The sequence below is a fragment of the Gadus chalcogrammus genome, chromosome 16 (assembly GCF_026213295.1).
Source record: "Gadus chalcogrammus isolate NIFS_2021 chromosome 16, NIFS_Gcha_1.0, whole genome shotgun sequence".
Classification (NCBI taxonomy): domain Eukaryota; kingdom Metazoa; phylum Chordata; class Actinopteri; order Gadiformes; family Gadidae; genus Gadus; species Gadus chalcogrammus.
Genome location: NC_079427.1, coordinates 18,863,614 through 19,088,613, shown reverse-complemented (window position 1 = coordinate 19,088,613; position 225,000 = coordinate 18,863,614). Strand labels below are relative to the sequence as shown.

Genomic DNA, 225,000 nt, shown 5'->3' with positions numbered 1-225,000 from the left:
GAGGCAGGGATGCTGAGGGAGGAATCCAAGTCTCAGCAGTGGGTGTGTGCCTGTGTGTGTATGTGTGTTTTTGTGCTTGTGTGTGTGTGTGTGTGTGTGTGTGTGTGTGTGTGTGTGTGTGTGTGTGTGTGTGTGTGTGTGTGTGTGTGTGTGTGTGTGTGTGTGTGTGTGTGTGTGTGTGTGTGTGTGCGCGTGTGTAGGGTGCATGTGTGGGAGGGAGGATGTGTGGGGGGGGGGGGGGGGGGGTTCAGTAATCTCCACGGCAACACAGGGGATAGGGCATAACAACAGTGGGAGCAGGCTGTTGGTCCAGAGGCAGGGGCGGCTCTGAGAGGGATCCTAATGTTCATACTCGAATATCCGCCCCCAGCCGTTGAACATTAGCAGATAGGCTGCTGGGAAGGCAGAGCGAGGGTCCCGGAGTGGCGGCCCGTCTCGGTCAGACAAGACTCCTCGCAACACTCAGTGATGGAGGATTGACAGAGCTCTTTATGTTAAAAGCCCTTCTATAAACAACACACACCCAGGCCGACACACACACACATACACACACACACACACCCACACCCACACACACACACACACACACACACACACACACACACACACACACACACACACACACACACACACACGAGAACACACAAACACAGACGCAAGGAAGCACGTAAATAGACTAACTAACACATTCACAAACACTCTAGAACGCACACGGACACAGTCAGGGACACACACACAGAAAGAAACGCAAGCATACACCCCCTCACACATACACACACACACACACACACACACACACACACACACACACACACACACACACACACACACACACACACACACACACACACACACACACACACACACACCTAAACAAAGTCAGACACACAGCAAAGCACATACATTTAGGAACATATGGAACACACACATTCCTGTAGGCATGCATCTTGTCAGGGACACACATAGGGAAAGAAACACAAGCATACACACCCGCCCACACACACATACGAACACCCACACACACACACACAGACACACACAAACCCACACAGCAAATAAGATCCAAACAGATGGAGCATGCATACAGACTAACATCGGTGCTTGGTACTCGATTAGTCAAGCATCGCGAGTGGAAGTCAAAAGCTCTGGGGGAATTTATAGCGAGATCAACACTTAATCTAGTGTCACACTCGACTCAATCTCTATTTCATTTGAACACAATGCGCACACACACACACACACACAAACACACAGACTCACAAATACTGCATGATCAAAGACGCACACACCAACACACTTAACATGATGCTGCGTAACACCTGGTCTTCCTCCGGTGTCAACAAGGCAATTCGGCATCATCGATCAGCAGCTAACGGCTGCTATGAGCCGGAGTGGCTGCTAAGTCACTTATATGGCGGTGATAATAGCAGGTTAACCGCAGCTCCTATAGCCTCCCGTCAGAGGCAAAGGCAAAAGGGCGCATCCCGCAGCTGTTCCAATGCGTCCAGGTGCCAGGGTGTAGTGAGGCAGTGGGGGACGTGGGACCCAACCTGCGAGCGACTCAGCCCCAACGTCCCGTCACCTCTTCTTCTACTCTCGTCTCTATTGGTCCATCCGTCAAGACATCGCATCAAGCCGTCCGTCCATTCATCCACCGAGCACACCGGCCTGCTCTCCATCCATCTCGCCCCCTCCCCGCCCCCGACACCGCCAGCCCCCGACGTCGTCTATGTATTATTTATCTGCTCGACAGTCCTGACCCCAGTCCGTCCATCCCTGCACCTCCTCCCTTCTCCATCCTTCATGATTGACAGTTTAGCGCCTCCAGCTGTATGATTCATGCAGTCAAACCTCGTCTATAAATAGGACCTCATAGGTTGGCAGCAACATGAGAGAACTTAAAATATAGATACCATTAATGCATATATTTTTGAATATACATGTATATAAATATACATTTATAAATATGTCCCGTTGGGACATTGCCAGCCATGTCCTGCTTTGGATGTTGGCAGACAGACAAGCCCTAAAGCTTCAAACGCACACAGTCACACACGCAAACACACAGTCACACATGCACACACGCACGCAACAGCGCTGCATAGCAGGGGGGATAGCTGCCATCCATGAGCCACCCTACGGCAACTTATTTAGTGGACGTGCGGGCGCGTCCCGCTACAGAGGGCAGGCAGGCCGGGGGCGGGGAGGGGGGCAGCCAGCCAGCCAGCCAGCCAGCCAGCCAGCCAGGGGAAATGTTATCCCGCTAGACACTGGGGGGAAGCGGTTTCACGTGCCCATCTTCTGTTCAAGACCTGGGTTGCCATTGCCTTCGGGCGGCCGGTTGAGTATTTTCACGCCAGTTTGGCTGTGTGTTGGCACGTAGATGAGAATAAGTCTTTTTTTTTCTTCTCTGTATGGATTGAGTCGCACAGCTGTGCTCATAGAACTTTGGGACAAAACGGTGCTGCGAATCATGAGACAGAGGGAAAATTATGCTGTCACCCCATATGGCAGTTCATTTAAACCGCTGCCACTGTAATTGAGAGTCCTAACTATGGAGATATGGCTGCTCTAATTCAGGCTATTTGTCAATGTCTTTGTAATTGCCTGATCAATTTGTAAAAAAAAAAAAAATATTATGGGTGGAGGAGTTGTATTCTTCTAGACTTAAGTTTGATGGGGGAGTTCTTCCCATTTTGAAATATGCTGTATTCTCAATGTGTGCTTATGAGAAGGAAAACATATTCATTCAGTCATTCACTCAGTCTCTCACTCACAAACACACACACACACACACACACACACACACACACACACACACACACACACACACACACACACACACACACACACACACACACAGTCACTCTCTTCACACTCGTATCAATAATGCAGGGGGAGTGTGGCCGCCTGAGTTTGAGAGCTGACAGCAGCATCCCCGACTCAAGCTAGTCTAATCACCAGTGGAGAGGCCCCGGTGACACACCTGCCAGGACGTGCACACTGCACACACATCCGCACAACTCCGCGCACGCGTGTCGCTCTGCGCGCAGCAAAAGCCCTGAGATAATTGCTGCGGCTTAGGCGCAGACAGCCTTGTAGCTTCCCCTGTACCCTGTTCCTCTCGCACCTTAAGACAAACATTGTGGCTGGTAATTACCCCGAGGGCGGAGAGTCAAGTGTTCCGTGTGCCGGCCTGTCACTCCGTCTCCCCTGGTCCCGCGCTCCGACGGGCCGCAGCGCCACGCAATGCGGTGAAACCAGCCGTCTGACGCCGTAGTGAGATGTGTGCAAATGATCTTTGTAGTCGTGTGTGTGTGTGTGTGTGTGTGTGTGTGTGTGTGACTGTGTGTGTGACTGTGTGTGTGCGTGTGTGTGTGCGTGCGTGTGTGACTGTGTGTGTGACTGTGTGTGTGACTGTGTGTGTGACTGTGTGTGTGTGTGTGTGTGTGTGTGTGTGTGTGTGTGTGTGTGTGTGTGTGTGTGTGTGTGCGTGGAGGAGAGACGAAATGCAGCAGTTAAATACGTTGTTGTTATCAGCCCCATTCCTGTCAAGACATGCCTTCATTTCTTTACTAAGTACAAAAACATAAAGGATATCTAACTAAATGGAAAGGAGTCTCTGTATGTGGGACTTTTGATTTTCTCTGAAAGAAACCCTCATCTGATCGTCGGCACACTTGGGCGTGTGTGTGTGTTGCCGAGGACCCGAGGAAGCGTAGTAACGGAGCCAGGCAATCAGCCCGCTCCGAAAGGCACATTTTGACCTGCCGCTGCAGTAATGATAATAAAAGAAGGTCAGGTAATATCCAATAACCTCTCACACTGTTCAATGTCATGGCCACCTGACACCTTTGGACCAACACCTTGAGAGAGAGAGACAGTGAAGCAGAGAGTGAGAGCGAAATAGATAGCATATTAAGCAAAGTTCTTCTTTGAAAGTCACTCCGAGAGCCAGCCGCATTCTTCGGTCAGTGATTACGACGTTTGCCAGGGTCCCGCATCCATAAATCGCCCCCACTTTAAGAGGCGGCGTGCTGCTGCCCTTGCACCGATCTTCAGTGCTAGAGCTTATGCTGCCAGGCCAAAGTCAAGCTAAACCTTGACACCCATGGTGACATCAAACGACACCCAAAGCCCCCATCGATCCCGGATCAGGAGTGGAATCCCTCGGGTGTGATGTAATCACGTTGTACTTGTCCCAGAGTCACTGCAGCAGAACTGTGTGCCCTGAAATTGTTATTGTGTTGCATGACAGTATTTAACATGACTTTTTGTCGATGACAAATAGCAACATTCATTTATTGAATATACACACAATATATTATAATCCTTCCCAAGCTTTAATGAAAGATAAACCGAGGCTGATGCGATGACAACAGAAAGGCGTGGAAAGAAACGTGCATCGTTTATACCTTTGTTTCTACCTGCCCTTTGTTGTCCAGTGTCTCCTCAGGAAACACAACTGTGGCCTCATTGATGGAAGAGAGGCTTATCAATAGAAAGAGGGTCGTCCAGGCGGCATAACGTCTCTCTGGTTTGGTGAGGAAATCAATGCGCTTCCTCAGAGATCCCTGGGCTCAGCGATACCACGCGACCCTGGGCTAAGATTGCTTTCAGTGATTGCTGTTCGAATATGCCGCTGTGGAATCGTTGGCATCAGGTTTTCCTTTCAGCTGTCTGCTTATGTTCCGCGATAACCTTCAATCAAGACAATGATTGCACTGAATTGGTCCTTATTCTTGCCTGTTATATTACGGGCATATCCTTCTTTCGATACTTTATCCAGACAACAGTTCTTTCAATTTGATTTATTTACCTCTGATTTTGCTTGATATGGATTAACGATAAAGAGACGTATACGTTCAAAAATAACCCTTAACCCTGAAACCGTGAAAGACTCCTTCTGCTGTGTTAGAATATATCGGCAGCTACCATAACTGGACAGATGCCAGCAGAGTTCACAGATGAAGGTGGGGAGTCAATCCTGTTTTATAAGTCAAGCTTTAGACTCGTATTTTTTTTTTGATATGTACATTTTCTGACCTGGCCTTAAACCTTAATAATGGCAACAGGAATAGATAAAAAGACAGATCTACAGGTCAAATGGAACGCAGTGTTCTCGTTCGTGTTCTTGAAAGCTAGTGTTTCATTACAGTATTGATGGATTCAGAGAATCCATTCAGCTTAAGTGGATGTCAGAATAGAGAAAATGCCGCTTATATGTGATGGCTAATGTCAAAAATGTGCCCAGTACATTGAATATACTTCTATCTTCATCCAATTAGGCCGTTAAACGGCACAATAAAAGTTATTTCAGAAGAGAATGTTCTGTGATTCCAGCTTCCGCAGACACGAATTGACTCAGAACATTGACCCAAAACGCCGATCATAGCACTGATCTTCTGACCTGTAGTGAAGACGGAGCAGCGACACGTAAAACCCATGCAGTATCCTGGCCTGTCTTCGGTTCCTTTATGGAGATGACCCAGGTGGACTTGGTGAGAACGGGGACACTAATTTGTGGCTGGGGCTCAAACTCCAGTGACAAAAAACCTGGAAAGTAAAGCTTGCCACTGAGGCTCCCTCCGGCGGCAGTGTCGGTGGAACGTTACTGTCCGCCGTGCTCCTGGTAAAAATAGATTTTTTTTTTGACGTGCCGAATGCCCTCTCCCTCCCTGACACTGTTTCCACTTAGGTTGACACTTAAAGGAGGGAACCGTCATTGTGATTAACGACTAGTGTACTCAAACGGCGCGCACGCACACACTCGCACACAGACAGACAGTTGGATATACACACATGAGCACACACGCATACATACACACACACACACACGCACGCACACACGCACGCACGCACACACAGACACACACACACAAACACACACACACAAACAGACACAGTTATACGTTCACATGCGCAAGCAGAGAGATATACACAGACACATACTCACAAACAGACATACAGACACACACAAGCACACACCTGTGTACACAGGAGTAGTCTCCCGTTGATAGGCATTCTGCGTTAAATGCCCTCACTCAAGTACGACATCACAGATCTTGAAGTTCACCTTCAAGTGAATCCAGACCTCATTCTTTCTATTAGTATTCCGCCTTGTCCAGTGTGTTATCACCACTCACACCTGCTCAGCCAAACATGTGTCGCCTCTCTATAAACATATGCAGATGTCTGTTCATCTCGCACCACATGCACTTATCCGCGAGTACACGGGCTGCTTTACAACCATTCGTTTCTACCACCCCTTTTATCGTACCTTTTCTTCTAGAATACATTGCCTCGTACTTTTAGGCGGAGGCACTTGAAGCACTTCCACGAGATTCTCTCTCTCCTCACACTTAAGCCAATCACACGACTCTTCCACCTTCATGAAAATAGCTGCCAGCCTTAGATGTAGGCCTCTGGCAAACACATGGTATAGCGTAGCTCCCGCTTATCATCGCAGCTGTATTGTAGCTACCACTTGAATACATATAAAAACATGTGTACCGGTTATTAGTTTGTCAAAGGCAGCAAGAACCAAACAGTAAAAAAACAAGAATGGGGTGATCATCAAGAACCCAAAATAGCTTTATCTTCCAAGGGTTCCAGATGCAGACTTCCTGATTTTTAGACTTTATTAATAATAGAATCCTACGTTTACCTTGAGTTAATGGAGGATGACTTTGGTCGATGATTCCAGCTCTTTCTACTCAGGAGGCGATTGAACTCTAAAGCAGAACGGAGAAGAGGTGTGTGAGAGCCATAGCATTGATTAACAGCGCAAGAAAATAAATCTAGTTTAGGGTACCAGTAAACTTCAGCACAGGCTCTGAAGACACCTGGTGGACTGACCAAGAACTGTCCTTTGAAGTGGAGGAAAAGATTTGTGTGCGTTTAACTGCTATTGTGACAGATGGGTAAACTCCGAAAAAAGTGTGTTTGTATGTACACATGCATACACACTTTTGTGGGGAACAAAATCATCATCATGTAGAATCAGCCAAATGATTGTGTTTTCTTTATTGACATGGGAATTTCTCCACATTTGCATTTCAGTGCTTGAATTTCCAACCTAATCTGACTTTGGATTACAGAAGTAATCAAGTACTTAAAAATAACAAGCTTGAGCCCTGAAAAAAAATTGTTCATTGCCACCTTGAACCCACACAGGATATCCGCATGAAACCCTGAGGGATCTGTGGGTGTATGTATTGGCATTTACATTAGCATTTTTGCATTTCGTCCGTATCTTGTTTTTGCTAGTCTTCTGTGTAGAGGTCAAGAAATGTAAGAGCACATAGAAGCTGCCGAAAGCCAAGGGTCGACACCACTGTGTTTGTGTGTGTGTGTGTGTGTGTGTGTGTGTGTGTGTGTGTGTGTGTGTGTGTGTGTGTGTGTGTGTGTGAATGTTTGTTAGTCCTTCTGTGCACTGTGCACATATGGCTTTGTTGGTGTCCACAAACGTGTGTGGGAGTGCACGTATGTGTGTGCGTGGGGGTGTTTCACGGACATATGTGCGTATTTGTGGGGGTTTTGTTGGCGTGTGAGTGCATGGGTGTCTTGCTATGCTATCTAAAGCCTACAAACCAGAGTTCCACTTTGTTCTCAGACCATCCATCGCGAGCTAGGTCAAGGAGACAAGACCGGGCACCAGTGGACTCCCCCCCCCCCCCCCCCCCCCCCCCACTCCTTCCTCCCCCACAAAGCGTTAATGCTTAAGGACTTTTTCTCTCTGACTGAACAGAGTTCTTATGGAAAGCGACAGGAGCATGTGGCCAGCCCAAAGTGATTTCCCGTTTTGCCATCACTTTAAGGTGATATGCTATATGTCGCCCAGTCAATTCCCCGGTACCTGTGACAGATAGAAATTGGCCGAGCTGAGGCGGCGCAAAATGGGTTTTCCACTTGATGTGAGCGAGGGCGCCTAGACGCTGGCGGTGGAATCCGAATCAGAGGCAACCCAGCGGGCCGCTTCCCCGGACGTGTTTATCTGGGAGCTGCGCGGCGCGGGGCCGTGTAGGAGATACCATTGAGGAAGGGTCTGGGGGTAATATTGTGGAACCACAAAGTCTAGTGGCATCTTTCTGTGACAAATAACATCTTCATCCCAAAACAATAAAAACAAATGGTGGTTTCTCTCACCGGTGTTCAACTGGTGCTATGGTATGCTGATGGAAATTGCTGAATAAATATCGCTCCACGCTATGGCCCCCAACGTTTCCTTAAAGTGTCATTAAAGTGTGTTATCAAAATCTAAAGGTATCAGCAACAAATGGTGATTGGTGAAGTGCTGATTCAGCTCAAGGCCATATGCTTGCGGGGGAAGTTAAGTGACTATACATTCTTGACTAATCCCTTGAACAGCGGCGGACATTAATCTCCCCCAGTGTTTCTTTAAGCGACTGCAAAACCAAGTTGTCAAATCTTCTTAAGGCAGCGCAGCAGATCTGTACCTCTATATCCTCAGTAGTCTTAGCAATATAGGCAACACAGAAATGTGGACTTCCTATTTCCTGCTGAAAAGGCAAATGTACCGTGCCATTTTTTCCCTTCCAATTCTCCAAACCGTCTGCTAATCCTTGTTTGTGCCAGAGGCTAATTTGCTCATTCACACGGAACTGCATTTTGTAATGAGTCAAATTATTTTTTTTGTTTGTTATTATCTCCTAACCCGTAACCAGTGGAGAATTTCATTTCGGCATCATTATTAGTTTATGCATTATTTGTCTAGGATTGCGTTCAGTAAAAAACGGATTGCAAATTTGGCCAACAAGCAGGGAGATTTCTGCCCCGGGAAAGGATTAATACAAAGAGATTGTATTTTACTTCAGACATTTCCGTCTCTGCATTCTTTATCCCGGCCTGTGCCGATTGCCACCGCGTTATCGGCTGAAAACAGGGAAAACTCTTCCCTGGTTCCCCTCTCCTTTGCTCGTCTGCGTGACCCCATCATCAACCCTGGCACAACCCCTAGCACCAACCCCATCCCCTTCACTGTACCTCCAGATCCACCGGCACAGACGTAGAAGCAATTAAAAGAGGAAGCCTGATGGCCTGGGTGCCCATGCAGCCGCTGAGAAGGGGGGTTTCCAGGCTGTTGTGATAATAAAGCCTTGACAGATCATTACCCTGGCTCTCGTACCCCTAGCCCGCTTTTCTATCCGTATGCAGATGAGGCATTTTGACACACGCACACACACACACACACACACACACACACACACACACACACCACACACACACACACACACACACACACACACACACACACACACACACACACACACACACACACACACACACACACCAAAAGGGCTCAACGTCACTTAAAAAAGACCATATATGTAAAACCCCCGGTGTTTGGGTGAGATCCAAGACTTCGTTATCTGCTGTCCTTGCTGTTTTTGCCGCCTTGCATTTTCTTTCTATTACGGTTTCTCTTCTGCTTACCTTTATTTTGAGTGTTCCTTTTTTTCCTGTGAATATTAAACAAGTATTTGCTTATTTGCAGTTGGCTGTTGGACAAGGCCATGCTCCTTTACTGAAGTCAAACTCTTGTTCGAGGAAGTTGTTTTGCTCCTCCATTCCATTGCATTGCAGTAGCTGTAGGGGCCTAATGATATTTTCCTTATAAACTGGTATTTCATTATTGGTAAAAGATGTTAACACACTAACATTGAGGCAAACACAAATGGTGTGGTGTTTAATTGCACTTTAATTACCACAAGCTTTCCTCGCTGCGACAAGAAGACCGTTAAATATGTGTATTTTTCTCCACTAAATAGAAACAGAGAATGCCAATATACTTCCTTGTGACTTCATTAATCTGTTCTGTCTTTTTAAACCGCCAATGGAATTGGCCTTAAGCATAAAAGCGCCCGGTAATTAATTATTTGTATGTATTTGCTCGCCAAGCATAAATAACGTAGCTTTACAATAGTACTTTGTGCTTTTTTATGAGGCTTTATAGCGTTAGGAATTGCTGTTCACTGGGGCCATGCCCCGTAGCATAAACAACCCCTAAACCCTTGAATCCATCCATGGATTATACCATGATGAGTTGTGCTGTTGGAAAGGTCCAGGAGTCAGAGACATAATCACTTTAGTGACGCAGGGGATGTCGGTCAGGTGTACCGGACTGTATTCATGAAGTTATCAAAGCCGCCAGTCAACCCCCATCGCTTAACCTGACTGACAGCCAAATGCCAAGTCAACAGTATGAACCTCATTGACCGGATCATTCAGAGATCTCCGCATCACTACTGAATAGAATCTCACCTCTCCCCCGCATTCTCCGGGCAGACACTATGGCTGCACATATGGTCGCTTTCAGCAGCACTATTGGAAGGTCAACAATGTTTTAAACGTATGAAGGGAATACTGTTGTGTTCACAGTCCTTTACACTCTTTGGGCAGGATATTACGGAGACCCACGCTGATGTTTTCCAATGGTCCCCTTTAAGCCCGTAGTTATCAGTAAGTCGAAGGCGAGGACACTTAACGGTAATTATAGCATTGCATATGTGCCGAAAATAACATGTTCCATTGTTGCCTTGATTACACCATCGACCACAGAGAGAAATAAATTATTGACTAAAACTAACAGACATTATGGAGCAAGTTGGTGGTATACAAGTGTCTGCATTTATGCTGCCATTTCTTTGTGATACATTATTCATTTAATTAAATCATATGTTAAATTGATCATTTAACAATGTTTACTTTCTTTTATTAATGAATATATATGTCTGTTTCATGTCAAATTACCGTTATATGATCGTTATTATACGTCACAACAAAAAATGATGTCATAATTTACAAACTAAATTGGTGAGTTCCGCCGTTTGCATGGGGTTGCATCCGTTAGCTGTAGAGCCTCTTTGATTATTTGGGCAGCGTTGCCAATTAATATGCTGAAACCAGTGTCAAAAGACAGCATTGAGGTGCAATTATATTGACTGCTATGGTTTATCCAATGCAAACATTGTAGGCGTAATATAATAAGAGAAATTTCGAGCACACTGATGGCTAGCCTAATGTTTGGAAATTGAAGTCTTACTGGCACAAGAAATGGACATCTGCTGAAGAGCATGGGGACTATTTTATAATTGGCATATTCTCCTGAGTCAGGATTAACAAAAAACCCACTGTCAATCTTTCTTCTTCAACTTATTTATCGGCCCGCGAATTAGCTATTCCCATCTGCACAACAAGTCACCGAAGATAAGCCTGACCTTCTCATTGGACATGACACCTGTCAATCTTGGGTATCATTTGAGGAGTCCTGCGGCACTGCTGTTTAACCTTTAAAGCCAGCCCATAAGAATAAGCTGCCGTGCATGGTTTTTGCACAGGCCTCTTTAAGAATGGCTTTCCTCCGCAGCCAGCAACCCAGTAAACAATTCCCTCCCTTACAAGGAAAGAGCCCACAAGGGAGATATGCTTGTTAGTAAGGTGGGAGGTTCATAAGAGTCAATTCTTACAGAAAAAAATGTGTCAAAGAACCCACAACCCCAAGCGCCTTATTTGCACTCCCTGCTACGTCAAGTTCAAGGTGTTAAAAGGCTGTCTACAATTGCTATACCCCTGGTCTCTGCACCTTTGTGAAGCCTTAAAGCTCAACGTCTTGCGATGTATTGATGATGCTGCTGCAGCAGGTCAGAGAGGTCGGTGATGGATCAACTAACAGGTGAACGTGTGGAATGCCCTCAATGAGGCCCGTAAACCCCTGGGGATATCGATAAAGAGTGGGCCGTTCATTAGAGAAATTGCAGGGCACTCATTGAAAACCTCTAATTAGCATTGAGTACAACAGGGCAGCCCGCTTTATGGCCAGGGAGGAAATTGAGTCAATAAGTAAAAACTGCCTTCAGAAGTTACTAGTATAAGGGTCTTGCAGTAATTGCACATTTTCTTGTCTCTTTCGTTCGTTCATTGGCAGGCACACGCAGACGCACACTTGACCGTTTGACATTGCCTCGTGTGTCCCCCTCATTCTTCTGCTCATGGCCATAGATATTGGAGTGTAATAGGGGTGAGGGAAAGGAGCACAGAAGGGAGGGGGCAATGAATGGAAAGAAAAAGGATGAAGGGGCGACGGTGAGAGAGAGAAAGAGAGAGGGAGAGGGAGGCCAGAAAGGTGTTAAGACGATAAAGACGGATATGGGTGAAAAGGCCAACGACGGAGAGAGAGACCAGGCAAGGTGATTCAGCAAGAGGAAGAGCATGGTGGAGGAAGACAAAGGGGGAGGCTTGACAGAGAGAGAGGTAGCCCAGACTCTCTCCTGAGATTTAATGGCAGCACTCTGGCCTTGCCACAGATCCCTCTGCCTGCGTTGGAACAAGATGCTATCCATCACCGACTCATTACAGCAAAGCACCCTTTCTTCACACAGCAACGTGGTGCAGAAGTAGGGCTTTCTGAACGGCGTATGCACGGTGCACTTTGGGTGCTGCTTTGAATACATTATTTCTGTGGAAATTTGTGGGTGCTGGATTTTGGACTGTGCCCTCAGTAGGAAAACGTGTCCACGGCTCAGGTTTATATCGGGGGATCAAAGCAGAAAACACAGATTTTGCGAATGGATTTCAGTAAGAGTAGCTAATGAGTTGAGGATTGCAGACCTTCTTGAACCTTTTGGAGCACAGGGAAGAGAGGCTACACATCATTTTGGAATAGTTTCGCAGGTTTGGAAAATATTAGACACATAGAATCTAACAGCTCTGGCACTCGCAAACCCTTAGCGATGAATCTGTGTGATGCCAACCAAATTTCCATCAAGCAGGAACTAAATATTCCTATGAGTTTGCAACAAATTTTTTGACGAAAATATATAGTTTCCCCCTCCTCAACACTGTCTGCTGGCCAAGTTTCAAAACAATCATCCCTGCCCTGATTAATATCTCGCTTGAGGCAGCGATGCAAGCCCGCCAGTGGGGAGCGGGAGGGAATGGCTTCATGCACTGAGCAGGCAGAAGGGTTCCAAGTGGTACTCAGTACTCACAGTCTATTCTGATAGATGTGACATTGCCGGGGAGACCGTTTGGGCTGCTAATGCAGCAACACGAACACAGGCTCAATGCGCGCACTCCGGTGCAGGGTTGTATGTTGCTTGTGTTTCGGGTCACGCATCAATACTTACATCAGCGAGGAACCGTACGTGTCTGTATCTGTACGCTTTTTTCCATAAATTTGTGCAATGTGTTGGTTGCCCACACAGGCAGAAAAACAGACAGCCTGACGCGGGCCGAGAGACAGAGGGAAAAGTCATATTTGTAGTGCCTCGGATGCACGCCTTGGTTACCAATTCAATCATCAGGTAAACGCGGCGCTGTGGTTTATCGCCGAATGTTTCGCCCTCCTTTTTTGAAATCCTTGAAATTGAATAGAAATGGAAAACAGCTAAATCAAAGCAGCCGACTCTTCTGTAACCTTTTGCCATCTTATTCTATCTTCTGGTGAAAAGATTTTTTTTGCCCTTGAGTTGTCCCACATGTGGGATTGTCTGGGATCTTCCACGAATAGATCCCAGCCCAAAAAGACTGAGATGAAAGAAGAAATATATAAATATGTTCTGATTGCATCCGCTATTAGCTGATGAAAATTCACTGTGTTTAAATATGCTATTGATGCACGAGACCCTCTATCAACCTCATCATTTCTCTTATTAAATGCTTCGTTAAACCTGAATACAGTTTTTCATAAACAAGCTTCAACCGATCCACACCGACCTTCCGGCACCACACAATTAGTGTGACCCCCCTGGCCTTTGCTGTCAGCAGTTAAATAAAGGATTAATGAAGATTAACAAGTTGATTGAGGTTCATAACACAATGACGCGCAGGTGTAAATAAATAAATAAAGTTGTAACATGAAAACAAGTCGACCCTTATTAGTTAATATCTTAATTTCGTTGTGTGTCGGTATGTGTTTGTTATGGATGAGCAGGTTTTTACCAGCCATCATCCACACTTGAGTGAACGTGTGTCCTGTCGTTGATAGATTTAGGCATTCCCTAAATGGGAGTGTGAAGTCATGATGTGAGACAGAGTTGAAAATAGAAGCCGGAGGAGAGGAGGAAGTAGGAAGTAAAATTGGGTTTTGTTGACAGGGGAGCGGTATCAGAGAGGCGAAAAGAAAAAGGAGGTTGGTATTGACGGATAGGTCAGAGTTAAAGGAGGCGCGCGTGTGCGTGTCTGTGTGTGGGCGGATGTATACACACGCACGTGTGTGTGTGTGTGTGTGTGTGTGTGTGTGTGTGTGTGTGTGTGTGTGTGTGTGTGTGTGTGTGTGTGTGTGTGTGTGTGTGTGTGTGTGTGTGTGTGTGTGTGTGTGTGTGTGTGTGCGTTGGTCTGGGTGAGGGCGATTGTGTGGCTGTTCTGTCAAGCTTGGCACATTTCTCCCCTCGTTAAAGTCTCCCTCTCAGGCTGCGGTGGGGGTTTGTGGCCCTCCCCCCACGGCTAGCCCCGGAGCACGGATCCATCCGGCCCGGCCCTCCTGTCAACCCCGGCCCGGCTCAGCAGCCCTGGCCCGGGCATCTGTCAGCCCGTTCAGGCCCCTGTCAGCGGCACACTATTGGCTGGTCGGCCACTGGCACGCCGCAGCGGCGGAGGGGGGAAAGGATGGTGTATTTCAACGGGGCATCCATCAACACGGCTCCTGGTAAAATAGTGTGGAAGTGCACCAGCGGCATCCATCATAAACAGTCTTAGAGCCACTCTGGCCCTGCTTCTCTGTGGCACTGATCAACAGCAACCGGCTCTGCTCTAGAATCCAAAATAAAGAAGTTCAGGCGACAGATGTCCCCCGCTTGCAGGCCTCGGGTGTTTACAGAAATGCAGAGAAGCTGTTCGTTTATGAGTCGAGAAAGTTTGCGGTGGATTGACACGCCTTTGAAAGGCGCTAGTGGGTGATACGTGGCTCATTTGAATGTAAAATGAAGGGGCCTTGAGTTGCAAATATGTTAATTGAATAGTGGTCGTATTGGTTTTAACAACATCTTCAAAATGAACCACCAAGACATGGCGAGTTGATATAAGGCTGATTAAATCACGGCTCTGTTTTAATGTCTTACGAGGCGGCCAAGAATGCCATATCTCAGCTCCCTCTACCAACGCAATCTCTACCGGCCCCCCCGGTGGCAGGTCATTTGTTGTTGTTATTTGTTAATCTTTATTTGTTAAGCCAAGCGCAACCCCCCCCCCCCCCAGACTCAGAATCAATGCTGCCCCGACAACGCCCTGACAGCTTGTTCCGCCCTCCAGAACCAGAGCCAGGCTTGCAGACACGATACAAGATGCTCTGACAGATCACAGGAAGCTCGTGCCAAGGCTCTCAGCAGAGAACCGGAAGCACCTTTTACCTTTCACCCAGCATGCTCGGCTCTTTGCACTGGTTTGGGGGGCACCAGAGAGAAAGGACAAGAGGCAAAGACCCGATGGAAGTGTGAGAATATGTTCCCTTGTTCAGCTCCATGAATAGTGTCCCTGAGTTGTCGGCCACAGCTTCCTCCTCTGCTCCTCGTGGGGTCGACAGAGAGGTGACAGAACCAAAAGGATAGGGGATGCAGAATCAGACGGAGACGTCTATGTGGGCCAACAGGAGAGAAGGGAACGACAGAGAGGCTGAGAGGCAGGGGTGAAAAGGAAATGCTCAAGGGTCACCCTACAATCTTTATTTAGCTGCATGCGATGCACTGTTGGAGTGTTTTCTTGAGCTCTATTTAAAAGTTATTTATTTATTTACCCATATGGGGCAGCATATGGCAGAGTGACAGACGTTTGGAATGCACATAGCTTGGCTTGTGTGGAGAGATTACGCAATACCTTCGAGGTGAGGCTCTGTGCATGAGTGCCAGTCACACTAATGTTTGCACTTACCTGCACTGAGTGGTTAATTGAGTATGCCTGTCGATACGCCGCGAAAAACACCTCAAAGTGGTGTTGAATGTGGATTTTAAATTGGCAAAACATGTTTCGCTTAGTGGTTGTTTTCATTGCTGCTTACAAAATGAAGACTGCAAAATGTCAGATTGACACCCACACACAACCATATGATTATGTATCCTGCTGTTTTATTCTACATAGAGTGTCTTTTTTTCTACATAGTGCTATGGTGGATTTGCACTGGTTTGTTTAGCTGAAATGTGTTGTTGCTTTCACGTAGGCTTTTATTCATTGAGAGTGTCCATAATATACTCAGCAATGGAATCCCCATGATCAATGGACTGCGCTTATAGTGCTTTTCCTACCTCTGTCAACCAAGCAAGCTTACATGGCCGAGGCCGGCCATGGGGTTAAGTGCTCTCAGGTTGAACTCCACACTTAGCAAGGACGAATGATAGATTAAACCAGCGACACCCTCCCCCCATCCCTCCCCTTATCCCTCCAGCATCTTACCGCCAGACAAACTGCTCCACCTTCTCCACCTCTAACGTGATGTTGAGCGCTGAATCCAAGGCCTACTGCTCCAGTGAGCACCCAATTATCACACGGGGAAAGTTGGCACCGCTCGCACTAAGTGCTTCATTGGGTATGCAGGTGCATCCCGTAGCTTTAGCGCAAACACCTTAACGGCTTGATGAATGTGGATCGATGTTTACATTGCAAAAAAATATATATATACGAGGCTGTCCTGAAACGTCTTGTCTGGCGGTTAGACGCCCACACAACCAGTCAACCGTGCATTCCTGTGTCCTGCTGGGATGATAAACAAGGCATCTAAAGCCTGTTGCCCTTCGCACCGGTGCACACCAGTGGAGTATTAGCGTGTGCCCCACGCTTCCCCTCTGTGTTAACCAAGCACCCTGGCATCACCAGACACCTGGCCCAGCCCCCCTACCCTCCTCTCCCCTCCCCTCCGCTCCGCTGCACTCCCGGAAAAGAACTCTGCCCCAGGTGTTCCGCCATCCCTCTGCACAGCCGATCCCGGTCCCGATCCCAGGGGCTCAGGGGAGCCAAGGATTTGCATCGGAGACGCATCCGCCGCCAGCTTGCATTACGGCCCATATTCGTTCTCATTGATCCTGACGTCGTCTCCGTTTACGTTTATTCACATTACGCGGCAGACTTGCGCCTCCCCTCCACCCGCCTCCCCCTCTCTCTCTCTCTCGCTCCTTCTCTCTATCGTTCCCTCCCTCTCTCTGTTCTCTCCTTTTCTCTTCTCTCTCACTCTCCCTCTCTCGCCTTTTCTCTGAGCTCTATCTCTCTCTCTTGCTCTCCTTTTCTCTCTCTTTCTCTCTCTCTCGCTCTCTCTCTCGCTCTCTCTCTCTCGCTCTCTCTCTCTCTCTTTCTCTCTCGCTCGCTCTCTTTCTCTATCGCTTTCTCTCTCTCTCTCGCCCTCTGGTGTGTAATGACAGCAGGCAGTGAGGAGTAAACAGGAGGATGCGGCTGTCCCATCTCATCTGGAGGAATAGGCTCACTGGTAAAGGAGATGTCCTCATCAGACAGAACGTGTAGAGCAGGGGAGAGGAGGAAGAGGGGGCCAGAGGCATTCTTCATTCCTTTAAAGAATGGGAGATAAATCAATGTTTTGGATGCAAAATAACCTGATCTTAAAAAAATATGTAATGGGAGGCAATATGGATGTTTAGATGTGAATTCAGTCAATTATTTAGGTCACGCTACTTTTTCAAACCGTAAACGTCTTGTACACAGCATTGCTTCTACTGCCTGTATGTAGGTACTTGTTGCTAATTACCCATCATGCTCCATGGTTCTCTTTAGTGAGACTGCGTACAACAGAATGAAGAGGGTTTCACTCATCGTTCTGCTCATTCACCTCAACCCCTCATGACACTACGCTTTCCCATCACATTCTGTTATACCTCTCACCATATTTTGCCCTGCTGCTACCCCCACAGGTGTTACGTGGATGACAGGGTGTCCAAGGTGGCCTGGCTCAACCGATCCAACATCATCTTCGCAAGCCAGGACAAGTGGTCCTTGGACCCCAGAGTCGACCTGGTCACGAAAGGACAACTGGAATACAGCCTACGCATACAGAAGGTAACACAAATAGCCAAGTGCTATCATGCGCTCTATTGCAATAATTTGTTACATGATGTGATCCACTGCTCCGATACTTAATGTGTACGGTTCCTTTTGTTGCAAATACCGGCTTACACTTTTTTTTTTATGAAGGGCTATTCATTCTCAAGGGTTTTCGTGAGTGGTGTGAAGTCATTTCATTCCCAGGAGAAAGGAAAGACAACGGATTACAAAGTATGACAGTGAAATATTCTCAGTGAAAATAGTGAACCTTGAGATGGAATGACTTTCATGACAGTCAGCCAATCGTACGTGACAGTCTGGTACGCGTGGAGTCTGTCCTCTGGTACAAGGTGTTCCACTGCTGAGCCGGCCTCTCTCTTCTTCCAGGTGGACGTCTACGATGAAGGCTCCTACACCTGCTCTATACAGACCAAGCAGCAGCCCAAGACTTCGCAGGTCTACCTCATCGTCCAGGGTACGTAGGCCCCGCCCACCTACACAACTCCGCGGGCTAAGGAACTGTTTGTTATAAACATCCTTCATGTAGGACATCTGATGTGGTCGCTTGATTTTGTGATCTAGTAAGAACTGAAAGAGAGCATTGATGCTGTTCATTATATTTCTAGTTTTCGTTTTCGTTTTGTTGTACTGTATGCACAGTATCTGCAACCAGTGTTTCCCCTACCATTGTTCAGGCCTGGCGGGCCGCCAGGCCAACGAGCGCCCCCGCCAGGCCAACAACAGGCCAAAAAAAAAAAATGAAAAAAAAAATATATGAAAATATGAAAAAAAAAATAATGCGGTGTCGCGCGTGCGCAGATTATGCTGCCCCATCATAACGGACAATCTGACAGCATTAAGTTATATCATCATTAGCATGGCACTGTCACACTAAATTTGTACCGGCTGACAAATTTGTACCGGGCGCGTCATCAATACGTAATCCATTCCAAACCTGCCCGGCAACAGATGATCAGATGATTAGAACCTTTCGAATGACGTGAAAGGTTCATGAACATTTGCGAACCTTCTATCTAGCGATCCGTTATCTGTATTGTGCTATTTCGTCCTTGACCTGCTTTAAACACTCAGTTTACTTGCTAAATTTGATTAAACAATGAAATACAATACAAATATAAAGTAAAAACAAGTGTTATCTAGCGATCCGTTTTCTGTATTATGTTATTTCGTCTTTGGCAACATGAGCGCAAATGTTTTTTGAAACCTGCTTTAAACACTCAGTTTACTAGATAAATTTGATTAAAAAATGAAATACAATACAAATATAAAGTAAAAACAAGTGTTATCTAGCGATCCGTTAACTGTACTATGTTATTTCGTCTTCGGCAACATGAGCGCGAATGTTTTTTGAAACCTGCCCGGCAAAGGACGACGCGATCATCTGTTGCAGGCAGGTTTGGAATGGATTACATATGGATGACGCGCCCGGTACAAATTTGGCAGCCGGTACAAATTTAGTGTGACAGCACCACCAAAAATTGTATTGTAAATAAAATTAGTTTATTGTTAATAACGTGTTTATTGAATCATTATCAACTTGTGATGGCTAAGCAAGTGTTTTACATGGAAATAACCAACAAATACTCTAGCATCCCGTGAAAAATGTATAAAAAAATCACACTATCAGCTCTTACCACCGGGCCTAAAAAAAATTCTAGGGGAAACACTGTGCAACTATCGGCCTTTTCGCTCATGGCTGCAGATAGATAGATAGACTGTGGACACCCAGAACCTTTCAGCTGGGAGTTGAACACCCTAGCCACTATTTTCAGTCATGGACCTCAAAATATACTTTTTTCTGGGAGGATGGCAAGAGCACATCATAGTGTCTCAAGGCGTGGCTTTCCATGTGTCTCTCCTATGAAATTGACAGCCAATGTTCCGTGTTAGCGTTCTGCAAGTGAATTGGCGGAATATTCCCTGTGAAAAGAAAAGCCATTTGTCAGGAGTGGCTGACCAAAGCAATATTTTTTCCCTGCTCGATTTTAAATTAATCATAAGCACACTCTTTTAAAAAATATACAAACCTACACCTTCACTTTTCAATTTCAGTGATGTGTAAGAAGTCATTCCCGGGGAAGAGGGATGACGGAATCACTTTAAGTGAGGGGAGGGCAGGGGAACGAGGGACGTGGTGCTATTGTTGAATCTCACTGGGATATTTGGCTTTACAATACAATATATTGTGTTTCATTACGAACTGAGGATAGCAGGCTTATGCGGATCATGTTGTAAAGCAAATCAGGTTTTTTTTGTAAAACCTATTTCGTTACAGCGACAAGAAAATTACAATAGCAAATGCTTTAATAAGATACACTTTACGAAATACCACTCAAAAATGGCTATCAAATGTGTATCCTTGAAAAAGAAAACCGAAATCCTTAAAGCTCAAACAAATAGAGAAAGACATAATTTAGCAGCTCTTGTACTGTCACCAGAAGCCGCAGCTGCAGTGATTTATCACGTCCTCGCTGTTACTCACACCAACCAGCCCGTTTTGAATTGCTCTCAACTTCCCTCATGAATGCGTTGTCTTTGAGGCATACGAACAAATTGAGCCTTGAAAGAGACTATGAGCCGGGCATCAAAGTCCCAAAAATTGGGAATTTATTACCCATAGAAACGGCAAGTCACTGTAACCTTGTTTTCGGAGCCCTCGCTAGTTGACAGAAACTGCTCTTAACCTGTCAAAAACAGGCTGCCTGACGGAAGGCTGCGTCTGAAGCTCAGCAATGGAAAGTGTGTATGTGTGTATGTAAGTGCTTGTGTGTGTGTGTGTGTGTGTGTGTGTGTGTGTGTGTGTGTGTGTGTGTGTGTGTGTGTGTGTGTGTGTGTGTGTGTGTGTGTGTGTGTGTGTGTGTGTGTGTGTGTGTGCATTCCCTTCTATCTTCTTTCTTTCATACTTATACTCTATCCGCGATGGCGGGAATCCCATATTGCAATCCGATGCAATCCCTGGCAGCGGATGGTCCGAGCCGACGGGAGGGGCTGGTGTTGTGGTTGCAGGAGTGCAGTGCGGTCCCGCTACCCGGGCCGTAACCCACACCACTTGTCATGTAGAACCCTTCTCAGGATAAACACTGTGGTTGTCTTGAAGAGCGGAGGCCTCTGGTATCTTTCCATCAAGGATCACCCCCGCAGGATGATCTCCTCTTCATTTAACCATAAACTATAGATATCTCCTCCATTAATAGCGTTTTAAAAGGTCAATATGCGAATTGATGCTCTCATTCCGGGTTCCACAGGGGCAAATTACCTCTCCTTCCCAGAATCCATTGTGTCCGATTATATGCCACTTGATCATCGGAATGTCCTGCTACACTTCCACCGTTTCATCGCAGGGCCTCGTTAATCATGGCTAATGTGACAGTTATAGCCAAACATTGATTCTCCTTCTTGCTTTCTTTCTTTGTTTCTCCCCCTCTTTTGTTCGTTACCTGATATTTTGCCCTCTGCTGCAGCTCTCTGAGCCCCATTCAGTTTCTGCTGCCATTGTTGTTCTCTCCCTGCTGTTGCTACTTCCACGTTTTTGTGCGTAATCTTCCTCTTGAGGTCGGGTGATTGTGCTGCTGGGCTTAAGGCAGCCAGGGCGCCCGGAAGAGAGGCTTTAGTCATATTTATTTCACTCTAAGCAATTTGCATATCACATTGTTTTTTGTTGGCGAAGATACTAGTGGCAGTGGAGCGGATAGCGTTAGAATGACCCTGAAAACATTCTGCTAATAGATTCGGCTCAGAATGGATTAACAGATGGGTATCTATTAATCAGTTCATTATATCGGTATATCAATCTTTTTTGGTTAATGCAGCACTTATGCCGCGAGGTCCATTGCCCCTTCATTGCAAAGCGCCGGTTGCTGGGCGGTAAACGATATCACCCACAGAAAAATAATAATAATACCTCCACAGTAGCATAAAGACTACCCCACCCCAACCTTAAAAGCACACACAAACACACACACACACACAGACACACACACACAAACACCATGAATACCTTCTTACACACACGCATTTAGGTATACGCACTCACACTCTCGCATGCCCCCATACAGACACGCACACAAATACACACGTACACATACAAGAAAACCCAATCAAGTCGGGGGGATAATAACTCACCCAGCCTTCATCTTTTAATGGGTATGAGAACGTTGCAAGCATCAAACATGGCCGCCGGTTACAGACATGATAGCAGGTTCACATAACCAAAGCTGACAATTTACTGCTAGCAGGGACAGCGACGTAATTGGAAAACAAATGATCAGACAAAGTAAATTTGCAGTGGATGATAAAGTGTTAGACTTGCGGGGCTCCAGTGAGCAGCACCAGGCATCGGGGTCACTGCACATGGCAAAAATTCTAATAATGACTAATTTTCCAGAACATTCCTCTTCGATAATTTTTTATATGAGCTATTGACATTTTTACGATGGGCAAGTTGCTTCCACTGGTCAACTGACCGGCTGATGTCACTTACGGTTTGAATATGAACTATTGACCGGTAAATACAGTGCTCCTTGGTGTGCCGGAGTGTGTGTTAATGTCCGTGAGCGCGTGCATGCGTTGTTACGTGCCTGTGTGTGTGTGTGTGTGTGTGTGTGTCTGTGTGTGTGTGTGTGTGTGTGTGTGTGTGTGTGTGTGTGTGTGTGTGTGTGTGTGTGTGTGTGTGTGTGTGTGTGTGTGTGTGTGTGTGTGTGTGTGTGTGTGTGTTTTTGTGTGATTGGTGGAGCAGCACATTTTGTACATCAATGCTTTATCACATGGTGCAGTCACTAATTACCCCACATGATTGTTTTCAGATAAATAAATACTGGCTACCGCAGTTGGAAATGTATCAAATATAGTATAATCTAAAACATGGAATTAGCATATGAATGGTAATAAATAAACATATTTGTATTTGACTTTTGCTATCTTTCCTTGAATAACTTATTGATTAGGCTTAGGCTTACAGTTTTTTATTCGTCGCAAGAATAAAAAGTTTAAATATTTTCAACTTGTGAGAATAACTTTTTAAAACGATTGCGTTCCAGTTTCATCATTCATTGAATCGGATCGGATCATCACAACCGAAGCTCCCAACATACTAAATGGAAACTAACAGAGCAGTTATGCAATATATCTTCAAAATCAATGGTAAAACCAAATCATCTCTTTTATTACAGGTAAATCATTTAATAACTAACCACTGCAAGCTCTTCTATGCAACAAAGCACTGAAAACCATTTAGCTCATAGCCAATAGTTTCCAATTGATTTTCTTTGCTAATCATTGATCTAATGGCTAAAGCTTCAATGAGCAGGAAGGTCATCCCATGTACACAGGCATCATCACACAAATAAATTGACTTATTTGACCTTAATTTGACCTATGCATTGCGTTTCTTGCTGATCACATGCAAGGGCTGTAGAAATGACACGCGTGCCTGCGACTCTCATTCTCTGCACCCACACCTTATGCTCCCCTGCACAATAATGATTCATTTTTTATGTATAGTTCATTCATATTTACTCCTTCGTAAGCAGTGCTTGATCACCTATTCTAAATAAGAATTGATCTGTTATCTCAGTGTTTGCCTATAAGTCAGCCTTTTGTTTGACCTTTATGTAAGTTTTGTTCTTCGATAAGTCAATACATTCCATTTTGTGCATAAAGACATACGATTGCAAGAATTTGCCCAACCTAATATTCAAGACATCGTATATCTTTTTGGTCTTCTTCTACCATCGAGGGTGGTTAGAAAATATATATTTTTACCCCTTTATTGACTCCATCCAATGTGCAAAGCCCTTTCACCAAAAATTGCTTCGCAAGCAAACACGCTCGAACGAATCTATCCAGCAAAGAGCAACAACACTTTCAGAAGAGATTCAGAAGAACATTTTTTCTTAATTGTTTAACAAAACAACCACATTGAATATTATTTTTAAGTGGACTTTGCTTTTGCAAAGTGCAAAAGTGCTGCGAGCTTGAGAACGTGTTGTTTGGGACCAATATTTGCTGCCAGCCGTTGCTTTCCTTCGAGTGGAGAGCATAGAGGAAGGACACGACGTGTGGGTCGGCCTGCGCTGCGCTCTCAGGCAAACACAATTACGGCCTCCTGAGAGGGCAGAATGTCATGGAAAGTCATTATGAACTCTCACTGTAGGGAGGAAGCTCGCAGAGAGACCCGTTCATTCTCCCAGCCGTGCACAGCTCTTTCGAATAGATTTCTTGTTGTTTTTTTTCCTGTTTTATCCAAGCTCCAGCAAGTACTGCGAGTCCCCCCGCCCCATCCCGCCACTTTTATGTGCCATGTTGTGGGTCTAAACTGAACCTTGAGGTTTAGTCAGGCTGCTATAGCAAATGAACACTTCAAACCAGTGGGCATTTTTAACCTATCTTGAGCTGAAGGCGAGAGCAACACAATACCTCCTTTTCTCTTCCTTCCTGTCATTCAGTGCATTCGCTGCATTGTTTAAGAGAGAGATAGTCCGGTGCTACTTAGACATGCTAGTCTATCAGGCGGGAGCAGGTTTGTGTGTATGTGTGTGTGTGTGTGTGTGTGTGTGTGTGTGTGTGTGTGTGTGTGTGTGTGTGTGTGTGTGTGTGTGTGTGTGTGTGTGTGTGTGTGTGTGTGTGTGTGTGTGTGTGCAAATTATTGTGTGTGTGTGTGTGTGTGTGTTTGTGCGTGCGTGCGTTTGAGAATTTGCCCTTATTTTGTCATATCCGCTACTCGCCTGTGTTTGAGTGTGTATGTGTGCTTTGTTAATTGTGTGTGTCTGTGCTGCCATTGTGTGTGGGTGTTTGTGTGTGTGTGTGTGTATGTGTGTGTCTATGCTAACAGTTGTGTGTGTGTGTGTGTGTGTGTGTGTGTGTGTGTGTGTGTGTGTGTGTGTGTGTGTGTGTGTGTGTGTGTGTGTGTGTGTGTGTGTGTGTGTGTGTGTGTGTGTGTCTGCCGGCCACTGTGCGTTGGTGCGTGTGTTTGTGTGTGGGTGGGTGGTCATCGGCGGTGAAGTGGGTTTGTATAACAGTGTTTGCGGATGAAAGTGTGAGTCCAGCGTCCATGTGTGTGTGTATGTGTGTGCATAGCAGGGTGTGCCTTGCCTGGCCGGTGCTGGCGCTGGAGAATAGCCGCTACTTTACAGTCTGAGCAAAGAGAAGGGCTGACCTTTCAACAATCATCCAGGGACAATCGGAACCTTTCAGCGAGGCTTCTGAAGCCATCCATCTGCTCCCACCTCCCTCGCGCCTCACCTCACCCCCAACACCTACGTTCACTTATTTTCTGCTGCTGCACTTTTGTTAGAGAAACCACATGCACACACACTTACACAAGATAGGTCTACAAACATGGAAAAGCAGCAGCAGCGAAATATTCATTTGGACACAATGATGTGTTATGATGAGACATGCGGATGCGCTCGCTGACAGCTATAGGGCCGAGACAGACAGCCCAGAACAGCGTATGATTAGCGTTGTCTGGAGTTAGATCCCCGCTCGGGCCAGACGGCTTGGAGCTCTGTCATCATTGAAAAGTCTGGGAGGTTGAGAACACAATGTTGACTGTAATTGTTATGTTGTTGTAACTTTAAATTGGAATAAGTTGACGTCTGTAAATAGCATGTCTAATGATCCTGCCATTCAGTATGATAGCAGTGGGAGGGCGTGTGATTCTGGTATCACTCAAACCTGTAATAAGGTACGGAAGTCACACACTCTCCGACATGCTCGGTCACAGGGGACCAATTCGCTTGAAAAGCGCTCTCACACACTCAGACCCCCACCACCCACCCACCAACACAAACACACACACACACACACACACACACACACACACACACACACACAAACACACAAAACACACACACACACACGCACAAACACACACACACACACACACACACACACACACACACACACACACACACACACACACACACACACACACACACACACACACACACACACACACATACACACAGACTGTACATGCACTCCACTGGAATCCCTGGAATTCAACCATTATTATTGTATCCTTGAGCTGGCGATCTAACCTCACCAGTCCCAGATATTCCTAACAAGCATCCCATGTAGGGACCAACCTCGACACCCACACACTGAGAGCCCCTCTGAAACGCCAGTCACAGACCCTAATGAACGGCTAACAAGCAGCCCTGCAGAGGTCAGTGCAGGTCGAGCCTCCGACGCCAAGTCAGGTCCGCTGTCAGCTCGCCACACTTGTGCAGGGAGAGCCGGCGGTAGTGGGTGCAGAGTCTCACTGAGCCAGCCATCCCTACCAGAAGCCTTGGCTGCTGTGTTCATTAACCACGTTAAAAACCGCCACATGGTCCAAAGGAGGTCTATGCTGTGTTCCAATATCCATACTATCCATAATTACTAGCCTTAGTTTGAGTACGTAGGGCATTCCAATTCAGATCGGGTGAAAATAAGTGTACTGAAAGGACCCGGATGACGTACTCAAAATGGTCAAATCGCGAAGTGTGGATCGATGTACACTTTTCGTACTCAACGGCAGCCATCTTAGCTACGTAGCGGAAGAGGGTGGAGTCAGGCTGAGCCGAAGTCGGCGCATTTTCCACAGATCCTTAGATACTTAGATAATGCGTTAGCGTTGGTGAGAGAAACGTGGTTTCAAAAATAAATAAATATTTGAGATACCTTCAGACTGCATAAACAAATGGATGTTATGTGAGAATAAACCTTTTTCACCCTGGTTGCACCACATTTCTGTGAGCGACAATGTCGACAGCCAATGCCGACAGCCGACAGCCAATGAGAATAAGGGTCTTGTGTTCTTTCAAGACATGGCATGGCTCAACTCGCTGGTTGTATAGGACGCTCCGGACGAGTCGAGTGGTGATGGGGTACCAAGGAAACAGAAAAGGCTGAGACTAGTGGAAATATGGCATAGAGCTCCACACAGGCGGAGATGATACAGACCATGAGTTGGCCTCCACACCTGCAATGTTCAGACAGAGTGAATTATGGCTCCCACACACGATATTCTCCCCCTAGTAAGAGAGGAATTTCTTTAAAGGACCTGCTAAACGAACTGGAGAACACCGGGCATAACTCCGTTTTTACCTATGCCCGACATCCCTGTGGAAATGAACAAAAGCGGCAATGCTTTTATCCTGTTCCCAGTTAGCTGGTGCCTCGCGATCGCTAAAGGCTGATTCTCAGTAGGTGAGACATCCTTTGAAAACAAATCCATGAAAACAATTCACAGAGTTATGCTTTGGTCAGCACAACTCATTTAATTATTTTTCCTATTGTATTTCTCCTTGAAAAAAATATTTGTATGAGTAGCCATGCAGAGAAGGTAAACAAAACAATATATATTGGTTTCTCACACTCCAATCTGCCTCAATATCGCTCAACACTGATTCACCGACGGAGAGTATGATTGGCGATTGGATTGCGTATTTTTCAAAACACTGTCCGTTTAAAATGATTGTGGACAATTATTTAAGTCAACACAAAAGGCGCGCTTCCCTTCGCTGATCACAAGACATATCGAGTGAGCAAGAGAGCGCGGTTTGTATGTTTATCTCCACGATATTAACAAAATACATTTTAAACTCAGCGGCTATATCCTTTAACAAAAGCCGATCCTATGCACAGTCCACCAATACAAACACACCCCTCACCACAACACCACAACACCACAACACCACAACACCCACCAGTCGTGCCATCGGCTGCTGTGTTTTCTTCTTCTCTTTCCCCCTGCCGGGCCGCTATCCAGGGTGGGAGAAGAAGTTGAATAGAACAGAGAAAGAGAAAAAACCGCACACCCACCCACCACATCTCTCCCCTGTTTGCCTTTGAAGCCGCATAATGAAGCTGATGCCTTGAGGTTTTAATGGAAGCCACAATTTCCCATTCCCTTCTTCCGCCTGGTCCTGCTGTACTGACGCTGCTCCGCCCGCTGCCCCACGCCGGAGCAGCGGGCGGAGCAGCGGTCGGAGCAGCGGTCTCCTTTAATCTTCCTGATGCCGGCCGGGGAAGGGCGTTCTCATGCATTTAAATGGGCCAATCGCGCCGACACGTGTGACAGAGCGGGTATCGACGGGGACACCGCAGGTGAGGCCGGGGCTGCGATATTTCACCAGCTAACCAGGACAGCATGCTAAAGCATGGCTCCCTCTCTGTCCTTCTGCCTCATAGCTCTGCGCAGGCCATCCGTCAGGCGGAGCGGGTCAATACCGGCGCCAGGGAGAGTCTTTTCTCACCCCCTCCCGCCCGACACACAGACACACGCACACACACACCCCCCCACACACACACACACACACACACACACACACACACACACACACAAACGCACACACACAAACAGACAAAGTACCCCGCTCTGCCTATTATCTGTGTAGAAAGACACCTGTCAGTGTTGTCTTGCTAATTAATTCCTCTTCCTCTGCGGGTGATTTGTATCTGTCAGGTAGAGGGCAGCCCGTCGGAACAATTTTCGGAGCCGTTATGAATGGTTCTGACGGGACGATTGAGAGGCAAGGTTAAACAGGACCTCAATCGCCTCACGTATTGGGGGAGACTAAAGGATGCTGGGGGATGTGTGGGTGTTTGTTTATGTGTGCGTTGGGGGGGAGGGGTGGGGTTGTTATGCATATGCTGGCTGGATCTGTGTGGGTGGGCGAATTGGTGTCCATTCAGAGCATGTGTGTGTGTGTGTGTGTGTGTGTGTGTGTGTGTGTGTGTGTGTGTGTGTGTGTGTGTGTGTGTGTGTGTGTGTGTGTGTGTGTGTCTGTGTGTGAGTGTGAGTGTGAGTGTGAGGGTGGGTGGGTGGGTGGGTGGGTGTGTCCACTGCTGCTGCCGGTGTGTGTGTGTGTGTGTGTGTGTGTGTGTGTGTGTGTGTGTGTGTGTGTGTGTGTGTGTGTGTGTGTGTGTGTGTGTGTGTCTGTGTGTGAGTGTGAGTGTGAGTGTGAGGGTGGGTGGGTGGGTGGGTGGGTGTGTCCACTGCTGCTGCCGGTGTGTGTGTGTGTGTGTGTGTGTGTGTGTGTGTGTGTGTGTGTGTGTGTGTGTGTGTGTGTGTGTGTGTGTGTGTGTGTGTGTGTGTGTGCCCACTGCTGTTGCCGTCGCGTAGGTCAATCCCCCTCCTTGTATCCTGATCCATCACTTATCTCTGTGGGCGGAATCGTAGCAGGATTTTAAGGCAATCAGAGCTTGGAGTGCGAGAGCCTCACAAACCGCCGGCATTAATACCTACATAGCAACCGGAGAATCAAAGCTATTATCCCTAACGACCGGCCCCTATGATATTCTTATAATGATGGTTTATAGGTTGAAAGAGATCGCTGTGTGACCCCTTGAGGGAATACTCCCTCATAATGCTAGCCTTTCCCAGTCCGGAAGAGCTACAATGCACATTAGGTCAGCTAGCAAATAATAATGATCATAATGGTAATGATAATAGTCAACACCAAGGTAGTAGACAGTGCACCCTTTGTACATTACCGTTACAACCACCACCATTTCTGCTTCGTTGCAGTATAGTATTTAGTCATTTAGTGTTATTATATAAGGTTCCAGAAACTATACAAAAATTGCATGGTGAATACAGATAACTTCTCAACGGGATTGAGTTTCAACATGTTACGTATTTTAAGCACATAAGCTGCCCCCACATAGCCAATGGAAGCAGGACGAACACACAAGCTGCATTACCCTCACATAGCCAATAGGAAGCAGGATCGAACACATAAGCTGCAATAACTACTCCAGCCACAGATGGCAGCACCTTTGGACAGGTAAGGAGGGCGGAGCCAAAACGTCACACAGGCCACGCCTACTTCACATAGGCCACGCCTACTTGATACTAACCAGAGCAGGGTTCAGATTGAGGTCACAGAATCCTACGCAGCCCCGCAGAGAGCCTCGGGCCTAAGCCCCGGGGCTTGAAGTAGCTCTATGATATTTCTCTCCACTCGTGATAGATACAATTCCCTCCCTTTTGCTTCATAGTTACCAAACCGAAATACTTTAACAAATAAAGTGAGTTAAATGCAGTGACGGACTGGACGGTCTGGCATTCGGGCAGATGCCAGAGGGGCCGCGGCCTCTCGTGGGCCGTTTGGGCCGGCCAATCACAGGGCGGCATGCTTGTCGGGTTCGCGCGGCTGCTTCGTCGCAACGCGGCCCCACATTATCTCTTGGCCCACTAGCAAACGTCTATAGTGTTAATAGCTTCAAATTAGCCATTTGTCTCTAATTCCCTATTGATGTTATATTACAGGAAACAAATTAGTATTTATACCTGATATGAGTGTCTATATACGACAGTCATGGTTGCCCCTAATATTTACATCGGTCTACATTATTTTGTAGCCTTATTCAATCAGATGTTTAAAAAGTGCATGGTTTGAAATTGAAATACAACAAATCTGCCTGTATTTTTAATTTTATTATTGGTTTACAAAAGTTGTATGAAGCAATGACTTCTGGGAATTTCAAAACCGAATCAGACCGCGTCGGCGCATAGGGGGTTGTTGGAATTTGAAAGTTGGAAGATACCAGTCTGCTGAGGTTACTATAAGTATGAACTATGAATCGAGGAATTAAGCGACAGAAGGGAGGAGCGGAGAAAAAGAGAGAGAAATCCAGGAAATTGCTGTTGGCTGAAAAATGCGCGAAACTGACCGATTTGTTTTTTAAGATGCCAAGTGCAGCTTCAGCTAGTAGCACTAGCGCTAGCACTAATGTTCAAGACACTGAACAAACAGACCAGGGTCAGGGAGTAAGACAGGAGGACAGTGAGAAACAGTGAGGACAGTCAGTCTTTATGCATGTTAAAGTTAGAGAGTTCATCACCAATGGGGCTACAAAAGTGTGTGTTATTTCCGTGCATGTGAAGTTATATCTGTGTGTTGCGGGCACGCACGTGCGTGCGCGTCCCCGTGTGGGCCGCTGGTGGGTGAAAATGCCAGGGCCGTTTTTGAATCCCAGTCCGTCACTGGTTAAAAGCGACCCGGATTGGACTACTTTCTTCAAAAACGCGACAAACACAAAACAGGGATCAGTTTATGGCTGCATTCTAATTGTTTTCATTGCGATGCCAATTTAACAACAAAACATAATATTGAATGATCGCTCAGTGCTACTGCACCACACACACACACACACACACCCCCCCCACACACACACACACACACACACACACACACACACACACACACACACACACACACACACACACACACACACACACACACACTCACACAACCACACACACACGCACACACACACACACACAAACACACAGCTGACAGGGGCTGCATAGATACTGTCTCACTTCATGAAGAGAGCTCATTATAATCTAGGTAAACAACTCCCGGCAATATATTGACCCATGTCTCACTTCTATGTATTGTTCGTATCATTAACACAATTATGTTTTATATCTGTCTTGCGGTTGGGTCTCCCGTTAGATAGTTTCTTCTCGGTCCTAAACAGACCTACTCTATTTCTCTCTGCCCTTTACTGCATCGTCACCTTTAAATGCAAGAAGCTACTGAGGCCAGAGAGCTTGAAGAGAATGAGTACTAATTCTCCGACATGACCATCTGATGCATTGTATATGTTAATGATCTTTGGTACTCTAAAGTGCAAATGATCTTTGTCAGGGTTTTTATTTTTAAGTCCCTTTCTTGCAACTTCATCCTAACATCTGCTGGCTAATTTACAAAGATTGCTCTTTTGTGGGGGGTTTTCTGCACATTTGCTGTGTTTTCCAGTCTGTATTTTACTATAAGCAGCTTTTTCTTCCTGAGTGTGCTGGCCCTGCAGATGTATGCAATGTTGTTTAGTTACTGCCATATGGTCTCCTTGGCTGAGACAGGCTTTACCCATCAAGTTATCATTTTGTCACGCCAGCACTCAACTTTGCATGTAGCAATGCACGTTGTTTCTTTAAGCATTTACAACAGCTCTAAATGATAGACTGCTGATGACTTAGAAAAGGAGGGAAAGGTGATGAAATAATCAAGTCATCTAATCATTTAATCAGTAAAATAACGAGGTAATCAGTAAGATAATCTGTTCCAAATGATGTGACCTGAGTCTCTTGGATTTTAACGGCATCAGTATTCATCCTTTCAGTTCATTTGTTAATCTTCAGACAGAAGTCACACAATAGTTTATAGATTAAGTTACAACATCTGTGATCACGTCCTTCCACCTCTCTCACATGCAATACTTCTCATGCGCGTTGCCATCCAAAAATGACTTCACCGAGTGTAATTCTGTATCGTGCAAAGGTATTCTTTTAGGGGTGATTCACTCCACAGGGCCAGTTATTAACCAGAATTGCACATAATCAGTTTCGCACATTTGGCTTCCAAAAAGCTACGATCAAATGAGCAGGGGGATATGCACAAGCCCTATCCTTCGGTTGCACAGCTTGTGTGGATTAACAGAAAATATTTTGGGTTTAACCAAGGGGGGATGCTTGAGAATGAATGCTGGTGCAGTGTCTGCACTGGTCACTTTGGTAAATAACATACGGGCTCGTTATCTCTGTTGTGAGCCGGGAAACACTCTCTACATCAGCCACTTCCTCATTAAACTGAGGCTCAAGGCAATGCACTGAGGCAGCCACACAGTGATGTAGAGAGAGAGAGGGATAGAGAGAGATAGAGAGAGAGAGATAGAGAGAGAGAGAGAGAGAGAGAGAGAGAGAGAGAGAGAGAGAGAGAGAGAGAGAGAGAGAGAGAGAGAGAGAGAGAGAGAGAGAGAGATGTGAGTTGAGAGGACTGGCAGATAGAGAGGAACTTGGAGAAACACAAGGGGGAGAATGCTAATAACAGTCAGAATGATTTGCAGGCATTGATCGAGCACCAGGGGTCGTGGGGAGGGTGCACTAGTTGGCGCACACACACACATTTACATAGCCGTTTGAGGCAGGGAGACATAGAAGTTGTTATCAAAGAGAGAAGAGGCTTCACAGAGTTGGGCGGAGAATATAGAAAGAGAGGGGGGAGACAGAGAGCGGGGGAGGGAGGGGGGAGAGTGAGAGGGCAAGAGGGAGGGAGGAGGAGGGAGAGAGAGAGAGAGAGAGAGAGAGAGAGAGAGAGAGAGAGAGAGAGAGAGAGAGAGAGAGAGAGAGAGAGAGAGAGTGAGAGAGAGAGAGAGACCTATCCTTCAATCACTGGCTAGCACTTGTGTTAGCGTTAGCGCTAGCAGCAGCAGCTGTGGGCCCGGTCGGAAGGAAGAGCACAGTGGGGTGTTTTCCTGCTGAGTATATCGGCCGCTCCTCTTCTCCTGCCAGCTGTTCCATGGCTCTTGGCACAGCCAGTAGACAACGAGCTACACTAGAAGTCTCCAGATCTGGGGCCCATGCACGGATAACACCAACACGAACACCATCCCCCCACATCATCCCCCCACACCACCCCCCTTCTGTAGCAGCAGCTCTGCCTCACCTCCCTCACTTTTTAGATTTATGGTTTAAAACAGGGGTGCCCAACCAGTCGATCGCGGTCTACCAGTAGACCGCCGACAGATCCCAAGTCGACCGCGAGGGGTGAAGAAAAAAATAAATATTTTTAATTTTTTTACCAGGGGGCACCCCTGGTTTAAAATAATAAAGGGAAAATTCAGAGACAGGTCTGAGGTTCTCTCTCTCTCTCTCTCTCTCTCTCTCTCTCTCTCTCTCTCTCTCTCTCTCTCTCTCTCTCTCTCTCTCTCTCTCTCTCTCTCTCTCTCTCTCTCTCTCTCTCTCACTCTCTCTCTCTCTCACTCTCTCTCTCTCGCTGTTAAGTGAGAAGAGAGCTCTCTCTGAGGTCATCATGGACATGGGGCCCATAACACCTTCCTCTGATGACCCGGGAGAGGCCGGCCAGCTGGCGGACCGTGTTGCAGCCTCGTTGGCTGGTGACCGGCAGGTGTTCCCCATTACCAATCAATGAGCAACTGCTTCTTCCTAATACTAGCGTCCAAATCTCTACCTGGCTTTGAGACTGCGAAAAGGAGAGAAAGAACCAGCCTGATATCGATCGCTGCCTACCCCATTTCCCTCCTTACCTTTGTGGCTTAGCCAACAGCAATGCGTCAGGGTCTGGGCGGGCTCAACCTCGGGAGAAACATGTTCAAATTGTTGTGTGAACCTACAATTTTAACACATTTTGAGATTGATTGAAACACGTAAACAATTGGTACACCTTCAACAAAGACTGCAGGCTACCCGGGTCTTATGAGCTAAGCGATCACACAAACGAGCACACACACACACACACACACACACACAGACACACACACACACACACACACACACACACACACACACACACACACACACACACACACACACACACACACACACACACACACACACAGACCCCCAACCACGCATGCACACACACACAAACACACACACACTTTTGTTATTGTGGAGCAAGATTCAGCTTTTGTTATAACATTCTGCAAACCCCAGTTCATAAATGCTTTGTGTACGCACTACAACACAAGCGGGCTAAGTGAGCTTATGTTTCAGTCCAAATTGACTCGACCCTGAGTCAACTTGACACAAATAAGTGTGGGTAAAGTGCATCACAACAGTGAATTACAGGGAAGGAATAACGAAAAAAGACCAAGCCACAAAGTCAACCATAAGGTTACATCAGCACTTTTGCTGCGGTAAAAAATAATAAAAAAACTACAAAACTACAATGTTGTCAGTTAATCTAAAGAGAGAATTAATTAATTAATGAATAAACCAAACTTTGTGCGAGTGTGTGTATTGGCCCCGTGCCTGGGCTTGTGCTAGGCGTGTGTGTGTGTGTGTGTGTGTGTGTGTGTGTGTGTGTGTGTGTGTGTGTGTGTGTGTGTGTGTGTGTGTGTGTGTGTGTGTGTGTGTGTGTGTGTGTGTGTGTGTGTGTGTGTGTGCTTGTCCTCGTGAGTCACACCAGGGTATCGATCTCGGTGCCCTTTGGTCATTAGTGTTGGAACGGGGACAGTCCATCAGCCGCTCTCTAGATTAAAATAAAGGACCCTTCGACCACAGCCCAGGTTAAAAGTTAATGGCTGCTCACCAAAAAGTCCAGGGGTCTCTACACTGGGGAGGGGGGTCTTAATCATTAAAGCTCTGTCTTACGCACACGCAGATGGCTTTCCGGGCCCATTCACAAACACACGCACACACGCACACACACACACACACACACACACACACACACACACACACACACACACACACACACACACACACACACACTAGTACACAAGCACATACACATGTACACACACACACGCACAAAAACACAGCACACACATGCATACACTCAAGTAAACATGCACACATACGCACACACACGCAAACACAAAAAGACACATACACACACACAAACTGAAACGCAAACGTATAAAACACAGTTACCCACATTCACCCCATTATAGAGTGCACTTTGCGAATGCTAGCAAATGGAGGCCAATCAGGAAGTATTGATTTTTTCGACCACTAATTGCAGGCTTTCTTCCCAGAGAGTTGGTTTCGGGGCCTTGAAGGATCAAAGGCATAATGTGGATTGGCTATCCTAATGCCATGATAAGTCATGTTGTAATTTGTTTGGCCCTTTGAATGCCTGATTGACATGGGGGACAGGTTTCATTTTCAGTTGGACATATTCACATGTAATATAAAGTGGCAGTGGGTTTTGTCTGCCTCATGTTTTGCAAAGTTTATTCAGTTCATGGAGATGCATTCATAGACTTCCTGTGGTATGGAGGCAGAACATTAATAATAGATGAAAGATTTGGATGTTTTTAGAGAAAATAACACTTAGACATGCACCCTGCACATCTGGCAGACCACCAGCTGCTAGTGTCACGTCAGTTTATACATAGCTGGAGGCCTTTTTAATTACATTTCATTCCTAACTGAAGTTAAATTGGAAAAGCTTTGTTTTGAGTGCTACACATGTATACAATATCATGGACGTCCTTTGGTTTCACTTTTGCTTACTCCAAATACATATTCTGGCGTACATCATATCTATTAATGAACCTTAGGAATAACAATCAAGACAACTCTGCTTGAGTGCTTTGGGCCTCCTGGATGGAAAGTAATCACAATAATTAATGCAAAGCAGCATAACTTAATAAATTTAGCAGATATTGATAGTGGAGGACATATTGCTCTGTGCACCAGAGTGTATGTGTGTTTTAAATAATGCAAGGCACAATTCAGAGACAGGTTTGAGGTTGTATAATAATTATAATGCGGTTGTTGTTATTCAACTGTTCTTGACCGGGGAATATTTAGTCCAAAGGGCTTAAGTTAACATGTGTGTGTGTTTGTGTGTGTGTGTGTGTGTGTGTGTGTGTGTGTGTGTGTGTGTGTGTGTGTGTGTGTGTGTGTGTGTGTGCGTGTGTGTGTGCGTGTGCGTGTATGTGTGTGTGTGTGTGTGTGTGTGTACTTTCCCTTACCCCGGCCAGGAGCAAGTGAAATAATGACGAATGCAACCGAGCAACAGGAAATCAAGTCGGGCGCAAGTCCTCGATGGAATCCACGGCCCAGAGCCTAGCGTCTCAGCCGCTTATCGTTACCTTGGAGTGGGCTTGTCTAGCCATCTTTGTTTGGGTTTCTCCTCTGTGTGTGTCTGTGCTTCTCATTATCTACCTCAGTATGGTATCATAAGCCTGTAAATCATCCAGCGGAGTGAATACAAAATCGGTTCTGCCTTTTGCTCGCTGGCAAGCCTCCTTAGCGCCTCCAAGACTGTGAGAGCAAAGCTATTGCTCCTGTGGAGGCAGAGCGCTCACCTCCGCTACGGCCCCGATAAGAATTATAGCTCCTGTGGAATATCTAAACAGACCCATTCCTCACAGAGGCCAAGGTCTGCAGTTTATTTGGATGGCAAATCGGAGTCCTCCACCCCGCTTTACCTTCTTCGATGCCAAAGGACAACAATGCGTCGAAATGTTACCTCCTGTGACCCCACGTGGCTGCCACCGCAGAGCTCGTTAGCCCCCACCCACCTCTCCCGCTATTTAATGCCCCTCCTCAGCACTTCCTCTCTCTCTGTCTCACTCTCTTTCTCTCTCTCTCGCTCTCTCTCTCTCTCTCTCTCTCTCTCTCTCTCTCTCTCTCTCTCTGTCTCACTCTCTTTCTCTCTGTCTCACTCTCTCTCTCTCTCTCTCTCTCTCTCTTTCTCGCTCTCTATCTCTCTCTCTCTCTCTCTCTCTCTCCTCCCTCTCTCTCTCTTTCTCGCTCTCTATCTCTCTCTCTCGCTCTCCTCCTCTCGCTCTCACCCTTTCCCCCCACCCTCTCTCTCTCCTCCCCTCTCTCTCTCCTCCCCTCTCTCTCTCCCCCCCCTATCCTCCCCCCCCCCCCCCCCTCTCTCTCTCCATCTCTTCCCCTCCCTCTCCCCGACTCTCTCTCTGTCAATAACGTCACACCGATCATACGTGCGTGCATACGAGTCGTCGTCCTCCGGCTGAGAAAGCAAGCCTCAGGTCTGGGGATTCATGGGCTGGCAGGGAGGAGGCAAAGCGAGACCTTAATTAGACACATCTGTGGGAGCTCTGCGGGAGTATGAAAGGGGGAACCTCGAAGGCCACCAGCCATGTGTATCCAGGTGCGTGCAGCAAGAGAAATACCCCCCCCCGCTCCCTTCCCCTTCTTATTTGAGGTTTCTCCTCTTGCACCTCTTGAGTCCCCTGCAGGGCGGCGGTGTCTGCCCTGCTGCTCGTGAAAGAAGCGGCAGCTTCTTTCTAAGAGAGCCCCGCCGCAGCAACCCGCCGCAGAAACTGGGGAAGGGGGAGGCTGGGAAGAAAAGTGCGAGGTCTAGCTCTCTCTCTCTCTCTCTCTCTCTCTCGCTCTCGCTCTCTTCCTTCCTTCCTTCTCTTTCTCCTCCTGTTGCCCCAGCTGCTAGGACTGAATGAAGGTGAGGGGGGGGGGGGGGGGGCCTGCTGGCGTCTTCAGCCCAGCCCGCCTCACTCCTTCCTGGGGAGAGCTAACAGCAGCGTCAGGCTGCCTGCCTCCCTCTCCGGCTACCTTTCAAATCTGCACCGCCACACTGATTCTTGTGTACAAGATTAGTTTGTATGCTGAATGAGTATATGTGTCTGTGTGGGTCTGTCTGTGTGTGTATTTGTTTGTGTGTGTGTGTATGTGTGCAATGTGACTCCCAAAAATTGGCGATGTACTGTCACATTTTGCATTCTGCCGTGCCATCACCATGAATAATTGAAGGGATCAGGAAAATATATCAGCAATCAGTCATGCATTATAGTGACAGAATACTGTCTTCAGCTACATAACGTGTGTGTGTGTGTGTGTGTGTGTGTGTGTGTGTGTGTGTGTGTGTGTGTGTGTGTGTGTGTGTGTGTGTGTGTGTGTGTGTGTGTGTGTGTGTGTGTCTGTGTGTCTGTGTGTGTGTGTGTGTGTCTGTGTGTGTGTCTGTGTGTGTGTCTGTGTGTGTGTGTGTGTGTGTCTGGGTTTATTTAGGGTGCTGCAGTAAATGGGTGGGTGATTTAAGTGTTTACAAGAGTTCCCATACAGTCTTTACAGCTACATGGCTTAGCGTTAATCTATATTGATATGTTTTATCATCTGCGCCACATTTTTGGGGAAGATGTAGCGTGGTGATTGAATAAAGCTCGGTCTACCCCCCTTCCCTGCTACTCTTACGCTTTGAGGCACTTTACTTTTTACATCGTCCAGACACACTGGAAGAGCCCGAAACAGCCTTGTCAGCCGTTTGTTGAGTGTCGAACAAGATATGTGTGTCCCCTCAAGATTGCCTGGCTGTCTCCTCTTGTAATGCATTGTCTGTTTAGGTTCGAGGTATATGCGCGTAGAGGCACACGCACATCTGCCCCCCCCCCGTCATGGTCAGCGCTGTGTGTTTACTTGTGGGCGAGGTACAGACGCCCGCTCGTTTCAGACTTCGAGAGTGTACGATCCAACCCGGGATTTCGGTCGGGCCGGCCTGGTGGCACGCACACACTCTGTGTCGTGTCCTTTGAGGAGAAGGGGGCTGACCTTAAGTGAGGCTAATTGGCTGCAGTGCGTCTGAGCACTAAAAGCTAAAAGCTGCAGCGCTCGGGAGTGCTTTCTGCTGATTATCTTCTATTAGTTTCAAATTAGCCGGGCATAATCGGCTGCCACTGTTACGCACATCAGTCCTGGAAATGTCACGTCGACGGCCATCAGGGGAGACATTAGGAATGGTGCCAGGGGCGGACTTAGAGGAGAGAGTTGCAGTTTTGAAGAAGACAAAATAAAGACGTTCAAATGTTGCTTGTCAATTCGAGTTTTGAACTTTTAGTTAAGCAAAGTGTAGGAATTTAACTATTTGAGCTACGACTACAGCAAGTTTATTCTACTGGTACAGTGCTAAATGAACGTGTTGTTTAGAAACTAGTTGAGCACGTACTGCAGATAAGACGTGTTGCCTGGTTACACTTTATCTGTTTAGTCCACCATTGAGTATCAGTTCTAGTGTCCACCTTGTCTTGGTTTAGTGTGAGTTCACACTCACTTGACATGTCAACATTGAGTAAGGTCACACTTACTAAGGTTATTAAGAACATATTCATATATATTCAATATAGAGTTATTGGACTATTAACTGAATTTTCTTATTTCATCTACAACATGTGACGTTTATACTAAACTGTGGACCATGCAGGTTATGGGTGACGCTTGCTCTTAGTGCTGTGCCACGTTTTTTCATGATATATCCTATTTTTGTCATGCACGACTCGCCGTATTCCACGCACAACTATTTGTGGAAATGATATGGGGTTTATGTGTAAACTGCATGTTTATTACCGAACTCCACACTAGATGTGCTGTATCTGTTGGTCACCTAGCAACCCCACGTAACTTCCTGTTTGAGTGTCCTCTCGCCCTGTCAGGGGGAGCGCGGTAGAGGAGGTGTCTCTGATCTGAGAGGAGAGTGTGAGTGGCACGGCCGGCACTGATTGGCTGTTGTTCCCGTGCCTGAGTACACCCGTGCCTGAGTCCCTGCTGGGACCACGCACACATATACACACTAAAACACACGCACACACATACACATGCAAATGCGTGCACACACACACACACACACACACGAACAGACACACACGCGCACACACACATTCACACACTGCTTCCCTAATTACTTTCGCTCACACTGTGTCTCGCGCTCTTATCACCCCTACCCCCCCTCCCCCATCTCTTATTTTTCTTCCCTCGTCAGTTCTCTACCCCTTTCAAGTTTGAAATGAGGGTTGAAGGAAAGGTTGCGGCGTGATTGAGGATTTATTGGAGATAATTATGTTGACAATCCAGGCATAACGACCAAAAAAGTGGGATAGTGAATCGGATAGGAGCCGGGGCTGCTGGAGCGGGCTGACAGACCCAGGGAGGTGGAATGTTTCCCACACAGCTCGAGAGCATCACGTAATTGAGTGTAATTCCACACGGAGCATATTCATCCAACTTTGCAGAGTCCTGAGGAAAATGAAATTAAATGAGCATAAATTAGGAAATTAATTATCTCTAGCGTGTGTGTGTGTGCTTTTTGTATGGATACATATATATTTGTGTGCTCTGCATGCATCTTCGTGCATTATTTTCTTTATGCATGCTGTGTCCTTATTTTGTGTGTGTGTGTGTGTGTGTGTATATATATGTATATACATACTGTATATATGTATATGTGCTCTGCATGCATCTTTTTTTGCATGCTTTATTTTCTTTATGCTTGTTGTGTTCTAATTGTGTTTGTGTGTGCATGTGTGTTTGTGTGTGCCTGTGCGTATGTGTGTGTCTGTGTGCCTGCCAGTGCCTATAGTTGTAAGGTGTGGACATATATGTGAGCGATATGATACAGGGTGTATGTCTTTGGTATTTGTCTGTTTTGCAGTTAGAGAGGTAGACCGCTTTTCAAAAGGCTGCCCTTTCCAACACTGTTCATTGAACGTCGACCTATGGCTAACAAGACAATTCCCTCCATTCTTCATTTCTCGTCCTAGACAGCTGGAAACCGGGGACTATGAACTCCTGCCTGTGTGGGCTGAAATGACTTTCACACTTCCTTCCTCTGCGCTGGTGCTCCCTGCTTTCTCCTCGTGCTTCTCCTACTCGCCTACCCACCCCTTAGTCTGGCGCCATCCCTTTGTCACCACTCCTCACCTCTCCTTCCCCCCGCTCCAATCCTCATCTACTCTCCTTCCCCATCTCCTCCTTTTTCCACTTTTCCTCTCTCACCTGTGACACCCGTCCTTCCCTCCCCCCTCTCTCATCTCGGCTTCCCCCTCTGCTCTCTTCATCTATCGTCACCTCCTGTTTCGTTTAGAGCCTCTGCTCTTCATCTCTCTCTCCCTTCTCTCTCTTCCCCTTGAGTCATCTCTCCCACCTCCTCTCTCCTCTCTCCTCTCCCCTCTCCCCTCTCCCCTCTCCTCTTCTCTCCCTGCTCTCCACTCCCCTCTCCCTCTCTGCTCTCCTCTCCTATCCCCTCTCTCCCGCCTCTCCTTTACTTTCCTTTCCTCTCCCATCCCCTCCTCTCCTCTCCTCTCATCTCCCCCCCTCGTCCCTTCTCCTCTCCTCTCCTCTCCTCTCCTCTCCTCTCTCCTCCTCTCCTCTCCCCTCTCCTCCCGCTTCTCCCTTCTCTCCTCTCCCCTCCCCTCTCCTCCCTCTCCCCTACCCTCTCCTCCTCTCCTCCAATCTCCCCTCTACCATCTCCTCTCCTCTCCGCTCTCCTTCCTCTCCCCTCTCCTCTCCTCTCCTTTTCTCCTTTCTCATCTCTCCTCTGCCAGTTGTGCTTATAGAAATGACCAGGTCATCAGTCTTGGGAGCAGCACGTTTCTGTCAAACTTTATTACATTTTATCAGTGTATCCTTTGGAGCAATACTTCCATCATCTATTCTATGGAGAGCCCCTCCAACCCGACACTTCCCTCTACAACGTAACCTTTGTGTTTGGTTGGGGATCTGCTTTTATTTTTACGAAACAAAAATCCAATTGCCTTCGTTGTCACCTTGATCTTGTTGCCATGCACACACACACATCCTCCCCACACGTTCACACATCCACAGGCATGAACACAAACACACAGACACACACACACACACACATACACACACATACACACACGCACACACATACACACACACACACACACACACACGCGCACACACGCACACACACACACACACACACTCACATAGCCATCAACCCCTCTTCTAACCATATCTTGGTAAAACATCTTCATTTTGGCTCTGCCATTTGTTGCCCGAGAATAACTCTGTATATTTTCATTTAAAATGGTGTTGGGCCACATCGTGGCTCAGTTGTCAGTTGGTATTAGAGAGATGGTTCACCTTAAACACTGAAAGTAGACCGTTACCCTGTTTGTTTGTATGTGTTTGTACGTGTGTGGGCGTGCCTGTGTGTGCGTGCGTGTGTGTGTGTGTGTGTTAGACATTAGTGGGCCTGCCAGCGCTGCTATAGCAGACACATCTTTATAATAACTTTGCTGGCAAAAGCAATCTGAGCACGACAGTGAAATATCGTTTCTCTGAAAACCATGTCTGGTACAGGGGACGAATGAGGCAGCTGTTTCAATTCAATGTACCCAGGCTTATCACGTTTAAATATGTTTCCTCTATCCGGTGGTGCATCAAACATCTGAAACCCCCCCCCCCCCCTACTCACACACACTCCTCACTCAACCTGGTTCTCAGGCCTTGTTTCAACTGATTTTTGGGGTCTGGTTTCACCTGTTACTTCGGGCCTGGTTTTACATGGTTCTGGGCCCTGGTTTCACCTGGTTCTTGGGGCCTGGTTTCACCTGGTTCTGGGCCCTGGTTTGACCTGGTTCTGGTTTCACCTGGTTCTGGGCCCTGGTTTGACCTGGTTCTGGTTTCACCTGGCTCTGGGGCCTGGTTTGACCTGGTTCTGGTTTCATCTGGCTCTGGGCCTGGTTTCACCTGGTTCTTGGGGCCTGGTTTCACCTGGTTCTGGGCCCTGGTTTGACCTGGTTCTGGTTTCACCTGGCTCTGGGGCCTGGTTCTCTGGGCCTGGTTTCACCTGGTTACCGGGGCCTGGTTACACCTAGTTCTGGTTTTACCTGGTTCTAGGCCCTGGTTTCAACTGGTTCTGCTTTCACCTGGTTCTTCTCAAACAGTGCCCAGACAGTCGGTGCAGGCGGGCCTGCGGTCAAGGGGGGCATGTTTGTCTGTGCCACAAAAGCCTGAAGGCTTCAACTACCCATTTAACAAGTTAATCCCCATAGAAAGTTTAGGTGATTGGTGATTTTCCACAAGTGATTTTGCACGAGAATAAAAAACAAAAAAACTTGACAATTCTCTGGAAAGAGTCTTGAAATATCTTTACACCCTTTTCTATTTTATTACGTTTTTATTAGGCTTTCAGCCTTTTAAAATGCTTTTCCCTTTTTTATATTGAGTGGGAGTCGTAGACATCAGCTCCCATAATTCATTGTTAGAAAGTCAAGGGTTTTGGTTGACGGTGCGGTGTGTGGTGTGGCATACCCTGGTACAGCTTTGTAGTCTGTACAAACAAGGCAGTAAACAAGATTTGTTTATTGAAGGTGATCACAGATCCTTATAATGATAACCCATGTTGTGTCTGCTCCTGCTTTGACTGTGCCTGCTTTTCTTTGATCAGACACTGTATCTTTGTATCTTTCAAAAGGTGGAATACCAATGAGGTCCATCATTATTATGAATTGTTACAATCATCATTATCTTTATTAATAGTAATAATGTTAATCATTATTATTGTAATTATTGAGTAAATGTGAAAAATGATAGATTGGAGAACAGCCGCCAGCACTATTACACCCATCTTAAGTAAAGACTATAATTATCTTTCTGTTAATCTATTACTCGGTTCAGGCATCTGTCCCTAGTCTTTAGCCACCATGGGATTAAAACCAGTTACAATTGCTATCATACGAATATGATTGCTATTCATGTTGCAGTGCTGAGATAGTGCCTGAGTCATAGATTGGTAGTCATTCCCATGGTTATTATTTGGCAGTATTTTAACATTAACTGCCTCAGTCCCTCTTTTGAGAGCTTTTATACATATTCAGTAAGAAGGGAAAAAAAATTGCAACAGACCTATAAAGCAGTCTTAACTTTTATGACATAAAAGTATAAATCCTCAAAGAGGATACAGACTGTGAAGAAGCTACTAGTGGGAACATAAAAGCCCTTCATTTTTATTAAATGGTTGTTTAATAAAAAGGAGTTATTAAAGAGTTATTTAATTTGCAGAAAGGTGCGGTTCGAACTTTGCTTTTCTGTTTGGCAAATACAAAAAGTTTGATTACAGACTTTTGTTTTTGCAGTTGGAAATATGATTATAATGTTACAGCCACTGACACATTCTTCAGCTAGCATGTCTGTTTGTCACCTGAAGCGCATATTACCTAGAGATACTTGGAGTGAATCAGTGGTGTCGTGGCAATATTTTCCGTGGGTTGACTGTATATGACGTCATCAAAAAGGCGAAACTGTAGCTAATCTCAATTGTAAAAATCAACATGTTTAATAATAATGTTTCTTTCTCATTACCCCACACATTAAATCAATGGGCCGACCTACAGGTCTACAAACACTCATCTCACCCAAAACATTTATGGAGCAAATCCAATATAACAAAAGCTCCTTACATCGCCATGCTACCACCACTTAACAGATAGGCTAGGCCTGCACTTACGACAAACTGAGCAGATGGCGCAGACATAGACAGCAAAACAGTCAATATAGTGTTTCTGTGTCCACAATGTATGAAGTGTAATATTAAAAAGGACAACCCCGTCCTCCCTAGCTAAATTAATCTAATGGGGCCCAGAATAAGCTGCTGGGCATGCCCGGGTTTCAGTCAGCAAAAATCATATACTACAGACCGACCCGAGACCGAAGTCGTTTGCATCTGGCTTGAAAATGACCACATTTCTCATAATTTGCTTGATAAATATCCGCTCACATTGGCTGTCGATGAAAAATGCACACGCTAACTCAAATGGATTGTGGTGGTCCAAGTCTGTCTATGTGGGGAGCTTTTCTGCATTGAGCACACAAAGACACAGTGTTGTGTTTGTTGAAATGTGTGGCACCGGGGGGGAGAGTATTTGAATGCGGGAGCAAGTGTCATGTTGGGTGGATTCAACCTCCGCCAGCATTGTGTGGTGTCTCCCACAGTGTGTGTGATCCGAGTGAAATATGAAAGTAGTTAACATTTGTTATACCATTTCCCCGCTCCATATTTCACAGTGTCCAATGAATCATATTTTGCATTGTGATGGATTATTATTTACACTTCTGCCCACTTGCATCTTCATGGGAGAACTTTCACCGTTTTACCACCTCACCCCTCCCTCCTCCCCCATCGCACCACCCACGGTCTGGGAGGAAAACTTTGTGATGTATGCCCTTTCTTCTCCTCCAGGATTGATTGCATCTCAGCTGCTGACTCGCTTTAAAACGGTGTGCTGCGTACCTCGTGATCTTAATTCAACAGAGGTCTTTTTTATTTATTTTGCCAGGGTAGAGGCTTTCCCTCTCTGCCTCTTTATCTCCCTTCTCTCTATCTCCCTCTCCCTCTCTCTCTCTCTATCTCCCTCTCCCTCTCTCTCTCTCTCTCTCTCTCTCTCTCTCTCTCTCTCTCTCTCTCTCTCTCTCTCTCTCTCTCTCTCTCTCTCTCTCTCTATCCCTCTCTCTTGCTCTCTCTCTGTCTTTTTCTCTCTCTTCGCTCCTTCTCAGACTCACTCCTTCTCTCACTACTTCTCTCTCCTTCTCTTTCTCTCGTTTTCTCTCCCCTCTCTCTCTCTCTCTCTCTCTCTCTCTCTCTCTCTCTCTCTCTCTCTCTCTACTCCCCTCTCCTCTCTCTCTCTCTCTCTCTCTCTCTCTCTCTCTCTCTCTCTCTCTCTCTCTCTCTCTCTCTCTCTCTCTCTCTCGCTCTCTCTCCTCCCTCTCCCTCTCCCTCTCCCTTGATCTCTCTCTGTATATTTCTAAGATGTACTAACACAAACACACACAGCATCTCCCCCGGTGTGTTTGTTGGTTTGTGGTTGCTGGCCGTTTGGTTGTGTGTGTGGGAGTCCACTCTTCTCATCTCCTTTCCTTAAATATTTGTTTTGCACACGACAAACCAACCACATACACATACACACACATACACACAAACACACACACACATAAATGCATGGTCACAACTAATACATTAAATGCTTTTTTATGGGTTTCCCCATGAAATGGGCAAAGCTCTCATGAGTCTGGATTCTGGGAAGTGGAAATAAAAGTCATTTAATCCCAGACTTAAAAGTTCTGGTCCGTCGTTATTCCCAAAATGCTTCCCACAAAACTCGTTCTTTATGATAAATGATCAGTAAAGGCACGGATTAGCCTTTTTTTCGAACATTACTCATTTTGTTGAGCGGGCAGAGTGCATGGCCTCCAGTACTGCTGCTTGCAGCCTTTTCTAGAAACACACCCAAACAACCTCACACTACACACCGACGTCCTTGGGCCCTCAGCAATACACACAACAAGCGGGGAGTCCGTCGGGCGAACGATTGTTTGGATCCATACATATACAAACATGTATATGTATTTATAATAGTAAATATATTTAGATATATTTCCAACAAAGTTATCAGCATAGGGCCAGCATGTGGCTCAGGAGGTTTAGCCAGTTGTCTGATAACCGGAAGGTTGATAGTTTGATCCCCGGCTCCTCCGAGCTGATTGTGAATGGATGAATGTTAGACAATACTGTAAAGCACTTTGAGTGACCACTGGTTAGAAAAACGATATATAAATGCAGTCCATTTACAATTTAACGTCCATATTTCTGGGTTGACCCACTATTAATTAACTGCTATCCATTCAGGTTATGTTCTGACCTTCTCTCTGATCAGCCTCACCCATTCCGGTGCGACCACCGTGTGTTGAAATCAAGGTAACATCGGACAACGCGACCCTGCCACGGCCACACAACCTCATCCGCCTTCTTTCCTTTCTTCTTGTCCATCTCCAGTTCCAGCCAACATCTACAAGGTGTCGGAAGACATCACGGTGAACGAGGGCAGCAACGTGACGCTCAGCTGCCTGGCGTCCGGGAGGCCTGACCCCGCCATCACCTGGCGACTGCTCAACCCCTCAGGTGAGGCTGCAGGCTGGGCTGCTCGCCGGTCGGCGCCCCTCTGATGTGGGGCCTTTCCAAAGGAGCTCCAAACAGAGGCGCTTTCACAGCGATATTATCCTTAAAACCAAAAGCTTTCAGGTTTTGTTGATTCGATCGAGGACAGGTTTGTGGTATCAACAGCCAATAAGAGGTGATGCATACGATTGCATGTGTGTTTAACCTACAGGGAGAGTCATCTAACGCAAAACCCATCTACAAGGGCCGTTTGGCTTATCTTTTCTATTCGCGGGAGATTAGATTCGATTTTTATCCTCCTCTGGAGAGGGAATGTATTACCACGGGTGGACCACACAGCACATGAATTAAACAGGGAACACAGAGAACGCCTTGTACAGACACGCGTAAAACAACATGCAAACGAGACGTCGAGGTAGCGATCGAGTGGTGGGCGGTGACAGCAGAGAGAGTTACAGAGCTCCCCACAGCAACCCACGTAGTGTATGTAACTGCGGTAAAGCCCCTCAACATTAGGTGCGTATAACTCAGAGGAAAGGGGAGCAAAAGTGAAATATGTTGGTTGGATTTAATCTTGGATGTCAGCGGGGGGATTGAACATGTGCCGGACGGCTGATAAGCGTCGAGTGTGATGGATGGAGACGCTCCGACAGACAGCGCTCCGGCCCTGATAACATCCGGGCTCTGATTGAAAGTCGTTCTTCTTCAGTGTCTCTATCAATTAATGTGACCCCCCCCCTTATCAGATCTCCAAAACTGTTTTTTCAACTAAATCCGCCTGCCACGCATGGCAGCCCAATAAACCTGATATGTAGGTGCTTCTGCCTTTTCGTTTCCGTTTACCCTTTGCTTGTGGATTCTAAAGGGAGTCAGTTTGAACAGCCCAATCCTGTCCACCGCTTTGAATCCGTCCCTGTTGCTTTTATTTTCTTTATTTTTTCTTGTTCGCCTCACAGGGCAAGTCGCAGCGATCTGCGTCCTTTCTTTGTAAGAACAAGAATCAACAACAAACACAAGCAATGGGGCTATTTAGTCAAATCACACAAATAATTCAAGGTATTGAGTTTACATGTGCCCGGGGGACACGTGTAAGCTGAATACCTTGAATTTGTTTTCTGATTTGACTAAATAGCCCCATAGCTCCTTCTATTCTCAATCTTTCTCTTACCATATTTGAATGTGGGCCGACCAACCTCTATAAAAGCTTTGTGCTTTACTGGGTCTGGGCTGCATAAGCAGGGAGCATACAGCACAGCATCCCACCACTGGCCTGGCTGGCACATTATGTGTGTGTGTGTGTGTGTGGGGGGGGGGATTGAGCATGTGTGTGTTTGCACAAATGCAGGCATGTGAGTGGGTGTGTGTGTGCCTGTGGGGAGGCGGTCACCAGGCAGTTTGTGAGTCTTCTGGACCGTTGTTATTTCTTTCCTCCCGCTTGTTTCTCAGGTGTCCTATCCCCAGAATGCATTGTCGAAGCCCGGCGTTTGAGGCGGCGGCATGCGGGACTGCTGAGAGAGATAATGATGTCTGGCAGCCCGCAGACTTACCCCCCTCACACACACGCACACACACAAACACACACACACACACGCTCCTCGCTTTAGCAACCTGACATTCTTTCTTTTTTGCGCTAGCTAGCTGGTAGCTGGTTAACAGCAGCTAGCCTCCACTTTTCTTCCCAAGGACGCTCGCAGACATGGCAAAGGTCAACCTGCTACATGCATGCGCACACCAGCTCACTCATGCACACGCACACACCCACAACGCACGCACGCAGGCATGCACAGAAACACACATTTGAGTTGTTAATACACAACTCGTCTGACACTGAATCACAGTTATTCGGAGCTAAACTCAAATGAGGTTTGAAATGCCAACAGTGGGCCACCCATCGCAACCAGAGAGGTAGGCACAGGAATAACTTGTAGTAGTAGTACAACTAGTCGCAATGTCACTTTTATTGTGAGGGACTTTATTCTACAAGGAGTTGCCTTTTTAACAAAAAATAAGAGAAAAGATTGAGATAGATTTACTGTGCTACGTAAAGAATATCTGCAAAACAATGAGAAACAACCCTTTGTCTTTTTTGGGTTGCTTGTGAAAAGAATATGTTAGCATAAATTAGTGTATCTGTATTTATAGATGTGCGATAGATATGTAGTGTCCTTGTTGGTGTTTGTGTGTGTGTTCTTGTTTACATACAGTATGCATACAGTAAATACACACATACACACAAACATACACATAAATACACACACAAACATACACAGTAGATACGCTTTGCTATTGCTTCAGAGAATAGCATTGTGCATAACAATAGTGTTAAAGTGAACAGAAGCATATTCAGAGAAGGACTTGCATAATGGATGGGGAGATGCTATCCAGCAGTTTCTGTAAAGACTCCACTTCATCATTTCATGTTTTTCATGTTTCATTACTGAGATGTGTCATTTGTATTTTCGTCCTGAACGAAAGACAGAGAAGCGTATTTCCTCTGAAGGCGAGCATTCATCTTCACGTAGCTTTCTCCTGCCTTTCCATCACATAACTTGACTTCAATTTAGAAAAAACTCCAAATAGGAAAGGACCATTAAAAGGTAGTCAAGCCTGAGAAGCAACAAGCCACAGCAACAGGGTTGAACAGATCATCCTTTGTGTTAACGTTGTCCACTTAGTACAGTTTCTATGTTTTAATGAGAAAGAAAAGAAAAACTTCCCAGTTCACGAACCCAAAAATATTATACGGTTGTTTGTTTGTGTGTGTGTGTGTGTGTGTGTGTGTGTGTGTGTGTGTGTGTGTGTGTGTGTGTGTGTGTGTGTGTGTGTGTGTGTGTGTGTGTGTGTGTGTGTGTGTGTGTGTGTGTGACAAACCTTTTTATAAAATGAAATGTTTTATATTCAATTAAAATAAATATCAGCCAGTCCTAGAAATTTGCAATAAAAACAAGACAAACGGTCCGCCGATGCTTATTGGTTTATTTATCGCAGTTGTAAACAATCTTTGAGCATTTTTATAATAGGAAACGCTAATGCTAATGTAGCTTCACAGTCTTAAACGATATCACAATAATCCCCGCCCCTCTACATGTTATCTTCAAATAATTATAGTTATAAAAATCAATTCAACATTTCAAAGACGCTTTACTATAGAAATCTTAATACATAAGAACAATGATATACATATATTTTATATATTCATATTGGTATTTTGGTTATATAACAAATAAATATGCCTACACAAATATATATATATTTATGTATTTTTAAACATGCAGTGCCTACAGGGGGGAGAAGGGAGGGCCTAAGCCAGATTGACAGCACAGCAGAGGAGGCGGTTTTTGAGTCCAGTTTTGATGGTAAGCTGTGGAGCTTACTCAGGTAGTTGGAAGGGAGTGTAAACTTGAAGGGATCTGTGATCATGGATTAGTTACAATGTTACAGCGGTGCTACCATGATGAGACCTGCCCGTCTCCCCTCAAAGGCAACCTGCGGTTTGTCACCTATGTCACGACGTTCCATCCATTACATCGTCTCAACAGACTCATAGTGTGGCATTATATGGGTGCCTGGGTTTTTATCGTCTGGCGTTACTAAATGTCATAGTCAATCTCTCCCAGGGGATGTGTATATATACATATATATATATATATATATATATGTGGATGATGGTAGCAAGCAATAAATAATTTCATGTAAATGAGGCCAATAAAGCCATAAAAGGCCAAGCTATAACGAACCGAGCTGACAAACACAAGCACTAAAAAGCGACTAGCTGCTCTGATGTACCAGCCCCCGAAAGGCGACAGAATGCATGCCGTTAACAATCTGTCGACTCCGGAAAGTGTTGCGTTGTAAAATTTCCTCTGCGGCACCTCTTTTCCTCAGAGGTCAAAGCGAAAATAAATAATGAATTACTTATTGTTTGAAAAATCAATAACACCGAAAGTGTTCAACAACAACGCCAAAACAAAAACCCCTTAATGACTTGAGTGACAGATGAGGCGTCGGAAACAGTTGGAGAGTGTTGAGACTCTGTCTAAATTGCCGTACCTTTGTTTATGGCGGCGTTGTTAATGGCAGCCTTCCTGAAGGTGTCCACAATGATTATGGCTTTTTTCTCCCCCTGTGGGGTCCAGAGATGAGATGCTGTGCTTCCTCCGCTCTCCTCACTAGCATTATTATTCTATTTCCCGTTGTTATTGCCACCGCTGATGCCCACCGGGAGTGAAATTAGATTTTAATTGCTCTGTTTGGGTCTGCCCAATAACCGGGGGCATATAGAGGATGGTAATTTGATAGGTGCGTGCAGAAGAAAGAGAAGAAACAAACCCAAGCAAGTTATTCAGTCTGAAAATGAAATGATACACCACGATGTCCGTGGCGAAAGGGAAGGCATCCTATATTTATATTCTTGTAGTTCGAATTCTTGTAGTTCAATATCCACCATGGTGGATATTGACCTGACGAGAGGTTCGCTCAAACTTCAGATCAATAGGAGAGGGGGAGAGAGAGAGAGAGAGAGAGAGAGAGAGAGAGAGAGAAGAGAGAGAGAGAGAGAGAGAGAGAGAGAGTGAGAGAGAGAGAGAGAGGAAGAGAGAGAGAGAGGGAGAGAGAGAGAGGGGGAGAGAGAGGGGAGAGAGAGAGAGAGAGAGAGAGAGAGATAGGAGAGAGAGGAGAAGAGAGGAGAAGAAGAGAGAGAGACAGGAGAGAGAAAGAGAGAGAGAGAGAGAGGAGAGAGAGAGAGATAGAGAGAGAGAGGGGAGAGAGAGGGGGAGAGAGAGAGAGAGAGAGAGAGAGAGAGAGAGAGAGAGAGAGAGAGAGAGAGAGAGAAGAAAGTGGAGATCAAGAGAATGGGAGAGACAGCAGAGAGAGAGAAAAGAGAGGCATCGTTTTTGTAAGGATATGCAGTCAGCAGGATGTGCAGATAGGTTAATGTGTGTGGGGTCAGGTGCAGTAGGCCTGTCAGATGCATTTCTGTCTGCGCAGTTAGCACAAACCTGTGACCCGCAGGTTACTCTCCTGCCTTTGAGGTCAGAGCAGGCAGGCGAGGGGTGGACCGCTGCCTCCCTCTACAGGTGTGTCAGGACCGGATGATAGATTTGGAAACGAGGGTCAAGCCGATTACTCTTCTTTGGATGCCTCCGGAAACACCGAAATAGAAATTAGACGAAGTATGAAAATTGCATGATACCCCCCCCCCCCTCCCCCTCCCCCCTCCCCCTCCCCCTTAGACACAGCCTCTCCCTCCCAGCCCATCTCCCTCGAGGCATCAGCCAGACCAACGCGGAAGAGTAACAGCAGCAGCAGACAGAAGTCATCCTCGCCTCAGGGACGAAAGGGAAAGGAGGACAAATGGTGCTTTATTATGCAAATGGCTCGGTTTCATTAGATGTGCAATCACTCTTATCCTTAGCTGTTGTAGCGCCGGTCGTTAATTAATGTTCAATTATCCGTTCTGGGGTGCGTGGGACTCCCCCGGGGTAATGGGACTTGTCAGGTTCGAGCCGACGGGCCGCGGCCGAACTCTCGTGGGCACCGCCGCTCCTCCTGACCATGACCACAAACATCTGGGCCCTCTGGAGAGGCTGCTGCTGCCGCTGCTGCAGCTAAAGTAGGCCGGCCCAACCCCCCAACCCCCCTGCAGGTGCTATGTCCCTGGCCTCCACTGGGCACAGGCTCGGCAGCGGTCGCTCGGAGGGCTAGAATGTGGATGATCTGCAGCTGTTAACATGCTTTCTCTTTCGTGTTCCCCTTGGAAGGGTAAAACAAGACGGAGATTTTTCCCCTTCAATGGCGGCTTTAATAATTGATTTAACACACTGTTGTTTTGGAATCGTAGAACCATGGAATGGCCGACGGCCTGTTCGTTGACGTGAAGCGCTTTAAACCTTCACTGCGGACTATAAATCTGGGGGCAGCCGCTTTAATGGCACCGGGGGACAACAGTGCACCAGGGACATTGGTCCAAACCCTGTTATTTGGTCAGCCGCCCACCAACCGAGGCCTTGTGATTTAATCTGAGTGGGAAGCCATAACATAGAGAGGCCAGGGTTGGAGGGATGGGATAAGCGCGTGAGGGAGGGTAAGATGGTTGTGTGGGGGGGGGGGGGGGGGGGGTTTGGGGTAGGGGGGGAGGGCGGAGCTGTTAGAGGGACGAAGATGAACACTATGTTCTCCTACACCACCCTTGCAGTGATATCGCTGCTCAATCACGTCTCGGCCCAGACAGGTTCTCTCCCTCTCGCTCCTTGTCCCTGTCCCCGTCCCTCTCCTTCGTCTCCGCCCTTGTCCATCGACCCAGTGTGCATCCGGGTCCCTTTCCGCCCTCGCTCTCGCTCGCCCCCCTATCACTCCCTGCAGCACAGTGTGACAGCAGCCACTTTACTGTCCTGCGCCTCATCTCTCACTGTCTTGGGGAGATGGAGCTCAGTGTCAAACACCCACACCCACACACACCAATTCACACACAAACCCGCACACACACACACACACACACACACACACACACACACACACACACACACACACACACACACAGACAAACCCACGCACTGAGACACGGGTCTGTGTGTCCATAGAGATGCCATAGTGAATGGAGTGGTCGTTGAGACGCATGTGCACGCCGATCACGCCCACTGGCCTCTGTTGGGTGACACAGAAAGAGAGAGTGACTGACAGGGTTGCTGATTCTCCGAGTTACGTGTGACAGCTCCTTGTAAGCTCCACATTCTTGCTTTGCGTGTGTTTGCACATATGTGTGTCTGAGTTTGTATGTGTGTGTCTGTGTGTGTGTGTGTGTGTGTGTGTGTGTGCTTGCATGTGTGTGCTTGTGCACCTGTGTCCGTGCGTCAGCGCCTGGGTGCACGCTGGCAGGTGTTGGCTTCTTGCGTGCAAGTTTATGTGTAATAACTTCATCATCGGCCCATTGGGGGATTGCAGGACAGCTGTTCCTCCGCCTCTTGACTGGCCCCGGATCTGTTTCCTGTCACCATTGAATTGTTTGTTTGCGTGCGGAGCCATCAGCAGCTGGCCCCGGATCCGTGCGTTCACAGCCACTACACAGAGCACCCTGTGCACAGCTTGGCACCGTGTTCGCCTGACGTCATTACATCCACTCACTGCTGGGCTGGCAAACGCAGAGGCAACCTTTTTGTTTGAAGTTGCCAGTCTCCAGAGCCTCAGCATTTCTTTTACAGCCAATAGGCACTTTCTTTTTTATTTTAAGTACACAACGTTACTGCATTACCCACCCTGCACCTGTGGCTGGAGCGCGTCAGGGCTCAAAAGCTGTGGACAAAGGGACCTCTGTCCACAAATGAAGGACACTCCTCATAATCCCGTATTACACTTGCATTCAAGATGCCATTCTAATGAGGTATTCATAAAGATGTTTTAACAAGAGAGAGGTTATTTTCTTAAAACTGTTCAATGCAAACTATTTTACTACCTGGCTACATATGAAATTTTCCTCACCCTTGTGATATTAGTCTTACGATCTTAAAATGTTTTTAAAATATGGCAGAGCACATTAAGTGTCTGCTTGAAAACGTGAACGCAAGAGATCTCTGGTCAGTTGTGCTCATTTGACTTATATATGATACTATGCCCGTTTATCAAACGGTTTGTTTGCTTGATTTCAGAAGAAGGTACTTCAAATGATAGTTAGGAACATGTGAAAGCAGCACAGCACACGATCCAATAAGATGCGTACAGAACATCAAATGACATGCTCAGAGGATATTTCTTCCATAACACCTTGAAGCCACAGAGAATATTCGGATGGGGCAAAATGAAGGAGGGATGTTATTTGATCCTTCCGGATTCAAGAAAGCAAAATCATCCATCTTCCTGTCTTGTTTATATAAGACCTCACACTGTTTACATCATCACAGATTTAGAGTTTTCATCTCACCCCCCGATGTCAAGTGGCAGCTTGGTGAGAGCTAAAGGCAAAACTTGCCATCCCATTGGCTACAGCCCTGCTCACCAGCGGGGAGATGGGGTTGATCTGAGTGCTACAGAGAACCCCCCTGAACGAGGAATGAGTGTTACTTCAAACACAGAAATGTACATAGCATAATTTGAGCAAGGATAGCCGGCTCAACAGGCCACCTACAGCATGCCTTTGAGACAGAAACCTCCTTCACGTTCTCAAATCATTGGCAGACTTCCATGTCTCTTTGCGATGGGAGCACATGGGTACACTGTGAGTCTGTTCCACAACCTGGACAAATACCAGATTGAATCCACTGTGGTAAAGGATTTAGCCTCAGCCCAGTGGCCAATATTATTTGTGGTCAGGGTTGGCATTTTATTGCTTTTGCTACAGTTCGATTGATGGGATTGTTTCCTTTCTGAATCCTGAAACGGTTTGTCTGAAGCGCCTCAAGGTTATCATCATCAATACAACTATTGTTGTATTAAGAGATGTTCATTGTGGTCACCTTTTTGCCTGGTTTTGTAACACTCTAATACACTGTCTCCCTATGCTGTTCCTTGTAAATATGCAATCATGCGACCTCTGTAAACAGTGTATACATTTTTGTTCAACAAAGCGGCCCTTTAAGCACTGTAAATATTTTTGACATCATCACAACTTTAATATGAGTTGCACACACACGCACACACACACATACACTCACATTCACACAGTCCATTGCCCGCTCAACCTTCTTCTATTTTTTCAACATAAAGCCCTTTTCCCCTGTGTTAAAAAAATAAGCCTATTGAATCCATATTGACTGGAATGAGCAATCTTGCTATGACAGAAGGCCTGATACCCGCAATGTAAACTAGCTAAACGACGCATCCGCCAACCATGGAAACAAGTACAAGGAGAGGCAAGAGGATTGACAGGGCTTGCAAAACAGCCAGCTGTGCCACTTGGTTGTGCGTATCTTTGCTTCGGCTCAAGAAGCGGCAAATAAACAGCCATTTTGTTTTAGCTCCCAGCACCTGTTTTTTTTCTGCACGGCTAGCGACAGCAGTGGCGGCTAATGGTTTGTGTCTGGCTGTGAAAGTTCTTCCTTTGTGATCAAGCCACTGGGGCATTACTGAACAAAATAGGAGTTATTCATCAATATCACACTGCCGCTTTAGCCACTTTCTCATTCAAAATCCCAAAATGTTCTTGCTGCTATTATTAGAGGGTTAAATAGTTTCTTCTTGTTTATAAAGTCTAATGTTTCCCTGTATCAGATTGGCAGGTCAATCGTAGATCAATATTTTGAAGGGTGGGTTTGTATTCTAATCATCTTGGCTCGTCATTTTATACTCAGAGCACAAATTTGTGAGTCACCAGAATATAGAGTTCTGGGCACATCATCTGTTAAAGAGAGTGGTGTGTGGTGGATGAAGTCTGGCAAACTGCGGTCAACATGAGCCATAAGTATGACAATGACTCACATAGTGAGTGATCTCATGCCATTTATGTATGATGAAACTCATTTTCTCCACTGGAAAAGTAACTTTGACCAGAGGTGTTGCTTACATTTGTTGATATTGTACTGACCCTTTGTTCAAGTCTCACCTTTTCTAAAGAGAAACTTAGACCCGTTATTCTCATGGGCCTTTGAATCTCAATGCCCTTACTGACTGTTGAAACCCACATAAAACCACATAAAAATCCTGCCTGTACTCCTAGCCACACATTTGTGCCCACAGCAAAAGCTAGACGAATGGAAAGGATGCGCGCCTACACACACAAGCACACACGCACGCAAACATATCATACAGTCAGACTTGGCAACAAAAATCGAAAAAGACCAAACAAAATAATTGTTGCAGGATCATTCATGCTACGCAACTCTGAATTTTCCCCAAATCAACGGTTTAACATAAATTAGCATTTTCCAAAACATGCAATGTTACGCAGTGTGGTAAAGTGACGCCGATGAAAGATGCATGAGGATATTCAAATGAGAATCACCCAGTTGCCAAAGGAAGTTGGCTGGCTGTCTGACTGCCTGCTTGCCTTTCTTTATTTATTTATTTTGGTGGGGGAGCTAAGTCGGTGCTTATATTTACCTCCTCCCATTGCGGCCCTTCCGTCTTGCTGAGTGGTATGCTTGACACAGAAAACTTGTTGACACAAAATTACCCGTACAATGCAAATCTCCACAGAGCAGGCGTGTGAGCAGAATGGGCTGCCTTCCGCCCCCTCGCACCGTTAAATCCCTCACTCAAAACCGCCTGGTACGTCTCCAAAAGGCAACCGAGGATTCAAAAGTAGACCGTCGGTGTGTTTGAGAAATATAGCAATTAAAATCCATTGTCTTGTGCAGGGTGGGCCTGCATCGGGCGGCTCCTGAAAGAAATAAAAAATGGAAAAGAAACCTAGGGAGGCAGACAGCCAGAATCATGCGAGGCAACTGGCAAAAGTTTGAGTTCGGAAGAGTTTTTCAAAGAAATGTTTAGCTCATGATGTGTCTACTTCAGGTGGTGAAAGAATACAAGAAATATATGGAAATGTACATCTTGGACACATTAAACATCTCGAGAGCCACAAAGCCAACTCAAACTTCCTCCTCCTCTTCATCAAAGTCTGGTAGAGGATGAAAATAGACCTCCCCCACCCCCTTATCTAACTGCGCTACTCATTGACGAGTCGACCAATCCCGCAACACTGCCACCGGGGTCAGCATGACCCGATGTGCCCGGTCTGAGGTTGAGACCAACACCCTGGTGCTCCTTTAGTGAATTGGAGATCCCCGAGGGGATCATACTTAAACTCCACATGAAACCAGTGGAGCAGCAGCAGTCACAACATTATAGCAATTACAACAACAACAACAACAACAACAACAACAACAACAACAACAACAACAACCACAGCAGCAGCAGTAGCATCCGGCCAGGGTTCTCAGATGACACGAGTGTCCCGGGTCTAATGGTGACTGATGACATGGATGTGATGTGCCTACTAGTAGGCGGGGGTGCACGGCTATGTGCAGCGAGGCGATGAGCATGTGCGCAGACCAGAGGAGGAAGTGTGTGACAGTTTGAATGCCATGGTGACCGCTCGTCCCCCTAGCCTCCTCCCTAGCCAAAAACCAGCTCCCAGAATGGTATATTGTCATTTTTATTTTTTATTAACTGAGGAGCATATATAATTATTGAAATATTTGAAAATAATTAAATGTTTTGAAAAACGGCTGCTATTGTACACTGAGGAAACTGAGAAGTAATCATTCTTGCACTTTATCATCGCACAATTATGTGTGGATTAACTGCTTTTATAACAGGGCTTTGATGAATCCTCGATTCTTATTGGTCTACCACGTCATAGCAGCGTTCTATTATGTCTGAATAACAGGCTGCTGCTATGGAAAACTGACCATTGATATGGTCACTACTTACAATCTAACAAGTAAGCAATTAAGTATTTTTAAAATCAATACAATCTTTTTTTTTGTTCTACTTTGCATCATAATATATATTTCTTGAGTAACTCGCCGTGTGATAAACCCCTTCAGGGTTTATTTTGTGACAATGTCTGGCACACTTGACATTATCCCTTACTTATTGAATTTTAAATACAATGAGAACCGGCCAGCCTGATCCCTAAATGACCGCTAGGTTCAGCAGTTGATGGCTTCTGCTTGTTAGGTGAGCAACTTCAAGACATATCTATTTTTAAATATTATGGATCATGCAATCCTTAAGAATGGCACTTTGTTATATTGCTTAGCTTCCTTAAGCCTAATTCCAGCATTGTGGCCGGTTCTCCAATAAGTGTGATTAATTTATTTACAACTCCATTTTATTCTATCTTGTTGCCTGCTGCTGCTCCATGCTAATTACATTAGTCTAGCAGGTAATAAAACCGACGTTTTGCTCAATATTGTAATTGTGTTCTTAAGGGTAGCTTGAGGCCACTGACTCGTATCTGGACCTTCCCCCACAAAAAGCAAAAAGGAAAGTTTAAATACAGAATACAAAGAAGAATGGTTTGTTTGTTAGTGTGTGTGTGTGTGTGTGTGTGTGTGTGTGTGTGTGTGTGTGTGTGTGTGTGTGTGTGTGTGCGTGCGTGCGTGCGTGCGTGCGTGCGTGCGTGCGTGCGTGCGTGCGTGCGTGCGTGCGTGCGTGTGTTTGTGTGCATGCCTGTGTTTGATGGTTTATGTGTGTGTGTGTGTTCTTCTGTGTGTGTGTGTGTGTGTGTGTGTGTGTGTGTGTGTGTGTGTGTGTGTGTGTGTGTGTGTGTGTGTGTGTGTGCGCGTGCCTGTGTGTGCATGTGTTTGTGCGCATTCCTGTGCTTTTGTGTCCAACAATACAAAAATCTAATTCTGAGTAAGTCAGAAGTGCATATGATGACGCCCACCGACACACAGACAAACAAAAGAATTCCCACATCATCGGCGCCTGTTTCAATTGGTTATTTTCAGGTACTCTCTTTCTCATTTTCATGTACCTCTTTCTCATTGCTTCAATTTTTACTCCGTTTTGTACACAGTTTCTCCTCCTTCTTAATTTTCTCTCCACTGCAATGGTAGGATGATAGAATGCAATAACTTGTAATTGCAGTGTGTGTGTGTGTGTGTGTGTGTGTGTGTGTGTGTGTGTGTGTGTGTGTGTGTGTGTGTGTGTGTGTGTGTGTGTGTGTGTGTGTGTGTGTGTGTGTGTGTGTGTGTGTGTGTGTGTGTGTGGGTTCTCTAATATATGAAGACGCCCTCTTGTCGCTTTCACACATGTTATAAAGATTGACGAGCTATAATTGCCGGAGACACGCCACCAACAATTGTGTCGTGGCTACAAATGCATGCACCTGCTTATAACCTCTCTGGGAGCAGATGAAGGAGGTCTCCAACACTTCCTTTTCGGAGATCACATGCGAGGCAATATGCACCCATTGAAGACCTCACACCGAATCACAACAAAGTTATTATAATAAATAATAAAATAACAACCCTGTGCATTTGAAAATTATTGGTACCTCAAGCGACAAATCACATCCCCTTCATGACTGAGTTGCCCCGTGTATAAGTGTGTGAGAGTGTGGCTCACATCCGTCTGTGCACGTGCTTTTGTGTGTGCGTGCGTTTGATCGTGATCGCTTCTGCCTCCGTAACTCCTCGTCGAGCCTCTCTTCCTCTCGTTCTCTCCGTCCTCTTTTTGTCTTCTCCTCCTCCTTTTTTTTTAGCGTCTGCCTCCGCCCATCTGCCTTCTTCGTCCCTTCGTCCTTTCTTTTTAATCTCCTCCTTCATATCTCTCTCTCACTTGTGTGTCCCTCCTTTTTTGTTCTCCAAACTCTGTCCTGTGCCAAAAACCCAATGGAGCAAGATGAGATTTCTTCAATAGAGATTTCCATGGCAACTGATTCTCAATCAGAGCCCTCTCTGGTTGGGTCATGCAGGCAGTTGGCACGAGTCTGCAGGAAATGGGTCTGCTTCTGCCTTTCATTGTGATCTCATAGAGCGTTCTGTCATCACCAAACGACACCACAGAGCTTTGCGATGTTCTAAGGGAGACAGGGAGTCCACGGTGGACGTTCACCTGAATCACAATTTTGGATTGGATGACGATTGGATGAGGCGTGCAGAATCTCTGATAGGAAAACTTTGTAACAAGTCACAAGACTTGTTATAAAAGTTTGGCACAAAAAGTAGGAATTCAGGAAGATTTAGGATACCATACCTGCAGATTTTCAAAGTGCCCTAGGCAATGTTAAAGATAGCACTGAACATTCTGGCCAGAATATGTCACTAGAGACTGTTTTTTTTTTCATTCTTACACTGCATAGGATTCATATCCTGAGGTAAAATAACAAAGAAACTCAAACGCGCTAAATATGCAAACATATGCAACATGCAAACATAAACACACTCTGATTCCATATAAGGGTTAGCCTGCTGGCTGGCTTGGATGGTTAATTAAGAAAGGTATTGCAGCATTAACTCTGTGCCTGGGCCTTATTATTGCGTAGGCTAGCAACCCTAGAGACTAGGACACAGTGCTACGATAATACAGCCATGCTGCAGTTGGTTTGTTGTGATATTTTGCAGTTGTCTTACAGAGATACTTTATGGGACATGGCTGGGCTGTGTGTGTGAGTGTGCGGTTGCGGTGGCCTGACAACCAAAGCAGAACAGCAAGTTTTTCAACTAACCTCCCATAGTCCCAAGCCCCTGAAGTTGTTGGTTCATTTCCCGTGGCCCTGTGCCTCAGCCCGAGCTTCAGGCCCCTCAGTTGGAACACAAGTGAGATCACTGACATTTACTGCAGTGAGAAACTCTACTGCTATTTACCCCTGGCTCCCCTGGGCCCCGGGCTGCACTGCATTGCTTGAGTATGGGAGTAAAGAAATTAAGGCAGATGTGTGTGTGTGTGTGTGTGTGTGTGTGTGTGTGTGTGTGTGTGTGTGTGTGTGTGTGTGTGTGTGTGTGTGTGTGTGTGTGTGTGTGTGTGTGTGTGTGTGCATTTGTATTTATACAGTGTATACACAGTTTGTTTATATATATATGTAAAGTATATATATATCTATAAATACATATGTAAAGCATCTATACATTGTGTTTTCTTTATTTACATATATGTGTGTAAAGTATATATGTAAAGTATCTATACAGTATGTTTTCTTTTTATATATATATATATATATATATGCAGGTGCCCTCTGATGCACCTGCTGTCATTCACGGAGGGTTATTGTGTATCCAGAGAAAATAGCTTCAGAGTTGGCTTTATCGAAACACGTCATGTTTTATTACTCTTTATCAATTCACGCACAAGCATTTGAAGTGCGTGTAAACACTCTGTTGTAAAGGCCAAACCATAGAAATCCTGAATACATAAAATGTGTAGATTCTTTCTAAGACTTAACTTAATTTCACAGACTTGATTTCAACCTCTGCAATAGCCATAGTAAAGATAATTTGTAATGCATATTTGTTGACATTCAACAAAAAGAGAGACTTTTGTTGAATGTTAATTTCAACATTCAGCTTTCAGCAGAAAAAGTGAATCGTTCACATGAAAATAACCAACCTATCCTTGTGCTGCTGCTTTTACCTTTGTTTCAGTCGTGATTAATATCCCGCCGTGAATGCTGTGGGCGGGGCTGGCCTTTTCTTCTCAGTGACATATCCATAGATCACCAGTACGCCATAAACGTTAATAAACGGTCCTTCCAAATCAAATGAGACAATGAGACTGCTCTGTGAATTGCTAATGGGTGCATAATATACAATTAGCCAGCCCTTTTATCTGTCAGTCTCCCAAGTTCAGTGTCCCCTGGTTCCAGTCCAGTCCAATCACTCCACTGCTACTGTTCATCTTGTTAATAAAACAATGGGAGCCATTACCAGACTGAAGTCAACGTGTAAGCGGGGGTGGAAAAGGCCCGGTTCTATAATCTGCGTCCTTTGTGTTCCTTCCTGTGTTCCTCTGTGTGTTCCTTGGCGTGTTCCTTGGCGTGTCCGCGGGGCAGCTGAGCCGCTGGATGGAGAGGAGTACCTGGACATATCGGGGATCATGCGAAACCAGGCCGGACGCTACGAGTGCAAGGCCAGCAACGACGTGGCCACGCCCGACGTCAAATACGTCAACGTGGTCGTCAACTGTAAGTGTGGCTGGATCCTCGGATCATTATAGAATAGATAACTCTGTCGTCAACTCTAAGTGTGGCTGGAGGACGTCCTCCTCCTCATTTCATTGCAGAATAGATATTTCTGTCGTTCACTGTACACATTCCATAGCGTAGATTTCCCACAATGCACTTCGGTGCAACATGAGCATGCTTATTTAGTCTGCAATGCCATGCGTGTGTTGCGCTCCCATTGATGGTGTTTGGTTGAAAGGTAATTTAAAGGTAATTTAACTCAAAAGGTCAACTGATTTGAGGCTTTCAGTAGGATTTATTGTTTTTATGTTATGTTCTTTCAGAGGAGCTCAATTGATCCTAGGACACCGTATACTGTAACTATGGCGGCTCCTCCTGAACGTAATATAACTTCACGTGCAATAGTGATTTCTCGGCAGTGCACTTTTGGGTGGATCAGACACTCATAACGCTTTGATTGGCGAGGCCACTTCCAGGCCTAGTAGCGACTAAAGGTAACAATCTCACCCTCTAAAAAAGTCCTCTAATGCGTCCTTGAGCCTATAGAAGGAAAAAGGTGCGATAAATATAACCCGTTAGAGATCCGACGGCATGTCTGTGTCTGTGAAGGGCACTCAGGGACCACATTGTCATGATGAATACCTTAACTCCTCACCCTCCTCTATCCCCCTGATTGAAATTGTCAGAGTGGTTCTTGATTACCAGCCACCAGATGTTGGCCTATAGGCATCAATCCCCCTCTTCACGATACAATAACACCAAATGACACCCTGTCGAGGGGTCTGTGCTGAAAATTATCAAAGTGCTGCTGGCATGAGCGACGCAACTCACCTAAAAGTAGCCTAAATGATATACATTTCTCCCTGTGCGCAACACAACACCGGGGCCATCTTCAACAATCTGGTGCATGAGGGTTGAGTCAACCCACAAAAATGCGTCCCTGTTAACGCAACTCAAGGGGGGGGTGTTGTTTCGTCTCGCGCGGAGGGCCGCCTGACCTGCAGCCTCACGGACCACGCTGTCACTGGAAGCTGCAGATTACAGGCGATCTGCAAGCTAGCGTTCCGGAACAAAGTCTTAATTTGTCAGCAATAGCGTTCTCTTGGCTACGGCTCGCTGCAGGGAGAGCCGAGGAGGGAAACATGCATGGGAGGAGGGTGTGAAAGCACTGTGGCTGTTGGAGTCCAGGACCAAATAAATGCATAAGCTTCATTAGGGAACTCAAAACTCTATAGGAATGCTGGTGTGTGTGTGTGTGTGTGTGTGTGTGTGTGTGTGTGTGTGTGTGTGTGTGTGTGTGTGTGTGTGTGTGTGTGTGTGTGTGTGTGTGTGTGTGTGTGTGTGTGTGTGTGTGTGTGCACACGTGTTTTATTATCTGTGTGTGTGTGTGTGTGTGTGTGTGTCCTCAGACCCTCCGGCCATAAAGAAATCCCAGAGCTCGGAGACCCAAGTGGGCCGCATGGGGATGCTGCAGTGCGACGCCACAGCGGTGCCCACGCCGGAGTTTGAGTGGTATAGAGACGACAAGAGGTGAGACCCCATGTCCAAGTCACCGCTAACGAACCCAGATCCATGAACGCCCACCGTGCACATACGCACACGCGCGCATGCGCACACACACGCACACGCGCGCATGCGCACACACACACACACACACACACACAGACACACACAAACACGCATGCACACACACACACACACACACACACACACACACACACACACACACACACACACACACACACACACTGCATCACTTGCGCTGCTGCAGGCTCTGACCCACGCTCTTCGAGACTGAGAAAGGAGAGCAGCACACATCATGTTGAAACAGTTTCTCTCCAAGACAGTATAGTACAAGAGCAATAAATTGCCCTTTGCAATAAAAATCCCTGAGCCTCCCTTGATAAATATGCAGCACATATACAAACATATACAAACACACACAAAATCACACGTATATTTGCGTATATATTTATCACATTCAATCTGAACTCCCAGCAACACTTTGGCGATGTCATCAGAAGATAGCGTTAATTACTAAATCACCTGCTTACTCATTCTTCACACAGTTTATCCCACATTAGTTTACAAGAGAGGCCAGTGTAGCCAGAACATAATTAATAACCATTAATTAATTATCATAACCCCTCACACCACATCTTTCCTCTTTTATAGTTTTTTGTCCCTCTTTCATCAGTTAGCAAATAAATTTGCTTATTAGTCAAATATGTACGATTAAATACTTTTTTTTAAACTCTGACCTGCTGATAATTTCCTTACAACCAATTGTTGAGTTTGCAAGACAAGAACCATTACAGAAATTGTTGTTTTTTTTGCAGCAACATCTTTCACCATAGATGGCGCTGTCTCTGTGATTTGATTAAACTATTAGTTCACTCATGTGTGCTCGTGTGAAACGATACACTCCAAACGATGGCATGTCCGTTAGATGGCTGAGGGAAAGGAAACCATGTTGGCCTCCTACCAGACAGCAGAAACCGAGTTACATCAAAAGGCGATGGCACCCCACCAATTTCTTACTTTCAACTCTTGTCGTTTAATAACCCGAGAAATGGCTTCTCTTGTAGCGACCGCGGCGACTCTATTTGGGGAATAGGAGCTTTGAAATGGAATGGCACCTGTAGAGTTACGCAAGTAGTTATTCCATTTCAGATTAAATCACAGCTGCAAAACTCAAAAAAATTGCAAAGGAGGGACATTAGAGAAGAGGCACAGGCCTTATCAAAAGTGTCGGCCTCTGAAGTAATGGGCCTATCAAAGCAGCTCTTGAAATGAGAGATTTATGGTGGTTGAAGTATTTTGCATTATCTGTTGTTGCGTATTTTTCCCCAGCCTCATATATCTCAGTTGTTTTGTCCCCTGGAGAGTTTTGGCTCAACGCCTGTTCATGGCCCCCTCTTTTTCTCTGTCTCTGCGGGAAATATTATCACGCTTTGTCCTTGGACGATGGTGTTAATGCACCATAATATTATCACTTATCCTTGCTTGGCCAGTTAGTTTTAGTCCCTCTCCCACAGCATCCTTTTTAATAAGCCAAAGCCTATTGTGGGCTTTTTTTACTCAGTCGTTGAAGTGCGAGAGCCGTTTCCGGGCCAGAATCCTGAACCTGCTAATCAGCCTAACCTCGATGTCACACTCAGCTCTTGCAGGTGGCCTCGCTCAATCTGCTTTTTGTTTGAGCCCAGCCTCCCTTTGATAAATAGGAAACAGCCGAATGCACCACGAGAGAACCACCATGCTAGGAAGAAAACTAGAACCTCCAACGCCTCCCTAGAGACGCCCAGCCCCTGCCAAGAACTCTGTGTTCCACCCCGGCCCTCCGAGTGGTCAAGAGTCAGTCACAAAGGAGACGTTAAGAAAGTGGCAGTGCCCCCAGGAAACTAGAAAACAGCCCTCAGACAAAAGAGAAGTTGCTGCAAAGCTTCAAATCTGCCCGGGCCAACAAGAGCCCCCCCCCGCCACTCCCCCCGGGATACTGGGGGGGGGGGGGGGGGGGGTTATCCCGAACAGGAACAACATGTTAAACCCCTTGAGCGAGGTGCCAACTTGGGGGCATTTGGCAGGCGGCCACCAAAATGAAGAAGATCCTGCCCAAAGAGTCCTCAACTGTGGACCACCGGCCCCCCACAACAGTCAAACATCAGCTTGCAGGCAGGGAGGGGTGATGGAGGTTAGGGAGTATGGCTCAGATTTGCCTCCACATCCATCAGAACATGCTAATAACCACTTGAGCACGTCCTCTTCACCCGAGCACGTGTCCTCGACCAGCAGACGATGCCTTTACAGTGATGGGGACACACTGGGCAACAGCGACAGTTGTAGCATCCAGCGCCTCCAAATGACTCCCACCCGATTACCACGGTGCCTTTGAACCCAATTAGCCCGCGGTCCAATGTGATTCATCGCGGACACTCTCTCTAACTCTTTCTCAGTGCCGGGCCTGTGTGGCCACATCACTGTGCTGCTCACTCCCGGTCCATTCAGAGATGCCCCTTTACATCTGTTGTTCTGGAGTGCAGGATGATGAAACACCTCTGTTCTCCGCTTGGTCCGCCGTACAGGGCTCTGGGCGCTGCTGGCGCTAACTGACCGTGGGCTCATAGATCAGCTGTTGATTTCTGTGTTTCAGAAAAGCCAGTGCCAAACTGCACAAGATATAACCTTGGTGGAGTGTTTTCACTTGTTTTTTCTCCGGTCCTAGTGAGAGAAATCCACTGCGATTTATACTGCAAGGTTTTGTGCCCTCTTGATCTTTGCTAATTAGCTTTTTTCCTCTTTTTTTTCGCAATCCTCCACTGACTTGATCCTCCCATCATCATTTAAAGCATTTCATACGAGAGATAAATATCCACAGTTCTGCATAAAAGAGAGCAGGGATAAGTCGATGAGCACGTTGTATCTATTCCCGTCTTTTTTTTCTTGATCAACTTATCTTCATTACATACCACCCCATCGATCCGTCCGACTACAACGTCATCGTCTATAGTCCTTTCGCCAGACTTGCGTCAAAGGCGTCATCGTCGTTTGAGATTGTTCATTTAAACGAAAGCCAAAAGACCAAAGAAAAATAAAAGAAAGGGAACAATTGACAATTCCCTGTTTGGCAAATTAGGATCCGCCCCCTGCTGTGCGAGCGTTCCCGCCCATCTGTACGTCGGACACGGGGGTGGGGGGGGGGGGGGGACACGCAGTGAGTTGTCAGCCAGCGTGACAGACAGATGTGTTTGTTGTTTTGTCAGCCGGTGCATGATTGCTGTCACAGCCGCCCAGTTCCCTTCAATCATTCCCAGGTTACACGTCTCAGCAGGACTCCCTGCTTGATTTCATTTATCATCAGCCTCCAAGCATAACCGGCCTGTCACTCCCCGCCGCTGATAACCTACTTTAGATGGCCCCGAAACCACACGCCCACACGCTACCGAATCAACTCTGTGTGTGTGTGTGTGTGTGTGTGTGTGTGTGTGTGTGTGTGTGTGTGTGTGTGTGTGTGTGTGTGTGTGTGTGTGTGTGTGTGTGTGTGTGTGAGTGTGTGTGATTTCACCCCCCGCCGCTCTCTGCTCCACAGCGGTGGTCTCCGGCAGCGCCCGGCGTTCCCACTGCCGCCGCCTGACCTCCGATAGAATAAAAGGGTCAAATAATTTCAGTCGGGGGTCCAAGGTTACCCTTCTGTGCGGCGAGTCGACGCAGAGACAAACGCAAAGCGTGTCTCTCTCACACACACACACACAGACGCACACACACAGACCAACACACGGACACACACTACAGAGCATTGCTGCCCTCTATCTGAGACATTGGATAATAGCATGCAGAATTATTATTATTAGCCCTTCACTGCTCGATTTATTGCAGGTAGACGGAGGGAAGAGGTGGCTGTATTCCTGCCAACTTTTTGATAATGTATTTTGGCCTTTTGTGCTCGGAGAAGCTGGCACGGATAGGCGTAGACGAGGACGAACTTCAGCGCCGGAGTCTGGGGGGGGAAAAGCTTTGGCCCCGAAAAGCTTTGATATGCCAAAGAAGGGTAAAGTTAAAAAAAGTAAAGTTAAAATGAACACTTAGAGATTTGAAAATCGAAAATAAACCGTGAGTACCCTGAGCTCTGAGGGAAATTGGACCAAGTTTGTGTCTTGTAAACTTAACAATGGCCTTTAAGCGCTCCGGCGGCTTGCTTATGCAGAGCTTTGATTCCAGACTTTCCATTGGAAGGAAGAGTCGGGATGGTAGCCGTTGTGACCTGCTCCTTGTTGCTTGCTTAATCTCCGTCTGCAGCCACCAGGCCATCCTACATTATCATTTATATTATAAATAGCCTATTGCTCCTCGGGCCCTTAAGTGTCCCACACTTTCTCGTGCTCTGGCCTTGCTCGATGAGCAGAAAGCAACGCCTAAACATACAGCCGCTCCTAATAAACACACACCCAGGAGTATGGGTCCTGCACTGTCCGTATCCTTGAAGACATTACAGTTAATATGGAGAGGGGCCACTCCTGGCACAATATGCTAACCTTCCCCCCACCACACACACACACACACACACACACACTCAAATCACCCTCCCCCACCACACACACACATAAATCGACTGATCTCCCCCCACGCCACACACACACACACACACACGCACATAAATCGACTGATCTCCCCCAACAACACAACACACACACACACACGCACACAACCACACACACTATTATGTATGAGTGGGAAGGACTTCAGCACTTTATCAACTTCCCGCTCCCACGTCGGCTGGTTCGCACTCCTCCGTGACGTGCGTTCCTTCCGCCTTTGTTTTTAATGGAAATCCACTGTTCTGCCTGTCAGCGTGAACGGGAGCCACTGCCTGCCTCCTGTTGGGATGACCACATTAGCCTGCTTTAAGTGGGATTAAGGCGACGGATGCTGAATAACTTTGCGCGCTCCATTCAAGACGCGTAGGTCTCAATCAGCCCAGAACAAGCACATCCATTATGTGTTCTTTGGCGGGGGGAGATGAGGCTGGGGGGGCCGGGACAGCGTCGAGACCCGGGCCGGGCACAGTTCATCACAGCCATACAACCTGCCGCGTCAGCAGCGCGGTATTGATTTATCTCCTGGTCGAAAAAACAGTCTGGACGCATGTTGAAATCATTGATCTTTACAGAGTGGGATGGTTTTCCAACCCCTCCCCCCCCCCCCCGACCTGGTAATGAAGGGATGGTGAGCAGCCCACACATCTTCATTTAGGATGTGAGCAGCGGTCTGCAACAGATAATAGTGAAGAAAACAGCATTGTGCGTTTTTTGTGTGTTGTGACGTCGTCATCAGCATCATCATCAGCAGCAGCAGCCACATCATCATCTTCATCATTATGCAAACAAAAATAATATCTTGCTACTTTCCAAAAACGTCAGCCTTTAAATTTTCCTTCCTTTGATTCAAAGTCCTGTGATGCCGGTGATTTAAGCTACGCTCAGTTGAAGTTTCCATCTAAACCGACGGTAAAGAGAGTAGGGCGCTTCTAATGTGAATGGATTCCTCCAGAAGGACGACAGCATTCGGTTAAAATGGCTCTTTCATAAAACTTAACTAGGAAATAGCCTAACCCCTGCTCTCATCAAATGTCTGTTGGCACAAAAGGAAAACTCATTACGGAATATAATTATATGATATAAAAGTAATAAGCTATCTCTAGGCCTTTGCTTGCACTGGTGTGACCTTTTGAACAGCTATTAACTTTCGATACAAATAAAGGATGGATTCTTTGGATGAAAACAAAGGAGAAATACAGAGTTTGAATGGTATAGACGATATCTTATATATTGGTTAACGTTCTTCCCTCTCAGAAGAAGTAGCCAGTAGCTAAGGAATTGGAACTTAAGCTGATTTATTCTCAATGGAATCGGTGCAGTATTTGCAAAGTAGTGTAAGGCAAAATCTACTTGTCGACAAGTGTATGGGAGCTGTTTTGTGTGCGGGTGTGTTTGTGGGTGTGTGTTTGTGCGTGTGTGCGCCTGTGCACGTGCCTGTGCTTGTGTATGTACATCAATCAATACATGTAGGTTGGCCACTGGGTAACGAAGGCAAGGGGTTGGAACGGTCAGGGACATTCAAGGCTGTGAAGCCAAATCAACATCTGGAGGCTCTTTTCCACTGCTGGGGGTCCTGGCAGAAGCCATTCTCACTGAGGGGTCACAGGGGTCGTTCGCAGCAGCCAAAGTGCTCAGCTATGGCGTTTGTGTTGAGTGATAAACAATGGCACGATGCATTAGCTCACCACGTTACTTAAAGCCACAATACAAAATTGCTGTGCTGAAAAGTACAGCTGCAGTTTGTTTGGGAGGTTGTGGGCATAGTTATATAGATAAATAGACAGAGAGACAGACAGACGGACAGACAGCAAAGAGCTAATTGGCGGTGATCAAAGTATGTTTGCGCATTAACGTCACTTTTCTTGGCCCTCCAGGCCGGATGGATTCCCCTGGAACACTTAAAGTGGTGTGAGTTAATGGGATTTTAATGAACGGGTAATAGTTATTTTCCCTTAAACGCAACCACAACAACCGATCTCCACTGACCCTTTCTCTGCGAGACGGCGAGCCTCATGAAACTGTGCTGAGAAGATGAACACTGATACGACCGTTAGCCCTCGGCTCTGTCTTTTCTCCGGGACCCGGCTGATGGGTGTGTTTTATCTATCATTGCCACGGGTCCATAACCTGGTGTGTGTTCTTCCTCCCCTCCTCCTCCTCCTCCTCCTCCTCCTCCTCCTCCTCCTCCCCAGGCTATCCAACTCTCAGGCCATCAACATACAGACCCTGGGCACCAACACCATCCTCATGATCACCAACGTTACCGAGGAGGACTACGGGAACTACACCTGCGTGGCCTCCAACCGGCTGGGCTTCCAGAACGCCAGCCTCTACCTTTATAGTGAGCAAACACACAAACGCACCTGCATGCATAGAGCACACACATGCACAGAGCACACACACACACACACACACACATGCACAGTGCACAGTAGTCCACACACACACATTCCCCACATGCTGGGTATATGTTACAGTAGCAGACTCACTCTATATGCACACTGTCCATCTACAGTGAGATCACATTACAGTACACTACACCCTATATGCCCCATCTTAAGTCTCTGTAGAGAGTATACATTACAGTACACTACACTCTATATGCACACTCATAGGCTCTATAGAGAGAGGACATTACAGTATACTATACACTCTATGCACACTATCCTTCTATAGAGAGTGTACAATACACTAAAAACTCAAATCTATATGCACACGCACTATATAGAGTATACAGGAGCCTTCACAGTCACAGGCTATGTAGACTCACTCTCTCCCTTTGTACTATAGAGGGAGAGAGTGAGTCTACAGAGTGTGTAGGGTACTCTAAGGTTTAATTTAGACTCTATAGTGATAAACCTTGCAGTAGCCTACACACTCTGTAGACTCACTCTCTCTCCCTTTATAATGATTAAACCTTACAGTAGCCTACACACTCTGTCGACACCCTCACTCTTGATCTATAGTGATTCAACCTTAAAGTAGCCTAAACACTCGAAATGCACACTATGGGTCCTATCTTGCACCCAGCGCAATTTACTTTCTACACCGACGCATGTATCGTTGCTAGTTTGCAACCGGCGCAAAGCTGAATTCCCCCCTTAGGAAACTCGCGCCACTACACTTGCGCCCTGAGAGGCGTGTCGGCGAAAAGCAGAGGCGTGTTCCGGCGCAAATGATACATGGTGCTATCTTAAAGTTCGTTTTGCAATTGCGCCACTAACAAAAAAATCCTGGTTTAAATTCCCTAGCGGATAGCGCAATTGGTGTTGCTATTTTGACGTGACTAGGCAGGTCGGAACTGTAACATAAGCTTACCCACACGTAGGCTATACACAGCGCAAAAATGACTACAATTAGCCTAATTTAAATATTATGATGTCAAAGATTGTTCATATGTGAAACTGCATAGAAATAGCATGTGCATTGGGGATTTATTTTTTAGTTTTCATAGGGGCTGCATGAATGAATACTGTAGTAGGCTATGCCATACATTAAAATAATAATAATAACAATAAAAAACTCGAGCAAAGTATATCCCAGCCTTCCAAAACAAAATTGTGTTTTATGGTAAATGATAACGTTGGTTAAATTATTTGGGAAAGGGCAGCTGATACAGCAGTAATAAGTTGTACTTTTAAATCAATGCATCTGCAAACAGCGTAGAGCAAACACATATTTTCTTGACACAGACATGGTGTACAAGCCCATTCGTGAGGAAACAATGGTTTTACCAGGAGTGAATGTTTGAAAGAATAAATTAATGCGAGTGATGCTTGGCGCGCGTTTGTCTGTTTAAACACACGCAAACTAAACTATAACTACAAATAGGGCCCACAACAGTTAGTGTTGCCTTGTCTGGATACAAAGGTATAATGCACACTAATGTGCACACACACTGATCATCCACATGCACTGAGCCAGCTTATTTCATGCATTGATTATATGTCAGTGCTGTGCTGGTCAGCAAATCCAAACAGTTCACTTCAAATACCTGAGAGACATTTAGTTCCTGAACCTGAAATGCATGATTCTTTCTCGGTTCTGCTTGCACAGTAATTGTGTTGTCAAACCCATGGACCCCAGCTATCCGTCCTCTTTTATATCAAAAATATATAATCTTCTTATGAGTCTGTACTTGCCTATGGCCACTAAATGTCGTCCCTCCCTCATTTATTATACCTATTATGAATTGCAGTTGCTTATCTGTAAAACTAAAGGAAACATTACAGTTGTTAAGCTCTTACAATGAGTTCAGGCCTGTATGCTTATACCATGACCAAAATATCTTTAATTCTTTATACAAAGAATCACAACACTTGAAGTTGCTCAACATGACCCTGTCCTTTCACTCTCTATTGTTCTGCAGGACCTGGGATGGGGCAAGACAACGGCTCTGCCTCTGTATCTCAATCACTGTGGCTTATGCTGGCCTGCATCACCTGCCTTTTCTTCAAGTGTTAATACCGCCCTGCTTCTACTCCTCCTCCTCCTCCTCCTCCTCCTCCTCCTCCTCCTCCTCCTCCTCCTCCTCCTCCTCCTCCTGCTCATGGCCTCCATCCGTCTCACCACACCGCCCCCCCATCAAGTCTTTACTGCTCCCCGAGTACCAACCGACACCCACCACGTAGACTCCTCCTCCCGCCCCCTCACACACACACACACACACACACACACACACACACAAACACACACACACAAACACAAATACACGCGCACACACACACACACACACACACACACACACACACACACACACACACACACACACACACACACACACACACACACACACACACCCACCCACACACACACACACACACACACACACACACACACACACACACACACACACACACACACACACACACACTCACACACACACACACACACACACACGCACACACACATACACACACCTTATAGCCTCCCCCTATCCCAGACTGTTTGCATTATCTTGTTCAACAAAACCTTCATGTACTACAACAATGCACTGCTTAGATATTAAGAAACATAAAAGGGTAGGCTGGGCGATTATTAATACTAATAATAACAATGATATTGGTGGGAGGACGGACCATGCGTTTTAGTGCAGAAAATAAGTGAAGTTAATGACATGAAGGTCATCACTTGCAGTGCTCTTTTTAAAAAGGACTGTCACGGTTGCTCTCTGATTTAGGTTTAGTAAGGGATGGGGGGGGGGGGGGGGGGGGGAGCGAATTCGTAAGGTTTCATGCTCTCTCTACTCTTTTAAGTGTGTGCTTGTGGATCTACTCCCCGGGTGGCCAACGGGCAGGAGCTCAAAGCGATCACCGCGTCCCTGCTGGGGCCTGCAGCTTCAACCAGCTTCCCGCCCCCCCCCCCCCCCCCCCCTCCCATCCTTCCACACATGCCCTACCGTGAGGTCGCAGCTGCCGTCACCCAAGCTCATCCGCGAAAAAACCACAGTATCTGCCAAATATCTATCAAGTGTATGGGTTTGAAGTTAACACACACACACACACACACACAGACGCAAACGCAAGCACACATACTCACACATTTACACCCACATACATACACAGACTCATGCACATGGGAACACTAATCAAAAGGTAACATTGAGTGTGCTTGAGTGCTCACTAAACTAATTGATGTTTATTAAGCAGCTTCTGATTGTTACTTCCTTTCCATTCGCACACACTCATTTAGCTACAGCTCGTGCTCTCATGACTCAATGGCCTTCATTTCTGGACTCTAATCTTGGTGTTAGATCAGGAAAAATCCAAGAAATCCCACAGTTTTAGAATAGATTTGTGGTAAAGGAAGGGGCACCATGATGGTATGATGTACAATCTTTTTAGGAGTTCAAATTGTGTGTTGTAAAAAAAGAAAAGGAAAATAAATAAATATTTGAATCGACTCCCCGTGGCGGAGGAAAAACTCCTCCAAGAGGCACGAGGTGGTGTGTTTCCATGGCGACAGGATATTAGGGAGGAGGGAGGAAAAAAAGTATGCGGTGATACATAGTTTTGTGTACATAGTTGAATTGTGTATTTCTCTACAGTCAGGCCCCCTTTGTTTTGTTGCTGCGATCAGAGGAAGGCACCTCAGATCGTTACAGTGTCCATCACCTTGTCCAGCGACGGCCCCCCCCATGCCCCCTCCCCCCCCCAAACCCCAAACCCCCTACCCGCTCGACGTGTACCTGATGTGGACTCAATAGTATCTAGCTCTATCTACACATGGTAAACCATGTACTACAAATATGGCGTTTTGGCTTTTTGGATTATTTTATAACGATGCATCCATGAAAGAACCGTCTTTTCTGCTGGAACTTGCATTGAAATGTATGACACCAATGAATGACTTTGCTTTTAACGTAATCTCATCTTAAAAAGCTATGTTTGTTTTCATAATGAAATGATACCGGAAAGTTCATAATATATTGACTTTATGTTCTGTTTCCTTTTTGAGTCTGTTATTTCATGTTAATAGTATGTGTGTGTCTATAAATGGTATGTGTATACTTAAATTCAAAGGCCTGATGATCAATGGTATCATATTTAAGGTGTCCATTATTCATTTAAGACAATGGTTGACGTATGGATTACATTTGGCCTGTTTCAATGAAGGGTTAAGGCATATTTTCTGTCACTCTGGATGACGTTTGAGAAATTAATTGAATATATATGAATATATTAGTCAACCTCCTTGACACAGGACACAACAGAAAAACAACAAACAAAGTTTCTTATTTTTTCGCTTTAAACAATGTATCCCAGAACTATTTCAACCTTGTCTTACCTTGTGACTCAAAAAGTAAAACAAATGTTCAGAGTGCCCATATATTTTAAATACAAAAACGTTGACAATTAAAGATACCTTTAGACTCCCACAGATTTGAAGTCTATTGCCTCCGGAAATAGATCAGAATTTGTCCATCACCACACTCGCTGCAATTGTTGTATCCCCCGGCAACAAGCTTGGCGTGCATAGCGTAGTCCTTCTGTACACGTCTCAAGTTGAAGTTTAAGAAGAACAAACTGTAGATTCCCCTGTGAAAACACACACTTCTAGATATGTTGTCTTCGTCCCAACATTGATAATTCATCCTGAATTTGTTCCTAGAGAATGCCTCTTAGGACGAGGGGATCAGTGATGACCCTGCCTCTGATCAAGTATTAGCTTCCACAGAGATTAAAGGCTTTTTTGTTTTTTTTGTTTGTCGTGCTTTTACAAATTAACAGATCTCAAGGTCAACCGGATTTGTAATGTGAAATAACAATTAAATTATGTGTTATCAATCATGATCTAAACAAAAATCTTGCAATTTCTTTCATGGCAATTTTTTCATCCATACTTGCAAGCAGGTGCTTCTGTAGAGATGTATTAGATATGTTTACTGTTATTCTTTCATAAACATCCAAATGTGTTTACAGAAAAACAAAGATCTGCAGTATAGACCCCATAATGGCAGTAAAGGGGCTGCTGGTTAAGTCTACCCTTAAACATACATGTCAAGGAGAAGGCTGTGTAACTTCAGCTCCGTTGAGTTTTCCTAGCAACACTGTTGGGAGGGTGAACAGTAGCCAGCACTAACAGTCCTAGCATGTCTTACCAGTTCCTCTACCCATCTCACAGTGTGTCTAATATGAATGCTCAGGGCAAAATTGGACTGGCTATTGTACAGACTCCCCACCACCGACCTAAGCATGATTGGTGCAGATGGGAATTTGGTTACGTGATTTGATAGTTTTGTTTACACAAAATAGTTGATTTCTTTAAAAGTAAATTATAACACAATCCAAAGTCTCACAGTAGGTGGAACCAAAACATGTATGGAACTTGCATATATACATACAAATTAGCAGCTGTGATGTTAAGTTCAGAGTTGCCATATTTTCTAGTATTGAGACCAGCAGACAACCTATATGTGCACAGCACTGAATAAATTCAGAAAAATAACTGCATTGATACTGTTGACTGTCCTTGCCACCATTCAATGTACTACTTCCAAGCAGTTCAAATCAAGCTTCAAATAGGTACAATAACCCTGTTACAATCTGACCCTATTGTGTGCTTGTGTGTATGCATGTGTGTGTGTGTGTGTGTGTGTGTGTGTGTGTGTGTGTGTGTGTGTGTGTGTGTGTGTGTGTGTGTGTGTGTGTGTGTGTGTGTGTGTGTGTGTGTGTGTGTGTGTGTGTGTGTGTTTCTGTGTGTCTGTCTGTTCGCCCTTAATTATTGATCCATTTCATCATGTCACAAGTTCTATGAGCCATGGGATCTTTAAAATGAACATTAAGTCGGCAAACCGGTTTGCCTGTGTACAAGGAATAACATTGTTATATTTCATGTTATATTTACTTTTCTTTATTAATTTTTTTGCCCCTCCATGCGTGATTAACAGACGTTTATATAATATGTTTAAGTCAGTAAATCCATCTCCAAATACAGCACATGGTTTGGAAATAATCGGATTCCTTATGATTGTAACCCTGGAAATCAATCACCGAAAGGAGCTTTCAATCATGGTACCTAAATTTCCCGCCCTTTTCTATTTTAATTTACTTTCTTAATGCTTGAAATTATTGCAGTCCGTTTCTAAAAAATATATATGTAATAAAGGTAAATGCGAAAATGTTAATAACTTGAAATAAAGTTGTTTGAATTCAATGTTCTGTATTTGAATGTGAATTAAGATGTTGAGGGAAAACATTTTTTGGGGGCCAGCTTGGGGCACACGGATCCTTAACGGTGGGCTGTTGTGTTTATAAGCCATGTAACAGTCAAATAAAATCTTATGGTTACATTGTATTTGGGGAGGATTTTGTTCGTGTTAAGATTCGACAGTGATTTCCAATAGATCTTCTAACGTTCTTCTAACGACAGGTGTGAGGAAATACCCACAAATACACCACACTGCCGTTGAGTCACAACTATCTCAAGTCTTACGATAGCGTTTGACTTCCTTGGTGATGCTGCAGTTCAACCTTTTCCCACAAGATGTCAGAAGAGACCAAGAGTTATTCCTAACGCGCTAGGTAGCCCATGTGTCAGACGAGCATGTTATCCTCTTCATGACGATGCTTCTCACTTTAATCCATTTTCAAACAAATCAAAGGCATTCTCGTGTGGTAATCAATGTTACTACACATAACATCATGTTTTATGTTATTACGTTATGGAACCTGTAACTCGTGTCACAACTTGTAGTGTAATATGGAAATATTGTTACACGTGTGTAATAATAAAAGTGTACATGACATGAGAAACCTTGTTACCTACATGTAACAGTTGAATATCGTTACATAGCTTGGTTGTGTTGCATATCTGTCTAACAACTCGTGTAACATAACAAAATCATTCATGAAAGAGGGAACCTTTGGTACATTGGCCTATATCGTTTACGTAAACAAGTTAATACACATGGTGGCGCCGTGTTACACTTAAGTGAGCTTTCCCTCTGATATGTAGTTGATATGTAGTTTAAAGTGTAATTTCGGTGAAAATTTAACCCAGGGTCTTTTTCGGCATGAATCCAATAAAATATGCCCTTCAGACACTTTTTTTTATTAATACTCGAGAATAGAGCTTGCCCAAAGATGCCCGGAGCAATGTAAAAGCCCAAATGGCTTCCATGTTATTGGCTAGGGGCAGTGGGGCACAGCGAACGCTTCCAAATCGGCATTTTCGATCCACTTATAGGCTATTGCTGAAAGTAGCACCAAACCTCTGCAGTAGCATGTTTAGGGTCCCTACACATAAAAAAAACTTAGTTAGCGTACCGGGAGTTTATTAAAAAAGACATGTTCGCTGTGCCCCTAGCCAATAACATGGAAGCCATTTGGGCTGTTACATTGCTCCGGGCAACTTTGGGCAAGCTATATACTCCATTATCAATGAAAAAAAGTGTCTGGAGGGCATATTTTATTGGATTCATGCCGAAAAAGACCCTGGGTTAAATTTTCACCGAAATTACACTTTAAACTACATATCAACTACATATCTGAGGGAAAGCTCACTTAAGTGTAACACGACGCCACCATGTGGAACTAGCCAACCGTGCCCCCCCAGAGATAAAATTGGTCATTAGCGTGTTAATACATAAGTAGTTACAATAATGGCCTCATTATTCCATTGCAGATTGTATGTTATGTCATTAATTAATTCGCTGGAAAATAAAATATTCTTAGGGATAAATTAATCAAGGTTTTGTTTCAAGAACCATAAGCTCCCCCCACTTTGCAACTCTTTTTTAGTCTTGTGTAAAAGGTAACTTTTCTCGGTTTCCCTCACCCTGAGAGATCACTGAGACAGTTGAATGAAGGAGGATTTATTAATTATGGCACAGTGTAAATCAGCAAATGACATACAATGTTTTCCATTGCTTATTTTAGTTTAACGGGTCTTCAAGGATACTTCCTCTGAGAGTCACATCAGAGTAGTTGTATTTATTGAGACCACAAGCACAGCATTTTCAGAAATGATTTGAGTTGCCACAGGTTTTTGTAGCCTTGAAAAACATCAATAGTAAAACAGTAAAAAATTAATTTTACAATTTCATGAGGATTGAAGTCATTAAAGGCCCGACAACAGAAATATGATTATGTGTTGGCAAAACTAAACCAATGAATGTACCCAAAAGTCATTGCACCAGTGGAAATTTCAATCTTACGTGCATGTATCGTAATATTCAGCTGTTGTACAGCTATTCTATGTTTTTTTTCTGGCCACACAATTGGTATTTACTGGGGGTCGCTAATACAAAATCTGACTTCTCTAAACTATGGGGGAAAACATAATAACACAATGGCCTCCTTGGGGGAGAACAGTTCTTCGACCATGGATGAAATGATACATGTATTATAAATACAGCTCAATATATGATCCTCTAACATAACAAACAATTTGGACTTGATGAAAAGGCAACTTTTTGCAGTTGAATTCTCGCTGGTTGCCAGGGTGATACAAATGCTAAACAGGGCTAGTAAAAGTGCTTTGTCAATTAACAAGCAGTAGGCTATGTTACAGAAAACATTTACAATGTTTACAGTGATGATAGGAAATCAACCATCAAAATATTAAATAATTAAAAGGTAAATATACAAACAAGTGTTTTGACATTTACACAATCCTAACCCTTATAGTGGCAATTCTTGATCTTTATAGAGAAGCAATAGCTTTGTCGCATTTTCTTTTTACAACTGTAAATAGAGTCAAGGGTCATCTGGGAGGTAAAATATACTTTTATAAAAACTAAAGTACAAAAAAAGCAGCAAAATGCCCTCAAACTGAGATCAAAGATATCCGACATTGGGACTTAGGTAAACAAATATATTGCTCAGCACAGGTATATGTACAGCATTTGCAGATTGCAGGTTTATAAATTCACAGACTACAGCAACACATAACATGAGACGGCTTCTTCATATGATTTCAGCAGCCATACATTTATACATTGTGCATAGGCCCCAACCTTATCGCCGTTCAGCCACTGCATATGTATCTTAAGCTGCCAGCTGGGATACTTGAATTTGCCTCAAAATAAAGAAGGTACTCTGTATTGTACACAATCTCTGATCTACCCTTTACGAGAGGTTAAATGCATAATGCCTCCATAACTTTCCATCCCTGTATTTTTAACAGCGGTATAGCGCCCACTTTATATTTTTTGCTGGACAAAAGTTTCAAGTTTAATGATAATCCGTGCAGTGCACTCCATCACTCTCATTGCTACCTCCGAGGTGAATCTGTCGTTGGGAATCTGTGGGAAGGGCAGCAGGTCGGGATAGCGGGTTCTGAGACTGTCTACACCATATCCCTCAAGGATTTGAACATCGTTGGTAAGACCAGTTAAGTTGGGGTTGTACTCTTCCACCTTCTGTGCCAGAGAGGTTGGTTTCACATCTTTGTCTGACTTTCCTCTAACCGCATAGTCAGCTGCTATCAGTGCTAGTTTTGTAGCCAGGTAGCATTTGAAGCACACCCACTCATTGGCGTTCTTATGAAGGTCATTCCTGGCTGCGGAAAAGTTTGCCCTTGCTTGCCTCAGCCACCTGCGGGCTTCTACAGGGTTTCCGACTGACTTGAATGTTGGGGGCACAAAGAAGCGATTTGAATGCGATGAACCTGCGAAGCTGGTTGGATAATGATCTCTGAATTGTTGCCTCTCTGACTTATGGCTGCCTGCCTCCTGGTTCCATGAGGTGTAGAATCTTTGGAACGAGAACTTTTCTGACTGGAAGCGTGTAGACGAGGTAGAGAAGGGCCTCCTGGAGGTCCTTTCTGTGTTTTGCTGATCACTTAAAGATTGCTTTTCCATCCTGGTGATCTCGCTCTGTAAGTGCTTGAACACCTCTGTGGCGATGTCAAGATTCTCTGCGTTTTTGTCTGGATGCCACTTGAGATACAATCGTCTTATCATTTTCTTCCTTTCCGTCTCCGGAAGCTTCCAAGCTTGCTCCACTACTAAGGTCACTTCTTTCAGAATTTCAGGCAACGTGTGAATCTTGATCTTTTTAGGGGAATGCTTTTGCGCACTGGGTCTCTGATTTTCCTTTCCAGGAAACAGAGGTGGTGTCATTCGGGGACTCGCTGAACGACTTGGGCTTGTTGGAGTTGACGGAGCACCGCTGTCTTTTACCTGAGAACTGTCATCATGTCTGGAGAATTTGTACAAGTCGAGGGAACTCACAACTTTGTACTCGCTATAGCCAATGTCAATCTGGAAACATTTCGAGCTATCATCTTCACCTTTTTCCACTTCTTGAACAATGATGGCATACGTGTATGTTGGCTGGTAGGACCCATAGATGTCTCCCCCCTCGGAGTCTACCAAGTACCCTACATACTCCCCTGGATAAAACACATTCATGGGGTCCATCAGGAGTATGTGATGTATCTCAGCTGGTATGGGTGTTCCAGGGAGGGGCAGCTCCAGTTTGGAGGGTTCTGTTGAATCATACTTTACACCAAGATTATCCAACTTCTCTGTGATTCTATAAATGTCGTTGCAACCTAGCATTGCGATCAGATAAGACGTGTCGGATATCAAATTGTCTGTGGCTGATTTCAGTGTCATGGCCAATGCCAAGAGAAAATTGATGTCCTTACTGTCTGAGTGTTGGATATAGAGGTGGATGACAGATGTCCCGTATCTCTTCAGAAATGCGAGCGTTTCACTGCGGCTGTGTGGAATGGGGCTGCATCCTTTGACTCGTAATGTTGTTTGGAGTTTCTCAAAACACGAGACCTTCAGTCCCTCGCAAAGTGCTTTACAGAGGCGTATGGCTTTTTCCTCATTCACAAGGAATGTATTGTCGTTCTCATGTTTCATGATTCTGATGAGTCCCGTAATGAACTGCTCTGAGGACAGTAATAGCTGTAGGCGACCTTGGAGAGAACAGAGGGCTCCAAACTGGCACATTTTAGGAGAATCTTCGTCTAATTGCTCTTCGAGGATGCTGCTTAGAAGTCTAGGCCTCAACTTCTGCGGGAGTAGCATGATCAGCTTTGTATGGAAAGAATGATCTTTGCCTAGATAGCACTGGCTCATATCTACGAGCATTTGAACACCAACATTACCCTGGATTCTGCTCTTGTAGTGTGGAGCATCATCAAATACTAAACTATTTGATTTTGCTAGTCTGCCGTCATGGCTTGGCAGATAAAAAGTAATGTCTTTGAGACTGTCCAGATCCTTGCGAATTTCCACTGGATCATTTTGGAGAGTTTTGAACAGTCCAGAGACAGCCCTTTTCACAGTTCTCATCTCATTGGGATCAAGCTGCTTGCCCTCAGAATTTCTATGAATGCGGCACAATACTTCAACATACTGTTTGGTTGATACAATATCTTCTGTGCCCAGAAGCTTGAACAGCTGATGAAAGGTGCCAAGCTCTAATGGTAGTTTGTATAAGTAGGGCTTGAAGTCAGATTCATTGTCCAGATTGATGACAACCTCCTCAGGTTTCAGTAGTTTCCAACCATCTTCAACCATAACAAACGACACCCCACGAAGCTGGTATCGGAAGTCTCGCTTGTCACCGCTTAGAAATTCATAGGTGGACCGTAAAACTTTGTTCCTTGTTTTCACCATGTCATCATCTGGATTGGAAATGTTGCAGATGTTCTTGCAGTTGCATATGACCTTGTCCAATGGTGGATCCAAGTTCACATTTAACATGGTAAGTACTTGGTCAAGTTGTTCTTGTCCAGTGAGTGTGCTGCCATCCTGGTCCTTTATGCTTGATGGTGTGGCCTTTTCTGGTAGAATTGGACAAGATGTCCAGAGCAAATGGATAACATCCGTTTGTTTGAATTTGGGATTCAATTGAGATCCACTGAATCGAATCAGAGGAAGCATGCCACTCATGTCTTGGTATTGTGAATGAAGAAAAATAAGTTCTGCAGGAGCTCTTTCAGAACACAAAAACTGAATCATCGACAGCTCTTTGAGGAAAGAACCAGCAAACAGATCTGTCCTGTCGTTGAAAATGTGATTCAGGAGAGCATCGACAATGACTTGCACCTTCTCTTTGGTCCAATTTTCTGTTTGTGCTTTGATGCTGACTTCTTTTGCAAACTGGAGAACTTGTTGCTGAGAAACAACATGCTTGAGTCCTATGTTTCTGAGAAATGTGATCCATGATGTGACAAATGTTGTCACATTTTTGGGCTTTGTTATTTGCTCAACCTTCTTGAAGAAGTCGTTAGGGATGAACGACTTGGTAGGGAGCATTACTTCAAACACGTGGATCGTCTTGTCATAAAATGTTTTGGTGGTCTTGAGTCTGTTTGTGTAGTCATAGATGAAAGCAAGTCCCTCTAGCTTGTCATAAAGCTGATCTTTGATTCCACATGATTCCTCCATTGACATGAGTCTCTCCTTCAAATAAACAATGTGTTCGATTTTTGCCTCATATGTAAGACTTTCAAACTTCGGCAGGAGATGTTTGAGGTAAACCTCCAAATCATCAATTGGGATACATCCAAGGAAACTGTACAGCTCCTTCAATTGTGGATTGTCTGCAAGAAAGGCGCATGCTGTTGTGTGAGCCCATTTATCCATGTCTGCGGTTGGTATGTTTTTTCCTAAAACATAGCAAGACCCATAGTTTGCGATGCTTATGTGTCTCCCACTGACTGATTTGAAACATGGAAGGAGTTTAAGACTTTGTACATCCTCCGGTGTGAGGTTAGCCAGGTTGCAATTAAAATACAACAGAAGAGCCTCAAAGTCCTTGTCATTCAGGCTGGCCGGTTTGAATGCTGACGTCTGAATCATGTATTCTACAGCTTTTAGAATGCTTGGTGGGTTATCAATGCTTGCTGTGTGCTTTGCCAGAAAAGGCATCATTGGGTTCTCTTTGACACAGATTTTGTTCACTGCAAGCTGAATGCAGCCTCCTTTCATTAATGTATGAAAGGCTTTGTCATTTTGGCCATGTGGAAAGATGGCGACATTTATCAAACTCAGGGGCAATAGCACATCGTGCTCTGGAATGACAAGTTTGTCTCTTGCCATGAATTTGATGCCAGGCAACAGTGCCCAGTCTTTTAGTATTTCAAGAACATTGTCGAAACTAGGTTTGCTATCAGCCTGTTCCTCCTTAACAGCAATGTTTTCGCTAATGAAGTGCCATGCACTTTTTAGCCAAGATTCACTTGCAAATCCATCTCTCCACTTCACAGGGATCCGTGTGCGATACTCTCTTGGAAGTACAGAGCAGAGTAGGTCACACAAACTACTGATATCAAAGGGCTTTGCCACACCAGCTTTCAACAAGAGGTCACTATACTTGATGTACAATGTGTTCATGAACATTTCTTTCCTTGATGAAATCAGCTCATGATGTCCTGTCAAGAACTTTGGTCTCTTGGAGTCAAACACCTGAAGCATGTTGTCCATAGTTAACAAAAGAGGCAATCCCTGGATTTGGATTCCGTCCACCTCAATCTCTTTGAAGCAGTAGTCCACAAGAAGTTTTAAACTGTGGAAAAGCTTGTAGTTGGACTGCTGGAGTCGACATGGGAGTTTCCCAATTTGGCACGATGAGTCTGGCGATGAGAATGTGTGGAGAAAGTTCCGGACATCCTCTGGAGTCACATAACTCACTGGAATTCCTGCATCTTCCAAACAAAGGTAAAGATCTGAAGTCTCATCACAACTGTGGACCAGGTGAAAGCCAATGTCTAGGAGTAATGTCTTCAGTCGATACACATTTTCAGCAACAGATTTCCTTGTAGAGATGTTGTACTCTGTAGTTTTCATGTGGTGAAGCTCATCTTGGAGCAAGTTGTCAAAATAGGCCCTGCCTTTGTTTGCAATGGACATGTTTACCCATGAGATGTAAATCACTGAGTGCATATCAGAATTGTCCATATGTGGGGTTCTGACCACAGGAAGCAGACGTTTCAGGTCAGCATGAATGCAGTTGTAGAGTGCTTTGACCAAACAATACCAATCTGGTTGTATGTCTACTCTGTTGACAGGAAAGAAGTACATGAATTTGCGCAATGTTTCTTTTACAACATGAATTGGTGTTGCTTGAATGACAGTCATGGTGGGGTCAGGACCTGGGAAGTATCTGCGCTTTAGCTGGACCAACAGTTCCACAAAGGCAGGTGCAATCAGGGATGTCATCAGGTTGTTGTTCCAGTCACTTCTTACTCCTACTCCATTGTCATCCCTCCATAGGTTTCTTCTCGCAGAGTCTAACGCAAAATGGCCATTGACGTGAAACGGTAATCCAGTCTCTAGTGAGAGTGGTAGAAAGCAGAAAGCTCTGTGGGGTTTTTTGTAGTTGTGGCTCACACATGCAGCTACACCTCCACGGGGAAATAGTGTTACGTCTTCATTTTTGTGGGCTGAGATGACACTTTTTGAGACCTTTTCCATGTTTGGGAACCCAGAGCGATTGCAGATCATCCATGTTGTCAAATTCCCTTCAGTGTCCTCTATATCCATTGTGTAGGTGATCTGTTGTACTGGAATAGCAGGAAGGGGCTTCTTTTTTGTCACACTGTCAACGACAGAGGCATGAAACTGTTTGCGTTTTAGGCGATCGCCGTCTGTTATTTTAGCTGCAACTGAGTATAAAACTTTGAGGTCACCCGTTGAATTTTGGATTTCACAGATCGATATTTTCTCCATGTGGTTCAGAAACATCAGAAGCTCGGCACCGTCGCTTTTCAGTTTGTCCAAAAGGTTTTGCACCATTCTGTCAGACGCAGGAACAGAGCTGATCTCAGATGACTTTGCCATCTCTTTTGAGCGTATGGGGAAGCGGAACATTGTGCTGCGTTCCAACTTAAAATGGTCTCCAAGGTAAAGACCAAGGACGTCTGAAAATTGAGATCTGAAGTCGGAGTCCAAATCCCTGAACATTCTTCCAGGACTTGCAGATGTTGCTCCAGGTGAAAATTGTGCATGTGGATCAAAGATACAGAGAATATCATTGTTTGAGATGAAGGAGGGGCAGTCTGTGATATGATAGACAGAATTGAATCCTATTCCATACTGTCCAGTTTTACCTGGATTGGCCTCTTTTGTCCCTCTTCCAAGGTTCTGTATACCTCTGACATCATCCTCTGTGAAAGGTTGATTGTTGAATACACAGAGTGATGGGCCTTGCATTGGCACCCACTTGTCGTCAAAGATTCTATCTGTTGGGTGGGTTCTTGGATCAAAGATGAAGTAAATCTCAGTTGCTTTTGCATCATCTGCATTTTGCAAAAGTTCTTTGAGCATTTCCTTCTCTGATGGATAAGCATTGAGTATACTTTTAATCCTGGTTGTAAGCTTCTCTTTCTGTCCAAACTCACTCCCAAGTGCAGTGAAACAAACATTAGAGGCATACCTCTCCAACGCCTTGTGACGTTTGGGAACTGCTCCTAATTTCACAGCGACTTCTCTCGGAATATCTCCATGACAGTACTTCACAGTGGTGTCCCTGACTTTAATCCATGGACAGTCGTTATAGCACAGGGATTTGGATGTCTGTAGTGTCAGATTAGAGTCAGGTAGAAGAATCTGGCTGTAATTAGTTTGGCAGAATTCTTGGCTTTTGTCACGGATCCAACTCCAAATTCCTTCACTAATGATTCTGCGAGAGAGCTGAAAGTTTTCCTCACTGAGTGCCCTTCGTCCACATTCTTGCCTTACTAGTTCAAGGACGGCAGAGAAGTCCTCAACTGTGAAGTTTGAATGAACGCCAACATTTTCAAAGAGTTCACGACAGCTGTTCCTGTACTTGTTTGGAAGCTGATACAGATATGGAGCTGCATCAAAATTCAGAGAGAAGGCAACTTTGGAAGGATTAACATATGTGTTCTCGACCAGAATGGAATTGAATGTTTTGAGATCCTCCACTATTTGCTCCTTTGAATTTTCCTCCTGTAGCATCTCCTCATGTAGGTACTTGTAACAGGCATTGGTTATGTTTTCCTGATACAGAGTGACACCATCAAATGACTTTGATAGTTCTTTCAGTTGACTGACAACTAGGGCCACGGTGGGCTTTCTGATCAATCCAAGAAAGTCTTTCACAGCCAAGGAGATTGGGCCACATCCTTTGAAAGATGGCGAGCTTTCATTAAGGATTGGCTTCATGAGACATACTGTGTCCTGATGTTCAGTAGTGAAGAGATCTCTAGCACAGAACATAGTTGTTGAGGAGAAGTTATTCCCATGCCATGGTAGTGAAAACCCTGCAGGTCTTGAAAGGAATGGAAGGAATGTTATGCCCTGAAGCTTTTCTGAAAGTTCAGCTGCTCTTGGGTCTTTCATCTTCATCTTCTCATCTATGAGACTCAGGAGTATACTGCTTCGGAAGCATGCAGCAACATGGTCATTTTCGTTCAGATCAGTCACAGACTCTGCACGTTCAACCAAGTCTTCCCATGAGAGATCATCCTTCACCATGCCCAGTTGCACTAGCTTAACTAAACACACTGGGTTCAGGTAGTCACTTGAAGTTCCTCCAGGAAACCTTCCATCACTTTTATTGTAAAGTTTAGCAACCCTTCCCTCTGGGTGGATGAGCCTTGAAGGCAAAACTAACTGTTCGGAGTCATCAGAGCACGGAATGCATGGAGTGACTTTGAGAATGGCTGCAAACTCATCCAGTTTTTCATTCAGTACATATTGCATTAGTGGATCTCTGAGCTCCTTTTCAATGTCTTGGATATTTGGAAAAAATACCTCAGGGAAGAACTGCTTCTCTGTGAGGGTGTTTTCCATCAACTTTCCTTTGCACCCTGCATCATCAAAACCCTCCTTCACCCAATCGGGCAATTCAACCGCACAGAGGTTTTGGGAGCCACTCATTTTGAGGTATTTGAAGAAGATCTTGAATGCAGCTGGTCCAATTTCTGGTCTGCAAAGTAATGTGTCATCAAGGAACCTGACGTATTGAATCGACACCCAGTTTTTTCCATCGGAAAACATCCTTGCAAGATCACTCTCACCTCCTTTGGCGATTTCCTGGTAGACTCCCTGACTGATTAGGGTGAAGTCATCATGCACAAGACTTGGATCAGGCCACGTTGCATAGTAATTGTAGTCAAGCAGTTCTCCGCTTTCTGCCATCGACCGTAGCATACTGAGTGATGCTAAGTATGCCTGGACAATCACATGTCTCATGAACACAGCATTCCAATGGCCTTTAGTGTCTGTCTTCCAGATCTCTTTGCGGTTCGAAGTCACAGCAAAGCAACCATTGATGTGGACTGGTAGGCCGGTCTTGATCCTCAGGGGTAGGTAGCAAAACACCTCCCCCACAGGGTTTGCGTGAATCTTGACTTTCCATTTCCGATTCTCCTCCTCGGAAAGTAGCACAGCCACCCCTCCGCAAGGAACGAGTCCGAGTCTTTTCCCACTCTCTCCCAGGGAAAACTTCAGTGCTTCAGTTGAATCCATGCATGAACAAATGAGCCAATTGGTGACGTCCACTGCCTTTTGGGGCATTTCATCTGTGAGTCTTCTGGTTTGGATTCCTTTGGCAGCCATCTCAAAGTACTGGTTTGGATCTTCCTCAGAGCCTCTGAAGAGCGGGGACTGGAGATCTACAATGCGCTTGAAGACATTGTGAAACTCCTCCACCATGATGCGTATGATGCACCCGGATTTGGGAACATCGGCAGGGACCCTGTTGGTGGCTGCTACCTTCTTCATCACTTTTGCAGCAGATTTCAAGATGCTCAGAGGTCCATATGAGGCTTTGCATGACCACACACTTTTGTTGATGCAGACCACATCTTGGGCCAAAGCAGGGTTTGGCTCTTCGTATTTCAGGTATTTCAATACCATTGTTCCAACATGCTGAGTGAACAAAATGAGACGGTGGCCGCATATGCTGAACTCATCAACAAGTGAATAGATGTCTGTGGTGTTGTAGTACATGGTGCTGATTTCACTTCCTGAAGCTTCCTGCTCTGTCCTGAATGGGAGCCTAAAGAGTGTCCCTTCGTATTTGTATGGAGATTCCTGCGCCAGTGGAAGTTGACAGTTGAATACATTGATGAATGGCTTGAATTGGTTTGGGAATTTTCTCAACCTTTTCTGTTGTTTACTCCAATTGATTTTGATCCCAGGATTTGACTTATCTGTAATGTGTTTGCTAATGTGGTTGATATTTGGATCAAACATGATCATGAATTCTCTGCTCATGATGATGGGGATATCAGTAATGTGATACACTGAATTGAAACCCAACCCAAATTTGCCCACTTTATCTGCTTCACATCTTTTCATTGAGCCACCCAACCTCGTTATGTTGAGGAAATCCGTATCAGAGAACACAGAATTGTTGAAGGACCACAAGGAGGGCCCGTGGCAAGCGATCATACCTGGGTCCAACAGGTTCTCTCGGATGTCAGTGTTCTTTCGCATGTCAATCAGGAAACTGCATTCTGTTGCATTTGCGTCATCAGCATTCTGGAGAAGCTCTTTGAAAATGTCTGCTACAGATGGGTATTCCTCAAGTATGTTTTTTATTCGCACCGTAAGGGGTTCACGCTGACCTGATTGCTCAAAGCCAAGGTTCTCTGGATTGATCAACCTTGTGCTCAGACATGGTACTTTTAACCACTCTGCCGTCTTCATGGGAATGTCATCATGCACTAATATGATAGGCTCTGATGCATCTTCAAGTAAGTCATTCAAATCATCCACTTTGATGTCACAGTAGGTGCATTCATGAATGGGCTTCATGGCCAGTTTACTTGGGTCCTTGTAACAAAGAATTGGCACATGCATGTCGATGCTGACCGGTATCTGATTGCTGTACAGCCACCTCAAAATGTTTATTAAAAGCAAAAGATCATGTTTGCTTTCTCCTTTGGTCATCTCTTCTTGGCACCTTTGTTGGACCGTGCGGATGACCTCAAACACATTGCTTGGCACAACCTCTTCAACTGAGCCACAGAACTTGAAGAGTTTGTGAAACTTCCTTATGGTCTTTGGTAATGAGTACAGGTAAGGCTGCAAATCCAGGTCAGGGATTGGCTTTAGGACTGTATGGCCAGGTGATGAGAAGGTTTTTCCTGTCCACACCCAATCAAAAGGCAATGATTTCATTGCTTCTCTCGCATCCTCAAGGTGAGCTTGCATGAAGCCGTAGATCTCAAACAGGATCTGTTGGAACTGATACCAATCCTCTGTTGTGAACGCTTGCGATTGATGCCAGTCATTCACAGCTTGTAGATGTTGTAGGACTTGGTCGACCTGAGGTTCTATGCATAGCTTCAGTGCTTTCTTCATACCTGCAGATGTGCGCTCAACATGTGCTACTGAAGATCCCACAAGAACTGCATGTGATATGTCACACATTTCAGATAGACGTCCAATATGACTTGTGTCTCCCATCCAAGCAAGAGATTTGGGGTAATTCAGTGGTCTTTCTTTGCAGACCGGAACCCATTTTAGCTTCAGCAATGTAGTCTGTGCTTCTGTAGACTTAACCAACTTAGTTTGTCTATTAAGTATTTGCAGAAGGGTTTGGGCTTTTTTCACAACAGAGTCCCACTCAGGTTCTTTGCCTCCCTGTAGCTCCTCTATCTTCTTTGCCACTTGGACAACATCTTTTTCAGTAAGCTGCACTTCATTTTTCAGTCCCAGCTGTCGGAGTGAATGGAGGATATCAGGTGAGGTTGTGAAGGTACTTGTGGGAAACCTGCTTTTTTCCTCCATGTAGAACAGATTCTGTAGAATCTCTAATTCAGGATCAAAGAGGTCTGTGGCCGAGATAGGTTTTCCCAGAGAAGAATGCATGAATTTTAGATTTGAGAGCCATCCAATCACAGAGGAGTTTTCATTTTTAAGAAAGGAAAGATGTTTAAGTGCCCAGAGCATGATTTTAGTAATTTCATCCTTAGAGTAGACTCCCTTCTCGATATCTTGAATAACAAGTCTGAAGAAATCACTTGTTTTCACTTGCTCTATTTTGGCCATCTTGACAAGGCGCATGGATGCCTCGTCATTGCAGCTCACAACATTTAGTGATAGCTTCACATCTGGTGGGTACTTGGCGGTGTGGTGTAAAGCCCTGGCTCCTCTCAGTGATGTAAATGTCGGGGTGCCTTTATCTGAGCAGGGCCCAACCTTCTCAAAAATGCTCAGTTCAATAAGCATGCACCTTTCCTTCTCAGTGATGTCAGCAAGCCCTGCCAGAAATTCTCTAAGCGCAACCTTTTCCTTGACTGAGAAGGAAGAAACTTGGTTTGCCACTCGCTTCATTGAAGATCTATCCATAATTTGAAGCAGGTAACTGGGTTTTGATGGATGGATGTAATTCTTTAGGAGGGGGTGTTGCAAGCATGGGTCCATCTTTTTTACCACAACTGCCCCAAGCTTTTTCATGATTTCAAGAAGGCTTTCAGAATGCAGGGCCCCCTCCTCATCTGTGAGGATAATGGGGGATGGGATTTTCAGTCGCAGGAGCTCCACATTATCATTGCTTTCCTCCAGTGGCACATTTGGAATCAAAGGCATGTCTTCAAACATGCTTAGGTCATCGGAAAAATGAATGTACAGATGCTTCCAAACCAGTTTTAGCCAAGAAAACGAAGGATGCTTCTTCTCTGGGTTAGCTGGTTCCCAGTTAACCGCAAAGTCTCTGGTCGGCCATGTTCTTGACAGGATCTCCTTAAGGAGTCGAGCCGATCTTTCAGGAGTCAGCACTGCTACCTGAGTGCAGGCCCTTCCTGTTAAAAAATAAAACAAATGTTTTTTTTAAATAATACAATCTCTCTCAGCCAGATTCTTAACTCTATTATTGTAGCACACACAAAACAGTTATTATACACGTCTCATACGAATGCTGTTAGGCTTGTTGTTAATATTGTCACACTGGGGCTGTTAACACTCCATCTATTTGGTGAAGACCTATGTTAGAAGGTTGCCTGGATGTTAGAGAAAACCTGGTGTTAGCTTGGATGCTTTAACATTGAGAACAACACTGATTTGACTCAAAGATTTATTGAAAAGTTAGTGTAATTTTTGTTTTAATGCTAATGCTATTAAAGAACATCAAATGAAAACTTAAGACTCTTCAACCTGGAGCCTATTTTCCGATCATTTTGGGTCCAAGGGACACATTTCTTTTGAGATTGGTCTGACCGACAACACTGCAGGCATTTTACTCGAAAACGATATGCCTTGAAATCTCTACGTCTTTTAAAAGTGCTTGTTTTTGTCACTGAAAGATTATATTATATCATTATGTGAGGATCCCTATAGAGAAATTATATTTTTCTTGAACTTTTGCTTGAACCCAGTCTGTTTCTTATGCGTCCAAACAAATCTCGCTCAAGTGACTCACTCTGAAACCTCGTTGTTGCAGGGTATTTCCCTATTGTCAATACAATTTAAACTCTCCTTCACACAAATCTTTTACAAAAAAGTAAACCATGCTTTCCGTAGTGCAGCAACTCAATTTGTGAGACACGGTGGGACACAATAACAAACAAACCATGATCAAGATCAAGGTTAAGGAATACTTGTATTTCTTTGTCAGGATCCTTTCCATAATGATAGAAAATAATCTGTCTGTCAGTGGCAAAAACAATCGATTTTAGCGGATGAACATTGACAGGCACTACTGCCCATAGGACGATATTGCTGCCCATTTTCTCAGATTACTTTTGCAGTATTCTCGCTCAATACTTCACCAATTTCCAAAAAAATTGGTCCTCATTTGTCGCTTCAACCCAAAAAGATCAGAAAATAGGTCCAGGTTTAAAAATCCAAGGTTTTCTTTTACGTATGAAAACAAACATGAAAACAGGACATTTAGACCAAAAAAACAATGCAGTTTTCTTGTTCCATTGAATTTGAAAATCAAAATGAGGTAAGAATGCTGAGTTCCTTCATGTCAAACTACTGTTGTAAGTAAAAGTTAAAATTAAGAATAGATTTTCTTTGCTTCTCCAATCAGTTTGTTTTGTTCATTATGTGATTGCCATTGTGTCCATTTTTAAAACACTGCATTGTTTTTTCTTTAGACACTTTACACCTTGGAATACCTACCAGTACACCCCCAAAGATATTGTGACACTGTAATTCAAATAACATTATTTTAGTATTTTGGCACTTTATTAATAAAGATAATATAACTATAAATTAACCAAATTTTATTATCTGAATGAAGAATTGGTAATGATTTACGTATGCTATCAGTGAATATGTCGAGTATACTTTAACTAACAGCGTATATTATAAATGTTCCATCTTTATATTATTAAGTAAGTCGATACACACTAGGTGCAGCTCAAAACCTCCAGATAGATGTTTAATTTCCGCATATTTTGTCCCTTTGTCTCTGGCAGTATAGCCTCTTTGGCATTATTACAGATGAGTGTAGATGATTTGCCAGCTGATCTACCGTGTGCCTTCACCATCTCAAACTTATTTACTTTTACAGAGAGATTTAACTTGTTTTGGCTCACTGCAGGAGAGTCAAGTGGAGTGTGGTTTTAAAAATGAAGGGTTTTAGAGGATTTATTTGTTTTCTTGTTTGGTCTGAAGTCCCTTTGGATCCACATTATCGAGGAGACCTATGTTATTATGATAGAGATGCGATATATTTAACATTACCTCTACTTTTGGCTGCGTTCTTCAGACTGTCCATTACTGTGGGACTAATGCTCGCCAAGATAAATCGGTTGTCCAGTCCTGGAAACAGAGCTCTGAAAATAAAGAACAAAAAACATATGCAATAATTTTAAGATATAAATTACATAACCAAATATATTATATGTTATGTTCCTAACATACAAACAATAACATTTCTTAAACAATGCTATTCTCAAAATACAGTTTTAGCCCTATCAGATGATATCAAGAAGATCTGTTTGTTTTTCTTGACCATTTAATTTCTTATTTGAGGCAATATATTTTCTTTTGTTTAAATTACATAAATTCAGTCTGGTACAGAATATATTAACCAAGAATGTATCCCTAAATGTAGATAATTTTTTATTCAATTAATTTGACATTATTCATTGACAACATGTAATAACTTGTGTACCTGGGGTAGTCATCAGATGCAACATAAACTGCATCCTTTTCACTGATGGAGGAGGAAAACATCACAAACGTCTCATCTTGTAGTGGGAGTAGCTCCAGCCCAATGAGGTCCCCGTAGCAACTGTCACTCAGCACAAACTCCAGAAGCAGTAGCTTCTCCTGGGCTGGGCCTTTGTGTTTGGACTTCCGGATCACCTGCCTCACCAAGTGAGGGCTCACCTTCCTCACCTCGCTGGGACGAGACACATGTGTAGCCAACACTGCATCGATGGCAGCGGGCACCGCGGCCACCTGCATTCCCGTGCTCTGAAGGTAGCTGATCACCGCGTCCGAGACGTTGTTTCCTGAGTCCAGCTCCGAGAAGACAACCTCGTCTGCCCGTATCCAGCTCTGACTCAGGGAGTAGATGACCTGCTGCTGCAGCAGCTCCTGGAGCAAAGGCTGGAGGATGGGCTTCCAGCGGGCCTTGACTCGGTGGGGATCCGGCCAGGCTAGGTACGTCTCTTTAGGGGAGAGGGGAAAGTCTTGGTCTTTCTTTATCTGTACCCTTCTAATGACTTCCATGATGAGCGTGAAGTAAGCCCTGGGAATGATGTTCACGATGAGCAGCTCGTTCCACAGGGCTGCCGGGTCCCTCCACTGGTCCACCTCGCGCCACTTGATGCTCCGACGGTTGTCCGTGAGGCCGAAGAAGCCGCTGACGTGCACCGGCAGGCCGGTCACACTCTCCTCCCCGGGGGGCAGAGGGAGGAAGCAGAAGGCTCGCCCTTCGAAACCGGAGGAGGCCCCTTCCTCTTCCTTGATTACGGTCAGAGGCAGCGCGATGCCGACGGCAGGGATGAACTTCAGGTCTTCTGCCAGAGAGTCCAGCTCCGTGGACATCCCTCGTCCCCCGACCCCGTTACAGACCAGCCAGGTGGTCCTCTGGGTCTCCTTGACCATCTCGTCCTGCGTTTCAATGTTCAGCTGGTACGTGGCACACGTGATGGTGGAGCTGGGCACCCCATTGCTGTAGCAGTCTATGGCCTGGCTCAGCGTCTTCAAGGAGTTTGGCTTCTCTGACTTATCATCCGCATTCTCCATGGCGGTGACCTGAAATAGCATTCGCTCCGTGCCGTCTGACTCGCGGATGTGTAGAGACACCTTCTGGACACTCTTGAGGAAGAGCAGCACGGTGTCTGCGTCGGCTTTGAAGGAATCAAAGAGCTCAAGGATCTTCTCTTTGTTGTAGATGTTACTGCTGAGCTGCGAGGGTTTCATGCGAAGCGGGAAGCGGAAGAGTGTTCCGGGAAAGCTGCCGTCCTTGATGGCTTTCTCAGAGCTCCCGAATATTCCAAAGTAAGGTGCAAACTGGTCAGCGAGTTCGGTCACCTCTTTAATGTCTGTCTTTAGATTCCAGCACTGGCCTGACTCATGCACTCCGAACAGGGTCTGGTGTGGGTCCAACATGCCGATCTGTTCGCTACTGAAGATACTGGGAACATCTGAAAGATTGAGAGAAAATATAAAACAATACCATAGTACCATACCATGACCTTCCGTACATTTTCCATCTGAATTATTGTCTGTATTAATTAATATGGCATAATCTAATCATAACCAATGCCAGGTATGAAATTGGTTAATCTTCAGTTGCTACAGGTTGATATTGGAAACTAACTGAGAAGAAGGCATATGAATGAACATTGGATCATACATTTACATGACTGTACAACTCTCACCTGTAATATGGTAGACGGAGTTGAAGCCAATGCCAAATCGGCCTACTTTCAATGGATCTTCTCTCTTCCTGCTTCTGGCAATCTCCTGAATTCCGTTCCAATCTTCTCCCGTAAACACTGCATCGTTGTACACATACAAAGCTGGGCCTGCAATTAATATAACAGTGTAAGTACAAGCCACATTCTGAAAATATACATATTTTTTAAATGCACTTGTGATTATATGACACTGATAGCATACCTTGATATTGAGCCATATCAGGTGACCACAGTGATTCCACTCCATACTCTGTCTCATCAAACATGAACTTGACCTCTGTTGCTCCAGCATCCTCTGCATTCTGAATCAATTCCTAAGGAATTCAAAGAACAGCTTCACACCAGGCAGTTCATACCATGCTGAAATGGTAGCAATGGATTTGGTGAACTGATGATGTGTCTTCTGTGGTAGGCTCTGGTAATCTGGTAGGTAAGGATATTGTTATAATTATACGTGTTAACAAACCATTGTATGCAAGATGTGAACAAATAGACCTTTGCTCTAGGAAAATTAATTCCAACCAAAACAGCTGGTCAGAGTTGAACACCATGTGCTTGTTGTTTAAGGTTCCAATTGACTTAGTGTTTAGAAAAAGAAACAACAATATAATAATTGGTTAATCTACATAATTTCCAAAACGATTAACTCAAAAATGATTTAGTGCTTCATACTCACTTTAAGAATCTGTCCACCTTCTGGATACCTTCTCAGGATGTCTTTCAAGAATTCCACCAGTGGGGGTGTTGTCTGGCCAAACCTCCCTGTAGAGAGAGCAAGCTTAGCAGGTTAGGCATCGCATTGCAGCAAGTCATCTTTCTGAGCAGGACGACGTTCCGAGTGTGGTACGGACCTCCTCCCTTCAGACCCATTCCTTCTAGCGTGACGGAAACTTCTGGACTCCCAGGTAGCAGAAGGGTCCCAATCTGGATACCATCATCCAACTATAACAAGAGATGAGACCAAAAAAGAGGAGAAGGAGAGGGAAAGAGAGAGGGAGAGGGGTAAACTTGTTTACAGATGGCATCTTTTATCACATCATATATACAATTACATACTTAGGGATCGGATGTTTTATGAATAGAGTTTGCTAACATAACGTCCTATATCTATTTCCTGATTTATTTTTAAGGAGGGGGAGCCCTCACCTTTCAGTCACCTGACTTGGAGAAGGCTTGCCTTTTTGTTTTTTGCTGAAATTAAAATTTGTCCTATCTTTGCAACAGAAATATTGCATGAAATTTTTAGAAGATTGGCATATTGAAGTATCCAACACATTACATTTCAGAAGATAAGCTTTTTTTGCTGAAGTTATGAAACATCTACATATCTCTCAACCTATGTTAAAGCTTTCTGTTTGACTCTAAGTACTCCACTGACATATCTAGTTTCGTGGATAATGCGGCACCAACTCTGGAGGATCAGAATATATGGGAGCCCATGCTCTCAGTGGACGATCCACTGTATCAGGCTCTTCTGGACTCTGAACAGGAGGAACATAGAGACAAAAACAATGCCTTCTAGATCTTTCTGGATGTAAGCTTTGAGGAAGTTAGTAAAATAGCCTCTTCCAACCCCTCATCAATTTGGTAGTGGCCAATGGCTCCTCCCCTACAAATCTGGTCCATTAGGACCAACTTATCTAACTGGACTCAGAATTCCTCCAAACGTTAATTGAGTCTGAGGAGAACAAAGAGGTGGAGATGGATGCAACGCCAAAGGAGGCTACATCTGTTTGATTCATGGTGCAAGCAGAAACAGTACCGGCCTCCTACTGACCTATAAGATCACTGTTTATATGCTGCCAAAGTGGATTGACCCTAATAATAAATATAACACATCATAATTCGCACAAACACACACACACACCAATCCAAGCAAACCAAACTAACATAAAATGTAGACACAATGATACATAACGTTAAGTTTCTCTTATAGGGTCGATACAGTAGCATCATTAGACTGCACCAGCACCGGGCCTTGCTGCTGCTGCTGTGTTTTTGTTTTTGGCTCTCAGAAATTAAAGCCTCTCATCTGCACTGTCACCCTCTGCGCTCAGCACTTCTGCCAAGTGAACGCGCTGGCTGGCAGAATGGCCCATGCACAAAAGTTCCTCTCATCATCATAATGATTGTCATGCTTTTCAAATGGATGCCCACATGGCATTCAATAATTTGGGCAAAACAGATCTTATAATTTTAATTTGATTCGATTGAACATTAGTTTAACTATCAGTGGAACTTGATATGCATTCGCCTATCTGCAGAACTGATTGACATATGCAGATCCCATATGTTATACACATGTTTGACACTTTAAATCTTTTGTGTTTTGGGTTACGTCTGCGATCAAATGTATACTGATTGTGAGGTGAGCATTTGTAATTTGTAAAAGATTTGCGTTATGCAATCTGTCAGTGATAAATCAATATGACCTTTTCCCCATTAAGATATTAAGCATTTAAGATATCTTAAGAGCATGCTGCGACTCAGTTGTTGTTCTGTACAGTGAGGAATGGGTTTGAAACACAAGGGGAACAGATCAGCTCGTTACTGCAGTCCAGGGTCCACTAAAGCATCACGTTGCGGGGCTAAGTACAGATGCTGGCACGCTGCCACCCTGCATTTGAAGTGCACTTCCATTCTTAAATAACATTTCTATGGGATTCACTGCAACACACAGCCATCAATGCGGTGGTTTGTGGTTCATCTAAAACATGATTCTCTCCCTGTATTTCGAAAAAAGGACAGCACAGTGCTGGGCTGTCCTTGTGTCCTGGTCTTTTTTAAGCGGGTGAATCACAAGGCTGGCTGTTGTAGTGGGTATTTTTCCCCCGGGGTCTAGGTCTGCTGCTATGTTCCTGTGAGCTTAGAGGATCATTCAGAAGCAATGTGTAGGCGTGGTGTGCTGCTAATTTTACAAACATGAGTTACGAAGGGCTTACGGCCCGCAGGGGCCACCTGTTCGTGTCCTTCAGCCTAGCCCAGAGACACGGAGATCAGTCCATGTCCTATCAGGGCCATAACATAAACAACCACAAAATAGACAGCCTAGGCAACCACAGATCCACTCTATAGCTCTGACGGAGAAAAAACTTGAGAACAAGTTTAAGCACAGTCAAGCAGATGAAGCAAAGGCTGGATTTAATTGTATAATACTTGTATTGCCGTTATAGCCCAAAATAGAAAACCAAACATGTCATTTTTCAACAAGTATCGTTCATGTAGCATTATTCCTCTTTGGAAGTTCCTCATTATAAGTTCTTAAAACATAATTAAGGTCTGTTTTTTGCCTCGGTCAGCAGATTAAATTGTGACAGTAAACAGACATTGTTTGGTTTCCTGAACAGCTTGACAGCAAAACATACAGTGGAAATCTTTTTTCGATCGATAGTTAAGTAGACATAGACAGCATATACCCACAGACCGATAAAGAGTCAAACATGGTGTCTTGTTCCCAACATTTCCTTCAATATTGAATTAACCGTAATGAAGGGAGTGGAATGGGACACTAAAGATATTCAACAATCCGTGTCATGAGATCCATTTAAATATCTTGCCACAAAATGAAAACAACAACCCATAATGCGGCATTTAGCTTGGGATACAATTCCTTCAGTCTACACTCTTGAATTCTAAAACCTAGAAATTGCAGTGGAGAAATGGAGCTATGGCATGACGTCAGTGCAGTATAGCTATCCCAATACATACACGTGACCAAGCGATGAACCAAAGAGCACATTATGGAGGATAATAGTAGAAGACAAAAACTATGGAAACTAGGAACTCAAACTGTCTAAAAATAGACGCTAATAAACTCAGTAGGAAGGATTTTTTCCCCCAAGAAGTTGGAATCTGATTTGTCCCAAAGACAGGGATTACAATGATGCTTAATACATTTCAATGAAATGCATTGCAAGGGGAGACGGTTATGTTTTTATTTGAAGGGGCAGAGCTAAAATCTATTTTGTGTGTGTTTTGGACGGGGTAATATGTCTTATATGATCTTCAACAAAGTAATAGATACAATTTTGTTAGTAAAATACCAATACAAAAAATAAAAAAATTAATTAAAGATTTTAGTAACAAACTTGTATCTGACGACAAGTTTGTTAATGTTGTCCTCTGCTCTGAACTTCAGTTGTGTCCTTTTTTGTGCAGAGTCTCTGAAAAGACACTTCGACTTTACAACGTACTAGAGACACCGGTCGCAAGGTGTGTGTAAACGTGTGGAGCTCCGTCCGGGCAGCTGTGGATTTTGATGTCCGTGTCCGAGAGGGTTAAGCTTCTCACACACTTAGGAGTATCCTATAACACCTATAACGGTGTGGCACATTTATAGGCCACACAATATCTTATATCGCTCATTATAACGTTCATACACAATTACAGCTCTAGCTTAAAAAACAAAAGTATCACAGGGTTGCCTTGCGTCGTAAGATCTCCCGGCCCAAAACGCCTTTTTTAAATGTACTTTTAATTCAAGCTGATAGGGGGGTTAAATGACACTTTAGTACACCCAATTCCTACTTCTTACCGCTCTTCCGTTGTGAACCAGCCGCTGCTCTGTGACAGGCAGGTCGGTCTCCTCATAGAGGCGTTGCTTCACATCTCCCACAGATGTGGAGTGGGACAGGCAGTAGGACCTGCATCCCATGTACTCATGACGCACTGTCACCCTGGGCCACCTGGGAACACACACACGTGCAAAGAAAACTCCCTTAAGAATTTTGAGATAAATGGGATCTAAAGCTACTGGGTTCTATCCCCTATGTCCATGACATATCTGGAGGGATTCTTGAGCAAATACCTAGCAAGCTTAAAGACTTGTATCTCAATTCACAGCAGGTCGCTTTGGATGAAAAAGTCTGCAAAATGATACACTAGATCAAATAGAAGAAAAAAAGCTAGATCACATAGTAATGAATGAATATTGCTTATACCACTTACCTTGATTTATATAAATGAACAGTCAAATGAATTACATCACCAGTATTGCTTACATTATATATTTTGGGTTAGGTTTGGATGCAGTTTTAAGAATGCACCTTAGGCACATTAGTTGCATAGGCTATATAACCATGTATATAGCCCAATACATGTTTATGTATTGGGCTATATATTTTAGTTTTTTAATTAAGCATCTACCTCCAACACAACAATTGATTGCCATAGTATCCATCTCTTTCAATGGCTGGATCTGCTTCTACTTCCAGGAACACCCTTTATGTCTCAGATACTTTGTCAAGACCATTAGAGCTGAAGAGTAATAACTTTAGGCAGACCACCGCCCCAGAAGGCTCCACCACTGGCATGGTAGGTGTGGATCTACGAAGAACCATATAGGCCTACATAGTGAATACAGTTCGCAAAACGGAAAACTGTTGTGCTGGCATGCTATAGACATATTATAGACATGCTATAGAAATATAGCCTTATTAAAGCTTTTTTTCCACGACCTAGCCTACTAGCATCAACATTGCAATAGCATTACCCGCATACAGCAGGTGTCCGGATGGATGGAGAACTGTTTACCGTTCACGGTTAGACCGACCAAGCATTTACTTTGCTTATGATGCTTCCGTTGAGTCACCGTGGATCACAAGTCCTAACTCACCAGGGGTCCGGACAGCAGGCCATGTCTTAACTCTTCTCTATGTCCCCGGGTACCGCGTCATTGGACCGCTTCTGTCCTGCACCGAGCGCAGGCCAACTCCACCCAGAGAACCACTGTGGCGAATCAAAGAGTCGTCACGTTTCATTCAAACACTGCTGGTGCTGTCCTGGGAATGGATGAACAGGGTAAACAACAAGCGTTGGAGTGTCTACTGCGCAGCACCGGTCGAGCCATAACTACTGCGTTAATACGCTGCTTGGCTTCATTCCTCTTGTTTTGTTCAGCCTCTTTAAGAGTGTTATCCCTTGTATCCAGCAGATAGCCGACCCGGCACACCACAACGGTCCTCCTACACGTTGAGCGTATTAGATTAGCCTCGCTATTATTGTGGTCGTTCACATTTTTGAGAGAAATAGTGACTTTATTGTCTTATTGTATTAATTCGATAAGGCAACGGTCTATGTCACTATGAACTACACTGCGAGATAGAGAGAGGGGCTCGCTCCTCGCTCACTGGTTGGGTGGACGATGCGAGGCTATGAACTCTGGGACGTGTAGTCCTAGAACCCATAATACGATTGGACGCATGTTGAGAAGTCTCATAGGCAAACCATTGCGCAAATCAGCTTCGTCCTTCAAAATCTACAACATTTCTAGAAATATCGCAGCAAAAAAGGTTTTTTTTTCCAGCAGTTATCTGACTGCAGCTCTAACCCTTTTAACCTGTATTGAAGAAAGAAGAATTGTGTGAACTTTACTGAGGAATGGTTTTCTTTGTTATCAAATGTAATTGTCACAAAAAAAGTGTTTGTTGAATATTAAGCCATGCCGTTCAATAGGTTTCCATTGCCATGTTATTGTATGTTTCATTGTGTTCTCTATATGGGCCTATGTAACATGAGCCTATGTGTGCGCACTCATCTGATCCAGATAGGCCAACTTTACACTACCAAGTAGAATGACATCATCATATTAAAGTCAAGGACTTTTAGCAATGCACATCATACAACAGCACAATCAAGTCACAAGTCCTCTAACGCTTACTAAACCAATTACTTTTCATAAGACCGTCATCTGAGGACAAATCGGCAGGCTGCAATACACTGAGCTTCGCATCAACATTGCTGATGATGAGACACGATATCAAGGGTCATACACAATATAACAAAGTCAAAGCATCGCAGGGCGTGCAAATTCGCCACAGACAAAGATGCCGCAGTGATCAGAGAAGTCTACTTACAGGGGGGGACCGCCGTCAGCATCCTCGCTCACGCACAGTGCGGCATCTCTGTTCTGTCCTCTTCCCGGAGAGACCCTCTCACACCCACCACCAAGTGCGTAGCTTCAATTGCACCCTGTCAGCAGAAAGCAGTGTCCTCACATGACCGTAAACACAGTCGATATCATCATCACCATTATTATCATCATCATCATTATGAATCATACTTGATTATCTATTCATGAAACGCACCCCACAAATGAATTGTCCACGGGTGGTCCCTTAACGCTCTTCAACTCGGTGTGTGTGTCTGCTGCAGTTTCAGCAGGTTGAGGTTCACGGCTCTTAAAGCAACAGTAGTAACGGCGGATGCGGGATAGAGAACACAGCGGCAGTGTGGGATCTGCTGCAGCTCATATTGTAATATTCAGAGACCAGTGGAGGATAAGGTGTTGCTTTACGGGTGCCTTGGCCTTTAAACGATGCGCACAAACTGTATTCCAAATACCTATTTTACTCAGGATTGTAGACAGTTCAACCAAAGGTACCGTACAGACCTAAAGGCCTGTAACAGAGGACGTCTGGTTTAATGTCACAACATAAAAAAAAAACATGGTAAACGCAAATAAAAAGCCTGAACAACTGACACCGTTTCACCACTAGATGGAGACAAAGCCATTCAAATATATGTTGTTTTTAAAGCGACTACACGCAGACTACCTCCAAGACAACTGAATTAATATGGTTAATCACAGAAGGTGTATTTTTTATGGGAATGTGGACTAGTAGGTCTACATTCAACTAAGGTCCGTGAACGAGCGGTCTGCCATTTGTTCACATATACTGTGTTAGGCCTACTTAAAAAATAAAAATAAATGAAAGTGCAAATGTATAATTGTATCACAAGACCGCAGATTGACTTGCTGAAATAAGACAAAGCATAATTTGATGATCGAATCCATTCCTTAATAGAAAAATGACAAAACATTTGCGAAATCATTATCACACACACAGCCTTTCCCCTGGAATTGATTTCTCCTGCATGCCCAGACATGTTCACTAATTGGCTTGAACTCCTGTCCTATTTTCGCCTGGTACAGGTATACGCTGCGCTCAACACTCAAACATACTCGTACACGCCGCACGTAGACATACAGAAACACGCACACTTAATAAATATCACAATCAAATATTTATATAAAAATAAATAAATAGGAATCAGTACTCCGTATGTCCTTATATTATCAAATTATACCGAAGGGGATGTACCTCTTTAATATCAGGGGTGAAGGACCCGAACCCGTTACATTCTCTCTGTTAAGATTGTGATCCCAACCAATCCCAGAACAGTGGAGTGACGTCATTGCATGTGCAGCTCATTGAGATGAAAGGGATCGCGAGGGGCTGTGCTCAACTTCAAAACGCGTCCCGAGTCCCGCTGCCGTACAGCAGCTTTCAGCGAACCGAGCGAGCGGCGTACAGGAAGAGAGAGAGAGACTATATATAATATAAAGACTTTATATGTGTTTGATTTTTGCATCGCGTTTTTGTTGCGTGCCCAAAGTTATGATCACAATATTTAGTTCGCAACGTTAGTGCCTGTTGAATTGGCGCAGCTTTGATGTGTCTTGCTCGCTGATCATCGGTCAGATTACATATTTGAGATCATAACCCTTCCCTGCCTTTGATCTGCTGTTTTCCCCCCCCAATCTGGTGGTTATTTTGGAATGGGACATACAGTACGCCGGACTGTGAAATGTTGCTGAGACGGATGCAGAGAATACTACAAGGGCTCTCGCTGGTGTAGAAGAGCCTTTGAACTTTGTTTTAACAAACTTGGTGGTCAGCATTCTAACAGGTAAGTGGCAACACTTTAGGTTTGCTTATTAACTATTCCTCAGTGTCATTGTTTAATTCTGTCAGCTTGAACCGATAGTTGTCTGCTTCAGTCTGTTCTGGGTCACGAGTGTCTCGATTTGATTTGATTGTGCACCGCATGCTGAGATGAAAACATCATTGTGATAGAATAAATAGGAAAATGTGAATAGTTAGGGATCCGATGGATTTGAAGTAGCCTTCTTTTTTCATGTTCGTTGACTTCTGAAGCATTCAATAACATTTTAAAGATGTTTAACTGTAAACGGACCTCTTACATATAATCTGTCAGGAGAAATCATTTTTATTTCCGTCAAGAACTTTATAAAAATGTCCAATACTTAAGTCAATACATCACAAGTGATGTATTGACTTAAGTATTGGACATTTTTATAAAGTTCTTGGAAATATGAATGAAAGGAAGATTTTAAGAAAAAGATTAAGTTTAATCTTTTTCTTAAAATCTTCCTTTCATTCATATTTCCACTCATTATTTACTCATTGTTTATTTTTTACTTTTGATTAACTTTTTGTTTACTCGTGTATTTGTGTATTACATATAGATGACATTCTTTTTTTATATTCATTTCTGTATCTATTTTTTTTATTGTTTTATAGCTGCTGTACATCATTACAATGGCCCGGATGCTACGACACATCTCCTTATTTATATTGACAGTTCAAATCATATTCTTACTCCTGGTGAGTGCATATATTATCCTTATCTCTTTTTTTGCCGGTTTTTGCCACAGTTATTAATTCATTGCAAATCAGTAGAAAGTGTTTAAGATACTTTTATTTGACATCATAAATTAATTTTTTTAACATGGGGTATAATTTTGGGGGTGCCATATCCCTTATGAAGTGACAGCCACATTATCAAACTTTGTATCCAAGACGAGTCAGAGGCCGGGGCTGCTGAGACACACTGAAACTATTGTTGAGGGATTATTACTCGGCCCAGGCCAGCATGTATTATCTGGTACTGATGAAAGTGGCGATGAAACGCAGGAATCCTTAACAGCCCTTCGCCAGAACTACTCTCACCCTTCCCTTTTCCCCTCCCTCCCTCCCTCCCTCCCTCCCTCCCTCCCTCCCTCCCTCCCTCCCTCCCTTCCCCTCTCCCCCTCCCTTCCTCCCCCTCCCTCCCTCCCTCCCTCCCTCCCTCCCTCCCTCCCTCCCTCCCTCCCTCCCTCCCTCCCTCCCTCCATCTCTCCCCCCCTCCCTCTCTCCCCCTCTCCCCCTCACTCACTCCCTTCCTCCCTCCCTCCCTCCCTTCCCTTTTCCCCCTCCCTCCCTCCCTCCCTCCCCCCCCCTCCCTCCCTCTCTCCCCCTCTCCCCCTCCCTCCCTCCCTCTCTCAGGTTCCCGTGGGAGTAGCGGAGGAGAGCAGAGGCTGCAGGGAGCAGGAGTACAGGGACCTGTTTGGAACCTGCAAAGCCTGCCAGCAGTGCGATGCAGGACAGGAGCTATCAAAGGTGGGTCTTCCAGATTGATTGATAGCGCATTGCATCTCACACTTTAGGCCAGGAGGCGGGAGAGGGGGGGGAGGGGGAGTTCCAGTAGCAGGTATGGTGTGGAAAATAATCGTTTGAAAGGTTTGTATGATGTACCAAGAGGTTGTTGGTCTTCCTGTCATGGAAGAGAAGGAGTGACCTGCAATCCTCGAGTACGATGGTAACGTGCGCCACTTCCTCTGGATAAATCACTCCCTCTTTCCTTTGCTGAGAAAAGCAAATGTCCCGTTGGGGAGAAGAAAGAGGAGCTTTGTGAAAAGCACACACAGTGTACATTATTATTTATTACTTCCTCTCTTTCACTGTGGGAGCAGCCAAAACATTATTAGCTTTTGTCAAACACCGATCCGTCTTTAATCAGTCACACCCACACTTCTGACCTTGTGGAGCTGAATGGAAGCCATTGTTTTTCCGACCCCCCCCCCCCCCGCCCTCATGCACCCCTTCCAACCGTATTGTCTGCTCCGTCTGAAGCAAGCCATGCCTAAGCTTGCTGATCACAGAACGCTGAGGAGTCACACCGTTTTTTTCTTTCTTTTTTCTCACTGCTCGAGAGAGAGAGAGAGAGAGAGAGAGAGCAGTGTGTGTGTGTGCGTTCGCGAGTCTGTAGCACACACAGATCAGTAGGCCCAGCATGCGGGACGCATAGTCTTTTCTCTGGAGTTGTAATTTATTCAACCTCCACACACACACACACACAAACACACACACACACACGCACACCAAATACACACACACACACACACACATAAAGGTAAGTATGGTTTTGAAAGAGGGCCACTATCGAGTGGTACATCTGTTGCAAACATGTGTTTAAACGCTGCTCTCCTTTAATCCGGGTACACACAGACAGGTTCTCTGCTGCTGTGGGTAACACGCTCCAGTACCCCTTCACGGGTCCCTGCCAGCTCAGCAGGCATGCTGTATGCTGCCCGACGCCCAGGGGTCCTAGTAAATCATTGGCTGCTGCCGGATTTGTTCTCTGAAGGTATCGAGATGGTGAGCCGCGCGAGGAACCCGAGACCCCCCCCCCCCCCCCCGCCGGGGAGTTCAAACGCTCGGCGGGTGGAGGATGAGGAGGAGGGAATGCAGAATGTGAAGAGAAATCTCCGTCGGCTGTGAGCGTGAATGTGGACGAGAGATCTTGGATCTCAGAGCGGTGGTTCTATTCCGAGAGGGCCTCGTAGGCAACAGGGCAGTGAGTGGTTTACTGTGTGTGTGTGTGTGTGTGTGTGTGTGTGTGTGTGTGTGTGTGTGTGTGTGTGTGTGTGTGTGTGTGCGTGTGCGTGTGCGTGTGTGTGTGTGTGTGTGTGCGCGTGTGTGTGTGTGTGTGGCCGCTACCATTGAGATTCGGGTGGAATGTGGCCAGTTTGTACTGGAAGTTAGCCGTCTGTCTCCCTCTTCAAGGCGGCCGGACAAACATACATTTTTGACTTCTATTTTTCTGAGGATTTTGTGTTAATTAAAATACACATGCAAGCACACAAACAATGCTCAACCATTTTTGATTATCAGCTTTCACATGAATGGCTTTTACTTCAAGGGTCTTGAAAATTTGGCCCTTGGCGATAATCGGCAAGATGCCTTTTGATTTGTGAACAGCGTTGGAAGGCTGAGGTATTTCCCTTGCCCGAAAGACTTTGTGGTTGGCAGAGAGAGAGGGAGAGGCAATTATAGGTTTAGCCGGTGGATTTATTCCGAAAAAACAAGCAATGGCTACGACAGTGGAATAAACGCCACAGTTGCAGTAGACCCCCAGAGCTGCCAGTGACAGCCAAATAATATTCCCCTTGCTTTTCTATAACTGTGTGGCTCCATTTGGAGGATTGCAACCGAGGGAGAGAGAGAGAGGGAGAGGATAGAGAGAATCAGAGAGAAAGAGATAGAGAGAAAGAGAGGGAGAGAGGATAGTGAGAGAGCGAGACAGGGAGACAGGGGAGACAGAGGAGAGAGAGAAAGAGAGGGAGAGAGAGGGGGAGGGAGAGAGGGAGAGAGGATAGTGAGAGAGCGAGACAGGGAGACAGGGGAGACAGAGGAGAGAGAAAGAGAGGGAGAGAGGGAGAGAGGGGGGAGAGAGAGAAAAGGAGAGAGCGAGAGAGGGAGAGATGATACTGAGGGGAGAGGGAGCGAAAGTGAAAGGGCGAGAGAAGAGAGAGAGGGAGAGAAGAGCAAACGAGAGGAGAGAGAGAGAGAGAGAGAGAGAGAGAGAGAGAGAGAGAGAGAGAGAGAGAGAGAGAGAGAGAGAGAGAGAGAGAGAGAGAGAGAGAGAGGACATCTAGGTTGGCACAGCGCTCCAACAAACTGGCTTTGTTTTGGCCGTAGTTTTATGAGCAGATCAGATGACTGGTCACCCTGGGAGAGAGGCTTGTGATTCGCGGCTAATCTCTCCAGTATCTCTGGGTCTCAACATGCTCCAGGGCTCCGCCAGCTCCCCCCACACACTTCCTTGCTCTCTCAGTCTCTTTCTTCCTCTCCCTCGATCCTCCTCTGTTTTTTTAACCTCTACTTGTTTCCTTGGTTCTCTCCCTCCCCCTGCTAGTCTCCTTCTGCCCTCCCCTCTCCATCTTAATCAGTCTCTAATTTTCCTTCTCCACTTCTCTCACTCCCTCTTGCTAACTCATGTCCTTCTCTCGTTCCCTCTACTTTCTCTCCCTCTAAATGTCTTGCTCTTTCTCTCTCTCCCCCTAAGCCTCACTACCTCTCCTCTTTTGCTTTGTGTTCTTCTCTGCTTCTTTATTTTACCATCTAAATCTCTTTTAAGATTTGAGGTTTCTAAGCTAACTTCTTACCTCCCCTCTCTCCCTCCTCTGCTCTCACTCGACTTCTCCCCATCTAAATCTTTTTTGTTTTTGCTCTCGCCCTCTCCCTCTCTTTATTTCTTGTCTCCCTCTAATTCTGTCTCTTTATTTGTCTGCTCACCTATCTCGTCCTCTACTTTCCTCCATTCCTCTGCTTCTCTTCCTCTTGTTTGCTCTCTCTCTCTAGGTCTCTATCTCCCCTATAAATCTCCCCCTCGCTCTCTTTCCCGCTCTCTGTCTGCTCTCCACAAGTTGTGTTTTGCTTGGCAAACCAGATCAGCCGATAAGGAGGAGCGGGGGAGAGCTCAGCTCGTGTTTAATCACAGACATAAAGCTCAGTGTGTACACCAACGACAAGACACTCTCGACTGATGACTTGCACCGTAGACATTGACCACGATTCAACTGTTATTATTGTCCACAGGATGCTGCTTGGAGCCATTCAATATAATCCAGGAATGTCTTTATATTTTCTTGCGGGAAGCGATTCCCTCAGGAGAAATTGTGAACTTTAAAACCAAAAAGCGTTCTTGTCTGTCTATGACAGATCCCAGAGAACAGATATGGTCTTGACTCAGGAAAGATGTATTGATAGTGATAGTGGCATCCATTTTGTAGTGGCAGCAATCCACCCCCCCATTGCCTATCTAGCCGGCCTCTACTTTTCCCCACGGCCGATGAAGGGAGGCCCGTGGAGGTGCATCCGCCACGCTTGGTCGGGTCTGCATGCCGGCTAATCTGGGGACTGTTTTGTGTCCCCGATGGGGGACAAAGCCGTGCAGGGTTGAAAAGGACATTGTCCTGCCCTGGATGGAGCCGGGGTGGAGGGGAGGGGGGGGGGGCACCCGCCGGTGGAGCGGTGCATCTTGGCTCAGGCTTCACCACGGCCCACCCAGCTCTGGGAGCCTCTGTGTACGTGGCACAGCAAGCGTGGTGCCTCATGGGCAGAGCATGTGCCCATGGGCTTCAGTGGTCTTGGGGGTCCGGGGGGGCCCTCCATCCCTAACTAGGCCCAGTCCCTTCCCTCCCCCCCCCCCAGACTTTCTGCAGTTGATGATCTCAACAGGAAGGCAGGAGCATAGCTCCCAGCAGCCAAGGTCTCTCTGCTGCTCGCTGGGGGATCCTCTCCCTTTAAGGAGAGCTCACAACAACAGCTGCAGCCGGCCGGCTCGGGCCGCTGCCCCTCCGGACAGGCCCGGCCCGGGGCTCAATGTCAGCCTCATGTGATTGGGAGGGAGGGAGGGAGGGAGGGAGGGAGGGAGGGAGGGAGGGAGGGATTAGTTGTCGTCTTCTTCTTCTTCTTCTTCTCCCCGACTTCCTTTTGTTTTCTTTGCCAACCAACTTCAGCAATGTACCCCCCCACCCCCCCCCCCCATCCCTCCAGACACACTTACACCACCACCGACCCACACCGCTCTCACCCTCTGCCCACATTCCAGACCAACGGCATGCCCAGGCGGTGTAATGGGACACGAGAGAGAGAGAGAGAGAGAGAGAGAGAGAGAGAGAGAGAGAGAGAGAGAGAGAGAGAGAGAGAGAGAGAGAGAGAGAGAGAGAGAGAGAGAGAGAGAGAGAGAGAGAGAGAGAGAGAGAGAGAGAGAGAGAGAGAGAGAGAGAGAGAGAGAGAGAGATAGAGAGAGAGAGAGAGAGAGAGAGCTGTTTGAAGCTGACCTTCACTTTAATGACATATGATCACACACATAAGCACTCCATCATCCTGTCGTGGCTCGGGAATGCAGTCTGGCCAAGTAGGTGACCGGCGGACTACAGGGAAACAGCTGGCGTGTTGTCGCTACAATGACTGATGTCATGCACACTGGGGAGTTGGACCCAGGACATTGCACCCCGTCACATGACCGACCAACAAGCAGTCTTCATATCCGCAAAGAAACTCAAGGTTTTTGGGTTTCTACAGCCACAATGTGCGGTATAATTGCCAAACCTTGATTGGTGGAAAAATTGTTTGGGGTGATGTTCGAGGGGTCGGTGCCCAACTGCAAACACTCCTCTTTTGAATGGTGTCTCTCAACACATCTCGCTAAAATATTCAACCTTTAACTCATAGACCTGCATCATCAATACAACCCTGTCACATTTCTTGGTTTGTCTGTGATGCATTCCTTTTTATGGGTTTTATATTGGGATGGGAAATCACGCCTGCCAAAACTAGTTTAGCCTTAGATCAGTGACACACACCCAACCACACACACACACGTACACTTTGCTTTTTAAGTACACTTCCCATTGGAGGGGCTAAACAATGCCATGAATCCAATCTTATTTTGCCTATAGACTTCTCTCTAATCCTCTTCCCTTTACAGACTGAAGCATTGGCTTCTTACACCGTCCTCTCAATCAGCACAGTAATACACTCGGCTATAATACCACAGTGGGTGTCCCCCTCTAGGTCCTCTGTTATTCAAATGGCCCCCGTCCCTTATGCAGCTCGGCCGAGGAAGGCCACTCATTCACTCACACACACACACACACACACACACACACACACACACACACACACACACACACACACACACACACACACACACACACACACACACACACACACACAGGGAGTCAGGGACATTATTGCCAGTATAAAATGGACTCTCCAAAGAGTCCTGGCATTGTTCCCCACCAATCCCGGTGGAAGGCCAAGACCGCTGTTTAATTTCAGACCCCCTTTTCAAAAGCAGCCAACCCCACCCCCTCCCCCTCCTCCTCCTCCTCCTCCGTCCTTCACACAAGCCGAGCCGCCCAATCAAAACACCAAAAATCTCATACCCGGACCCACTTGTCCCGTTAATCCCCCCAGGAATGTGGCTTCGGTTACGGGGTGGATGCCCGGTGCGTGGGCTGCCGGAGCGCCCGCTTCAAGGAGGACCGTGGCCTGCAGAAGTGCAAGCCCTGCCTGGACTGCGGCCTGCTCAACCGCTTCCAGAAGGCCAACTGCTCGGCCACTCGCAACGCCGCGTGCGGAGACTGCCTGCCCGGGTGAGGCGTCCACGTTCAGCCTGTGGGGAGAGTAGAGCAGAAGAGAAAGCACATTTTGTTTTAGTTGTTTTTCCACACAGTATTAATGGGATCATCCATTAATTAATTAAAAAGACGCATTACAAATACATGAAATGGCGTGAGCACTATAAAGGCGATATCGGTGATAGTGATGAAAGAACAAACAAGCAGACAATTTTATAACACAATTTTTTACTTTTATTTGTTACACAATATCTTTGTGCCATACACATACCACCATATAAAACAATGTCATGCTAGCATCATGACGTGTGGGCTACTTGTAACACAACAAACTGTGGCGGTGATACAGTTCAGCTAGGACTGGGCTGCACCTTTCCCTGCCCGGTTCATCCCAGTAACCCGTGTGCCCGCCCATCCTCCCCACAGATACTACAGGAAGACCAAGCTGAGCGGCTTCCAGGACATGGAGTGCATCCTGTGCGGAGACCAACCGCCGCCCTACGAGCCTCACTGTAAGCCCACTTCTTTTTGTTTTTTCCCCCTGCTCGCCTTCTCGAACTCCTCTTCAGAAACATCTGGCTCCACATCTGGGGGAACGTCGCGGCCCCCCCCCTTTTGTTTCCCGTCAAAGCGAGGCCCTTTCATATGGTGGGCATCAAGAGAGAAAAGGGAAAAAGAAAGAAAAGAAAAGAAGGCTCACCTGGGATGTGTTCAGAGGGGGAATACAGAAAAGCAGCTCAACACAAAGGGCTGAAAAGCAGAGGCTGGCTAACCGCTGCATTCACCGCCCAGTGTTGTTGACTAAACTCAACCGGCAATTAGGCCACGACCAACTGCATCGCTTTTCTTTCTTCCTTTTTTTGTTTGTTGTGGTTATAAACATGCTGGTACAAAGTCATCAGAGGAACCAGTGTCACAGTGGTGGGGTGGTGTGTGTGTGTGTGTGTGTGTGTGTGTGTGTGTGTGTGTGTGTGTGTGTGTGTGTGTGTGTGCGTGTGTGTGTGTGTGTGCGTGTGTGTGTGTGTGTGTGTGTGTGTGTGTGTGTGTGTGTGTGTGTGTGTGTGTGTGTGTGTGTGTGTGTGCGCGTGTGTGCGTGTGTGTGTGTGTGTGTGTGTGTGTGTGTGTGTGTGTGTGTGTGTGTGTGTGTGTGTGTGTGTGTGTGTGTGTGTGTGTGGGGGGGGAGGGGGGGGGGGGGTGTCTGAGTGTCTTATCCACTGTGCCCCATAAGCAGCCGACCAAGACTTGACATCCAAATCACAGGCCAAAGACGGTTCCCATTGGGGAAACGTAAAACGGTGTCGAGTATAGGAGCAGCCGGTCTGCTGACTGACGGCTGTTGTCTGTATCACAGTGGCTGTCGTCACCCGGGAGGGAGAATGGGGGACAACCTGGAATTTGATATTTCCCCTTACCCCCAGAAAAGGAAAGAAGGAAGGTGTTTCAATACATCATCACTTGCTGCATCATTACAGTGTGCATTGCATCATGATTTGCACATCGTCGTCTACGGGGGGGGCCAGTAGCATACGAGCAGTCAGGTAACTTGATGATGAGTTCTACATCGAGCCAATGGGGGCCGTGGACATAGACGGTCGGGTAATGGAGTGTGACTTCCTCGCGGCGTTTTGGCGTCCGCAGCTGTCTCTCTGGCGGCCGGGAGCTTCCAACCCCCCCCCCCCCCCCCCCCCCCCCCCCCCCCCATCTGTTCTAGAAACGCAGACAGGCGTTGAGTATCGGGACCGTGGAGGGATTAAAGCAAAAAAAACAAAACAAGATATATTTACACTTAGCTCAAATATCTTCCCAGATATAAATATTTTGTCAAACGCTCCACAGTTGTGTCTACGCGGTTGAGTGTGTTGGGGTGTTTTTGTTCACCCCCAAACCCCCCCCCCCCCCCTCAACTCGCCATCGTCTGCATTCCCCGTCCCGGTTCATCTGTAACTGCTCAGTCCGGAGGCGGTCTCCCACAGAGTCCTGTGGGGCAGACCCACTCACTCGGAGTACATCCACACTTGTACGTTCTCGTTTTTTGTCTTTCTAAGAAACGAAAACGTTGAACGTCCACCAGCCTCCGTTTGAAAAGACGCAGCTGACCCCCGTCGTTTGGGTCTGAACGCAGACGCAGGCGTGTTGGTGTGGATGTAGCGTCTGACGGGTCCCCTGTGGGGCGGCTGTAGGCGAGCGTGCCAGGCTCTTTCGGGCAAACAGAAGTGCCCATTATGTCCTGATGCGTATCTGGTGGTGGTGGTGGTCCAAATGTTTAACCAACAGACCACCCCCCCCCCCCCCCCTCTCGGTTGATGGGTTGGAGCAGGGTGGTGCAGTTCTAGTGGGCAGAGGCTCCTAATAAGCCATGCTGGAGTGGGGGGGTGGAGGTGGTGGTGCTGGTGGAACTCTGCAGCTGCACAGGGGGAGGCTCGGGCCAACTGGGTGGTGTTGTAAATCTTAACCACCTACTCTCCCACACACGCATGCACAAACACGTATGCACAAACACCCATACGCACACGCACATACTCACACACTGCCTGTGTTTCGTGGTCTGTTGTGTGTGTGTGTTTTATGGGCTCCTTAGGGCTCTCTAATGTGTTCCATGTGCTGGGATCTTTCACAGCCACAGAACATCTCTGATCTCCCACAGCCTGCTGCGGGAGTGGACTGGAGTCAGACACGTGCACGCTCGCACATGTACACACACACCCGCACTCACAAAAACAAGCTCTCACACAGACATGCACGTACGCTGACTCTGGACAATCATGTCCAGGTGATATCTCTCCCTCTCTCACGCATACACAGAACACACATACACACACACACACACACACACACACACACACACACACACACACACACACACACACACACACACACACACACACACACAACCACACACACACACACACACACACACACACACACACACACACACACACACACACACACACACACACACACACACACACACACAAGGATACATTATAGTTCACAATGAATTAACTGGGAAATCCACAAATAAATGTGTAACTCTAGTAGTTGTAAAATATAAATAATACTATTAATAATAACACAACAAATGAATCAGGGCTCTATCACATTATCTTGCTCTCAACTGCCCTTACAACCTGAAAGGCCTTTTATTTCATTCTACAAAACAGCACTGCTGCCCCGGACCTTCTCTGTAAACGCCTCACGCTCCAGTACGCGTGTGGGTTTCTGTGCCATTGTGTCAGGGGCTCTTCCTCCGAGAGGGCTGTTTCCATTTAGACAGCGTCCGGCCCCGCCACGGAGCCACGGAGAGCCCCTGTAGAGGGGCCGAGCGGTGCTTCTTTCAGCCCGGGGCGGCCCCGAGCTCCACAGACGGACGGGGAGCATATCAAAGGCTGTGGTTTTATTGGTGGAGTGTGGTTCAGGAGATAACATCGGCAGGTGAGGAGGCTTCAATGGGCCTCTGTGCGTCTGTGTTTGCTGCAGCTGTTGGGCCGTGATAACAGGCCCACTTTGTTGTGGTTGGTGTGAGTGTGTGTTTGAGTGTGTGTGTGTGTGTGTGTGTGTGTGTGTGTGTGTGTGTGTGTGTGTGTGTGTGTGTGTGTGTGTGTGTGTGTGTGTGTGTGTGTGTGTGTGTGTGTGTGTGTGTGTGTGTGTGTGTGTGTGTGTGTGTGTGTGGGTGAGTGGATGTGTGAGTGTATGTGTTTAAGTGAGTGAGTGAGTGAGTGAGTATTCCTGAATTGATGGTCCAAAGAGATGCAGAAACTACTTAAAAATGTAGTTCTTTTCAGATTAATTACTTTAGTATGATTTTTTTATTAGTGGAGACATTCGGAAATTCACAAGGAATCACAATCTATTATGGTTTCAATTGCTCTGTGTGTCTTTAGCTCAACCAGTTTATTATTTTGTTTGATTCATGTCAAATATTTGAGCAGAATAGTAATAACCCAACTTTCGAGAAATGCAGACTTTTGAATTACAGACACAACCATTTTTCTATTGGGCCCTCTTGGTGGAACAGAATTAATTTGTGTACCCTGGAAAAGTGCAGAACGGTAAAACACTATTGACTATGAAATGAATCATAAAAGAATGCCAAAGCTTCGCAGAGCTAAAGTTATGTTTACTCTGCCTTACAGAAGCCAGCCCCCTTCATGACTAATGTACCAAAGTAAACAGCGATAGAAGAACATTGAAATATATTTTTCATCATTTTATTGTATTTACTATACAATCCCCTTATCTCCAAGAATTGGTTTTATCCTTGATAGCGACCCCAGCCCATCTTGATTGTGTTTACCATGCAGTCACCTATTGCCAGTGTTTATACATTCTCTTCTTGATTTTGGCCGGGTTCTAGTGCATTATATTCACAGAGCAGCTCTGGATGTACCACAAATTCTGATTGCACTTGTTTGTTCAAAATAAACCCACACCCATTCTGTCGCAAGGGCATTGATCTTTGTGAGTCTCACTGATACTTGATTACTGATAATGATGGGGGACCTGGTTTTGTATTTTTTGAGGATTTCACAACAAATCACTAAAACAAATAATCTGTTATTATTACTTACAAAACTTAGCCAATTATTTTTTTTCATTAGTGCTATGAGCTTTATTTGTTGAATACACCCAGATCATTTTCATCATTTCGTGTGTGTGTACACAAAGGCTTGTTGGGGAGTTGCAGTAACAGCATATTTACCCCCTGGGCAGGTAGAGAACTGCAGCGGGGGAAATATGCAAAAAATACACACATTTCACATTTCTCTTCAATGTCTCTATTGAGAGTCTCTTTAATGCATGTGTGAACCTGGTCACAAACAATGCACAAGTGCACAAAAATAACTCCTGTAAATACAGTCAATCAAAGCAAATCCCCCTATTAAGACTTCTGTCTTGCAAAGATGTGTGTGGAACAGTCGTGACACACACACACAGTAAAAAACTGTGTGTGTGTGTGTGTGTGTGTGTGTGTGTGTGTGTGTGTGTGTGTGTGTGTGTGTGTGTGTGTGTGTGTGTGTGTGTGTGTGTGTGTGTGTGTGTCTGTGTGAGACCAGCATGCGTGGGTGTGGAGCCTGCAGGCAAGGGAGGGAATATTTCTGTAAATTATCGACAGAGAGAGAGACATAGAGAGAGAGAGAGAGAGAGAGAGAGAGAGAGAGAGAGAGAGAGAGAGAGAGAGAGAGAGAGAGAGAGAGAGAGAGAGAGAGAATCCACCATACGTACTTTTCTCTTTGAACTGCTGTCTCCACCCTCCCCAAACCCCCAATTCATTCCACCTTGACCTGGGTTTGTGTACCGTTCTGATTGGCTCAGAGTCACAGAGTTTTTTCCCCCCAAGATGACTGTACCAGGTTATGTTTAATTCATAACTAATATAACATAAAATCTGATTTCCATGGAAACCTTTAAATATTGATATAATCCTCTGTTCACTCCTAACATCACCTTGGAATAATTTCCACCCAGCTCTTATTGAAGGGTAGGTAAACCAAAGAACAAAAATTTCAGTCGAACACAGATCTGTTTGGCACTCACAAGGTGTGAGTGAACATTTCTATTTGAAGGTTTTTATTCAACGGACCATTCTGTTCATTCTTATTCTTTTTTATTAATTAAGATAATTATAGAACTGTGGAAATGCCTGATCAACCGAGTGTGAGGTGGGATTTGACAAAAGGCCCTCTTCACTTGCTCCCATGGAACCCAACGTCTGTTTTATCGAATCCTCTAAAATCTCATTTTGACTCTTACTCCCCCGTCTTTGTAAACCAGGAGTTGCAGAGTCCCCTTCTTCCACGCGGGTTAACCTGAATGATGTGCATGTGTACTCCCCCTCCCCCTCCTGTGTGCAGGCAGCGGGCGTGTGAACCGGGTGCCCCTGCCCTCGGTGCCCTCCAGCCCCCGGGACATGGCCCTGGCGGCGGTCATCTGCAGCGCCCTGGTCACCGTGCTGCTGGCCCTGCTGGTGCTCTGCGTCATCTACTGCAAGAGGCAGCTGCTGGAGAAGAAGCCCGGAGGTGAGTGACGGACGGACGGACGGATGGACAGATGGATGGCGGGGGGGGAGGGGGCGGGCTGGTAAGTCGACAGACCGACGGACAGACAGGGAGACAAAAGGGCCAGCAGGTAGATGGAATGGAAGGCAAAATAGTTTGGTGGACTTGCAGGCATTGGGCTGATGGAGACCTAGACAGGAAGTGGTGCGTTTGTCATCCGTTTTGCTTGGTCGCTGGGGGGCTGGAACCTATTCTGGATAGCTATCGGGAAGAACAATCATGGATGTTAGACACGTGGATGTTGGACTCCCTCTAATCAACATGACAAGATTTCCAGTATAGTATATATTCCTTATATTGACCTTGAACCATCCTGTGTTTGTGTGTGTGTGTGTGTGTGTGTGTGTGTGTGTGTGTGTGTGTGTGTGTGTGTGTGTGTGTGTGTGTGTGTGTGTGTGTGTGTGTTTGTGTGTGCGCGCACGCAGCCTCCATGAGGTTGCAGGACGGGCCGTACAGCGGGGCGGAGCTGTCGTGTCTGGACCGCCGCTGGCACCCGGAATTCCCAGACCCCATCTGCTGCCAGTGTCACCTGGGGCCGGGACACACCTGTGGTACGTACTGGGCACCGATTGCTGTTAAGGACGTCCACACTTTCAGACAAACACCTAACTCAAGGTTTAAATAAGTGTGTGTTTTTTATGGTATGCTTCAATGAGGTGTCCCTGAACTGTAATCTAAACGTATTATTTATAAATAGACAAAAGTTACTCTCTGCTCTCAGAGGCTATAGAGGAATATGTCCTAATGTCATAAGTAAAGCTCAGTAAGGCAGCAGCGATGGGTCTTCCTGCTTGTGGGACGATGACGGTCTGATGGGTCCACTGGTCCTTCAGGTCCGGTCCACCTCATCCCGTCTCTCTGCTGGGACGAGAGCTGCCGTCTGGGCCTGGACAGCCGGGGCCACAGTGCCTTCCATTCCCAGATGAGCTTGAGCTACGGGTGAGTCACGGGTCTAAAGCATCTAAAATAATATTACACAAATATGTGGAGGTTCTATGAATCGGCATACACAATAAACATTATCTTTTTCAAAAATGAAGATAAGAAAAACATTTTTTTCATAGGATTGTAGCCACTCCTTTGTAAAGGTAAAAACATTTAGTCCTATCCGTCCGGGTCCAAAGACATGAGATGACCCAGTGTGTACAACTTATATTGCTCTCAATGATGGATATGCTTTTAGACCCACTGGGACTAGAACCAGGCTATGGGCTATGTGTCCGCACTCACACAACAGTAAAGAAGTTTAAAGGGTTCACATCCAACCGTTCACAGGACCCCCAACCAGGACCAGGACCAGGACCACGATGGCCCCCAGGACCACAGCGGGCCAGAACCCCCCCCGGGGGCGGCCTCAGCAGAGACCTGGCTCCCCGAGCGCTCAGAGAGCCCTGTGACACCGCAGCACAGCCCTGAGGTGGAGCGTTGTGGGACAGCAGAGGAGGAGGAGGTGGTGGTGAAGGAGGAGGAGGGGGTAGAGGAGGTGGAGGAGGTGGTGGAGGAACGTTCCCTGTTGGGAGAGGACGTCCAGATGAGTTCACCTGACCGCTCAGCTTTGGAAGGCAAGTTCAGTTATTATTGAATTATTCCAAAGAAGGGACATTTTTGTTTGATTATTATACCAAGAGTTATTATATTGTTTACATATTTTAGTGATGTAAAATTGCATGGGATTAAAGCCTTGATCATTACATCCGGTAAAGGACAGGCCAAACAACTATGGTACTGCAATATTATTAAAATCCACACACACAAACACACTATCAACAAAATTGTGGAACCCTGTCAAGTGAAGCAACATGGTGGGTCGGTGGGAGGGGGAGATGTCCTGGGAGAGAGAGTTACCTTCCTGAAGAGATTGGGCTCGATGACAGGGAGCGGGACGAGACAGAGAGCCTGCATTCCCTGCCAAGCAGCTCTAGAGTAGAAACATGTCACCGCCATGGCTCCAACACACACACATAATGTTCTCTCACACATACTGTTCTCTCTCAACCCCCCCCCCCCCCCCCCCCACACACACTCTCTTCTCTCTCTCACACGCACACTACTCTTTTCTCACACACACACAAAAACAGCACATGTGGACACCGAATATTTTTTTTTTTGCTTGAACATTAGTGCTGGAACTCAGCTTTGAAGGGCACCGACTGTGTGTGTGTGTGTGTGTGTGTGTGTGTGTGTGTGTGTGTGTGTGTGTGTGTGTGTGTGTGTTTGGGGGGGGGGGGGGGGGGGGGGGGGTAGGAAGGGAGCATTGTCCAAGCCAAGTTCTTTGATCTTGGTACAATAGGATACTGTTTTAACTCTACTGGGGTGAGATCTGTTACTAACGATGGTATGTGTGTGTGTGTGTGTGTACACCCCTCCGTTCACACTCTTTTTCCAGGATGACATGGGTTCCTCTGGCTGGCGTCCCACCCTTGAAGCACCCTGGACTGGACACAACAGCCGCAGCCAGATCCTGTTTCAGATCCACTCTGTGGAGAGTTCCCACAGAGATTGCGCCAGCTCCAGCCCTGTGACTGAGGTCACCCTGCCTCTCCCAGAGCGGCTGCAGCTGACCCCCGGTCACCCATCAAGGGAGCCCGGAGAGGGCCCAGGGAGGGATATGTACATACGCAACGCAACCTGCGAGCACAGCAACCCGGGGCAACGATCAATAGATTCAAAAGAAAGAAAAACAAACAAGGATTTTTTTTTTCTTCTAAAAGGCTTATTGAGAAAATGTGAGGCCGCAAAAACTCTCCAGGTGGAGAATTGAATGAAGTTGGAATATTGAGTGACATGTTTGTTGTTGTGTGCCATTTATAAATATATGAATAGAAGCAGTCGCTCCTGTACGCTGGGGGTGAGTTCTGATGAGCTTTGAGAAAAGCTTTGCACCTTCACTTGTAAATGAGCACGGCGCCACAAAACTAGCAGCCTTGCTTTATGAAGCTTTAGTTTGTTTTGGTGTTTGTTCTTTTTCAAATGTGATACTGAAGATCATACTGAGCAAGTCAAGACAATGAGGAATGTTTGATCAAAGTGTTTGCTGTAGATACTGTACATTAGTGAATAGTTAAATATTTTTGTAACACTGAAGTTACTGACTGCATTATTGCATAATTTTTCCCTTGAAGTTCGCGTGCTGGTGGTTGTGCCAAGACCACACCTTTTGATATCATTTTGCATATTTGTAAATAAAAAACCATACAAATAATTATTTGATTGTGTGAATTCCGACACGTAATTATTCACAGGTATTAATCACTGTAATCGCAGGTTTAAAAAGTTACCAAAACAGTGATTTTAGCCTCCCGCTCGTAATCTCACTCCTGGCAGAGAGTGTGAACCTTGTTATGCTAACAGCTGTAACCTCAGCTCCTGGTAATTACTGAGTGCCTTGAATCTGTTGAAACCCATGCGACCCACAGAGGCGGCTTCCCTACGGCCTAGTCCTCCTGCACTCTGAAAGCATGCGCACGGGACTAGCTCCCAATTGAACATCGCAAAGCCGGTTATGTCTTATACAGCAGGGTCCCCCCCCTTTTTGCCCACCCACAGGGAGAAGCCCTGAGACGAAACAACAGCCGCAGTATTAGCTTGAAGTCAAAACACTGGCCGGGTGACGGGAAGAACAGTTGGTATTCTTCCTGACTCTGATTCAATCAGGAAATAACAATGGGATGTCGCTGCGCGGGCTGAAACGGGATCCTTCAACATTGTGAAGCCGGCCTTCCCCTGAGAACGCACTCAAATTCTATTACAACGATTTGACAAGCTCGCATAAGAAAGAGTGTCAACCTTTTGTAATTCAAATAATGGAAATACAAAGCTTTGATTTATATTACATTTTCAGTTATTTTATTAGCAGTTACCATCTTTACCACATCTTAGATACCAATTCTCGACAGTCAATTCTAAAGGAAACATACAAAACAAATTTGTAAAAATAATTTTCAACTGCACACATGTCTGACACCGGCTTTAAATACAATTATTGATATACTTTCTGAAGTTGTAAATGCATTAATTAGATTGAATCCACAGTTGAACTCTGAACAGTTGAAATTTGAGAGCAGTCAGACAACTGTAAGTGTGTCCAACCCATGTTCTACAGTCTCTGATCCAGCCTTGCCAGCAAAGATGGCCTTACATGTCTTTTATAACGGGCTCAGCTCTCAGAGTCCATGATGAAGGTCTCAAAGTTTGGATTTAGATCAGACACCAGTGCATCCACCAATTCTTCCATGGTGGGCCGTCTCTGCAGCATTCCTGTTGTGCAAAAGGAGATTAAAGAGTGAAACAATGCCTTTTCTTTGTCCTACACGCACGCACAGGCCAACACAGTTTTGAGAGGAAAAAAAACCATAACAGATTAGAATGTAAACAGTGGAGCGTATATACTGCAGGTATACAATGTACGTATAACCAGCAGTACAGCAAAAACACACATGAATCAAGGGGTGTGTAGGGGTGTGTGTGTGTGTGTGTGTGTGTGTGTGTGTGTGTGTGTGTGTGTGTGTGTGTGTGTGTGTGTGTGTGTGTGTGTGTGTGGTAGGAAGGGAGCATTGTACAAGCCAAGTTCTTTGATCTTGGTACGATAGGATACCGTTTTAACTCTACTGGTGTGTGTGCGTGTGCGTGCGTGTGTGTGTGAAAATCTGTCTTTCTAACGTGGAGAGAGTTATTTTGCAATACATTTTACAATCCCGCTGCACTACTTTGAACTGAAGTCAGTTAATTTCTGCCAATGCATCTCAGGACACACACACACACACACACACACACACACATGATCCCATCATAGAGCGAGAGAGAGCAAGAAGAGACTCTCATGGAACAGGCTGAGCAGGTGGAAGATGAGCCCTGGTTGGGCCCACAGTGCACAGCTCCTGTGATACAGGAGCCCCCCGGGGATCACCGTCTCCCCTTACCCACTGGGCGCACCCTGCCCCTGGGCTACAACACGATACCGACACACTGGGGGTCCGCGGTGCCACGGTGGACGCACAGGCCCAGCCGATCCCCGGGCAACCAGACGATCACATCAAAGTGGAGCTCTCCAGCCAGCCACCTTAGTCCTAATCAAAAGGCCACGCGATGGCGCCGCTGTCACCACCGTGGACATGGGGCCGAGATGTGGAGCTGAAACGGTTGAGGTCAGCAACCCAGGGGTCGGTGAAGAAATGCTACTGACCATCGCTGTTTTCTGGAAGATTTGACTGTAGAAATATGGTATAAAAGTGGCTATTGGTCATGAACCGTGAAGCCTGCATTGATTGCCATCCCCGCTTCACAGGCACAGAACTACGTTTATTTAAATGTAATAGAATATATAGAGCACTGCAGTTGAATACACTGCTTCTTGCAGAGGGGTAATCATTTAGGTAAAAAGCATAAGGCATGTTTCCTAGTGATGTGTCCATCGCCCACGTGACCAGAGCAAATAGTTAAAAGATTGCCGGGTTCTTTTTAAGTATCTTGTTCCCTTTGATGTCATAGGGTCAGAAATGAGTCTCTTGGCAAACTGCCAAGCCACTGCCGCCCAAATAGCCAACCGACAGACAGAGAAAAAATAAAAACCCTAAGCTTATCTCGATGAGACTTCGGATGTGCAGCCCGAGCCGGGCTTGGCTCCTGGCCTCTGCTACGTCAACCAACCACTTTCTCCAAATGACGCCCACTTCCTGCTGCTGTCCCACAAGAGAGCATCCGAGACCTTGACCTGCCACTGGCTAGTGTGTGCTCCACAAGGCACCAGTATCAGGACAGGAGAGGTGCAAGAAGAAGGAGAAGAAACAGGAAGGGGGAAGAAGTGGAGAGGCTCCTCAATGGAGTCGAGTTCCCTGGGAGAGGAAGGGAACAGATAACCTGGAAGTCATAACAAGTCTCTGGGAGATATCTGATGAGAGACGCATCTCTCTCTCTCTCCCTCTCTCTGGGAGCCAAAGCCAGTAAGCATTTGTTTGTCGTGTCACAAGTTTGCCTAGGAAATAAATAACCGCCTCTTCTTGGCAGATTTACAGAGGGAGTTGCTGTTTATAACTTTTCTAACTCTATACACCACACGCATCCGGACAGCGCTTTTGTACATATCTAATGCATGCATTCCACGCAGAGGGATGAACTGTACTGTTCTGTAAGTGGTGTACATGTGAGGAAAACCTGAATGTTTACTACGTGGACCGCAGTTCTATTTCACACTGAAACATTTGTGGCTACAAGACAAGCTGCAACTACACCAGGACCACATGGGTTGCGCTGCTACAAGCCTCTCAGGGCCTGGTAGCATCAGAGAAATGTTACATAGCTACGATCCTTTCAATGCCTGCTAGCATCCGACAGAACGTTACATAGCTGTGAGTCTCTGATGCCTGCTAGCATCAGAACGTTACATAGCTACGGGTCTCTTATGCCTGCTTGCATCAGAACATTACATAGTTACAAGCCTCTTAAGGCCTGCTAGCATCAGAGAACACTCTACATTGCTGTAGTTCTCTCCTGCCAGCATCAGAGAGAACGATACATTACTGTTCCTCTCTTGGGGTCTGGCAGCATCAGAGAGACCTCTACATTACTGTAGGTCTCTCCTGGCAGCATCAGAGAGATCACAGCCGCGGCAAATATTGCAGGAGACCTACTGGAGCCCGCATGGATCCGAGATTCACCAAGAAAAAAGTGAAGTTTGGTGGCGGAAAAATCATGGTCTGGGGTTACATCCAGTATGGGGGTGTGCGAGAGATTTGCAGGGTTGAAGGCAATATCAATAGCCTAAAATATCAAGAAGTATTAGCTACCTCTTACATTCCCAAACATAAAAGGGGTCAAATTTTGCAGAATGGAATGAAAGAGGAAGCATGGAAGACGAAACCAAAGAATCTTGATGAACTCTGGGATGTAAGACTGCTTCCTTTGCTATTCCTGATGACTTCATCAATAAATTGTATGAATCATTGTCGAACCGCATGGATGCAGTCCTTCAAGCTCATCGAAGTCATACAAGATATTAAATATGGATCTCACAGCACCACTACTTAATTCACTGATGTTATGCAACATATTTTTGTATTTGAAGAAAATTATTTGTTACGCTTTCACAATACTCTCTGTAGGAGCAAAACTATTGTCTGGCCAAAATTTGAACTGTGTTCATTAAATGATCAACCTTTCTTCAGTGAAGCAATTTATTTTAGTATATTAAACATAATTTGGGAGGGTTTTAGCTTTCATATGAGCGATTTCTAAAACCAACAGATTAATTAAAAGACAGGCTATACGCTGTTGTTTCTACAAAATCGATAAGTGTGGGACTCTCCTCCTAGCATCAGAGAGAACGCTACATTACTGTAGGTCTCTCCTCGCAGTATCAAAGAGAATGCTACATTACTGTAGGTCTCTCCTCGCAGCATCAGGGAGAACTCTACATTGCTGTCGGTCTCTCTTGGCCTGGCAGCATCAGAGAGAGCTCTACATTGCTGTGGGTCTCTCTTGGCCTGGAAGCATCAGAGAGAACTCTACATTTCTGTGGGTCTTGGCTGCAATCAGAGAAAAAAGTTAAGCCGTCCGACGAGGAATGGCTCGTCTTTGAGTGCTCTGTTGCAAGAGCCCTGGGATAGAAGCTAAGCCTTCATGAGTCATTGGTTGGGTTTAGACACTGGAACAGCATCAGGGCCCAAGCCCCATTACATGTTATTACCCATACTGCCATCTCCAGCCAAGAAGCCTGGGGAGAAAAAATAATGGGTATCAAACAGAGCATTAATTGCAAACACACTTTTAGGTGATGGAATTTATAATTGCATGCCATTTTTGCAAACATTTCCCGTAGCACGTAAAGCTTCCTTTTCTTGGTTGTTTCATTGTAGCCACGCTACATGATTTATAGTGTAGTATTAGTACTGGAAGTGGTAGTAGTATAACTGGTAGTGGTAGTAGTAGTGATGGTGGTAGTATTAGAATTATTTGACATACAATGGTCCTGGAACCCTTCTGCACAAATAAGCTTCCATAGCTGGGCTATCCGGCACACCATGGACAAATGTAAAACAATGGAACCAAAACCAACTATTCATTACATCCAACAACCGATCCAACATGAAAACATTGATTTTGAGTCTGATGCCTCATATCTGGGACACCAAAACAAATACTAATAGATGATACATTGGAAGCATTGGTCTTCATCCGATGCTAGCGCTCACATTTCAGTCAGAAGGCTGCTACGATCAACTCTTTTGCTTCAACCCCATTGTAATCATGAATCATAAACTGCATGAAATTAAATTAATAATAAGGGAGAACGTGTGGAACTACTTGTTTATTTACAATAAAGGGGTGGTTGAGCGATGGGTATCAGCTAAATGAGGGCTCTAAGCTCTGAGCCTTTGAAAGTGAAAGCTAGAACTAGATGTACGTTAGGTAACATCTTATTAGATGTCTACCAAACATACTTCTTGGAAGAGCAATGCGTCTAAAAACCTTAATTTAAACAAATCTCTTGGCAGCTCCTTTGTAAGCATTCGAAGGGGCATCATTAAAATGCCACTCGTCTTTTCTTGTCTTTGTGACAACAAATTGAGCTTAAATAAAATATATTGCTCTGCTTCATAAAGTTGTAAAACCAGTTCCATGGTGAGGTTTTTAAACAGCTTTTCCTATCTTAAAGCGCTGTCATTGCTGATCCCCAGCCAAAAGTTGGGCTGTACAGGAAGCTCTCCCGTTACCTGAGTGCTAAAGCCTGAAATACAATAAGGGCATGGCCAAATTACTTGATGAGCCTACCGCACGCAATTGAAAATCAATTGGTTTTATTGGCTGGAATCGTGTTTGAATTAATTGTGGGAATAAAGGCAATGAATTTACGTCCTTAAACCATTTGAATCATAGGTTGACATGGCAGATGCCGACAAAGCGACGCATAGCGATGCAAAGCTTAAACAGCCCATGCCATTTTACCGGTTACGCTCCGACTCCATATCATACACTTTAAAACACATTTCTGAGTACAGCAACAGCCCTGGAGCTTATGCTCTTAACCATTTCAAACATGTCAAGGTGTAAAAAGCAATTACCTCCGCGGAACCTGAAGGCAAACCATCAGTTCCCTGCCTCTATAATTACGCCTTTTGAAGTCAAGGAAGCCTGCCTTTTTTTTTTCTTCTTCTTCTCCCTCTCCCTTTCTACCCCAGCAGATCCTCACAGGGCAGGAGGCATGAGGCAGAACGCGGACGATGACAGGCATTCCACTGAGCGGCTCCGGCGTTTCAGCCAGCCACGACGGCACAAGGAGGTGTTTCAAGAACGCAATTCACCATGTCATCCTTTCATAGAAAGAGATGGAACATTTGCATCTCAAAGCTTTTGGAAAATTGTCTGTTTGAAAAATGCAGTTTTGATGGAATGCCAGCTTGCTTTGGTCTGATAATCGACAGGACCTGGTTAGAACTTTGTTCTTAAAAGTCAATGTGGACACATGCACAAGCTTCTCAATGCGTGATTAGACAGTGTGCCAACATCTGTGTAAGAATAATGTGTAGACTGGTTAGTAGCATTTCAGATTGCTTTTTTAACTTGTGTGAAGCAGATAGGCAAAGTGTGGTTCCCTGATTAAGAGGTTCAATGGTGTCTCTTGGTTTGTCTTGTACTCTGGACCAACGTTGACCTACTGCTAGGTTTCTCTCAACACATGAATCATCCTTTCAGGTATGCGTGCATGAACACTTGCGGTTCTGGCTGTATTTATGGCTAGTAAAACACAGTGAGGTGGATGTGCCTTTAAATTTGCGAGTTGAAAGGATGAGGGATCAAATAAGACAATTATATGTAGCAGAGTTTTCCATCACCTCTGAAATCCAGAAGCCAAAATCCTTTACCGACAGGAAACATAGGTAAATGTAGGTAGTTCTGACATTCTCTGATAAATAAAGAACTACTGAAAGGATGGGTGGACCAAGTGCACAATTTATTTCTACTTCTTTCCATTTACTTGACCGTTATGGTGGCAGACAGTAATGGCAGGGTGTATTATTTTCACTGACAAAATGTTTAACCCCCTGGTTATGCTTGCTAATATATAAAGACCAAATTTGGACAATGATAAATGTTCTCTAAATTTCCTCAGATAAGAAAAACGTTTTGAGATCCCATCTCCCTTTTTAATGTAGTAAAGTAATGTTTTAAAACATTTAAAACTGAAACAGTCAAAGTAAAGCATATTCGAATCATCAAGCTTGACATGCATAATATTGATTCTCAAAATGAAGAGGTCTAAACACTCTGGTGTGCAGGGACGAAATCGCAAAAAAGAAGAAGAAAAGAAAGCCCAGTATAGAGGCAATTGACCGCAGCCATTATAGTTTCAAACTAAATAGTATCGTGCATCACCTAATATTGCTGCCACTCAGCTATCACTAGACTAGCAACTGTTAACCTACTTTGCTAGCTTGCTACGTATTACTTGCTAACATAACTTCACTGATACCTACATGAATGTAAATGTAAAATGACCAGTGTTTTTTTAATTGGCCAGATGCACTCAAGCAATATTTGCAGAGCCCAGCACCTGCAGGATAAAGGACACCTGATCCTTCATGTTCACCTCTCTCTGAACTTTAGTACAGCAAGTACTATTGTTGCCATTAGGAAGTCTAGACGAGTCAAATTCTAATGCTTCGTCAATTTGGTGAATAGAAATGCCAGATACAATACATTCTTTGTAGCATTTTTGTATGTGCAATTTATTGGACTTGATCCTTTTTGCTTATTTATTAATAGTTAATTTCAGGTAAAATATTCTTGATCATCTTTAATTTATGTATGTAGGTTGTTTATGTATATAAGTTAATTAAAAAGGAAATGTTCTGAAACTTTTCTGTTTGTTGTCCATGCATCACACATTGTTTAATTGCAACGTAATATAGTAGAGCTGAAAGTGGGTGAAAAAACTGCTAACAAAGTAAAGGTAAATCATTTAATGTGCGTCTTCAGTGATGTTTAGTAAAGTAACGTCAATTAACAGGGCAACGCTCCGCTCGCAATGGGAGCCGGGGGCGCAAAACTCAATCTCGTCTAGGGCTACCAAAGGGCTAGAACGGCCCTGGGGAAGAGAGGCGATTTCAGACAAAGGTAGCGAGCTTCGTTTAGCTTTGTCATGTAACGTATCGTCATCATCGTGGTTGCCAGTTTGGGATCAGTCAAAAAAGCGCCTGCGCTGAATCAAACATCATGCTCCTTGCTTGTTGCCCTCTCAGCCTCACGCAGAACCAAATCCATCACACCAGAGAGATTTGGCTATGAGGGAGACAATGATACATGGGTGAAACTGCTTTATACCTAACCATAGGCATCTGTCAAAACAAATAACACATTCTAAACTGATCCATAACCATAGCAGTACAGTTAGCGCAACCACCTCCAAAGCACGGATTAGGCCTCAGAAATACACACACACACACACACACACACACACACACACACACACACACACACACACACACACACACACACACACACACACACACACACACACACACACACACACACACACACACACACACACACACACACACAGTATTTCTGTACATTATGTGTCCTGAATATCTCAATAAAACGACTTGTGTGGACAAAGTCCCGAGCCCGCTTGCAGCAGCAGATCTCTTATCCCCAGGTGTAGGGTCGTGATCCGCCGCCGGAGGAGAGGGGCTATGGGAACAGGCCGGCCAAGTAAAGAGCGCTAATAAGATGGGGGGGGGGGGGGGGGGGGGCTGTGGCTGCATGGGCACCCGAAGACAGAGGTCCACTCAGTGTATCCGCTGTTGATCGCCTTACACTCTCCTTCTCTTTGCTGCCTTTCTCCCTGGCTCACATTCTCTCTCACTAGCTCACTTTGTTTTGCTCTCCCTCCCCCTCCCCCACCCCCCCCTCCCCCCCCCCCCCCTTAATTCTGCTGGCTTTTTGGATTTATTACCAGGGTTACATTCGCCCCACAGTCTTGCCTGGGAAACACCGGGTGGTGGGCGGAGGGCCAGTAGGCGGGTTCCTGGTCAGCCTGGTAAGGTGTGGGTCGCCAACGTGTCCTTCGACAACCTCGGGCCGGAGGAGCCATCAGAGCAACGTTAAGACCGCTTGATCCACCAGGCTTTGGCGGAGGGGATGTTATGCAACGTCTTGGAAACGCATTTCATAATATTCCAAAGGCTCCTTGTGGTCATTTGGCCTTGGCGGGGACAAGGGTATAAAACTCAATGCCGCATTAACTTCAAGCCCTTTTCCTCATTTCCTCCCAGATATATGAGACAGCTGCTGGTCACTGCTCGACCGTCAGGCGAACAATGGTGAAACGCTAAATGCTTCAACACATGTACTCTTGCTTCTTTACGACCGTGGCTCATGCGTTCATGATGATTTGCTTAAATGTGATGTGCAGATGGTGCAATCATACTTCTGAGGTGGCTGGGTGAGAGCCTGCTGCTGAACGGACCCGGGGGAGGAATTTCTCCAGACAATAAAGCCAAATCCCCGCTATCCTAGAAGAGGAGGCTCCACTCCTGCCTTTAGATCATTGGAGTAAACGCAACCGGCCAATGCCGGACTAATTGGGTTCTTCTCAAGCAGGCTTGGGCTTTTGTCTTACCTGTGATGAAAAAATTGGGCTTCACTAGCTCATTGAAGGTAAAGGCTTGGAGGTTCCACGTTCCATGTCGACCCAACGCAAGGGGGTTTATGGACCCATTACCTTTACAAGGGCCTGACGTACGCCTCCCAATTCTAACCTTGCGTCAAGGCGACACAGCAGCAAGGGCTGTGATTGGTCCGCTCCCTAAAACTCGACGCAGAACCAAAACAGGTTCACGACTGCGTCGACGCGTCTGCGTGCTCCTTGCGTGGCGTGGATGTGGAGCCATGACTGAGCCTTAAGACAACGACTCGGTCAACATGCGAGACGCACGGAGTTCAAAGCAAAGGGAGCCTTGCGAATGACGTGGGTCTGTCGGGCCATGGCGGATTGCGCTCTCCTGGCGGCTGTCATCCGAGAGGCCGGGCTAAGCCCGTGCTCGGAGTCGTCACGAGGACAATTCGGAGGAGAAGGAGGAAAGGGAGAAGGTGACCCCCAGGGAGAGATTTACAGTACACTACCGGTTGTTACCCGATGCTACTCTTCTCCATCCCTTTCTTCTCCTGCGCCCCTCACGCCCTCGCTCGCTCGCTGCGGCCTGCGCTGCGGTTTGTCACGGCGTGCCCGGACATGACTCCCTCACAGAGTGAGAGGCAGCAGGGGGGATGAGAGGAGGAGGTACTGGAGGAGTGGAGTATAGGATAAGAGGAGGTGCTGGAGGAGGAAATATAGGATAAGAGGAGGTGCTGGAGGAGGGAGTAAAGGATAAGAGGAGGTGCTGGAGGAGGGAGTAAAGGATAAGAGGAGGTGCTGGAGGAGGGAGTAAAGGATAAGAGGAGGTGCTGGAGGAGGGAGTAAAGGATAAGAGGAGGTGCTGGAGGAGGGAGTAAAGGATAAGAGGAGGTGCTGGAGGAGGGAGTAAAGGATAAGAGGAGGTGCTGGAGGAGGGAGTAAAGGATAAGAGGAGGAAGCGCTGGGAGGATGAAGGGTTGAGGGGAATCTGGGGCCATGAGGAGGTGACTATTCTTTGCTTTCGGGCTGGCAGACCTTGATAAATCCATAACACAGCTTCTAGGAAACGGCGTCCCCGGGGTATTAAAGTTTAAAGGTCACGTAGCATCGCATTTTGAACTCAAGCCATTGCCGGGGAGGGGGAATGATTTCAGAAAAAAGTGTTGCAGAAAAGAAACGACAAAAAAAAAAAAAAAAACATTTACCAAATAAAAGGAGTACAATTTGACAAAACATGTTGAATCCACCAGGCCTTCAGGATTCACTGGTAGGGGAGGACCCATCTGCCGGTGTTTGGCTGATGCAGGAGCAGCCTACTGCAGCGTGCTGCTCTGGGGCTGTGGTTATGGCAAACCCCCGCAGACAGAGCCTAAGAAGCCTGGTGAGGCGTGCTATAAAGAGGTAAACATGTCCCATTGTGAGGCCCGCAGGACAGAGCGGGCTCAACCACAACAGCAGCAGCTGTGAATACCTGGAAGCATCACGATCTGACTAATGGACTGACTGCCGCCCCAGTCTCTCACAACAAACCATGTGCTTCCCCTCAAGCGCCCTTCAATGACAAACAGAAGCTAAGCCTCCAAAAATTCTCGGGGAGGGGGGGGGGTGCGGGGAAGGATTACTAAAATTGTTAGTTTCGTATTCAGCCCAAATAATACTTTCAATATCTTAACCCTGAAATCAGCACGCTAAGACAGTTGACTGCCATAATCTGCCATCCACAGGCAAATTACTCTTGATGTTGCATGACGCAGGAACACTGTGGCATGCCATTAGACAAGTCCTTATTATGGGATAGATAACCAGAAGGGCCCCCTAAGTGTCGGTGTGGGGAGTAGAGTACAGTACAGCCGAGTGAGGCGGGAGGCGGGGAAACGTACCTTCCACCATGAGCATGGGCTCCTTGGCTCCCCCGTGAGCCAACATCTCCCTCCGGTAACGCTCACCCATGTCCCTGAAAGAATGGAGAGAGAGAGAGATGGAGAGATAGAGCAGGGGGGAGAGAGAGAAAAGTTGGAAGACCTGATTAAGTTCCATCCACTTTGTAATCTTCCCCCCATCGGTATATTACTCACTTTAACATCCCCCCCCCCCCCCCCCCCCCCCGCCATCAGCAACCACCACCAGAACCTCTCACACAGTCGTCAGCGCACACTGGTGACAGAACACAGATCGCGAAACTCAACAGCCAGGGGTACTAAAATAACAATGGGTGGGGAAGGGGGGAGCCAGCCGCTCGCTATAGGGGCTTTGTGAATAAACAAACCCTTTGTGCTGCAGCGTGATAAGGGTGGGCCAGGGCTCTGTGGATGCTGGTGTCTGTCTGCAGATTACAGCAGACACCTGCCAAGCCGGTGTCAGTTTCATATAAATGTTATGTTCAATGTCAGCCGGCCATGGCTCTTAGCGGTTGCACTGGGGCGGAAGGCCGCCTGTCAGGGAGCATTGGTCTGATCCTATTGAACATATAGTGTAGTGTACGCTTGCAGCCGTGACTAGGAGTGTACACTTGCAGCCTAAACTCTGCACCCCCTTCCGCATGACACCTTGTATCGTATACCTAGGAGGAATATATTCACATCGGGTCCAAAAGGAGAAGACCTAAGAACAAACATCTTAACTCACATTGACATGCAATAGTTACAAAGGAAAACCACATGCCATGCCATGTATGGTAACAAGGTGTTCGATGAAGACTCCTGCAAGATGTTATGAATGTAATATTGAACATGAACAACTTCAATTTGTACAGATTTAATGTTAGAACAATCAGTTCATCTTCGTTCCGTCCCATTTCCTTCTGTAGGAAGAGAAACTGGGTGAAAGCATCATACCTGTTTAAGGGATCCTTTAGGAAACACTGTTTCCAAACCATGGACGCCACGGCCCGGGACATGAGGTAGGAATAATACTTGGCTCCATAGCCAATCAGATGGCTGAACCGCAGCTGCCATGCCTACAGGAATAAACCAACAAGCCAAAACACTGATATTTAGAAACACACTAAAAAGCACTAAACTATCCAGCCAGTAACCATTGGTTATTTCTTGTTTGTAAGCGGGTGGGCTTTTAGGATAGGACACCCCATTAAGCTGAATTATGGCTCTCATGAACTGCAAACAACAAAAGGGGGATCGGGCAATTATCCTTTGATACTGCCTGTTACTTTTGTCCAAATAAGACCTGGAATGGTTGGTTGAGGCTGTGTGTTGTTTGTGGCGTGTTAAAGGGGTGCCAGCACAGCCATGAAAGGCTTAAGTGTTCCTCTAGTAAGACGGGCTGGCAGAAGGGTGGAGGACGGCTGGTTGGTTTTCGTAGCGAACAAGAAATTGTTAACCTTCAGCGAAAGCCAAAAGTGAGGATGAGTCAAGAGACTCCGTTATAAGTAAGATTAATATTATATTCAACAGACCAATATGAACCTGAAATATTTACAATTCGGCCGAGCGAGAATCCCTTGTGTTTTAGTGTTGAGATTCAATATGAAGCATTTTGGCTTTAGTGAAATACAAAAAGGGATAAAGTACGTTGGAATGTATTTATCACGACATGCCTCCACACCACCTTCAGTTGCTTCCCATTGTCATAGTAAACACAGCCTTCCTTCCCCGAGTCTCCATTACAAAAAAATGCTTTGAAAATGTGCTTCTAAAAAGGACAAAGATATGGAAACCCCGACGTGGCTGAAATTCCCCTTCCCCTTTTGGCTGCCTGAGGGGTTCCTCTCCATAACCGAGAGGATGAGCTCTTTAAAGACGTCGGGAAACGGGGAAGCCAGGGAAATTCGGCTGGCAAACCCTCAAACGGTCTGGCCCTTAAAGGCACGGCAGCGGCACTCCGCTTGATCTACAAGCTTCCATTCTTTCGATTCAAATTATACACAAACAGGACTCTTGGTTTGGTACAGTGACACATCTTAGATGAACGCAGTAACATTCAGAGTACTAACACAAACACCTTCGGGAGATGCATAAACCTGGGTGTGTTTATTGGAAAGAAAATGAATAAACATTAACGGGCGGCATGTGGCTCAGAAGCTGGAGCGGGTTGGCTGGTAACTGGAAGGTTACTAGTTCAGTCCCCGGCTCCTCCTAGCCTAGAGGGTTGAGGTGTCCCCGAGCAAGACACCGAACCCTAACTGCTCTCGATGAGCTGGCTGTTGTCTTGCACGGTGGACGCAGCCGTCGGTGTGTGAATGTGTGCATGAAACAGTGAATGTTAGGCAATATTGTATGCGCTTTGAGTGGCCACTGGTTAGAAACGCACTATATAGCTGCAGTCCGTTTACGCGCGTTAACGAGGTCCAATGTGTACCAAAAGATTCCCCGTGAAAAGTCTCCACCTTTACGGATGGGGTTTACTGCTCCAGGTATAAGACGGGTTTGAGAACATTGTTACAGTTGAAGCGCTCCCCCCCCCCCCCCCCCCCCCCGAAACGACCCCCTGAGATCACCAGAGGTAATGGCTCTCTGAAGGCATTTCCCAAGATATGACGCCCCAAAGCACATTGGTGAAGGGTTTCCAGCGGGCTTAACCCCGAGAGTGGCTGGGGGAGGGAGATCACCGCGGTTGGGTCTGCGCTGCGTAATAGGCTTAACATTCAAGTGGTCTGCTTGACGAGGCCCATCTGGGCCCTAACTGACTTTAATAAGGGGAAACGAGACTGACGAGCGGAGCTGCTAGTTCCACAGACACCGACAGTCCAGGGTGACAGAGTTCACTCGCTGAGACAAACCTGCCACTAAAACACTACCCTCAGGTCACCGCTGACACACACACACACACACACACACACACACACACACACACACACACACACACACACACACACACACACACACACACACACACACACACACACACACACACACACACACACACACACACACACACACCATAGATAACGAGCTTCCAACCCAGTACCTTTCGGCTGAGAGTCAAACACCTTAACCACTAGACTGTCCTGCCCCTTGTATACACAACAGATAAACAAAGGTGACCATTGACAAATGGTACGGTGGGCTATGAGTCTATACAAGCCCTGCAGAAAACAATTGTAAAACACAAATGGATCTTTTGGTTTTAAAAAAAATCGGTGCACCTCCCATGAAATGATTAAAGTCAACTATTTTAAAGTGATCCTGAGGGGGTCAGATGCCAGCTAAGTATGCTTTTGATCCTTGAGTACAAAAGGCAGACAAAGTCAGCGCAGGGCTTTCACTCTGCTCCACTTGATCAGCAGATAAAAGACATTTTTGTTCTCTCCAAAACTGGGCTGGTGGGCCTTTGTTCGCGGCACTAAGGCGCGACACCGGGTTTTCACCGTGGAGCGGGGGGGGCCTTTACGTCCTGGGCTGGGGCTACGGCGTATTTTACTTACAAGGAAAGAAAAACAATGAGCCAATGCCAAAATATTTCAATTCTACGAAAGTACAATTAAAGATTACACCGAATAGTAGTTTCCAGCAGGAATGTCCCGCTCACAGCCCTTTGATTCTCCAAATATCGTCTCCCGATACAAGGAGGTCCATGTGGTGCATGTTACCAGCACCTGATTGTCAGTCTGTATGCACACAGGCAGCAGACAGCCATGGTCTATAAACAATCCCCATCTCCGTGACCACAGTGTTTACACGCCCTGGCTCTCTCTGACCTATTAGCCAATCGCGGGTAAGCCTTTTCGAAGGATTCTTGAGCACCATCAAGGTGAGGATGAGTCAAGAGACAAGAGAGAACCCGGCAATACGATGATTTTGTGTAAACACATCTCTTCTGACTCGCTCCGCTCCCATGGCATATGCGTTTGAGAAGGTTCGTCCGGCATAGTTTAGGAATGTTTACAGAAGGCACTCCGTTAGGAAAGTGATCCGAGTGCGAGGCTTGGCGCGCTCGGACCCCTCTGCAGTGCGAGGCAATGCGTCTGTGAAAACATTCACGTTCGGTCTGAGCGTTTGATGGGAACGGCCGCTACACACAGGAAAGTGTATACCATAAACCCTGTTCCCCAGAGGAGCAGCTACAGCTGAAAGACAGGGTACTACAGGAAGGAGTGGGAAGTTGTCTGTAAAAAGGGGAGGGGGGGGAAAAGGCCATTGCTGGCCCAGCATATTACATATTCCTGATGAAACCAGCATAAATAGAGCTCATGATGAACGCTTTAGGGAGGAGCTTCCTGGCTTAAATACGACCACGCTCAAAACTTGGTGTTGCTTCCTGGCTTTAAAGATGATGAAGGGGAAAGATGAGGATATATGTCCCCCAGGGACTGCTCAAACAATGCCTCCCTACTATCTGTCATTGCAGCAGGGCGTATAAAAGCATTTATCCCTTAAATAGTGCTTTGCCTTGGTATAAACAGTAGTCAAATATGGCAAATTACATCAAACAAGCTGAAGAGAGACCTTTTTTTTTTTTTATACGGGTGCAATAATATATAGTATAGTTTAATCGTAGCCTACAATATACATAGTAGCATAGTTGTCCATATAATTTTTTTGTTTCATAGAGGTCTAAGGCAAACTCTAGCTTCATAGTGATCTACTACATACAATACTGTCTAGTCATTTACCGAGCAAAGATGTAATCATTCATTAAATAATTGGAAGAGCAAGGGAAGGGCCTGAGGTACTTTGAGGAGCACATACCGTGCTGGGTGTGTAGGGCAGCCCATAGAACTGGTGCTGCTTGTCCTTCAGGAGCTCTGTGGTGGAGCGGTTTTGGGGTTCGCCGTGGTAGACCTGGTCCAATGCTGCGTAAAATACCTGCAAAAGGGAAGACGTAAACAACAACATATTTCATCATTAGGAATCAGTTTCATAACTGGGTTCGGTTAAACAGCAACGGCAGCCATTTAGGAGATGGTCGCTAACACTGTACGAAGTCTGTCAATAGTTTAGCTAAATGTACAAGCAATAAGTCTGACTGTGTGCATGCTTGCTACTTCCATTTTTCTTTATGGATGGCAACAGTAAATACATCATGGGAAAAGACTATAATGATATAATATACATAAAACCCTAAAAAGTCGTAAATACACTTAAAATTAATGCACAGAACCTAATATAACCAACTGAAAAAGATAAAACTAAAATGCAGCCCCACACACATATACACACACACGCACTAAACTGAAACACTTCACTTTGGAAAATGAGTAATAAAGGAGTGACTGTACCTGCAGCTGTATGTCTGCAGCGCCACACACCTTTTTGGACTCACACAGGCGGGCCACCATACTTTGAGGCAGGGACTAAGAATGTAAGGAGACCACAGTGAACCGTGAGATAACGAACACACATGCAACACACACTAACAACCTTGCATAGTTGACTTTGCTGTAAATGTGTTTATACATATTGTATAATATATATATGCATGTGTATATGTGTTTGTGGTACTATATGGTCGATATATGTTTTGATAGATGTGTAAGTGTAGTTAAGTTGCTTTGGATAAATCGCTGCTAAATAACCTTAACGTAAACAACAAATCAGATCTTTCAATACCGAAAATATGACTTGAATCTTAGTGTGAATTTAACAAATAAAAACGTGTCGTCTTTTACAAAGTAAACTGCAGTTCTGAAATATTAGAGCAGATCCACAGTGGCCTACCTGTCCAGTTTGATAATGGCGAGCAAACTGGCTAACTACTCTATAGTCGTTGGCAAAGTACTCCATGAGGATGGAGGGGACCTCAGCAAAGTCTGTGGCACATCTGGTTCCTGGAAGAGAAGGGCAGGGTTCCTGCGATATTAGAGAGCAGGGACACACAAATACTCGCACGACAATTCACTATACACAGAGAGCTCAGGGCAAATTAGTCATTGATCGGGGTGGTTTTGAATAACGCTGGGCAAGTCAGAAAAATGTTATCTGAAAAAGGAAGAGTCTCAGGTTTTTATATCATATCACCATTTTGCAGGATTCTGGATAGTGCCATTAGTCAGTGCTTAAGCTCCTAAGCACCCTGGATATAATGGCTTGGGTGTGTCCGTGAACTTTGAGAAGCGATAAAGTCTTAAATGACAGCCGGAGTAGCCAGGCGGGGACAAACAGACATTGTTAAGACCCGAGGTATAAATTGCATTAACTTTAAATTGTCAAGCTGTATAAAAACAAGCGGATATTTAACCCGCAGCAAACAATATTCCACAGCGTCATTCCAAAATGTAACCGAAGAACCGATTCCGAAAAACGACGAACCCGGATCAACTTGCAGAAAATAAAGACGGCAATTACCCCCCTGAAGCAACCGGCAGAGAGGCGGTGTGTTGTGATGCACATGTAATATCTGTATCTCACGCGTATGTGGCAGGTGATGCGCGCGTGCATTGTGTCTGGATTACAAACAAACCCCCTAATAGGAGTGAACACACACACACACACCCAAACAAACTTGGCAGGAGTTTGCTGAATCCGGAGGATGACAAGGAACCTGCAGGGACAGGAAGCCAGACCTACCGGTGACATGCTGGTAGCGTGTGCGGCCCAGCATGGAGTGCATGGCGTGGCCCATCTCGTGGAAGAGGTTCTCCATCATGCCCGGCGTGAGCAGTGTGGGGGCGCTCTTGGTGGGATGGGGCAGGCTCAGCATCAGCACCACTACCGGCAGCTGGTAATCGCCCGTCGCCTGGCAACGGCGCCCGCCCCGGATGGTGAAGTGGCAGTCCTGTGGCGGGTGGTTGGAATGGATAGTTGGGAGCGCGAGCGCTGGTATTCTTCATGGTTTTTCTTCTTTTCTTGCAGTAAATCATTTTGGTTTCAATTGACTTGGTCAGTGGTTAGTTGACATTATTGTAATTAGTTAGCAAACATTATTATCTTAACCTTTCTTGAAAGCTAATGTAAAACAGATGGACTGATCTGCCACAAAAACTAAACTGAATTTAGTTTCCTTCTTCTAGTTAGACCAGGAAAGGTGCGGGGCGCAGGTGGCAGCCAAGTTCTGCTCAGTGCTACGTGTGAGCTCAGCTAAGCAGAGTCATATTCTTCAGGGGTCATAAAGTGTTTACCTGGTGAGGTTTATCTGTGCGGTGAAAGAAATCACAGTAAATGTATCCCAGCAGTCCCTCCGTCTCATGAACCACAGCCTAGGAAACACAGACAGACAGAACCAAAGCCACTCTGCATCAGCGCAAAACTGATTCATCGCCAGTTTGCTTTGAAACACAGAAAAGGGTCCAAGAAATAGCAAGTGTGTGTTACCAGCTTGCGGACGTCTTCGCTCCACACCTCCCCTGCACTGGGCTGATCGGACATGAGGGACACGCCGAAGAGCTGAGAGAACAGGTTGTTCAGGCCCTCCATGCAGGCCCCTAGGGAGAAGTAGGGACTGTACAGGCTGGGCTCGATGTTGAACCTGCAACCACAGATAGGTAGCACAGTAAGAGGAGCAGTAGGGCTGTATACAGCCGTTGTTATTTTTAACATTTGAATGAGCATCTTTAAGGTGATCCCTGGAAAAAATCCTGTGCAAAATTATAACTACAAAATTATATTAAATTAAATATCTACTTTAAATCAACTTTAATTATAGAAGCCAGTGAGGGGGGGAAAGGCCTTGGGGTACTTTTCTTGTGAAGAAAGGGGGTTCATAAGTATGGACCAGATGTGTCAAAGAACTAAAACTTGATACGGTTGCCGTCTGTCTTTAAATCAAACATAATTGGAACACTCTAGCTGTGTATGGCCTGGGGGACAGTTCATACATCATCTAATCTTGGCGGTAATTAGAGCGCAATGGGGAAGATCCTTGTGTCTATGCAGGTGATTAATTGTGACGTGTGACTAAGTGACGCGGCCACCCTATTGGAGAACGCAGGACACTGTGGTTCTTGGCATGTTAAGCCGCAGGCTACATTATTCCTCCAGTATTGCGCTCATTGAGTAATTTATGTATATATATATATATATGTATATATATATATATATGTATGTATATATATAATAGAGCCAAGTGATGGATTTTGTTGACAGACCTAAATATTAGGCTATACTGCTTTGAGGCAGACTCAACCAAGGAGGCAAACACAAGAGTCAGTTGGTTTTAGCGTCTGTGAATAGCAGAGTTCACAAGGCTCAAGCAACAGCCACTTTTGGCAACAAGCCCTACTTTAATTCAGTCACACTTTCTACACTCAGTTCCCCCGGTGAAAGAACAGATGCTGAAATGCACCACACCAAAGTACAAAGGAGAGATTATAATCAACTTGGGTGTAGGAGCAAATATTTTTTAATTTTAATCAGAAGGTTGAGACAGCATTCAAGACAGCAGCCAAGCTGAGAACAGGCCAAAGGGCTAATGTTAAAAGCAGAAACACACACACACACACACACACACACACACACACACACACACACACACACACACACACCTGAAAGAAGCTTTAGTTCAGAGGAAGAATGTGAAATGTCTGTGATAATACTTCCCTAAGTCATGGCTTTTATTGGCCCTTGCTGGGCGCTGGTAAGGAAGTTAGCAGTTCATTAATAACAGGCTAAATGTAAAAAGGCGAGGGGAGGGAAAAACATACAGACATGGGGGGACTCTCGATGGAATTCGCCGTTTCTCTTGTTCCATCGTATTTTATGGCGGCTTGGGCCTGATTGATCACCTAAGGTTATAACTTTTACTTTAAAAAGGTCCCTGCAATGCTCCTGGTTCTTGGATCAGATAACCTCATAAATAACCTAAATTAACTGCAAGATACGCAAGAAGGTAAAATAACAATACACACATTCCCAGCGTATGTAGGATGTGCCGATCAACACATTTTAATAAAATGTTTCGATCCAATATACAAATAACATCTATATATAGCTTTTAAGAAAATATTGACTTCCACAAACAAAAAAGATAATGGAAATGTACAACCACGACCCTGACCCAAGTCAAGGGTGGAGGTGAAACTGAAGCTTGACGTTAACCCAAAGCAGCGTTGTGGACGCATGCGACTCCAGAGTCCCATGCTTCTCCAGTAACACCTTTTGTATCATCTGTCACACGAGAAAGAGCGTGGACCCACTAGTGGGCGATCCCTCATTGTGCTGCGGACCCACAACCATCTTAAACCACAGACATTGCAAATTGAGTTGGCTCCATAAATCACAACCCGAGTAAAAAATGCAAGGGAGTGTGATGCCCGAACTGCTCACCTCTCAGCCCGCAAAACGGCACTGAAGTAGGGATGGTCCCAGGCCATTAGCTCCTGTGGGATGGCAGAGATAAGCCTGAGCCTGGAGCATTTCCATATGGATTCAATACATTCAATAACAGAGGAATGACACTTGGTTTCATTTGCTGAGGTGTAGTAGGACCGATCACAATGGCTGGAAATGTATGTAGTTATATGCAGATGTAGTTGTTTTTTTCTGTGACCGTAGGCATGTGGCCGGAATATAGCCTAGTGGACTACAGTGGTACTGAACAAAAAAAAGGAACCAATGAATGCATTCACAAAGGCAATAGGGAATGATGCCAAATAAAATAATGGCCTATAACAGTATAAAGCTCTACACGGACCTCTTTGCAGCTAGTGATCAGCAGAATAATTACAGATATAGTGCAGACATACATTATTGACCAAACTTGGGAGCCAGTATATAGAGTGATATCGGATGCTTAATCCATCACATGGTCTCTATTCTCGGTTATTGGGGCCGCAGACATATGGCCTGACGGTCAGGCAGGTTGAGGGCTGGCCGAGATGAGAGTATACTCACTGAGTTACGAGGGTTGAGCTTTTTCTTCATGTCCGTCATCATTTTAAAGTCTTTCGCCGTCCTACATGATGAAAGAACCCAAATACAAAGACAAGGTTTATTGAAAAGATATCGTCAAAAACTTTTAAACCTTTAACCTTACCTGGCAGCCTCAACAAAAAAGGAGCGTTACCATCTAAATAAGGCGTGGACTAATTAACGAACAATTTGATTATGGGCGTATATGCCTCATAATAGTAACTGATATGTAAGCACACACACACACACACACACACACACACACACACACACACACACACACACACACACACACACACACACACACACACACACACACACACACACACACACACACACACACACACACACACACATTTAGCAGTATAAAAACGTATTGTTGCTCAATGCAATGTGAGAGAAAGGCAAGTCCTTCTACACCCTCATCTTTCAAATTCATTGATTTCCTATGAATGCTCTACTCTCTGCGAAATGAGTCTTAGTTGTGATTCAAATAGGGAAAAACAATTACTTGTCTTTAAGCTTGTCCGTAAGAAGCTCAAGGAAGTCCATCACAGCTTCTGCATCAAATTACAAAAGCATAAACTCTGCAGGGTTATCTCCAAGCAACTCAGTCAGTTTTGTACACATTGGATTCACACAGACCACTCAACAAAGTAGTCACAATGAAATTAAACACATGGATACAGAAAAGTCTAGCAGGTAAGAGGGATCATTATATAATGTGACTCATACTTCCCTGTATCTAGTTCATATAGTTATACTTGAAAGGGAAAAGAAAGCAGGAACCCACTTGGGCTTTTGGCCATGGTTCCCTTCAGGGCCCTGTGAGCGTACGACTCGTAGCCCACCAGCTTGGCCAGTTTGTTTCTGCATTTCAGCAGCTCCTCCAGGCAATCCAGCATCTGGCCGTTAGGATAGAGGAAGATCCTGTAGGCGATCTCCCGTAGCTGACAGCAGAGGGCGGACAGAACAATTAAATCAACATCCTGCAACAGTGCCTTGCAGTGTGTCCCTTCCTGACGCCGTCAATACATCAGTGATCTATTCATCAGTACACTGAGATGTCTCCATCATGCCTAGCCATTTAGTAAACCGAGAAAAAACTAAATAGTAACTGAAAACAGTAAGTGAACAACAAGCAATGTGTTGATTAGCTATTATATTAGTTTTGCATCACTTTACATTTAAAATAGTTGCATTTAATATTAAGACAATTTAAATTGCATGGGACTATGTCAACAAATTCTAAGTGGATGCCAGCACCAGGACTCGTTTTGTGATCAGGATAGGAAAAGCTTCTAAAGAGGTAGGCCTATAACCATCTGGTGCATTCTGATTTACTTTTGGGACAAAGACGCCCCCTGCTGACCAATATGAAGAACTGTCTTATTGCCTCAGATGCCAACATACATACATACCAAGTCATCAGGGGAGTCTGCGTGTAACCCTCCAATCTGGATGAAACTGCCCTCTTTTGCAAAGTGCAGATGTAGATGTTCTGGAATTGCAGACTTGGCAATCCGATTGGGCAAGTGAGAGCCCATTAAGAACTCATTATTCAGATCCAGGAGCTTCACATGCAGAGCCACAGCCTCCTTCCTCTGCAGAGCACAAACAGGACAAGTTCAATTTTACTGGAGGTCATTATATATAGATATATACGTTTTTAAATTCATTACTGTAATTAACAGAGGAATCTGAGATCTTATTTGTATTTATTCTGGCAGTATCGCAAATTGGTCAGGCAACGGCAGGCTAAGCACATACATAGTCAAAACTTTGAATTGAAATCAGCACTAAAATAGACACCAGATGCAACATGTGTGAAGTATAGTTCAAGGGGACAGCCAAAACAAGCATGGCTGAAGAGACAATATAGATTATGGACCCTCTTACCAGTTTCTCCTCCAGATGAATTCCACTGATCTCAAAATCAAACATGAACAGCTCTGCCACTCGCCTAGGAACAATACAGATGCTTGATTATTTACTATTGTGGTTTTTACATCTGTTTTTTTTTTTACAAATGCATGAATATTATTCAGCACAGAGGGCATCCTCCATAAGACTGTATGTCCGCGATTCTGAATACCTTGTGTCATGGTCCAGCTGGTTCAGAATATCAGGGCTGTTGAGCAGATCTTTTAGGCTGGTGCTTAATTCCACATTTGTATTTAACCTGCAAAAAAAAAGCAGCACATTCAAAGCAGGACCCCCATAAAGATTTTGCGCTAGATGTCTGTGTACCCTTACTTAATGGTTTATTCTGGTTGAAAATAACAATCTTGTATTTATATTACAGGAGCCTTACTTTTCTACAACAGTGCCAATCTCTATGCATGTCTTCTCTGCAGCCTCACGGAACAGAGGATCCGGGTGGGCTACCTTAACAAAGTCAGCCTGGTAACACAGAGAAGCACATTTCAAGTCAAGTCAAGTCAAGTCAAGTCAATTGTATTGGAATTTGGACATTGGACAAGTCTAAAACAATATGGTGTAATATCCATCCAAAGCAACAACAACACAGTGTCTGCTCCAGGATGTGAGGTTAAAGACATGTTCGGGCAATAAGTGCAGGTGCCATTGTAGCGTGAACTTACAAGGTCAGCCACTTTGCATAGACCATCGGAGAGCTGGTCAAAGTACTCCACGGTCGCCGCTCCTGGGGGGCTGTGGCATGTCTTGTCCACCAGTAGCTGGGTGTCCTTCAGCACCCTCTTCGTAGCTACTTCAAAGCCTGCGGGAGAGCTCAACTCTGGCACTCCAAACAAACCCTGACATAAAGCCAAAACAAAAGGTGTCATTTACACTGGGGTCCTGTCCCCGCCACTATTGTAAATTGGACGATCTTGTCTCTATCCCAAAACTCGATAAGAATTTTCTGAAAGACAGCTTAATGTTGTCAACAGTACTCCTTCAGTTGTTTCTATTGGTCATATTGTTGGTCAGTGATAATGGATATTTTCATCGCTGGTCTAGCTGACATGCACTGGTGCCTTCCACAGTAGACGGATGTGATGCATATGGATGACTGTTACTTGTGCAGTGCGCGTGGTTGTTTTCATGCTGATTATGTACGTATTGTTGACTCTGTAGTGGCCTAGACTATGCTTTTTGAAGTCCCATTATTCCAACTACTCTGACATAATTTTAGGCCATCACATTGCCTAAAATTGCATATTTTGAAGAACATTTAAATATATATAGATAAATATATCTTAGCCCTAATGTCCCAACCACATTTCAACAGAAAGTTAGACCCTTGTTCTAAACACAACACAGCGTTAAATCACTGGTGAATATGATGTCAGTAACATACATAGATAACAATTTTACATAAGTGTACAATGCAATAATAAAGATTAACTAACAAATGTCTAACAGCTTAACTCTATTTATAATTTGATCTTGGTGTTTATGTTAAGGCTGGTCCTGTTAACTTGGGTGTTCATTTATACATTAACTGATTGTTACCTAACTGGTTAACTACCCTTTATATAACCCCCATGAAATGGTTATTAGGGGGTTAATTCATGTTTATTACTGCATTCACTAATGTAGTGAATGGTAAATTATTGTTCCCTTATTGTAAAGTGTTTCCCATACATTTTTTACATTGCACAACTCAACCCATATCGCACCTGTTTTGTGTGTAACAGTGCTGATACTACATACCACGTTGTCCTGGAACACGTCCAGTCTTCTCTGAGGTTTGCTGTTGAACGCAGCCCCGACAGGGGACCACGTTGTGACCTTCCTCTGAGCCAACGTCCATACTTGTGCTCGGTGCTTTATGAAACAGTTCAGGCGTTTACACGCCAGCATCTTGAACATGTTGGTTGGGGTTCTTCCTTCAAGTCTTTCTTGGGTCTAACGTTGGCTGGTTACGGATACTGCCGCGGACTGGTAGAAATCATGCTAGGCTTGTTCTTCAAATACAAGGACTAGAGAGTAAAAAACAAACAAAACCGGCCTATATTATACACAGCAGCTACCAAATTATACACAGCAGCTACCAAGTACCGTTGTCAACGACCACTGCCGTGGCCTTTTGAATGAATCGGTGCTATAAAGCACAGCAGTCATAGTAGTGGACTAGAGTCCACATCTTTCTTGTTGTCACAAACTGACTATTTAAATCGGCATTTTCCTATGTTTTCAAATACAAGTCGTCCACATATAAGCTAAACGTTGAAAATAATAAAAACTTGTATTATTAGATAAATACTCTGCACTTAAAATCCATTAGTAAAGGGCTCCCAAAATTGAGCTAAATCATATTTGGAAAAAGTCTATCGAAAGTGCGGATAGTGGGTAAACACGTCGCAGCTACGTCATTGGGAGGCGACCTGGCCTGCTGCAACCTTTTTCATTGTAACTTTATTTTGATATGGCATTAAATGTACAACATTAAAGCATTGATGTGTGTATAAGGAAACACAAAAAGACGCAACAAATTATAAATACAACCGACACTTATATTGCGACAATTCTAAACATTCAATCTCGGTCATGCATAAATGTAATCATTGTTTACAGAGATGTATTGTAAGTTATTATATTAAGTGCTTACGCAGTAAACGTTACATCCCTCGATTGTCCTAATGGATGTGATGATGGCAAATCCACGGTGCAACCGTATACATCCATCGATGGAACTGAGATTCAGTGGTCAATTATTATTCTAGTAATTCAGTAAATGGAGAGGCCTCTGGGTGTGTATAACTAAGAAAATTACCTTAAAGCTACCTGTCCGGTGTGTGACCCAACCTGCTAAACTTATGCTTTATGATTGGTTTGAAATAGGAACTGAATCAAATGTAAAACAGAAACCCAGAATAAGCTGTGAAATGATTTTATTTATCAGAGAAATAACTGATTGCGCTTCACAACCTAACGCGTTATAGGAATTCATGTTAAAACTGTTTATTAAACGTGTAGTAGGAAAAAAATTAACAAAAGTTCATAATGCAGCTCCATTTCGAAACCTCCCCTAAAATTAAACTATCCCAGGTGACTGGCAAAAATTTTCAAATCAACTCTAAAAAAGAACTTAATACTGAAAGTAGTTAACACAGGAGTCAGGACAACAATAAAAGTCTTCCCAATATGAGAAATCTCAGTGTTTTGCTTTATACATTTAAGGATCTTGTACTTGCAAAACAGTACCAATTTGTGACATATGGCAAGCCAATGCACTCAACTGTCATACAAAAATTAATGCTCAATTTGTAAATAAACACCTTGCTACTTAATGATTATAACAATCATTTGACGTTCATTCTCAATCTCATATATACATTTATTGACTGGAACATGACAAAATGTACTCAAATTTAGGGAAAACTAGAACTCAATTATTGTACATTTTGGCTCATATGAATGAACACAATAACATCAAGCAAACATGTTTTGTGGGTATACAAAGGAGTGCTGTAGTCAAGGTTGTGAGTCATTGTTGTCCCAGTGAATGTGCTTGGACATCTCCCTTCTTAACACCCGCTTCTTGTCCTTCCTCTTGCCAGTCACTTTACAAAAAAAAAAAAACTGCAAGTCTGAGACTACAGTAAACTAAGTTGACCCCTGAGTTTCTAATGCAAAACTAGTGTATGAAATACCTCATTACAGTGTATCTTAGTGCAAGCCAGCAATATGCTTGATTAAACAGAGGTATATTAGATAGCACCCAAGCGGACAATATTCCTCAGAATGGTTACCCCTGCTGGCTAAATCACAAAAAGCATCATGGGAGGAGGAGGACTTGCTCTGGGTCCTTGTGAAAACCAGCAGCAGTTCAAATGGTTCAATTGCTTTTTGCATTTATAAACAAGTTTTGTTTTTCGTTTTTTTCTTTTTCATAGAAATTATAAATATCCCTGAATGAAAACAAATTCACAGTAATTTCTAGAGGACTCCAGTGCTACTACCGTTTCGCGTCCATCAAGTGTCTTCAAGATCTCCAGTTAGTGTCCTTTTTCCTCTTGCGCCCAGAGCCCAATCGTCACTCGCTGTCGTTGTAGGTGACCATCTGCCTGCCGCGGTTCCGCGTGGTGACGTTAGTCCGTCGCAGTGGATTGCTGGACGACTCATCGCTCTCCGCCTCCCTCCTGGCGGCGGCCCTTCGGCTTGGCTCCCTCAACGGCCGGCGCGGCATCCTCTTGCTGCCTCCGGCCGGTCGTCTGTGGCCCTTCCTCTTGGGGCTGCTGCTGCCGTGGGACCCTGAACTCACCGAGTGTTCTGAGGAGGAGGACTGCTCCTCGCTCTCCAAGGCGGAGCTGTTGCTTCTGTAGCCGTCCTCCCGCTTGCATTTCGGCCGCAGCACATCCTTTTTCCCTCGCCGCGAGCGGCTGGCGGCTGCGTCCTTCTCGTCGTCCGAAGCCGATTGAGAGGAGGCCTCTTCCTGACTGCTAATGGGTTCCGGTTTGGGTTTCCCACGAGACTCCCTTTGAGGTGGCTTTGAGGACTTTGAGGAGCCTGACTTTGCACTGATCTCCTTGGAGTTCCTATTCGTCTTGGCCGACTGATCTTTGTCTCCGTCTTCCGAGTCCGAGGTGTCCGAGGTGCGCCTCCTCTTAGAACGTGCCTTCCGTGTAATTTCATCGGGGGAGATCCTTGAGGACTTGCGCACGGGTGTGTCTTCAGCGGAGGTGGCGCTGATCCTACCGTTTCTTTGTTTCACACGATCCTTGGAGGCAAAGTCTTCTGCAGAGTCTTCTGCAGACTCCTCACTGATGTTTTTCTTTTTGGGCAGGGCTCGGGTGCGTGGCCGCTTTTCCAGCTCCTCGTCAGAAGTTTTGTCCGAGGAACCAGCAGAGCGATTCCTCCTCTGCCTTTTCCTGGGTTTGTATTCCTGCTCGGAGCTCTCTGAATGGGAGGTGCCACGCGATCGTTTGGATTTACTTTTGTGCCTCTGCGTCTTTTTACGGCCTTCATCCGAGTAATTGCTCCCGGCGTCCTCCTCCTCCTCCTCCTCTGATTCCGGTTCCCTCCGGTGCTCCCTCCGTCCTTTGGGAGCGTCGCTGAGATCCTCGGACTCGGCGTCGTCCCGCTTTAGGGGCGCTTTGACCTTCCCGCCGGATGTGTCCCCTTGGTCCTCCCGTGCCGCTCGTCTCCCGTTTTGCTGAAACGGGTTCTTCTCGGGAACGTAGTCCTCGTCGTCAGAGTCAGAGTCCACAGCGGGCCTGCGTCGCACCGGCCTGCTCTTAGTATCCGCTACCTCGTCCTCCTCGCTTGCAACCGGAGTGACCTTACTTCTCCTGGCTGATGCTGCTGCATTGACCTTGGAATGCGTCCGAGACAAGGCCGCCACTGCTTTGGACTCCTCCTCCTCCTCACTGGAACCCTCATCATGCTGGTCAGAATCACTGTCGGCCTTCTGAGGTTTTGCACTGTGACCGTTTACTTGGGATGAGTCTTCTGGAAATTGCAACAGAAAGAGGTTTTCATCAGGAAAAAAGGAACTCAAAATGATGAGGTCTAAAAGTGATCATGGGTCAGGATCATGGAGACGGTTCATTCTTACCTCTTCCTTCTGTCCTGGATGCTTGCTTCTTTGCCTTGTGTTTACTGGGACTGTCGTCCCCGTTCTGCTGGGGTTTTGGGGACGCGCTGGCGTCGCTCTCCTCGTCCTTGGAGTCGGCCGTCGACTCCTCTTTGGTTTGAGAAGCTGACAAACAAAAACAACAGTCAGCATTCAGACAACTCACAGCATCTTTGCTCCCTCATTTGTGGCCCACCAGTGTGCTGAGCCCATTTTGCAACCTCATAAAAGGGGAACCTCTATCATAGTGACAAAGCAGTATGAAAACACTTCTGGAGAGCGACTTCGGTGTTGGCGCAGGCCTGTTAAAACAACCTCCTACCCTGTGCAGAGGATACGTCCTCAGAGTCCGAGTCGCTCTGGATGACGGCGGTGCGCTTGCTGATCCGGGGGGTCTGTCGCAGGCGGCTACCACTGCTCCTCTTTAGCTTCTTCGCCTCCTTCTCCTCCTCTTCGTAGTCCTCGTCTGAGGCGTCCAGGAGCTTCATCTTGTTGATGGCAGCACGGGCCGTCTTTCTCTTCAGAAAACGGTGGCCTGCATGATCCCCCAGCTCCTCCTTCTCCTCCTCTTCATCCTCATCCTGGGACGACGCTTGGCTGTCGTCGTCATGCCGACGGGACTTTTCCCGGCGAGATGACCTGGCAGCGTGGCCGTTCATAGGAGTCCTGGCTGCTGGGAGAAAAGAGACGTACAGTTAAAGTTGATCAAGAGAGGAAATGGAACCCAGGCTTTTCCTTGACTTTTTAAGCGGGGTTTGTAATGTTTTTAAATTAAATGTACATCCAAACAGCAGTCCAAAAACACAATATAGTATGCATCTTGCAGGATTGTAATAAAACCCGCCCAATCAGAGGAATGATGATTGGATGGCTTATCCCTCCGTCTACCTGCGTATTCATTGTGCATGACCATAGTCTACCACAACGCTACGTATTGCCAAGCTAGCAAGCTTGCTCCTATTGCTAAGCTAGTGAGCTCAGCAATAGAGGAGGGGCTTTCTAGGCAGGTCTGAAGGTAAGGCTGGGAATTTTTCAGTTTGATCCTTTCAAAATATAGCTTACTCTGGATGGTTTCTCATAATTGCCTATCCTAGCTTTAATATTTCCGTCATTTTGATCTATGTATAATACTGCGGCCTGCACATGAAGGATCTGAGTAATAGTCTTTATTTACCTGGTCTTCTTCGGTCGGGGGCAGTGCTGGTCCTGGTCAAACGTGTACTCTTGCTGGTCTTCGACCTGCTGGGATAGCGGCGACGGGAGGAGTTGGACGAAGCCACCCTGTCGCCATCTTCACTCTCCTCGGGTTCACTGGAGAAGGCGGCTTCCTCCTCCTCCTCTTCCTCACTCTCGCTATCTGCAACTGACCATGAATGAAACCGTATACGTTTATCAATGTGGTTGTTTAGGGACAATCAGCAAGACACTATGATATTGAGCAAAGTGAAGCAGTTCACCTCCTATAGGCGGCCTAGTAGGGCTGGGCGATTAACCGAATTTTGATTTTTTTTTTATGCTTTATAGAGAGTGCAGAACAGCAGTACATATCTGTACATAATTTTAGATTTTAACATTTTCTTTTGGACCATTTTTTGTAGGGTTAGTTCTCAGTTACAAAGTGTTTTGAGAGAGACATGCTGAATAAATACATAATCTTTTCAAACTCAAAAAATAATCGTTTGAATAATCGTGATTTCAATATTGACCAAAAAAATCGTGATTATGATTTTTTTTTTCATAATCGAGCAGCCCTACGGCCTAGTATATTGAATTGACTATCATTTGTACCTCTTTTCCTGGTGGGTATCCTTCTGTCGCGCGCCTTCCCCCTGGTCTCTCTCTGGCGTCTGGCCGACCCAGGTCGCTTCTCCTCCTCTGACTCACTTTCAGAGGCTGAGGCAGAAACATATTACATGAAGATGCAAGTACAAAATAAAACGATTCCATATTATTATATACATTATTATTGTTATTATAGTAGCACATTCAAAGAAAAAATATTGAAGAAAAGTCTCTCCTGTGTCGTTGCTACACCACAGGTCTAGGATGTACACAGGTCCACGTATGTTCGTCGCATGGTCTGTTATGTGACGCGGGCTTGGTTCCCACCTGGTGACGAAGACGCTGCTTTGGAGTCCGAGGACGAGTTGCGGCTCCGCCTCCTTGCTCTCTCCGGAGCCGACACTTTGGTTGAGGTAGGTTTGGTCACAGACATCGACTCCACTTTTTCCTGAGTTTTCACGGCAGCCCTCTTCTGACTGCAAAGAGATTAGAGGACTTTTAATTGCGGCACATGGACTCGAACAAAAGCAGCATATGTAAATCAATAGACTTCAGAGCCTGCTATGCCGTATTTATGCCTTTGCGTCGTCAACGTTGGCTTTTCTGCCATTAATAACGGACAAGGAAATGGTCCGTTACTTGGCGTGTCTGATTAAAGAACAGTGATGTTGAGGCTCAGCTTCATCAACGCCAGCCTTATCTATAGAAGGCCGTGCGCTAGGACAGCAGGGCCTGGCCTATTGCACGGCCTGAATTGTGAATCGAAGTGGTCCGCTGCTACAGACCTGCTTGAGGCGCCGACGCCCGATGGCTCTCCCTGCTGCATCTTCTTCCTGAAGCGCTGGCTGCGGCGCAGCCTCTCGCTGCTCTTCACCGCCGTCTTGTACTCCGAAAGGATCCTCCTGATGCGCTCCTCGAAGAAGGCCGACAGACGCAGGGTCATGCTGTAGATCTGGAGGCGGAAGAGATCAGTCCACCATCACGCGTGTACCAACCAAGAATCGCATCGTTAATATAGAAAATACCGGAAAGATGGTATTCCTAGAGTGGTTCCGACGTTCCCAGAAATGATGGAGTAGGGCTGGGTGATGATTAAATAGTTTTCTTATTTTCTTTGAATAGTATTGTCATGGAAAGAGGATATGGAATTATCTTGGAACCCCGTTTTATAGTGTATACTAATGAAGACTCCAAGTAGGAAGATTGAAAACGCCAGAGAAGGGAAAACTAGTTTGATATGATATATATTTGATATCATATGGTATACTTATACCAATAATGACAAATCACTTCACGACTTATTACTAAACAATGACCAAAAAAACACAACTACCAACATATTCACTAAACTTCCAATGCTATTTTGATTTCCAAATGGAAGCAATCGTTGCAAGGCGACGTTGCAATGTACAAGTTCTAGTGTGTAAAGTTACCAGTAGGGATGTCCCGATCCGATCAACGGTATCAGTCCGATATTGGCCCATTAAACTGGATCGGAAATTGGAGACATAAATAGGATCCAATCCGCGCAGCTTTCCACGTGATAACAACAATAGTTGCCAATTAGGCGCATGCGCATGAGAGCTAACGCATGAGAGCTACCAGTTGAACAGACATGTCAGCAGTAATTCATCCGTAAAGAAGAAATCGCCTGGCTATTGCACGACTCAACTCGGCTGTTGCCGAGCGCGATCATGCGGTCACGTCAGACGCTCTAGCTTGGGCAAGAGCGGATCACAGCTGTTGTGACCGCCAAGCACAAGCTTGGCGATTGCAAAAGCGAACCATTTCAAACGTTGCAGACTTCCAATCTATTAAAATGATTAATCGATTGGAAATATGATTATTATATATCGGCCGTTTCAATCTTATTTCACTATTTGTTTAACTGTTTCCAACCATTTAATTATTTTTTTTAATGTGTGCATGTTTACATTGGAACTCAGTTCAAATCTTTTCATTTGATTTAAGCCATTCAACTTTCCTTTAGTGAGATGTTTCAATGTGTTTTGGCTTATTGACAATCACAAGCAAAGTGCTTCCATATATTTTATTATTATTTGTTCAAGAATAAAAAACAAAGTATTGTACTGATATCGGTATCGGCTGCAAATAAGCTGCGGTATCGGTATCAGAAGTCAAAAAGTGGTATCGGGACATCCCTAGTTACCAGTGATTATCATGAAATTAAGTTCCATCGCCCGGCCCTAAGACGAAGCGTCCCTCCATACCTTGGATCGCTTGTTCGGCGTGTAGGCTCTGGCGTTGGCAAAGATGAGCCGCGTGTCCTTGCAGAGCTCGATGGGGTTGTCGTAGCGGTCGTCCTCAAGGACCCTCTTTACTGTGCCGAAGTCCATGGGGGCATGGATGATATCCAGGTAGTCCTGAACGGGAAGACATTGGGATGTTAGTCAGGCACGGCTTCATATTTAGCCACCATTTTATAGTAGTGACTTTATATCTAGTTAATTATTATACGTTTTTCTCAACCAACTTCAATTCAGCCGTAGGTTTATGTTTTTGTTCGATGACTTGGTTGTGATAGCTTCATTTATTTATTTGTTGAGAATACTTACTGGATAGTTGTTGGGGTTGACGGGCTGTCTGAAGGGCTCAGAGTCCTCACAGTCGAAGATGTAGTTGATCAGACTCTTGCACTGTCCCTTCCAGGCATCTCGGTCCGGCAGCACCTCCTCCGAGCGCTGGGTAAGAGAGGAGTGGGGGAGTGTCAGAGCCAGAGCCACTCAACGCTGACTACATTTCAGGACAACCAATTTAAACCTTGATTTAATATTTCAGTCTGTGTTAATGTTTTTAATCCAAATCAGTTGAAACAAGTTCCCTTTAAAATATCTTAATATTTGATTGTGATTTCTCCAAGGTATATTTATAGTAACAACACTCCAGTTTAAATGTTCAAACCTGGATCAGGGTTTATCATTCATCTAGAAAATGTTCCCTTTACCTGACGCAACCTATGACCGGTCGAAGTGCCTGGTGCCTCTGCTTCATCATCCTGGAGAGAGAAAAGCTTTATAGTTAGGGTTCGTAACCCAATACATCATTGAATTCACAGCTGCCAGGAATTTGAAAGACTGATCCTTCAGTGTTTTCTGGAAACCCAAACGAGTCGGTTTTGCAAGCCAGCAACCCATTTGCATTCTCCAATATGGAGCATCTTTTCAGTTTATATTATGGAATTTGAAACATTTGTTCCCCAAAAATGGCTCGTCTACAAAGGGCCATCAAGGTTTATTCAAGGTTTACCTCATCGTCATCATCCATTTCCTCCACTGCATTGTAAATCTCCATGATATCTGTGCAACTTTGGTCACTGAGGGGATCAGGATGAGAAAAATGTATTATCAAGTGCAGAAAACAATCTATAATCAACTCTGAATATAATGAATCCATTTACACTAAATCAGTTCATGGGATTTCATGTTTACATTGCATTTATTTTGACAAAACTCATAAAAAGCGACTAACAATAAGTGCATTCAACCATGAAGAAGAAACAACCTGGAAATTGCAGGAGTCATGAGAGTACATTGATCAATTAGGCAAAGTGCTACCACTGAATGTTCCTGCAAACCTCTATGGAACCAGACCAGAGCCAAAAGCAGCATGTGACCCTCACTCACTTGACAAACTTTTGGAGGACATTGGTGATGAGTTTAGCGGAATGGGCGATCTTGCTTCGCGGCTCGTTGAAGGTGCGGGCGTTGTGTGCGATGTACCGTGCATCCCAAATCAACGCCGAGAGCCGTCTGTGGAGTTGGAGTTTAGAGTGCGAAATATGGGGGAGTCCGGGGGGGCTCGACCCCCCCCAGGTTTTCCCATGAGACCCCCTGAAGGCCTCAAAAGCAAAATTTGAAGGCTGTCTCAAATTTTGTCCAAAAAAAATTGTCACTAATGTTTTTAAGCTCACCATGTCCAGTATTCAGAATTCAAAACATTTATTCACAAATATGTTATTTTCTGCCAAGCGGAGCCCGCCAGTCCTACGTGCGTATGCAATTCAGCCATGTTCAGAGCAGAAGAAAGACGCAATGTTTACAAGTCATACTAAAAACCGCTAGCAAGCGAATGCTAAACCAGAGTGTATCACTCACACACTTTGGGTCTATTCTTACTTAAGATATGAGGCTATCTTTTAAATCTTTGCAGTGACTGAATTGTGATGATAAAACTGATTGTTGTGCATAAGATGAGTGTGTGCGACTGTGCGCGTGCATGTCCTTTCCGGCTTCGGCATACTGCATGGTTATGAAGGCCTTGTGGTTGGTTGTGGTCTTAGTGAAGCAGCCTAGCCTTGGAGTTGGAGGGGATTGTTTATGTGCGTGCGAGAGCGAGAGGGAGAGCGCGAGAGAGAGAGCGCACCTGCCGTGGTGATGTTTGGCTTGTTGTGTAAAATGTTGTCAGCAACCGCCATGGTTGGACGAATGTGCTTTGTGTATGTGTTCAATGATGCATCTGTCTGATCGTATTTGCTGTAGATGGAAGGTTAAATAATGTCATACGATCGGTCATACTGCAGGCTTTCATTTGCAAGTGAACTGATTGCGTGCCAGTCTCCGATAGGCTATACCTGGCATTTATTCAGTTGTTGATTGCTCTACTAAGTGCGCCATATTGGTGCAAATTATTGTTGTGTTTGCATTGTAATGCACAACTTTGCCTCTCCTTGTTATAAAACAACGTGCATCCAAAGAACTTGAGCCAATGCAGCCTCCCAAGTCAGTAGGCCTACTGACATAGGAGGCTGCATTGGCCAAAGTGTTGCATTACGAAGAGGCTTCTATAGCATATCGAAGCCTTTTTGTTTGTGTGTTGTCATGTAGGCTATAGACTGATTGCTTGGATCCATGAAATATTGTAATGTTATAGGCCTACTGCATATTGAGAAAATTGAGATCGGTATTGCGCAACAATATTGCAGTTTAGCACTTCATAGGAGAGTGGACATGTTTAGTTAGCACATGAGCATCTTATGGCTCATGGTTCTGTACATTGTTTCCATGTTCTTGATGCAATTGTTTAGGGGTGTGACGAGATCTCGTGCCACGAGATCTCGCGAGATTAAACTCGACGATATTACCCGTCGCGTTAAAAATCTTGCGAGATTTGTGATTTATCCAAACCTCTATTTGTCGCCTGTGGGGGCAGTAATGCGCCTTTGCTACATCTAGCCTGCCAGAACCTAAAGAAGGAGAAGGAAAAGGAGGGGAAGCAGGGGAAGCATCGAAAGCAGCCATAAGCCGTGTTCGAAATCGTTCCCTATCACGGATATAGTGTACTATTTAGGGGGCTCGCCATTTTGTAGTGGTTTTCGAATTCTCAGTGGTTAATTTCATGCACTATATAGTGCACTTAAAATACCCAAAATTTGAGTGTACATACGATGTAGCTTACATGTTACTCCCGTATACCCCAATGCAATGCGGTCGTGTTTTTCCGGAGGAGAAGAAGAGGCTGAATAACGGCGAAAACGAATACCTTTAATCAATAAAGGACATTTTGGGTACTTTGATTTGGTTTTGCACATAATATTGTTTGCAATTGAAAAAAAGAGAATTATTTAATTTAATTGAACTTTTATAAATTTTAGTTTTAGTTTCAATTTCTTGCATGTTAAGAGTTATAATAAAACATTTCAAAATGCATGCACGACTTGGTTAAATAAAAGTCTGTTGGTCCAGTCATATAATTTGTCATTGTAGTTTTCTTAAAATCTCGTCTCGTCTCGTTCTCGTGAACCCAATATCGTGTCTCGTCTCGTCTCGTGTGACACCCCTACAATTGTTCATTTATTTTGATCGGATTTGATCTTTTATTTATTTTGAATATACAGTATATTGTTATACTAAACAAAATAAAATATGGTTGAACTGCGAGACTGGAAAGAATACGTTTATTTAAGTCCGCTAGGAGAACCACGTGATGTATTGTAAGCTGGTATACCTTCCTAGCTTCATGGTGGCGATCTGGAAGATCTTTATGGAAACATGGGGATTGAGCCTATGGCCCACTGACTGCATTTGCAGTATTAAGAATGAATGTTTAGAACTGACTGTTTATGTATCAGAAAAATGACTGCTCATCGCCATAGGTGTCGCCAAGGAACAAAACATAATTAGACCAGATATGATGTCTGCAGTTGACAACGGGTTGGAATATTTTGTCTGAAGAATGGAGTGGATCTAATTAAACACAGGCTTCTTAAAAAGGGGAAACATTTGTGGGACGGACCTGTAGAACCTGTTGATGAGCCGCAGCCGGATGGTGCCCAGGTCGGTGGGGTAGGCGATCACAGTGCAGTAGGTGGGGTACTGAACGATGTCCACCGGGCCCGAGAAGGGAGCGGCGATCTCTGTTGTACACATAGAAAAAAAGCCATGTTTGCTACAGAAAGGCATCCTCTGTGTGTGCGTGTGTCTGTATGTGTTAGTGTGTAGTTAACACACCGACAGTGATGAGCTGGTCAATGGCGGCGATGATGCGCTCGCACTCTTCATCCCTGCAGCGGTCGCCCCACTCCCCATCGAGGGGCTTGTACATGAGCTCGCTCATCTCCTCTGCCGTCACGGGGATGCCCCCGCCGTCCGTCTCTGGCCGCTGGTCTATACGATGGAAACCAAAAGAAAGGATAGCTTAGCATCACCTGGAGCAAGCATAGAGTTAACTCAGCAGACAGCACACGGGACAAAAATGGGGGACCGTTCGTTAGATTTGCTCAGTGGTGCAACAGAAGCTCGCAATATGGGGGCTGACATCTTTAAACCCTGAGATCCCAGGAACATGCAGGTCTATGGGCACTAGTGAGACCTTCCGGGTGCCACCCCGCTGGTCCCACTGCATACAGCGGCCTCAAACCTAGGGTCCTACTCAGCCCAGACTTGAGGCCACAGTGAAAACGACAAGCCCTGGGCGATTGCTGTAATCGGTTTAATGATGTTCTGAATTCTACACGTTTGTGCGGAGGATGTTTCACTCAACAAAGAACAAGCATGGTGTGAAAAAAATATATGAATATTAAATGACTGATTATAGTGCTATGGAGTGTTAAAAGCTCTACTCTTTTGATTTGCCAGCAGATAAGTGGATAAGGGGACGATGGTGTGGTGCAGTTGAAAGATTTTACCAATGTCAGAGATCCGCTCGATATCCCAAGGGCTCAGCTTCTCCGTCTCTCCATTGTCCCATCTGGAGGAAAAAGAGACCCATTAGTGGTGCGTCCTTTTGGGGAACAACTACAAGATGGCCAGAGAAGCAAGACCTGTTCCAGACTCATTTTTGACGACACTTTCTTTTTCCACAGTGTTTGGTACACTGGACATAACATTTTTTTGGGATGTCATTTTTCCAAATATTAAAAACAATAAAATCAATATCAGGTCTCAGGTCTCTTTGCCTTACTTGACTTTAAAGCACTGGAAGTGGCTGTCTGGGTAGGGGGCCTGATAAGGCTCCTGACACACGATGGACCCGAACCACCAGGCGTCATCAATCACAGAGCGGAAGCGGTCACCTGGGCGGGGGCGGGACAACGCACGGGTGAGGAGAGAAGGCAAAGCAAGACACACAGAACACACGCGAAGTGTGTTCCGTGTGTCTGACTAGACATGGCTCGTTACGCTGATGATGGTCATATGCATGCATCTACGTAGATGTACAGTTAACTCCCCCTGCTGGGGAGATTGAATATAGACTCACCTGGTTTCCAGTTGGTTCTCCGGGCTTCGTCATAGTTCTGCCTCAGCACAAGGAAATCGATCACATCCGGCATGTCATGATACCTAGAGGACCACAAACATGTGTTTGTATGGTTGTTATGGCTGCATCAAATCTGCAGAATGTTCCCTTTTGTTATAGCGGGCTATTATTGTCAAATTAAATACAGATGATAATCTGCCGCATGCCAGATTATCGTCTGTATTTAATTTGATGATGCCATCAAGGTAAGAACAAAACCCAGAAGAGCTTGGACTTACTTGACAGAGAAGGACTTGTCTGTGATTTTTCCTGTGCCGTGGTCAATCAGAGTGAGCTTTAAACAGCAGAGCGTCGGAGGACACACTTCATATTTGATCCCTGTGATCTTCACAAACTCTTGGTCCTAGAAGTAAAAGTCCACACATTTATACACCATGCATCATGAACCAGACAACATGTACGTGGTATGCGTTACCTGCCATCATAAAAAAATACATATTGCCCAATATTTAAAAAATACACTGTCCATCCTATGCTATCAATGAATGCGTTGCAAAATGATGTCCCATGGTCCGCTTGTATAACTTGGGACACCGTCATGGCCATCCTTGGGGCTTGGGTCTTACCCGGAGCACCATCTTCTTCCAGGGCTGCTTCTCCAGGTTAATAGGGTACAATGCGTTGCGGCTCACCGCTTCCACATAAGCCTCGTGGCCCTGTCGGAAGTAGATCACCTGAAGAGAGAGAGATAAAGGGGGACATCCAGAGACCGGCTCAGAAACAGTAACAAAATGATGTACAAATGCAACCCAAACGGTGCATCCCTTAAGTTATCTTAACATAGTTCCAGAGTTACACATGACTACTAACCTCGTCTCCCATTTGGGGGACAAAGGGAGACTTCCGGGGAATGACGTCAGTGATCCACAGGGAGGGTCTGAACTCGTTGGACACCTCTCGGTTAATCGATGGCCTGGGTTTAGGGCGCTGCACAACATGTCAACTGTTACAGGTTAGCCTCTTGAAAAGCCCCATGGGTTTTTTTTTTCCAAAACCACCATTGGCCACCCAATCACTTACACCGGCAACCGTGATATTGACTTAATAATATGGGGGAAAAAACAAAACTAGACTGCATGCCACCAACGGAAGAAGTGAGCGATCCTACCCTTGGCGCCTTGCTTTTGGGCTTCCTGGCCTTCTGTTTGCTCTTCTTCACTCCAGATGACTCCTCATCGCTCTGCCGTTTCTCCTCCTCGTCCTCCGCCGCTGCTGCGTCCTCCTCCTCCTCCGAGCTGCTCAGCGGCCGGCGTGCCCGTTTCCGTGACGACAAGGGAGTCGAGGGCTGCAGGTTGATCCCGGCGTCTGCCGTCCAGTCAGAGTAGTCGCTGGACGTGTGGCTGTGCCGACGGAGAAATGGAGGTTTCAATGCAATTGCTACACAAGACAATGACATAAGCAGAAAATTGTTCCTTACCATATAGACTTACTTTAACTTGATTTATAGTGTTTATTAGGTAAGAGACATGGCGTCTGTTCCAAGAAGCAGGACATGGAAACATGGACTCTGAGAGTTAGTGAAATCAGGAAATTATGAAACTCTTGAGTCTCTCAGGAAGCGCAAGCTTTAAAAGCCCTAATCAATCACGCGGTAGAGATGGATTTTGGATTGCAACAGAGAGAAGCCATGCTCAACATAATTTACTACGGCCAGGCAAGGGATTGTAAGTCAATTAAGTAATGGCAGATATCTTTGAAAATCCAAATTAAAGTTGAAGGTTAACAATTAAGTGCAATAAAGACATAATGTAAGTGGTGCATGCTTTATTATGTGTAAAGCATGTACAACTATGCAAGTTAAAATCCATGATTGAAATGTATGGTTTAAGAATGTTGTCATGGTAGACAATGGCAATGAAAAACTGGAAGAAAATTGTTTTAGAAATTCCAAAATATTAAGTACATTACAGTACAACGATTATAAAAACGGCAACAAAACAATTTCCAAACATGGAGCTGAACGGGACTATACACATAACATACAAATTCAGTTTATTGAAAAATCAACAATAGCTATTCACACCTAGGTCCATTCTCTATGACTCTTGCCAGCAAATATGTCAGTGTATCCAATCCATTATCTTTGTCATAGTCACTGTACAAGTTGTAGGACATTGAGAAGGAAACAGCCTATTTGTGGTTCTCAACACAGTCCTCTTACTTCATAAAGATATGAAGGATAAAGACTGCACACCCACTTATCACAAACCCCCTCAACCTCAACCTGCAAATACTAGTACTAGTTTACACTTGGATTATAAAGTGAAGCTCCAGTACAATTAAATCCTCTAAATACAGGAGATTTTGGTGAAAGGACAGAGCATAAGGGTAACTGCAGAGGGTGGCAAATGTTGCGCAAATCATTGGCTGCCCTCTGCCTTCCTTAAGCACCATTCTACGGCTCCCGCTGTCTCAGCAGGGCCAGAGGCATCCTGAAGGACACCACCCACCCCGGCTACCATCTCTTCAACCTGTTGCCCTCTGGCAGGCGCTTCAGGTCCATATATGCCAGAACAAATAGACTCAGGAACAGCTTCTTTCCCAAGCTGTCACCATACTGAACTCAGATCTGCACTGATGTATCTGTCTTATCGTATTTGCCGTTTGTTCGTGGTCTTTACTGTGTATTTAAGTTAAACTAAATTTTTGTGTGTGCACCTTTAAGGAACTGCTCATTGCATTTCGTTGTACTTTGTATAATGACAATAAAGCTTTCTATTCTATAAGCTTGTCCTCACTAGGCTATAAAGGTTGAGTAACCCATCTGTTTTTATTTTCACTGGCGATATTATTGGAAAATGCTGTATATTCCCGGTTAATGTACATAGTTGACGAAACAACTTCTGTGTTTATTTCACATCTTTAATCATACACCTCTGGTATAAATGACCTTGGGGTAAGATTCAGGGAACTGGGCCTTGAAGAGATTAGTCATTCTCATATTCATCTGGTGTCTCAATCTCTGTATATAGAGCTACATGTTGGATTTCTGGAATACAAACCAACATATATATACGGCTGAGCAGTAATTCCAGTTTTGTGGAAATGGGAGGATATTTCATACCTTGGGCTCTCGCTGTGCCATTCCTCCTCGTCATTTGATGTATCCAGTGCAACTGCCATCAAATTCATTTTCCTGGAGAGATGATCAAAGCGCATATTTAAGATCCAATAGGCTTTATGATCCACTAATATTTAAAAAGTACATCTTGGCAATAACTTGCAAAGAAGAAAATAAAAAAAAAGTATGCTTTGGCCCTTAATTTTTCACTAAATATATTCGAAAAACTGGGGTCTACCTCTGAGCTGGCGGTCTCCTCTCCTTCCTCGCAGGACAGGTCCAGGAAGGCCTCCACTCGGTCGGGACTGTCAGAGCCGAAGATTGCCTGGTGCCTCTGCTTCTTGCGGGCCTGCGCTCGCTTCACAGAGGGCAGCTCTTCCTCAGAGTCGTCCTGGGCAAGGGAAGAAGAAATGGTTGATCAGAAACAGTGAAGACCAACCATTGAAGGCAAGTAGGGAGCGGTATGGATCATTGGAAGGTAAATGGATAATTGCATTCAAAAGGTGCATTTCTTTGCATTGCCTAGTCATAAGCTCACCCGAAAGCTGCCGTAGGCCACCCTTCTCTTCCTGGCGTTGTACAAGCCAATCTCTTCTTCTCCTTTGGCTGTCCTGAAGTCGTCCTGTTCCCTGGAAATGGTTTACGCATTAATGTCAAAGAATTACCAAAAAAAACGTGACAAATAAATAAATAAACAAATAAATAGGATTATGCCTACAAAAACGATCTATACATATTTATACAAAGCCTAGGCGTCTATGACGCGTACAACTTCACACCAAAAAATAACAGGCAAGACATACTGAATGTTTATGGTAATGTTCTGTTCCATCATTGTACGGATTTTGAGATGCACTATCAGTACTTTTGTAGCTTTCTCCTTCTGGGAAATGTACGCAAAAAAAGAATGGGATTTGGAAAAGGAAATGACACAAGACAACCCAATGAACCATGGGTGCTCCAGGCAGGGGGGGCCTTACCTGTAGCCCCTGGGCTGGAGCTCAGGCACCACCACGCGGTGCCTCCATGGGCCTGCAGGTCCCCTCTCCCGTGGCCATCTGGCTTGCGCGGGGCGTTCTGGTGCATCTGGCGGACGCCCTCCCACCTGCCCGCTGCGACGCAGGCCCAACGGTGGCGGGCGAATCTGCACATCGGCACGTCGTTTCACCGACGCTGTCAGGGAGGAGGAAAAGTAAAAACAACACTTAGATGGACAGTTCTGGAGAAAACCAGTCAAATAACACACACACACACACAACACACACACACCCACCACACAAACCACACACACCCTTAGGAAGTTGATTGATATCCACACTGAAGCATCGGTACTATTTATACCTTCAAATATAGCAAATTGTATGCGAAATTCGTAAAATATCTTAATTGGATGTTCGCACTAAATCCTAAAAAGCCCCAACAGTTACTTCAGAAATATGTGTTTCCTGGTCGTTATGTGATGACTCTAATGATTACTGAAGCCCGCAACCTCCTCACTTGTAGCTCCTTCTGCTCCAGTAGATAGTATTAGTTTGATTTGGAACATTTCAAATCGTGATCCAAGTGTGGTCAATGTACCAACCTGGTGAGCTGTTGTGGAGTCCTCCAGCCAGTTACTCAAGGCTATTGTACTTTTAACTAATGTTGACACATTTTCCTAAAATAAATAAAAGACTGTCAATTACAAATGTATGTGTTGCGACAGTATTACTATTAGGAAATTGACATGGTGGAGATGGAAAGAATATACAGGGGAATACTATACAGGGTTCTGTATAGGGAAGGTTGTACTTATAGTACACCATGTACTATTCCGAGTTCTGTATATTACACCCTGTACTACCATAAAGTACACACTGTACTACCATATAGTACACCCTGTACTATACAGAACCCTGTACTATACAGGGATCTGTATAGTACAGGGCCTGCAAGAGTCACTCTTGTAGGCCTTTAGAAGGCAAAATAAATCCAGATCGACCAACTAACGCCCCGTGCCCACTGCCTCCGTCAGTTGTCCGTTGCCCATTGACTTTGCATGGGGACGGACGCGCAATGCATTGTGGATCCGTCCGTTCAGTTGGAGCGTTCGCCACCGTCAGAAAGTTGAAAAATGTTCAACTTTTTCGGCAGCGACGGTTCCGTCATCCAATCAGATCGCGTATGCAAATTTAAGCACTGTGACGCGACTCGGGCTCTGACGATACTGGAAAGCGGGAAAGCGGCTCAGCTTGCCTCGCAACAAGCAGGAAGAAGCGGGAAGAACCCAGCGAACCGATTTGATTGGCTGACGGATGCATCTGCAAAGACTACTCCCCCATCCGTCAGCCACGCCTTCCCACGTCCGTTGACTGACGGTGCAGTGGGCACGAGGCGTAACAATAACAGGATAGTAATAAGTTAATGGACTCCAGTTACAATGTCGTTTTTTTCCCCCTTTTCTGGCAATCATCCAGAACAGTGTGTGCCTTTTTGCGTGCTCTTGAATATTGCTAATGATGCAGTGCTTTTTCATTGAAACTGCCCAATATACAAACACCCTTTTTAGTTTTTTGATTTGTAGTAATATCATAGAGTCAAAACCCATGTGTCTAAACTGGAACTTAATCTGTTGTCGTTTCCAATGAGACCACTCCCAGTGGAGCCGTAATACAGCTGGTCTGAGTGCTCTTCGAGCGCTGCTTAAAACCTTGGCACGCATGGCAGTGCAATCCATTGCCACCCATTATATTAAAACACAGAACAATACCTAATATCAGATCTCCTGACTTGTGTCCTTTACACAAAGCAACGCTTCCCAACGCTCAGTGGCTTGTCTGGCATGTGACCTGCTTTACATCGAAGCTCTGACATAAGCGAGTTCGACTCGGACCAAAAGGGGATTCGTTAAACACAGACTCCTTCCAAACAGCTTGTGATATTGTTGTTTTGCTTCATGAAGCATCATTCAAATAATCAAGTGTCAAGTAAATGTCTGCGTCACTCGCGCCAGCCCTATTTTACAACGTTACGGTCTAGCTGGCGCTAGAAAGGAGCATGTTTTCATGACATTGTTTCGGGGGGGGTTAGGGAGCCCTGCTATAGTTACACTGTACCTCTGCGTGGCGTGTTCGGGGCAGCCGGGGCAGGCATCAGAGCCTGGTCATCAGATACTGCGGCCTGCCTCACTGCCGCCGCCGGTCCCACCACCTGGGCTCCACCACCAGCGCCACCCGTACCCCCCGTGCCCCCGGCCTGGTCCTGCTGCTGCTGCAGCTGGCGGATGGCCTCATCGAGGGCGCTGCGTCGCGCCGCTGTCTCCTCGTGATCCGAGGTCTGCTGGCTGATGACCTGCTCCACCACCTCGCCGTCACCTGTGGGACGGGTAGCTGTTCAATCCCAGATCATAATAACAGTACAGAGTAGACGCTGCCCTTCATTGACGCCGCTTGGGAAGATGGTGGTCAAACTATGGGATTTGGAGGATTTTATAGCAAACTTTTCTTTCCATCCAGGAGTGATAATCTCGTACTGAAAATAGAATCGGCGGCTAGAGATATTAGAGTCACAACATGCTTTAGTTGGTTCTTACTGGTGGCGACGTAGCCCAACTGGGGCACCAGATGCTCGGCCGAGATGTTCTCTCTCCCTGGGACAAGCCGCTGGAACCTGGGTGTTGAGTTGATGGAGAAGGACAGATGTTACTCCATGGACAACGATAGCTTTCACTCAGGGTTAATATGTTAGCTGTGGTGCATATGATTTAAGTTGAATGTAGATGAAAGTAAGGCCGAAATAATACTCTCGATCAGACCCAATTGGGCTAGCATGTTCTAGTTACTAGACCATGCTAGCCCAGATAAGTCTGATCCAGAATACTACTAATTGACTATAGAAATGATTGCATTCTTTGCACACACACACACACACACACACACACACACACACACACACACACACACACACACACCTGGGCGGGTGCGGATTCCCATCGACGTCCACCAAGAAGGGCGGGGGCATCAGGTGGGGCGCCTGCTGGGTCTGCTCGTCCAGCACAAAGCCGTTGGCGTCTCTGATCAGCGGCCGGTAGTCCGTGTGGAAGAACACCTGCTCTGGAAGCTGTGGGTGGCGGTAATTACGGTAGTGATGTTAATACGGAAGCAATGTTTATCTAACATGCTTTTGTTGCAAAAACATTTCAGTGTAGCTGCGATTCCGGTTTAGTTCCACATTACGGAAATGGGCTAATGAAGCACTGCAGGTACAGACCTATCTAAGCAAACACAATGTTACCTATGACGTTTTAAAGGGAATTCATGAGCAAGGCTGATGTACCAAATACGTGTGAAATGTAATGTTTTTCTAGATATTTTGCCTCATCCGAAAGGTTTTCAAGCAATGTTTTTTTGTAAATGATCAGTATAAAGAAAGAAAAATGGAGCATTTGGCGCAGCAACAGAGATGTGCAACGGGTGTACATATGACTCCACGCGTCTTGCCTTCTCGTAGGGCTTGGAACTACCAAAGCCGAAGATGAGCAGGTGGCCGTGGGAGTCTGTGCAGGCGAAGCGCTGGCCGTCGGGGGTGAACTTACAGTCGAACACAGCTCCATGACCCTGGCCCTCAATCTGGACGGGTGGGTGAACAACAGACACAAGGTGTACAGGAGTACAGGTCAACGGGGGGCAAACGCATTACAAAAGTTACACAGCTCAAGACCTTTATCCCTATGATCCCTTTGATAGAGAATTTGCAAACAAACCATAAACAGACGGACAAAAGAAGGTAACTATTATATTTTTCTCCTCTATTGAGTGCAACATAGAAACTGGAATAATTAACAAAAGAAAGCCATGAGTCAACACCAGAAGACATTTCCCTTTTTTAGCTTCCTGAAATGTACTTTTTTTTTGAGAATCATTATCCCCCGGCATTGGCGAAAGCACGCACACACCAGCAGGAGAAGAGTAAAAGTAGGAGAACTGCACAGCTGTATCCATGACACACGCTTTGCCAGCAGATTCTGTGGTTACTAGCTTGATTCAAAGTTCAAGGACCATTATAGTGGGATCAATAGAGTTACAACAGAGTTGTTCTATGAGCTTGAATGCTGCTGTTTTACCATGTTGAAGTAATGCTGCGTCTTGACTCCTCGTTGCAGGTCCCAGATGAAGACACTGCCGTCGTGGCCGGCGGAGAGGATGATCCGGGGGTCAAATGGATGGGGCTCCAGGACAAACACCTCCGCCTCGTGGCCCTGCAGCAAAACCAGTGTGCGGTGCTCAGAATACTGGATAGTCTTTATTTGATATCCAGCCACTCCACCATGTCGTCAGCCGACAAAGATAACGCATTCAGTTTCATAATACTCATAAGTCTCAAGTCCTTCAGAATGCATACGATCAGGTATGAGCAAATATGCATTTGCCCTACAGCAGGTATACAGAAGTGCTAAATATGCTACAAACATTGTGAGGTTATGTTGATTCCATCATGGTCTTTCCTCGTCCATCTGAGAGCCTAAGCATAAGACGACACAACTTGTATATGATGTGTCGCACTTGTGTACTCTTCAAGCACACAAGTGCTTGAAGAGTGTAAATTGGAAATGGAATGAATTGAAAATAAACTAGATAATACTCCAAAGAAGAGCCTCACATAGACAGAATGAGTCACTGCAGCCACGGTACGCACTGTTATACAAGCACATGAAAATAATAATGGCCCTAGCTTGACGTTACCTTTAAGATGTGTAGCAGCTGCCCCGTGTAGGAGTTCCACACTTTGAGGATGTGGTTGTTGACGGCCGTGATGACCGTGTTGTCATGGCGATCCCAAGCCACCATGGTGACCTTGGGCTTGAAGTACATGTCCTCTCCGGTGGTCGCATCAGCACTGAGGGAACAGGGAGAACGAGCACATTATGAATTGCAAAAAAACTTTTTGTCCATTGCATTGCATGTCTATTGTCATTTTTCAGAAAGGTAAAAATTATTAAACGATGAGGACACAATATCTTTTAAACAGGGAAAACCTAAAATATTGACAGTGGAAAAAGTGATTTACATCTACAAGTGCTCTTTACGTACACACCATTAACTTTGACAGTCACTCTCAAATTGCGTAAGATAGATTAACATAATACTGATAAAGCATACACTCAGGGATGGACACATGGGTCATCCCTCCTTTACAGACCAATGAACGTACCCTGGAAGAGTGTCTGACATGTTCAGCAGAATGCATCTCCACTGCTGCCGGTGGTGGAGCCTCCAGACCCGCGCCGTTCCATCCCGACTCCCGCTCACAAACCTGAGAGATCAGCCCGGGAACACATGAATTATACAGTCAGACTTCCAGCCGCCGCATGTTAAAGCCGGTCACTGCAGCCAGCAAAGTGTTTTCAGACGTTTGGAATCATTTGTCAAACCTTTCTGACGAGTGGCAGAACTGGATGCTGTCCACTTTGTCCTAAGGGAGGAGTAGAAAATATGGATTAACAACATGTGTCATCATCCAACATTGTCGGTAAAAGTCGGAGCGGGGGTGATGACGTGTGGCTTAGAATGCTTACGGTGTGCTCGTGGAGCTCCGACACTTTCTCGGGATTCCCACATCCCAAAAAGTATATTCTGATGACATCGTCTGTACTGCCCGTTGCCAAGAACATACCACCTATAAAAATGGGGAGAAGATTAATGAATAAAATGGTTAAAACATTAGGCATACATCTCTCAGGAATTTACGATGCATCCAAACACTGCAATAATTATAACAACAGAATCAAACAAAGCTTCACTAAAGCCTTCTCTATATCTGCTAATGTGCATTCATTTTTAGCATCTAGTATAACTCTGTGTTCAATTAAACCCCGTCCTGTGGAACAAGACTGATGAAGGTGGCTTCTCATGCTGAATGGAAGTTGACGGTCGATATGCCACTCCTAGCACCTCAGGAGACCTCTACTTGTACTTCAACCAACAGCATCTCAAGGTTTACCAACAATGGTGAATATTGCCAGTGAAAGCTGTTTAATGAAGAAGGTCGTCTCGGCATGCCCCACTTATCAGTCCGTCGCATCTACAACAGCCAGCGACTGTGTGGCTGACGTCAGTGGAGAATGACAAAGCATGACACAGTCTGTGTGCCCAGGAGCACCAGAACTTGGTTCCTATTAGCCTGCAGCAGTGTGATGGTGTGCAATGTGTTCAGGCCGTGAATCCTAAAAACGCCATGGCCATTCAGAGTCTGCCTCAATGACTAATAAGACTCCAGCAGGATACTGCCTCATGTCACAATTCACACATCACCACCAAATGATTCCAAGAGATGTTCAAGAGGAACATGATGCAGAGTCGTCATTGCTTCATCGGCTTGCACATTCCCCTAATCCCGACCTCATCCCCTCCTTCGCAGTCTTTCCATCAAGACCAATCAGATTTCTGCCTCACAATAATTTCTGCTTGGTACCACACATCCATGCAGGGAACATGCAGAATGTCATGGAATGAATGCCACGTGAAAGGCAATAGGCTTGGTCCCTCTTAGTAATTACCTGGACTGAATGAGGAGCACACGGTCTGTACTCCCGGCCTTGGTCTCTCTATAAACTTGTGCGGCCGATCACTTGAAAGGAACCAAGATGCATGTTAATTACAAACCCCTTAATTGTGTAATACTCTGGAGTTATCAAAACACACCAGCTAATTAGTAGAATACTATGCTCAAGGCACTTACCTAAAGTTGATATTATTGACATCCCACTGCCAGAAACAGACAGTAGCATCAGTTCCAGTAGAAAGCATGTAACGTTTTGAGCCCTTGGCATATGGTGAGAACTGGAAAAAGAAAAGAAGACCTTAACCCTTTGCCCATTATTGAAAAGGTACAGTGAGGACTATAGGTTCTTTGGAACCATTTTAAACATTGTTCTGACCTCAGTCATCATAACCTGGCTACGGATCAAGGCAGTAAACTCCATAAAGCAGGATGGAATTTATAGTTTTAAAACGCATACGCAAGTGATTAAGTTTGTGCCTAAGATCTGCCATGCGTTTGTTTGATCCTGAAGAAAAGTATTGACAGATTCACAGAGAATTCTTGACATCTCCCTGGGCAAGAGAAGCCTCCCAAGTGACCAAGGAGATGATGAATACCCTAAAATCATCCTAACCGTGCACCGGCAGGGTGGACTGTTCACCTGTAGGGAGGTAATTGATCCACTGTGCCCCTGGAGCACGGCCACAGGGGCACAGGTACGAAGGCACCATACGCGGATGGTCTTGTCACAGCTGCCCGCTGCGATCAGTGTGTTCTCGTAGCTGACCGCCAGGTCTGTGATCTCTGCAGAGTGTCCGCGCAGCGTGGAGTGGAGACTCCCGTCGAAGGACGACCAGATTTTGACCAGGCAGTCGTCTGAGCCCTGATGCATAGACACAAAGACAGGCCAGATGGAGTTCATGTTACATATACTGGTGAGACCTTTGAAGACATTACAATGTTCACGTTAACAATGACCAAGGAGAACTGCGTCTTGTCTACAATATATACATTGAGAACCAGCTTCATTTAAACCAGTCCATTCATAAAATTGGCAAATTTCAAAAACATAGTTGTTTAGACTCACAGTGAAGATCCTGAGGCCGGCACGGTCGAATGCAATACAGTACACTGCAGATAGATGTCCCAGAATGCGCCTGTGCAGCCTCATGTGCTGATAGTTGCTGACAGGGTTGATGGAGCTGAATCTCTGACATCCTGTTAGTTCTCTTCCCCTGCACACCTCCACTGTGTGAACAAGAGAAACCACCAACACCATGAGGATCTCCATAAATGAATAAAGATGCATGAGATTAGGAGTACCATAGTGGCACGCGGTGTGTAGTTAATAGTGTGTGCAAAGTGAGTGCATAAGTAACCAACTAATTTAACTAGTCCAATGAAAAAGAAAAAACCCAGCAGTTGGGAGAAACAAACCAGAAGAGATAGCAGATGGACAAAAATCTTGTTTTTTCTTTGTACAAAGAACCCCCTTTTAGCAGAGGGCAATTAAATGCAATGGAATGAATAGGTATTTTCAATGATCGGATGCAAATCATGCAATCACAAAAAATATTAGTAGGGAGGGAACGATTCCGAGGCACATTGTAAATCAAGACTAAAAAAGCGACAAACCACATTCAGATGTGGGACTTATTTTTTTTTAATACTTGTTTAACCACCTACATGATTTATATTTGACAAACCCCGTTTTAAGCCGTTACCAAACGTTATTTGCATTTTTATTTTGTAAAGCAGGCATAAGAAAAACTGAACGGCAGAAATCCTATTAATGATCAATGTTATTTTTAAATTATAAAAATAGTCCTAAAATGCAACGCCCCACTGGCAAGATTCATTCCTGCCAGGTTGTTATTCTTTGACTAACATGTGGTGAGGAAGACCGACAGGCCTGATTCAGAGTGAGGGGCAGTAGTCCTGACTCCTACCCCAATCATAGGTTTAGAGGGAAGGCAGACCCTACCTAGGTGTGGGGGTTTCTTGGAGTTCAAAGGCCTCTCCGGTGGTCTGCCCCTGTGAAGGGCTGCATATGACGAGGCTTTCAGCCAGACACTGTCGCAGTCTGAGAGAGATAGAAAGGGAGAGGGAGAGTGTTTGAGAGAGAGAGAAGGGTTGAATATTGCAGGACCTTTCATTTACATTACATTTATCAGATGTTAACCAATGCCACTAGCTAGTGAACTAGCAAGTGATCAAAACACCATTGGATTGATTTCAATAACCCGTATTAACCATGGGTTTATGTTTAGGAGAGGACAGTATGCATAATTGCATACCAACTTTAAGGGATGACTTAATTGTTCCTAGCATTAATAGTGATTGATAACACAACTGTACACGGCATGCAAAGGTAAATAAATCTCTTATGACAGCTTTAAGAGGCTGTACCTTTTGCTTTTCGAAGCATTGACTGCTTTCCGGACCCCAGAAGAGAATGCACACCAGGGACACATGACGGTACGTCTTTGTCAAGGAGGGGTCCTAGCTGCTTGCATATCTGAAGCAAATGATCTGGTGCAATATGTCTGTGGGCTGCAACCTTTTTGAGAGAAACAAAAGGAAAAATGAAAGGCTGTGACAGGGCTGATCTGGCTCAGGTAATGGTTGTATTATAGAAATGTGTGAATATTTTTGCTACAGTACAGTAAAGAAATTGCAACAGTACAACTGCGATATGATAGTTATGATAGCTTCGTCTGCGTTTGAACCCATTGACCAGAATACAGTATTCCTGGAGGGCAGGGCCATCATGCAAAACACAGCCCTTGTATGGACCAATCACAACACAGGTCACATGCAATACAACGCAGAGACAGCGTATGAAGGCTTTCCATTGGTTGGCGGAGCCATCTTGACGTAGTGCAAAGCAAAGCTATCCACCCTATCTGCAGTACAACACCGAAGCTAAATTTTATAAAAGCTCTATCCAAAAATCCCCCCTCGCCTGGAATAGTAACTGCATTCAATGTTCAACAAATAATTTACACTCGATGAGTCTGTGCTGTAACACAAAGCTCGTTTGCAGACCGTAGATCAACAAACGGCCAAAAAAGAACGAACAAAGACAGTAAACAAGCTGGAGCATGGGCTCGATTCCCTGTCACAAGACAATAACACAACAACGATTTTCAACTTTGAAATACAATTAAACACATTACCAAATCTTCGTATGTTCTGGGGTGCTCATTTCCTTGCCAGTCTAATCTCCTGGGTAAAAGCTGTGAAACAAGAACATAGTGTTAACCGACGCTTTAACGAGGAGGAGGAAAAAAAGGGCTGCGACAAATTAAGTTAGTAAAACGTGTGATGTCAAACGAGTGAGACGTTCAGAGGGACATTAAAAGTCGCCAGCGGTACAAGTTTCATGCTCCAGACGGTGCGACCAGAGATCGCTTGCCGATCTATGCAGCGGTGGCAGTAGACAGGCGTACCGCATACACACCTGGTATTCTTGAATTTCGCTGGCTAGAATCTGTAATAGATGAATACGAGTTTAGGAAGAGATGGATCTATTAATAACACAGGCGAGTAAAGTGATTTCAAGTACAAGACTACGTGGTCGCAAGTCAAACATGCCAGCTCACCTCGGCCGTTCTTCGACAAGGACCCGTTGTTAGAAAACGAGAAATCAGAAAATACAGCTCTGGGAACGAATGAAGGAACATCGTGAGAACAGTTGGATATCAATTAACCCGATGATATTCTTGCAGATTGAGAGATCAATTAGGTTACCAGCGTGTCTTACCCGACTCAAGGAGCGAAATATTCCGATTTTTGGCCATTGAATCCGTCGGGATTTTATAGGTGAAAGAATTTAGACTAACTTTGTTACAACAACGAGTATGAAATATTTATTTAATTTCGGCTACAGAGCTCCGACCCCCTCCACAGTTGCTCCCGCTTTCTATTCAGCCTGTTTTCAGTCGCCATTGGGAGGATGAGGCCTCAGCGAGACGCGTTACTTCCGTCACAGCGGAGGAAATAGGGGGTGGGGAAGACGGGTTTCTCCTCTGTCCTACAACAAAGACCCACACAAGCCCGTATATCGGAGCACGGTTTCATTGTTTTTAAAACGTATCAACCGAAATATACTTTACGTTTGGCCACAAACAGCTCCTGTTCGTCACCAGTATATAGGTTTATTCTTCGCGAGCCCCGCGAATTCGCCAAGGTCGAGTTATGGATATGACGTAATGTGATTGTGGCCGTTTTGTTATTCGGTCTGTTTTGGAGACTACGCCATTCTTTGTTTTGATGTCATTTTATTATTAAAGCAACGACCAAATTAAACCCTCCGCGGCCGGTATATATGTATGTGATTTATGTATTGTAGATAATGGCTCGGTCTTTTTTAGTGTCTGGTTCGGACATTTTATATTTCTCACATACAATTTATTGGGATTTACACGTGGTATTGACACTTTTTTTTTTATTGTCTTCATTCCAATCAAAACAGACATAGCTACAAAAAACAGAAGGTACAAAACTAATTCTTAAACCAAAACCAAGGTGCAACTTCTCATGGGATATATAATTGCGCAATGAAGTGAAATTTGATATTCAATAGTTAAAAAAGTATACGTTTACTCAAGCATGAGTAATACTGGATTTTATGTTGGTTTCACCATGGCATATGACATTCATTGAAACACTCATTCGTGTACCATTATACTGCAATTGAAAAATAATTAAATTGTAATTCAAAATAACACTTTTACAATAGCTATACAAATGATATAACCGGTCATTGCAAACAGAAAATGTAATTTCACAGAACCATTGCCTGAATATTTCCAGTAACAAGTTATTAAAGGAAGAATGAACAGTTAATCTAACCAATGTATGGAAGATTAATGGATAAACAGTTTGAAGTTACAACCTCCACTTTCCCCAGTCAAGACAAACCTTTTTCTTTTTTTATAAATCCCCCAAAATATCCAAGTTACAAACGGGTCCCTCATGTAGCCTTTGGAATGTTTTAGCCAAACTCTCCTGACATCAAAATATGTATTGCTAAAAGAATGCATTTCATGCAGATTAATATAACTGGTTTATTTTTCCCCCAACAGAAGATACAAAAGAACATACATGTTCAAAAAAAAAAAAAAAAAAACACACTCCTCAATGAACACAATATTATCCTTTCCCAAAACCACAGAGGTAAAAATTGAAGGTACACATTTTAACATTGAAAAGAAAATCTACAATGTTACCACTAAAACCCTTACTGCCATTTCATAAAAAAATAGTTGATATAAAATTCTCTGTGTTATTTAAGAAAGGAGGTTCAGGAGCTTCAGGAGAGCTTATGAATGAGTTTAGCGTTATTCTGCTTCTTCTTCTTCTTTATCCTCAGCCTCTGCATCTTCTGCTGCTTCTTCCGTTTCCTCTGCTGGAGCCTCCTAGAGGATGGAGAGAAGATGCCTTTTAGACCACTGCTGTTCTGCCAGACGGGAAAGTGGGTGGGGATGTCACAGAGGTAAATCTTGTACCAAGGTCTGCGTCCGCTTTGTCCTCCCCATTCTCGGGCGAAGCCTCTTCTGCTTCAGCTACATCCTCCTCCACCTCAACCTCCTTCTTCTTCTTCTTCTCCTCCTTCTCCTTCGCCACCTCTGGCTTGGCCTTAGTTACTGCTTTTGCCTTCTTGGCAGATGCCTTCTGTGGCTAAAGGAGCAAACAGATATGCATTTAGCTTACACAAAAATACTAGCTGAGTATACGTTTAGAAGTGATCTTGACTTGTTACCTTTTCTTTAGGCTCTGGCTCTGGCTTCTAAAAACAAATTGTAATTAGTATTAAATAACAGCTGCATGAAATAGTGCATGGATATAGTGCATGGATATAATTCATTGAGATTGACAAAAAAATTGGAGGAGTTACTTACAGTCAATCTTGCAGATCGTCTCCTTGGCTAAAAAAAAAGAAAAACAACAACTTTTCTTACAACTGATTGTATACAATTCTAATCAGAATGTGTGGTTGCAAACCAAACTAAGTAAATATGATGTTATATTAGTCATAGAGCCATACTAACCTCGTTTTCAGCATCGCTAACAGCTTGCTGTGAAAAAAGAAGAAGAAAAAAACCTTAAAGACAGTAACTCACAAGCGAACAAATGTGGGCGTGTAATGTCAGGGGGATGGGCGCATCACATGCTGTTCCCGCTGCCTTATCCCCCACAGTAGCAGGTTACATAGTCTGCATTACAATATGTAAATAGCTTACTGGAGATGCATTGTTCTTATGTATACCCTTTTAAAAACACCAAAATGAAATTCAGCGGAGTCCATTCATCAACGTGGTTGGTAAAATGATCCAACACCAAAAAAATAATGTTTATAAGTTTGTGAAGCCAAACTGTACTTATCGAGTAAGATGCGGGACGGCTGCTCCGCCCCCACGTGGACTTTTATTAGGTTTGCTACACGAAGGCACACCGCTGGCCAATGTCGACAGTAGTTTCTCGCGCCATTAACGAGACTTGTCCCATTATCTACAACCGGACATGCATTTTCAAAAGCCAGGTCGAATCGACACCAAAACGTTTAAACGCGATATTTGCAACCGACCGTACAGCTTTTACATAACCACAATAACTAAATGATTGCAATGGAACTGTGCAAATACTGTTTTCTCAGTGGTCCTTTAAATCTGTTTATGACCATTTGCTTTAAGAATGGCGCTCGACTGCCATGACGCTGAGAGAAAAGACTGTTCCCGGTGTCCATAGGGTTTCGCGAACAATCTGACTATAGGCTAAGGTTACGCCTACGAGCACGTAGGTCATAAGTGACGATATGTATATATATCAAATATATGCGTGTAAATGGTCACCTAATCGGTGGTTAGGCAAGATATAGTCGAGTAATAGCAACGAACCAAATCGTCCCAGATACCCAATTACGCACACAATGTTTACAAGGGCCACACGGACATTGCTGGTGACTACAAACTCCATTGTCTAATCTCTTTATCGAGAAGACGAATGGGTTTTAGAGGCCGTACAATGTTATTTGCCCACCATCCAAAGACATAAATAAACAACATGGACGAAAATATCGCAATACGCAACTACTAGCGACGCGAACCTTATACTGCACTAAGTAAAAAGGCGCCACTTCCATATCAACAGGGCACACACCAAAGACCTGAGCGCACACCGTACTTCTTCTTAAAGCGTGCACACTGCAATATTGTAGCATGAATAAAACAGCATGCTGTTCGAAATTATCGATTGCAAAATGTATTTTTAAATATCGGCACACAATGTATTCATTTCAACTTACTTTGCTCCTTTTTCCCATGATGGCTTTGCGCGTAAAGTCTACAGATCAAGAACAATGTAGCCTTAAGTAACTATAAATTCAGTAACAGTGAGCTATCCTACTGAGTGTGCACAATTTCCTTCACTGCATATGTTTCGTGAGAACACGCTGTAACTTCCGAACATAAATGTTCCTTCGGCACAAGAAACCAGCTTAAACCGGATTGGATCCTCTGGTATATACCAACCTTAGGGACAAGAGGGTGATCTCTCCGCCCCCTGGTCTCATTCATTGGCTTTGGTACACAGGCAACACGTTTTTAAACCAAAGCAAGTTACCTGTATGGTTAGGTCTATGTGCCAATCAGCTGACCTCACTCCCATTTTTATAATAATGGGAAAGTATATGGAGGGAAAGGACAAAAATATATCGTTGATATGTTGGCCTAGTTATATAAAATGTTTGGTTTTCTTAAATGGGTTCACATTACAACACCACAGATATTTGTTCATACATATTCCATTTGAAATAAAACTACATTAAACCAAGAATTGCTCGTTTCCTTCATGCCCTGTGTGAAAGTGTAGTGAGCCGGGTAAAGCACTGCAGGCGGCGCGAAGCTGAGGCTGGAGGAAGAAGAAGAAGAATAAACATGGCGTCTGGGTGTGCGTGGTTCCTGGTGCTGGTGTCGGTTTTCATTTGCAATTTCATGAAAATACTTCTCCCAACAGTGTCGTCCTTTGTAAGTATTCAAGACGTTGTCTTTCAATGTGTCGCTTACATTTTAGCTGAGCTGCGACTATTCTCTAAGCGAGACGTACCTTCGCCACCCCACTGTACACAAAGCTTAGTCAGAAAAAGCCACGAAAATAATAACATGACCAATATATTACATAACATTAGTACTCCTGGTTTATTAGTCTCAAGCCCAGTTAATGCTAGCTCGCTTTGTTGCATATATTTCTTACACCAAAAACATCAGGCACTCGTTTTTGTAATTGTATTAACGTTATCTATTGTAAAACACGTATGACTTCGACTGTGTCCTTATCAGATCGCATTGTAAGATCTTAAACGTGCTGTTATTTTGCAGCTGTCCAGAGTGGTCCAGAAAGATGCGGAGCAGGAGAGCGAGATGAGGACAGAGATCCAGGAGATGAAGAAGGAACACTCCTCTATTAGCATGATGGACGAGTTTGCTAGATATGCTAGATTGGAGCGTAAAATCAACAAAACGACGGACAAATTGAAGACGCATGGTAAGAGGAGACCGTCCACAGCATTCGGGCCACCAGTCGTGGTGGGCTAAATGCCAGGGACATACTTTCCTCACCTGCGTATCTCTAACATCCACGTGACTTGCACATTCAAAACACCATCCCTCTTTGAATAGACACGTTGGTTTAAAGGTACATTAATAATTATGTAACATGACACTGAGCGTTATAAATGGGTACTGCAGTCGAAAATTCAAAATATTGGACAGTTGTCTCCGTCCCCCCAGCCTCGAGGCTCACGCCGGTTGCCAGGTTTAGGACACTTTACGAACACCAGTGCAATTCAGACAAGCCGAGAAAAACATTATATATCTTTAGGCAAGCGACATTATTCCATTTTGACAATGACCAACGACAAATCGTACAGTGTACGTTCATGAGCTGTTGCATACGTTAGCAATTTATTGATTGTTTGAAAATTATAAAACGGCTCATGAGTCAACTACAGGATTTGCCTGTGTTTGAGCACAGCTCTGTCATAGTTAGTTTCGTTTTCAAAAGAGGACAAGCCTTTATAGGTCGGGTACAATCTGGGTTGATACAGTGGTTTTTTTTGCTTGATTCCATGGCTTCAGCACACTGTTTTTGTGTGCTGAGTGGTTTCACATCCGGCAACACTGGGTACACTGAGAATAGGAATCTGAACACACAGGCATGGACAACCACAAACGTTCCCACGCACATCTGAAAGTAGAACACACTGGTTGTAGCATTGCGGTCGGAGAAGCTATTATTTCGACTTGGCATTACTCTTTAATGTGATGATGATCTTTGCAGGATTTAGTACTGTATTTGTCATGATTAACCTACTTATTGCTTCTTATAACTCTACAAGTTGACCATCCACTGTGGCACAGATAGACTTACAGAATAATAATGAAGCATTCCAGGTCTGAGATGTGGTTAATATATTGTTTATTTTATTAAATGTAACGTACACATATTTTACACAAATGTAAGCATATATTTAATATCTAATTTTGAATTGAATGCCATTTGCTTCAGTGTTTACATTTTAAGGTAAATTAAACTGTTTATAATCCTATAACAATACTTGCTTACTTTGGTGCAATCTTATTTTTTCAGTGAAATCAAGAACTGCACAACAGGCTAAAATGAAATGGGTTGTGAACATACTGTTTTATATTTTACAGGTAGGTGGTCATAATTGTATCCAAACTGAAATTGTTAACTTTTTGAATGCATTTCAAATACATTGCAACCTAATGTAAACATGTCTGTCTTTTTAATCTTTGTGTTCTTATTTGGCAGGCGGCCCTCATGATCTCTCTGATTTGGAAGTACTACTCTGATCCTGTGACAGTGATTCCCAGTAAATGGATTGCTCCTGTGGAACGCCTGGTGGCTTTCCCAACTGGAGTAACAGGTAATATTAACACAGCACTGACATCTCAATTTAAATTCCCAAACACGATACATTCATGCAAAGACAACAATGTACCATGGCAGTAAACAAATGTCTTTATAGATAGAATTGTTACTAGAATCCCTTCACCTATAGGGCGATCAAAATGAATTGATATGTTGGAATCAGTAGCTTTTCCCTTAGTCACATTTGGATGAACCTTTTCGTTATTTTCAGGTGGCGTGGGAATCACATGCTGGCTGGTTGTCTGCAACAAGGTTGTCAGTCTTGGTCTCCATGCTGTCAGCTAGGTCATCAGAGGGTTCTTCCAATGTAACCTGACTTTTTTTGAGGGCGTAGCTCCCAATTGTGCTTTCTAAAAACTGTCGCATTTGGTGGACCAAGTAAGAAGGATATGAAATGTTAAAGCTATATGGATTTACCCTTTGATGGACAGTCCATGTTTATTTTTTATTTTTGCATAATTTTATTGCTCAATTATGCTGTTGTAATTTTTTTTTTTAAATGATTTGAGTTGTATGTAAACAATGTGAATTTTTTTTATTTATTTGATAATAAATTAATGCTTTGCTGGGAAGTGGATACTCTTAGCTGCCTCCAACAAAAACCAAATCACCTAACGTGAACACAAAGTAAATGCCTTCGGGGAGGGTACACAGACAGGGTACCCTAGTGTCAACAATGGCAGTGTTTATCCAGCCTTGGGTCTTTCTCACTGTCTTGCCCTTAATAGGTCCATGGTCTGGCCACCCACTGAATTATCAATCCGATTGTACACAACCCTCATAGGGTTCCTCTTCCTGTCCTTTTCTTACTTTCCTTACTCTGAGGTTCCGTAGTAGTTTCAGGACGGGGGCTGTTACCATGCAGCAGGCTGTTGGATGAGGGCTTCTGAACCATCGTGCTGAAGAGCTCTAGCTGCACCTCTCCAAATCCATCTAGGGTGCTCAGGTTTAGGCGGCTGTAAGCTGACTTCCCAGAGTGGAGGTTCTTGATGGTTTGTTCGAAAGTATAGCGGCATTCGATACTGGGGGATTTGTATGGTGTGCCTTTAGGTTAGGGGCTATTTCGGAGGGCTGCCTAGGGGTCTTTGAGCTGACTTTCCTGTGCATCTGTGTGTGTGCTCTCTTTCTAATCCAGGAGGGGGTTGGCTGCCCAGCTATTTTCATTATCAGCAGACAGAGTCAGCGGCTATGGGATTTCCGGGTCTGAAAACTCAATCCCGTTTGAGTCTAAAGACGGGCTATAATGTACCAAAGAAATTGTAAAAGGAAATTTTAAAGATTAATGGGGAAAATGTAGGGCTTATTGCAGTGTATATCATTGGTCAAGGTCTTCATCTTTTCTATACTTAATAGCTGTTTGAAAATTGTCCCTCTGTAAACAGACTCCTGGTACTGCTCTACTAAACCAAAATATTTGCTACCTTAAAGGACCATGGTATGCTACTTTATGCATGCTTATATAGGTGTTAATGGGCCCTTAATACAGTTTGAAGACATTCAAGAAATTCAGCCTTGGTGCAGAATTACTGTACCTTGCGCTCGTGTTTACAGTGGATGTATCGCAATGGCGAGGCGCAAACAGCTTTTGGCTGTGTTCCATAAATATTGTAGAACACTCCGGGTGCTCCGCCGGGAGTCCTGGAGCTCTATATCTAAATAATATATTATCCATAGATATTTATATCATATAATATATATTATCACGGCCAAAAGCTGTGTGTGCCTCCAGACGATATTATGAATCCTGAACGACTGCATCGGGTCCTCAGACGTCTCTTGTTCTTCCACTTACACATCAATCTGAAGTAGACTGAACCACGACATGGAGGAGAAAGGGATTGTTGACCGTGATTGTCTCCCGCCAGAGCCCCGCTGCCGAGCGCCACCATCTCGGAAGCAGGCAGCGCCGAGGGGCCACCGCCCCTAATTCCTTCTCAGCCATGGCTGAGATAACCCCCACTACGATTCTTGTTGTGGAAATACCAGAGACGTCAGAGATCCCGACGTGTTATGGGCCATAACACCAACAGCAGAACGGTTATCCAAATAACTAAGAAGTGTACAACAGTTGTAGCTCGTTGTCTCATTGGTGGGCCAAATTCTCTGGGCTGGCAAAGCAGAGAAGGGAGGTAACCTGGCCCCTTATGACGACATATGGGGCCAAATTCAAAATTGGAGCGTCTGAGCTTTTTCATTTTTCTCAGGCAGAGCAGGATATCGTTTCATGCCATGGGACCTTTAAACATAACCCTTTTGTAACGTTGGTCTTAAAATTAATCATAGGCAATCTACATTTGTGGTTTTTAATCAATTGCTTACCAGCACATTGTTCATGGGAGGGTTGGGCTGCATCCTCTTGGGCCTTATCAACCTACTGATTCTGGTTAGCAAATTATTCCTGGTATATTATTGCTAATACATATAAAACAAAGGGCTTTTATACAATAAAGGCTGCCCTAAAGAAAATGTGATAACAAAACACTTTCTTCATAGCTACGACATGTATGCAGTAATTTCCTAACCTGGGAGGCCTACTTTCCTAAATACAAATTTGAACAGCTACATAATGTTCAGCGCAAAGTAAAGTTACCACTTCAAAAGCCCTTAGAAATACTGAGAGGAATGCAGGTGGCCGGTGTTCTACCAATTTCTGCTCCATTGTCAGATTTTGCTACCGTAGTGCGACTCAATAGCGTATTTGATCTGTAGACCAATCGCCTCTATCAAATAATGCTCCCACTGCAGAATCATGTTATTTTACACTACTCACCCCATGTACACTGTTGATGCTGTTTTATAAGGTATATATTGAAGATTTCAGGGGTACAGTATGTGCAATGTATGTAATGTAAAGAAAAAACATCAATAATCAATTCAACTAAATAACGTCAACAAGAAAGTGTAGCAAACTATTGTTAAAACTTGTAGGCCTTTATGTTTTTGAATGGGATTCTGTATATGTGGGTTTATATACACAATAGATAATAATTATTCAAAAGATCCAATAATATAAACAACCAAAGATCTTAAATCGTTATTTTATTTTGAGGCATTTCTTGCAGCGCTATTGTCATGGCCATTTTGGGCACACTTAAAATGTGCCCACCGACTGAACAATTCACACTGCACCATCAATTGTGAAGAAAAACAATTAAAAGGGCATTACAATTTGCAATGAGGTACATTGTAGGGTAATATGCACACTCATTTTTGAGTCAATTAATAATACAAAGCACATATTTTATGTTATACTTTACAATTTCAAACATGCTCTCGTCTGCATTCTTTTTCCAGCAAAGGAGCATACAACACAGTAGTCCTCTACATTCCCTAGAATCAATGTTTTTCATAATGTTTTAAACTGTGGCAACTCTAATCATTCATTGTAAACTAAGTAAATAAATCCATCCACATACTGTACCCCCTGAAATCTTCAATATAGACTTTATAAACAAGCATCAAAATATGATCCCCATATTCTTACAGTGTAGCCTACATAGGGTGAGTAGTGAAGTAAAATAACGTGATTCTGCAGTGGAAGCATTATTTGATAGAGGCAATTGGTCTATCCACATAGGCTACCCCTGCAATCTTCCATAAAGACGTCATAAAAGAGCATCAAAATATGCTCCCCAAATGATTCTTTCCACCTTTACTCCATAGCATTACAAACACAAGTATTTAAAATTGATGTAACAAGATATCTTGTTATAACATGATAAGATGTCGTCGCCCCCCTCCCCACCAACGACGAAAACTTTCTCCGCTCCCAGACCCAGTGCCGTAAAGATAAGACCAGAGGCGGGCCGTACTATTTGGCAAATCAGGCATCTGCCAAGAGCCACGGGCCCCATAGAAGGCCTTTTGGGGCCCCCAAAATGCCCTCTCTATATTTTTCCCCATATTTATTGTTTTTATAAAAATCTATTCACAATAGTAGCATCGGGATGTCTAATTACTCATGTTTTGACGGTCTTTCGTTGTAAACCCCCCTTCAGTCTGCACTACATGGACTATTCCATGTTAAGCGCATCGTGCTCATCCCGTGTATGTGGAAATGATGTAAAATTCAAAACAGTAAATAGCGGTGAGAAGAGAGAGAGAGAGAGAGAGAGAGAGAGAGAGAGAGAGAGAGAGAGAGAGAGAGAGAGAGAGAGAGAGCACAGATGGGGACAAACTGAGAACAAACTGAGAGATGAGGACAAACAGACAGAGAGAGAGGAGAAAAAACAAGCGAGGAGACAGGAGAGGCAATGAAACACTGAGACTGAAGAGGTAAATGATGACATCTTAGGTTAACAGTCAGTGTAATATGTGTCCCCATAACTAATCGTTTTGTTTTGTGTGCTATTCAAACTTTGCAGGTGACACAAATTGACAACAATGCCCTGTCCAACCCCCTGTGAGCTACTGGAAACCTAAGGTAAATAAATAATTAACAGTTGCACGATAGTGACTTTTGCTCATCCCTTGTATGGAGTATCTCATTATGCCATATTAGGTAAATTAGACCGGTAGATGCAGGGGCCCCGAAATTACTGTTCGCCTGGAGCCCTCAAAGGCCTAAGTTCGCCACTGGATAAGGTAGCAAAGCCAGTGTGTACATGCACATATTTATATGCTTACAGGTCAAAAGGCGCAATGTTAAAGCCTATTTTTAAGATAATTGCGCAGTTCAAAACATGCTTTAAATAAAATACTAACCATCAGCCAAAAAGGTAGCAGAAATTAATGAATGCGCTCGCAGGATCGTGAATTTTCGAACCACTAGCTAGCAGGATTTGATGGGTAGCAGAAATGGGCAGAATACCGGCAGCCGCAATGGGAAGAAGAGGAGACAGGAAATTACCAAGTTAACCAATTCGCTAACTGAGGTGGGTCCACATTAATTAAAAGGAGCCACTTAAGAGTGGGTCTTCCTCTTCTATCTTTTGGAAATCGATGGGAATAAATGTTGATGAAGCCCAGTTCTCTGTCTCTCTCCTTTGGGTAAATTGCATCACAAAATGTGTTAATATCAGCAAAACTAACATTCATGAGTAGCCTACTACCCTATTTTTACACACATATTATGACCTTAGACGTCACATAACTAATCCAAAACAGCATTCTGTGACTGAAGATGATTTTTTTTAATGATTACATAGCCCCTGAATCCCGATGACTCAAAGAAAGCATTGCCAGATCATAACCCCAAGCAGTGCTGTAGCAACATGGTGCTTTAAAATAAACATAGTCAACATACTTTGGTTATACATATTTTGTGACTCAGCTTATTAATGTTCTCTTCAAGAAAGGGAGAGAGCCTGCATTTCGACTCGTTGGAATGGTCTCTGTGCTCCCAGCCGCTATCTGCTGACTGAACGAAGACCGACAGAGCTCAGAGAGCCGGAGCTGAAAGCCTCAGCCGGTGTTGTATCTGCCACTGCCACCTCTTGTTCTTCGAGGGTGCATAAGCTCCTCTCTCTCTGGTGAGCTGCGGTCCTGTTGGTGCTGCAGCTGCCCCAGACTGTCCTTAATGCGCTACTCATCCTGTGTAGTACACACAGCTCGTTGCTGTGCTGGGGGAAAAAAAGATTATTAGAAAATGTATTTTCAGTGGAAGTCATTCAGGCACAATTATGAGCATATTTGTTTATTAACGGGCTTAAAGTTGCTCCAAATACTTTTTTTCTATATTTCCTTCCAAACGATCCAATTAATATGTGTAGTCGTCCTATAAGCTCAAATAATGGAAATGGCTGGAGAGCATTTTAGCAAGGTGATTCATGATCATTTTTGCCCTGTTTGCGTAACAACAACAACAACAAAAGTTATTGCTTAATTTCTGATTCGAGAATCGGGTGGGGTGTTTTGAACAAGCAAAATAAAGAACCAGTGAGAGACCAGTGAGAGTCTTCATGGCGCTGTAGTGCCACCGTGTGGCCATGTTGCTGCAGTTACAGGAGTCTGATTTTTTTCAGTGGGGGTTCAGCTGCTGTTGAGGTCCCCATAGCTGGCTGCTTAGCTCCTTGGTGCGGTGTCGACGGGCAGCATGGCCTCTGTGCACCTTTTCGCGTAAGGAAAGAAAAAACACATTTTGGTTGTAGGTACATATCTAACGTAGACCTTATGTGGTCTGTTTCTGAACCTTGAATCCCCATTTGGAATATTCAGTGTGATTATAAAACAGACAGATATTTTTACCTCTCCTTTCTTTGTATGTGCTCGGTCCCAGTCTGGTAATCACTAAATACAAGGATTGTTTGGGTTTTCTTTTGAATTCAAGGTCTTCAAAGTCTTGGGAGGCTATTTGAACAGTCCAAATCCTCCGCTCCCATGAAGTCCTCCTACTCTGAGTAACTAGCAGGCGTGGGATGGCTTGAGAAAGAGCTATCATGGTCGTCAATCACACGGCCAACAGCATCACCAACAGCCTCTGCACCATGCTATCTAGACATGGTGCCGAGGCTGGAGGTGATAATGCTCCAGCATCACCTCCAGCCTCTGCAGCATGTCTAGATAGCATGTCTATAGGGCATGGGTTTCTCTGTTACAGGATCAAATCCTACACAAGTTACAATGAATGTTGTACTTGTACGAAGGGAATACTTTAGACAACAATGGTAACACAAATCGCTAGTGACAAGCAGGCCTATTAAATCCGTAAAAAAAAACAACTGTCACATTTGTGTGAAACACGCTAAAACATGAAAAACACGTTCGAATTTTTAAAGTGAGTTACATTGTCCAAGGTTGCCGTAGTCTACAGGTGAACAGAGCAGGGACTTTAGATGAACAATTTTATAATTTACTCTCTTTTTTTTAATTAATAAGCGAGGTGTGCACAAGTTGAACGCACTCTCAGTCGGTTCTAGGATGCTTCAAGGAATTTTGTGAATGATCTTGTTACCATGGTGACTACTGGGGCGCTGCCCGAAGGATGACGGGAAAAGTAGTGCGAAGGGGTTGTTTAGGAAGTTTGGAAATGAACAAAGCCTTCCAAATGTGCATATAAGCGATGGAAGGCGGTCATTCCAGCCTAATGGCAATTCAACACACTCCGCGTGTACCCTTTCAATGAGTTCAGTGCTCTCAGCCTTCATTGGCAGGTACACGTCAGGTCTTTGGGTTAACGTTAGTCAGCCACCAGTACTTGTCAGGGTCTATTTCTGTCCATATATGCACTTTGCACGTCACTGCAAACTAACTTAACGGCCTCCGTGCCGACGGACAGCTGAAGTTGCCAATCACTCGGTCGGTGCTGCTGCCTGGAAGCCAGCCCACCAATCCCGCAGTGATGGAGTCCGAGGACAAAAATAGCCTCCGCGGTGCGGCGGATCAGTCCTTCACCCTGGGAACTAATATTAGAGGGGGACGCCTGCTCCTTTAAGAACCTACTTGTTGCATTCTACATCTTATATTGTGACAAAAATGGTGATCAAAGTATTTCTTGCCTCTTCGTCCGGGTCGACTGCGGTAAGCATGTGTCTGTGCGATTGAATTGTGTTACGAAATAAACTTACGCATTATTTGCACTGGGGAATTGGTTCTGAAGCAGATCGCTTTCAAAAAAGAGCCACAGATTTTAGGAGTCCCATTCGTCGTGCGTTAACTTCATTGGCCTATGCACTTTACTGGGTGGCTGTATGTGAGCTACAATTGTTTGTGTTAGAGTTACTTTGTGCGCTGGTGTTTTGTTATTTCGCTGTGATCACATACCATACCAATAAGGGCAACCTCTTAAAAAAGACCCCACCATTGACCAGCAGTCTTTGGAACATATTTGTGTAGTCTGCAAACTTGCTTGAACAGGTTTAAGTTACACGGATCCTCACTTGTCGCTCAGCAAAGGTATCATGTCATGTCCCTGAGCGTAAACACAAGGTTTGCTATTTTTCTTCAAACACAAATGGGTCTACATATATTTACAACAGTGTGTTCATTTATTTATTTATTTTTACCTGGCCTACCCTAAATACAATTGTAAACTTATTCCAGGGACCAGCTATATTATTGTTTTGGGCGTTTCCCCTGTTTGGAAGACACCACAACTTGTGTTGTGTCCCCCCAGATCAAGAAGAAGCAGCAGGATGTGGTCGGGTTCCTCGAGGCTCTGAAGGTGGAGTACACTCCACTAGACATCGCCTGCAATGAGGACAACCGAATGTGGATGAGGGAGAACGTCCCTTCAGAAAAAAAGCCCTCCAATGGCATCCCTCTGCCCCCTCAGATTTTTAACGAAGAGGGCTACTGTGGGGTGAGATATTCCTAAATAGATGGCACATCATATATTGCGTTGCAAATCAATTCAAACCCACGCTTTTAAAAACCAATGGTCTAAAATGAATGGTCTAAAAACCATTCAGAGTGAGCAAGCTAACCAACTTGATAAATGTTTGAACATTTAACTTGATGAATTCCCTCTGCTCTGACCGACAGTCTAACCGGACACATGAGCTTCATAGATGCAAAATGATGTTGCTAAAACACACACTTTCAATTACTGGCCATCTAGTGATTAGCTATATTATTTATATGTATCGCAAGATGTTCCAGATACAGAAGGTTAAAGGATGTCCTCTCCTTCCACACAGGACTATGAAACCTTTTTCAATGCCAAGGAGGACAACCTGGTCTATTCCTTCCTAGGGCTGGATCCACCCCAGGATCCAAGGTGGAACTCCTATTACACCCATGCACCTATCTATTGAGTCGATTTTAATATTGGAAAATAACATGGCCTAACCGTGAATAAGTGGGATTGCATAACTTAAATACGTTTTTGTGTGTTCTTGGTTACCTACTTAGGGAATTAGTGTAAATGCTTGTGTAACGGAATAGCTCAGCCAAATGTCCTTAAGGTCATCATGAGTCATGACAGTGTTTAACTTGAAGATAAACACTAGTTAAATACAACCTCTGCCGACTTGGATTAAGTCTAGATAAATACCAAATTTTGCACTTCATGGGTGATGGATGAACTGTGTAAGGTCATATTTGTAAAGCTGAAGGATCTCACAACCGCTCCGCTTGTATATTGGGACTCGCCTACGTCAGGGTGATGGTGCGTAGATATAACCCTGCATTTCCCTGATGCAGGAAGCGCTACAGGCAGAAAAAAGCGCTGTAAAGGAGAATGGCACACACGTCGAAGAAACCAGTACAGAGGAGAACCTTGATAAATCAATAGTAATGCCTTCCTTGCTTCTAATCATCCTTCCTTTTTGATGTCCGTTCTCCATTCCTCCTTTTCTCTTTACCCCCCCCCCCCCCCCCCCCATCTCTTCACTTTTCCTCTGGTTGTCTTGTAATCCATCCTTTAATTCCCATAGGCTAATCTGCTCACAGTGATTGGAATGCAGCTAATCTCTGTGTTGCATGCATGTGACATTAGTTTCATTTAGAATAATGTATCCCTTTTTAAATATATAGTTTTTGATAATCCATGATTGCATTTGAATTTACTTGACCTATGTAAAACCTAGCAGTTCATATATAATGTCTTAACAATATATAGCTTGTTGTTTTTCCAAATGTTTTCCCTCTTCCATTTTTTTGAATCGTTTTATTTTAGATTGTTTATACATTTGAATGGCACCATATGCTTCCATGCAAGAAACTTTCCTGAAAACATTCCAAACTAAAGTATTCCCTTACAGCCTTTAATCTTGTTTCATCCCTCCCACAAATCCCCTCCTCCCAACATCCATTTACTTTACCCCGCGCCTCCTTGATGGCAAGTTGTGATGTTATTTTCAACCCAGAGTGAGGAGGTTCCTGTGGAGGAACGTAACGGGAAAGCACACAGGGAGGGAGAGGAGCAAGACACAATAGAAGAAGTGGAAGGGGAGGCGACGGAGGATCGGGCCGTGGGGTTGGAGGAGGCCCTTGCAGAGGGGGAGGAAGAGGAGGCGGTGGAAGAAACGGAGGACGCTGTAAATGCCCCCTACCTTCAATCCTGTGCTGTGGTCCCCCACCTCCTACCTCCTCCGTCCTTCCGTATAGCATGACCCTATCCGCCTCCCTCTTAATATTTGGATTGCTCTCCTACTCCCTCAGTACCACCATATTCATCATCCTCTGTGTTCTCCTTTGCTCCCTTCCATGCCTGTGCTCTCTCCTTGTTTTTTTTTGTTTTTTTTTTTTTGTTTTTTTTTTTGGTCAATGCCGCCCATTTTCCTTTCATTCCAAGAGTTTGTCTCCTTTACCAGTTGCTGTTGTCGTCCCCCTCACACCTATACAAGTTTGTACCTGGACACACGCACACACACGCGCGCACATACACACACACACACACACACCTGTTTTTCCCTTCTGTAGCATGGGACGTTTACCCACATTCCTTGTGACTGTACCTTTTTTCTTTGGGTTGATCTGTTTGTCGTCCATCTTTTCCCTCTCTCTCTTTGTTTACATTCTGTTCTCCATGGCAGTGACTACCATTGTACTTCTTGTCCCCTTCACCATAGGTTGTGTACTTGTGTCATGGTGTGTATGTAAACATATGCATACTGTGCACTTCCATGTACCTGACTTTGTGTTCACCGAGGCCTTCCTGTGTGTGTGTGGGTCAAATCTGTGTGGTCATGCATCGTAGGATTAGAGGGAAGGTTTCTGTTGAAATCGGAATTTGTATAAAATGGATTAGATAATGTCTTATTCTCAAAGTATACGTTATGAACATACATTTGTTCTTTCTCCAGGAGGCTCGTGCAGGGGAGTATGAAGAGGAGGTGAGTTTCACATAATTTTGTATACTTCAATAAAATATATATTAAACTATATTTTAATAATTTCCTCCCCCCCTTGTCTTCTGCAGGAAGAAGCTGACGAAGATAAGGTAAACATAAATTTTTCAGTGATTGACCAAAACTGGCAAAAATGCACTGTAACTTTAAAGGACATTCTTACGGCCTATTTAGGACCTTAAATAGGTTTCATTGTAGTAAACTTGGTCGCTGCATCATTAAATGCATGTTTTGTATAAACTATTCATGTCTTAAAAAATGTCAATAGCAATCTACTTGCTATGTTGCTTTTTGGGTCATAGTCAGTGAATTTTGATGAAACGCCTCTCTTTTCTGGCTTGTGAGTAAAGGAAACAAGGCGTGACTAAAGTGACTCACTTTATTAAACAAACAATGAATTAATTTTATTCTTACTGCTTGTTACTGCTAAATGCCAAAATGTTTACTGACAGTGGATGATATACAACAGCAGTTTCAAGTGGTAGATATTTTCAAAGTAAATGTTTAGCCTTTATAATGTCACGTATTGGTCTATGAGGGACCATTCTGTTCTATTTCATCAGGCTCCTTGAATCTTATCTGATGCAGCAAATTGTCTATATGGATTTTGTTGAGCTATGGGCTTTATTGCAATCAAATACTGTGTGCCTTGCAGTTTACTTTTTAATTAGTTTGACCCTATCTCATCTTTTAGAAAATGGTTTTGTATTTAACATTGACGAAACGCTATATTATGATTTATCTTGACCTACATCCTATTTTAAACATGTTCAAGTAAACAAACCCCCGCCCCTCCCAAGCAAATGGGAGTCAATTAACAAGGTAATTCCGTTAACAATTTGTAGGAAGAAGATGACCAGCCAGTGTCTGAGGTATACACTCTTCTCTGAGCATGGGTTGTTAAACACTGTAGTAGTTGTAGCTTTTCTTTAGTCTCTTATTATTCTGGGCCCATAGGGGGCTCCCTTGTGTGTAGTTATTTTCTGCATCTTTTAACTCTTCTTCTTTGTTTAACTGTAACGATTAACCTTCATTCCTCTCCATTGTAGCTGCTTGTAAACATTGTGTGATTTCAGTGCCTGGAAAACCATCTCTCTTCCTCTTTCTCTTTATGACCACTTAAAACCTAGCCCTTTTAGTTCTACCTCGTCTTTCCTTTTCTCCCCTCCTGCAGGTCTCCTGTGGAGTGGGGAATTTTGTGCCAAACAAACCACATTCCTTTTCCTCTTGCATGTGTGTCACACCTCAAAAAATTAGAGCAATTATGCATGATTTTAGATGACAGTAGAACATACTTCACATTATACTTTTTTGTGTGTGTGTGTGTGTGTGTGTGTGTGTGTGTGTGTGTGTGTGGTGTGTGTGTGTGTGTGGTGTGTGTGTGTGTGTGTGTGTGTGTGTGTGTGTGTGTGTGTGCCTCACAATGTACAACTTCATGTCATAAATTGACATTATATCACTTAGTTGGTTTTAAACTAATTCAATCAACAACTACAAACGCACCGATCACCCACAAGCCCATTTCTTAATTGTGAATTTATATTATTTATTACCTCCACGGTTAATATTGCATTAGTTTAAATATAACCACCGCCTCACACCTTTTTTTTAAGTTGCATGCTGTTTTAACAGATATACACCACAGCTTTGAATAACTTCTGGCTGTTTTGTCCACCTCTCGGTTTGCTTCCCACAGGAGGAACAGGATTTGCATTCAGAGGTAACTTTGTCGGCGGCCATCTCTCCCTATAGTCACCAGTCTTGTGGGTTTGTTGTGGCCAAGAGCAGGATTCTTTTCTACTCATTCTTTGCGCAATAATTTCATGTCTTTATTAGTTTGGGAGGTTGGGACGTCGTAGTTTTAGTGCCCTTGCTGTCCACCATCATCATTATATCCTTAAGATTGTGTCATTGTCTCTTCCACCGTTCCTTCTATCATTTATTGTTTCCCTTCTTTCTCTCTCCTTCCTATTTAACTTTTCTTTGTATTCACCTTTTTACCGGATGGTTTCTGTAATCCATCTCCCTCTCTGTTCTCTCTCATGTGCTTAACGTCCTGTTTCTCATTTATTCCCCAGTCTCGTTGCTGTGTCCTGACAGCCTGAAATCGTCCCTGTTGTTACCATTCTCACCCTCCCTGTCCCCCTCCATAGCATGTTTTGTCTAAAGTTCCCTCCCCACCACACTCTCTCTCCTTCTAACCCGCTCTCTGTTACCCCCTCTAGGAAGAAGAAGAGCTGCGACAGCTTGAGGTAGATTGATGTGACATTTCTTCCTATAACCGCTTTTCCTTATGTCTTTTTTTTTTTCTCTCCTTGTCTTGTCATCCGATTACTCCTCAATTTCACCACTGATTTCCTGTCTCCTCTTTCTCCCTGTTGATCTGACATTCCTTCAGTTCTTTCTATTGTATCGCAAGTTTTTCCAATTTAGATTTGACAGGCCTCCTCACACCATGGTATCTTATAGCATTACAGACTGATCCTGGTGAAAACAGACTTATTTAGTCGAGTGATGGTGCAATTGAATACATCTGTATTACATTTATTTGTTATAAAGATATATCCATAACTTTCCTCACCTTCGCTCTGTAAAACACACAAGCACGCACACACAAAGCGGCCTGTATGCAAACACGGGTATACACTTGTTTTATTTCACACTGGTCATTGACTCACTTGAAATGAACATCAATACGGGGGTAGACTGTGTAGGGAGACTGAAGGTAATTCAGTATCCTCCCTATTCACAGGATGCCATCTCCTGAAACCCTACCTGAGTGAAATACAAACACACAGGGAGGAGAAAGGCCACTTTTGTGCTGCTGTACTGCAGAGTGAAAAGATTACAAAATAACCCCCTTTCCTCCAAACAATCACTGTCTTCACCTCTTCCATCCCACGTCCTCCTCCTATATTGCCTTCAATCCTCTCGTCCTCTCCCTCCCTTTTTCAATTTCCTTTGCTGTCTTCACCTTTCATTGCAGGAGCACGATGAGGCAGTCACATCGCAGTGGTTTTCATTGTTATTTTGGCATCGTGTTTCTTTTCTTCTTCTTCTTCCAAGAAGGCAGTAGATGTTTAAGTTTGCATATTTCTCCCTCGCCCTCTGCCCAGTATGCCCACCACCTGCCCTTACCCCAGCCGTCTATAATTGTGCTGCATGGACTGCATTCATATTACTTTTCCATCTGGAGCTCTCTGTGTGGTGCATGGGAGATTGAACTGAAGCCTCAGGTTCACTCTGTGTGATTACAGTGAACAACATTCCAACATTCAGCACTTGCCAATTCTCCCCTTGTGGTTCAATGGACCAACACATTTGATAGATTTCTTTATATATTATATATATATATATATATATATATATAATTTTTTTAAATGCTTAATCCCTGCTTCCCTTAATATCCATTTCCAATAGGAAGAAGATGAGGCGGAAGCCGTAGAGGTACTTTTCAGATGTTCGATTCCCTGTTTCCACTTGGCATGGTGTGGATGTTCTGACAGTGAAATAAATGGGCATCTACCTGCATGTGTCTGCACATAATGGACGAAATGGGTTCATGTGAACATTCACTTTCTTTCTTCTCTTGTAAAGGAAGCCGTCAGTCATGGTTTCTAATCCTCCATTTGGGTCTTTAACCAGTTTGTTTTTGAGGTTGTCATTGAACATAACACTGCATTGTACCCATGTAGTGTTGTCTCTGTGTAGTGCCTTCGCTCAGTGTCCTCATAGTGCATCCAGAGACTGTTTCTCTGCGCCTGCAGGATGTTTTATTTTGTAGCTTTTATCTTGTGACTGCATTCAAAAGGCATTTCATATGATAAGATTTTTATGGTTTCCCAAAGTTGAGCCACAGGGAATAAGTAGGGCCTGTTTTTGAATGGGCTGATGGACCTGAGAAACGCTGAACAAATGGGTAGTTTACTTTCCGCTCCCAGTACTGAGGATATGCCTCCCGTCTACATCTTAGATTGGGATTATCATTATTTTAGCTTAATCTATTGGAATTATGATATTATGGCAAACTGAGTGTAAAGGAAGGAGCTACCACTGGCAAAGCAGTATAATGAAAAACGTATTAATGTGTTTATTCTATCCTCATGTTGGAGCCCAGGGGAAATGTGTGATCCAATCTTTTCACAAGCGATGATGCGTGGCAGCTTCAGTGGTCCTGTTGAGCAAGTTTGCTTTGCACCTTCACTTTATGGAAAGACCGTCGGGACCCCTGTTCTTGTAGACCTCTCTTATTTCACACCAGACCTGACCTTTAAAAGTGTGTTGGACCTTAACACCATTTCATCTATTTATTTAATCAATTTTTGAACAGCTTTAGTGTGAGCTGGATTTGGAATTTCCCTACTTCTACTAACTTTTAACAAGAATTTGTTCTTGTGATGCTATTGGGTTCCATTTTGTCGCCTCCATCCCTAAGCCTTCTTAACTTCATCCATTAACTTAATATCCTCCAATCCACTGCCATTGGCTCTGTGGCTTCATGGAAAACCTTCCCGTCCTTCTTTCTCTTTCTTTGCTATGAATTTACCTTAGGAGGAGGAGGAGGACGATGTGGATGAAACAAAGGTAGTAATACAACAATCCAAACAAACATTTGATTGTCGTTCTCCCAAAAGCCCCTGCACAAGCCAACAACCAACCTCCCACTCACGAGTTTAGTTCAAAGATACATAGTCTGGTCATACAGGATTTCTTCAATCTGTAAGCAATACCCTTCTCCAACCGGACCTAACTCTTGCTGAAGAGCATCAGGCCCCCTAGCCCAGTACTATGTGTGGGTTTTTTTGTGTCTTGATCTTGTCAACGTTCTCCTCTGCGGATGTTTGGTTGAACAATATCCTAGTGAATGGGACCACAATTTCCCTCGTGTTTCTAGTCCAATACTAATAAGAGGTCGTAAATGACTGATTGTATAAACGATTTTTCAGACTAATGTTTCAACCATGGCGCAGTGTTCTAACAGGACCTATAGTTCACTTACAGGTGTGTCTCTTTCCAACAGGAGGATGAGTAGTCGGAGCTGGTGAGCGTCGGATGATGAGACCCAAGCTTACACAGGTAAACTACACTTATCGTCTACTTACAGCCTCTTCCGCAGTACCCCACTCCACCACTCGGTGGCGGTAGAACATTATGTGAATCAGTAGATAGTTAACCCTTTTAATGTTTGGCAGTAACCTAATCAGATTAATTGGAAAGATAAGCCGGCATCCAAGCAAGGAATTGCTATTATGTGCCTCATTGACCCCAATGTCAAATTAAAGGCCACCTAATTACAACATTATTAAACAACCTTTGCATTATTTATAAAGCGGGAGCAATAACATCCAGAAAAGTATTGTGTATGTGTGTATATGTATATATCTGTGTGTTGTTCATTTCCCAGTAAAATCATGCTAATATTAATTATTAGTGCTCAGTCCGAATAATTGGATATGCATCCTTCAGATAGGTATTCGAATCTCAATTCAGTAAACCATTGGTTCTGAATTTGCATAGCCATTCAAAAAATAAATACATGAAGCCTTCAAATAGTGATAGGTAAGGGATAAAATATCCATAGATAATATTTATAAAATATAAATCGATGGATGGATGAATGGATGGCTAGGATCGTGGAACATAAGGCATAGAAATAAGGGTTGTGGCGAGCAGGGGGTAATTTTTTTGAAGGGGTTTTAATAAAAATCTAATTAAGCAGCTATTTTGAACTTTTTCCAAAATATACCAAAATACACTACCAACTAATAATAACGGGTTGGTTATTTAATAATCCTGAATAGAAACGGTAACGGTTTTCCTTTTTATGACGACCTGTGCGATTCGCTCTAGGTCAGGGATGGGCAACTTTTATGATAAAGAGGGCCCTTCATTGGGTGCAACAACTCAATGAACTCAAACCCAACAAGCATGATATTCATTGCAGTTGTAGTAGTTGTAGTGGCGACTTAAGTGGATATCTTTAATGACTGATATAGTTTCTAAGCAAACTAGACACATGGGTTTGCCTTTGGATTCTATGAATTCTTCTCATCATTCTTGACCGAGTTTTCTGTAACTGGATCAATTATTATTATTTGCTTTTAGGGCGCCAGTTGCCCATCCCTGCTCTAGGTAAATAGCGCTAGACCTGCCGTATCAATGAATCTAAACTTCGCCCCATGTTCAAACCATCAAATTGTTATATGAAGTAGACCTACTCTCACATTACGGAAGCAGTGTGTCTTCAGAACACGGAAGCTCTGATGCTACAGAGTCGCACTCTGACCGATGAGTTCATCCGAAAGCCACCGACGTCCAGGTGGCTTTAAGTGATATGTAGTTTAGCTTTTTTTCTACAACTTTGTAGAAATGTGAAGGAACACGTTCTCAGTTGATACAAACGCGATCAACAGCTATGGTCTCCGCCGTCTCCGAATCAGGCATGGAAAGATCTGTGTTGTTAATTTTTTAGGTTCTCTCTCCAAATATTCAAATATTTGTTTGTAAAACCTGAAGAATATTCAAAGTTTTAAATGATGTATTCAGGTAAGCCCTAGTAATTATATTACCTTTCACCTTGGGATGCACACATGTCCCCCTCCGTTAACATTTTAAGAAAAGTCAGTATAAGGATAAACAAAACGTTATGTTTGTGGTGGATACCAGATTCTCCCTAGTCAAAAGGCTTAAACTAACACACTCGCACGCACGCACATGCTGACAGGTCCTGCAGGGTGAGGCTGAGCCACAGAACAACCCAGAACATCTCTTATCTCATCCATTTTGGATGCTCTTTTTAGGCTCTTGAGGCAGGGAGCAAACACCACCACCATGATTATGATAATAATAATCATAATCATAATCTTCAAAGCCTGACTCTGTTGATCTCTTCTGTCAGTCACGTGTGAGCGTCTCTCTCTGCAGCAGTCCTCCCGGATTCGGGGGGGATAGAGCCGCTTGGTAGAAGGCTTTTTCTGCCATGGCCATTTTTTGGGCTGTTTGCCCTGTAGCATCCACCCCCCATAAGCCCTTGTCATGCCTCGTTACAGCGAAGCCTTAACAACACCCAGTGGTGGCTCATGGTGGATGAAGATGATGTTGATGACGATGATGATGATGATGATGACGAGGGGCAGTGTTGGTGGTGGTTGCCTAACACTTGGTTTGGGGCGGGGTTTTGTCAGTTTGTGCCCCGACTGAGTTGGATGACCTCATTAATTTTTCATTGTTTCTTCTTTTGTTCCAGCCCATTTTGAAAGCCCTCTCAGAACCCCCCCCCCCCCCGCGCCCCCGGCCCCACCCTACACCACCGCCCACCAGGACCCTCCTCGGAGGGGCTGTCTCTGTTTCCCAACCACTGGACCCTTACTGGAAACGTCTTGTTCCACAGGGGCCCAAGAAAGTCCTCCAAGCCCACCGTCATATTTACCCATTTTTGGCGATTGACTGCAACGTTGACCTAATTTTTATATTTCATTTGTAGGTTGAACAATGTCGTCTAGTGGAGTCGTGTTTTGTACAGTCAATGTGAAAAGGCAGTCTGTGCGTGTGTGTGTGTAAACACTTCTGGTCCATTTTTGAACTTACTGTTTCAAATTGGTAATTTTATACCACAAATAGTAAATGATAGTTGTTACTATACACACCATTGATTGCAAGCAATTTCTGAACCAAAAATAACAGATTTGAGAAATATCACACTTTCCACCATTTTCAATACACTATTATGACGTACTGATGTCTTAGAATTTCATGCAGCGATAGCTGTTTAAATGATGTGCCTCGATGACTGCGAACGGAAATTATTTGTACCAGATGTATGAATGTAACCCAAGAAGCCCTTACACCCACATGAGTGCGAGACACACACATACACTGTATGACTGTGTGTATTATCTCCTGTGCCAGAGGTTCTGTGCTTCTTCCACTGAATGAATATTGCTGTTTTTAAGACTTGCACTTTGTGGACATGCAGTTTAAAGCACATGTCGGTGACTAAGCCATAGACACAAACAAGAATGACATCAATAAAATAGTGGTACAAAAAACAAACGTGACCGAATTGTGTTTTCATTTTGAAATGGTTCGCTGTTGATGGATATTTATAGACGCACAATCGTCATGTTTGTACAGTGCCGGCAGGAGTCGAGGGGAATGTGGACAAAGGTTTTGTCCTTGGGGCTAGTCGAAGTAAAGAGGCTGCATCATCTGGGTTTAATGGACTTCCAGAGGGTAAACGTCCATTCCTAAATGCTCTCATTCAAAGTGCCCCCTATAGCCTTATTGCTGGGAATGTGGAGAGGTGGTGGTTCCACAACACAGGGCCACAAACGGGAACAGCTATCAATATTGTTGGCTTGATTTTCTATACAAATTTCTCTAGAATTGGACTACAATCTACAACTTGACTTTACTCCCTGTTTAATCAGAGCAAGTTGTTGAATTCCCTCTGGAGACGAAAAAATTATTTGTGAAGGCGGGTCTCAACACCTTACAGGTGTTTCTCAAGGGTTGGTCACATGAACATATCAGCCCTCATCCATTTATCTGGGGGGGGGGGGGCACAGGGAAGTCAGGGGAACTAAAAAGCACATTATTCCCCACTATGAGTCACGGTGTGTTTACTCATGCTCTGCACGGGCTGCAGGGCAAAAGTTCCCATCACCTGCTTGTTTTTTGGTAATATTTAACAGCCATGGTATTTGGGAAGGGGGGTGCGGGGGTCAGCTTATGGCAGAGTCCCAGTGACTGGGAGATCAGTCAACACGCAGCTTTATTTTCACCACAAACCTTGAACACCTGCTATTGCAGCCACACAGAAGCTACGCCAAGGTGAGTACTACATACGACAAATACTATATGTCGTGTGATGTTGGAATTGTAAATATCTGCTATGAGAGTGCTGTACACAATTCGTAAACAATGCAAAAACCTGCAGTTTTACTTTTACCACATACCTTGGAGATGTGCCGATGGTGACAAATCACTAATTGTATTTTACTAGTGAAGTTATGATATAGGTCCATACTATAGTGTATGATATTGATGTGATTGTCCAAGTGTTGCTGCCGAGGAATTTGTAAGGGCCAACCCATGATCATAATTAAGTCTATTACATATTCTTCAATACAAAACCCTAGTTTGAAAAATCCAACTACAAATTACTGATGGTTACTAATGGTTGTTTAATCATTAAACATTATTTTCCAGTATATAAACCGGCAGGCCTATTTAAAAAGCATCTAGAAAGTAGGCCCTGGCAGATAATTGATACGCATATGGTTGATTGCTTTTTCTCTTTTGGGATCAATAGATTTGCCATCAAGCACTCAAGACGGCTGCCTAATTTAGCCTTGTTTCCTACTTTCTTAAGGTCACCTTCTCTTTGAACAATGGCGTGAGAGAGTGTGTGTGTGTGGACTGAACATGGTCAACATTGTCTTCCTGGCTGCGCTGGTGGTCCTGTCCTTCCCGACCGACGGTAAGCTAACAGCCGTGCAAACACAGAGAGAAGGCTCCGTGTGACGATGGGAGCCGTGTTCAGACAGGAGCCTAATGTGCCTGTTTCGACCGCCATTTCCTGCGTCGTGATGTGCTTAATCGCAGCACCCTTGATACTAAACCCACAGACCTGTCTAATTAGACGGCCTAATGATCTATCTGCACGGTATTAATTTTCGTCAAAATGGCTGTCTTTCTAGCGCAGTAAGATATAGCCGGCGGCCGGGGGACTTCGGAGTCACCGGTTCACGTTCCCAATAGGAGTGGAGCAAATTATTTCCATTACTCTGCTATTCTCCGAATGCAAACTGGAAGGACTGAGCTGGCCTAGATCATTCTCAGACCTAATTTCCTAACCGGATACATAATTTATGCAGCAGCACACACATTTTGGCTAACCATAAACAAGTAGTACATCATTCTTGAGCCTGTGTGTTGTAAAGCTATTATTTCATGTTCCGAAAGTTTCCCGTCATAGTTTTTTAATATTCAGTCTTGTTATGCGCCATTTGTCGCGGTGCTTAGGAAGGGGGCAAGCCATAAACCCACTGAAATCTGGAGCGTGCGTGTTTGTGTGTGTGTGTGTCTGGGTGAGGGACAGAGTTAGCGGGTGAGTTGTGGTCTTCTTGCACGTATACCTTCATGTCGATGTTTCTCTGCTAATATTTATAGAGCGTGGGAGAAGTGATAGACGTAGCAGTAGCAGGAAACGTACAACAGTCCAGACGTCTCCTCGGGTCAAAAGACTTAATCAATTACCCCAACCTGCGAGTTAAACATAAAAGCAGACACATTAAGCATCTATAAATGTTTATCCTGGCAGGTTGCTACTGTGACCTGCTGTTGCCGGCTAGACGCTCATTTTGAATAGTTTGCTATGCAACATGGATCTATTTAGGCTCCATCCGAACATCGGAGCAGGAAGGTGTCCATTTATGTAAAGGCAGCGTCCACAAGTACACTAGCTGACGATCAAAGAAAGCACAGTTCTTTCTTCAATAATCTCTTCAGTGTGATAGACAGCCCTCTTGCGTATTTAAAGGTGGCCATCTTTTTTTTCCTCAATAGTATCTTGTTGATCACTATTGACCTTCAAGATACTATTCAGACATTGATACTACTGAACTCACCAGTGCAACCTCAAATAATCAATTGAATGGGTCACTGTGTCAAAGATAACCTATTGGCTTTTTCCATTTTGTTATAGTATACATATGTATATATAGATAGATAGATTATTGAATGAACTAAAGTGAACCCTACCTAAAACAATCCACCATAAAGCAGACAAAGCGGGCCTCAACCCCCCCTCCTCTGGGTGCAGGCGGCTGCCAGATGCAGTTGGAGCCGCAGAGCCTGACGGTGCTGCGGGGCTCGGAGGCGCGGCTGACCTGCTCCACCAGCGAGCCGTGGTCGGTGATGGTGTGGCTGCTGAACGGCGCCTCCCTGCTCACCATCTCCTCGGAGCATGGCGTGCTGCCCTCCGGGGACCCTAACGTGACGGCGGTGAAGGGCCGCGGCGCCGCGGGGAGGTCCAGCTGGGTGCTGGTGCTGCAGGCCGCCGCGAGACGCCACCGTGGGCAGGTGACATGCGACATCCAGGGGAGGACCAGAAGACGGCCAGCCTGTTTGTGCAAGGTGCGGTGTGGTTATAGGATCGTTCACGTGTGTGGACTGTTTGAAGGAGGGAAGGAATCTTAGACTGGAGGAACATCACTGCCATCGTGTTTTGAATCTTGAAAGAGTTAGAATTTTGGATGTGGAAATGCAAAACGCTTTAAATTCACAGCATTCAAATATTATTTTCATTACAAGGTAATCTGAACGTATACCTTATTAATTCAGTTCTTTGTTCATTCAAATTTGGTATTTCAAGGTATGCCACTTCATAAACAACGAGTCAAATATATTTTTTGTTCATTAATACAGATACAAAAAATACTCATATTGAAGATGTCAAAATACGGATCAGAAAATTGAAGTGATAGAAATTCAAACTGAAGTAGCAGATTATTCCAAGATCAGGCCAAAGCAATCAAGACTAAATGGAATGAAACTGACTGCTGGCCTATCAGAGGGCTGTCTGCCCGTCGTGAAATAATAAAAAAAGGTCCAGAATTAAACCCAGCAATGGCAAACAGGGAGAACTACTGGGCTCTGGTAAGTTGTCTGTTTTGTTTAGTTTAGGACGATTCAAACTCAGAGCTTAATAAGCACAGGGGTTCAAACCATCTTAACACAAAATAACAGCTGTGATAAATGCTCTTCCCAGCGGGGGTAATAACTAGTCTAAATATTATTCAATCTACCAGGTCCAGTGTCAGGTCCCATTGATGTAAATGAATTAGCTGTTTTTGCAAAATTCTAAATTTTATGGGTGTGATTTGCTTCCATAAGAGACAGCAGTACAGAGGTAATGTTTGTGCTCTATCTGGGAAAGCATCAGAGACTATGCAGAAGTAGGTTGTACATTGCGTGTTGTTTCTGTGCATGCATGTGTTTAAAGCCCTTTTATGGATTTGGCATTTCCAATACTTTCCTCCGTTTTCTCTCCGTCTCATGGCTGATTCATACTGGCAGGCTAATGGAGAGGAACTGTTTATATTGTAGAGGATTTCAGAGGCTGTTTGTGAAAGAACTACTTTTCTTCATGGTAACTCATTTTGGCAAGAGCATGCAAAGAAATTCACGACCACACAGGCACAGAAAACACTTTCTCTGAGAGAGAAAATATCAAGTCAAATATGTGATGAACGGAGAAAAGGAAAAATAAGTGTTTCTACTCCCACACATCACGGCCAAACATCACGAGTACCCCATCTCACACAAACACATACACACACAGACACAGACACACACACACACACACACACACACACACACACACACACACACACACACACACACACACACACACACACACACACACACACACACACACACACACACAGACACACACACACACACACACACACACACACAAACAAACACATACACATACACACACACACAAAAGATGAAGAGGTGTCATCTTTTGCTCTACCCTCTGACATTTAACTCCTAATTGGCTGTCTCTTTGTTGGCACTTTGCTACAAGGTTGTGTTTGGGCGTTCTGTGTCAGTGTTTATTTAATTATTTTTTTCCATTTCAAAGGGGTTGACAGATCAGGTGCACATCAGATCGATCCGGGTTTTTTGTCAAGTGTGTGGAGCTCATTTGGGCCTGTCTGCCTCGTCCCACTGGTCTGGGTATGTTTGATGGCCGTCATGATATTCTGAATGCCTGTGTGTGTGTGTGTGTGTGTGTGTTGTGTGTGTGTGTGTGTGTGTGGTGTGTGTGGTGTGTGTGTGTGTGTGTGTGTGTGTGGTGTGTGTGGTTGTGTGTTGGGCAGACTTAATACCAGTCAGCACAACAGGCGGGGCAGGATTTACGGGCGTCTGGCATGCCTGCTGCTCCCTCCCTGAGCATCTGAATGGAAGAGAGTGCGTTGCCTCTTCACTGAACTTTTAGTGTGTTGACGCTATTGATGGATTTTTATGCAGATGTTGCGCATAGAGGGAGGGGGAGACGCAGAGAGGAGATGAACTGTTCTGCCGGAGAGTTTAAAAGTCAGGCCATGACAAACACGTGGTCGGGTCCATTGCAGCACTGGCAGAGTTACGGCCCATCTCCACCGCCTGCCTGTAGCACTGCAGTGTCGAAGCACCGCCCTTAATGTGGCGTGACTGGAAGTGTCCTCCAAGTGATTCTGAAGAGAGGATAAAAAAACAACAACTGAATTAGCAAACTGAAAAAGAGCTCATCAGTGTTCACTGGAAAGTCACTTGACAAGTCCTCGATCAGGGAAGATTACAAAGAAGAACCGGTGTTAACCAGTTCAATGCAACTGAAAGTAGGACTTAATATGAATACATAGGCCTTCTGAATCAAACCAGGACTCCATCACTTTAAAAGTTGATGAGAAACAAATGACACATTTGTTAGCATGGCCGGGGGAACCATGAAACTATCTACACTTTGAGAAAGTCCCGGCGGTGTTGGGCCATCATATCGGCAGGCCGGTCAGACCCCATTGACATATGAATGGATGCCTAATGGTTTGTGTTTCAGCTCGAGATCCCTGGACCTGGAGCCTATTCTGACCTTATTATTCAGCCAATTTCCCTCTCTGCACGCCCTCAAACTGAGAGCTCAGCTAAAAATCTGAATGAAAAAAACAGTCTTCACTGCAGAATATAATACAAAAAAAGGAACCAACAGGAAACAAAAGGCAATGACCCAGTCCCTCCAATAAAATAAAGAGCAGGGCTCCTATAGCTGCCAGAGCCACAAATCTGCATTGACGTATGCAGCCATTAACAGAAGTGTAGGGTTAGCCCGCACACACAACACACACACACCCACACACAACACACACACACACACACACACACACACAACACACACACACCCACACACACACACACACACACACCACACAACACACACACACAACACACACACACGCACACACACCTCAGGTCTGGATGCAGAGGATCGCTATGACCTGACACAGGCCCTTGAATGAATCCTGTGTCTTGGCATGTCCAGTCAACAGTCAGCAACTCTGCCTGTGATTTGTGCACTGCAGCCCCAAATATACTGTTGGAGGGGAGCCGCAAATCTGTTGGACACGCTGTCCGAATAACGCCCACCACCTCTTTCACACCCCACCTTCCGCCCCGCACCCTGACATGTTTATTGTGCAGCCGCATAAATATGAGGCGAGAATGCTCATTCTTTTTTTTTTTTCTTTTGCTCATTTAGGTCTCCTCCTTCTCTCTTCTCTCGCTCTCTTCCTCTTCTCTTTCTCTCTCTCTCTCTCTCTCTCTCTTCTCCTCTTCTCTCTCTCTCTCTCTCTCCCTTCCCTCTTCTCTCTCTCTCTCTCCTCTCTCTCTCCTCTCTCTCTCTCTAACTCTCTCTTGCTCTTTTCCTCAGTCTCTCTCTCTCTCTTGCTCTCTTTTTCTCCTTATCTCTTCCTGTCCCTAACTCTCTTGCATGGACGGTTGAGTATGTAAAGGTTCTGGGATGGGGGTAGAGTGGGAGGGAAATGGGCCACTTTTATATAAATCAGAGAGGAGGGAACATGCCTTTGGTGACTGGGCTGAGAAGAAAAACTGCCTGGCTGAACACACACATGCACACATGTGCACCACACCACACGCACACACACAAACATGCACACACGCACACACAAACATGTACACGCACTCACACAAACATGCACACACGCACACATGCCTACACAACCACATGCCCCTACACACACACACACACACACACACACACACACACACACCCACACACACACACACACATATGCCACACATATGCCTACACCCACACACACATATTCCATACACATGCACAGACACACAAGCAATAGGAAAATACACCCCACGCTTGCTCAGACCAGGCTGCACGCAGTACAAGACATGACACAAACACACACACACACGCACACAGGCACGCCCTCACACAGGCCCGCGCCCACACATGCCGGCTCATCCTAGCAGAGAACTGCCATACTTCTTCAAGATTAAGCGCTGGCCTCAAAGCGACCACTGTGTCCCCTGCCAGGGCCCCTGCTCAGAAAGATCAGGATTAGAGCGGCTAGTGCGGGCACTTAGCCCCAGCACCAGCCGTCCCCCCACCCTCAGGCCCACCCGCCACCCACCAACCAGCCATCACGGCTTCTTCTTTTCTACTGCATCTGACCTGTGTTGAACAATCCTTTACTTTCCCAGGATGGTTCGACGGGATCTTACCCCCCCCCCCCCCCCCCCCCCCCGACTCAAATCGTTAATAGCATTCATCTTTCTGGTGTCCAGGAGAGCGCTGGTTCAGGTTCAATCCTTTGTCCCGCAGCCATTCCCCCCCTGCCCAACCCACCCCACTGTATACGACACCTCCTTGGCCAATCAGCCCGTCTGATGAAATCACCGCGGGGGGATGGCGACAGCCCATGATGCACGCACAGTCGCGCAAACCTCCGCGGCTTCGGATCGAATCAACACAGACACGTCGTTTGCTCAAACAAACGGGGCCCGCCGCCCCTGTAATCATCTCTGTCTATAGTGATGTCTGCAGCGCGTCAAGAGATTTTTTCTCTTCTGCCTGACAAAGAGACTTAGGCCCGGTACGAGCCATGGCTGCCGAGTCCCTCGAGTGGCGGATTTGGCTGGCAGGTAAGGGGAGATGAAGGGGTGTGAAAGAGAAGCATCTCCCCACCATCCCCCAGGAGACAGTCAGACACACCATCAATCAGTCAGGGGAATGAAGTCTGTCTTCTGCGAGGGGGGAAGAGGACTCCGAAGGGAAGATTGGGGCCCTTTCTTTTTACACCTCGCCGCGGGAAATACATTGCATTTCAAAGAAGGGTAATGTTGTCTGATGACGGCGCATTCAGCGCTCGGAGCGGTATCAAGTCGAAAAGAAAGAGAGGGAGGGGGGCGGGGGTTTCAATCCGTGACACGGCTTTCCTTTTATTTCAGAAAAAGGTAGCGTTGGCATCTCCGGGGGCAACAGGACCGTTCTGCAGGGTCACAGGTCAGGTTGGAGTGCGCCGCTGCAAACTGGTTCCCTGAACCCTGGGTTGGATGGCGGGTGAACGGCGTGGAGGTAAGAACGGCAGCCAATACTTTCACTCATCAACAATACACTGCAAATACATGTGATACATGAAAAGAACATTACACATCCAGGCGTGGGATTGCCTCATGGACAATGTTTTCAATGTCGATAGTATATAACTTTGGAGGTTTATGACCTCTAGAGTTTTATTCAATGTGCGCCAGGATCCGTTGAAATTGCAAATGCTGTTATCAACATAAAGTTGCAAACCCAGAATAACAAAATCCTTAACTGCATGGTATCGGGATGGATCCCATGGAGGTGTCCCCGGGCGATTACAACGTCAGCCGCGTGGGGCCCTCTGGGGGCCTCGTCACTATGACAAGCGACCTGGGCCTGAGGGCCACTGAGAGCTCCCTGGTGGAATGCCTGGCCTCCGTGACGGCCTCGCCCGACCGCTGAGCAGCCCGTATAACCGTGGGTGAGGAGCTGCGCACACACACGCACCACACAGCAATCACAGAAATAAAATGGTCACAGTCTAGTGAGTGTGGGCAAGCAATGCAGGACATGTGCAAATCCAGCAAGCAAAACGCTGCACTCTTGCTCCAAGTATGGATGGGTATCTAATGCATACAGGTTTTCCCTCTTTTGGTTGATCCAAGTTTCTACAGTAATTTGCCAGCCATTCTTCAGCCGTTGGATCCTGAAAATAACCCAAATCTATTTTCTATATCATATTACATTCCTATTCGGACGTAAATCAACTTAACAGCAAGACGTGTGTAAGGGATCTACCTGAATGCACGATTCCAATCGATAGACGATTCAAACCTGTGAATAAAGTTGCAGTGACTTCATCCGCGACAGCGAGTGACCCGTTGTGTGGTGTGTGGTGTGTGCTCAGTGGCCGAGGTGCTTCAGGGGCAGGACGACTGCACAGTCCTGCTGACGGCCACGGCTGTGCTCTCCTCGCTTCTCCTGTTCCTGCTGCTCTCAGTCTGCATCGTCTGCATTGTCCTCTGCTGCCGGCGAAGGAGACGCACAAGTAGGCACCTTTTCTTTCCTCTGGCTCTCTCTCTGGTTTTTATGACAAAGTGACAAAATATTACACCCCCTACCTCCCAACTCCCCAACCCCCCGTGCCTCATATACCCCCGCCCCCTCTGACGGCAGGCCCGCACGGGAACAATGATTAAAGTATAATGAAGGAGCTCATCGATGGGTGCACACTGACTCGGCACTGCTCCGCCACTGTCCTTGAGCAAGGGCACGCGGGGGGGGGGGGGGTCGTTGGTTTTGCTTTATTTTTTACGTCTGCGTAAGACAGAACATTGGCTGTCAGCAGAAAAGGGTTTGAGTTTTGAGCGGCTTATTTGGAGTGGCTCAGTGGAGACTGCTAGTAGAGAGTGCGCTAGAGGGTTTGGTGGCTGCAAGGCTGACAGTTTGAGTCCTGTGTCCTAAAAAGTCTGAACATGAGAGGTTAAGAGGGGGCTCCTGGGGTCAGTGGGTCCTTTTGGGTAGTGCAGTGGTATTGCATGTTGCTCAGATACTTTTACCCTCTGCCTGTCTTTAAAAAAGGTAGCTCGACCAATCCCCCCTTTCTCTTTCCCTCCCATGGCACAACAACACCGCAAATAATTAGCATTTTTTTTCACACATGGACCTGGACCAGTACTCAAAAAACACTGTCACTAAAACTGTAAACATGAATAAATCAGTGCCAACACCAAATATCTCCTACTTGGACCAGACTGAACTCTGGCAACTCGCTAAATCATGAATAGATTTAGCAAAGCCCTTAAAAGGGCTAAGCTTAATTGGAATCCGTTCAGAGTTAGCAACCATTACCAAGGTTTTTCACCAAGGTATGAGCAGTAACGCTCCTTAGACCCTCGGGATTTTAGGCTGTGCTGTGTGTACGCATCGTGTTCCAGTGATTGTCGTGTAAGACGGTGCTGCGTTTTAAAGTTTTTTACTGTTTTCTATTTTATTATTTTTCGAGCAGTCTATGGAGCAGCATCTCCAAGGAGATCCTTCCGGGCCAACATTGAAAAAACCGCAGAGGCCTGTGTGCGAGTGATAACACAAAACGGCCCCCGAGTCACTCCATTAACAATTTCCCTGTAATCCCTGTAACTGATTCCGGACCCGTAGCAAATGGTGGTGGTTTGAAGATGAGGGATTATGCCGAGATTCCCTACCTGTAACAGAGTGTGATATACATCCCCTAGCAGTGCCCTTGACTACATTGTGAGTCAGTCACAGGGCCATACTGTAACGTCTGGGAAGAAAGTTAAATCAATATCTTCTCAGCGGGTTCCACGTTTTAGAGAAAGAGGCTTACTTTCAAATCTCTGCAGCTCTTCTACGGATTATCAAACTTCACAAGGGGCATGCCTGCTTTGCAATTATTGGTGACATAATGGGGGATTTAATGTTAGTCACCTAAATGACTTTGGACAGTAGTTGGTGGGGGTTAAAGGATGGAAGGCAGAGACTATTCCCTGTGAGATAGATATGGTTTGTACCCTACCGAGGGCAAATGTAGTCTGCATTTTGGTGGAAGGCTTTGGGCCTCAGCAGCCATTACAAAAAATGTTGAAAGTCCTTAAATCTGTATCTTTCTATTATAAGAAAGGCTCAAGGCTGTGTTATTAATGCAGAACCAAAATGTTACAGTTTCTATAGATGCAGTGAAAAAGCATTGAGGCGTAGCTTAAGTAAGAGTGAATGTATTTACAGGCTACAGCTCTCTTTAGTTTTGGACTGTGAGTGATTTATGCCAATGCTAATCTTTCAGAGTCAAACACGAAGGGGACCATAAGGTAAACTATTTTCATTTGTAATTAGAACTGCGGACAGTGCAGAATGATGAATGCTTGATACTTATTTTGCTGGTGTAGCATAGCATTAATTAGTACTTCCTAAAGTATCAGGCAATATTCCATTCCTAATGTGTGAATGTCAATTAATACATATGATGTATTTATGAGAAGGACTAGGCTTTGCCGTATCCCGTTATAAAATTTGATTTAGTGCAGGCTTTCAGAATAACTGACATTTTAGTATTTGAATTGAACTTTATTAAGATTTTAATTGTGGCTGCTGAGACTAGGGAGTGGATGCAAGCTACATCGTATTTGCCAGCTTTTTAATTTAAATGATTCCAAATTAGAAGCGCTAAATTATATTGGTTTGTTGGGTCTAATGAAATGCTATGAATAATGATGTTGTTTAGTTGCTAGCAATAGTGATAAAAATAGCTTAAGTGTGAAAGCATATACCAAACAATATCATGTAGGTGGGGCGGAAAAAATGATCTATTCGCAGCTGCATATCCACTGAAGATGTCCCTGTGCAATATCAGAGATTCATGCTTTCCATTGGCCTATTGCCAATGGGTTCCACAGGTTTAACCAATCAGGGAGCGGCCTGAGCTCGGTTGCTGAGGCAGCAGGGAAGGTCAACCCGGGATATGCTGCCGAGGGCCTCCCAGGTGAGATGAACACACTAACTCCCTAATCAAGACAAAGCACTGGCTTCAGCTGTCACGGTGAACAATGTACATATAATGTGACATCATGCGCTCGCACCCGAGGGGACGTTAAGTAGCAGTCGGCGTGTGTTGAGCTAAAGCTTTGCTTTAACGCTTTGAAATGGGGGTAGATATATTTGATAAAAACTTTTAAAAGAACATCTATTTATTGTGGTATTCGCCAATGTATATCAAACATGTTCCTGTTGGCCCTCATAGAGGGAGGAACTGGGGGCCCTTCGAGGTCAGTTAGGGTCAGGCTCAACTGTTTTTTCTCACTTTGCAGATGACCCTACAAAGGGAATCCACGGTCAGACAGACTCTGTCACCATCGGCATGGTAAGAAAGACCAAAAGAAGGAAAGAAGAGAAGTGAAAGCGAGGGGGGGGGGGAGGCGGAGCTGTAACTAAATTATGCAGTCCGTCTGTCAGGCAGTCTCTCTCTGTGAGGCTTGAGTTCCTGAAACCCTCTTCCCTTTTGCTGCCCGTACTTTGACAAATCCCCCCAGTGTTATCATTGACGGATTGTTCTGAGCGAAGGCTACAAAGATTATGTTGTTTGTGATGTTTCGGAATAATATTTAAGATTTAGTTCTGAATAAATGTGACTAGAAGGGACCCACGTTTTTTTAATTGATGAATAGATTGGTTTGATTGATTGGTTGTAATGAATCTATCATTAATAATAATGTTGGGACATACAGTAGGTCAGACTAGGTCCGATTCTCGACAGGACCTTCCTCCATTGTGTTCCATTTATTTTAACGACTAAAGCACCAGGGATTCAGTGAAATGTGTCCATCTATCAATTCTAGCCCACATTTGATCACATGATTGCCGTATAGACCAGTGCAATCATGTCAATACCGCCGGCTGTGTCCTTGTGACAAACATCAAATGGGAGGAGGTTGGACAGCTACAGTGTCCTGAATTAGGTTATGCTTTTTCCAATGACCTTGTGAATGGCTTTCTGTTAAGGTCAAGAGTTCAGCTATTGAGCAAGCCATAAAGTAGAAAATAAACAAGAACGTGGCTTTCTTTAGAGTTCAGCTCAGGAGAGGCTTCAAGACAAACCCAAAGGCAACAACAATACAATACCTTGTTTTGTTTTTAATGTTGCTATTTAGAGCAGCTGCACCTCCCTCCTGCGGCAGCCTTTTTATTGACAGTCTAGCAGACAGAATGTTCCAGAATGTTCTTCAAGCTCCACACTTGAGGCCTTTTGTTAGCAAATACTAGAGGATATTAAAACAAGTGGGCCTAGGACAAAGGAAGCTAAATTTATCCACCATAGTATTTTGGCATGTGTGTAGATTACAGATCTATCTATGGATTCTGTGTTATAAGAACAGTTGGACAATAGGAATGAATGTGAACTATGTGTGAGGCTCCAGGTCCCGGATGTGGTGTCCTCCAGAGGCCGGTCTCTGCCCAGGAAGGTGGAGCCCAGGTGGACCTGAGCGAGGTGGGCCCCAAGAACGTCCGCGTGGCGACCACAGTATAGTCTCTCTGGAAGAGGTTTCTGACTCCTGTGCTCCATGTCGGGGTTATAACATATATTCTATTCCGCCATTTTTTATCGCTCGCTTGAGGGATCGTCTCAGAGCTGGGCTGCACTTATCCTTTTTTTATGTTAGTGTTTGTGTAACGTTAGGGCACAATCAAGTCTGAATCACATTCGATATCTGTATATGTTTGGAATGTTAGTCCAGATGATACAAAGGTATTTGCTTCATTTCATTTGTGATTCTGTACCTTTACAGTCAACTATATCAATGCCCATCAATAAACGTACTTAAAAGTGTTTTTCTAATATGTAACAATATTGATTCATATGAATATTATACTGTGTGTACCCTCATGTTACGTGTGTGTGTGCTCTTCCTGGAGGCACACACACACATCCACACACACACAAACAACAAACACAAACACACACCACACACACACACACACAAATGCATGCATTTACCTCCCGTGACATTGGCGTTGTACATGTCGAACTGTGTCACCAGGTGAAGGACATGCAAGCGCAACACATAACATAATCGACTGGAAGATAGAATCCACTTTCCTTTGTGTAAGAAGGGGGCATTACCATGACACATAGAGCTTCTCTGACCGTCAGCGTTAGAGGAGCTCCCACCAGAACCCAGTTATCAGCGAGCCCCACGGTCACAGTGGAAATACTGAATGTATCAGAGGGGTGACACCCCCAGGCCTCATTTTTCTGATCTAAATGTGTTACATCATGGAGAAAATGTGCCTCATGACTCGTGGAAACCGTGCCATTTCTTTCAGAGTCTGCCTCACAGATTAAATAAGGAGCGAATGGGGTCATGATGACTTAATCCAAGGGGGACAGTTTATTCTGTAAAGACAAAATCAGACCAAAGATTACTGTCGCCAGCTCATCAACCCAAAGTACCGAATTCCATCATTCAGACCTAATCTTCTAGCAGGTACGCCCTAATCCAATCAGCTGGGCCACTGTCTCTCTCGCCTAGGATTGCTGTGAAGCAGCGATTCAAACTCCGTGAACTCCCCGATAATAAAGAGGAAATTAACAAGGTTCTGTGGCTTCGCAGTAAAGGCCACAATGTCAATCTTGTAAATCTAAGACTTTACATTGCAGTGGAAATGGACGTGGCTAGGCTCACAGTGAGCGACTTAATGGATTTGTAACTCAGCACCATTTGCATCTTATTGCCGTAAATAGCAAGAGGGTTTAGGTGTGTGTGTGTGTGTGTGTGTGTGTGTGTGTGTGTGTGTGTTGTGTGTGTGTGTGTGTGTGTGTTTGTGTGTGTGTGTGTGGTGTGTGTGTGTGTGTGTGTGTATGTGTTTGCCTGTAGGAGACCTTGCAGGGAGGGGGGATTGATGAAGCATACACATAATACTCGTACAATTCCAATATAAATCTAGCTGTCTCACGAATCAAAACGTATTTTCCGGAAGGCATTTTTTTCACTCGGGCCCATGCTGAGTTACTTTCCACGTTGTGCAATGATGCCATCCTCGATGAATGCAAACTCTGTTGATGTGGCTGCTTGTGAGGAGCCCGTCCCTGGCTTGTGTGGCTGGTGTTTCTGTGGCGTTTCTGTTGCAGGCCTGGTCGGGCGGGGTCGATGAAATGACACTCACCTGATGCGGACGGACCTGGGGTAACTCAGAGCTGCCTGCCCTCTAGGCTTCTGCGGGATTATCCTTCTGGCTTTCGTTTCAACCCAGAGTCTGGTGGGTGTTATTTACCAGGAAGAAGTTGAGTTTACCCGCCCTGGGGTCAGAGCTTCACCCCAGAGCTGGGACCGCCATGGGGAACAGGGACAACACTTTGTGTTCAGTGTTGACCACTTTTAAACCATGACTCACTCACTTTATTTTAAATAATTTTAAGCTTTTCCTCTTGCAGGTTGGGAACTGTGGGTGGTGAGTTAGTGGTCAATTATAAAAGGACACACCACAATTAAACATGGGATTGATTTTTTATATTTCATGTATTTTGGCTTTTGTCCCTCGGTGCGGTAAGGGCAAATATAATCATTGGTCTGTAAGTATCCTAGTGCCCATAATTGATGTCATTAGATACAGCTGTGTTCGCCCCTGCTATACTTGTGTGATACAATTATTGTCTGAATTGTCATTTTCATGACATGATCTGCACTCAGCTAAAATCCCTTCACGTAACATTGATTACCCATACTACCTTTTGGGTGCTGTACATTTTGTAACAAGCTTAGTGGGGACTATCTACCTACTGTAGCTAATCTTACTGTAGTTGGGCAAATCAAAGAAAGCTTGATTCATTTGGACCTAATTTCAAAGACACACATGAAAAACCAAATTAACTCTTTCATAACGGGAGGTTCCAGACCCTATGATTTGTCCCATATCTCCTTACTGAGGAGAAGGTTGACAAGTCCTATTACTGCCTACCTGCTCATTGTCTTACCGTCTCTTTGGGCAATGATAGGGGAATGTCATTCAGCTGGGTGTAAAAATTATCTGGACTTCACTGCTTAAGATCCTTCTAATTGGAAATTGGAATGAGCTCAAAATATATAATGAATGACAAAATTATAATGAATAATTTTTGAATAACAAACGTTTGTTCTGATTGGTAGAAGGGAATTGTGGTAATTGTAGTAATAAGAAAAGAGAGCAAACTGACCCCACAAACCAGTAGACTTCCATTGTGCCATGCTCATGTAGGGGAAGGTATATATTGTACAATATTAAAGTGTCGCCATAATGAATTATGTGTCGCCATAATGAATTTAGTTCATAAATGTCACTACAAAATTTGGCACCAACGTTTGAACTCAATGCGTCAAACATTATTCAAACAAAAATAATTGCTGACTAAAAACAAAAGAAAACATTATATGGCTATGGGATATTGCCATAGCAATACCCCGCAGCCAGCAGTCACTGAAAAAATGTGTCATGTTCCTGTCATTGATTTGTATGTTTCAGTTAAATAGGAGGCACTGCTCTACTGCTTTCTAATGGCCCAAAGCTCATACCAGTCAATATACCCAGCTTTAGAAATTGCAAAATACACGATTAGCAAATGCACTTTGATAGAAAATATGCTCCACTATATCTCCATACATTGAAGCTGTATTGGGTTGAAGTGTGTCATGCTCTTTGCCGCTGCTTCCCTGCACCGTTATTCATGAGATCTTAACCATGAACAGCCAATCATTCACATGCCCTTGGTGTGAGCATGAAATTCGTCTTCAGACGGAAAATGAATCTGCTAGTGGTGGAAATGAAATGGGTTCAGCCACGTGATCAATGTACTCTTGTCAATAGAAATTGAACCATGACTTAAAATCAAGGCAATGTATGGCATAGCGTGAATGGCAGAATTCTTGTGTGCAGAAGAGGGAAAAGGCCCTTCCCTCAAAGTGTGAGAGCTCACTCATCTTCTTAGTGTGAACGCAGAGCCTCCTGATCTGTGGGCTGACTGAGGCTGCAGTGAGCGATGCAGACATGTCCTGGGAGAGCAGGCAGATGATTTCAGAGTGAAAGCTGTGTCATTTGATAAAAAAAATGACAGAAAAACAAATTAAGCTGTACAAACATGTCGTGATAAAGTGAACAGCCTATTTCTTGGACCAAAGACTTTCTCTTTGCTTGCTTTGATTTAAAAAAAAAGAAATGTAAGTACTGACTCAGCAGTTTTGGAGGTGAAAGAAAGTGTGGCAAAAATCCCTATGAAAACTACAGCTTTTTGTACACCTTATGTTGCTAATCTGTCATCATGTCGCCTCAAAACTTATTGCACTTGTAACAACTCATTGGGGAGGGAGATGCAATCAAAACAGGAATACTCCCCTCAGCCATCACCAATGAAATTATTTTTTAAATAATCATGTATATGGTCATTTTCTTCTCATACAAAATAGTTTTGATTGACACTACCACATAATTGCCTTACACCCCCAATCTTATCAAATCTCTTGATATATTTGTCTTGAAAGACCCGATGTCTCCCAAAAGCATTTGTAAAACTGGTTTAAACTGAAAGAAAAGCAGTGAAGCATGTGCATATCTAGGGACTGGCCTTAAGCATCCTCGAATGCAGACCAACAATTGAGCCTTGTGATTAAAATGTGAAGTGATGTGCCCTGTCCTTACTTGACCTTGGTTGAGTCAATCAAATGCTTTTGTTCTGTTGTCGTCGTTTACTAAACCTTTCATCTTTTTTTATATTGTTTAAACCTGACATTGCAGTATAGCAGTTCTGAAGGAGGGCTACACAGAATATTTCTCAAAATTCTCCATTTCCTTCCTCCCTGCATGTGAACATTGCTCAGCATTGATTTTCTTGGTATTGTGTGCAAAGGTTGTCTCCAGGACTCCAGGCAGATGGTGAGTGGGCGAGCTGCCATCCAGAGGGACAGAGGTGAGCTTATTTCACACGCTCGGATTCCACTTGAAAGCCTTCCTTCATTTACCCATCTCACCCCAGAACCCTACCAGTACCCTCCTCTGAAAAACATAGGTTGAAGAACAAGAGGAGCGCAGAAATGGGAAGACACACAGACCCTCAGAAGTACAGGTCATTTTTAAAGATGCATGCATAGGTAGACACATAAACATTATTTCATCATTCAATTGAAACCAGTGTCGCAATTAATCAACCTTATTTTTATGTGCCATCAAATCATTAGATTTGTTAACAATTGGTTTTGTGTTGTTTTTTTGTGTTGCCTTGCCACAGCAGTTTGACCGTATTGCCCGACCAGTCAATGCCATGATTTTTTGTAGTTATTTTCTTTACGAGCAGAGGTTTCAATTGCCAGGGAGTTGGAGGCAGGTACTGTATGTCTTTTTGAGCTGCCTTTACTGTGACAGCTGGAGATCAGTTATCGGGACAAGTGCTATCAGGGGACAGCGGCGGCAGAAGCACTGACGGGCTGAACCGCTTGAACTCGCACTGCACGCGCACGACCCGCCGCGCTGGACCCACTAGTGACAGATGGGCAGGATGGGCTGGACCAGAGGAGATAAAGAGAGGAGCGGTCCCAAAAGAATCTGCAAACAGGGCAGAAATTTGATCAGGCTTCCCTCAATAGGATCAACTTCATGAACCCCTGGATGGAAAATAGACACTGCCAAACACACAATTCACACAATAAGCAAACATTATATATTACTATCTATCTATCTATCTATCTATCTACTATACTATCTATCTATCTATCTATCTATCCTCCATCCATCCATCCATCCATCCATCCATCCCATCCATCCATCCATCCATCCATCCATCCATCCATCCATCCATCATCCATCCATCCATCCATCCATCCATCCATCCATCCATCATCCAGCCATCATCATCCATCCATCCATCCATCCATCCATCCATCCACACATCCATCCTCCATCCTTCCATCCATCCATCCATCATCCATCCATCCATCCATCCATCCATCCATCCATCATCCATCCATCATCCATCCATCCATCCATCCATCCATCCATCCTCCATCCATCCATCCATCTATCATCCATCCATCCATCCATCCATCCATATCCATCCATCCATCCACATCCATCCATCCATCCATCCATCCATCCATCCATCCATCCATCCATATCCATCCATCCATCCATCTATAGATCTCTCCCCCCCCCCCCCCCCCGCCCCTCTTCTCTCTCCTCTCTCTCTCTCTCTCTCTCTCTCTCTCTCTCTCTCTCTCTCTCTCTCTCTCTCTCTCTCTCTCTCTCTCTCTCTCTATTTACAGTGTTTGTCTGACTGCCTGACTTTGTCTCCTATCCTCACAATGAGAGATATGAAGATTTATTCTCTGGTGATAGTCCTCCTACCGCAATGCTTTTTAAATTGAATTAATAAGCTAACTATGAGTGCCTTCATTATGTTAACAGGGTTTATGTAGAGGATTGTAGCTTAAATTGCCACTAATGGCCCTCGACACCTATACAGTTGCAGACAGGCTTTCAATTTGGTAGGTGCCCAGTGCTGGGACGCTCTCAAGAACATTGGCTTCCTTTAATGAGAGGACATGCTAAGTTATTCATCAGCGGCCCCTTCGCCAGCCCCTGTGAGCCCAAAAGCAGCATAACGTGTTCAATTTGGCCTTAACATTACAATTACCTACATTACCATTACATAGAAGTCGATCAGATCCATGGGCTAGTACCGTATTTTCCGGACTATAAGTCGCGGTTTTTTTGTAGTTTGGCTTGCCCTGCGACTTATATTTCGAAGCGACTTATATGCCGAAATTGTGCGTGAATAATCTTCGGCCGCAAGATGGCACCGTCATTCATTAGGCCTACAACTGAACGCTGCAAGCCTACTGCACCACCGAATAATTATATTCTCGTCGTCGTCATCGTCCTCAATGTCCTCCGGTTCAACCAAAGCTACCCCAGCCTTAGCTGCAATGTTGTGCAACATAGCTGTCACACATATCACAGCGCATGACTTGGCCGGCGAAAACTGGAGCCCTCCGCTGGACTTGTGAAGGCATCTAAAGTGCAACTTCCACCTCCCGATCGTGCGCTCAGGTTTAGGACCGCGGCGCATACGCGTCCGGTGGAATCCCGGTGTCACTGAATTCGGTATACTCTCAGAACTAGGGGGACCGACACACCTATTGCTATTGCAATTTTATTCAGTCTCTCCAGACTAAACGTTCTTGTTTAAATGTTTAAAAATAAATGCGACTTATACACCGATGCGACGTATATATGTTTTTTTCCTCGTCATGGAGCATTTTTTGACTGATGCGACTAATACTCGGGAGCGACGTATAGTCCGGAAAATACGGTAGTCTGAAGAGGAAAAGCTTTAAAGTGTCAAATGTGTCTGTTGCGCTTGGATAAATATTTATAGATATTATGATGAAGTGGTCTCAGCGTTTGTATTCAATTAGCATATTATTAAGTTGAGTAATGGAAGAGATTTCAGTCCTGTATCCAGAGGTCAATGATCAAAGATAATTGCGTTGCCACCTTTGTGCTTACTCACTTGAAAAACTCTCCTCTCGATCTAAAGTGCCAGCCGAACGTGACAAACCTCCTTTGCATTATGGCAACGATGCAAAATGGAGGTAAATTCATTAGACCCTTGTTTAAAAAACACTGTGGCCGCCTGGCGGATGTAAACAAGGCTCCCCAGAAGCTAGGGGTTGCTGAGATATTATCGGCGGTGTTGTTTTGAAGTCGATGCACCATGCTCTCTCTGCCCTATCACTAAGCTACACTATGCCAGGCTGCTAATGAAACCAAGAAGAAAAGGAAGTGCTGAGAACTAACAAGCCACTGGAGACGTACCCCTGAACTCCAGGGAACCATTAGTGTGTTTTATTTATTTCTCCGGTCCTATATTAAACCAAAGGAGTCCACCACATCCCTCCGAGCCCTCAAGAGAAACTGCATGGTGGTGAAGCCGGGCCGAATCCCCTGTCAGACCGCGAGCGTCACCGCTGTTTCATTAAGTGCGCTGCACAATGTTCCATGCAGGGCGGAAGGGAGATACCTGCCATCACCTCGGGGGATCCCCTGGAAAGTAAAGAGCTTTGTTTGTTTACTTCAAGTACTCAGGGACCGTGAGTCATGGCTGTTGCACCGGGGGAGAACAGGCGGTCGCACGTGTACGTGTTAACCTTACCCCGTAGCACAGTGCTCTTAAGACCCCAAAGACGGAGCCTTAAGGCTGAGTTAAGGTTCCAGTCGACACAACGCAATGACCTTGCAGACGCTTCGACGCAGTTGTGAACCTGTTTTGGTTCTGCGTCGGGATTAAGTGAGTAGACCAATCACAGCCCTTGCTGCTGTGTCGCCTCGAAAGGAGGTTACCATTTTTGGGAGGCGCATGTCAGGCCCTTGCGGTGGATGCAAGGAGGGTCCGCAAGGACGTATTGGGTCCGTATACCCCCTAACGTTGCGTCAACGTGGAACCATAATTAAGCCTTTAGAATTCAATCTTTGAGGTTTCCTTCTTGCATCTTACAGTCATTCACAAGATAGCGGCTAGGACTCAGGCGTCTTACTCAAGGACGCCTACAGGTGCACTGAGAAATAAGGACTCAGTACCTTTTTGGCTGGGATTCAAAATGCCCAAGCCACTACACTATTCACCCCGGCGTGTGACTTCAACGAGAGTGGACGTCCCTAAAAGACGACAAAAAGGGGTTAGTAAGGCACGGCCTGCCTCTTGGCGGGATGTACCGGCGTCAGTACGAGCTCGCGGTGATACCGACTACTTGTGCAGTGTAACCGAAACCTACAGGGAACCCTAAGTAAGCCCCAGGGAGGGTTAGGGTTGGACTTAGAAAAAAACAAAAACGCTCGGCGAGGCTCACGTAATGGGCTCTCTCATATCGCGCGTGTCGTTGTCAGGCCCGCTGGAGAGCGCTTAATTTATTTAATAGCCTGCCACTTCGGCGCCAGACGCTCGGTGCATGAAAACAGACGGCAGCAATGATGAACACATAGCAGGGGAGAGAGAGGGAGTGAACAGAGGACACGTTCTGACCATGGCTTGAGGCAAGATGGGATTTAGTAAATATGTGACGGCCATCTGGTGACAAATAACATGGGGAAACTCCTTGCGTTCTTCTCTTTTCTTCCTTCAAGTGTGCATGTGGTTGCCGTCTTATGAGTCGTGTTTGGGGATGGCCATGGAATGTCTCCCATCCCAAATCTCCCCGGGGTACTTGTATTAGTTGAGCGTCTCTTTATGCAGTGTGAGTTGTCAGTCAGAGGACAATGCAATCGTTGTCGCTTGATCTACATTCAAAAGTAAGTTTGCTTCTTCTCGATGGAGACCCTCACTGGGACAAGTCACTCTGTCTCCTGTCAATGAGAAGATAAACAAGAATGTAGAAAATGAATGCAACAATGCTCAATATTGACCTTATCCCTGTAGGGAGGGAAACAGAGGCATACACACACAAGCCATTTACCCCCACACATAATTGAAACCATTCATGAGCCTGGCGTTTGAATAAGAAAGAAAACGGCAGCGCCTTTCAGAATATAAAGAGGAACATCAAAATGCATGTATGCAGGGGAGACCTTGGGCTGGAGGATTTTGACTTTTGGTGTGATTTTTTCCTTGACAGTTTGATTGCATATGGTTGGGGATACCATCAAACTCATTTCAATTTGCCCCAATGGGACTGGGACTGTGATAAGGTGTTAAATAATTAATATTGACTTAACTTTATGTAGCCAGATGTGCCTATTACCCTAGATTACTCATCTGTTGATATAACGAATATGAATTGCCACTAGGCTGGTTGTCCTTGCAGAATCCCCCCCCATGGACCACCAACTTTCTATAGTCGTCTTCTTGGCACTATTCAATAATTAAATGTAGAGAACAAGGTCACATACTCTAAATTTAAAGGAAACCACACAGACATTCACAGAAGAATATACTGGAATTTCAACTTTGTGTTTGGAACTTGAGAAACAACAGTATTCTGTTCCCTTTCCTGTCTGTCTACATTCTTTATTTATAATGTTTAAACTGCTCAACTGTGAGTGTTTGGCAGCTACCAGTACCTCGGGCTTAGCAAAGCTTTTCCTTTGTAAAATGCAATGTTGTTATAATTAGCCTGTTTGTTTCCGTAAAGTTTGAGTGCCGTTTTCTTGTGGGGCCTGGCTAACTTTAGCTACCCCAGGCAATGCAGGCATGTGGTCAGTAGGGCTATGCTAACATAAGCACAGCATGCGTTTTCCTAAATGCTCCACCGCTGCTGCCCCCTGTATGCTTTGGATAGGTTTAGAAATGTCAAACTCTTTATCTTTTCCCAGGGACATTTAAGCCAGACTCCTTTGTGGTTGTGTCAAGAATCACAATGTGTCACAAAGTCTGCCAGTAGTGTCCCCCCCCCCCCCACCAGACTAATAATAAACCACGACGGGGTATCCTGTTATTGGAAAATAATGTACCACGGGGTTGTTGTACGGCAGAGGAGAAGCCTCCACCGTATCAGTTACGAACAGTGTTGAGATATTACTTACTTGCATCCATAACATTAGTGGAATTTTATCGATTTAATCAGCCGACAATAGTTATATTTGACCATTGTTTTGAATGTTGGATGTGTAGCTGATTTATGTGGAACTGTTTAACAGCTGTTTAACAAGTCTCCCTTTACTAAAAAATAATCCTCACCCCTGGAAATTGATGGACCAATCAGAATCAAGTTTTCAACAATGCTGTGGTCCCCCGTCATTTTCACAAAACCTTTTCCCCCAAATCTTACTGTCACTCTGTTTGAATGTAAGCTATAATTAATTGGTTTTACCAACCCAGTAGACTTCCATAAGCAGACTACCTCTGGTGTTCTGAGTTTATTACTCTCCTGTTTAAAGAAATTGTACTTAATTTAGCAAGTATCACAAGAGACAGCCTGCAGTGATATTAGAAACCACCATTCAATCACCATAATCATTTGGAGCTGGGATTAGTCTCTTCTCGCCGCAAAAGCAATTAAGCATGGACCCATCTTTACCAGATCTCCCTTCTGCACTACCGATTGGGTAACCCCATTGTTCTGGCTCTTTCTGGGCTGGGCTGGGCTGATTCTGTGCTGCAGAGTCAATAGGAGATAACAGCGGTCTGCTCTCTCCCAGCTCAGGCAATGGAAGATGGAGAGGATGAGATTGCAACCATGTGACAATGTGAGACTTTCCCAATGTTTTCAGGTAGATAGGCAAATCCGAGTGTCAGAAATAGAGATACTGCGCATGGTCAAAGGATTATTAACATTCTCTCCCTTCTCCCCCTAAATGTGTTTTTAGCCATATATCACCTTTCCATTGGGATTGTTTGAAATAAGTCATACGCCAAACTTCACCTGACTTGTCCCCTTAAAACGAGAATATAATATTAACTTGGCCGTCAATTGACAATACAATTACCCATGATTTGGTATTGACATTCACAAAGCCAGCTATCAGTTGTAAAAGGATTCACTTACTATCATCGTGTTTCCGGGATGATATGAATAAACATCAGTCATCTGGACAGATCCGTCCCTGCACGAGTGCTGATGGGGCATGTTTGCTCTGGACTTGTCCATTTGTAATACAATTGATATGATTGCGAGCGCGGGACAAGAAAAATTGAATCGCGTTCTTTCTGGTAGGTAATGAGTGCGGTATTCACTCTGCAAACAGCCACAAGCTATGCTTTCCCCTTCATTCTGTGCCGCATGTCTCCACATTTTGGGGGGGGGGTCCACCTGGATCTGCCTGCCTGCTAGAAAGACTCTTATCCCTCCTGTGCGAAGATAATGAGGATGATGATGATGATGATGATGATTATGATAGTGAGGATGGGGCACAGCTGAAACAGGGAAGGGACTCGGCAGAGTAGAATAACTGGGCATGGCAGCCGAAGGGATTTGTAGTAATACGGGGGAGGGGTGTACAGGGTGCAGCTTTGCACCAAGGCCAAAGTTTTTGTGAAAGTGTGTGTGTGTGTATATGTGTGTGCCTGTGTGTGTGTGTGTGTGTGTGCGCGTGTAACTGCGTGGTGTGTGTGTTTGCATATGGTGTGTGTCTGTGTTTCTGGTGTGTATGTGCGTGTGTTTGTGTGTGTATGTGTGTGTGTGTGTGTGTGTGTGTGTGTGGTGTGTGTGTGTGTGTGTGTGTGTGTGTGGGTGTGTGTGTGTGTGACATACTGCATCTGTGTCGCAGTGGCGCAGTGGTTGACACTGCATCCTCACCGGTACTTGGTTTGACTCTGATTGGGAGGTATCTGTGTCTATTATGTGTTGTCAAGGGGGTTTTCTTGGATTACAGGCGTGCCCTTGGCCAAGGCACTGGCATACGACCCAGAGTTAGTCCCTAGGAGCTGCATCGTGGCAACCCAATGCTAGGAGAGAAATATTCTTTGTTATTATGTTTTTGTGTCTTGGTATCTTATTCATTTGAATCCCACATCGTTACTTTATTACCCTCTCTTTTATGCATGTTCTTTTTATGTTGATTCTTTAACTTGATTTGTAGTTTGGTTGCATCAAGTAAAGCATTGCCTTAACACCTTTTAACTCCGGCTAACACAAAGTCAACGACCCTCTTCTCGCTGTCGTCATGGGTCCACAATAAAACAAGAACCAATGCAACAAATCTGTTCTAATTTCTGAGTCTTTCAAGCGATAAGCCACTTTTCATTCACTGCCACCCCCGCCCCGCCCCCCCCCCCCCCACACACACACACACTTTATGTATCTCATTAAAGGCACCCTGTTTTCTCTTCAACCGCCTTTGAGCTAATGGAAGCCGATTGGCTGTGGGACTGTGAGTGCCCAGCAGCGTGCAGTTATCCAACTGATGGCTCTGCACATTGTGATGTAGGGCTGGGGTGCTGGTGAGAGGGGGAGGGATGGAGGGGGTAACCCATGCAGGCACCGGGTCGTAACAGACAACAACGCAGCACCATGCACCAAGCTTACAAGAACCGACAGCAACGGTGAGTCACGTGACACAGGAAGAAAATGTCAGGGAGAGAGGGAGGGGGGGAAGGTGGGAGAGAGAGAGAGCGGGAGCGAGGAGAGAGAGAGAGAGAGAGAGGAGAGAGAGAGAGGGGGAGAGAGGAGGAGAGAGAGAGAGAGAGAGAGAGAGAGAGAGAATAGCTGTGAACCTGGGAGGAGTGGATCCTCAGCAGGCAGAGCTGTGAGGCTTTTCTCTGGCTGAGATTTCATTATGCAGCTGTCTCTGCTTCTCCAGCGGTGGCCCTGCTTTTAGGATTAGATTAATTTGCCTGCTGTTGTCATAAATACATGGAGAACGTCCTCGGGCTCTTCTGACACTGTTTGTTCAGGGAGCTTTAAGGAGATGCAAATGCACACAAACAATCATGCATCCTAAGTCATGCACATACACACATAATTATCATCCATTCACAAATGTATATCTTGGCCCACACATATGCACGTTACTGTGTTTGTGGGTATGTCAGTACGTGGGTTTTGTGTGTGTGTGTGTGTGTGTGT

The 225,000-nt window shown here is 44.9% G+C and overlaps 7 protein-coding genes and 1 pseudogene across 10 annotated transcripts in view; 4 read left to right on the top strand and 4 right to left on the bottom strand.

Moving 5' to 3' along the window:
* lsamp (limbic system associated membrane protein) overlaps nt 1-73,278 on the top strand; it is a 152,116-nt gene extending 78,838 nt beyond the window's left edge. Inside the window, exons 2-8 of the mRNA XM_056611470.1 lie at nt 17,868-18,012; nt 18,385-18,472; nt 47,043-47,168; nt 62,590-62,721; nt 64,131-64,251; nt 71,006-71,154; nt 73,183-73,278. Coding sequence (XP_056467445.1) covers nt 17,868-18,012; nt 18,385-18,472; nt 47,043-47,168; nt 62,590-62,721; nt 64,131-64,251; nt 71,006-71,154; nt 73,183-73,277 — 856 coding nt within the window. The 3' untranslated portion in view covers nt 73,278. The remainder of the gene's footprint in view (nt 1-17,867; nt 18,013-18,384; nt 18,473-47,042; nt 47,169-62,589; nt 62,722-64,130; nt 64,252-71,005; nt 71,155-73,182) is intronic.
* A 5,846-nt stretch (nt 73,279-79,124) lies between these two features.
* sacs (sacsin molecular chaperone) lies at nt 79,125-103,270 on the bottom strand. 4 transcript variants are annotated; one of them, XM_056611056.1, is made up of 12 exons: nt 103,169-103,270; nt 102,938-103,052; nt 101,698-101,863; nt 100,618-100,768; nt 96,935-97,025; nt 96,760-96,845; nt 96,286-96,397; nt 96,045-96,191; nt 94,325-95,807; nt 93,892-93,983; nt 93,325-93,351; nt 79,125-92,000 (listed from the first exon to the last, which is right to left on the bottom strand). In XM_056611056.1, exons 3-12 carry the CDS (start codon nt 101,718-101,720, stop codon nt 80,458-80,460), a joined length of 13,755 nt encoding a protein of 4,584 aa, XP_056467031.1. In that variant the 5' UTR covers nt 101,721-101,863; nt 102,938-103,052; nt 103,169-103,270; the 3' UTR covers nt 79,125-80,457. The 4 variants fall into 4 exon arrangements, with proteins under 4 accessions (XP_056467031.1, XP_056467032.1, XP_056467033.1 ...); XM_056611057.1 differs by having other exon boundaries at nt 101,698-101,810; XM_056611058.1 differs by lacking the exons at nt 93,325-93,351; nt 102,938-103,052; nt 103,169-103,270 and having other exon boundaries at nt 101,698-102,927.
* Nucleotides 103,271-104,273: 1,003 nt separating this feature from the next.
* On the top strand, nt 104,274-121,359 carry tnfrsf19 (tumor necrosis factor receptor superfamily, member 19). Its single transcript, XM_056611062.1, has 10 exons — nt 104,274-104,774; nt 105,410-105,493; nt 106,154-106,267; nt 111,917-112,095; nt 112,507-112,592; nt 117,933-118,097; nt 118,562-118,687; nt 118,970-119,075; nt 119,412-119,698; nt 120,523-121,359. The coding sequence occupies exons 2-10, from the start codon at nt 105,428-105,430 to the stop codon at nt 120,525-120,527; spliced, it is 1,134 nt and encodes a 377-aa protein (XP_056467037.1). The 5' UTR covers nt 104,274-104,774; nt 105,410-105,427; the 3' UTR covers nt 120,528-121,359.
* Nucleotides 121,360-121,947: 588 nt separating this feature from the next.
* Nucleotides 121,948-146,859, bottom strand: mipepa (mitochondrial intermediate peptidase a). The gene is made up of 19 exons (XM_056611061.1): nt 146,166-146,859; nt 145,091-145,264; nt 144,802-144,890; nt 144,583-144,669; nt 144,387-144,450; nt 143,909-144,091; nt 143,281-143,437; nt 142,999-143,047; nt 142,470-142,530; nt 141,903-141,955; nt 139,953-140,106; nt 139,760-139,837; nt 139,209-139,416; nt 138,360-138,469; nt 137,921-137,995; nt 137,391-137,507; nt 133,581-133,702; nt 132,627-132,700; nt 121,948-122,393 (listed from the first exon to the last, which is right to left on the bottom strand). The coding sequence occupies exons 1-19, from the start codon at nt 146,322-146,324 to the stop codon at nt 122,293-122,295; spliced, it is 2,115 nt and encodes a 704-aa protein (XP_056467036.1). The 5' UTR covers nt 146,325-146,859; the 3' UTR covers nt 121,948-122,292.
* Nucleotides 146,860-146,974: 115 nt separating this feature from the next.
* Nucleotides 146,975-174,316, bottom strand: LOC130405819 (bromodomain and WD repeat-containing protein 3-like). The gene is given in 47 exon segments (XM_056611064.1): nt 146,975-149,906; nt 150,013-150,156; nt 150,353-150,703; nt 151,205-151,393; nt 151,819-151,923; nt 152,140-152,288; nt 152,598-152,764; nt 154,044-154,196; nt 154,389-154,514; nt 154,778-154,828; nt 155,080-155,146; nt 155,457-155,582; nt 158,065-158,185; nt 158,280-158,435; nt 158,957-159,018; nt 159,232-159,343; nt 159,529-159,611; nt 159,807-159,931; nt 160,155-160,262; nt 160,399-160,515; nt 160,697-160,928; nt 162,653-162,702; nt 162,704-162,724; nt 162,888-163,040; nt 163,188-163,278; nt 163,630-163,676; nt 163,679-163,750; nt 163,752-163,822; nt 165,745-166,002; nt 166,221-166,297; nt 166,599-166,747; nt 167,128-167,256; nt 167,751-167,885; nt 168,370-168,523; nt 168,839-168,940; nt 169,059-169,099; nt 169,203-169,303; nt 170,184-170,254; nt 170,366-170,466; nt 170,829-171,050; nt 171,255-171,415; nt 172,152-172,250; nt 172,577-172,727; nt 173,347-173,406; nt 173,631-173,660; nt 173,773-173,831; nt 173,934-174,316. Coding segments are annotated over 47 exon segments (6,801 nt in total). The 5' UTR covers nt 173,971-174,316; the 3' UTR covers nt 146,975-148,491.
* An 803-nt stretch (nt 174,317-175,119) lies between these two features.
* On the bottom strand, nt 175,120-177,744 carry LOC130405818 (non-histone chromosomal protein HMG-14A-like). The gene is made up of 6 exons (XM_056611063.1): nt 177,477-177,744; nt 176,224-176,250; nt 176,074-176,100; nt 175,935-175,961; nt 175,687-175,852; nt 175,120-175,592 (listed from the first exon to the last, which is right to left on the bottom strand). The coding sequence occupies exons 1-6, from the start codon at nt 177,492-177,494 to the stop codon at nt 175,513-175,515; spliced, it is 345 nt and encodes a 114-aa protein (XP_056467038.1). The 5' UTR covers nt 177,495-177,744; the 3' UTR covers nt 175,120-175,512.
* A 285-nt stretch (nt 177,745-178,029) lies between these two features.
* On the top strand, nt 178,030-181,489 carry LOC130405813 (guided entry of tail-anchored proteins factor 1-like). The gene is made up of 5 exons (XM_056611054.1): nt 178,030-178,197; nt 178,549-178,714; nt 179,819-179,886; nt 180,005-180,119; nt 180,336-181,489. Exons 1-5 carry the CDS (start codon nt 178,108-178,110, stop codon nt 180,407-180,409), a joined length of 513 nt encoding a protein of 170 aa, XP_056467029.1. The 5' UTR covers nt 178,030-178,107; the 3' UTR covers nt 180,410-181,489.
* Nucleotides 181,490-199,586: 18,097 nt separating this feature from the next.
* On the top strand, nt 199,587-212,054 carry LOC130405648 (immunoglobulin superfamily member 5-like; annotated as a pseudogene).
* Nucleotides 212,055-225,000: the final 12,946 nt, after the last annotated feature.

Excerpts from the sequence above, each read along its gene's own strand:
- sacs (XM_056611056.1), bottom strand. The coding sequence starts at position 101,720 with ATGGCCTGCTGTCCGGACCCCTG. Across the intron at positions 100,769-101,697 it reads GCCTGCTGTCCGGACCCCTG|GTGGCCCAGGGTGACAGTGC; the intron begins GTGAGTTAGGAC and ends GTGTGTTCCCAG. Across the intron at positions 96,398-96,759 it reads AAGGTGGACAGATTCTTAAA|GAATTGATTCAGAATGCAGA; the intron begins GTGAGTATGAAG and ends TGAATTCCTTAG.
- LOC130405813 (XM_056611054.1), top strand. The coding sequence starts at position 178,108 with ATGGCGTCTGGGTGTGCGTGGTTCCTGGTGCTGGTGTCGGTTTTCATT. Across the intron at positions 178,715-179,818 it reads GGACAAATTGAAGACGCATG|TGAAATCAAGAACTGCACAA; the intron begins GTAAGAGGAGAC and ends TTATTTTTTCAG. Across the intron at positions 179,887-180,004 it reads TACTGTTTTATATTTTACAG|GCGGCCCTCATGATCTCTCT; the intron begins GTAGGTGGTCAT and ends CTTATTTGGCAG.
- LOC130405818 (XM_056611063.1), bottom strand. Across the intron at positions 176,101-176,223 it reads TTAGCGATGCTGAAAACGAG|CCAAGGAGACGATCTGCAAG; the intron begins GTTAGTATGGCT and ends CTTTTTTTTTAG. Across the intron at positions 175,962-176,073 it reads GACGATCTGCAAGATTGACT|AAGCCAGAGCCAGAGCCTAA; the intron begins GTAAGTAACTCC and ends ATTTGTTTTTAG.
- mipepa (XM_056611061.1), bottom strand. The coding sequence starts at position 146,324 with ATGTTCAAGATGCTGGCGTGTAAACGCCTGAACTGTTTCATAAAGCAC. Across the intron at positions 140,107-141,902 it reads GCCGTTTTGCGGGCTGAGAG|GTTCAACATCGAGCCCAGCC; the intron begins GTGAGCAGTTCG and ends CTGTGGTTGCAG. Across the intron at positions 133,703-137,390 it reads TGCCCTACACACCCAGCACG|GCATGGCAGCTGCGGTTCAG; the intron begins GTATGTGCTCCT and ends TTATTCCTGTAG.
- tnfrsf19 (XM_056611062.1), top strand. The coding sequence starts at position 105,428 with ATGGCCCGGATGCTACGACACATCTCCTTATTTATATTGACAGTTCAA. Across the intron at positions 106,268-111,916 it reads CAGGACAGGAGCTATCAAAG|GAATGTGGCTTCGGTTACGG; the intron begins GTGGGTCTTCCA and ends TAATCCCCCCAG. Across the intron at positions 118,688-118,969 it reads GGGGCCGGGACACACCTGTG|GTCCGGTCCACCTCATCCCG; the intron begins GTACGTACTGGG and ends CTGGTCCTTCAG.